The sequence below is a fragment of the Sarcophilus harrisii genome, chromosome 1, assembly GCF_902635505.1.
Source record: "Sarcophilus harrisii chromosome 1, mSarHar1.11, whole genome shotgun sequence".
Classification (NCBI taxonomy): domain Eukaryota; kingdom Metazoa; phylum Chordata; class Mammalia; order Dasyuromorphia; family Dasyuridae; genus Sarcophilus; species Sarcophilus harrisii.
Genome location: NC_045426.1, coordinates 80,717,372 through 81,005,729, shown reverse-complemented (window position 1 = coordinate 81,005,729; position 288,358 = coordinate 80,717,372). Strand labels below are relative to the sequence as shown.

At 38.6% G+C, this 288,358-nt stretch overlaps 2 protein-coding genes across 5 annotated transcripts in view; one reads left to right on the top strand and one right to left on the bottom strand.

Moving 5' to 3' along the window:
• Positions 1 to 55,938: 55,938 nt before the first annotated feature.
• POC1A (POC1 centriolar protein A) lies at positions 55,939 to 220,153 on the bottom strand. 4 transcript variants are annotated; one of them, XR_004232803.1, is made up of 12 exons: positions 219,831 to 220,152; positions 212,740 to 212,824; positions 211,783 to 211,954; positions 210,688 to 210,867; positions 207,839 to 207,946; positions 206,347 to 206,462; positions 183,407 to 183,540; positions 151,801 to 151,869; positions 149,597 to 149,692; positions 114,716 to 114,859; positions 96,486 to 96,606; positions 56,069 to 56,176 (listed from the first exon to the last, which is right to left on the bottom strand). XR_004232803.1 is itself a non-coding variant. In XM_031958223.1 (11 exons), exons 1-11 carry the CDS (start codon positions 219,876 to 219,878, stop codon positions 56,078 to 56,080), a joined length of 1,251 nt encoding a protein of 416 aa, XP_031814083.1. In that variant the 5' UTR covers positions 219,879 to 220,150; the 3' UTR covers positions 55,939 to 56,077. The 4 variants fall into 4 exon arrangements, 3 of the variants coding, with proteins under 3 accessions (XP_031814083.1, XP_031814093.1, XP_031814101.1); XM_031958223.1 differs by lacking the exon at positions 96,486 to 96,606 and having other exon boundaries at positions 55,939 to 56,176; positions 219,831 to 220,150; XM_031958233.1 differs by lacking the exons at positions 96,486 to 96,606; positions 219,831 to 220,152 and adding an exon at positions 219,654 to 219,742 and having other exon boundaries at positions 55,939 to 56,176.
• A 63,845-nt stretch (positions 220,154 to 283,998) lies between these two features.
• ALAS1 (5'-aminolevulinate synthase 1) overlaps positions 283,999 to 288,358 on the top strand; it is a 12,123-nt gene continuing 7,763 nt past the window's right edge. The window contains exons 1-3 of the mRNA XM_031958209.1: positions 283,999 to 284,222; positions 285,646 to 285,865; positions 288,258 to 288,358. The exon at positions 288,258 to 288,358 is cut by the window's right edge and continues 124 nt beyond it. Coding sequence (XP_031814069.1) covers positions 285,667 to 285,865; positions 288,258 to 288,358 — 300 coding nt within the window. The 5' untranslated portion in view covers positions 283,999 to 284,222; positions 285,646 to 285,666. The remainder of the gene's footprint in view (positions 284,223 to 285,645; positions 285,866 to 288,257) is intronic.

The window sequence follows — 288,358 nt, the reverse complement described above, 5'->3', positions numbered from 1 at the left end:
TAGTTTCTTGCCCTTGATGGACTTTATGGTTCCTTCCATTTTTGAAGTTCTGACACAACATGGCCATGGGTCAACAAATCTCAAGAAGCAGGAGGAGAAAATAAGCTGGCCTGGTTCCTTGTAGGGAAAAAGAATACCTTTGGTCACGAGCTGTGGGGCTAATGACAGGGGCTCTTACAGCACAGGAGATGGCAGGGAAGTCAGCAGCCCAGCCTGGCTTCTGGGATGGATACCTCTTAATCCCACCATAGAATCTGCCCCCGGGATGGATGGGTGGAAAGTGAGGCGGCCTCTAGGAGGGATCAACTGGTCCATCTACCTTGTACAAGACTGATCTGGGAGCTGGGAGGAATGTGAGGCTGGGGTGCAGGTGGGGGAGAGGAGGGGTCTGATTTGGACACAGAAGTAACTGGAGAGCCTCATCTTGGTGTGATGACCCTGGGCTCTCAAGACCAGGCCACAGATAGTAAGGTATAGGTTGGATCCAGATAGTAGGCTGATCTCTGGGCTGAGGTCCAGGAAGGATAATTCTGATCACTCAAAGTGATTCCATCTTCTACCTACCTCCTTTCAGTGAGAGCAGCTGTAGAGAGCCAGACCCTTGGGTGTAGAGCCTGCCCACTAAGGTTCAGGCTATGCTCCCTGTGGCTCCTGGTCATCCTCAGTAAGAGGGCTCTGGAGGCTGCCTTCCCTTCTGCCCTAGAAGCCCATCTCCAGGAATTGCACGTCCCAGCACGTTCCTCGCTTTTGGGCCGTGTGGAGGTGGTGGAAGAGGGACTGGCATGTCGGCATGCCAGACTGTACCCAGTGTGCCAGAGTGCCCAGGATGGGGGTGGCTGCCAGGAGCTTGATTCGTGGGGGGTAAGGCCTTGGCAGGGGATCAGTGATGGCCAACTGGAAGGATAATTTCCAGAAAGAGGCGGAAGGTCTCCCTTCCCTGAAGGCTTTGGTCCCATTTTGCTATTATGATCAAGACCCACAATATCTGGCACCCAGGATTTACCTGGATGCTCAGGAATAAGATTAGTTTCAGCACTAAAGTTTGGTAAACAGAGGCAAAGGAAGAGAAAATCGACTGAGACCATATGTTTAACTAAACTGTAACTTGCATGGCTCTTCTTGGGCCCCTGCATAACTAGCTAGCCCTAGGCTCAGACAAACTATGGGTGGTGGGGAAGATTAGGAGGGGCCTGGAATTCAGAAGAGCTACATACCCAGGTCCTGCCCTCTGGCAGCTTCAGATCCAAGGAAAATGAGGAAGAGCAGAGATAGAGCCTGGTAGAACTCTCAGACTAGGGGAGACAATCAACAATTGTTTATTAAGTATCTACTATGTGGTGAGTACTATAAGAGGGACTGGGAATATAAAGTTCCTGTCCTCAAGCAGTTTATATTCTACTGGAGAAGCCACATGCACACATATAGAAAAATGCAAAAGATTCAGAATAAACATAAGAACATTCAGGAGGAGTAGGTGACTCTCTCTTTCAGTCACTGGAGATATGGCAAGTCCAAAGTAAGCACTAATGACATGACCCAGCAGATAGCACGGATTCTACCCTCCAAAAGGCACCTGCTGCAGCCGCAAGGTAATTTGGGATAGGGATTTCTTCAGTAGCACCTGTGTAAGTAAGTACTGCTGTGGGTCAGGGGCTCAGGGAGGCACTTATTAATGCCCTGAAGGGTTTGGAAATAACATAGGGGAGAGGAGAGGGAAAGTGGGTTAGTTTTAGGGGATTAAGTTGAGTATAGCTGTATAAGGGACAAACAAGGTTGTGCTAGTAAAAATATCTAACAACCAGCTTTTTCCATTAAAAAAATTTAAAAATTACACGACATACTTTTAAAGTTTACTATGCAATATCAATATTTTCTCCATCACTTCTTAAATCTAGACAATCAACAAAACAAAACAAAATTCAAGCCCTCATTTGTAACTTTTGCTGATTAAGAAAATATAAATGCTTACATTGAAAATTTAAAAGTTGGCCCACATGAGCCAGTTTGAGCTGGCTCCAACACTCGTGTCTCTGGAGACAAATCCATGACTGGTTGCAGTGGAAAGGATATAGAGACTGCATTCACGAATTGGTTGATATCCCTTTGGGTCAAGCCACAGCCTTCTTAAAATTAGGTCTTGCCCGTTCACTTAGGAGAATACTGGATTTTACACCATTTCAGACAATTGTATGCCAGACAGTAAGTGTTGTAGCAGATCAAAGATGAGCCAGTGAGGGTCAGAGGATCAACTGCTACAGTTGGTGTTTAATCAGTGATTCTTGATTGACTGAATGATTGACTGTAAAGACCTCCTAAAGGAGGAAGGATGAGTGATACTTGGATAGTGGAGAGGAGGTGGAGAGAGAGCTGTAGCAAAGGCAGGGAGGTTGGATTCGTGTAGTATTTGTGGAAAGGGAGATTGTTGTATTTCCCAAGGGCTGTTCTGAGTTGAGACTCATTTTCTCTGTAACCTGGACAGTGACCACTGATATGCAGAATGAGGATCTTGAGCTACCCCCTCCCCACCCCCCACAAGAATTCTCCATAATAATCCCCTCATTTTTACATGATTTCCAAATTTCTCAGCCTCTCTGTGAGATAGATCCTTACATGTTCCGCGCCCTTTTAGCAGAGGAGGTGACTGGAAGCTCTGAGAAGTCTCTTCACATGACTATGATATGAGGTTTCTACAACAAGATTCAAATCCTTGTCTGTGGCCTATAAAGTCCAGTGTTCTATCCGCTGTGAGAAGCTGTTTCTCAGTCACTAAGAGACCAGTTCAGCTGGGAGAGGCTTTTAGAACAGAGCCACGTCCCCGCTGGAGGGGATGTCAGAACCCAGAATGTTGGTGGTCAGACGGAAACTAGAGACTCCCTGACCCAACTGTTCACTCTGGAGCAGCCTTAGCAAAGGCCTGGCAAGGGCAGAGTGTCCTAGGGGTCACACGGCGTGTGTCGGCAGCAGGTTTCCACTTTGATGTCTTCCCGGGTGCTATCTTTGAATCCTGCCCCATAACTGCTCTCTGTTTCCTCGTGCTTTGATCCCAAAGTCTCAGGCAGGTAGAACAAGGTTTTCCCCTTTAGACTGGAGTTCCCTGGATACAGGACCGGCTTCTCTCTGAAGTTGGGGCTCCTTAAGGACATAGCTGTGTCTCCCCCCAGATCAAGAGCTAGCATATGCTCCCCCTTAGACTGAAGGCTCCCCAAGGTCAGGGTCAGACTCGGGGCTCCCCAAGGGCAAGAATGTGACTTCTCCCTCTCCCCATTCACACCACCCAGGGCACGTGAGCCCCTTGGTGGCTGGTTGCTAGGTCACCAAGCCATCAGCACTCCCTTTCTGAGAGAAGCTAGCACTTCCAGAGTTAATCTGGGATTGGGTTCCTGGTGCCAGATGGATGGCATTCTAATCTGGGTTCTTTCTGACGTCCTGCTATGAATAGGCTGAGGCGAGGGCTGGGGTGCTGGAAAAGGGGGGTGTGGGGGGCCCTGCACGAGGCACCGGCGTCCCCAGGGTGGGGTTCCTCCCCATGACAGGTGCCCATCACCCTCCTGGCCGAGGTGCGAGCGGCCCCTGGCCCAGGAAAGGGCTCCGCATCTCGGCCCTCCTCTGCGATGTATCTCTGTGCAATGCCTTACTGTGTCGTTTTCTGGTTTTGCCTTATCTAAGAACAAGGTCCTGAGCTGCAGGAAGGCAAGAAGAGAGCTGTATGTAAACGTCCTACACATCCCCTCCCCGGCCTAGCTGCAGTGCCCTGACACTTAGCCTCCATCTATGGTTTCCTACTCATCATGACCCATCCATGTCCTCTCGTCCGTGTCCTAGGAGAAATCTTCGGGGGGGGGGGGCGACCTGACATTCCCACAATGCCCTTCCTGTGATCGGGAATGCTGATGCTTCAGACTTCTGTACGCCATGACTCACAATAATGACTTTTTAAAAGACAAATCAAGTGAAGGTTGCCCGAGGTTGCTCAGCTAGCCCCTGAAAGTGGGCCTTCTAGCCCCAGCTCCATTGCCTTTGCAGGTAGATCCAAGATTCCATCACTTCCCACCGCTCTTGTGTTTGTGGGCCAGAAAAAGCTATTTCCCTGTTCCGAGGGTCAGGTTTGGGGCTGACGTTCCGACCACACAACGGTTAGGAAAGTCTCCCTTCTTCCCCTGCCCACAGAACATGTCTGTGGCACTCCCTGCTCAGGGGAACTTCCCCCACCGTGGCAGGAAAGCCTAGCCCAAATACACCCCGAAGCATCTCGGCATGTCGGCGCCTGTGCGGGAAGTACCTGATTGGGCACTCTCCGGAGGGAAGGGCAGGTGAGATTGGCAGCCCCCCCCACCCCCCGCCCCGCCCCGCCTCGTTCCCTGTCTCCCACCTGCTCTCTAGCAACATGTATTGCCTGAGGTGGGGTTTGTTGACTGTTGCTGTGTCACCATGACAACCGTTTCCAGGAATGATGGGGGAATTTAGGCCTACGTGGTCCTTGTGACCCCTTGTCTCACAGCGAAGGAGACTGAGACATCAGGCGGTGGAAACAAGGGCCACCAAGGAAGGGGATTACTCCAGTAGTGATTAAACACACGTGCCATCCCTTACCCTGTGCTGAGTGTTAGGGGAAAAGATCTAGCGACCAGAAATACAAAGGTAATTGGGAAACATTACCACACTGCTTAACCGACTGCTGATGAGGAGGACTGGGAGAGTAAGGACTGGAGGAAACCAGAGAAAGGGGATAGCCATGGGGGCCGAGGTAGTCTGGGAAGCTCCCTGGAAGAGGTTTAAAGATCGTCAGATTTGGATCAGCACAAGGTAGGGTGCTCTATATATCTCTATGATGAGACAAGAATCCAGCTCAGTAAGAAAAAAGGAAACTTCCCTATTTTCTTTCCCTCCTTTTTTTCCCAGAAATCTCTGTGGTCAGTCAGTCTCATAATGAAGGAAGAAAGGCTCTTTGAATGGTCTTCTTGTAACTTATATGTTCTGGAGATTCCCTGAAGCAATTTCCTCGATCCATAGGTTTACCAGAAAAAGCTGTGGGTAAATAATAATAATAATAAATGATTATAAATAATCATTGGGCAGTTGGGAGGCTTAGTGGATAGAGGGCCAGGTCTAAAGTCGGGAAGGCTCCTCTTCCTGAGTTCAAATCTAGCCTCAGACACTAATTGTGTGACCCTGGGCACGTCACTTAACTCTGTTTGCCTCAGTTTCTTCATCTATAAAATGAACTAGAGAAAAAAATGGCAAACCATGTCAGTATCAACATCAACAATATTAGTTAATTAATTAATATTGAAATAAATATAACAACAGCATATAGAGTAGCCATGGCCACAGTGAGAGCCCTGGTAGGAAAAATGGCATTATCAGAGAATGTTGCTATGGCCAAGCGTCAAAAACTACCATGGTGGAAGAGACTTGAGACTGTGTCAAAGGCTCCTAGAAAATAGAAGATTATATTATATAAACATCTAGCCATCAGGCATGGTAGAAAACTTGAATGTCACGTCTCTCAGTTAAAGGCAACAAAAAAGAAACCTGTATATAGGGATCCAGAAAACAGCCGAAGGCAAAAGTCCAGAGGTGAAGGTGATACCAGGAGTCAGTGGTGCAGAACAGGAGACAAAATAAACAATTCTACATCAGCCCAAAACTTTATGGAAGAAGCCTGAGAGGGGCATGAGAGAGACAGAGACAGAGAGAGACAGAGACAGAGACCGACACACAGAGAGAAGGAGACAGAGAGAAAGGGAGGGAGGGAGAGAAGAGAACAATAATGATCATCTCCTGTATGGTCCCAAGAAGTCGGTCGCGATAAGAACACAAGTTGGATGGAGAGAGAAATGGAAAGCTTGTACTTCATCAATGACTGAAAGGCTACATCAAGGGAGGTGACTGAAACGCAGGCTTCTTTGTAGAAACTGGATAGCTGTTGAGGCTGGAAAAGAGCTGTCTTCCGAGGCTCAAGAGCTTCACAATGTGCATGAATTACAAAGTCCTTAACTGTCCTCCTCTCAGACTAAAGCCTGACTTCACTATTCTTAAAAGAGAGCTTCACCTAACTCCTATCCAAGATGAGAACACGAGGGACTTCTCCAGAAAGAGATCAAGTAAGTATATGGATTTTATGCAGAACATTTACATCTTGTATTACTACCAAAATTCTACCATAAAGCTGGGGTTCTGACCCTGGGATCCCTAGATTTCAGGGGTTCATGAACTTGCATGGAAAGATAGAAGAATCTTTATTTTCAACAGCCTTTGGTTTCCTTTCTACTCCTATGTATTTTATGTATTTAAAAACAGTCTAAGAAGGGTTCTTTCCATAGGTCAAAGGGGCTCATGATGAAAAAAATAGAGGTTAAGAACTGAAAACACAAGAAAACAATATGTTGACTGAAGAGCAAAAGGAATGCATGAGGTCCTGAAACTTAAAGAACCACTATTGATTTCAGCAGTTTTTGAGCAAGCTCAAAAATCCATTACATTTCAACCATCTTTATAGATTTGTGCAAAGCCTTTGACTCACTTCCACAAAAGTGGTGGAAAGTGTTTATTTATGTACTGCAGATATATAAAATAGATCTAGATGTTGCCTACCCTAATAGAACGGAAGCTCTTATAAGAAGGGCTCTTTGCATTCATCATTACTCATATCTCTAGCTCCAAAAATAACACTTGACACATAGTAGGTATTTAATAGTTTGTTAAAAATACTGCAGTATTTGACGTCCGTATGAGAAACTGTTCTCTGCTTGAAGCATGCCATCAGCACAATAATGTCAAGAAAAGTCGACATAAAATGCGGCATATTTCAGGGAGACAATTTAAGTCAATTATGGCTCTTTCTGTTTAACCTTCATCCCATCATCATCTTCCCTGAATGGGAGAGGACACTGTTTCTAAATTAAAGGAATAGCTATATCAGAAGATCATCTTAATCATTCAATGTACTTTGATGGCATCAAGCTATATAAAATGGTTTAATAAGAAAAGTGTTTACTGAATGCTAAAAAAGGCTTAAATTTAGAAGTCGATTTGAATCAAGATGGACAAAAATGATTCTTAAAAATATTTTAGCCTTTCAGAGAGGCCTGGAGAGACTTACATGAACTGATGCTAAGTGAAATGAGCAGAACCAGGAGATCATTGTACACGGCAACAACAAGATTATGCGATGATCAATTCTGATGGACCTGGCGCTCTTCAACAATGAGATGATTCAAACTAGTTCCAATGATCTTATGATGAAGAGAGACATCCACATCCAGAGAGAGAACTGTGGGAAATGAGTGTGGTTCACAACATAATTTTTTCATTCTTTTTGTTGTTGTTTACTTGAATTTTATTTTTCTCATTTTTTTCTTTTTGATTTTTCTTATGTAGCAAGATAATTTTATAAATATATATACATATATTGGATTTAATATATATTTCTACCAAGTTTAACCATATATATTGGATTACTTACCATCTAGAGTATGGGGTAAGGGAAGAGGGGGGGATTAGAACACAAGCTTTTGCAAAGGTTAATGTTGAAAAATTATCCATGCACATATTTTGAAAATAAAAAGCTTTAATTAGAAAAATATTTTAGCCTTGCTTCACTCTCAGTTTCTGCCCAATACTCAGCTTGGTAAACAGATCAGAAACCAAGCCTTTTAACATAACCCTTTCATTCCTTGAACTTCTAGCCTGGGACCTATTCTGCTGATTAGTAATTGCCTCATTTATCCATTGTATTTAAGTGTTTAAGAGTAACATCCTATTTACTTATTTTTACCCGAAAAGCCTTTTATTGCAGATAGAATGGGATAACTGGAAATAGTTTAGATTATTTCCATTTTGTTGGCAGCATCCAAAGCATCAATGTCTGGAGCAAATAAGAGCCAGGCCTTCTTCTCATCACTGGGTTAGATCAGTATGTTAACCTTGGTCACTTTGATGTCATATAGTTTCTTTACTGCCTCCTTGATCTAATGCGTGACTTCCACAATGAAAATGAAGGGTATTGTTGTTCTCAATCTTCTTCACAGCAGACTCAGGGATCAAGGAAAACTTAATGATGGAACACTGATCAAGCTTGATTTTCCTAGGGCTCCTTTCCTGAGGGTATTTATCCTGCCTTTGAAGTCTTAGTGTTTTGGGTCACTGGAAAATGGGGGATGTTTGGATATTCTTTTTATGACTGTGGACAACCTTCAACACCACCCTGTGGCCTTCAAAGCCTGGAACTTGGCTTCTGTCATGGGGGACACAACCACTTTCTTCTTTGCCTTTGGTGTCTTGAGGGAAGGAGCTATGCAGTCACACGTTATTTCACTATGAGGCTGTCTCTTCACAAGCTGCTATGTTTCTTCAATTTATACCTTCTATTTTTGCTGTACTCTTCTAATTTTGGAACCACAATCAAATAGATTCTGCGATTAAAATATCCCTTTTTGGTCAATACTTTAAGGTTAGAATTTAAGTTCCTTGAGGGTCAGGACTTTTTCTGCTTTGGTATTTGAATGTTTTGGGCCAGAACTCTGTACTTGAAACAAGGATTCTTACAAGGTGTTAAGTCAGTGGAATTGATGAGACAATGGTTATCTAGTTTAGCAGGGTGATTAATAGTTTTCTAGTTAAGTATGATTCATTTAATCTTACAACAAATAATGGTTCCCTAGTGACATAATGATTAGCTTATACTGGACATACTGCATATAAACTGGGACAAACTCGGCCAGAGACAGACTCAGAAGGGGACTGGAACAGACTGGGGGAGGACAGTGGCTGGAAGCTCGAGTGCAAGCTTCCAGACTGAGACAGACTTCAAGACAGAGACCGTGGTGGTCCTCCTGCCTCTCCCACAGAAATCAAGACACATTCTGAGGACCTCCAGAAAGCTGGCCCGGGGCCCCAGGCAAGGAGACAAGACTGTGAAGAAGACAATAAAGAATTTGGACTTTATCCCTGGCTATTCTCTTGCTGATTACTCTGCTGAAATGAAGGCTGGTCCAGAGACTGCCAGAAAACCAACCAAAACAGAACAATGTTGCAAAAAAGCAAGAAAAATTAAGAAAATGAATCTGCATTCAGAACTCATCAGTTCTCTCTCTAGCGGAGGAGAGCATTTTTCATCATGAGTACTTCACCTGGTCTCATCACATGCCATGGATTCAATTGTCATTTGATGCTAGACATATCTTAAACTCAGCTTGACCCAAACTGAAGGCTCCATCTTTCCCTCCAAGGCCTCCTTCCTTCCTTTCCTGGTAAAGGCGCCAGCTTCCTCCTAGTCACCAAGGATCCTGATCTAGAACTGGTCCTCTCACCCTCCCCCACCCCATCCAGCCCATTGCCTGGTTGTGCCAGTTTTATCTCCATGATATATTTTTTTGTATATGTTCATCCCATTCTCTCCTCTGAGGGCCCTTCCTCACCCCTCACCTCACACAGGGAGGGTCTGCCTGCCTCAATCCAACCAAAGTGATCTCTCTAAATCACCTGCCAAATTAAGTGCCTTTGAAGAAGGTGGAAGAAACTCTGCCTCTCCTCTTCTTCGAGGAAGCCCTGGCTGGCCCAAGAAGCTGCCCATCGATGGTTTTTGCAACATTAGTGTTTTGGTTGGTTTTCTGGAGGTCTCTGGACCAGCCTTTGTTCCAGTTCCAATCACCATGAGAATAGCCAGGGATAAAGTCCAAATTCTTTATTGTCTCCTTCATAGTCTTGTCTCCTTCTCTAGGGCCCGGGCCAGCTTTCTGGAGGTCCTCAGAATGTGTCTTGGTTTCTGTGGGGGAGGCAGGAGGACCACCTTGATAGCCTTTGTCTTGAAGTCTGTCTCAGTCCGAGAGCTTGCGCTCCAGCCACTATCTTCCCCCAGTCTGTTCCAGTCCCCTTCTGAGTCTGTCTCTGGCCGAGTTTGTCCCAGTTTATATGCAGTATACTGAGTATAAACCAATCATTATATCACTAGGGAACCATTATTTGTTGTAAGATTAAATCAATCATACTGAACTAGAGAACTATTAATCTCCTTGCTAAACTAGATAACCATTGTCTTATCAATTCCACTGAGTTAGGAGCTTGTAAGAATCCTTGTTTCAAGTACAGAGTTCTGGCCCATAACATTTGAATCCCTTTTTTTTTTTTTTACTAAAGCTTTTTATTTTTAATTTTGTTTATATGCATAATTTATTTTATATGTATGGATAATTTTTCAGTATTGATCCTTGCAAAACCTTGGATTCCAAATTTCCCTGTTCTTCCCCCATCTCCTCCCCTAGATGGCAAGTAATCCAATGTATGTTACATGTTAAAAACATATATTTATACAATTATCTTGCACAAGAAAAACCAGATCCAAAAAGAAGGGGGAAAATGAAAAAGAAAACAAAATGCAAACAACAAAAAGAGTAAAAAATGCTATGTTGTGATCCACATTCAGTTCCCACAGTCCTCTTTGGGTGTAGATGACTCTCTTCATCACAAGACCATTAGAACTGTCCTGAATCATATTATTGAAAACTGCCAAGTCCATCAGAATTGATCCTCATATAATCATGTTGTTGCTGTGTACAGTGATCTCCTGGTTCTGCTCAGTTCACTCAGCATCAGTTCCTGTAAGTCTCTCTAGTCCTCTCTGAAATTATCCTCCTGATTATTTCTTACAGAACAATAATATTCCATAACATTCACATACCATAACTTGTTCAGCCATTCTCCAACTGATGGGCATCCACTCAGTTTCCAGTTTCTTGCCACTACAAACAGGGCTGCCACAAACATTTTTGCACATGTGGGTCCCTTTCTCTCCTTTAAGATCTCTTTGGGATATAAGCTCAGGTATTTGAATCCCTAACATTTAGTTTAATACATGACACAGGGTAAGCTCTTAATATATGCTTTTTCATTTTTTTTATTTGTCTCTTCCAGGTAAAGCACAGCTAGCATAAAACTATCAATAAGTAGTTGTGCCCATGTATCAGAAGTCTTAATAGCATTCTGAAATAAAAATCTGATGTGAATAATATGTTTAAAACAATAACTATGCAATGGTTATCTTCATATACTCTTTCAAAGTTTTAACATATACCACACAGATTTGGGAATTATCCTAACAAAATCTTATATAGCATTAAGGAAACGAAGATCATGTCACCCTAATACAACTACAGAAAGAGGCATACTGCCTCATATAAAAAGAAGGGAGACTGATCGATATTCTCAGAGCAAGTGATAAATAAGTTAAAAATGTATAAAAATACTTTTAGAACAAGACATTATTTCACCAATTACTAGAAATAGCTGAAAATAGGTAAACCCCATGGATTAATCTAATATAAATGAAAATCATTTTCTTCTGAATATAGCTTATGAAATAGCTAGGATCCAAAGACTCCTCTTTGGGCAACATCTGCATGAATTCAATCAACTAAACACAAGCCAATGTGGACTTAGTTATTTAATTAAAACAACCTAATTTAATTATTCAATTAAATAAATTAAATACTTATTTATTTATAGAAATAAAGGAGTTTATTATGGCAATACTACAGAAATTATAGATAAGTTGTTCCTAAGGAACAATTTGGATTTATTGATCAATGCAGAACAAGCTTTACAAGGAAATGATAGAAATTAGGCAACATTTAACTGCAGGTTACAAAAATTTTGGACCTACATGACCCCTAATAAGACATGACCTAATGAAGGAAAAGGACTGGTATATGCAAAAATATTTATAACAACTCTTTATGTGGAAATGAAGGAGATTATCAATCAGGGAATGGCTAAACAGATTATGAACATTGTAAATGCACAGTCTTATATATGTGAACATAATAGAATACTAAAACCTGGAAGACTTTCATGAATTGCTGCATAGTGAAGTGAGCAAAACCAGGAGGACAATTTATACAACAAAAGGATATTATAAAGACAAATAATTCTGAAAAAATTAAGAACTACGATCAAGACAATGACTAATCATGATTCTGAAGGTCTGATGAAGAAACGTGTTAATCACCTCCTGACAGCTCCATCATAAGATGGTGAAGGATTTAGACGTAAAATGAGACATTTTGCAGAATGAGTCATACTTTTTGGACACAATGTGGGAATTTGTTTTGTTGAGTACACATATTTGTTATTTAACTAAGTTGCTTGACTATGTATATTTTTCTTCTTTTTTCAATAAGAGAGGAGATGGGAAGAAGAGAAGATAGATTTTTGTTAATGAAAATAAAATAAAACTTTTGTAAAAGGCATGACCTGGTCAACAGAAATACAGAATCACAGTTATCATCGCTCTAGGTAAGAGACCTTAGAGATGATGTAGTCCAACTCCAATATACACCAGAAGCTCATTATCTTTCATAAACTAAGAGACCAGATACTCCCATATTCCAAATATAGGCTTCAAATCATTTTTGAAAATTCAACCAATAAATTGTCTGACACTGGAGCATTCTCGCAGACAGAACTGTTGCCCACACTCCCAAAACTGATCTCCAAAAGGAGTAAGAACATTTTTTTTATTTAATAGCCTTTTATTTACAGGTTATAGGCATGGGTAACTTTACAGCATTAACAATTGCCAAACCTCTTGTTCCAATTTTTCACCTCTTACCCCCCACCCCCTCCCCTAGATGGCAGGATGACCAGTAGATGTTAAATACATTAAAATATAAATTAGATACACAATAAGTATACATGACCAAAACGTTATTTTGCTGTATAAAAAGAATCAGACTCTGAAATATTGTACAATTAGCTTGTGAAGGAAATCAAAAATGCAGGTAGGCATAAATATAGGGACTGAGAATTCAATGTAATGGTTTTTAGTCATCTCCCAGAGTTCTTTCTCTGGGCATAGCTGGTTCAGTTCATTACTGCTCCATTGGAAATGATTTGGTTGATCTCGTTGCTGAGGATGGCCAGGTCCATCAGAACTGGTCATCATATAGTATTGTTGTTGATGTATATAATGATCTCCTGGTCCTGCTCATTTCACTCAGCATCAGTTCGTGTAAGTCTCTCCAGGCCTTTCTGAAATCATCCTGTTGGTCATTTCTTACCGAACAGTAATATTCCATAATATTCATATACCACAATTTATTCAGCCATTCTCCAACTGATGGACATCCCTTCATTTTCCAGTTTCTAGCCACTACAAACAGGGCTGCCACAAACATTCGTGCACATACAGGTCCCTTTCCCTTCTTTATAATCTCTTTGGGATATAAGCCCAGTAGTAACACTGCTGGATCAAAGGGTATGCACAGTTTGATAACTTTTTGAGCATAGTTCCAAACTACTCTCCAAAATGGTTGGATTCGTTCACAACTCCACCAACAATGAATCAATGTCCCAGTTTTCCCACATCCCCTCCAACAATCATCATTATTTTTTCCTGTCATCTTAGCCAATCTGACAGGTGTGTAGTGGTATCTTAGAGTTGTCTTAATTTGCATTTCTCTGATTAATAATGACTTGGAGCATCTTTTCATATGACTAGAAAAAGTTTCAATTAGTAAGAACATTTTAAATGAAGCTCACTATACCAAACATTCACAATGAAACGTGATCCTGATAGGGGAGAGGATGGAGTAAGGAGAGGAGCTTTTGGATTTGTCAATTAATCACCTACTATGTGCCAGGCACTGTGCTAAGCAACGAGAATACAAAGGAGAACAAAAGACAGTGCCTGTCCTCGAGGAGTCTGCAACAAAGCAACTTCTCCCTTCTCTCTAGGCTTCCCAATCAAGTATCACGTGTAGGGCCACAAGACCGCCAGGCTTCTGCCAATTCACAGCATGAAGGCAAGACGGGCATTTTTGGGGACTAGTTGGTTTCCTCCAATTGTGTCCAGCCTATGATGAGGGGCTTAGTCCTTGTTCTGATCAGAGGTCTTGGGTCTTCCAAAGATGGTTTTCTTTATAATGCTGTTGTCACCATGTATTGTTTTCCTGGTTCTACTTGTGTCATTTTGCATCAGTGCCCAGTACTTGGGACTCTCTGACATTTATTATTGCTTAGAGCACCCCACCATCTCCTTCCTTTTGTACCCATGATTTGTTTTTGCATTCCCCAATAATCTAAAAGACCATCTAAGGTACCCCCTTAGATGTTGGTTCTTTTCTTTTTTCCCTTTATATAATATTTTATCTTTGCATTTCTACCTCAATCCTTCTTCTTGTCTTTGCTCTGAAATACCAGATTTTCACCCCTCTCTGACCGCTCTCTTTTCCATTCCCAATCTTGACCCTTTGGTGAACTAGTTCAATCCTATGCTACCATGTAGTCTTGACTCCTTTCCATGACTTGCAAAATCTAAACCATGGATTATTTCCACCATTAATGACCTTGACTCCTACTCATCATACTGCTGAACAGAACTGGAGGAAATCATGACACCATTTACCGATTTACACTGGCTAATCTGAGAGGGGCCTTCACTACGGCAAGAAAATTCTGTTTGTACCTAACTGAATCCCTATCACATTAACACTGTAGCTTTCCAAACTTTCCTTCTCTTCTCAAGTTTCCGCCCATCTTCTCTGCTGAGGACTTTGTCCCATGCTTCACCAAATTAATTGGAGCCATTTGCTAAGAGCTCCTTCTTCCCTCCTCTTCATCTTGTATTCTTCTGACATAATTCTATCTCTTCCTCTACTCATGTCTCAAAGGAAGAAGAAGCATCCCTTTTTTCTTGCCAGAGCCACCCCTTGTAGATGTGTACACTCTTAATTCCATCCCCCTCTGTATTCTCCAGGAGCTTGCTCCCCTCCTGTCCCACCAGCCTCACTCTACCTCTAATCTTTTCTACCCACTGGCTCCTTCTCTGCCACCCACAAATATGTCCAAATCTTCTGTACTCTTAAAAAAATCACTAGAAATTATCATACTCATTGCATTCATCCTATCTCTCTCTTCTCAACTACATGTGCTTCTCTTCTCACTCTTATAAATCTCTCTGAAACCTGGTTTCCAACTTTATCGTTTATCTGGATGAATTTGGCTGAATTCACCTGCTCTCTCTAAAGTTATTAGTAATTTCTTCTTCTTCTTCTTCTTCTTCTTCTTCTTCTTCTTCTTCTTCTTCTTCTTCTTCTTCTTCTTCTTCTTCTTTCTTCTTCTTTTCTTCTTCTTCTTCTTCCTGAGGCAATTGGGGTTAAATGACTTGCCCAGGGTCACACAGCTAAAAAGTCTTAAGTATCTGAGGTTGGATTTAAACTCGGGTCCTCTTGACTTCCAGGCCGGCACTGTATCCACTGCACCATCCAACTGCTCCTCAGTGATTTTTAATGGTCAAATCTCATGACCTTTCCTTGATTCTAATCTTTCCTGACCCCTCTCAGCATTTAACACTGATGACCAATTTAACTTTTTTTTTTTTTTTTTTTCTTTTCCTTCTCTCTCAGCTCTCCTCCTATCTATCAGGCAGCAGCTTCTCATTCTCTTTGGCTGATTCTTCATTCACATCAAGCCTATTTTCCATGGGCATCCTCCAAGGCTCCTTCTTTATCCTGGCACTCAGGGATCTCCCCAGCTTTCTTGGATTCAATTCTCAGTGCTATGGCTTTGATTCCCAGATCTGTCTACCCAATGCTCATCTCTTTCCACATCACCAACTGCTTGTGGAATATTTCGAACTGGTTGTTCTGTAGGCACCATCACACATCCAATCCAAAATCCTTTATCTTTTCTCCTGAACGCTCCCCTTTCTCAATTTCCCTATTATTGTAGAGGGCACCATCATCCTCCCAGTTCCCCAGGTCTGCACCTTCAGAGGCATCCTCTGTTCCCCTTTCTTGCTCCCCCCATATATATGAATCATTTGTCAAAGTTTCTCTACATCTGATTCTTTTTGTACAGCAAAATAACAGTTTGGTCATGTATACTTATTGTGTATCTAATTTATATTTTAATATATTTAACATCTACTGGTCATCCTGCCATTTAGGGGAGGGGGTGGAGGGTAAGAGGTGAAAAATTGGAACAAGAGGTTTGGCAATTGTTAATGCTGTAAAATTACCCATGCATATAACCTGTAAATAAAAGGCTATTAAATTAAAAAAAAAAGTTTCTCTACAACTTTCTCTACAAACGTCTTTCAAACATGTCCTCTCTTTTTGCTTGAAATTTGGGCCTTTGTTACTTCATACCTGGATGATTGCAATAGCTGTGCCTTAAATCTCTGCCCACTGCAGTCTGTCTTTCATTTAGCTTCCCCAAAGATGCTTTTGGTGAGTCTACAAAAGATTATTTCACACTTCAATGCTCTTATTCAGTCACAAACCCAGTAACTTTAAGCTCCCTCTGAGGCTGTATCTGTAAGTGTGATATAATTCCCAAGATCACACAGGTAACAGTAGAGTCAGGATTCAAACTCATTCCCTGATGCTCAATTTCCACTATATCATGCTTCCCATTACACCATTCACAGGGAATATCGAAGCTGGAAAGATCCTCAGAGATCACCGGATAATTACCGCCCCCCCCCCCATCTTATTTTATTGTAGAAGAAATGCAGGTCCCAAAGAATCTTGTCCTGAATCACCCAGCAAGCGACTGACAAGGGCAGGATGGAAACCCCTCCCAGTCCAGGATTCTCCCCACTGGCCCTGGAAGCCCATCCCCTAATATGCCCCCTGCCTTTCCTTGTCAGAGAAGGGAAGAATTTTCTCTGGGATTGTGTCTAAAGGGAACATTAGTCACTCTGAAGCTATGCTGCAGTCACCCATCACTCTGACTTGGGGGTGGGGAGAGACATGTGGACACAAGGGGAGGACAGAGGGGGATTAAAGTGTGGAGGACTAAGAGAATGTAGAAACTGCTGAAGAAGATGCGTGTGGGAAGGGAGAGCTGGGGCCGTGGTGTGGAGACCCCACTAAGAAGGGTGAGAAGTGGTCGTTTTGGGTTTTTTTTTAAATCAGGCTATCACGTACATACTGAGCTCCTCTGCTGTGTCCAGGGAGTAGCCCGTGAATGGCCAAAGCAAACTTTCCTGGGAATAGTTTCTGTCCTTTGGCCCTTTAGCCATCTCCCACGATCACTGGGGGACTTTCCCAGCAGGCTTGTGTAATCGTCCATTCGTTTATTCATTCAACAAACTTAGGGGCACTGGCTGGGTATTGGGGGTTGGCGGTGCATTATAGGGTCATAGATTCTTTTTTTTGCTAAAAGGGGCCTCAGAGGTTGGCCACGGTAACTCGAACAAACTAAAATGCAAAATGACCCTCGAACCTGGGCGTCTCCTTCCACAGTGACAGTGACAAAAAAGCAGAAAATGGAAAAAGGATGTCATCGATCACACCTTTTCTTAGACTAAATATTAACTTGACTGCTAGTACTCTAAATGTGATAGCCTCTGTTCTACTGACCAACAAACAGATATAATCCTGGAAGACCTAAGTTGCATCATTCTTAAGCTTCTCATTATAACTAAACCCAGAAGACAAAAGAAAATGGCCATTAAAGAGAAGAGTGACTCTTGGGCTTTTCTTGGAGAGGCCTGGGGAAAGGAAATGAACAAATATTAAGTACCAACTGTGTGCCAATACTATGCCAAGTGCACTACAAATATTATTTCATTTGCCAAATATAAAAGATTCTACAGAATTGGTTTTATCCTATGTCCAAAGTAAGTAAGATGCACTATTTCATAGACTAATTGGCCATCCTAAATTGTAGCATTTTTTAATGAGATCTTGCAAAAAGAAGAAAATTGCGGTTTATTCACCAGCATAAGATTTTCTATGACGTGTTTGAACTTCAAATTAAATAAACACATACTTTAATTCCTGGTGACTTTAGGGCAAAAGTGAGCAGAGGGGAGGATGGCAAAAATGAAGTTGGAAAACATGGTTCAACAATAAGAAACCAGAGAAACTAAAGGCTTGTAGAGACTATACAATAACCTCATGCCTATGCATCATGAGTATTTTATTCAAGAAGAAAGCATGAGACACAGGATGTGACCAACCCCAGAGAATATCACAAGACTATATCTTAATGGATAGGATGCATCTGGTTAGTGATGTGGGAACCATTTCTGAATCAGCTGTCTGTTCACAGTCAGATCACTGATGTGTTAGAGCAAAGATCCAAATCAGTGCCAAATTATAAGGATGAGAACAAGAAGATATGGCACACCATCGCAGTAACTCCATTCTGACCTAGTTATACAAGCTATTAACAAATGCACAAATGGGAAATGGATAAAAGAAGTTATTAACACAAATCAACTGTGACAATGAGACTGAAATAAACTGTCTCAAATGGTTGACTTCCTTGCCAACCAGAGAAATATGGCAGTGAAGGGCAACCAGAAGAAATGGCATTAAGGAAAACAAAGATGGTCTAGATCAGATATGAAGAGAGAAGATCCTTGTTAAAGTCAGTACAATTAGGAAAGACTAGAAAGAACATTGACCAGCTAAAGCACATCCAGAGGAATAAGATGTTTAGAATAATGAAGTGACTAGAGACCAAGGTATATAAGAATTCATTAAAGGAATTAGGCATATTTAGCATAGAGAAAAATAATTAAGGGTGGAGGGTATGATAACTATCTTGAAGTATTAAAGGAATGTTTATAAAAGAGAGATTTAATTTGTTGTGCTTTGCCCTAGAGGACAGAGTTAGGAATAAGGAGTAGAAATTACAAAAAGGTAGAGGTAGACTTTATAGAAGGAAAAAAAAAAACCCTAAACCACTAGATCCATCTGAAAGCAGAAAGGACCACCTGGGAAGGTCATCGTTCCCCATCACTGGAAGCGTTAAGGCAGAGGCTGGGCAACCTTTTGTGGGTGATGTGGTAGATGGTATTCATGCTCAGGTAAAGACTAAACTAGACCACCTTTGAGATCTTTTCCAGATTCTATACCCTTTGATTCATCTAATCCATCTCATACCCCCTGCAGGGCTCAATGAAACTTTCAAGAGGTCCTGAGATCACATCATGTAGGTAACCCTCGTGGTGTTCCCAGAACCAGTCAGTGTTAATAGTAAAGCACGATTTGCCATTTTACTGCCTCTCCTCAGCAATTTTCCATCTTTAGGGTGAAGTCATTTACCCCCAAATTTTTCTCAATCTGAGGCTCCCAGGCTCCTCAAGCCAGAGCCATAAAAATAAAACTGGACTTGGAATAAGGAGACTTGGGTTCAGATTTCAGTTCTAATATTTACTGGCTCTGTGACCAAAAGGCACAAATCTCTGAAGCTCAGTTTCATCCTTTATAGCTAGGGTAGTTGTGAGAAAAGTGCTTAGTGAAACTTAAAGCCCTAAATTGTTGTTGCTCTTACTATAATTATTGTTGTTGTTGTTATTGTCATTCCTGGGAGCTTGGGAAAGAGCCAACAGACCCCTCAGGAAACAGCTGGTCTAGCCAGGGTCCTAAGAGGAAGATAGAAAAAGGCCAGATCTGCTGGAGACTGGGCTGTTACTCACCCACCAGGCTGACTGAGTCAGTCCCCCAGGTGGGGATGGGCCAGAAACCCAGACAGACAACTGAGGTGAGGGTGAGGGAACAAGAGCTGAGGGAGGGGAAAAAGGAGAAGGGATTAGGGACCTTTGATCCAAGCTGCAGAGCCTGTTCTCTCCCACCTTTTGATCCAAGCTCCCCCAAATATACAGGAATATAAATATAGCCACCAACAGTTTCTGGTTGGGGAAGGGAGAGTCCCATGCCCTCCCTGACCTGAGTGGGAGTCTGGGAAAGAAAATGATGGACACTGGCTGAGACCATTCTTGTTCCGGTAAGAGATTCTGAAGGAGATTAGGGCACTCTCAGGGTCAGGGTAACCATGGTCCTGGAAGGAGCATCCTGGGCTCTCTCCTTTCTTGTCTTAGATTCACTGGTCTTGGCCAGGGGGAATCTCACCTCCCTCAGGGTCAACAAGGAAGGACCAGTGACAGTGGGTCCCTACTCAGTTCTAGAAGGCAAAGATCACTGCAGCACCAAGAACACTAGATTTGAAGTCAGAAAATCTGGATTAAAATTCCTACTACTTCCGAGCTTAGCCCAGTGTCTGGCAGAGAGTAGGTAGGTGCTTGGTAAATATTTCTTGTTGACTACATAGGTGATCTGAAGCAAATTTCCTCCCCACTCCTTTCCTCATCCACATAATGGAGAGAATATACTGACTGATAGCTAGTCTTTTCCAGCTCTAAATCAATGATCCTGCAAACCCCAGCAAGATTGTGAGTTGGATATTGATAAGTCAATAATCGTTGGTGTTTGTCTCCCAGGCAGCAAATTCCCCTCAGTGGGACATACTGAGAAATAGGTTTATACCATCCTTCCCCAATTCAGATGTTTTCAATAACCCCAGAATTGGGTGCTAGCAGTCATGGAGATGGGAGGGAAGCCAACATAGATAATCCACAAAGTAGATAATTGATAAGCAATTGTAAAGAAGGCTATTATGATTATTATCATTTTACCCATTTTTAAGATGAAGAAAATGAGTCCCAGTTTCTAGCAATTCATCATAAAAATGCTATTTCTTTAAAAGATCATAAAATATTGCTTCCAATTGATGATTCTTGTTTTTAACATGGTAAACACAAACTCTCAAAGTCCAAAGTGTATCTTCCAAAAAGTACTTAAGCAAGACAACACAAAAGGGTGATTGTGACCTTGCAAGCTTGCTCCTGAACACTTCTGTGATTTAAAGAACACAAAGGTCATATCATCTGCTTTAAGAAGGGTATGGCCAGGCTGGCCATTGGGTTTTGTTGCCATTTAAGGTTTTCTTCCTTTACTTAACTGTAATTAATGTTCTTTTGATTCTGCTTCTTTCTCTACATCATTTCATGCAAGTCTGCCCACATTTCTGGGAAATCTGGTTAGCCATTGTTCCTGTTGTACAGTAATATTCCATTACATTCATGTACTATAACTTGTCTCTCCATTTTCTAAATGGGCACATGGTTTGTTTCCAATTTTCCATTATTACAAACGGTGGGAGACATATTTTTGTACAGATGTCTTTTTTTTTTTCTTTTCCAGTAAATTGCTGGGGTTAGAAACCCAGGCTCATTGAGTCAAAAGGTGTGAACCATTTTAGAGCTTTTCTCCTATAATTCCATATTGTTTCCCCAACTGAAAAGACCGGTTCATAAAAACTTAATTTTTTGAGACAAAACTGAACATTATTATTTTATTGAAAATTTAATTTTTTAATTAAGCAGAAAGTTTTCAATAGATGTCTGTATTTTTCAGTGTATTCTTCACTTGTCTCAGAGTCAATATTTTCTGCCAATAAACTCATTTCTAATTCTAGGATGCAAACCAGGGAGGGAGCTGGGTTCAGTATGGAGACATTCACATTGTAGGCCACCCTTGGGGGTCCCGGACGGCAGCTCTGGAATATCTGGATTGTCTGGAGAGCAAAGAAGATGTGGAAATGGAAGGAATGTTAAGCTCCTCCACAGCAAGAGGCTGGAAGTTCCCTTTGGAATGAATTGCGGCAGCTCTGCCGGAAAAGGGCTGGGGCTTTTCCCCCTTTATCTTTCTCCCCTCTGGGCCCAGCCAAGGCCCAGACCACGGCTTGCTCAGTCTATGCTCATTTCCCATGTGTCTCTGACAGTGGGAATCTACCCGAACCCCGGTCCTGAAGAAAGCTTTTGTCTAGGTTCTGGGGAAGGGAGGAGGCAGTTGAGGGGAATTCCCAGTGTCAAGCTGACTGTCATCCTGAGACTTTGGCAGCCCTAGAGGCTCAGCGTGAGGAAATTACCAAACACAGACCGTCAGAGCTGGGGGGGGACCCTAGAACACAGTGTCAGAGTCGGGATCATCTATCATTTGAGCCCCCACCTCGGTTCCAATCTAGACTCTGCTGTTTAATAAGAACAAGAATAATAATAACAATTGTTGTTATTGTTATATTGTTATATACACATATATATATGTGTGTGTATATATATTGTTATAAATGTTATGTTACAAAAGTATTGTTATTATAACTAGCGTTGGTAGAAGTGCTTAGAGGTCTGCAAAATGTTATCTCATGTGATCCTGGGAAGTGGGTGCTATTCTTATTCCCATTTTACAGATTTACAAAACTGAGGCTGAGGAAAAAACCTGGTTCTTGGCTGACACTGGTCCTCAGAGGCCTCGATCAGAGCTCCCCAGCCCTTGTGTCTGAACAGCCTTTCCTCTCCTCTGACATCTGCAGACTGCCCACTGCTCCTGAGCTACGGGACTAGCTTTTCTTGGCCTCAGTTTCCCAGTTTCCCCATCTGTAAGAGAAGTAGCCTGGACTAGACGCTTCCTTGGAGGCCTTTCTGCTCTATGGCCTGTGATTCTGTGACTGTTCAGGAAGGATGCGGCCCTCACAGGCCCTCCTCCATGCTTCCCTTTTCCTGCATAATGATACTACTCCTGAGTATTTGGGGAGGAAAGTATCTGGGCCTGGGAGCCAGGATCACCCTGGGAAATTCTAGGCAACTCCTGGAGCGTAGAGGATGGGAGGATGGGGACCGCAGGGCGAGCTGTCAAGGCTCTCTTATCTCTCCACAGGGCTCCCTGCCTTGGCGGGCCCTGGGAGGCCCCAAGCCTTTGAAGATAAAGGCTGTGGGCCGGGTAAATATTATCCTTGTGAGCTAATCCAGAGAGCTGCGCCCGGCAAGGCAATGAGCACGACAGCCACAACTGCGCAGGCCACTTGTCTGGAGAAAGGCCTGCTGGGCGATCCTGGGGGCCCATTATCCCTAGAGGGTTCTGTGGGCCTGCACAAGCCACCTCCTTTGGCCCGAGGGGGCCGGGCTTGGGAGCCCAGGGGGCCCTGGGACTGTCCTGGCGGGCCCTGCCCCGGAGCCCAGGGGGCCCTGGGACTGTCCTGGCGGGCCTCCCAGGACCCAGGGGCCCTGGACTGTCCTGGCCGGCCCTGCCAGCCCAGGGGCCCTGGGACTGTCCTGCAGGCCCTACCCGGAGCCCTAGGACTGTCCTGGCTGGCCCTGCCCGGAGCCCAGGGCCCTGGGACTGTCCTGGCGGCCCTGCCAGAGCCCAGGGACCTGGGACTTTCCTGGCGGGCCTTGCCCCGAGCGAAGGGGCCTGGGACTGTCCTGGCTGGCCCCTGCCCGGGCCAGGGGCCCTGGGACTGTCTGGTGGGCCCTGACCCGAGCCCAGGGGCCTGGGACTTTCCTGCGGGCCCCTGCCCGGAGGCCGAAGGGGGCCCTGGGACTGTCCTGGCTGGCCCTGACCCGGAGCCCAGGGGCCCCTGGGACTGTCCTGGCGGGCCTGCCCGGAGCCGAAGGGGGCCCTGGGACTGTCCTGGCGGGCCCTGCCCCGGAGCCCAGGGGGCCCTGGGACTGTCCTGGCGGGCCCTGCCCCGGAGCCCAGGGGGCCCTGGGACTGTCCTGGCGGCCCTGCCCGGGCCCCTGGGACTGTCCTGGCTGGCCCTGCCCGGAGCCCAGGGGCCCTGGACTGTCCTGGCTGGCCCCTGCCCGGGCCCAGGGGCCCGGGACTTCCAGCGGGCCCGCCCGGAGCCCAGGGGCCCGGGACTGTCCTGGCGGGCCCTGCCCCGAGCCCCCTGGGACTGTCCTGGCTGGCCCCTGCCCGGGCCAGGGGCCCTGGGGACTGTCCTGGCGGCCCCTGCCCCGGAGCCCAGGGGCCCTGGGACTGGCTCCTGGCGGGCCCTGACCCGGGCCCAGGGGCCTGGGACTGTCCTGGGCGGGCCCTGACCGGGCCCAGGGGCCCTGGGACTTTCCTGGCGGGCCCTGCCCGGGGAGCAAGGGGGCCCTGGGACTGTCCTGGCTGGCCTGCCCCGGAGCCCAGGGGACCCTGGGACTTCCTGGCGGCCCTGCCCCGGAGCGAAGGGGGCCCTGGGACTGTCCTGGCTGGCCCTGCCCCGGAGCCCAGGGGGCCCTGGGACTGTCCTGGCGGGCCCTGCCCCGGAGCCCAGGGGGCCCTGGGACTGTCCTGGCGGGCCCTGCCCGGGGGCCCTGGGACTGTCCTGGCTGGCCCTGCCCCGGAGCCCAGGGGGCCCTGGGACTGTCCTGGCGGGCCCTGCCCCGGAGCCCAGGGGGCCCTGGGACTTTCCTGGCGGGCCCTGCCCGGAGCGAAGGGGGCCCTGGGACTGTCCTGGCTGGCCCTGCCCGGGCCAGGGGCCCTGGGACTGTCCTGGTGGGCCCTGCCCCGGAGCCCAGGGGGCCCTGGGACTTTCCTGGCGGGCCCTGCCCCGGAGCGAAGGGGGCCCTGGGACTGTCCTGGCTGGCCCTGCCCCGGAGCCCAGGGGGCCCTGGGACTGTCCTGGCGGGCCCTGCCCCGGAGCGAAGAGGGGGGCCCTGGGACTGTCCTGGCGGGCCCTGCCCTGAGCCCAGGGGCCCTGGGACTGTCCTGGCTGGCCCTGCCCGGAGCCCAGGGGCCCTGGGACTGTCCTGGCTGGCCCTGCCCGGGAGCCCTGGGACTGTCCTGGCTGGCCCTGCCCCGGAGCCCAGGGGGCCCTGGGACTGTCCTGGCTGGCCCTGCCCGGGAGCCCAGGGGGCCCTGGGACTGTCCTGGCGGGCCCTGCCCCGGAGCCCAGGGGGCCCTGGGACTGTCCTGGCGGGCCCTGCCCGGAGCCCCTGGGACTGTCCTGGCTGGCCCTGCCCCGGAGCCCAGGGGGCCCTGGGACTGTCCTGGCTGGCCCTGCCCGGGAGCCCAGGGGGCCCTGGGACTGTCCTGGCTGGCCCTGCCCGGGAGCCCAGGGGATCCTGGGGCTGTCCTGGCTGGCCTTGCCCGGCACCTGAGGTCTATGAAGGACTTCCCTGTACTAGCTCACAAGCACCTGGGGGGGGGCTGTTATTGTTGCTGTGTGACCAATGAGGAAACCTAGGAGAGAGACTGACTGATATTTGCCAGCCAGCGTGTGAGGCAGACCGAAATGGTCCGGACGGCAGCTGGGAGCGGCGGGGGCGACAGCCAGCCCCACTCCTCGGGGGTACCCTGGCGGGGAGGGGGAGGGGACCCAGGTGATGATCCCGATGAGGCAGTCCCAGACTGAGCGAGACTCCCGGGAGGGACCGAGGGCTCTGGGAAAGCTCATCCTTCAAGGCTGCTAATTGCTAATAATTGAATGTGGGAAACAGGGCTGCCTGAATCATGAGGCAAGGCCATCATGTGGTGGTGCTTAGAGTCACAAAGTATGACAGGGCCACTAATTAAATAGCGCGTGCACACACACACACACACACACACACACACACACACACACACCCTCAGGTAGGTAGAGTGCCTCAGTTATATCTCCCTCCTTCCTGTAGTACGGAAAGAAAAGGAAGGAGGAAAAGAAGGTAAATTCTGACCCTGGGAGTATCAGAAGACAGTACAAATGATTTTAAAATAATACTAATTAACATTTATATAGCACTCACCAGGTACCAGTAATGTGCTCATTTTATAGATAAGAAACTAAGGCTGAAGGTGAAGTGACTTGCCCAGGATCACACAGCTAGTTGGAGGCAAAATATGGACGGCTAAGAGGCACAGGGGATGGAGTGCTGGGCCTGGAATCAGGAAGACTCATCTTCACAAGTTCAAATGTGGGCTCAGACACTTCCTAGCTGTGTGATCCTGGACAAGGACTTAACCCTGCTTGCCTCAGTTCCCTCATCTGTAAAATGAACTAGAGAAGGAGATGGAAGCGCTCCTGTGTTTTTGCCAAGAACACCCCATGTGGGGTCCCAAAGGGTCAGGACTACAACAAGGGAACAACAACTCCAGGATTTGAATTTAGGATGGGGAAAGGGCTCCTTGTGGGTGAGTGGGTGGGTTCTTCGCTGACACTGGCCCTGCCTAGGAGGGCCCCAGTCCCCAGAGCCTCGCTCAGACCTCCCCTCTCCCCCACCCAGCCGTGGCTCCCCTCCACCTGCCCCAGCACTTGTGTCTGAACAGCCTTTCCCCTTCTCTGACAGCTGCTCACCAGAGGACTACATCCCTCTTTCTGTAACTCCCGCCCCTGGTTTCTGGTGCTGCCCCCTTGGACCTTGTTTCATAGGGGAGGACAGGGACCTGCAGGTCCTCGCACCCGTCCCAGGCCCGGGAGGCCCTCCTTCATGTTCACTGGTGGAGTTCTGTTTCCTCTCTGTGAGTTCCCCACACACGCACACACACACTCTGTCCCCCACCTCTGCTCCTCTCAGAAGCAGGATCTCAAGAACACCTTGGGAGGGGCGTCTGGGAGGGGGGAGGGTGGCACTCTATAGGCTTAGAAACCAGATCACAGACTTCTAGAAACACATGTCGGCAATAGACACTCCCAGCTACTCTATGAGACAGAGGTGGGGCGGGGGAGAGAGAAGAGGTGGAAGAGGGACTTGTGCCAGAGGGACAGGACCTTGGCTCCTGGGACAAGTTGGGACTGAGGTTAACTCTTGGATTAGTATCAGGGAAATAGAATGGGAAGTGGTGGGGGAGAAACAACCTCTTGTGATAACCCCTCCCAAACAAACCTGGCCTACTGGCTTGACTATCAAGTGAGAGCATTGACTCAGTGGCTCTGGGGCTTTGCTGACCACAGTACTCAGAGCCAGAGGCTTCAGTTCCCCTGCATCCCGGGCTGAGTGATGGGCTTCAGGAGCTCCCCGAGATGAGTTGCTGTGGTCTGGGCCCTTCAGAGGCTCATCTCCTCTCTGTTCTCTTCCCTTTCACTTCACTTGATCTGTCTCTCTTTGTTGTATTGTTCTTCCCTCTCCCTTTGTCTCTCTCTCCTCTTCCTATCCATCTCCTTTGTCCTGCCTCTCCCTTCCTTCCTTTTCTATTTCTACCTGTCTTTTGTTTCATTCTTTTTCTCCTTTCCTCTTCCCCCTTTTCTTTCTTCCTCTCTTCCCACATGTTCTCCCATCTCTTTCAGATCTGATGCTTTTCCCACCTGCTGAGCACTTGATGGAACTAAAACCCATAAAGCTTCTTACCGTTTCTCCGCTCCTCTCAGAGAGGTGAAAATGGAAGGGAATGCCATTAGATTGGAAGACCAGAGAAGCGCCATGCAATTAGTTGATAAAATCCTGGAAATGGAGTTAGGAAGAAGACTTGGGCTAAAATCCCATTCCCACTACCCATAGAGGCTGAGACTGGTGGATCACTTGCGCTCAGGAGTGCCAAGATGTGGTAAGCTAAAACCAACTGGCCAGCCCTTTTGGGTTCAGCACTCTCATCATGAGCCCCTGGTGATGGAGGGACAACAGGTTGCCCAAAGAGAGTCAAACTAGAACAGGAAAAATGGACAAAACAGAACATCTATGACCAATCAGCATTTTGATCGGTCCTGACTGGCTGCTTACATTTTAAACCTGAGTCAGCCAGGGAGACTTAGTCTCCAAATAAAAATAATAGTCCCACGTCTGATGTTTCCTCTATGACTATGGGAAAGTTACTTAAGTACTCTCTTAAAGTCTCAGTTTCACTGTCAAATTGAGATAATAATAACTGAAGTACCTCCCCCCATGTATAAATAATTCATGTTGTAAATACTTTGTCATATTTTATATGAATATGTATGTATATATGTATGTATGTATGTAAAGTGATTTGACCCCTCTAGATTTCATGCAAAATGAAGAGTTTGGTCTAAAGGACTTCCATGACTCCTTGTAACTCCTGATCTGTGCTCCTGTGAACTGGAAGAGAAATCTCTAGGGGGGCTCCAGAGACTCTTCCTTGGATGGAAGCACGGCAGAGCTGCTCAGTAAATCCGTGGGCGATGCTGAGCTGAAAAGGATGGAGACTATGTTGAACGATCTAGTTAGGATCCAGGGATATCTCAACATGTTAGAGTGATGGACCAAACTAATAAAGATTAAATTTATTTAATTTAAAGATTTAAATTATTAATCCATTAAACATGGAATCCTACACTTGAGCTGGGAGCTAGGTGGCACAGAGAATGGAGGGACCATTCTGGGAAGCACCTGCAGTAGGGACATCGTTTGGTTCATGAGTTTCCTTAACATCTGTGCTGTCCCTTTCTGGTTCCCAAAGCCCCCTCCCAAGCAGGTTCACATGGCCCTAAGGGAAAGCTGGTGGCCCTTGGGGAGGGGCTTGTCCCCGGGGACACACACAGTGAGAGCAGGGGTCCTGAAACTCTTGTGGGCCGTTTGTTAGGAAACCAGCAAAGGGTTTGAAGCCAGGGGGTCTGGGATGGGGCCAGAGTTCTGCCACTTGACCTCAATATTCAGTGAGGGGAGAAATCACCTAGTTCAACTTCATCACCTTATTGTGATCCTGGACAAGTTATTATTTTCTCTGGGCCTCAATTTACTCATCTGTAAAGTGGGATAATAATCCCTGTAGTCTCCCTTACCTGTGCTTCAAGAACCTAAATATCCGATAGAGATGGGTTGCTATTGTTATCTGCGCCAGCTCCTAGTGAGTTCTAGCACGGAACCCAAATCTGGCTCCCCGTAGCCTGCGCCCAGGCTCCTATCGGGCCCTTTGGGACCAGGCGGGTCCGAGCGCCATAGCCAGGCCTTTCTGTCCAGACCCTACTTAGCCCGGTGTCATGGGGATGGCTCAGCCAGAAACTTGGGGGGCAAATTCCAACTGAGCTGTGTTCACTGAGCCTCTCTAGGCAAACCCTCCTCCTCCTCCCTATGTGGTCTCTGTAAGCCTCAAAGCTGCTGTCAGATGCCTCCTTCTTGAAGGAGTCCCCTCCAGAGCCACAGGGCACCCGGAGACGGCCCGGGATGCACTGGGGGACCCCCGGGATGCACTGGGGGACCGGCCTTTTTAAGCTAAGGTCTTCGGCGGGTCTCAGTTAGACAGAGGCGAGCCCATTCAGAAATTAAGGCTGGGTAGCCATGGAGGCAGAGTCCCTTCTTTCACCTAGGGGCCCCCAATCTAAATCAATCACTCTGGGAGGGAAGACCCTCAGGGTTTCAAAGCTAAAGGCCTTGGGTTGGTGGGGGAGGAAACAGGCCAGGATTGGGGGGGGGGGGTGGAGACAGGCATCAGGACCACTCTTCCTGGGCACTCTGAGCTTCCCTCTTAATCAGCAGCCCTGCCGGTGCAGGTGGTGCTCCCCAGAGGCTCCAGCCTGGCTCCCTCCCTACCCACAATCCCCTTTCCCAGAAAAAGGGGCAGGGTGGGGAGGGGCCAGGCGGCCACTTTCACCCAGGTGTGGGCCGAGGGGTGCTGAGGTGGGGAGGGCTGGGTCCAGTCCCTGGGGCTGAGGCCCTTCGTGTCTGAGTGACTGGGGAGTTGTCACCTCTGACTTCTCTGTAAAATAAGAGGGTTAAACTGGGCCCTTTTGACCTCCATCTATCCGAGACTGGGCCTGTCAGAGGAACGGGGGAGCCGGGGGGGGGAAGCCCCCTTCCAAGGGCTGGAGCTGAGCTGGGCTCTCTTCCTGGCCCTCTCTCTAATGCTCTGAGGTGACTCCAGGCACACCAGCCCGTCTGGGCCCTGGTTCTCCAAGATGACTCCTTTGGAGAAGACACGATCCAATGTCAGGCAAGAGATGTGTTTCTCTCCAGATTCCGGAGTCTGGCCACCAGTCTGGATCACAGTCAGCTCTTTTCAGGTCCAGAGAACTGGGGACCAAACCTTTTCCTCCTTCGACTCTGGGGAGGAGCCCTAGGAAGCGTTTAGGGATTCCCAGGATGTTGGGATGGGTGCTCAGCATCTGTAGGTGGGGGAAGGCCTTTCTGGGTCTTCAACACCCAGGGATCTGCCCCATGAGTCAGACATGTCTCCCCCAGCATCTGCCGGGACTTAAGGGCCCGTCCGCCAGTCTGTTTGCCTGCCTGCTGCTGCCTCCCTGTCTAAGATCCCCGGGCCCTGTTTGTCAAGAACCCTCCTCCCCTGGATTGCCAAGGTTGTGACAAAGAAGGAATGATTCTGGAAAACAGGCAAGCCCCAGTTTGGGGAGGCCTGAGTCACCCACAGACGGCCTGGGGCATCCTCATCGTCAGGTGCCAACCCCGATGATCCTGGGTGCATGGAGGCCTGGGAATGAGAGCGCAGGGGTGTGGGGGTACAGGTGCCCCCTTCATCAACCCTGCGTCCCTCAGGGGCACCGAGCCTCACTGGGGAACACATGAGCATTCAAAGAGCTGCCCAGGCTCAGCACTCATTTTAGGGCTGGGTTGGGGTTCTGTTTCTGTGCATTTGGGGGCTCACTTTAATAGAGAGTACAATTAACCCTTCCCCACCTGGATCAGACCCACAATCACAGGACAAGCATCATTTGGGCTGAATTGGAGATCAGTGGAAGAGCCCCCAATAGGGGGTGTCTCTCATAAAGAGTCGGTGGAGGGGGAGAGGAGAGTTTGGTTTGTTTGGGAAACAGAGAACAAGTCTCAAGGTTTGCTTCTCAAGATGTTCACTCCCAGTCACTAAGGAAATGAAGAGGAGTCCAGACCATTTAAGTAGCTCAGGGCCTCTGACTCAGACTCTCATTAGTTCAGGCTCAGCCTTCCGCAAGGGCTCCTCTTCTCACACCTCCAAAGGCTCTGGCTCAGGGCAAGGTGGACTGTGGACTCAAAAATATTTATACTTGAAAGATCTCATGATGAATGAACTAATGAGTAAATCAATTAAAGAACAAATGAATGAACAATGAATAAGTGAATGAATCCACCAATGAAAGAATGAATGAACTAACAAGTGAATGATCTAATGAACAGGTTAATGAAAGGATGAACCAGTGAACCAATAAAATAGTAAATGAGTGAATGAATTGACCAGTGAAAGAATAAATGAACCAACAAATGAGTAATCTAATGAACAAATCGACGAAGGGGTGGACCAGTGAACTGATCAAATAGTAAATGAATGAATGAACTAATAAATGAATGAACAAACCAGTGGATAGGTGAATAAAGCAACGAACAAATGCATGAATATATTTTAGGAGGAGGTGGAGGTTATGGCAAGTTTTTATTTTAATCATCCAGACACAACATGGAATGAAATCCAAATGGTCTGAGGCTCAGGATTGTCCCAGTGCTGGGGAGGACACTGTCCAGCAGTGGGCAGGGGCTGGTGGGACTTTAGGCAGCAGTGAGGCTGCAGGGCAGGGCAAGCCCTCATTGTCACAGGGGGAAACAAGCCTGTCTGGGCAGCCCCTTTGTGTCTGAGGCCAGAGGCTGCTCCCCCAGCGTGAAAGCTCTGACTTGACCAATGAGGCTACTTAGCAAGGAAAGGCAGGGCCGGGCTCCCCATGCCTCACCCAGCACCCAGAGCAGATTCCTGGCCCAGGCCCAGCTGACGTCATGGGAGGTAACCAAGCCCAGAAGCCGGGGGCACAGGAGATTTGGCTCTGGTCAGTGTGGGTCAGGATGGTTAAGGTTACAGTGGAAACTGTCCCCCTCCCAGTCTGACCCGATTACCCTGAAGTTTCCCATCTCCGAGCTCGATTCGGGAGCTTGTGGCAGGCAGCCTCCTTTCTCCTCTGAGGAGAGAGCTTGGAACTGGAAAAGAACATTAAATTGGGGCAGGAGAAGGGAGGAAGAGAAGGGGGTGAGAAGGGAAGAGAGGCAGAAGAGATGGAGAAAAGGGAGAAGAAGAGGGGAAGGAAGGGCAGTTCTAACTCAGCCCCTCAAAAGGCCTCAAGAGGCCATTGGCCCAAACTTGCCATTTTACAGATAAGGAAACTGAGGCTGGGAAGCATTCAAATCCTCCTCATATACTTGCTAGCTGTGAAACCCTATGGAAATCACTTAACCTTTCTCAGCCTCAGTTTCCTCATCTGTAAAAAGATAACAATTCCAACATTCACCTCAAAAGATTATTATTACAAAGATCAAGATAGAGAGAATATAGGTAAATTCATAAATTTTGAAGCCCTGTGTAAACTTTGACTATTATTAGTATTATCATTAATTTTCAGAATTTGAACCCAGTTCCTCTGACTCCAAATTCAGAATCCTTTGTCATAGGGAAGAGGACAAAAGAACAAGCATTTATTAGGCACTTATTATATGCCCAGTGCCATGGTGAATGCTATACAAATATTGTCTTCTGTATTCCTCAGGATAGCCCTGGGAGGTAGGTGTTATTGCTCCCATTTTACAGTTGAGAAAACTTAGGCAGGCAGTGGATAAGAGACTTGCCCAGGGTCATCCAGACCAGTGTCTGAGGTCTCTCTGACCCCAGGCCCAGAACTCTCTTCTCTGGGTCACCCAGTTGCCATAGTCAACTGTATTCCCACCTTTACTCCCAGGCTCCACTAACCCACCTTTTTTGGACATTGCTTCCCTTTCCTCCACACCCAATCCCACTCCAGGAAGACTTCCAGACTGCCCGGCGTTCCCTTTCTCATATTATTGACTGTTTGGACTGCCGTGTGCTGCAAAATGTCTTTCTTGTGTCTGCGCCCAGGCTCCCCGAAGGCTGGGATCAGCCCCCACTCAGGACCAGCCCGGGGCCCTGTCACCGATGGGAAATACAAATTTGTTGCTACTCGATTCCCGCTCTCTGTATGGAACCAGTCGTTCTACAAGACCTCTGCAGGGAGCCCAGGGGGGCTAGAGAAGTGTCCAGTGGGTGGGGAGGGTATCCCACGGGAGGGGGGGGGGCCTGTCTGAGATCTGGGTGGGAGACAGGGAAGGCTTCTGGGGGCAGAGCAAACCGGCCGGGACTCGGTCCCGGATGGGTGGCTTGGCTGGGAACACCTCCCTTCCCTTCTTTTTCATTCGTCCCCTCCCTCAGGCTGCTCTTCATCCAATATTCACGGAAGGACAAAGTGACTGTCCCCCTTTCCCCTGGCTTCTATTCTGTCCTCCCTAGGAACTCGCTGGCTCAGCCTCTCCTCCGCCATCTCTCTCCCTTTGGCCTGTGTCATCACTGTCTCCATCTGCTTGGGCTCTCCATCTTACAACAACAACAGCACACCCACTCCTTGGCCTGGCATCTCTCCTTCAGCCATTATTTCAATTCTCTTTCCCAACTAAGCTTCTAGAAATACAGCTTCACTTCCTTCCTCCGCTTTCTCTCCACCCATGGATTTCTCAACCTCCCTGCAATCTAGCTTCTGACTCCAGCTCTCTCCTTCAGTTCCATCCTTTTTCCAGTCGAGTCCAGCTCTTCTTGACCCTGTCTGGGGTTTCCTTGGCAGAGATCCTGGAGTTTTTGCCGTTTCCTTTTCTAGCCCATTTTACAGATACTGAGGAGAACAGGTTAAGGGACTTGCCCAGGGTCACCCAGTTAGAACATCCCTGAGGCTGGATTTAAACGCAGGAAGGGAGAATACCCTGATTTGGCCCAGTGCTCTCTCCGCTGCACCACCTGGCTGTCCCACTCTACTCAAACTCTCCCCTCCATGGTCTCCAACAATCTCTAAGCTGCTTTCCTCACTCCTCCTTCCTGCAGCCTCCAGCACTCGGCCAGCCCTTCCCTGCCTTCCCCGCCCCCGTCTCTCCCTTTGTGGTCCTGCTCATCAGACTACTAAGAATCCTTCACTGGGTGGTCACCCGCCTCTCTCCTCACCACGGCTGTCTTCCAAGGCTCTATCTTGAGCCTGTTTTACTTGTCTTTCTTTACCCTCTCCCTTGGTGATCTCACCTGTCCTCAACATATCTAGGTGGCCAGAATCATTCTCACCTCTATAAATCCAGCCCTCATCCCTCCTCTAAGCTTCAGCTTACTGTCTGCTGGAATTCTTCATTTAGACGTCTTCCTAGCAGCCCCAAACAGAATGCCTCCCCTCCCCTCACCAAATCCACTCCTTCCCCAAACTTCCCCACTTTCGTTAATGGCGTCACCATCCTTCCAGTTTTACGGCAGTCCTTCTGGTCACTCAGAGTGGCCCTCGACCCTTTTCACCCCCTGCTCTAGGATATCTAATCAGTTGATTGATCCTGTTAATTCTACATGGACAGCATCTCTGTTACCGGTCCCCTTCCAACTGACACCAGCTGAGTTCAGGGCCTCATTATCTGTTGCCTTAGCTATTGTAATGATCTCCTAGCTGGTATTCCTTTGGTCTTTGCTCTCTCTAATCCAAGGATTCTTAACCTGGGGGTAAATTTCCAGGGGTCTGTGAACTTGAATAGGAAAAAAATACATCTTTCTTTTACTAGCTTCTAACGAAACTTTAGCATTTCCTTCAGTTATGAGTATAGGCAACACAAGGTGATTCTGAGAAGGGGTCTATAAGTTTCACCAGCCTGCCGAGGGAGTCCATGACACAAAAAATTAAGAAATCTATTCTCATCTGTAATGGAGATAAATGAGAAGACTTTCCAGGGTAAAAGTAAGGATGTACATTATCACCATTGTTAATCAGAATATATAGTGCTGGAAGTGTCAACTTAGCAATAAGACAAACAAAAAAGAAATTGAAGAATAAATATAGGCAAAGAGAAAACAAAACCATCACTGTTGCAGGTAATATAACGGTTTACCTAGAGAATCCTAGAGAATTCACTAAGAAGCTAATTGAAATAATGAACAATTTTAGCAAAGTCACAGAATATGTAATAAACTCACAAATCATCAGCATTTCTGTATATTACCAATACAACCCAGCAGAAATCGAAAAAGAAATCCCATTTAAAATAACCACAAACAGTATAAAATACTGGGAGGTCTACCTGCCAAGAGATAAGCACAGGAACTTTCTGAACATAATCACAAAACATTCTTCAGACAAATAAAGATATATCTAAATAACTGGGGAAATATTAATAGTTCATGAGTAGATCAGGCCAATATAATAAAAATGAGAATAAACCTAAATTAATTTGCTTATCCAGTACCATACCAATCATATTGCCAAAGAATTACTTTATGGAGCTAGAAAAAAAGCATAACGAAATTCATCTGGAAGAACAAAAGGTCAAGGATCTCAAGGGAAATAATGAAAAAAGTGGAAAGGAAAAGGGTTCAGCAGTACCAGATCTCAAGAAGTTAATCATCAAAACAATTAGATACTGGTTGAGAAATAGAGAGGCTCAGCACTAAGAAAAGAAAAAGAAATCAAAGGATAAGCATAGGCAGAAATGAGGAAACAAAAGTATCATTCTCTATAGATGATAAGATGATTTACTTAGAAAACCTTAGAAAATCAATTAAAAAACTAATCAAAAAATTAAAAACTTTAGCAAAGTTGCAGGATATAAAATAAATATACTTAAGTCATCAGCATTTCTCTATATACCACCAACAAAAACCAGCAGGAAGAGATAAAGTCTTGTTAAAATAACTACTAAAATAACTAGTATAACTAGTATGAAGTACTTGAGAACTTATTTGCCAAGACATTCACAGGATATGGACACATACAAAACACTATACAAATAAGAGGAGAAATAATTAGAGAAATCATGGGTAGACCAAGTTAATACAACAAGATGACAATACTATTTAAATTATTTGATGTATTCAGTGCCATACTAATTGGATTACCAAAGAATTACTTCATAGAACTAGGAAAAAAATATTAAGATTCTTCTGGAGGAACAAAAGGTCAAGAATATCAAGGGAATCAATGAAAAAATTAGGAAGGAAGAGGGCCTAATAGTACCAGATTCCAAATTATACTACAAAGCTGTAATCAGCAAAACAATTGGATACCGGGTAAGAAATAGAGAGATTGATCAGTGGAACAGATTAGGTACACAATATTCAGAAACAAAATGAGGACAATATCTTAGGGTTTGATAAACCCAAAGATCCAAGCTTTGGGAGCAAGAATTTTGGCAGCAACCTAGGTAAAGACCAGCATCTCATAGCATAGAAGTTCAAAATAGGTACATAATTTAGACATAAAGGGCAACATCATGAACAAATTAGTTGAAATGAAAGAAATTATCTTCCAGATCTACAAACTAGAAAACAGTTATGACCAAACAAGATATAGAGAAGTCCACAAGAATTAAAAAGGATAATTTTAATTACTTAAAATCTAAGTTTTTACACAAACAAAACTAATGTAGCTAAAATTAGAAGAAAAGCAGGGAACTGAGGGAAAACCTCTATAACAGGTTTCTCATTTAAGAAACATATAGGGAGGGGCAGCTCGGTGGAGCAGAGGATAATGAGGTCAGGAGGATCTGAGTTCAAATTTAAATTCAGACACTTAATACTTCCTAGCTGTGTGACCCTGGGACAAGTCACTTAAGCCCAACTGTCGGGGAGAAGAAACATATAGGGAAATGAATCAAATTTACAAGAAAAAGAGTTACTTCCTAATTTATAAGTAATCAAAACATAGGAATAGGCAATTTTTGGAGGAAGAAATCAAAGCTAACAATAGCCATTTGAGAAAAAAAAATGCTGTATATCACTATTCATTAGAGAAATGCAAGTTAAACCATACTGAAGTACCACCTCCTACTTAATATATTGGCTAAGATAACAATGACAAATGATAAGTTCTGGAGAGGATATGAGAAAACAGGTACATTATTGCACTATTAGTAAAGCTGTGAACTAGTCCAACCCATTCCAGAAAGAAAGTTCTTAAACTGTATATTACACTTTGACTAATACTAACTATATACCCTAAAGAAATCAAAGAGAAAAAATGGCATATATGTACAGAATTTTTATTTTGTGGTAGCAAGGAATTGGAAACTGATGTGGTACCTTTCAACTGGGGAATAGCTACACAAGTTATGGTATATGAATGTGATGGGATATGATTTTACTATAAGAAATTATGAAAGACATGGTTTTAGAAAAACATGGAAAGATTTGTATGAATGTTTCAAAGTGAAGTGAGCAGAACCAGGGGGACAATTTATATAGTAACAGCAATATTGTAAAGAAAAGAAAATCAACTCTGAATGACTTAGCAACTCTGATCAACACAATGACCTACCACAATTCCATGTTTATTGATATTGATGATATTATCCATTTCCAGATAAAGAACTGATAGAGTCTGAGTATAGTTTGTAGCATATTTTCTTCTTTTTCTTTCTTTCTTTCCCTCTTGGAACACAGCCAATGTGGAAATTTTTTTTGCATGTCTGAACAAGATTGTAATGGATTTTATTTTTCTTGCCTTTCAGTGGATGGGAGGTGTTTGAGGGAAGAGGGAAGTGAAATAAAATTCAATTTAAAAAAAGAAATAGGTTGATCAATGGAACAGGCTAGGGGTACATAGTATACAGAAGCAATGTAGCTTAGTGTTTATAAACCCAAAGATACTAGTCACTGGAGCAAACACTCTCTATTTGACAAATGTTGAGAAAACTGGAAAGTAGTCTAGTAAGAATTATGTATAGAACAACATTTCATACTGTATACAATCAGGAAGAAGAAAGAAATTACTTGTCATTAATTTTTGCACAAAGAAAACCAATGCAGCAAAAATTATAAGAGAAAAGGCAAGTGTGGGGAAAAAAAAAAAACTTTTCTGATAACGATCTAATTTCTCACTTCACTTTGCAATATATAAGTTTTCCCAAGTTTTTCTAAAATCATGTTCATCATTTCTTGCTGCAAAATAGTATTCCATCACATTCACCTACCATAGCTTATGTAGCTATTCCCAAATTGATGGGTACCCCGTCAGTTTCTAACTCTTTGCTACCACTAAAAGATCCACTATAAAAAAATTTGTACATATATGCCATTTTTCTCTTTGATTTCTTTAGAATACAGACCCAGTATCGAGGCAACTGACTTCAACTTATAAGAATCATTTCCTAATCAATAAATGATCAAAGGATACAAACTGGCATTTTTCAAGGGAAGAAATTCCAAACTGTCAATAACTATATAAAAATGCTCCAAATCACTAATAATTATAGATAAATACATATTAAGACAATTACAGGATTCCACCTCATACCCATCAATTGGCCAAACTGGCCCCCCAAAAAAGAAAATAAGAAATGTTGAAATGGCCATGGGAAGAAAAGATATTTAATGTACAATTGGTAGAACTGTGAACTACTCTAGTCATTCTGGAAATCTATTTGGAGCTATTCTCCTAAAGCTATCAAACTGCAAATACCCATTGTCCCAGTAATATTACTAGCAAGGGTATATTCTAAAGAGATCAAAGAAGGAGGAAAAGGAGCCATATGTAGAAAACTATTTATAGCAGTTTTTTCATAGTGGCAAAAAATTGTAAACTGAAGGATGCCCAACAGCTGGGGAACAGTGAAGTAAGTAATGGTATAAGGGTATTATGGAATACTACTGAGGAAAAACAATGATGAAGGGTTTGGTTTCATAAAAACCTGGGAAGACTTATATGAACTGATGCAAAGTGAAATAAATAGATTCAGGGAAACCATTTAAACAATTACAATATTGTAAAGACAATGCAGTTTGAAAGTCAACGTGATGACCGGACATGAAACAGAGGATTTCATGCTTCTAGCTCTCTCAGTTGGTATGTTAAATTGAATATGCAGAATTAATTTTAAAAAGGACCCTTGCTTTAAGCTTCCCTTCACACACCTGCCCAGATGTACTCTTACTGAACAAGTCTGACCACATCCCTCCTTTTACTCAAGGATCAGTAGGGATTCCCTCTCACCAGCATCTTACTTTCGCATTAAAGACCCTCCTGGATCCAGCTCCACCATGCATCCCGCGAATCCCCTTCACAAAACCCACTTTCTAGCCAACTTGGACCATTCCCCGACACGCCTTGCCCATGCCTGCTTCTGCCTCTTGGTTCAGCCTCCCCTCCAGCTCTAGCAGCTGCGGCCCTCTCCTGCCTGGGATGCCCTGCTCTCAGGCACCCCCTGAAGCCCTGACCTGCCCTTTCTCGGGGTATTTTTCCCCACCTCACATCGTGTGCACGGTATGAACTCGAGCGGCAGCATCCACCCTGGCCCAAGTGTCGCCCAAAGCAGATCAAACACAACCGGGAAATGCTGCACAAAATCAATGTGGATAATGTTTACCAGTGACTAACCTGTGGCGCACCCCCTTTTTGTTGAGTCTGCCCCCCTAGTTTGGTGCTGTTGGTCTCTCTTAAAATATCTCTGTGTGTGTATACATATAACAGAGGAAGACGCACATCACCATTGCATGTCTCCGTATTTGCCTGCGCAGCACCTGCCTCCCACAGAGAGGAGCTTCTCGAGGCAGGGCTTGGGAATGCCCAGTGCCCGGCGGGCAGTGCGCCACACTTAGTAGGCACCTTATAGGGAGCAGGGATTGCTTCATCCCTTGCACCTACAACCCCTGCAAGAGCCTGGTGCATATTCAGTGCTTAACACGTGCTTGTGGATTGCTGGCTTGGTTCCTATTTTTAAACCAACTGCATTCAGAAAGGATGTCCTGGATCTGGGCGGGTCGGGGCCACTCGTGGCCAGCCAAGCATAAAGGCAGAGAAGAAGGGGCCCAGGCCTAGGTTCCCTCTGGCCTGTGAAAAAGCCTGCTCCTCCCTGAAGGTCTTCCCTGAGCTGACTCCCAGTCCTCGGGGAGAGGGAGTCTGGTGACAACTTTGGGCAGCCATGCCCACCTACCCATGTGGGTCTGCAGAGGGTGCCTGGCCGCCAGCTTTCAGGGAGGGGCAAGAGCCAACCAGGAGGTCTCCCGGGGCTGCCCAGGAAGGGCCCCTGGTGGGCCCCCTGAAGGGAGCTGGGGGGCAGCCCCTGGTGGGCTCCTTCTTCACTCTCTCCTCCCAGCTTCTGCGACTCGGGGTGTGGGTGCATTAAGCCTGCGTCTCTCCTGTCCCTTGGGCCCCGTAAGCTGAGTCCAACCCTGTGCAGCTTCAGGTTGTGAATGTGTTACAAACCCCTCTGGTCCCCCTAATGAGTTCCACATGCAACGTGGAGGAGAGAGGAAATGAGAATGTGGGGGAGGGGGCAGTGGGCCTTGGAGGGAATTGGAAACATGTGAGGAGGTGGTAGAAGCCAGAGGAGGAGGAGGAGGAAGACAAGGAGGAAGATGAGGGGGTGGAAAGAGAAGAAGGAGGAGGAGGAGGAAGGATGGGGGGGGAGAGATTCACAGCTGGCTCTACTGTGGTAAGAGCCACCACCCTCTTGCAAAAGAAATGCTTCCCATTGAGGAGAGAAACAAGAGCTTGCCTTTTGCTGGCTAAGTTCCCATCCTTTAGACAGGAAAAGCCCCAAATTCCTCCACCCAAGCCAGGCTAGAGTTACTGAGCTGAGGGAAGCAAGGGCAACAAGATTTAGAAGTCACAGCTAGGAAAGGGACCCGCAGGGTGGCCCAAAGCCCGGGGAGCCTACTACTGACCACATGTACACAATAAAGGCAGGGATTTAGAAGAAAGGATGAAAGTGGAAGATATGGCTAGCAGGGTTTCTTTTGCGGAGGGGGATCCTCTCTCTTTCCCAATTTATTTGCACAGGAAATTCTGGGGGGAGGGAAAACCAAAATGCCTCAAACCCATATAGTATTTTTGGGGTTTCTTTGGTAGAATCCCTTGCTACCTTTCTCCCACGGTTCCCCTAGCCACAGGTTTGTTGCCCGTCACATATATGCAATAATTGGAACAAAGTGTTGAAGTTGAACATTATATCTAGCCAGGATTTCATCTGACTTGCCTCAGGGTCCATAAAAGGGGTTTAATGGTAGCTTTAAGGAATATTTAATTGTAAGTCAGCTGAAACCAGGAACAGAAATGTTGCCCCCAGTGAGCAAGTAAGGGAGGTTCAAAGACAGACTAAATGCTTGGGGGTTATACTTGGCTGTCTGGCTATTCCATGTTCCAAGAGCTCAGTCTCTCAAGACAAGGTTATCTGTCCCACTAGAAAGAAAAATTGTACACATTTAAGATTCCAGGAATCAAAATGTTCTTTTTCCTTATGAAGAGAAAACCATTAAGGGTTCTTTCCTACTTTTACCTTGGGTGTAGAAGGGCCTGTCTTCCTCAACAAAAGAGCTGAAGCTTAAGTCACTGGATTCTAAGCTAAAAGAGCATTGGTAAAAGTCTACTTTTCTCGTTATTTACTGAAAAAAATATTATACTAATAGCTTTTCATTTTTCCAAATATATGCAAAGATAGTTTTCAACATTCACCCCTGCAAAACCTTGTGTTTCAAATTTCTCTCCCTTCCTTCCCCACCTTCCTCCTTCCCTAGACAACAAGTAATTCAATATATGTTAAACACATGCAATTCTTTTAATTCTTTTAAACATATTTCCACATTTATCGTGCTGCACAAGGAAAAAAAAGACAGAAAAAATAAGCAAGCAAACAACATTGTGCTGTGATACACATTTAGTCCCCACAGTCTCTCTCTGGGTGCAATGGCCCTCTCCATCATGAGTCATTGGAATTGTCCTGAATCACCTCATTGTTGGAGAGGGCCCCGTCCATCAGAATTGATCATCACATACTCTTCTTGTTGCCGTGTACGATGATTTCCTGGTTCTGCTCACTTCCCTCAGCATCAGTTCATGTACTCTCCAGGAGAGACCATTCCTCTTAAGAGAAAAAGGCAGCATCTCCCCCAAGGAAGTGTGGAATCAACAGTTGGTAGTGAAGAGGAAGTCTGTGACCAGTAGTGCTCATGAGCAGCACTGACCATCACCTCCTAGTGACCAGGGGAGGATGGCCTGGCCCAGAAGGCCATCAGGAGGAAGGTCCCACCCCTGGGGACTGGCGGCCCATGTTGTTTAGTTGTTCTCCTGTCTCTCTTTGCGATCCCTTTAGGGGATTTTCTTGGCAAAGATGCTGGGACGGTTGCCGTCTCCTTCTCCTGCTCATTTCACAGGTGAGGGCCTGCACACTCTGGCACTCCTGTACAGAGTAGCCCTGTCCACTCTCACTGGCAGGGTGATATAAAATATCCCAGGGTTTATGGGGGAAACGTTCTCCTGCTCCCTTGCTTACTGTGCTATTTCACTCAATGCCTTACCTCTGTAAGCTGTGGGCTTTTCAGTGAATATGGGACCACACGGTTTTATATTTTATTCTAACAACAACCTGGAGTTTGCTCTTTCTAGGAGCTTCATGGATGAGAAAGATGTGCTGCACATACTGGGAAATGGACTCGCCCAAGACAAAAAGGTAATTAAATCAAATCATCATTTATTAGGCACCTAGTGTGTTCCAGGCACTATTCTAAGCCCTGAAAGTACAAAGAAAGGCAAAAGGCAATCTCCTGGAGCAGCTTATAGTCTAATAGAAGAGACAACATGTGAACAATTATGGTCAAATAAAGTATGGACAGGGTGAATTTGAGATTCACAGTATTGGGGAAAGGCACTAAGATTAAGGAAGCCTTGGAAAGGCTTCCTGTCAAAGGTAGCATGTTTCTGGGCCCTGAAGGAAGCCAGAAGACAGACCCGAGGGAGGAGAGTTTTCCCGGGGGGGAACAGACAGTGAATGCCTGGAGTCTGGAGATGGAATGTCTTGCACAAGAAACAGCACAGAGAAGGTCGTTTATGAAGGGTTCTGAAGGCCAGCTAGAGTATTTTGTACTTGATTCTGGAAGTACTAGAGAGCCACTACTAAATAAGAGTAACAGATCTGTGCTTTAGGAAAATCACTTTGGGAGCTGACTGGAGAATGGACTGGACTGAGGAGAGATTTGGGGCATCTTCCTGGACAATGTCCAATTGCTGGATTTACCAGGAAAAGGCCTTGATGCACAAACGAGCAAAGAGGAAAGGGCTCTAGGAAGTATATGGGGCCTTGTTGAGGTCCCTGATGGTCCCTTTCCTTGGGAGGGCAGGGGCCTGGGGATGCATTCATCGATAGGGTCCACTTGGGAGTATAAGCCAGGATAGCCCCTTGGGACCGAATCAGGGCAAGATACCTTAAAGAATCCTTCTGATAATTCCAAAGAAAATCCCAACTGGAAGCCTTCCCAAGCTCTCTGAATCCCAATGCTTTTCCTATTAATTGTGTTCTATAGTTGCTTTATGTAGATTTGATCGTGAGCTGTCTTTCCCATTAGACCATAAGCTCATTCTTTTGCCCCTTTTTGTATCCTCAGTGCTCAGCACAGCGCCTGGAACACAGTAGACACTTAACAAGTATTTGTTGATTGATTGATATTAATAGCTAGAATGGTTTGGAAAGAGCTTTATCAATGTTGTCTCATCTCACCTTTATAACAACTTTGGGAGGTAGGTACTGCTATTATTCCCATTTCACAGATGAGGAAACTGAGGCAAACAGAGTTAAGTTTCTTGCCCAAAGTCACATAGCTAGCGGTATCTTTGGCAGGATTTGGATACAGCTCTTTTTGACTCAAGGTCTGGTTCTCTAGCCCCCTGGCACTTTAGCAAAGAGGTCAAAGTTGGCAGCCGGCAGCACCGGGGCCCTCACAGTGTCTCATAGGAGGAAGCAGGGTCCCTGGGAAGGTGAAATCATTCAGTCAACAAACTTTCATCAAGCCCTGTGCTGGGTCCTAGAGCTGCGAGACAATTTCTCTCAGAGAGCTTAATATTTCCTTTATTCCTTACCATAATCCTGGGAGGGAGGTGCTGCCATTATCTCCATTTTACAGATGGAGAAACTGAGGCTAAGTTTGCCAGTCGGTGCCCAGGATTCTGAACAGAGGCCTTCCAGGTCTCAGGCCCCGTGCGATCTCCACCTTAGGCCGTGACTGGGCCTTGCTCGGCTGAGGTTTGGGATGAGGTGAAGCCGGAACTGGGGACAGCCTGGCCAGGTGCAGGGATGGAGCTCTGGGCCCTGGGCCAAGAATCCGACGGAGGTTGGGGCTCGAGGGGAGGGGGATCCAGCCCCGTCGGAGCTTAGATTCTGGAATCCAGTCCTCTCATCCAACGGGGCAGGAAACTACAGGGAGGGGCAAGTGGCTCTCAGCAAGAGGAAGAACCAGGAACTGAACCCAGGGCCTGTGCCAGCCGACCAGGGGCTCCGCCGGCCAGGGGCTTCTTCAGCCTATCAGAAATGAACCACCATTAGCCGGCTCTAAGACCCTTGCCAGCTCTGATTTTCTAGGAGTCTAAGTTCCTGCTGGGGTCGGGTGTGGGGAGGAAGTGAGAGAAACCATGTCAGCCATGTCTGGGCCTTGGGGAGTTTCCTCAGGGCTAACTGTGGGAGGCTGCCTTCCAGTCCTGGGATTCATTTATTTCCAGGGCTATTAAGCACAATTGCTTTTCTCTGCAATGGGCTAGATGCACAGAGACCCACTAGGATGTGTTGTAACAGCCATGAAGTGAGAAGGGAAATCCAGGGCAGGGGAGTGGAGCAAAGCCCCCTTAGGCCCCTCCAGACGCCATGGGCCCCTTCGTGGGTGGAGGGGGGGCGTGTCCCACCAACCACCCCATTGCGGGGACACTGTCTCGCCCGCTATCCCACCGCCCACCCCGTCGTGGGCCACTCACAGCCCATCACCTCTCAGGCCGCCATCTCAGGGGCCCAGGGGTCTCAGGAGAGGACTCATTCTCTAAATCATGATGGCCGATTCCTTCCTCTTCTTGAATGTCGCTTTCCCCCCTTTCTCACATGGCTTCCAAGGATCTTGGGGGCTTTAGTCCGGGAGGGAAGCTACTTTGAGGAAAGGGGCTGAGAAGTCATTGCTTGCTCAGGGGCCTGTCCTCCGAAGGCTCACATCTCTTGGGGAAACAGATACCCCCAGAGGTGATGACAAGGGGAGGGTGAGAGCAGATGAGGGAAGGGGCCTGGGGCTTTGGGAATGTTCTCTGTGGAATCGATCCGTCAGAGACGTCAGACCTCCTCCATCAGAGAAGTAGGCACGAACGAGGCCTTCTTCATTGAACCAGTCAATAGAAAAGCCCAACGAAACCCTCCTCATCCCTCTCCATCTTTGTACAGAGAAGAAGGTTCAGCTCCCAGCCTCTGAGAGCTTCCTTCTCTGCTGGAGAAACTGGACATTTCAGTCCACCTGGGGCCAGTTCTGGGCTGCTCAGAGACACCTCCCATCAGCGGCAGAGAGATGCAGACAGAGGACCATCCTCCTGCCACCGGAGCAGCCCTGGCCCCAGCCACCCTCTGGGACAAATTTTATTTCACCAAAGAGCTATTCTATCTAGGAGAGATGTATGTTTCTACTTAGGGAGCAGGGCAACTTTTGCTTCTTTGCTGCAAGGGGGCTAATTACACTGCTTCTCCCAATTAAAATTTCAAAGAGCTTTCAAGAATAAATCCAAGAACAACTGAAATTCAAGCCCTCTTGGCAAAGCAGCATTATTTCCCAAACTGAGGAGATATAAATAAGATTCAGAATGGTTTGCATGAACAGGAGGTAATTACTCTCAAGGAAGAAAATCTCATTCTGCCCCTCCCCCCCATTCTCTCTCTCTCCTCTCTCTTTCCTCCCTCTCTCTCTCTCTCTCTTTCTCTCTCTCTCTCTCTCTCTCTCTCTCTCTCTCTCTCTCTCTCTCTCCCCCTCCCTCTCCCCCCCTCTTCTTCTCTCTCTCTATTTGTCTCTCCCTCAGTGTCTCTCTGGGTGTCTCTGTCTCTCTCATTCTGTTTCTCTCTTTGTCTCCTCCTCCTTCCCTTCTCCCCCTTCCCCCTTCACTGCTTCTATTTTGCTCATTTCCTCCCCCACAGCCCACCCAGTCTTTCCATTCTCTCTTGAAGTCACCAGGCAGACTCTGGGCTCAGGACTCATGTTTGCTACTCAGAAACAGAGCATCTCCATTCATATGGATGGAGAAGGCAGGAATTACCCATGAAAGAGAGGGGTTGGAGAGAGGAAGGGAGGCCCACGTCCAAGCCTTGGGACTTCCAAAGATCTCAGACAATTTACCTGTAAGAGATTCAATTTAGTGTCTAAGGTCTGAATTATCTCCAAGCATGAGATCTCAGAGTCCCCTTGAGAATCAATAGGTTCCCTCATGACTGTGATGAAAGCCATCCCTGAAAACCCAACTAGCTCACCAAGGCTTTGGGGGCTTTTTGATACTGCACCTCCAAAGGGTGAGTTTCTCCTTCAGCCCCTGAGTCCATATTCTGCCTCCTTCCCCCATGGCCACACTTGACTGTAAAGTCCAGGCTAACTCCCTAGAGGGCCTCGGGTCAGCCAGAGTCAGGACAAATTAAAGTCCTTGGTCTATAGGGAGAGAAGTGAAGGAGGCAGGCAAGCTGCCACACGGCTTGCCAACGGTCTCTCCTGGATTCTGGAGTCCGGAGCCTCCAGCCTCTCCCCTCCTCGTCCTGCCGCCAAGTCACTCTCCTTTCTCTCTCTCCCCCTCCAATCCTTGTCTACGATTATCTCACTACCAAACATCAGCCAGCCCCAAAGGTGAGGAGAGCCATCATCCAAATATATGCTGATAGAGCCATTGCCTCACATCACATAGTGCTCTCTGTCTGATTCAGAGCTTCAGCCCTCTACATTTGACCATTCAAAGAATGCATGTTACTTTGAGGAAGGATAGAAAGCTAAGGCACAAGCTAGATATAAATCAACCCTGTTATCTGACTTAACTTAGCAGGGGTTAAATCATAGTTCTATAGTCGTTTCTAGGAAACAAAATTTAAAGCCAACTTCTACATGGAGCTTTTGGTTGTAAGCAGCTGTAAGGTGTCAAAGAAGGAAGTGACCCCTCTGGGGCCTGGTGGCCAGTAAGAGCTTCTGGAGGCAGGGAAGAATGGTAGGATCAGGATGGAGATGTGGGGTGGGAGAGCACAGAAAAAGATCTAGGAAAGTCCTGGAGATGAGAAGGAACTGAAGGAGCAGGGATTTGGGAAAAAGGAGACTGCGTTAGCTTGTTTGTGTCTGGGTACATTTATTATGTAAGGAGGAAGCATGATGAGTGTTAAGATTGCTGAGTCTGGAAGGAGGAGGCCTGGGTTTGAATTCTGGCCTTGACAACTATCATCTCTGGTTTGGGGCAAATTACTTCCCTTTCTAGGACTCAGTTTTTTCATCTGTAAAATGGGTCCCTTTCAGTTCTGAATCTAGAATCCTTAGGAATTTTTAAATGCTATGTCTATTGTGTGGACTTTGTTCTAAATTTTTTTCACCTGTCTGATATCTGGGGATGATGTGGACTAGCTCTCAAGCCTACTGGTGTAGATGACTAGGTATAGAGGCACCAGGGGCACTAATGTGCTTTCAAATGCCAGTTCCTGCCTGTGGGAAATGCATAATCTAAAATTAAGACAAATGCAGAGTATTTATTTCAGATGCTGAGCTAAAAAGCAGATTTAAAAACATTAAAAAAAAAAAGCAGATTTCTTCACCTGCTGGTTTTTAGTGGTTCTAAGACTGCCAGAGTGTGGTGGGTTGGAGATGCGTGGGAGTAGAGCAAGAAGGACAAAGAGAGGATGGGATGAAGGCTGAGGGAAGAGGGAAGCTTAAGTGAGGGGAGATACCTCCAATCTCACCTACAGGGAGAGCAATCCAGAGCTCCAAAGCCAGAAATAGTTCCCAGGGAGGATCTGTTTATGTGTAGGTTTTGCTGGAGGAGGTGATAGCAGACCATTTTTTAAATAATTTCGTTCTTGGTGTATGTTTCAGAAAAGCAGGATGGGAAGCCCCCAGGTCTCTTTGGAAAGCTCCTTGGAACCTCTGCAGACGGGTATGTTCCCATTCCATAGGAAACCTTCCCCCAGCGAGGGGCAGACTGTTTTTGTGGGCTTGACTTGGGGGAAGTCTGAATGGATCTGCTCCCAGACTGCTGGGAAGAGAGTCCTCCCAGAGACTTGGGGGTTGGGGTTTGGGCGTGGGGGCGGCTGCATTGGAGGGAAGTGAGGCCACAGTTGCCAACCGATTACATTAACCCTTTGGGAAACAGGAGCAGAGGGCCCCCACAGCTCCTTGAGGAGGGCCCGGAGGCAGCAGCGGGCACTGATGACATCCTGGCACAGGCCGACTTTCCCAATTCAGTGAGAACCCATCAAAGTGCCCCATAATGAGCAAACTGTGTGTGAAGAGGAGGCGTTAATCACTAAGGAGTCAAGTGGAAAGCCAACTGTATGATCAGAATAGCCAGAGGCTATTGAATTGGGGGGAACACACAGCAGGGGTAACTAGTCCTGGCTCAGCCCGGGACTCAGGCTCTCCTTTAGCCCCCTGGGCTGCTAGGATCATTGGCCTGGGCAATTATCACTCTGTAAGTGGGAGTTCCAACACTGGAAACAGGAGTCCCTGCAAGGGCCAATCTTTAGGGAGACCTGGGCTATCCCCCTAGTGAGCAGGGACCCGTGGGCCAGGCACTGCGGCTGCACACGAAATCGGGGCTCAGGAGCAGCTGTCCAGACCAGACAGGGAGTGAAGGTTCAGTTCTGGACTCAAGTTTTGTCCTCTGAACAACTTGGCCAAGCTGTCCCCAAACAATCCGGATAGGACAAAGGGGGGACTCCCCCAGAAGCCTGGGTGCGGGATCTGCCAATTAGAATGATGGCAAAGGTGTTCCTCCAGGCCGAGGGCACCCAACAGAGCTGAACAGGGAAGGGAGACACAGTCATGGGTGAGGAAAGAGACCTGGGGACAGAAATGGTTCTCCGGAAAATCTGTCTACCAGAGGTTCCCCTGGGAGGAGGCGGGAGCTTTCAATGACTTTGTTCTTCATTTCCCCCCCCAAAAGGACAGGTTATCAGGGGCCGACGATGGTCCGCCCGGCCCCCTTCGCTGCCACTGTCTGCAGTTGTCTCAGCTCTCCCAGTCCAGCATGCTTGGCTACTGGAGCCCAAACCCAACTTGCTCCCAGACTTTCCTTTGGTTTCTATTCTGACTTACGGGTTCATTACTGCAGCCCCAGGACTCTGGCAGAGTGTGGGTGGCTGATCTCAATTTAAACCAGCTCTGTCTGCTTTTCATTCTGTTGGGCTGGAAAAAATAGGGCAAAGGGGGCCTCCACAAGAGGCCTGGGTTGGGGCTGATGTGGGGAAGCCGGGCTTTCGTAGGCTGGTTATTTATTTATTTAAGTCATTAAGCAACTGCAATTTGATTGTCTTGGTGTCCTGTAAACCACAGCCTGAAGTGCTCTGATTTGTGATCCTTTTGTTTCCAAGAAGGCAGCGGCTTCCAGGCTCGGCTGTGTAGCCTGGCTCCTGGTGATAGCTCGAATGATGAGGGAAACATGTCCTCAGGTTGGCAAGGGGAAGGCAGATGAAGACGACGCTGCCCTTCCCCGGGAATGGCCGTCCACCAGAGGGGGACCAGCCCCGGTGCTGTGGCTGCCTCTCCAGGAAAACCGTCTGTGTTCTGGCACTCTCCCCGCCTCGGGCAGGCCTGCCGGGCCATCGCTCCACCTCCACTTTCCAGACAGGAAGGAGAGAATGAGTGGGCCGTGGGCCGGGCTCAAGATTCCAGTTTTTCATAGATCAGGATTACACTTTACATGCTTCATCCCTAGAGCGACCCAAGCTCTTCTGCAGCCACCCTGGGGTCACTCCAGCCTCCCCTGGGAGCCATCTCTGCACAAAGAGCCGTTGCTGAATGTTTAGTGAGGTCATATGTCTGGCAACTTGAATGGCAGCAAATTAAACTACTTTTTAAAGAACTTGGCTCAGGATGAGCTGGAGAGGCCCCAGACAAAATCCTTAACCCTCTGCAAGGCCCTGTGAGCCACAGGGAATGTACAGACAGGCTGGTCACATATATATCCAGTCATCTCTGGAAAAGATCTTGTCTTCCAGGGGTGGGCATGGGTTTGCTGCCTTGATTGGGAATTTCTGAAGGCAAACGGAATTCAAACAGTTGTCCTAATCTGCTGTTCAGTTGGGGGACTTGCTGATGGGTACAGGCCATGGAAGTCTTCTCTTTGAAAGAAAAAGTAGATTTGGAAGCCTCGAGGGACCATCAACCCTTGAGATTGTATTATAGGTCATACATAAAGTCTTCCTGAATTTGGCTTGTGGTGCTTCCCTGGACTCTCAGTTGCTGAGAATAGGTCCTTCTTAAGTCTTTATTTAACCAGAGCATCATAGGTTCACAGCTCTGGAGCTGAAAGGCCCTCAGAATCATCTATCTGGCTCCATTTTACAGATAAGTAAATTGTGGCCCAGGGAGGCTAGCTATTTGCCCATGGTCACATAACATTGGAGGGGTAATTTCAATCCAGTTTCTATGACTCCAGAAATGGCACTTTTTTCTTTCATTTGTACCATGAAAACTAGTCTAACCTCTTCATTTTATAGATGAGAAAAATGGGGTCTAGAAACAGATGGGGAGAACTTAACCGATATCCAATAATAAATGGGAGATCCAAGACTCAATCTCCTGTTCCTCCTTCTTCTTCCCCCCCCCCCCACTATATGACACTGATTCTATTATACCAGGACTATTTTAAAAATGGAGTGTCTGGTATACCTCCCCCCCTTTTTTTCTCTCTGAGTCCTAAGTCCAAAAAAGGACATGACCTCAGTCTCAGAACCTTCCACGGTGGGGGGAGGCAAGGGGGGAAAAAGAGAGAGGAAGAGAGAGACAGAAAAGGAAAGAGAGAATGGGGATAGAGAGAGGGGGGGAGGGAAAGAGGGAGGAAGAGAGAGACAGAAAAGGAAAGAGAGAGAATGGAGAGACAGAGAGAGGAGACATATCCAGAAAAAGACAGACCTTACTTATTTGAGAAAGTTGGACTCTACTGCCACATGTCTTATCAAAGAGACAGGATTAAACCCAGAATACAAGTGGATCCCTGAATAGAAACAGTGCCATTTTTGAGAATAGAATAAACTGTATCAACAGAGCTACCTAGTTCCATGAAAATTGTAGGATCAAATACTGACAACATCCAACCTACATTTAAGAAAACCTCAGAGCATAAAGAGAATTTTATGAAAACCTTCTTAGCTCAGTGAAGATTGCAAATGCAGAGTACAAGATTATTGCCTTTAAAAGTCTGAAGGGTTCTCCTGGGGAATAATCATAAAATCAGTTAGAATCAATTAATAAACAAGTATTTATTAGGTGCCTACTATATGCCAGGCATTGTGCTAGGTACCAGGGATAAAGTATCTGACACATGGTAAATATTTAATAAATTCTGGTTGGGATGCAAATAAAATAAAATTAATGAAGTAATACTTACTCAAAAGTAGGGATGGGGAGGTGGTGTGGGTGAGGGAAGTTACAGATATATGTATATGTATATGTATATGTATATGTATATGTATATGTATATGTATATGTATATGTGTGTGTAGATATATATATATGCATACAGAATAAATATACAATAAATAAAATAATTATCAAGTTTTTAAATGCAAGGCAGTTTGGGAGGGAGGGCTTTGGCGATCAAGGATGGCTTGCTGATTCTTTTTTGCTTTCTGCAAGGTAATTAGGATTAAGTGACTTGCTCAGGGTCACACAGCTAGGAAGTGTTATGTCTGAGGCTGGATTTGAACTTAGGACCTTCTGATTCCAAGCCTAGAGCTCTACCCATTGCACCATCTAGCTGCCCTGGCTTGCTGATTCTTGAAGGAAGAAGAAATTTGTAAGGAGAAGCTGAGGAGAATATGTGCGATATGCACCGCAGGCAATGAAGATGGTCAGTGAAAAGACATGAAGACGAGAGATTGAATGACATTAACAAACAAGTAATAAAGAGGTCAGTTCCTATTACAGAGTACAGGGAGTAGTAGTGTACAATGAAGGTTTTTTAAAGCCCTTTAAAAGTAAACAGGAATTTATATTCGATCTGAGGCAACAGGAAGCCACTGAGCTTCACTATGTAGGAGAGTTACATGATCAGATCAGCACTTTAAAAAAATCACTTTTGGCAAATTGTATGGAAGATGGACTAGAGTGGGGAAAGAACTGAGTTTTAGATTATCTCCAGGATATCCAGTTTGAAATATTCAAAAGGCAACTGGTGATAGAGGAACTAAAGCATGAAGAGAGTGAAGATACATAGACATATATACACATATATCTCAATAGAGAGTCAGGGCTCGAGAGAACCTCTGAGGAAACTCTACATTTAGGAGGTGAGATCTAGAAGAACCAGCAAGAGACTATGAATCTTATAACTGGAAGGGCCATTAGCGTTCAGTCCAACCTCCTTATTTTATAATGGAGGAAGCAGAGGCCCAAAGGGCACTTTCCAGGGGAAGAGGGCGTTGCAGTGAGGTAATGTCAGATAGAGCTGGCTTGAGCTGCTGGCTCCAGAGGAGGAAGAGTAGGGGAAGAAGCTACATGGAAGCAAGTTTGGGCTTAACAGTAGAATTTCCAGTAATCAGAACTAGTTAGCAAGGGAAGAGACAATCCAGGGAGATGAATTCCTCTTTCACTAGAAGGTTAAGTAGGTAGAGAACCACCTGCAAAACATGTAGAGGGGACTCCTGTGTTAGGTAGGCATAGGGCTAGGGGCACTATTGGCCACTCAATACTGTGACAGAGTCTAGCAGCCCAAACTTCAAGGGGGAAGGCATCTCAATTTTACCTTGTTTTTCTGGTTCAACTCCCTTGGCTAGAGGAGGCTAGCTTCTTCATTACAATCACTTTCTAGTCAATTGGATACAATTTTCCCAATGAACATCATCCCACCTAATCTCCCCAACTTACTCATTTTAATATCAACTTCATTCTGTCAGGTTGCTCCTTTGTACCACTGAGTGTCATCTCTAATGCCAGGAATGAATAAAATACATTATTTTTAAAAATCAGTTTTTCCATTCTTTCATGTCTTTTCATATACTGTTTAGATGTTCTCTTGATTGTCTATGCCTACCACATCTGTCTCAGAAGGTCCGCCCCTAGGGGAGTAGGGGCTATACACTAGACAAGAGTACTTGGGCTCTTCCCTGGCAAACTGGCCTTCCAGAAATGCTCTGGGACATAATTGATCATTGATTTAGAATTGGGAAAAGAATTTAGAACTTATTTAACTCAACCTTTTATTTTTATTTTGCCAAGTCAGGATTCCCAGCCGGGTCCTTTCTATTCCACCATAGTGCTTCACATACATCTTACTCGACACATACAAAGTCCAGGTAAGGTGATGTGACTGGTCACACTTGACATGTGAGGAGACAGAGGGAAAGGTGTCCTTGATTCTAAGTTCAAGGCTTTTGCCCCTAGATCATACTGCCATGACAGCATTCTCCTGCTAGTTATAAATCTTGGAGACATTTTTATTGATAGCTTTTGCTCTTACTTTGCCTACATTTCCAAATTTATCTACCTTTTCCCTCCCTGATAATAAAGAATTAAAAAAAAATTAATAGTTCGTCAAAAAGAATATGTCAACAAAAATTCAACATTGTGTGCAGTGTTTCACATACAAAGGGCTCGATCAGGATCTTCTCCAAGATCATGCTTCCTCAATCTATTTTCAAAGTACTGAAGTTTATCTGTTTTGTTGTTGTCCTGTTTATATTACTGTAGTCATGGTTTTCCTGGATCTGCTTACTTCATTCTGGCTCCCAGAAGTCTTCTTACGATTCTGTTTTCATACTGTTCCTTACAGTGCAGTAAAATATTCCATTGCGCTTATATTGATGGGTATCTACTTTATTCCCAAATCTTTGCTCCTACAACCAAGTGCTGCCATCAATATTTTGGTAAATATGGGGACTTTAAAAAAAAAATCACTTACCTGCTTAAGCAGCAGCTTTTCTGTGTGATTCATAAACTGTCGAAAAGAAGAAGTCTTGTGAGAGTTGGCCCAATTCTTGGCATGATTTAGGTAGATGATTCCAACTCAAAATAAAGACAGAGAAGAACCTTGTAAATCAATAGGGATCCCTACCAGTCCAAGTTGTTCTGTGTCTGTGCTTGGGCGTGCATGTGCTTAAAGCATTTTGCATTTCTACCCAGGCAATTTCACAGGCCATGAAACCAACAGGATCAAGAGCATACAACATCAATTGCAACTCGCTATGGGACAGTGGGAGAGGAGTTATTAAGTCTGAGTCAACAAACACTCAACATTTGGGATATTGGACAGGGAGGAGAGCTGGCTGAGTTAGGCCCTCAGCGGGCAGGCACAGTGCAAATCTGTGGGGAGGTCTTAAAGACAAAAAGCAAGGAACACTATCATAGAGTAATGAACAAAAGACAAAAGAGGATGGACCGACAGATTCTCAAAGAACAGGAGGCATGGGGGAACTTTTAGCTGCTGGCAAGACCTGAGAAAGGCATTTCATCCATATGGAAATAATAAGACTTCAATAAAACTTAACAAGGTTTCAAAAGAATGCAGACTTGGGCTGATTTTTACAGAAACAGGTGTAGAGGAAAGGGTCGCTTATGGAAACCCCTCTGAGCAAATGGAAATTTGTGCGCTCAAAACACTCAAGTCTATGTTTCTAGGAGAAGACTGAGTGCTCATGCGAGCCAGGCCTGGGCTGCTGGCCAGAGCCAAGAGCTGGATGCTCTTAAACAGTTCTGTTCTTTCTCCCAAATTACTTCAGAAATAACATGCTATGTATGGTTTGCTGGGAGGAAAGGGGCTTCTAAGGCCTCCACAGAAAATTTCCTTTGGAGAGGCCCCTCCAAAACATGTAATTTTCTCTTTCGTTTCCTTACTTTCATAGCTCTAGGTCTTGGTGAACTCATTAGATCTTGAGCAATGAAATGGAAACAGTGAATTCAGAAGGTGTCTCTTGGACCCTCACTGGGATGAGAAAGAGGAGGAAGAAGTCATGCTGAAACTAAAATGTGTCAGGCTTCTTTCGTTTTTGGTCCCATCCATAAATCAATATTTTGGTACTTTCATAAACAAGGCCTATTCCCCTGGTACTAAGTTTGACTCAGTCTAGTTTGGGCGTTTTTCTTTGGTTCTGAGTAAATCTGTTGGCTTTTCCAGTCTCTTCTAGTCAATTTTTAACTCAGAGATGGAAAATTCTAGGATTGTGGGTAAAAGATGAAAAAAAATCCTATGAGATTACACTTTAGGGCCAACCTTGATTCTTCACAGACTGGAAATCACAATTTTATGGCCTCCAGAAATTTACTCAAACTTTTTATTTTTTATTTATTTATTTATTTTAAGGTAAAGGAGATCACTGTGGCAAAGTGAAAGGTCACATACTGTACTGGGTACATTAAAATATAGTAACTGCTAATGCCATAGGGGTCTAACACCTATTTAAAAAAATTTTTTTTTAATGTATATTGTTGTTCATCCTTTTAGTTTTTTTTTAATTAAAACTTTTCATTCACAAAACATATGCATGGGTAATTTTTCCAACATTGATCCCTGCATAACTCCCTGCCGCAAATTTTCCCCTTCTTCCCCCCAATCCCCTCCCCCACCTGGCAGGCAGTCTAATACATGCCAATTATGTCGAAATACATGCCAGATCCAATATGTGTATACATATTCACACAGCCCATCTGGTTGTGCAAGAAAAATCTGATCAAGAAGGAAGAAAAAGAAAAACTGAGAAAAAAGAAACAAAATGCAAACAAATAATAACAGCAAATAAAGAGTGAAAATGCTATGTTGTATTCCACATTCTGTTCCCATGGTCCTCTCTGGGTGTAGACGGCTCTCTTCATCACTGAACAAGTGGAATTGGTCCAAATCATCTCACTGTTGGAGAGAGCCACATCCATCAGAGTTGATTGTTGTATAAGTCTTCTTGTTGCCGTGTACAATGATTTCCTGTTTCTGCTCATTTCACTCAGCATCAGTTCATCATCTCCAGGCCTCTCTGAAATCATCCTGCTGATCTTTTCTTACAGAACAATAGTATTCCATAGCATTCATACACCATAACTTATTCAGACATTCATTCTCCAATTGATGAGCATCCACTCAATTTCCAGTTTCTTGCCACTGTGAAAAGGGCTGCCACAAACATTTCTAACACCTATTTTTAAGTATAAAAATAGAAGTTTTGGTATCCATGTGCCAGACACCATGAGCCAGGTCCTGAAGACAGAAGGCAAAATGAAACCATGCTTACCTTCAACAGGCTTACATTCTATGAGAGGGAACCAAACATCAACATTAAGTGGACACAAAATAAATGCATGGTAATTCTGAAGAGTGAAAGCACCAGCAGCTGGGGAAAAGAGAAAAATAAGCTTTTTAAAAGCTGGCACCTAAGTGGAGTTTGGAAGAATGGGAAGGGGTAAATGCACCAGGGGAATGGAGGGCGGCAGGAGACAGACTGTCCTGTGTGAGACATAGGAAACAGAGAGTTTGACTGGATTATGTGAAGGAAGTAATATGTAATAAGTGAAGAAAGACAGGGTAGAGCCATATTGTGAATAGCTTTAAGTGAAAAACAGAAAAGACATCCATATATTTGATTTCAATAAAATATCAGTTTTATTTATATAATTCACACAATACAAATGAATTATACCCTCACCACTCACACACATACATGCACACATAACACCCCAAATCTATTATCACACTTGATTTTGCTTTCTTTTCCAAATCACTCAGCTTTATTCTGCATGATTAACTGCTGATTTTCCAAGCACTGCTTGAGTTTGTCTTCTGTCAGAGTCAGTCTCTGTTCTAGAATGGAAACAGTCTGTATGACAAAATGGGAGAGAAGGAAAAATTAGGGATTCTAGTCAGTGCATCAAGCTGTTATGGACAGCATAAACTTTCAACTCTTGCATTAATAATTAATTATACTGGCAGAAGTCTTAGAACTCTCTGCCACTGGAGGGTTCTGAGATGGCGTCTATTTTCCTATACAAGATGGCCCCAATTTCAAATATCCTGTACCTCAATTTTATATTGATATGAATAGTTATATCCTAGACTAAATAAAAAGGAAATAGCAAATCCAAGAAATTATTCATTATGATCAAGTTGGATTTATACCAGGGATATCATGATAGGTCAACATTAGGAAAACAACAGATAGAACTGATCATATTGAAAAGCAAAACATCTAAAATCACAAGATCAATAGATACAGAAAAAACTTTAGACAAAGTACAATACTCATTTATGCTAAAAACCCTTCAAAGTACAGGCATGGGGAAAAACTTTTTAAATGTCTTTTAAAAAAATATCTAAAGGCAAAAGCAAACATCACATGCAACTAGAACTACTAGAACATTTCCCAGCAAGTATAGGAATAAAGCAGGAGACTCAATTTCTTCACTATTATTTGATATAGTTCTGGAAATGTTAGCAAGAGCAACAAGATAAGAGAAAAGAATTAAAGGCATAATGATAGGTAAAAGAGGAAATAAAATTATTGCTAATGATATACGATAGTACACTTCATGGATGAGGAATGTTTGGCCTACGGGTCACACAAAGCCCATGAAATCATTTTGCTAGGACAACCGCAGACAATAATAGTGAGTTTACGAATAGATGCAATAACTTAGTACCATTTGAGTTCTATAATTGGATAATTTTGTTTGGTCCACAAATTATAAGTATCCCAATGGCTCTTGGCAGAAAAAAAGGTTCACTATTTGTGGTATACTTGGAAAATCCTGGGGAATCAGCAAAGACACTAATTAAGACAATGAATAGCTCAGCAAAGTTGCAAGTTGCAAAACAAACCCTCAAAAGTCTACTGTATTACTATATAATAATAATAAAATCCAAGGGAATCTGACTCCAAATAAATAAAAAATATATAAACTATCTGGGGATCAGTTTATCCAAATACAAATGAAACTTGTACAGATTCAATTACAAAATGCTTTCTTAAAGAAACAAACAAACAAAAAAACACAGAGTAAATAGTGCATTCAGTGCTCAGGGCTAGGACATACCAACATTAAAAAAAGTTATAGTGAATTTATACTATTAATGCTATATTAGCCGAATTATAAAAGAAATGCTTTACAATATTTGATAATATAATGACAATATTTATTTGGAAAAACAAAAGGTCTAGAATATCAAATTACATGATGAAATGAGTTGGGATGAAAGGGCAATAGCAGCTCCAGATAGTAAATTATAAAGTAGCAGTCATCAATGCCATCTGGTACTGGTTAAAAAATACAGAGGTAGATCAATGAAACAGACTAGACAAAGGAGAATTAAAAACATTGTAACTTAATAACCCAATGTTTAGTAGAAAACATAAATCATTACAAAAAATTACTCGATAAAAACTGCTGAGAACACTGGAAAGGAATATGACAGAAGTTAGGTTTAGACCAATAACATTACATCAATTTCCACTATACATTATAAACAGAGGAACTGATATTAGAGATCATACTATTAAAATAAATTATAAGAGAAGCAGATCAAATACTTCTCACAGCTATAAAATATGTATAAAAATCTTTACATCAGATTTCTCTGGTAAGTGTTTGATATTCAAGATATAACACAATTAACAAATAAACATATGTGTGTGGGCATATAACCAATAGCCATTCCCCAACTGATAAATGTTCAAAGGATATGAACAAATAGTTCTCAAAAGAATTGTAAAGTGTTTATAACCACAAAAAAGAAGACTCCAAATCACTAATAAGAGAAATGCAAACCAAAACAACCCTGAGAATTTTATCTCACACCATGCAAATTGGAAAAAAAATGACAAAAATGGCAATACTCAATGTTGAAGGAATTGTGGGATGACAGGCATTATGCAAATAAAAATTGCCAAAATGCCCATTCCCTTTCACCCAGAGATTACATTACTGGGTTTAATCCAAGGAAGAAAGTGTTCATATACACAAAAATATTTACAAGAGCACTTTTTGTAGTATTAAAGGATCTGAAATGATAGATGCTCATCAAATGGGAAAGGGATAAATAAACTGTGGTACATGAATATAATGAATAAATACAGAAAAGTATTGAAAGTTCAACATGAACTGATGCAGAGTTGATATAAACAAAGCCAAGAAAATAATATACACAGTGACTACAACAATGTTAATGAAAAGAAACACCACACAAAAATCAAAATGAATCCAGTATAATTATAAAGAACATGATTCAAATGAGGAGATATAAAGAACATTTCCAAGTATTAGACATTGTAAATGTTTTTGGACTTTTTCAGTCTATTCAATTGGTTGTGCTGATTTTCCCCCACTATCCCTTTTCTTTTCTTTGTTCTATGGGACACTTTCTGGAGAGGAATGGGAGGGAAATTATGATATTAAAAAAACAATAAAAACTTGCTTTCTAAAAATATAAAGCAGATTAAACTTTAAAAAGGATAAAAGAGAGTTAAGGAGAAGAAAATCCAGAAGGAATACAAGAAAGAACATGCTTCAAGAGCAAAAGATCAGAGCCCCTGCTACTGTTAAAAGAGTCATTGAGAGAGCATTTTCTCCCTTTGAGTCTATGACTTTTGTTTGCCCTTATGCCATTTGAGACTTGATCCAGCCTCAGGCCTCAGTGTATTACAGACAAATAGTATATAGAGAAGTGATTCTTGGGGTCTGAAGAGGTCATTTGACCTAAACCGTTTCACCCAACAAATCCAGAAGTTAAAAATGCTTTGAGATTAATTATAAAGACACAGTATTTTGAAATTTCTAAGTCATTTCTTTTGTTCTTAACCATCATATTTTTGACTGACTAGCCTTTGAACTTGACAAAAAACAAACAAAAAACCACCTAACCATATTACTTTTTTTTTTTGGGGGGGGGGGGTTATATACTTGGTTTTTGTTTTTTAACCTATTGATACAATTTTATTGGTGACTTTCATTATTAAACCACAGTTATTTCCTACTATTATTCTGAAACCCATAGTCTTCTCTTGTAACAAAGTGAAACGAAAGTCCTTGACACAATGCAAGCATCTATCCACTGCATTCCACATCAGGTATCCACAATCTACTCTAACAAAGAAGGAGTGTTTCATCATCTTTTCCCTTGGAATCAAGAGATCACTGCATTTCGAGTTCAACTTGTTGTCTACCTGAACCATTTTCCTGTGTTATTAGTGGAAGAAAAAAGGTACTTTAGGGACATTATAGTCATTGTCCTGTCTTCGTATACCCAATGAGTCTGAAAAAAGTTTTTAAAAAGCCTGTACAACACCTAGATTAAAAAGTACAGCTGGCTCTGTGGTCATTATCAAAAGACTAAATTTATTTCACTTGCCCTGCTCCCAAAGGGCAATTAAATTCCACTAAAACTGCCTGGAATACACAGGCTAAGGCTTCATGAAAAAGGAATTTTAGAACACTGAGGAGACAAAGGATTGGATGGTGCCAATCTAATACAAAGGACTTAAAAAAATAATATCACTAATTTACTTTCTTTGATTCTGTGCTCAAAGTAAAGATTTAAAAGGAGAATGTATTTAAATGACAAACATACTGAAAATCACTTATTTTTAGTTGTACCTAAATCCAGATTTATAGCTTATGTATGGATGTGGCCTACTGGCTTCCAAAAGCTCCATTGTGAAATGCCTAGAGATTTATCCTTGACTTTGGGTATATCCATAGAACATTAGAGACAAAAGGGACCTTAGAGATTATCCAATCAACTTGCTCCAACTCTACCAGTCAACTTTACATGTGGTAAAACTGAAACCTAGAGAATTTTTTAATTTTATAATTTAGCTTGTAACAATTTTTTCAGTGAGATGTTTCACTGGGAACACTGAAGGAAAGTGTGTCAAAGAGTGAAGACCCATAAAAACAGCAGGGCAGCTATGGGGCAACAGTGCCACCAGAAGTAACAGCAGGCTTGGGGCTCTGCATACTGATTCAGCCCAGTAGGTGCAGAGGACAGAATGGGACTGCCTGGCCCAGGTTCCTCAGTGCCCACCTTCCCTTCTCCTGGGGTGTCCCCATATATATTCAATGCAGGTACAGCCCCAGCTACTTATACAAAATAGCCCCAGCCTTCCAGGAAGATTTCCCAATGTTCTCCCCAACTCCAGAAAAATACAGCTTCATCTCAAAGTTCTGCTCTTACTAACTGCAGTTACATGGCATCCAGGCTAAAAGAAACCTTTTGCTTTTTGTTGAATCATCAAAATCACCCTTGACCTGAAGGGTATCAGCAGAGAAGCTGGGCTAGCAGCAAATTTCACCCTCCTGGACACTTGTATGGGGAACCCCCTGCAGAGCCTCAGGATTGTGGCTTTGATAGAGTGAGAACTTCTTGCTGCTTTTTTTTTCCTTTTAAAAACAACACATTTTTATATCACATTATATCACCTGTAACAAAGGATAAAAATGAAAGACTTAAAAAGAGCAATTCATCAAATACTAACCAGCCCACATGAGTCTGTAGTAAATAGCCTATGTTCTACTCATTTTTTCATCTCTCCAATTGGATCAATTTGGGTCACTATAATTATAATTTTCATTGCTTTTGTTGTCATTATGCTTTCTTTCATTTACAATGTTCTAAATGTGTATATTGTTTTACAGGTTCCACTTAATTCACTATTCAAGTTCATATAAATCTTTCCATGCTTCTCTGAATTTTTCATATTCTTAATTTTTAGGGTACAGTAATTAATTTTCTGTAGCACTCATATAACCTAATTTGTTTAGCCATTCCTCAAATGATGGGCATTCACTTTATTTCCAGTTCTTTACTAAATTGATGAGCGTCAATGAAATTTTGGATGCTGACTACTCATTTGCACAAAAGGAATCAAAATGGCTAATTAATACAAGGCAAAACTCTCTTTTCTTAGGCCTTTCAAGAGTGAACTAGAAATCTCTTCAGCTTTGGCTTAAATGAAAGTACAGTACCTGGGTGTAGAAAGGGTTCTATTTAAGACTTCATACTCTTCAACAAAGAAAAAGTTGCTATTTAATTTCAATTAATAGTAGAGTGGTTTTGCATTGGATCCCTACTACACAAGAAAGTTTCTCACATCTGTGCTGTGCCAAAGAAATTTCCTTTTCCCATATCTAATAAAACCTAGAAACATCCTGGGAACTGTTCCCCCAGGCCAGATGAGATTTCATGACCTTACAATGCCAGTTATAAACTCTTCTCACCAAACCCAAAGCTTATAGCGCCTGATCACAAAATCTGTTCATTCCAAATGCTTCATTAATTGTAGAAGGTTTGAATATTATAAGCAATTCAGTTTTTAAGGGGCTTGCACTGACTTGTGGAAAGAGTGTTCAAGCTGAATGCAACCACAAAACCTGGGTTTGAAAACCGGCTCTGCTACTATCTCTGGGAGAGCAAGTCCCTTAACCTCAGATTCCTCATGTAGAAGAGGGGCAGAGGACCTTTCTGGCTTTACAGCTATGAGTAAAGGATCCTGTGGTGGTCTTGGAATGGGATAGAGGAGCTTCTCTGAAAGGCCTGGAGGGGATCTTAGATCATTCTTTTAAGTTCTAGCCAAGCCCACATGGAGCCTCACACATTGCTTGAGCATTCTTTTGTTTTCCACATTGCTCATTTCTTCTATGTCAAGGCATTAAATATTTCAAAATAAAATTCTTTCAAAGAAAAACAAATCACCTATTTTACACTATGAAGATGCAACTCTTTTGAAAGAGGGGGAAAGTGTTAAGTGAAATTGGTCTAGTAGCAAATTGGATGGGAAAGGAAAGAATGAACTTAGGGTCCAAAATGGGGGAAGAGGAACTCTAAGAAATAATGAATTTTCACAGGGATTTCAGGATCAAGGGTTTCAGGAACATCACTGGTACTTTTAAGGAAATCCTAGAAGCTTACTCTTTCTGGACTACTAGTCATGATAGAGGGAGAGAAGTTGACTTCCTGGAAGCTCTTCATATCAGATCAGCACAGCTACCGACAGGGGCCAAGTTCCTTCCCAGTAGAGAAGACCAATAAAAAAATGGATACAGAGGGACCTGTTGACATTTCTGGGGCCAATGTTTACCATTTATTTGTGAGAAGTCATCTGACTTCATTATAATATTTAATGTCTAGAACTCAATGGGAAAGAGTCAAAATTTCTATAAGACTGTTAGAACTTTATACTCTTGAGTTTCCTAGGAGGGATCTGGCTCAGCCAACACTTTCCCCATAGTAATAGCAAAAACAATAGCACAGAGTTTCATAATTCTTTATCTGAATCAAAGTGGGGTATGGGTTGGAATAATAACTCAAGTTATTATTTTGTGAATGGGTCTTTTAGTTGGATAAGTAAAGTACTTGAAGATGGGAACTTTTAATTGGTCTTTAGTCCAATGACTGATACACCTTGATTCAAATGTTATAATTATTCTGAGAAACTGTGCATACCCTTTGATCCAGCAGTGTTACTACTGGGATTATATCCCAAAGAGATTATAAAGAAGGGAAAGGGACCTGTATGTGCACGAATGGTTTGTGGCAGCCCTTTTTGTAGTGGCTAGAAACTGGAAACTGAATGGATGTCCATCAGTTGGAGAATGGCTGAATAAATTGTGGTATATGAAAATTATGGAATATTACTGTTCTGTAAGAAATGACCAACAGGATGATTTCAGAAAGGCCTGGAGAGACTTACACGAACTGATGCTAAGTGAAATGAGCAGGACCAGGAGATCATTATATACTTCAACAACAATACTAGATGATGACCAGTCCTGATGGATCAGGCCATCCTCAGCAACGAGATCAACCAAATCATTTCTAATGGAGCAGTAATGAACTGAACTAGCTATACCCAGAAAAAGAACTCTGGGAGATGACTAAAAACCATTACATTGAATTCCCAGTCCCTATATTTATGCACACCTGCATCTTTGATTTCCTTCACAAGCTAATTGTACAATAATTCAGAGTCTGATTCTTTTTGTACAGCAAAATAATGTTGTGGTCATGTATACTTATTGTGTATCTAAGTTATATTTTAATATATTTAACATCTACTGGTCATCCTGCCATTTAGGGGAGGGGGTGGGGAGGGTGGGGTAAGAGGTGAAAAATTGGAACAAGAGGTTTGGCAATTGTTAATGCTGTAAAGTTACCCATGTATATATATCCTGTAAATTAAAGGCTATTAAATAAAAAAAAAAATATATAATTATTCTGAGAAATTGGTGACATACTTACACAATGACATACTTAAATAATGTCTGATTTTGACTGTCAACAGATCAGTCACAGTAATTGTTAGAGTGGGTCACAGATTTAGGGCAAAGGGCTAAGTTTAGGAGAAAAAAATAGAGCAAAGAATAGAGAGGCCATACAGCACACTAGTATCAGTGATTGTGTCCAAATACCCACAGTCAAAATGTAAAGCAAAGTAAAAGGTCAAATCTGAGCAGAAAAGTCAAAATAGAGGCATATGTAAATAATGAAGATCTAGGATGTCAGAGTAAAATCAAATAAATAAATACACTGAAGTCAAAGTAGGCAAATGCTTCAAAATCAAAGAAGAGGGTCTAGGCAGAAAATTTTAGGAACTCCAATAAATACACTCTGTATGAAGAGCAAGAAGGATCTTGACACTGTGATAACTTGCCATACACCTGGAAGCTTTTACATGTTTCCTCCTAGGGCAGGAGTCAACTCTCAAGCATAGTTATTCTAAGGGCCTACAGGTAGAGCTAAGTAAGAACAGCTGAATGAAACAGGTTTTAAGGGGGTTGAGAGAAAGGCAGCTCCAGACACTAATTTTGAGTCCTAAAAATTTCCATACAAAATCATCTTGCAATTAGAAGCAAAGGCAGCCAGGAGGTACAGTGGACAGATCTCGGGTAGTCAGGAAGTTGTTATTCAATCTTTTCAGGCATGTTTGACTCTTTGTGACCCCATTTGGGGATTACTTGGCAAAGAAACTGGAATGGTTTGCCATTTCCTTCTCCAGCTCATTTTATAGATGAGGAAACTGAGGCAAACAGGCTCACACAGCTAGTTTCTAAGGCTGGATTTAAATTCAGGAAGCTATTTTTTTCTAATTGCCCTGAGCTCAAAAGCACTGAGGAAGATCTGAGTTCAAAACTTGATTTAAATACTTGCCAGTTATATAACCCTGGTTAAGTCCATTAACCTCTATGAGTTTCAGTTTATCTGTAAAATGAGGGAGTTGCATTCGATAGATATTAAGTCTGCTTCTCTAGCTTTTAAATCCATGCCCTTAATATTTTTCTTGGTCCCACATGTAAATATCAACTTAATCCAGGCCTGGAACATAATTAGTAGGCACTTAGTAAATGTTTATTGATTTGATTAATTAATCCATATGTTGTTAAACACTTTCAGTTATTTCTTCTTTTTATACATGTCCATATCAAGTGATAGCATGTTTTAAAGTTTACAAATGTTGTCTCATTTGATTCTCACAATAACCTGTGTAGAGGGTGTTATTATTACGTCCATTTTGCCAACTGAAGAAAGTTATTCTCAGAGAAGGGGTTATGACTTGTCCAGGTTCACACAGCTAGTGTCAAGGGCATTTGAGCTCAAGTCCAGGTCACTCCAGGTTACTCCAGGTCCTGCACTCTGGCCACTGTCTCAGGCTGCCTCTTCTGAGGCAGCCACAAAACCTATCAATAGGCTCCATGTAGAGAGAGAGAGAGAGAGAGGTTTCATAAATCCTGGCTATTTCCCACCAAAAGAGAACTCTTAAGTGCTCTGTTTTCTCCTCCTCTAATGCTCATGATACTCAGCACTTGGATATCCTACAAGCACCTGCTCTTGCTGCACTAGGGACACTGGAGCCTGGAAACAATACCAATATTGCCTGAGATGCTGTAGAGTTATCTGTATCCTACTGCCTTTTTTTTTTTTTTTTTAAGGAACGAAAACTGAAAAGTTGAAAAAATGGATTCTCAATAAACAGAACTCAATTTACTTTGGCTTCTACTTCACACCGAGGGAAGAAACAGCAGCTCCTTCTTTCTATCAGAGCCCAGAGACCTCTGGGAGTCCTATACAACTGCACATGGTGAATACTATTAGCTAAGGGAGCTGTGGCTTCTCCATAATCATGGAGGTATAATCAGTGCCCAATAATGGAAAATATCTTTTGAATCTCCTGACTGACTGGCTTTCTGTCCTCTTTTTAAATAAAAATGAAAGGAGACTGGGACTCTTAACAGCTTGAAGGGATGCAGAACAATTTTTAAACCTTCACAGACATGAAGCAGAGTCACAGAATACCAGAGTTGGGAATCATTCTGGTCTAATTCTCTTATTTTACAGTAGAGGACACAAGCCCAGGGAACTTGTGATATTGATCTATTCTATTACAAAAAGGACAGCTGAGAAGATTCTACCATCTTTCTATTCCTCTTCTTTCAAAAAAATTTTCTTATATCAAAGCTATCAAATCAAATACTTGGCTCTGGAAATTTTCTCTGTTCTCCACTTATGGAATGTTTTCTCTTATAGTTTCCCTGGTTTCCTCTAAATCCCAACTAAAACCCCACCTTCTACATGAAATTTTTCTCAATCCTTCTTAATTCTATTACCCTGCTTCTGTTAATTATTTTTAGTTTACACTGCATATAACTGTTTTCTTGTTGTCTCCCCCAGAAGATTTTAAGTCTTCAAGGACAGGTCTTTTGCTTCTTTTTGTATTTACAGTACTTAGCACAGTGCCTGCTACATAGTAAGAGCTTATTATATGTTTACTGACTGAAACAAAAAATTTATCATTAAAGTCTATTTCTTCTCCTTCAATAGATGAAAAATGGAAAAGTCCTAGTCACAATTTGGTATGGTGCCCTTAATGACTGTTTTAAAATTAGTCTTTTCCTTTATCTTCTCTAAATCAAATCTTATAACAATTATGTGACTTAGTAGTGCTCAACTCCAACATGTTGAACCCTCACATGCCCCTAGGACTCTAATTAAGGTTTGATCATATTAAACAGGAGGGGAAAATTCTTTAATGGTTTATATACAATAGGCTCAAAAGACCATTTCTGTCACTTTTCCTTTATACATGTATGATATTAGAGTTCATTACAGACTATAAGTTGACCATGAACATATATATATATATATATATATATACTATACACATATAGACATGATTATACATATCATACACACATGCGCACACACACATACACACATACACAGACACATGCACATACTTTATTCTTTTCCCCATCTGATAATTGGTTAGTTTGATTTTTTATAGCTAATTATTCTGCCCTTGGCCTTCATGAATTTTATTTCACTCCTTCATGGCTAAAAGATATTGCCTGGGTCCACTGCCTTAATGATGTAGTTAAATTAAAGACAAATACTGTGACCACACTGACATATCAATGGAAGACAGAGGAAGAAAATGCATCCTGTTGATATAAAAAGGCCAAAGCTTTGGAGTAGGAGATGCTGACTCCCTCTATCTTGCATCCTAATCCAGGACTATCTCTAGGGTTTAAAAATCTGTTTTGGTGCCTAGTTTCCCACTTCCACCTCAGTTCTTTGCTTTTTGGTGATTTGAAGAAAGCTAATCTAGATTTCTAATCTAATTTGGCATCTGATTTATATTCTTTTGGATCATGATTCAAATTATTTCTTAAATTTTTTTTCATAAAGAGTTCTTTTTGGTTCTGTCCCAATAATTTCTTTTCTAGCTGAGAGTGGGATAGATAATGGTTAAACCATACCAAAAGATAATTTTGTATTTCTGCACTGAAAACAATCTTGCATCCTTAAATGGAAGTATCTTGTGGAAGTAGACACTACCATTCACATCCATGGTAGCATATTACCTGACTCCTTCTCTGATCTTGGATTTATACCTGGACTCTGTCACCTTCACTTCTGTAATTCATTTAAGTCATTGGAGGGTATGAGGGAGAAAAAGAAGTTAAATTTGATACATTGCATTTTTACACAACATACTTCCCAATAAAAGCCCAAAGAAGCTCCCCCTTTTCCCCATATCTTCAAAAAGTTTGTTTCTTGATTAACAGGAAAGAAGGATATGTCCTTTAACTTTAATGATATTACTATGGTATGTTCAATATTATATTATTTGTAGTATTTTGCTGCCATTTTATATCATCAAATTCACTCAATCCTAACCTCATTTTCCATGGTGCTTCCTGCCCTAACACACCTTGGGGTCTACCTGTCAAGTAAAAGAGTAAACTCCCTATCTCTACTATGTATTGAATTCAGCAGACGTTTATGATGAAGAAGAGCAGTACTAGGGACACACAACAAGTTTATATAGTTCTATAAATAGTATCTCTAAAGTAAGTATTCATTCAGAAATTTCCATTGCATAGAAATTATAAACCAAATTTGGGAGAGGGATCTGTCTCTTGTTAGGACTGTAGCTTATTATATAATGTATTAATTTTCAATTTTTATAAATAAAATTCCTTGAAATAATCACATTTAAGAAAAGAAATCCCCAAAACAAGAATATTTTAACGGAAACAAATGGAAAAGCTATGCCCATGTCTAGATTTGAGGGATTCCAAGTCACAAAGTCACGAAACAGCAGAAAGATAATTACCTCCTTCATTTCTGCTTTTGAGGACATTAATCTCATTTCCTTATTTTGGATAATTTAATAATGATACTATAAGAAACCAGGGAACATTTTAAAGTAGACATCCTTGAAAATTAATAACATGAAGCTTCAGCAAGATTATTTAAAAACACTGACAAATGATTACCATACTGCTGCAGATTGAAATGGTGGCATCTATGATCATCATCATCTCAGCCTGATGTTTGATTTTATTCATTATGGCTGACAAGAATCAGAATCACAAAGAAACATTACCAAACATCATACTGGCTAAAATTTCTCCAACTGGTGTCCTTGATCAAAGAATTAGCCAGCATGAAAACATGTGAATGTTTACATGTCCCTATGTATTAATTTTTAGCCATACTCTCTAACTACTTCATTCTCACTTAATTAACATTAACTGTAACTTTTCATTAGCTGATAGAAATCATGGCTTAGAAAAACAAAACAAAACAAAACAAAAAAACCCACCAAATAATCTAAACCGCTTTTATATTTGGCTCTAGAATACAGCAGATGGTGTTTTTGCAGAATATTTATTTTAATTTCATCTCACCTTGGCAGATATCAGAATGTGAATTCTCTCATCACACATTAAATAGATAACTAGGAAAAACAGCCCAAGAACATCACGGGTAAAAAAAAGAAAGAAAAAGAATAAAAAGGTCCACTGGGATTAAAAAACAAGGCCTGGGGAACCTGCATGTGACTGTACAGCAATATCAAGGCCCTGAAGCAAAGTGATTGGCTTTGGTCAGATAAAAGAAGAGATTCAGTTTAACTAGTAAATAAGAGTATTCATTTCTTTTTTCAGTAAACAAATCTGTTCATTTATTTTAACAAAGAAATGCTAAAGAATTTACAATCTAGAGGAAGAAAATAAGGCATGGCACTAATCACACCATGTGAGAATATGGAAAGAGCAGTGAAAGTTCAACCCATGGTTCCCACGCCACATCTTTCCCAAGATGTGGCGTGGGAACCATGTGTGCCTACTCCCATACAGGTTAGCAGCTCAAGCTGGGGGAGCAGGCCAGCTTGCCAAGGGAGAAGCTGTAAAGAGAACAGAGAAGAGAGGGCACAAGGACAGAGCCTTTGGGGACTCCTACACAAAGGAGGAGGAAACAGATAGGAAAGGAGGTCAATCCCAAGAGGTCAGAAGATAGGAGGTCAATCCTAAGAGTCCAGGGTCACTGAAGGTGAAGCAAGAGCAGCATCCAAGAGGAATGGGTAGTTGGGAAAGTTCCAATGCCACAAAGATGAGAATGGGATTAAGAAAAGGCCCCTGGATTGGGGCTTTGAGCATTTTTAGCTTGCCTTTGAGCATTTTATTGGTATGGTAGCAAAGGAAGCAAGATCATGAGAAGTGAAGCTAAGGAGGTGGAAAGCTTCAACATTCAACAAGCATTGTTTATATACTTGCTGTGTGCCAGGTTCTGTACTAGGAGATGGGGATATAAATACAAAAGAGAAAAGGTTCTTTAAGGAACTTCAAAGATCTTACTTTTTACTTAGGGGGAAACATACACATAAATAAGTGAAAACAAATAACTGAATTGTTTGTACCCTACTTTTTCAAAAAAGTATAATAATAAAAGAGAGGAGTGATATAAAATGATGCCTCAAGAAAGGAGATAACAATCAGAAGAAAAGGTTTTTCTTTTTCATTTTGGAGAAGAGACTGGAGAATGCTTCCAAACAGAAGGGAAAGAGCCAGCAGAGAAGAAAAGATTGAAAATGTAAGAAGCAAGTTATGCCTGATCAAAGAAATCCTGAAGGAAGTGGGAGAATATGGGATCAAGGACTCAGATGGAAGAATTAGCTTTGGAAAGGAGGAAGGTCATCTCCTCCTTAGAAACCAGAAAGTAGATAAGAAGGGTAAATGTAGAGAACTGCAAAAGGTAGTGGCAAAATATTTAAAGAATTAAGGATATATGGCCTTGGTTTCATTAGAAAGGGAAGTGAAAGGAATATAAGGTGAACAGTACAAATTCTGAATAGCCACTGTAAAGTATGCTGAACCATGAGGCCTATATTGTGTGGGAAAGAAAGTAAAGATAATGGGGCAGCAGAATTAACCAGAGAAGAGAGATGGAAGAAGCAAAGGAGGTAAAAGAGTGAGGTAAAAGCTAAGGAAGCTACGGTGAGAAGGGAATTTCAGACATCAGAATTTTGGGGGTTGAGGGGAAGAGTACTAGAGAAGTCTTAAGTTGTAAAGGGGTGAGCATACCAATGGGAAGCTAAAGTACTATCCAGGTAAAAACAGCTTTGAGGAACAATAAAAAATTGCCATATGACCTAGCTTTCTCCTTAGTAATGTCATCTATTAAATCTAACAACTAGGAAGAATTCCTTCTGGGATCAGGGGAACAAGATAGCCCTTTCAGATAGTATTAAAGTGACATTTGGAAGGAAAATACAAGCAAGATCATCTCAAAACAATATATATGTGCACACATATATAGCTACATTTACCCATACATATACATGTAAAGAGAAAGAGAGAGAGAGAGAGAGAGAGAGAGAGAGAGAGAGAGAGAGAGAGAGAGAGAGAAGGAGGGAGGGAGGGAGGGGTACTTAACTCTTTGACATCAATTTGACTTTTTTTTTTTTTAAACTGGGAACAAAGCTGCATTCAATGACAAACTTGGTTTGTGAGTGGGGAAGGGGACAGGGGTACCCTGTATATTTTTATCATGACTCATTCTCTAGAGGTCTCAAAAGCAAAACATTCTAGGAGCTGTGGAACAATAGTATTTTAGTCAAACCATAATTTCCCCTCTGGGGAAAAGAAGACATTGTGACCTACCTCTCATCAAGATAAAATTAACATGATAAACTCTTATTTTACTCGGTGCTCAAGAAGTGTAAGACATTTTACATAACGCACTGAAAGACCTTCTGAACTGAATATAAAAGGACATTTGGGGTAAAAAAAAAAAAAAAGCAACATTTTTATGATTTCTAAAAATTATAGTGATACCCAAAGAAATGGGTATTTCTTTGACATTTGAAAGACAAAGAAATGACATTTAAATCCATATAAGTGGAGTTATACCTGGCCCCAATTAATCTTCCACCCAATAACAACTTGGGTAAAACACACCACTAGGGCAGGACTACAACTAGGAAAACAAAGACTGAAAAGTTACTATTCAAAACTGTCGTTTTTTGAAAATGAAATAAAATGTTACCAATCTATGGCACTACCTCCCTCTTTCTATATTCATTCATCAAAAAATTACCGAAATGCACCACATCATATCAGATGCTGAATGGGAGACAAGAGAAACATATGGAATATATGTCCCAATTTCTGCCTTCCAGAAAATTATGACTTCTTTTACTTTTCAGAAAAAATAATTTTATTGATATTTCATTTTAATATGTATCTGTTCCCCTCACTTTCTCCAAGAGTCATTCCTAAGAAATAAAAAGAGAAAAAAAGCAGTTCAGCAAAACTATCCAACATATCAAAAATTTTTGTAATTATCTTTCTTTTAAAATGATTTATTGGGGCAGCTCTCTCTTTTAATAAGTATGGTCAAGGAAAAAAAATCAACATACTGGCCATGTCTGGAAAATGTATCTTCCATGCACAGTATATGTTCCCTAAAACTTGCTTCTGAGCTTCCTGATGGAGCCTACCTTTAGTCTGCATAAAATACAGTTGTAATACATATTAGGAAAAACAAAGGATTATTAAAGTTGAAAATGATCTCTGGGCCTCCCATCTACTGGGTCACAGATTTAGAGTTAAAGGGACCTTAGAAGCCATCTAGTTTAGCTTTCTCATTTTGTAGATACAAAAAATTGAGGCCCAAGAAAGTTATGTTCTTTATTCAAAATCTCACAAAGTTGGGATTGAAATTTAATTCCTTGGATCCTAAATCTAGTAAGCTGGGGCAGGTCCTCCCTGAGGTCTGGGTATCATAAGATTAGGAAAACTGTTATTTCTGTTTAAAAAAAAAATCTATACAATTATCTTCCTCTTCACAAAAGCCCTATGATGTAGGCAGTACAAATAACATTATTCCCATTTTACAAAGGAGAAAACCCAGGCCTAGAGGAAGTGACTTGTCTAATATCACACAGGAAACTGTAGAGAAACTGAGGATTAACTCCAGGTCTTCTCTCTCCCAAGTACAGTTTCTATTAGATCATGTTGTCTTCACTTAAACAGAACATCTCATATCAGATACATGGATAGAATGAAAAGTAGTGTGCTTTTCAGGGGCATCATGAGGAGGACAATTAAGTTACTATGAAGTTCTTTGGCTGAACAAACTGAAATCTACATTCAAAAAGCTGGGTACAGTTTGCCTATTATAAGGCAGTTCTAATAACAGTTTTCTTTAATCTTCATCAAGATAACTGAACATGATAAAAATATACTTCTTTTGCAGCTCTTTTTCCTTCCTATCCTTTTACATCTTTGCTTTTCCCTTGTTTCTCATTTTTCTTTTGACCCACTGCTTCTCAAATATTTCCCCATTTGTTATTACCCAGTTATTTGTCATCCTTCTAGATTCCAGGCCCTTCCTGAGTGTATCTCTTCTTCTTAGAGCCACATTGGCCTGCTTCCCTAAGGTTTGGCCTTATTTTAATTCTGCTTACCCTTGCATTTTTTTCCTGGCTCTTCCCCCCACCCCTATTTTTCATTAGTGTGTCTCTTTGTGGGGCTTCTTCTTGCCTTTTTATTTTCTATACATATACATATATGTGTGTATGTGTTTGAGGGACAATACATAAAAACACATACACACTGAGGCCAAAGGGTTTATCTAAACCCCAGATGAGGTCTTTGGTCCCTGACGATATAGTTCCACTTCCAGAGCAGTTCTAAGTATGCTTGGATTTAGGTCCTTGGACATCTGTGCTTCCTGAGATGCAGAAGTAAAAACTTAAATGTCTGCCCATCTGTATACTTTGTGGGAATCAAAGCCCCTAGATGGACTGGCTATTAATGTCAAAGGGATAGGCATAAGCGAGGAAAGAATGAAAAGTGGGCCCCCAACTTGCCTAATTTGATCACTGAATTTTAGAAGTAGGAACTGGAGTTATGAGAAATAACCTATAAGATGAAGGATAAGAAGCTCAGGTGCCAGATGGGCAGGGGCAGCGGGAGCACCAATGGGTAACCAACTACCAAACAGGTGATCAAATATTATAATTAATCCTAAATCATAAGGTCAAATCATAAATACCCAAAGTGTTCACAATTTCTTAAAATTATATGAGGTCCTGGTAAAAACATGAAGGAAGTGTGTGAGTTTGAGTGTGAGTGTGTGTCTGTGTGTGTGTAGAGAGAGCACTGACAAAAGTTAACCAACAAAAGTTACCAATAGAGCCTGATATCATTCCATTGTCTACTTTAAGAGTTAACTTTCAAAGCAGGAGGCACTACATGTATCCAAAGACCTCTAGGCCAGAGACTGACAAGTTGTTTCCACAGACAATGGAAACCATCTGTTTTCCCTCATAGGTAATGGTGAAATGCCAGTCTCCAAATGAAGCATTCAAACACACATGGAAGCATTTCTGACTTTTTGAACACATAACAAGAGTCCATTTGTAAACAAAAACTGTAAACCTTTTCTACTTTTAAGCAATTAATCAAAGGAGGGCCTACAATTTCATTTTTAAAAAATCCAAAGCAGTTTCTTCCTCTCAAAGAGAAAAAAGAGTCATTGTGGATATTTTAACTAAATGATGACTTGGGATACTTCTGTGAAAATGCAGCCTTCAAGATGAAACCAGAAATTGAGAATCCCAAGTTTTAGTTTGAAGAGCAATTGGCACCCAATTTTGTTAAGACACAATCTCAAAAAAAGAAAATCTTTTTTAAGTCATCAAGGAATACCAGAGTCAGTGTTGTGATAGCAACCTTTCCCAACCTTTTGACAGTACTATAAGTTGGTTTGGAGGTCATATCAAATGAGCTGACTTTTTTTTTTTTTTTTTTTTTTAAAGAAAGTAAAACAAAGAGTAAAGAGAACACACCACACCAATACTTTTCATACGGATTAGACACTTAAATAGTTCTTTTCACTGGCTTTTGTCCTAAAACAAAAATGAGTTCTGGGTTAGGACTCAGAAAATCTGGGTCCAAATCTTGTCTTTCCTATATAATTTTGGGCAAAAGATTTTCTTTTTATGGACCTTGGTTTTACCATCCATAAAATGAAGGGATAAAACTACATGGCCTCTAAAGTTCCTTCCAACTCTAGACCGATGTTCCTACAAATGAACCATCATTTGTCTGTTCATTCATTGGTAAACCTGAGAACCTTTGCCTAGGAGATCTTTGTGTATGCTTAGAGATAATAATACTCTTTCTTTTGTTCCTGATTTTCTTTTTTCCTAATAGATGTCAGAAAACCTGAATTCTATTCCCAGACTCTATCAAATTTTGTGAGATCTTGAGTAAGTCCCACCCCTACTCATAAGTTAGTTTCCTGTTTTCTAAAGTCCTAAGGCTCTTCCAACTATGAAGTTCTATGATACCAAATTTCTTTTCTTCTCTGTTTTCTGAGCTTGCTTTGAAGACTCCACACTATAAATAGGAATTTTTCCTCTCATGATTCTCTATTCATTGAGAGTCTTAGGACAGTGTCCCATAATCACATGGGGATCATTTCAGAGTAATTTTTTTATTTTGAGTGAAAAGAAATATTCTAATTTGAAATCCTTTCGGAGTTCCTTTGGTACGTGCCTCTGGATGAACTAAATACAAATAAGGCACTGAGGTCTTTCTAGCAATGCAATCCTAGGAGAGGGCATTGAATACCATGCTCTCAAAAGATAACCCATATGATTCAAAAGCACAAAGTGCTACTTTTGTCATCTGTTTTCTAAATTTAAGAATTTGAATAATGTAACAACTAATTCAAATGAGTATGACTGATTCCACATTTTCAGTCTTAATATACTACTCCATCCCAATGTCCTAAAGTAGATCCAAAGTCTGAATATTTGGATTATAATTCCAGAAAGGATGACTCTTGAAAATCTACCACCATCATGATACTGGTGATATATTAAAGTTAATGAGATGCAAATATGTAAATGACATCTTTGATATAGGTCAAATAAGAAAAATACACATCAGGTATTGGGTTAGTAAGGGTTGATGTATTTATTAGGAAGGATATGAAAAAATTGAAATGACTCTAGAGAATAGCTATTCAGATGATTAAAGATATAGTAAATGGGTCACATTTGGAAAGGTAAAAAGCCTGTTTGTAAAATGAGGAGGTTGAACTAGAGGGCCTGAAGTCCTAGAACTATGAATTTGAACTACTTACTGTAGAGGTGGTAAGACTAAGGACTAATGTAGTTATCTTCCAGATCCATGTAGGAGGGAAATACAGAATGATCTGTATGAAAGATGTATATGTGTTGCTTTCCAAAATGAAGAATCTACCTCAGAGAAAGGAAAAGAACTAAAACAGAAGAGATTTCATTTCATTATAAGATTATATTATTACATATATTATATGGAATTTCATTATAAGTATGACAGTAGAATAGGCAATTGATAATGTGTTTAGAATCTTCATACTAGCAGAACTTATTCTGTACACACTTTTGGCCACTACAAACTATAGTACTCTGACCTGATAATGTGTTTAGAATCTTCATATTAGCAGAACTTATTCTGTACACACCTTTGGCCACTACAACCTATAGTACTCTGACCTCCTTCAGCATGCTTTTTATTTAATATGCCTTTCCTGAATAACTTCTCTGTGCTCAATATCATGCTTGTTGCTATGGGAGGTAGACAAGAAACTCAAGACACCATCTCAACCTCTTGTTGGAATCTCAACCTTGTTGGAATCTTTATTAAAGTGTTAAGACATTTCTTTACAAAGTGTTAAAGACATTGGAGTTAATTTAATCTTAGAGTTATTTTGGGCCAGAACTTGAAACAAGATACTAAGTGGAACTGATTGAACAATGCTTGTGTTCATACCTTTAAAGAGCTCATAAGTATCTAAGTACTCAATGGAGTTCACTCCTTTGGGAGAGTTCAGGGCTAGTATGAGAGCTGAATTCACACCTCCCTCAGGACCAGAGAGTACTCTGGGAGATAACCCAGAATCCCTCTCCCTCCAGAAGGTGGAGTTAACCTTTGGGAAATCACATAAATATAGGGAGCTTTTGAAACTTGAGGTTACTTCTTCAGGTGGGACAGACTGGAGATTGAGAAGCCACAAGTCGGAGCTGGCTGGAGGCTGAAGAAAGCAGAGGCAGAAGCCAAGGACAAAGCTGCAAGGTCTCTTGGAGCCAGGCAGAGAGATAGGCCTCAACTAACCGGGCTAATTTTGGAAAGAGAAATAAACGTTTGCATTTTTAGCAGCTGGCTGCGATTATTGGAGCAATTTATTTATTTCAACTAAGACTAAGGCTGCCTCCAGGAAAAGCACCACAGAACCTGACCTAGGCTTTTTGTTTTTTTGTTTTGTTTTGTTTTTATTATTATTATAGCTTTTTATTTACAAAACATATGCATGGGTAATTTTTCAACAATGACCCTTGCAAAACCTTCTGTTTCAACTTTTCCCCTCCTTCCCCCTCACCCCCTCCCCTAGATGGCAGGTAGTCCAATACAAGTTAAATATGTTAAAGTATATGTTAAATCCAATATGTGTGTACATATTTATATAGTTATCTTGCTGCACAAGAAAAAGCGGATCTAGAAAGAAAGAAAAAAAACCCGAGAAGGAAAATAAAAATGCAAGCAAACCATAATAGAAAGAGTGAAAAGGCTATGTTGTGGTCCACACTCATTTCCCATAGTTCTCTCTCTGAGTGTAGCTGACTCTCTTCATTCATCAATTGATTTTCAAGAGATTGAGTTCCTTGACTTTGGGATCATAAATGATTCAAATTTGTCTCTACCATGCCTAACATAGCGTTTACACAGAGTAGCTATTAATAACTTGTTGAAATGAAGAAACAATGAAACTTGGTGGCAAACTGGATGTGAGGAACAAGGGGAAGGAAAGAGCAGAATTAATAATCACTCTGGGTCAGATAAGTTCTTAGAATCTTTTTTCTATGTCATGCATCCCTCTAGCAGTGCTTGGTTAAGCTTATGGACTTTGCAAATAATGTTTTAAATCTCATAAAGTAAAATATGTAGGGTTATAAAGGAAATCAATTATACTTAAAATGTTACCAAAAAAGTTTTAATAAAAAAAGAGTTGATAGGTACAGGGCAGAACCCCTGATCTGGGCAATTACACTGATTGATGAGGAGAGTAGTGATGTATTACCGATAAAGAGAAAGCAAAACAGCTGAGGATGTTAAACCCACCTATGATCAATTCCTGGGAATTTTTTTTTTCTTCTCCATTTCCCTCTCCCTCCCCCAGGTAGCACAGACTAAATATGAGCAATTCTTCTATATATTTTCCCAAAATTATCATGCTGCACAAGAAAAATCAGATCAAAAAGGAAAAAAATGAGAAAGAAAACAAAAAGCAAGCAAATAATAACAAAAAGTGAGAATGCTATGTTGTGATCCACATTCAGTTCCCACAGTCCTCTCTCTGGGTACAGATGGTTCTCTCCATCACAAGACCATTGGAACTGGACTTAATCACCTCACTGTTGAAAAGAGCTGCATCCATCAGAACTGATCATCATATAATCTTACTGTTGCCATGTACAATGATTTCCTGTTCTATTCACTTCACTTAGCATCAGTTCATGTAAGTCTCTCCAGGCCTCTCTGAAATCATCCTGCTGATCGTTTCTTATAGAACAGTAATATTCCATTACATACATATAATGTAACTTATTCAGCCATTTGCCAATTGAAATACACCTACTCAATTTCCAGGTCCTTGCCACTACAAAAAAAGCTGCTACAAACATTTCTGCACATATGGGTCCCTTTTCCCCTTTTATGATCTCTTTGGGATACAGGCCCAGTAGAAATACTGCTGGATCAAAGGGTAGGCACAGTTTAATAGCCCTTTGGGTCTGGGAATATATTATTTTTTTTAATAGCCTTTTATTTACAGGATATATACATGGGTAACTTTACAGCATTAACAATTGCCAAACCTCTTGTTCCAATTTTTCACCTCTTACCCCCCCCACCCCCTCCCCTAAATGGCAGGATGACCAGTAGATGTTAAATATATTAAAATATAACTTAGATACACAATAAGTATACATGACCAAAACATTATTTTGCTGTACAAAAAGAATCAGACTCTGAATTATTGTACAATTAGCTTGTGAAGGAAATCAAAAATGCAGGTGTGCATAAATATAGGGATTGGGAATTCAATGTAATGGTTTTTAGTCATCTCCCAGAGTTCTTTTTCTGGGTATAGCTAGTTCAGTTCATTACTGCTCCATTAGAAATGATTTGGTTGATCTCGTTGCTGAGGATGGCCTGATCCATCAGAACTGGTCATCATCTAGTACTGTTGTTGAAGTATATAATGATCTCCTGGTCCTGCTCATTTCACTCAGCATCAGTTCGTGTAAGTCTCTCCAGGCCTTTCTGAAATCATCCTGTTGGTCATTTCTTACAGAACAGTAATATTCCATAATTTTCATATACCACAATTTATTCAGCCATTCTCCAACTGATGGACATCCATTCAGTTTCCAGTTTTTAGCCACTACAAAAAGGGCTGCCACAAACATTCGTGCACATACAGGTCCCTTTCCCTTCTTTATAATCTCTTTGGGATATAATCCCAGTAGTAACACTGCTGGATCAAAGGGTATGCACAGTTTGATAACTTTTTGAGCATAGTTCCAAACTACTCTCCAAAATGGTTGGATTCGTTCACAACTCCACCAACAATGAATCAATGTCTCTGGGAATATATTATAAAGCTAAATATTTAACTATGGAATTATCTATCCCACCACTTACTTTCCCTGTGCAGTAACTACATAGCTCTCTCCCTGTCAGACAAATAAATAATGCTTAGCATATGGCATCTTAAACAATACATTATAGGCCACAAAAGGTTTGTTTCCAAGCATTTCTAATAACTCAGAAACATACTGATCAGATGTATGGCTCGTTAGCTGTTGTCCTTTGAGCTCAAAGAAGCCCAAAATAACATCACCATGTTGGAATCAAGGCACAGTGTATCCAACTGTGGTTAATCAGACAACTATCTACCACAGGCTCTGCCACAGGTAGAGCAAAAATAATCTGTGTGAACATGGATTTGCACATCTCACATTTCTTTTGAGCTTCTATAATTCTGCTTTGCTCACAGAGTACAATGTCTTCTTTGATGTGGGCACATCATAGTGAGTGGGTGTCTCCCATGTCTCACAATTGATCCCAAAGTTCTTTAGAGAGACTTCAAGTGCTGACTTCCATTTGAGCACTTGTCTTGTGTCAGTTTTCCATAAAAGTCTTTTAGGCAAGTTTGGCTTTTGAATAATGTAACCATGGCCAGTCCATTGAAGTTAATCTCTTGAAGTAGAAATAGAATTGTTGGCAATTCAGGATCTCAGTGTCCAGTACCTTATCGTACCAAGAGATCTTCAGAATCTCCCTAAGACAACTCAAATAGAAGCAATTCATTTTCCTGGTATAGTGCTGGTATGCTGTCCCAATTTAACAGGCATACAACAATGATATCGCCACAATGACTCTGTACACCTTCAGATTCATAAGCAGCCTTATACCTTTTCTCCCTCACACTTTCCTTTAGAGCCTCCCAAACACTAATTTGGGAGTTATAAACACTAGCTATGGCAATACAAGAATCAATTACGATGAAAAATCAGATCAAAAATGAAAAAAAAATATGAGAAAGAAAATAAAATGCAAGCAAACAATAAAAAGAGTGAAAATGCCATATTCACTTACTCCTTTTCTATCCCATTGTTGCCAACTCTGTGTTGGCTCAGCTTTCCCTCCAAGTTAGGAACAAACTATTGACTTGAAGAAAAACTCTAAACCATTAACATTAATGTAGTAGCCTTACCTTAGGGTCACTACTGTTATTGAATTTATTGTTTTGCTTGGAGAAGATATTCTATGATAGGTACAGCAATCTGTACCTCAAATTGCCTTTGTCACACCCACAGACTGCCTCTTCTCCTTACAATGACATAGTCTATTGAATCCCAATATTTTCATGAAGGTGTATATATGAAATTTTCTTGCATTTAGGTAAATGGAACACAGAGCTGGTGATTTAAGTGACTGATGCTATTGCTATTTCCCACTCCATTCCTCCCAAGGAATGTCTGATAAATTGTGCCTATTAGTTGATTAAAAACATCTGGGAAAACTAGAAAACAGTAGGGCAGAAAGTAAGTACAGCCCAACAGCTCATACCATATACCAAGATAATGTCAAAATGAGCACATTTACACATTGATTGATATCATAAGCAAATAAGGGAATCATAGAATAGTTTATCTGCCAGAACTATGAATAAGGGAAGAATTTTTAAAATTCTAAAGAAAATACAGATAGCATTGCCAAGTAGAAAATAGATGATTTTGATAATATAAAATTAAAAGGTTTTTGCACAAATAAAACCAATGCAATCAAAATTGAAAGAAAAGCAGAAACTGTGGGATATATTTTTACAGCAAATTTCTCCAATAAAGGCCTTATTTCTCAAATATAAAGAGAACTGAGTCAAATTTATTGTACAAATACAAGTCATGAGAAATAGCAAGCAAGATGTTTTAGAAAAAACTGTTAAGACTTACAAGAACTGATGCAAAGTGAAGTGAAGAGAACCAGGAGAACATTATACATAGTAACAGCTATACTGTATGAAGAAAAACTGTGAATGACTCAACCTATTCTCAGCAATACAATGATTCAAGACAATTCCAAATGAAGCACAATATCTACCTCCAGAGAAAAAACTGATATTGTTTGAATATAGGCTGAAACATGATTTTTCACCCTCTTTCATTCTTTTTCTTTTATTCAACTCTTCTTGTTCTTGTACAAAATAACTAACATGGAAATGTTTTACATGATTGCATATATATGACCTGTATCTGTTTGCTTACTGTCTTAGGAAGGGGAAAGGCAGGGAAGAAAGGGATAGAATTTGGAACATAAAACTTAAAAAAAAATGTTTAAAATTGTTTTAATATGTAATTGGGGGGAAAATAAAATAAATTTTAAAAAGAAATAACAAGCTTGTTCTCTTTCAGTACATTGATGATGAGAATCTCCAGTTCTTCATAAAAGTTTTCTTTGACTTTTTTTTAATGCATTATGGTAGAAGCATATGCAATGATACGGGTGACGTGGTATTTTCTTGCAAGTGGCAATATCATTATCACAAGTCTATTGTTCACTCCCCTTTTTGAAGGTATACTAAATTGTTGACTTGATTAGTTTTGATTGTGAAAACTACTCCAATTTCATGGTACTCCCCATCATTATAGCCACTCCAGGAAATTGCATATCTAGCTCTGACTTCAGTGAGCTGGCCTTAATTTGCCAGTCTTGTTTCACTCAGGGCTATTATTTGGATGCATTACTTGCCTAGTTCTCTCATAAGAAGAGCTATTTGTCTTTCAGGTCTACTAGATTTCTTGTTCTATGTACCAATGTTGCAAAAGTTTTTGTACATTTTTTTGTTTTGACCACAATTTGGGGTCCCTGCTGCAGTTAGCAGGCTATGATTGGGTAAAGCAGATAATTGTTAAGACACCTTTTCTAGCCCCTTTCTCATGCCAGAAGGTGAACAGCGCACCTTAAAAAAGGCTGTTCAGCAAAATAAAAAATAGATAAGTAAAATAGATATAAGATACGGAAGGTTTATCTTGCTAAAAGATACCAAGGGTAATGAAGTAATAATAAATCTAAACATATGTGCACCAAATGGTTTAGCATCCAAATTCTTAAAGGAGAAGATAAATGAGTTACCAGAGGAAATAGACAATAAAACTATACTAGTAGGGGACCTTAACTTTTCTCTTTCAGAACCAGATAAATTTAACCACAAAACAAACAAACAAAAGGAATATAAGTAAAGTGAAATTAATTAATTAATGTAATGTTTTTCCTGGTTATATTTAAAACAACTTTTTACATTTGTTGTGCTTTTTTGGCTGAGGCAATTGGGGTTAAGTGACTTGCCCAGAGTCACCCACCTAGGAAGTGTTAAGTGTCTGAGACTAAATTTGAACTCAGATCCTCCTGACTTCGGGGCTGGTGTTCTATCTACTGTGCTACCTAACTTCCCCCTTTATATTTGTTTTTAAAACTTTGAGCTATAGATTTTCTCTCTTATCCCTATCTCCAACCCCCATTTTAAAAACACATGTGAAGTTATGTAAAACAAGTGAATAGAATTTTAGATATGAAGGGGCTCTAGAGAAAACTGAAAAAGGATAGAAGAGAAGATACCTTTTTTCCCAGTGGTACATGGTACCTGCACAAAACTGACCATTTATTAGGGTAACAACCACACAATCAAAAGTATCAAGGCAGAAATATTAAATACATCATTTTCAGATCCTAATGCAATAAACATTAGATTCAATAATGAGCAATGGAAAGAGATTAAAAATCAATTGGAAACTAAATAATCAAATCCTAAAAAATGAATGGGCTAAAGAACAAATCATAGAACACAATTACAAAATACTTGCCACACAAATAAAATCAGATCGAAACAAATAAAAAAACCGAAAATAATAATTAAAAAAAAAATTCCAATCAATGACAAAAATAATGACACAATGAAAAAGAAAGCTGTACAAAGTAGGAAAAACAAAGAGGTAAAATTAATAATAAAAAATACATTTACAAAACATTTTTAAAATTTATCAAGAAAATATATGAAGTGAATTAGAACTGATTTATTTCTTTAAAATATTTTCTGACAGAAATCAGGAGCACATAGCTATAGTCTGTAGTGCCTGTGCCATGAGACCCAGCCAAATAGCTTCCCTTAGGAACTCCTAGTGCTAGAACTTCCTACTTTCTCACAGTGAATAGGCTAGGCATCTATAGTTGAAGTAGCATGCACTAAGAGTCAGGAATAAGAAAAACAAAATCAAAAATTTCAATTTCAGCAAACAAGGAAAGCAAAGGAAATATTACAATAACATGCAGAGATTATTTTAGGCTAGTGTTTTCTTCAAGAACCATCTAATAACCAAATGTGTACGAAACACAGGCCAGTCATCCTGCAACGGACAATAAGAGTTGAAGAAACACCTCTGACTTATCAGGGAGAATAAAATATTCCTTAAAAGAAAAAAACTTCAAAAGAAGGAAGAAGGGAAAATTATAACAACTGGCAACAAAAAGTGCTTTATATCCATGATCTCACTTGATCTTATAAAAACTTTATTAAAAAGTGCTACTCAAATTTAGATAACTCTAAAAACTAATTCCCTCAAAGGACATATTCACAAATCATTCATGCCCACTCATCCTCTGCGATCTTATGATCATTACATGTTCTCTCTAAAATGTAATATTCTCTATTGAGGTTTCCTTGAGGTTCCTGGAGGCAGCCTTTGTTTCGGTTTAGTAATCACCCCAAACGCAAACAGGTGTTAAAGTCCAAATCCTTTATTGTCTCTTTCCAAGTCTTGTTTCCTTTCCTGGGGCGAGGTTAGCTTTCTTAGAGGCCTATCTCTCTCCTTGGTTCCATAGGTCTGAGCTCCTGCCTGCCTTCTCTGGCTTCTGAATCTCCCCGACTTCCAAGGGTTTGTGCTTCAGCCTCCAGCCACCACAAAGGTGGACGATGAAATGAATCTGTCTCAGCATCCAAGAGCTTCTAGAGCGCTTGTCCTTTTCAGGCCCTGAGAGAGCTTCTTGCTTATATGCGCCACACTGAGTATACACCAATCATTATATCACTAGGAACCCATTATTTGTTGTAGGATTAAATCAATGCTAAACTAGATTTAACCACTGTCTCCTCAATTCCACTTAGTAGCTTGTTTCAAGTTCTGGCCCATAACATCTCCTTGTAGGATTAAATCAATCATACTGAACCATGCTAAATTAGATAACTATTGTTTCTAGCAATTCCACTGACTTAGTACCTTATAAGAATCCTTTGTTTCAAGTTCAGAGTTCTGGCCCATAACAATCTTAGATAGGTCCATAAGGTGGAGCCAACCCAAAGTGCAGATGTTTTTCACTTTCCTGTGGATCTTGGTTCAGGAAGAACTAAGTTCAAATATGACTTCAAATATTCACTAGTTCTATGACCTTGAGAAAGTCACTTACCTTATGTTTGCCTTAACTTCCTCTTCTGTAAAATGGGGATAACAGCATCTGCCTTCCAGAGTTGTTGTAAAGATCAAATGGGATAATTGGAAAAAAGCTTAGCAGAGTTTGCCTGGCACAGAGTAGATACTATATGTTAGCTATTCTTATTCTTATTACTAGCTACTAGCTTGACATCCTCAGGCACCATTGAGGAATTCAAACAGCCCTCACCACTGACACCTAATTAGATCATTTTATTTTCTTAATATACACAATTCTAATTGACACAATTTGCTCCTGCTTTTCTTCAAATTCTATCAAATGAAATCATTGTAAACTATTCAGCACAGTATACACAGTATGTACTATGAAATGTTACTATGATTCCAGGTTCTTATTGGTTCTAAGTTGCAGTCTCTTTACATCTATTGTGCACTTTTGTATTGCCTTCTGTGTGAAACTCATTATCCACATTTGACAAATGTGGCACTGAGGTTCAAGGAGAACAGTGACTCCACATAGCTGGTGTCTTCCTGATTTTACAGTTGGTACTCCTGCTATCCCCTGCATCCTCTCTACTGTTGTTGCATACTGTCTGATTAGAAGGAAGAATGTAATGAATTCTATAATAGATCGTAAAGTTGGTATAAGGGCAGAGCATAGTGGTGAGAAGTTCCATTATCTAGATACATATCAGAGGTTTCTCTCTGCTATGATCTCATCTCAGGATGAGAACATCCTCTCATGATGCTGAATGCAAACCTCCTAAATCTCTCATGACATCCTTGGGGTCAAAGTAGAAAGAGATTAGATCAGGAGTCTTATCTTTTTTTTAATGTCATGGACCCTTTGGCAGCTGGAAAAAGCCTATAGAGCCTATTTAAGGATAATGTTTTTAAATGTACCCCCCAAAATACAGAATTACAATAGAAGCTAATTTTATTGATGTGAAATTATCAATATATATATTTTTTAAAAAGGACACCAGGTTAAGAAAACTCAAGTTAGATGGATTTTGGAATTGGTTAGATGCTCAGAAACTGAGAAACAAAGAAAGGAAGAAGCTTGTCTGAGGTCACACATATGTTGGTAGCAGAAAATAGAACCCAGAGCACTGATTCCCAGAATTAGAGCTGGAAGAAATTGCAAATGCTATTTAGTCCATTTCATACTTGAACAAGAATATTCTTTACAACATACCCAACAAGTAGTCATCTTGCTTAGTAGTATTCAAGCTTTTGCTTATATCCTTAGGTGAAGGGCCACAAGTTCAATGACAACTTGTCAAGTAGATTATAAAGAGTTAGTTCCAAATAGTTCTTTTTAGTCCTTGAGCAAGTGGTAAGTGAGGAGAGAGAATAGGAAGCTTACCCTAATTATCAGGTAAGTAAGTACCTTGTCCTAAGGGTCAGGATGGGCAAGGGAAAGAGAAAAAAGGAAAAGAGTGATTCTATAAGTCTTCTCATAGGAACATAACTCAAAAGAGGTAGAAATTTGGTCAGGTTGGACTAGTTGGTTGAGGACCCTTGCTACTCTTGCAGAGGCCTCTAGCACTGCATCAGAAGACTGTTTCTATTCCTATTCTCAATACTTCTCTCAATTACTTGGTGAAAACAAAGATAGCATGCTTATCAAATTATCAGCTGACACACAGCTGAGAATATCAGATGAAAGAAATGACTCAGAAGATGATGAAAAAATAGCATTATATAGGGCTTTGTAAAGTGCATTATGTTTTTTATTTTTTCTGTTCTTTACAACCACTGTGGGAGTTAGGTGCTATTATCATCCTCATCTTACTGATGAGAAAAGTGAGACAAACAGAAGTGAAGTGACTTGCTTAGGGGCATACAGCTAGTACATATTGAAGACCAAATTTTAATATAGCAATTTAGCCATAATGGCACTCAGGATGAGCTGAATCCAAGAAAATTAAATGTAATAGTGATAAAAGGACAGTCTTGAGCAAGGATGTGATAGTTCACTTTATACTTCCCCTCATTTGAGCACATCTGAAATACTGTGTTTGTATTGCATTAATTCATTTAATTAAGTACTGAACAGATGGTGAATATTCTGTTAGATGCTGGAGAACTACAAGGTATAGATTAGATATAGGCTATGTCTTGACAATGCTTAGCATCGGATAAAAAGATGTCCCTGATAAGATGAGTAAGCTCAGAGGAAAATAACCACCAACCCTATCATACAAAGATTGCTTTAAGATATGAGTGATGTTGAATAGAGGGAAAAGAAGACTGGAGGCAGAATCAAGACAGTAAAGTAAAGGAAGCACGAAAGCCTAACTCCCAACATTCCCCTTCAAACAACTTTAAAATAACTCCATAAATAAAACTGTGAAGCAGCAAAGACAATACATTAGAGGGGGACTTTTTTCAGTCCAAAATAATCTAGAAGGTTGGAAAGAGAGACTGTGACACTGGACTGGGGAATGATTTGGAGCACATGCAGTGGCAACACATCTGCAGGCTGTGTAAGTGGCTGTGACAGCAGCAGCAAAAACTTAGGAAGCTCTCAGGATTATGTAAAGGGATTGGCCAACTGGCCAGAAAGAGAATAACAGAAGTCCCCTTGTGCCAGCTCTGAGTCCAGGATTGAGTCCAGTTTAGCAACTGCATTGCTCATACACAGTATTGGATTTAATTCCAAGATGAGGAGAATTGCTTATATTGCAAGGGATCAGGGTCCCTATCATAAAACCTTGGAAATAATGAAAAATTACAGGCCTCAAAGCAGAACAAAAAAGCTCCCTGTGCCCCAGCATGAAAAGAGCTCAACTTCAACATAAAGTTTAAAGTAAAAAATGGGGTGGGAAAATCCACTATGATTTCAGGGAAGAGCATGATAAAAACAGATGACAACATGAAAACAGTTATAGGCAAACCCTCAAAAAAAATAAAAATTAGACACAACTCCCCTCCCCCATCAAAAGAATTCCTAGAAGAACAAAAAAGTGGTGCTTAAAATCTAATAATGTAGAGGAAAAGTTGGGAGAAAAATGAGAGCAATGCAAAGAAATTATAAAAAAAAGAATAGTTTGGCAAAAGAGGGCATAAGGAAAATACTTTAGAAAATATCTTAAAACAAAATTGATCAAATGGTAAAAACCAGTACAAAACATTATTCATGAAAATAACTTCTCAAAAAAGCAGAATTGGCCAAATGGAAAAAGAGATACCAAAGCTCAATGAAAAAATAATTATCTTAAAAATTAGAACTGGGCAAAAGACCCCATGAGACAATAAAACCCAATAAAACAAAGTCAAAAGAATGAAAAAATAACAGAAAATGTAAAATATTTCATTGAAAAAACAAGTGACCTAGAATCATATATTATCAAGAAAAACTGTCCCACTATTTTAGGGACCAAAGGGAAAAAGAAAATTCACTAATTATCTCCTGAAATAGATTCCAAAATAAAAACTCCTAGTAATTAAGTCAAATTCTAGCACCTTCCAGAAGGAGCTAATGCTGAAAGTAGCCAGAAACTGTGGCAGTGGAACTAGAGAGGATTTAACATCTACCATGATAAAAGAATGGAAAGCTTAGAATATATAGTATTTGAGAAGACAAAGGAGCTAGAATTGAAATCAAGAATAAACCCAACAAAACTGAGTATAATCCTTCAGTGGAAAAAAAAAAGGATATTTAATAACATAGAGGAATTTCAAACATTCCTGCTGAAAGCTAAATAGAAAATCTGAAATTTTAAACATAATTGTAAATATGAAAGAAAAATCATGAGACTTAATTTGTTTAAACTGTCATATACTTCTATATGGAAATATAATTACAAAGAGCTTATTCATTATTTGGGTAGATAGAAGGAGTCTAGGAGGTGATACAATGGATAGAGAACTGGACTTGGAAGCAGGAATACTCACCCTCATGTGTTCAAATCCTTCTCCTTAGGCATTTATTAGCTGTGTGAACCTGGGCAAGTCACCTAAACCTTGTTTGCCTCAATTCTTGATCTTGAAATGAGCTGGGGAAGGAAATGGTAAACCATTCCACTATCCTAGCCAAGAAAACCCTAAATAAAGTCACAAAGAGTTGTACATGACTGAAATGATAGACATAGGGCATGTGTACAAGTCCACTGGGATAACAACATGGACAAAGGGCATGTGTACAAGTCCATTGGGAGAAGAGAGAAGAAGAAAGACAAAGAATGGGAGAAAATATGTCAAGTAAATGAAGTATACAAAGAAAAGCTTTCACAATAAAGGGGAAAATGGAATGGGGAGGAGACACTTGAACCTCACTGTCATCTGAACTGGTACACACACACACACACACACACACACACACACACACACACACAATTTGGATTTTAAAAATCTGTCTTAGGGAAGGAAGGGGAAGGGAATTTTTTTAAAAAAGGGATGAGTGGAAGTGGTGATAAGAGAGAGGGCAGATTAATAGAGGCAGTAGACAGAAGCAAAACAGGAGTAGGGCAAAAAAAGGAGAAGAATAAACAAACAAAAAATGAGACAGAGGAAAATAAACAGTAATGAATGTGAATGGAATGAATTCACTCATAAAATGGAAGAGACAGCAGAATGGATTAGAAACTAGAATCCAACAAAATATTGTTTATAAGAAACACACTTGAAACAAAGACAACCATAGTTAAATAAGAATCTAGAGTACGATCTATTATGTTATAATAAAAAAAGGCAGGGGTAGTAATTATGATCTCAATTAAATCAAAAACAAAAATAGAACTAATTAAAAGAGATAATCAGGGAAATAACAATTTGCTAAAAGGTACCATAGAAAATAAAATAATAGCAATATTAAACATATCATGCACCAAATGGCATGACATTCAAATTCTTAAAAGTTAAATGAGTTACAGGAAGTAAAAACTGTACCACTTTCCCCTTTCAGGACTAGAAATAAAATAAATAAGAAAAAAATTAAGGAGATGAATAGAATTTTGGAAAAATTAGATATGATGACCTCTGGAGAAAAATGAATAAGAATAAAAAGGAGTTTACCTTTTCCTCAAGGCACCTTCACAAAAACAAACCATATATTAGGGCAAACAAAAACAGAAATATGAAATGTACTCTTTTGAGGCATAAACACAATACAAATTATATTCAATAAAGGGCTTGGAAACAAAGAAAAAATTGATTGGAAATGAAATAATTCAAATGTATAGAATGAATAGGTCAAAGAACATCTCATGGAAATAATAAATAATTTCATAAAAGAGATTAACAACAAAAAAACAACACACTAAAGTTTGTGAGAAGCAGCCAAAGCACTAACTTAGGGAAAAATGTATATCTCTAAATGCTTAGATAACTTAAAAAAGAGAAAGAACAGGCTAATGAATTGGGTATGCAACTAAAACAAACAAACAAACTAGAAAAAGGACAAATTATAAATCTTCAAATAAACATCAAAATAGATACCCTGAAAATTAAAGAAGTTAAAATGAAAAAAGTAAAAGTACCACCAATTAAAATGAAATTAAAGCAATTATTAAGTGCTATTTTGTCAAATTATATGTTGATAAAGATGACAATTTAGGAGAAATGAATGAATATTTACAAAAATAAGATTCTCCTAGATTAACAGAAGAGGAAATTGGATACTTAAATAACTATATTTTAGAAAAAAGAAATTGAACAAGCCATCAATGAATGCCTTAGGAAAAATATCCCTAAGACCATACAGATTTACAAATAAATTCTACCAAGCCTCTGAAGAACAATTAATTCCAATCAAATTAACTATTTGAAAAAATTCTTTAAGAAAGAGTCCAACCAAATTCCATCTATGATACAAATAGGGTTTTGATATCTAAATGAGGGAGAGCAAAAAGAGAGAAAGAAAACCAGAGGCCAATTTCTCTGATGAATATTGATGTAAATATTTTAAATAAAATACTAGTATTTAATAATAATTTAAAAAATTTAAATAATACTAGTTAAATGTTATTTAAGTAAAATACTAGCAACATTTCATAGCAATAAATCACAACGATCATACACTATGACCAGATGGGATTTGTACCTGGAAAATAGAGCGGGTTCAACATTTGGTAAACTATAACCATAACTTCCCATATCAATAACAAAAACAAAAAAAATCACAATTATCTCAATAGTTGCAAGGAGAAAAAAGCTTTTGGACAAAATACAATGTATATTTTTGTTTAAAAAACATTACAAAGCATAAAAATAAATAAAGCCTTTCTTAAGATGACTAGTAGGATGATTCTGGAAAGATGGTAGAGTAGGCTGGTAAATTTCAAGCACTCCACATTGTCCCCACAAACTGAACAGAGCAAACATAGACTAGGAAAAAATCAAGAAGACTTGGGGCATAATAGGAGTCCTCCAGGTACAATTCAAGATCTGAAGAAAGTCCCTGGGCTGGAGCTGAACCATGTGAAGTACAAACACTTCTGGGCTAGCTCTGCACAAACAGCAAATGGGAAGCTATGGGGCTAGCAAGATATGGCTGGAGCCTCAGCAGGAACCACAGACTTTCACCTCCTGGAGAGCAGGTGGAATTGGGGTCTGAGTGGAAAAGATTAAGTGAAGCTCGGATGATTAGGAACGCAAGAGGCAACTGTGCTGCAGGGACACTGCCCTGTAACCAGCACACCCAGTTGAGTGCGTAGAAACAGTGGGATATGGGAAGCTGCTCTGCCTGTGAGCACTTGCTGGAGGATGGAGCTTTTGGTTTGGGTTCCTGGTCACAGGGGAGAGCTGAAGTAAAGCCATGAAGTAAAGCCAGAAGCATCCCCATCCCACAATTAGAGGTGTTTACACTAATACCTCTTATTAAAAAAAAAAAAAATGAACCAACAAAGAAGAAAGAATCCCACCACAGAAACTTACTATGGGAAGACAGGTTCATCTTTAAAGGAAGACACCGAAGAGAAAAAAAAAAAGCTTCTACCCCAAAGAGGAATGTTAAATAGCTCCCTGCCCAGAGACAATTTATAGAAGAATTCAAGAAAGAATTTAAAAATCAAATGAGAGATATTAAGGAAAAAATAAATAAAAATAAAAACCATCCAAGAAAAACAAGAAGATTATGAAAAAAAGTTAACCAACTAGGAAAGGACATAGAGAGTCTCAAAGATGAAAATAACTCTTTAGAAATTAGAACTGAGCAAGGGGAAGCCAGTGAAGCTATGAAAGACCAAGAAATAACAAAACAGATTATAAAGAATGAAAAAATAGAACAGAATATTAAATACTTTATAAGAAAAACAACAGATTTGGAGAACAGATCTAGAAGAGAAAATATAAAAATAATTGGACTGCCTGAAAGTTGTGACCAAAAAAAGAAGTTTGACATAATAATGCAAGAAATAATCCAAGAAAATTGACCTGGAGTGATAGAACATGAGGGTAAAGAAGAAATAGAAAAAAATCCACCAGTCATTACCTCAAAGAGATCTTTTGTGGAATACAAATAGGAACATTATTGCCAAATTTTGAAACCCCAAGATCAAAGAGAAAATTTTGTAAAAAAAAAAAAAAAAAAAAAAAGGAAAAAAAATTTCAACTATGTTGGAGCTACAATTCCTGCCAGCCAAGATAAAAGACCACAGGTCCTGGAATCATATATACCAACAATCAAAAGATTTGGTCTGTGGCCAAAAATATCATATCCAGCAAAATTATCTATAATATTAAATGAGAAAAAAAAATGGACATTCAGTGAACTTGTAGATTTTTATAATTTTCTATTAACCAAACCCAAATGTAATAGAAAATTTAACACATAAGAGTTAATATCAAATATCAATTTCTAATCAACATGGACAAATTATTTATTTTTTACATGGGAAATGTATATCATATGTTTTAAGATTGACATCAACAATATGGTAGCTCAAAAGAAAGACCAGGATGGAGTTAAGATAAAAATAATAATTATATTATACAAATGAGGTACAGAGGAAGAATAATAGATACAGAGACATTAGAATGGGGAGAAGGGCTTATAGTTCTGAAACCCTAATCACATTGGGAATGGATTAAATAGGCAGTACTATATATATACCATAAAAGGTTTAGCCTCCAAAATCTATAAAGAAATAAGGGGGAAGGGATGGGCGGATAGGAAAACAAAGGGTTAAGGAAGACAAGGGAAGGATCTATGGGTGGGGGGAGATTAAGTAATAGCAAGGAAGATGTCAGCAGGCATAGGATAGAAACATGTGTATATGTGTGTGTGTGGATAATGTGTGTGTATATGTACGTGTATGTATATATAAATATATACTATACATGTCTAGAAAAAGAACTGAAAATGTTGAGTGCAGACAAAGCTTTACTTTTTTCACTTTATTTTTTTTTCTTGCTCTTTGTTTTGTTTTGTTTTGCTTTTTTGGAGGGGTGCAACATGGCTAATAGGGAAATATGTTTTACACAACTTCCCAAGTATAACCGATATCACATTGCTTGCCTTCTCAGTGAGTAGTGGAAAGGCTGGAGAGATGGAGACAATTTGGAACTCGAAATTTTAAAAAATGAATTTAAAAATAAAGTATAATTATTTTAAAAGAAATCATGAGAGAGAATAGTAGAAGTAGAGATGAACATGCAAATGGTCTTCAATGATTTTACAACTGAAAAATCTATTTTTTTCTTTGACTCTGGAGAACAGAATTAAGCATAATGGATAGAAGCTGCAAAGAGGCAAAATTTCGCTCCATGTGAAGACAAACTACCTAATAATTAGGTCTGGATCAGAAGAAACAGATGTACCTTGGGAGTGCTGAATTCCTGATCAGTGGGTCCAGAGGTTTTCAAGCAGCATCTTAATGACTACTTGTTGTCTAGGATGTAGTAAAGAGCATTTATACTGCAGCTAAGATCTGGGTTAGTTAGATAATCCCTGAGCCCTATCCATCTCTGAGATTCTAAGATAGGTAAAACTGTCAATAGACTTGCAAGAGGAGACTTTTCAAAAGAAAAATAATTTCCTCCATTAGGGAAATCAAACAGTCACTCTCTATCCCTTCATTTTGCACATATTTTTATATAACATGCTTAGAAGATGCTAGGCACTGCACTAAGTGCTTTACAATTATTTCATTTGATCCTCACATCAACTCTGGGATGTAGAGATAGATAGATGTGAGCTCCTGGAGAAGGACTACTTTGATTTTATATTCCTGGTACCTCAGGCAGTGCCTGGCATGTAAGGAAAGCTGGCTGATTAATAGAGAACCAAGTTTCTTCAGGGTCAAGCCTGATTATGATTATCTAATATTCAGCTTTTGCTTTTTGTTCTTTTTATTTTATTTATAATGCTGTATACATTGGGTATATTATTTGACTCTATCTATTCATTTAAGACTTTTCAGGCTTCTCTTCCCAGAATTTTTTATCCTTATAATCCATCTTCTTTCCAAACAACTAAATTTCTCCTGATTGTTCCAGTTTCCAGAACCTTCCCAGCTTCCCCAAACTATGGTATATTCCTTTTCTAAGTTCTAAGTCTCTTCCTCAGAAATGTCAGATGCCTGAGAGCAGGGGTTTCAACAAAGTGCCTGACACAATATGTCAATGTAGAATGATTCCTTTTTCTTGTAGTGTAGTAATAATTCATGCCATTCTTGTGCTAGAATTTATTTAGCTATTTCCTAATCAATGGTGATCTATTTATTGTGTTTCCAATTCTCTGGTACTATGAAAAGTGAAAAGGCATTGATTTTTTAAACCATTTTTTCAAATTCTCCATACCAGAATCAAAGACTGAATTTTGAATCCCTCCTCTCTCCATTCTCTACATCCTGTCCCTTCCTCCAGCCTCTCTTTCCTGTATATGATTATGGACTCTGTGAAATGAACTTTTTATCTCCTATGAACTGGACCCTTCTGTTTCTGTTTCAGATTATCTCAGGAATACAGAATTTCTTCAACATATTTACTTTTTTCACCCAGGTCTCTCCCCTGCCCTCTTCCTGGCCTGTATCAAAGAGAAGTTTCAGTTTGTAAGTACACAAATCATCATTTTCTACTGGTGAATTCCATTGCTGTGTTTCCATTCAACTTTTCATCTTTTGTTTTCCAGCAAAAGAAACTGGCATTTTAAATGTTTTTTAACATTTAACGAGGATAAAGGATTCTGGGAAGAGAAGCCTGAAAAGTCCTAAATGAATGTTTTAAATGTTTTGAACTAGATATCCTGTAGACATCTCAAATTTAATGTGTGCCAAACACCTTTTGCCCTCTAAACTTCTTCCTCCCATCTTTCCAAATCTTCCTATTAATGTTAAAAATATTTATATCCTTCCAGTCACTTAAGCCTGGAGTACTACTGTCATCCTCAATTCCTTGCTCTTACTTTCTCTACATACTAACCTGCTACCAAAGTTTGCTGTTTCTACTTCCACAGTGTTTCTCCTCCATCTCTTTTTCTCCACTCAGTTACCCACCCTAGTTCAAGTTTTCATCACCCGTACTGCAACAGCCTTCTAACTAGCCTCACTGCCTCAAATCTCTCCCCACTCCACTTCATCCTCCATTCAGTTGCCAAGGTGATTTTTTTCTAAACCATAACCCTTATCACTCTTCTGGTTCAATAAGCTTCAATAGTTCCCTATTACCTCCAGAGTTAAATAAGAACTCGTGTTATTTAGTATTTAGAGTTCTATAATAAAGGTCCCTTCCTACCTCTCCATTTTTGTTATACTGCCCTTCTCTCCATCTACACAATCTCATCAATTCTGCTTCACACCTGTGTACTTTTGCATTGCTGACTGGCCCCCAAGCCCGGAATGGTTTGCCCCCTCACCTCTGCCTCTCAGTTTTCCTTGGATACCATTAACGAACTCTGTAGATATTTTGTATGCACTTCATTACTTAATGGTTCCTTCATCTGGAACACAGGTTGCTTGAAAGTCATGGAGTTAAGCCCCACTAGGAACTTCAGGAGATGATAAGGAGATCAAGACAAATGGCCAGACAAGGGACCTTTTGCTGCTGCTGACTGAAAACTCTATTTTGCTCAAAAGCTGTTTTGAGTCTCAGTTCCAAGGCAGAGATGAATATTTCCAATTTGTCACAAGGCAGCAAGGGGTCTGGTCCCAGTTCCAAGGAGGAAAGGAATACTAGCACTTGTGGCTGCAGGAGAGCAGAGGATTTGTTCATAATTCCAAGACTAAGAGGGGTACCAGTACTTGAAGTTGTAGAGAAGCAAAGATCCTTCCAGGATAAAGACCAGAGCTCATAATAGGAGATCAATAACTATACTTCTTCCAGAATAACACTACCTTAGAAAGATAGAAAACTTATAGACCCCAGAACTAGCTCTGAAAAAGTTTTAAGCTTGTCTCCCCAACCTCACATGAGCAAAGCCCAAGTTAAGAAATAGATTGGGAAAATGAGCAAACAGTAAAAACAACCAAAAAGCCTCTCCCCCAAAGCCCCACCAAAACCTTTGACTATAAAAAGTTACCAAGACATAATCGCAGAAGAAAACAATAAAAAATTAGTTATAAGCAAAGGCTCAAAGAAAAGTGCTAATTGGAAACAAACCTGATAAGAATTCCTGGAAGAGTTAAAGAAAGAACTAAGAGTGGTAGAGGAAAAATAAGGAAAAAGAAAAGTTGATTCAAGAAAATTGTGAAAAGAGAATTAACAGTTTGGTAGAAATACTGAAAAAACATAAGCCTCATGAGAAGCATAAAAAGTAAACAGGAGAGAGAAATTATGAAACTTAATATGATTTAACTGTTTATACTATTATACTACTGTTTACACTGCTTGTAATTCCTAAGAACTACATCATTATTAGGGCAGTTAGAAGGAGTCTACATAATGTGAGTTGATTATGTTGGCATAATCTCAAAAAACAAGTAAAGAAGGATGCACTGGGAAAGTGAAAGAAAGTAATCTTTCTTACATAAAAGAGACATGAAAGGATATTGGAACTTCCATTGTCACTTTCTTAGGTCATTGCATCAGTGTTGCTGAAATTATTTTGTTATACTCTCCCACACCCACTCCCAAAGAAGATATATACAACCAAAATCATGTTGGCTTCAAAACAAAAAAGCATAAACTTCAAAAGTCTTTGAGGGCTACTCAATTCCTACTACCTACAAAAAGCAACCCCAGATAAACTGCATTCATGTCTATTAAGATAGTTTTTCATGGCACTAAATTCACTGGCATGAGGGCAATTTATGAAATGTCAAGCAGTTATCAGCTTACACTTTTAGACTTATCATGAGAAGCTTAAGTCACAGCTTTTTCACCCCCCCCCTTTTTTTAACCTTACACTGTTGGAGGCATGGCTGATCACAAAAATGTTCAGTGACATGGATGCATCAATTGCCCTTCTAACCAAGAACAGCACAACACATTTTTCTGATTATTACTGATCTGGAGCATCCTCAAACCTAAGAGAAGCAGAGAACAAAGAGAAAATAGAAATAATCCATCAGTTACCCTCCCTGACAACTGGGTAATTAGTCTACTTGGTATCTCTTGGTTAAGTTCATTTGTTCATTCTATAATTCTAAGCTCAAACTCTGTCAATCAGGAAGCCTCTCAATTTCATGGTGGACTATAATGGCAGCTAGTGCCACAGAGAATAAAAGTACTAGACCTGAAGCCTGGAGACCTGAGTTCAAATATGATGTCAGACACTTACTAGTTGTGTGTCCCTTAGGCATGTCACTTACCTTGTCTGCCTTAGTTTCCTCAACTGTACAAATAAGGATAATAATAGCACCTACCTCCCAGGATAAAATGATAAATATAAATATGAGACAATTATTTATAAAATGCTTTACAATAGTGTCTGGTATTAAGTAGATGCAATATAAATACTTATTCCCTTTTCCCTACCTCTTCCTTACCTAGTTATTGACTAGGCAACTTCTTTTCCTCAAGATCAAACAAAAAAAGTTCATGTATATGAACATATCAGAACCCTACCTTGAGCTTTGATCTTCCTGTTTCCTTACTACTTTTTCTTTTTGTTTTTAAAACTCTTGAACCAGGTGTTTTAAGTTAGTCTCTTCAGTTTAGATCAACTCATCCTTAATTTCCTTTTTCCTTCTTGGAATCCAAATTTTAGTAATCATTAATTCTACCCTTCAGCAACATCAGTCCACCTGGTCGAAACCAGAGTTATACCTCCTTTTCCACCTCTTCCCCCACTCAGAAATTTATTAATTAACCTCTTCTCAATATAATCACAGTAAGTCAAACTTTCATTAGACAAAGCCACCTTCTTATCCTACAAAATCTCAGCACATATATTTAAAAGACCCCCATTATTAACTGTAACCACTCCTAATTCTCATCTGGAATTGATCCATAATTCCTATTTTTCTGGGAGGGGAATTTTTTTTTAACCATATTTACAGTATATGTGATGGAAAACATGAGTACTCCAAAAGAACCACATTAGAAGCTCTATCCTTACCATGACACAATAATGAACATGATCTCACCACAACCGTGAATGCTGACATTGCATACCATATGAGAAAACCCTTAGTTTCCATGAAATATAAAGAACTAAGAAAGAAGATGTACATCATGTGTACTTATGAGGCCAGCAGAATAAAAAGATGCAATGCCATCAGTAAAAACATGAACAAAAGCAAAATAACATAACATATTACCAGGAGTCATTCTAGACTAAAGCCAACAATTACTTTTGCTACAATAGTTAGGAATGGGATTTAAGTATTATATGTCCTCTCAACAGAACTGGCCACAATTAGTATAAATACTTAACTGGGCTGCAAAGGTATCTGAATGTGTTCCACTGTGCAGACCAAAAAATCTTTCTAGCACCATCATTTCAACTTAAGCTAGGCTCCAACAGGAAGAAGACTTTCATCTCAAAACCACAAGCATCAATTCAGTCCACTTCTATTCTGGCTGAGTTTAAGTTTTTCGAGGAAAAACCAGGGCAAGGTACATTTTCAGTCCAGAAAAAAATTCTTCTTTGAGACCAAAGTCTAGAACTCTTGTCAAGCCCCCAATACCCTCTTTTCAGCTTCCTATATATGTTCAATATATTTAAAGAGTCTCAAATCTAATTGTCAATTTGGTGATGCAAAGAAGAAAAGGTTATAGTGCTATGAACCACAACCACTTACCTCATCCTTATTTCCTTCCACAATTCAAGGTCATGGAAGAGGATTCAAGCTATGAGGACAAGATACACAAGTCTGAGGTCTTCCTTATGTGGAATCACTACTTCAGCTAGTATTACTGCAGGCTTACAACTACATTTCTATAATCACGAAATAAGAGAAATATAAGCCTATAAAACAGAGGGAAAGTGTGTGTTTTTAGATTAAAATCATGGGTTATTAATCCTTCAGGGATGTTAAAGATTTCCTAGTCTAAGACCCTCATTTTATAGAAGTGGAAAAGGAAGCCTAAATAGAAAGGGGACTCTACTTAAGACTATACAGAAAGTTAATTTAAAATTAACTTAAAGAAACACAATGACTTGTGATGAAAAATTTTATTCATTTCTAGAACAGAAATGAACTCAAGAGTGCATATTCTTCACTTTCTTTATTTTTCCTTTGCTAGTTTTCCCAACAGAGCTAGTTTGAAAATGTTTTGCATGACTTCATATGTATAACTGATATCATACTGACTGCTTTCTCAATGGGTTTGGAAGGGAGAGAATGTGAAACTCAATTTAAAAAAAAAAAAAAGAATATTCTGGGTCAGGTAGATGGTACAGTAAATACAGCATTGGCCCTAGAGTCAGGAGGACCTGAATTCAAACCTGAGCTCAAGACATTTAACACTTACTAGCTGTGTGAGCCTGGTCAAAGTCACTTAACCCCAACTGCTTCTCAAAAAAAAGAATGTTCAAATAAACATTTTAATTTTAATTTACATTTTAAAAAAAGAAGCAGGAATTATGACTTCCTTTCATAAAAAGAGATGTGGAAAATTGAAAATAATTCGGATATGTTGATTACAAACTAAGACCAAACCTATTGGAATTGCACAGGACTGTCATGTTCCACAAAAACATAATTATATTGCAAACTGCCTCAATGCTTTTAAATCAGAAATTTAAAAAGAAATTTTAAACAGAAATTTTGTTTCTATGAGCAGCCAGGGGAAAGAATTAACAAGCTTAACAGTACATATAAAAGAGGAAGCCAAATCAAGAAGTGAATATCCATAAGTATCCAGTGAGATCTTGAAGAGGCTAGACTGAATATAATTTCCAACTATCCTTCCAAAGTGATTGAACATAGTAAAAGAATACATCTTATCTGGTAACCAATTAAAAAATAGGAAAAACAAAGCAAAGGACATTGTTATACTTTGTATGCCTGGGAATCACCTAATGTAGTAATAGGGACATGTGTTCCTGAAACACCTGGTTAATACTCTAAATGTACTTGCACCCCAAAATAATTTGAGACTGGTTTTGGCTGAAAGAGTTTTATTAGCATTATATTCCAGACCAAAATCCATAACATAGTTTCTAAGGGAAAATATCATCTGAGTTCCATTCAAACTTCAAGAACAAAGTTGATTCATAAGTTGGGAACTAGGTACTGTAAGAAGCTACCAAAGAAGAAGAAAATAAGTCTCTTTATTCAAAGAACTTAGTGTCTCATGGTAATAACATATAATGATATACATATTAATGGCATTAAAAATATGTACAGAGAGATGTAAGGAAATAGCCAGTCCTAGGCCTTATGAGATATTCAGCAACATACATGGGAGGAATGAGTAGGAAGAAGAATGACTAGAGATCTAGTGAACGTGATGACAAAAGAATGACTTTAGTCGGAAGATGAGACCAAACTAGAATTTGAAAAGGGGAGGTTCACAGATGGAAAGAAGTAAAGGGAGGAAACAATGAATCATCTGCAAGAGGTCTAATTATGAGTGTTCATCTCACCATGCCTAATGAAACTTTTGCATCTATAAAATGACAACTCATTAGCAAAAATTAATCCTAAATTACTTGGAAGTGTTGAAAAGTCATTGCCCAGCAGAACTGCTCCAATATAACTGAAGGGAACTGGCATTTCCTTATACTACTGGGTAGGAGGCCAGACTTCTATATATACTATCCAGGGGTATCTTATTTCTGGAGAACAATGAATATGGCAGGTACTTCAACTGGCATATCTGGAAATTAGAAAAAGATTATCACCTTATATTTGTAAAGCATTTTCTCACCTTTTATTTCATTTTATCCTTATAACAATACTGTAGATAACTGAGATTAGAAATTAATATGCAAAGAAAAAAGAGTACAGGTTGACTCTAAGCTCTTGTTGGAAATGGATGAGAGGAGGGAATTAAAGGAAAACAGATGGTATGGTTTGGACATAGCTGGAAAATTATGTGGAGCCTTGGATGCAAAATGAAAGTTTACTTAGGAGAGCCCAGGATTCTAGGTTCTAGTCCAGGTTCAAGGAGGAGAAGCATGAGGAGAGTGGCCAGAGTGCAAACAGCATGTTTTAGAAATGGCCAAATTCAGCTGTCAGAACCTACAGCCCTACATCATTCAGTTGGGTTATTTTGCAGATGTCCTTTCTCTTCACATTATTGTAGTCATTATATTGTTTGCCTAGTTCTGCTACTTAACTTTGTATAAGTTCATCTAAATTTTCTCATGCTTCTCTGTATTCATTTGTTTTTTCTTGCAACACAGTAACATTGCATTATATTCATGTACTACAGCTTGTTTAGTCATTCATTTCCAAATGACAGACATATAAATTGTTTCCAGTTTTTTGTTAGTTAAAAAAAAAATGCTATCATAAATACTTTGATATTTATGAAGACTTTCTTATTGTCATTGACTTCCTTTACAATCTCTGGGTCAAAGAGTATGGTCATTTTAGTTATTCTCTTTTCTTAATTCCATGTAACTTTCTAGGTTGGCTGAATCAATTCACAAGTCTACCAATAGTGCATCAGTATGGCAATAGTCTAAGTTCCTCTGTTTTTCCATCTTTTCCAATTTCCTGAGTGTGAAAAAAATTTTGATGTTTCGTTTTATGTCTTTTATTAGTGATTTGGAGCATTTTCTCTTTTTGTTTTAATATTTTTCCTAAGGGATGGTTTATTGAGATGTGTATGAAAATGTTATAAATAAACATAAGGCATTGGTTTGAAAAGGTTGTCATATCAATCATGGCACCAAATGTGTACATCAAAATTTGCCTAGGGAGACACTGTCTTTAATTTTTGGCAAGAATCCTAAATCTAATTCTTTACTGACTCATACCCATTAGGAGGTACAATAATCATCATCATTCATAAGAACTTTAACAAAGGATATCAAGAGGAAATAAAGAAAATTACAGTCTAGCATCAAGCTTAGAAGCCAAAAAACATAAACTGCCTCTTAAAAAAATCAATTGTTCCCCAAATGACATAGCTTGATGCACTGTAAAGTTACAAGAAGCACTGTAATGTTACAGAAAAAGTAGTGGTGTGTAATCAGATGCTATGAATTCAAATCCAAGCTTGATTACATAGCAACCTATAGGATCTTAGACAAATGAATTAACCTTATGGGTTGGACTTCATAATTTTTCAAAATAAATTATAATCCTATGATCACCTTCATATTTTCTGAGATTCAGCTTTTGGTAAAAAAAAAAAAAAAAAGTACCAAATTTTAAAGACTTTGAATGAAAAGTGGTCCTTTTATCCTGAAACACATGAACTTTTCTCTATCAGGTCTTAAGTATTGCTTTCTTGTCTTTATATTTCCTCCTCTGGTTTCCAAGTCTTCATAGCTGGAAAAAGATATCTTAAGTTCGTTTTCATTTTCTAATCTTTTCTCAAACTACTTAAAAATTTTCAAGCCATAACAAGTGGCCAAAATCTGTAAGTGTTCAGAAAAAGTTGCCCTACCCTCTATGAATATCTAGCTACCAGCAAAACAAAATTCTTATCCATATTCTGAAGTAGGTATTATCTTTAACTTAAAAGAAACAAACAATATTAAACCAAAGTTAAATACCTACGTTTGACCAGTTAAACTTTCAATAGGAACCAAATTGCAAGATAATAAAAAACAACAATAATTACTTATATATGAGGAACAGTCAGTTAAAGAAAAGACTACAATATACTGTCACTTAAAAAAGTAAGAAAGACAATTGCAACTATAAATAAATAATCATATGAAATATTAATCCAAATCACTTGTAATTAGGGAAATACAAAGTGAAACAATGCTGTACCAATGTTGGAGGACTTGTAGAAACACAAGTACACTAATGCACTGCTGCTGGTAGAGCTGCCAAATGATCCAACCATTCTAGAAAGCAATCTGGAATTATTTTAAGAAATTAACTAAAATGTTTATACTCTTTGACCCAGAAATCACATTGCTATGAATATATTCCAAAGAAATCACAATTATTTGTGGCAGAACTTCCTGTAGTGGCAAGAAACTATAAAGTAAGTTTCTATCAACTGGAGAATGGTTAAACAAACTATGGTACATAAATGTAATGGCATATTACTGCAGTATGAAAAACAATAAATATGGAGAATTCAGAGAGCCACAAAAAACTTTAAAGAAACTGTTACAAAGGAAAGTAAACACATCTGGAATATATTACATACAATGACTATAACAATATAAATAGAAAGAACAAGAACAAAAAATGAAATGGAATATATGGAATTATAACAATCAAGCTTGGTCCTGAAGAGGGTCCTAAAAATTCCTCACTAATTTGCAGAAAAAGCATTGTGGGTATGGAACTATCCATATTCAGTCAGACTTAGCTAATATGATGGTTTACTTTTGAGGAATTGTCTTTTTTTTTTTTAAGTTCATTATTATAAGGAATAGCTAGCTAATTAATAAGGAATAGAAAAAAATTTTAAATCAGCAATGTGATAATGGACAGAGATATAATGCAGAAAAATGCCAAGTGGTAATTCTGCCAAAATGACATTTACCAGGTGCCTATTAGAGGAATGTATCTTAAGTTTAGTCAATAAAGTTTAAGAAAAATAAGGAGCAACTGGTAAAAATCCATAGAATAACAACAACAATCAAAAGACAGAAAATACTTCATATGAGGTGAAACTAAAGAATGTGGGGCTATTTAGAGAAGACAAAGGAAGGATTTATGAATGGGGGAAGGGAGTAGTGTGTGTGTGTGTGGGGGGGGGGGAAGAATCATTTTGAGATCTTGTTTCTTTGTAAGTTTTCAATATAAAGAAGAATCAGATTCCAGAGTTTGTAGGCAGCAGGAAAGAACCAGGATGTGTGTGTGTGTGTGTGTGTATAGGGAGTTCCAAATGTCTTAGTGTAGTTTTAAGTTATTTTAAAAGACTTTTGAGACACACCTTGTATATGTTTGTGAATATATTTGTGTAGGTGTTAGAAGGGAAATAGGTGGGTGGGAAAGAGAGAATATATAAGAGAAGGAAGATGACAAGAGACACAAACATGCATAGTATCCCTAAGACCAATTCCCAGATTATTCATAAGATTATAGATTGAACTGTAAGGAATCATGAAAGCTAGTTAGTCCAAATTTCTCATTTTCAAGTCTTTCGTCTCTTTAATCTTTTTATCCAAAGATAATGATACACAGTATATAGATATAGAGGTAGAAATACAGTAGTTACCTTATAGAATATAAGTTTCTCAAGAGGGAAGGTTGGGTTTTTTTGTTTGTTTTGGTCTTTGTATGTCCAGAGCCTTGCATATAGTAGACACTTAGTAAATCTTTGTTAAAATGAATTGGAAAGGGCAGTTAGATGATGCAGTGCATAGAGCACTGATTCTGGAGTCAAGAGGACCTGAGTGAAAAAATCCAACGTCAGATAATTAACACTTACTAGCTGTGTGACCCTGGACAAGTCATGTAATCCCAATTGCCTCACAAAAATAAATAAAAAGTAAATTGAATTGGAAGTTGAACCAAAATCAACTTCTTAATAAACAGGAATCCTAGCTGCACTCTGAACTATATACTACATGCCAAACAAAATATGAAAGGATAAAATGAGATTAAGAGTCATAGAAACACTTTGAAAAGTCTGAAGCTTTAACATAACTATAAAGTATGATAATTATTATAGGTCCCTACCCATTGTGAGCTTTCTGTTTACAAAACTATGACCCTTGTATACTTATTGTGTATCTAATTTATATTTTAATATATTTAACATCTACTGGTCATCCTGCCATCTAGGGGAGGGGGTGGGGGGGTAAGAGGTGAAAAATTGGAACAAGAAGTTTGGCAATTGTTAATGCTGTAAAGTTACCCATGCATATATCCTGTAAATAAAAGGCTATTAAATAAAAAAATAAATAAATAAAATTAAAAAAAAAAAAAAAAACTATGACCTTGGCATAGGTACCTCAACAGTTGAACAAACAATGAAAAAATGAAAAAAAAGAAAATGATTTAAATGAGTTGGATAGAACTAGACTACTGGGTACACAAAAAAGGTGGATCTAGTAGAAATTCAACTCTTTACTAAGTGTAAGATCCTGTGGCACAGGCCTAATTGAAGAAGTATACAATCCAAGGGAGTCAGAAGTGAAAGGGATGGGAAAGGCATAGGAGAAAGAAAACATGGATATTAAAAACTACAATACAAATAAAAGTAAGATAAATACAAAAAAAAAAAAAAAAAAGATACCTTTCATGGGAGAGGGCAGGGAAGTTAGGAAAAGCTTGATGGAGGTAGCATCTGAATTGGGCCTTAAAGAAACAGAACTATGAGGACAGGGAACAAATTCTAGTAAAATTTAAGCAATTTTCAGAGGCAGAGCTAGCTAGCAGAAGCTGACAAGGGCCTAGAAGGAAAGGGGTTGGTGAGGAAGACAGTGAGAATTAAGTCATATTTTGGAGAACACTCAACGATCCATATGCCCCTATTTGAGGCACTCGCAATTAAACTTCACCCAAGTGCTTTCCTATGAAGAGTACATTTCAAGGTGCTAGGAAAGATAGGAAGGTTAAATTAAGAATGCTGCCTAAGCCCTCTTTGTAGTGGCCAGAAATTGGAAACTGAGTGGATGCCCATCAATTGGAGAATGGCTGAATAAATTGTGGTATATGAATATTATGGAATATTATTGTTCTGTAAGAAATAACCAACAGGATGACTTCAGAAAGGCCTGGATACATTTACACGAACTGATGCTGAGGGAAATGAGCAGGGCCAGGAGATCATTATATACTTCAACAACAATATTATATGATGACCAATTCTGATGGACCTGGCCATCATCAGCAATGAGATCAACCAAATCAGTTCCAATGGAGCAGTAATGAGCTGAACCAGCTATGTCCAGTGAAAGAACTCTGGGAGATGACTAAAAACCATTACATTGAATCCCAATCCCTATATATTTATCCACCTGCATTTTTGATTTCCTTCACAGGCTAATTGTACAATATTTCAGAGTCCGATTCTTTTTGCACAGCAAAATAACGGTTGGGTCATGTATGCTTATTGTGTATCTAATTTATATTTTAATATATCTAACATCTACTGGTCATCCTGCCATCTGGGGGAGGGAGTGGGGGGAAGGAGTGGAAAAATTGGAACAAAAGGTTTGGCAATTGTCAATGTTATAAAGTTACCCATACATATAACCTGTAAATAAAAGGCTATTAAAAAAAAAAAAAAAAAAAAAAAAGAATGCTGCCTAGTTTCCGTGAAACTTAAGAATTTCTAAAAGAGGAAACAGGTAAGTACTGATTAATCAACTACCACTATTCACCCCTGCCCCCAAATCTGGGGGCATCAAGTACCTGTGCACTTGTAAAGCGATGGCTTTTATAAAAAGCAAGTGGGAATAACGAATCCAAGTATTTTTAGGACTTGGCACAGCCATACCTGGAATGTTAGACAACTTTTTGAACCTGTAAGGCTTAGTTTGTGCAAACTAAGGAAAAATTCTGCCTGTTCCAAGTCATGAGGAAAAATTTGAGAATGATACAAACCACACCAAATACCTTAAAAAATACAAAATACCTCCTCACAACGATGTTGATTTGAAAACAGGTCTAAAACCTTCTCATATGCTAACTGGATCATATAAGATTTTTTTTATAGCTTTTTATTTACAAGATATATGCATGGGTAATTTTTCAGCATTGGCAATTGCAAAACCTTTTGTTCCAACTTTTCCCCTCCTTCATCTCCCACCCCCTCCCCCAGATGGCAGGTTGACCAATACATGTTAAATATGTTAGAGTTTAAGTTAAATATAATACATATATACATTTCCATACAGTTATTTTGCTTTACAAAAAGAATCAGACTTTGAAATAGTGTACAATTAGCCTGTGAAGGAAATCAAAAATGCAGGCAGGCAAAAATAGAGGGATTGGGAATTCTATGTAAAGGTTCATAATCATCTCACAGAGTTCTTTCGCTGAGTGTAGCTGGTTCAATTCAATACTGCTCTATTGGAACTGATTTGGTTCATCTCGTTACTGAAGAGGGCCATGTCCATCAGAATTGATCATCATACAGTATTGTTGTTGAAGTATATAATGATCTCCTTGTCCTGCTCATTTCACTCAACATCAGTTCATATATGTCTCTCCAGGCCTTTCTGAAATCATCCCGCTGGTCATTTCTTATAGAACAATAGTATTCCATAATATTCATATACCACAATTTCATATAAGATCTTTTGATATAAAGTACTTACATTTTGAGGGATTAGATGCTTGTAATATGAAGGTTGCTGTGATAAGGTGCCATTTGTTTTTAACTAATCCTTACTGTTAGATCACTGATTTCCAAGTTAATGCCTATTAAAGTAGAAAAGGAGATTTTTTCCTTGGGAAAACAAATGAAGGCCTTCCAGGAAAGGTGATGCTAGTAGAAAAGTTGAACATAAAAAGGAAGTTGGGAGGAAAATACGTAGATGAAAACAATAAGGGAGACATTCCTTTCGATCACTTTAAAATGTGACTCAGAGTTAAGGAGAAGTTAAGGAAGCTCTTCCTCTTGACTAACAAGAGAGATTTAATGATGGAACACTTGGAAAGAATGTATTTAAAACAAGTAAGGGCATGTAAAAGGACCAAGTTAACTCATGATATTTGACATTAACAAGTAAATAGCCTTCATTCATCACTGAGAGACCTGCCCTGGCAGTTAGCACTGAAATTCGGGTGACTAGGCTAAGTAAGAAGCCTGTAATATCTGCAGGAAAGGGAAACTCAGGCTTGGGAACCCAGAGATAGACAACTGCATAACCTACAGCTATGTTTCATCACTGTAGAAGAGGGAGGGGAAGATTCTTCATTTTTAGTTCAAAATATGCTACCAGTCCTTGGTCTGTGATCTATAACCAAAATTTCTTTTATAAGAGCTCCACTGTAGTTAGAAAAGACCTTTAGAACTACAATCAACCAGCAAGTAAAGTGACAGCAAGAGAAAAAAAAAGGCCTAACATGATGGACAGTGGGGAAGACTTGAATTAAAGAAAAATGACTTGTAATCCTTGCCCACAATGCTTATGAGTTGTGTGACTCTGTAAGACACTTGTCTTAACTTCTTTCAGCCTCAATTTTCTCATCTGAATTACAAGGATAACCAATGCTCTACTTGGGGCAATTGTAAAGATCAAAGGAGATCATGTACTGAAAGCTAGTGGTAAAACCATAAAATCCAATATGGCATAGGAAATAATTCAGATTAAGAGTTAACTCACATTCATTAGGCATGTACTTGCAAATGTACTGCAAGTTTAAGACTGCAACCATGAATGTTTTTCTCAAGGTCTAACAAGAGAACTGTCTGGATGCTTCCAATGACCAATTTTTTTTTCACAGTTTTAGTTCTCTATGAACTTTAACTCAAAGAAATGATTATTGTTTAAAGAAATCTTTAAATTGTTCAGATGAAGAGATTGAAACTATTTCTAGTCATGTGAAAAGGTACTCTAAATCACTATTGATCAGAGAAATGTAAATTCATACAACTCTTGAGGTATCACTACATACCTCTCAGATTGGCTAAGATGCCAGGAAAAGATAATAACGAATGCTCGAGGAGATGTGGAAAAACTGGGACACTAATACATTGTTGGTGGAGCCGTGAACTGATTCAGCCATTCTGGAGAGTAATTTGGAACTTTACCCAAAGGGCTATCAAATTGTGTATCCATTTGATCCAGCAGTGTTTCTACTGGGTCTGTATCCCAAAGAGATCTTAAAGAAGGGAAAGGTACCTGTATGTGCAAAAATGTTTGTGGCAGTCCTTTTTGTAGTGGCCAGAAACTGGAAACTAAGTGGATGCCCATCAGTTGGAGAATGGCTGGATAAGTTATGGTATATGAATGTTATGGAATATTATTGTTCTATATAAAAAGATCAGCAGGATGATTTCAGAGAGGCCTGGAGAGGCTTACATGAACTGATGCCAAGTGAAGTGAGCAGAACCAGGAGATCATTGTACACAGCAACAACAAGATTATATGAGCAGTAATTCTGATGGATGATCAACAATGAGACAATGCAGGCTAGTTCCAGTGATTTTATGCTGAAGAGAGCCATTTATACCCAGAGAGAGAACTGGGAGAATTGAGTATAAACTACAACAAAGTATTTTCACTTTTTTGTTGTTATTTGCTTGTTTTCTTTCTATGTTTTTCCCCTTTTTGATCTGATATTCCTTGTACAGTGCGATAATTGTGGAAGTATGTATGTAGGAATTGCACATGATTAACATATATTGAATTGCTTTTGTCATCTAGGGGAGGGGGCTGGGGGAAGGAAAGGAAAAAATTTGGAACACAGGGTTGTGCAGAGATGAATATTGAGGATTATCATGCATGTGTTTTGAAAATAAAAAGCTTAAAAAAAAAAAGAAAAGAAAAAGCTTTAATAAAAGAAAGAAGGAAAGAAATCTTTAAATTGTTTTCCAAAAGATAAGTCCCGAATCTTTAAGGTAGAGAATTTTACATCAAATCCAAGGATTGGGTATCAAAATGTATTTTCTAAAATTAATAAAACAAAGTATAAGCCTCATACAAAAAGGGAATATGATGCAGTAAGTAGGCCAAGTGTATGAGATCTGCTTAATATCATTCTGATGCTATTTCCCATCCTTTTCAAAAAATCATAGCAGTGTTTCAATATTCTAAGAAAAATTTCTTCATAAAAATCTCTTAGAATCTTTTGCTTCCCTGAAAACTCTGCTTGTGACACTTCTCTATGCATTCTCTCCTGACGCTCTACACTGTTAGAGCCATGTGAGCCTTCAATCATTTAGCTTAATTCAGTGGCACATACCTAGCTGTGTATGTACTGCTGCCCTGTTAAACCTTGAAGGCAAGGACTGTGTTCATTTTTGTCTTTATATACTCAGGGCTTAATACAATACCTGAAACACAGTAGACAATAATCAGTAGTACTTGAAAAATTACTATTAGCTCCAAATACAACAGGACTTTCCATGTACCCCCTAAAATAATGAAAAATAATATTTTTGTTTTTAACCCTGGCTTGATATTGTTTGAAAAATATCTTCTACAACTCAACTATTTTTACCATCTTTTCAGACTTATTTCCAATTTTATCTTATAACACTCTAATTTATTCCGCCCCCACTGATCTTTCATTTTACTGGGTCAAGAATAACATTAAGTTTTGAAGCTGGAAGAATGCTGCAGGCTTCTGTGGCCTTAAATTTCTTCACACCGTTTATATGCCTACTTTCGGCTAGGAAAAATATCTGTGAATTAGAAGTCTTTCAGTTCTGGAATCAGTTCAGAAGTAAACATAAATTATTTGCAATTTCAAATTACATAGCACTTTATATATCAAAGATCAACTAACTAAAATATGATCCTGATGTACAGTGTTTGATCTATTCTCTTTCACACTGAGATCCAAAGCTGCCTCAAAGAACCAAAGTTAGGCCTCAAAGTCTAACCCAGATTCTGTACCCTGACTTTATGATGCTGCCTATGGAGGCTGTTTCATACTTTTTCTTCTCTGTTCCAGCCACTTAAAAAGAGGCCCTGAGTCATGACTTTCCCCTCATCTATCCAATTCCACACTTCAAATCCTCATGTTTTCATATATGGCCTCTCCTCCCAAGCATGTCTGAGAGCCTAAGGTCTTTTTCCTTGCCAGTACCACATTTGTATCTTTGATCCTCTTCCATCTTTTTCAGTTTGCTTCTTGGATCATCCACTCTCCTTCATTTCCTTAAATCCATTTTATCTTTCCTCCCTTTCATGGTCATATTTCTAGAAAAAGCTGTCTAAACTTGTTGCCTTCCTATCTTTACATTCCAAGGTTATTCAACACCTTGTAATCCAGTTTTTGGTTTTATTTTTCAATTGAAGGTCTCCAAGATTTCCACAGATCTCTTAATAATCAAATAAAGAGCTTTTCCAGAGTCCCAATCCCTCTTAACTACAGTATTTGACATCAACTTGCCTCAGTTGAGCGGATGGTTTGAATGGTTTGATGGCAGATTGATATGTCCCCAAAGGATCAATAGTGGATCTTTAAATAATAAGCAGTGAGTACCCTGTGATTCAGATATCTTCTGAACTGTTTTCTCATCTAGGGATATATTCATTCCAACAAAGAGAAACTCAGTCTCCCTACTAATATTGCTAACATTCATTTCTGGGTCTCTTCTTCCAGTAAGAGATAATTGAAGCCATAGGCAACCAATTAAAAAACAATTATTAGCCACCTACTGTGTACACAGTCCTATTCTAGATAGACTCTGGGAGAAGACAGAAAAATCAGAAAATATATAGTCTGAACTTAAAGAATTACAGTCTAGGAGGGAGTCCTGGCTTTTTCATTCATCAAAACTAGAATACATAAACTTAAAGCACTTTTCTTTTCCTATCAGTTCTGTTTAGTATTGTAGAGAAGAGAGTGAGTCCTTGTTCACTGAATGCTTTTGCCATTATATCAAATTATGGCATTTACATAATTAAAACATAATCCTAAAAGTTTATTTCAGAGCAGAGTTGGGTTACAGGGCAAACCTGATTCCATATGGAAAAAAATGGAACTAAATTCATCTCTCTCCTGAGCTCTAGTCTTAGTCACCTACTAGATGTTCCAGAGACATCTTAAATTCAACATGTTTCAAATAGAATCCTATCCTCCTTTCCTTAAAAATTTCCTATGTCTGTTAGGGTCACCCTCATCCTCCTAGTCCCGCAGCTTCAGAGCTTTGGAATCATCCTTCATTCTCCAAGTCTTGTCCATTAAAACTCCACAACTTTTCTGGCCTTCGTGCCCTATTTCCCATTCACATGGCTGTCAACTAAATGGTTTTCCTGCTTGTAGACTTTCACTTCTCCAATTCATTCTCTCTCTGTTGATCAATGTAATCTTCCTAAAACATGTCTGACCAGCAGAATGGAGGCTCTTCAAATAGAGGGGCTGGTTTTTTTTTTTTTTATTTGTCTTGCCAGCATATAATCCAGCCCTGGGGATATTTGGTTTTTAAACCAGATCTGTGATTCCATTGGATTGGGGATCTCCTGGTGAAAATTTTTTTTCTACCAAGGCTGATGGGGCATTCTCAATGATTTATTTCTCAAATGCCCAAGAAGGACTAGAACTTAAGCTTTCCTTAAGCTTAAGTGATTCCATCCACTGTCATAGAACTTAGTAAAATAAATGCTTATGGATTAATGTATTGATGTCCTTTCCTGTTCAAGAATCTTCAGGGGCTTCCTAGTGTACTTTATCCCACAGGGTGACTTGGTTTTTTAAGCCCCCTTCCTTCACCCCATGGGTTACAGCACACTTCCAAACTGACTTCCCATTATCCCAACTCCATGTACTCTACATTCCAGAAACACTTGATTGGACACAATGCACTATAATGGGCCTACCCTGTGCCTGTGTACACAGATGTCTCCCTTGGTCTGTACTAGATTCCTTCCTTCTCCATGACCCTCTGAATCCTTGAGGTTTCTTAAACTCAGCTCAGACGAAGCCTCTCCTGGAGTCTCCCAGCTTGGAAGACTATCTTACACTTCAATTTCCTTTCTATTATATATTGTATTACATCTGCACTATGATGGCCTGTTCCATTTTTGTTTCTACACCCCTCGTACCTAGCACAGTGTCTTGATCTCAGCAGGTTTCTAATGAGTAATTGTGGAACTTAAAATGAAATGATGCATCCCCAATAAATGGAAGTTTCTCAAGGACTGGTTATCATTTTTATTTTGTGTATACCCTCACTATCTAAAACAATACCTTGCACATGCCAAGTTTTTTAATTTATTAAATTTTTTAATGATTAATTCAAAATGCCTTTTAAATTGAAATTCAATATATTTTGTTTAAAAAACATACACCCTCAGTCTAGCCCTAGCAGTCATTTTAGATGACTTAGTTAATATTTAAGAAGAACTATATAATATACATGCATATACTATATTGTATACACACACACACACACACACACACACACACACACACCATTCCAAAGAACTTAAAAACAATTAAATGACAGCTAGAGCCAGATTGAATAAACTGGTAGACATAAAATTAAGATACTTTTAGGGTAGGGGAAAGCAATATAGTGGAAAGCATACTGGCCTTGAAGTTTGAAGAGACCTGGGTTTTAAAAGCCCACTCAGTTACTAGCTGTATATCTTTGAGAAAGTCATTTAACCTCTCTGAATCTCAGTCTGCCCATCTGCAAAAAAGAGGAAATGATATCTACCTCACAGGTTTGTTGTGGAAATCAAAAGAGATGTTGGCTATAAAGTGCCAAATGTCAGACATTATATGGGAAATGTCTATTTGCTTTTGTAAACCATTATAACATCTACAAATAAGAATGACTTTGTCTCTTTGCCAATGTTTATGTCTTTTATTATGGTTAGCACTTCTATAACTAAGTCAAGTAACAGTAGAATAAAGGGTAGCTTGTTTTACTCATATTTAAGAAAACTTCTAGTGTTTCCGCAATGCAAATAATATTGGCTTTTGGTTTTAGGTATATAATGTTTATCATACTAAAAATGGCCTTTTTATGACCATGATTTTTAGGTTTATAGCATCAATCTATGTTGTCCTATGTTGTCAGATTTAAAAAAAAATCTATTAATATAATTGTGTGATTTTACTTGTTTTTATTTTAAAATGACTATTTGTTAATTGCATTTATAATATTGAACCATCCTTACATGTTTGAGATAAGTTCAATTTGCCTGTTGGTAAAGTCTCTTTTCCTAGAATTTTATTTAAAAGTTTTGCATTGATATACTTAAGTGATAGTATTCTATAATTAATGCAGCTTTAAACTTCTGTTTAGGTATTAGGACTATATTTATCTCATAATAAAAAGAGCCTGATAAGATGATAAGCTAGAGAATGTATAGAAGCTAACTAGGATAGTGAAGGGTCTTGAGTTCATGACATTTAAGAAATTGGGAATATTTAGTTTGAAAAAAAGAAGATGCAAAGGGGATAAATTTGCTGTTTTCTAGTAATTACAAGGCTATTACGGAGAAGAGTTTAGACTTGTTCTATTTGGCCTCAGAGGGCAGAACCAGAAGCAGAGGACAAAAGATACAAAGAAGCCAAATTTGGCTTGATGTCAAGAAAAACTTCCTAACAATTAAAGCTGTCCAAGACTGTAGTGGCTTGTCTCTAGAGGTGGTGAAATGTCTTTCCTTGAAGGTCTTTAAGCAGAGACTAGATGACCCCTATGAAACATGTTATATCAGAGATTCCTTTGCACATACGTCAGAATAGATGGTCACAGAGGTCCCTACCAATTCTCAAAATCAGTGCTTGTTTTATTTTTCAGTTTTTGAGAGTAATCTGCATGACACAGATATCGATTTCTCTTTAAAACTTTTATAGAATTCACTCACATATTCATCATGACCAGGGTATATTTGCTTAAATGGTAAGCACTGATTTGGAAACCACAGCTTGTAACATTTGGGAAAGATGACAGAAATTACTAAGGTAGACCTTAGAGATCTAATCCAGCTCTCATTTTGCACAGCAAGAAAATGAAACCCAGACAAAGCAGTGTATTTTTAACAACTGGCAGTGACCTTCAGGCTATTAAGTGACCCAACAATGCCACTGATGATAACAAGCTCTAGTGACCTTCATGTTTACTGTCTTCATTGTCTGGTAAATGATTCCTGGACTTCCCTTTTGGCAACCTTGCATCCCAGTTCCCTATGACTGATCTCTTTTGAGGAAATCTCAGTCTGAGTCATACAACACTGCACTAGTTCTATCTACCAGCCACTGTTATGAAGTTAGGGACTGACCTCAGCTCATCACAAAGACCCAAGGTTTATGACTCCTGGTGGAGTACTTTATATTGCACCTCATCTCACTTAGAGGGTTCAGATTTTTCAATAAAAAATATACAGAGTTTGAGAAAGGGGGAGCAAGTGAGGGAAGGGGTTTGTTTGTTGCTAAACTTTTCACTAAAGTAGGTGAGTTTGAAACCATTCTTGTAATAGATTCTAAGAGTTTTCTCCCATCATAAAAAATTGTTTCTTACCTGAGTTAGGACATCCAACTGACTCACAATATGCTCCAGAGTGTTGGTAACAGCTGGGGGAAGGGTGACTACATCTGTCTGTGGGTTCCTGATAGAATCCTGAGCTTTAATTCTGAAGGAAGTCTCTGAAAAATCCATTTCTGGCTGTTAAGAAAAAGAAAAAGTCATTCTTTATTCAATACCACTATAAATTAGATGAAATAAATTTATCTTTCAAATAATTCAAGAGAAACCAATCAAAAAATACAAATATAAATACGTTAGAAAATGGAAATCCAACATTTCCCTCATTATGTCAAAGTTTCTACATTCCATAAATCTTCATTTCTAAAACAAGGGAAGTATGATCTTCCCATGTAAAAAAAATCAAGCTTAAAGATAGGAGGAAACTCAAAAGGTCATACAAATGCTATCAACAGATCCATATTTACCTCTATGTTTGTTAGATGACAACCTATTCCTCAAAAGTGAAATTGTGACTGGTTGGAGTGCTTCACAGTTTCTAATATCAGGAAGGTCTTCCCCAAGTCCTTTTGACTATCTAGCATCAATATTTGGTCACCAGCCTCTGCTTATTAAGTTGCTCTGAAGCTTTTTCTTCTCCATGCTATATAATCTTCATTTCCTTCACTCTTTTCACAGATCTGATCCTCTTACCTTGTTACCACTTTAGAGGGTCACCTCCTACAATCCTTTACACTTTGTGGGATCCAGAAATAAACTATCCTAGGAGCAGTTTAAGCTTTCCTAGAGTTGTGATTTCCCCTCCATGGAAAACAATGGTGTGTCTGTATGGTCATATCAAGCCAAACAGAGTAGAGATGAGTCAGAATTTATGGAAATCTCAATTCAATTATTTCAATTGTGTCTCTTGAGATCTTCTCATGGAAACATGTGAGAATGTATACTAACATGACTGCTACATTATTTCATAATGGGTACTCATTCATATGGATCATAAATATGGCCTCTAGGAAGTATATAGGAAGTTAAAGGCACTTCTAGTTTACAGAGTCCAATGGTATTAACAGCCGGAACAGCATCTGTGTTGCAGTGTGGACTCCTAAGCCAGAAGATAATCATGATATCTATTATTAGGATTAGAACCCTTCAAAGTAATGATAATTGATATTTACATAAAGCTTTAGAGTTTTCAAACACTTATTTTCATCTGAGTTTCACAACAATCCTGTGAATTAGAAATTGCAAACTAAAGTTGCATTTTACAAATGAGGAGAGTGAGGTTCAGAGCTGCCCATCACCATAAAACTAAGAAATAGCAGAGACAGAATATGAGCACAGGTTTTCCTGACTCCAAGTCTACTGCACTATCCATTACATAAACCATCACATTCCTATGTTCCCTTCTGGCTAAACAGTCAGAATCCATGGCAGGAGAAGAAAGGAAGACTTCCTTCTTCCCAGGGAGTTAGCAGTGGCCAAGGCTATGAAAGAGATGTATTTCAGTATCCTAAATTTTTCCTTCCTGTACAAACAATATTTCAATAGTAGGAGGTTCCTGAGCTAGCTCTTCAGAAGTTTTATTTAGCTGACAAAGTTACTGGAATATCATTTGTATTTAGAATACTAATTTGTATGGGAAAATGTTATTGTACTTCAGACATTCAAATCCCAAACAAACTTTTGGAACACAACTAGTTCATCGACAAACTATTCCTAAGTCTTATTTCATATAGGTTACAAAAGTTGGTAGGTTGGTGTTTGCCAGTTACCTGAAGGCAGCTGATTCTGTAGCAGCCTGATTAAATTTGCTCTTAGAAGTGAAACTAAAATGAAAGAGTAGCAGAAGGAAGCATGGTGAACTCCCCTATCCTCTTGTCTGGCCTTCCCACCCCCAAATATTTCCAAACAAATCTAGAAAATGTACCAGGCCAAATTTAAGGGAGAAAAATCACAAATCATATTTCCAATCAAGGCATCGGGAGACAGGTCTGCTTCAGGACAAAAAGAGGTCCTAGATCCAGCATAAAGATCCCAAAACATGTATAATGAGTAGGAACAGATTCTACCTAGCAACTCTGTCCCACACTAATTCTGAGTCACAGATACATGTTGAACTGAAGAAAGGACCTATGCCCAAAGGCAACATTCAAGAGTGAGGAACACTCTTACAAGGTGTTCCTAAGCTGTATATTAAATAAGGAGCAAGTTTAATAGTAATCAGCAGCTGTGTGGCTCTGAGCCCAACAGCAGAGCAAAATATCAATCAACAAACATTTATTAAGTACCTACTTTGTGTCAGCTACTGTGCTAAGTGCTAGAGAAACAAAAAGAGGTAAAAAACAGTCCCTATCCTTAAAGAACTCACAATCTAATGGAAGAGACAACACACAAATATATACAAAGCAAACTATATATAGAATAAATAGAAAATAATTAACACAGGGAAAATACTGGAAAGAAGGAGGAGTAGGAAAAACTTCCTATATAGAAGGTGGGATTTTAGTTGGGACTTAAAGGAAACAAGGAAGGTCGATAATCATAGTAGAAGATTCCAAGGAAATCAAAAAGGATCCATATGTGCAAAAATGTTTGTAGCAGCTCTTTGTGTGGTAGTAAAGAATTGGAAAATGAGTAGAAGCCCATCAACTGGGGAATAGCTGAACAAGTTGTGGTATATGAAGATAATCAACAAACTGATTTTAGAAAGGCCTGGAAAGATTTACATGAACTGATGCTGAGTGAAACAAGCAGAACCAGGAACACAATGTACACAATAATAAGAAGAATGTGTGATAATCAAGATGTGGTTCTTCTCAGTGGTTGAGTGATTCAAAGCAATCTCAATAGACTCTGGACAGAAAATGCCGTCTGCATCCAGAAAAAGAACTATGGAGATTGAATGTAAATCAACACATGCTATGTTCACTTATTTTTTCCCTGTTTTTATTATTTTTTTTTATCTCTCCCATGGCTTTTCCTTTTTGTTCTAATTTTTCTTCCCCAAAATGATTCATAAATCAATGTGTATTTTAAAGAAATAAATTTTTAAAAAAGAAATTTTTAAAAAAAAAGGAAAAAAATTATAATCAGAGTAGAGGAAAGAAAGCATTACTGGCATGGGGGACAGCCAGAGAGAAGGCCCAGAACTAAAAGGTGGAGAGTCTTGTGCATAGAACAATCAAAAGGCTAATGCACTGGATCAAAGAATACATGTGAGGGAGTAAGAATTAAGAAGACTGGAAAATTAGGAGGGAGCTAGGTTATGAAGGGCTTTAAATGCCAAACAGCATTTTGTATTTCCTTCTGAAGGCAACAGGAAGATGCTTGAGTTTGTTGTGGTGTTTGTTTTTTTTTTGGGGGGGGGGAAGGGGAGAAATAAAGAGGATATGGTCAGACCTGTACTTTACACCTCTATTTTAATGACTGAATGGAAAATGGATTGAAGTAGAGAAAGATCTGAGATAGGCAGACCCAACAGAAGGGTATTTCAATAATCAAGACATGAGGTGATTAGAACTTGCAACTGAAAAGTCTCAGAGTCAGAAGAGAAAAACGAAAGCATATTCAAGAGATGTTGTAAAGGTAAAATTGACAGACTTTGACAACACACTGAATATGAGGGCTAAGAGATAGGGAGGAATACAGGATAGCGTAATCTCAGTTCCACTTTCCAGCCTAATCTGCAGTGGAATGAATAACCAAGGTCAGAATCCTTAGAGCAAGAGAAAACCTCCAATTGTTAATGTTTTTATGGCACAATACTCCATCACATTCACATAACATAATTTATTAAGTGATTTGATGGGTAACCCTCAGTTTCCAATTCTTTGCCACTACAATGAGAGTTGATATATTTTTTGTCCATCCTTAGAACTGGTTTCCTTAAGCTTAACCCCTCTATTTATCCTTCTTCTGAATATCTCTTTTCCTTTTCCTCTTTCCCTTCCATTGAGCAAAATGTATTTCTGTATCCAACTTTTATTGCTTTTGACCAGTTCCTAATTGTATAGCCTTCTTTTTGAGAATCTCAATTATGAGATAATTTCCCTTTACCTTTATCTCCTTTACTCCCCAATCTAGTCATGTTTTTTCCTTCCATTTTTCCTTTAAGATCATCAAAATATAATAATCACTTCTGGATCTTTTGTCTATAGATTCACACTATGACCTCTGATGATAAAATTAAAATTAACACATGTTCCACATGTATTATCTACACGTATTAGAATGTAAACAATTTGTCCTCATTTAATCCATTATGTTTACCTTTTTGTATTTCTACTGACTTCTATGTTTGCATGTCAAAGATTCTATGCAGCTTTGGTCTTTTCAACAGAAATGCTTGGAAGTCCACTATTTTATTAAAGATCCATTTTTTCTCCTTGTAGAATTATGTTTTAATTTTGCTGGGTAAGTATTCATGATTGTAAACCTGTATTTTTTGCCTTCTGAAATATGTATTTCAAGCTCTCCATACTCCTTTAAAGTGGCAGCTGCTAAATTATATATGATTATATGTGAGGTTCCAGCTCCTCAATATTTAAATTCTTCTTTTCTGATTGCTTACAACATTTTTTTCATTGACCTGGAAGCTGTAGAATTTGGCTACAATGTTGCTGGGTTGATTTGGGGTTTTCTTTCAGGTGATGACTTGAAAGGTCAGATTCTTTATATTTCCATTTTGCTCTCTCTGAGATCTTTGGGCAGTTTTACTTTATGATTTCTTGAAATATAATATATAGGTTCTTTTTTTTTTTACCACAATTTCCAGGCTGTTCAATTATTCTTAAATGTTCCTGAGCGTCCATCTTTTCTTTGCTTTCTTCTAGATTGTTCTTTTGTTCTCTGCCATACACATATTTTTACTTTACTTTTTTTCCCCTCTTTCAACCCCTTCCCCAAGCAGGCTATAGTTAATCACAGATATATTTATATATATATAAATAGATATATACATACACAATCACACACCCCCAAGCCCTCACACACACACACACACACACACACATATATTATACATCTATATTCCCACTCATCCACTTACAGACCCACATATTTATACTTATATTTATATACATAAATACACAGAGCAACACATAAACATATCTACATATACATAGACACACACATTTACCCATTTATACACATGTATCTAAAACAATATTAGTAAGGCTCACACATAATGTAGATTTCTCTCTTGAATAAGTTTTAAGTTTGACTTCTGTCCAAGATCAATAATTACTAGTTGTACTTTTATTTTTCTAAAAATTTCTACTCTTGATCCTTGTTGTAGTATTTGTATATATCTCCTTTCCTGTTCCTGCTAACTCTTCTATTTTAATTCTGCTCCTTAACTTGCCTTGCTATTGCTTAACTTTCCCCCATGCATGGATTCCTTCCTTGTCTTATTCCCCCACCCTTGTTTTTTCCTTTCTTCCCCCTCATCTTCCCTTAATTCTTTATAGATTTTGGAGAGTGCTATACCTTTATGGTATATTATTATGGTAACCCTTCATGCCTATTTAACCCATTCCCAATGTGATTAGGTTTTCAGAACTATGAGCCCTCCTTCCCCCTCTAATATCCTGACACCTCATTTGTATAATGCAATTAGTATTTTTAATTTTTCCTAGGCAGTTTTGCTTTTTTGAGTCAAATCATACTTAATTCTGCCTCAGTCTTTCTTTTGAGCTATCCAATTGCTGATGTCCATCTTAAACATGTGTTATACATTTCCACATAAAAAACAATTTGTCCATGTTAAGTTCCTTGAAATTGTTCTTTGATATTAACTCTTATATGTTAAATTTTCTACTGAGTTCATGTTTTGTTGAAAGAAAGCTTTGAAAATCTGCCAAATTTGTTGAATGTTCATTTCTTTCATTCAATATTATTGGATAATTTTGCTAGATATGATATTTTTGGCCACAGGCCTTGTTCTTTTGATAGCCAGTATATGATTCCAGGATCTGCGATCTTTTATTGTGGCTGCTGCTGAGTCCTGTACAATTCTAATTGTAGCTCCAGCATATTTGAATGTTTTTTTTGTTTGTTTGTTTCTTATGGAATTTTCTCTTTAACCTGGGGGTTTCAAAATTTGGCAATAATATTCCTTTGTGTTTTCCACAGGTGGTGTTTGGGGGGGGGGGGTTTCTATTTATACTTTTCCCTCATATAATATCACTACAGGAAAATTTTCTTGGAATACTTCTTGCATGATTATGTCAAGGTTCTTTTTTGGGTCACAGTTTTCACATAGTTCAATTATTATTACATATTCTCCTCTTGATCTGTTCTCCAGATCTGTTATTTTTCTTATAAGATATTTCACATTCTATTGTAATTTTTTTTTCATTCTTTATATTGTTTTGTTATTTCTTGGTCCCTTATACCTTTACTGGCTTCCTCTTGCCCAATTCTAATTTTCAAAAAATTATTTTATTATCTCCTTTTCTAGTTGATTAACTTTCTCTTCATAATCTTCCTGTTTATCTTGGATGGTTTTTGCTTTTACTTTTTAATTTTTTCCTCAATGTCTCTCAATTGATTTTAAAATTCTTTCTTGAGTTCTTCTATAAACTTTCTCTGGGCAAGGAGCCATTTAACATTACTCTTTGGGGTAGAAGATTTTTTAACTTTAAGGTCCTCCTCTGATGATAAACCCCATCTTACCCATTCCCATAATAAATTTCTATGTTTGTTCTTTCTTCTTTGACAATTCATTTTTTTAAAATGAGAAATATTAGTATAAGTACTAAGTACCTCTAATCGTGGGATGGGGGTATGGTGCCTCTAGCTTCACTTTAAAGCTTTCTTCTCTGACCTGGAACCCCAAACCAAAAGTTTGCAAGTGCTGATCCTACTGCTTCTCCACTCACTGGATGTTCTGGTTCCTTCCCACCCAGGACTGTGTCTCTGTAACACAGTTGGGGCTGGTGTTCCTAATTAGCTAAGGTTCCTGAGTCTTCCTAAACTCGACCCCCAACTCACAGAATCCTGGAGGTGAAAATTTCTGTGGTTCCTGCCAAGGCTTCAGCCAAGCCACAGCTAGCCTTAGGTGTTTTTGTAGAACTAGCCTGGAGGTTTTTGTCCTTCACACAGGTTAATCCTGAGCCTGGGTTTTTATTATGGTCTTCTTAAATTGTGCCAGGAGGACCCCTATTCTAGCCCAAGTCTATATTTGCCCTGAGGCACAAATTTGTTAAATTTGTGGAGGAAATCTGGAGAGCTTGAAATTTATTCACCTATTCCAACAGTTTCCCAGAATTTTCCCCTATAAGTGCAACTGATGTGGCTAAAAGCACCAAATGTTGGGTTTCTATCATGTGAAGAATTCACAATGGCCATTCGCTTTGGCAAAAAAGTAGGTTTATTCAGAAGAGGAGGTTACTGACAAAATGGAGATACAATAGATACCAGAAATGGTAAATATGAAAGAGAGGGAGAAAATATATAGTTAGCAATAAAGGAATTTTAACAATTAATGATGGAAAAGACAAGTTCCCTACTGGAACTTGCAATTAGCCAGGAAAAAGGAAATACCTCAAGAGGTTAGGGCATGCCCTTAGCGGACAGGCTAAATCCTACCTAAAAAAGTTTTAGTTAGCTATAGGGAGAGCTATGTAAATTAGCTAGAAACTATAATTCTTACCATAAGGCACCCAGGGATTAAAAGAGAGAATAGTGTGGGGATGAGAAGGGATAGACCATGAAACATGATGTGGGGATCAAAAGAGAGACACTAAATGCCATGGAGAGGTAAGGTGAAAGATATCCCAGGTAGAGTGCCATGGCAGACTGACCCAAAGGAGTGCAGCAAAGATAGCATGGGCCATAAGCAGATTTATAGAAGAAATTTAACCTTAGGGATGTGAATGGGATTTCTGACAGAACATGGCAAGGTGAAGCTGCCCCCCCTTCCACAGAAGGTCAGCCTCAGGGGCTTGACATAATTTGGATTTCTTAGCTGGACACAACCAAGTGGGGCCTCCCATGGGGTGGGGTGGGGAGAGCCACAGAAGGTGGGGCCACGAAGCTAAACAGAGCTCCATCAGAGCTTTTTCTATGTCTGCCTTAGGGAATAATTCCATCAATGTTCCAATTCCTCTCTGCCAATTGCACCTGGCTATCCAGGACCATATCACTATAATACTAAGTGAAGGGTGTCTAATTCACTCAATTCAATTCAAATTTTAACTGCATTGCCTACTCTGTACAAAGCACTTTCACTGGAAACACAGCAACAAAAATGTTACCAGTCCATGCCTTTAAGGTGCTTCACTCTTCACACTGGATGGACACAGGTACACAAAGTTCTAACAGGTTCTAAATGTCACTTCAAAAAATAGAGGGCACTAACTGCAAAAAAAAAAAAAAAAAAATCATCTTTATGGTTCAAGTTTACTAACAAATAGAAACTCCCCATGAGAAGAATGGTAATAAAAAAAGAAAAGTAAACAAAAACTAGCACCACCTTACAGTTATATAACAATTTCTGGTTATAAGATCCTCTCACATCTACTTTCCATAACTTAATCTGTTATACAAATTACAGAATTAGAGATCAAGCCAGAATTCTGACTGTCTACTAAGCCCAAATCCAGTATTTTCCTTACAGAACCCAGTCACAAAGTATTCCAATAAAAAATATTTCCATCAGCAATTGGTTAATAAATCTATTTGCTTAAATGTATCAATCCTATATAAAGTTTCAGGCTACAATTGCTCAGGAAACTTGAATGAGCACCAAATGTCATGAACAAAGGCTTCATAACAGGAATTTAAATGTGCCAGTAATTTGCTATAGCTTGAAAAATGTAAAGACATTGTTAGTAGTACAATGTACAAATGACTCACTGGAGGTGATGTGACAGAAACAATCACTCTGTGCAGAATAAATTATTAACATCTTATTTAGCCTCTAAAAAAGCATAGGGAGTGCCTACCAACACATTTCAACAATTTATAACCAGGAAAAAGTAATTAAAAGTTAAGGTCTCACACTTAAATTATTCAAGAACTATTTGCATATGATATGGAAACAATGTATTCAGGTTCTCCTGATAGGGCTAGCCTAAAAATAGAAATTCAAGGAAATTTTTCTCTTTGTATCATTCATAAGGATTCTCCAGACAGACCCCGAGCACCAAACTATAAAGATAAGTTACAATACTTGGGTCATAGGAAAGGAAAGGTTCAAAATATCTTTTTTTTAAAAAAATACCCTTCAAATAAATCATAGTAACTTATGAGTTAAACATACAATTTTGTTTCCAAACTTGAACTAAAAATTATAACGGAAAGATGATATATACATATATATACACATATGTATACATACAGATACATACTTACACTATATATGCATACATAACTCATTGTCTATCTCTGTCAAGATTTGACTACAACTTAATTCTTGATCAAACTTTCATTTAGGGGCTTTTCAAATGGGAAGGAAGGCATGGTGTGTACATATTTGTTTACTTCTTAATTCTCACCTCAAAAGAATTACCATTATCAAAAACTAATAGATAAACAGCAACTTATTTCCATATCTGCATAGAGGATGATTTGGGACAGTGGTAAAGAATGTCTATGTTTCTCTCCCTTCCAACTCTCACGCCTGAAAATTAGACACAATCTCCAATGGAAAAATGCCCACGTGCCTTTTCTGAGTAAAAGCTAGCTCCATAGAAACCCAAAATGAAGCCACAGACATGTTTGCTTAATAGAATCACCAATAGGGTTTTTTTGGAGACCCATACTAACCCTATGATTTAGGATTCTGGTTTGGAGTAAAAGAAGCAGAGGAAACTTCTGATTCTAAACATAGTTTCTGAACGAAACTATGAAGCAGTGTGATTTTTAAAAATCATCTGATTTTTCAACACTGAAAGCTTTCTCCAAAGGCAGCAGATACATTCACAAGTTTCTGTGTAAGAGCACTGCAAAAAACTTGATTTTTATCTAGAGTTTATGAATGAAGAAAGTGTCTTTGAGCATTTTATTCTTCCCCACCAGGTTCCAAAGAAAAAATGGTCAATGTAGTGGGTGAGTCAATAATGGCATTCAAATTAAAATACCCAGTCAGCCTCAGACTCAAGTCTCCGACTCCACAATGCAGTTATTACACACTAAACTTGGAAAAGGAAACCATGTTATTTCATTAGCCTTTTTCTGGAACCACTTTCCTGAAGGGTATGTTTGGTTGTAGAACTATTAATGCAACTAATATCTGATCTGAAGGAACAAGAAAGGTTATGGTCTAGCAACAGCAATATATCCATTTTAAAAGGAATTATTTTTTCTATTAATCATACACATAAATTTAGAGCCATCTAGTTTAACTCCCTCATTTTCTAATTAATTATTTGTAAGTTTAAAATCAAGATATTTAGTCAGAAGGATATTTATCAACAACTGGGCTATCCTAAGAGTCAATCTTAAAGACCAATAAACAAAGGCCTAGGATCATAGTAGGTAATCCTCAGTTCCCAGAGTGAGATTTTGGAACAGGATAGCCAGATCACTTCATTTTTCAATCACAGTGTACCTTCCCTAGAAGGAATGAGTTTTAAATTTAGTAGGGCATCATTTTGGCAAATTTTAAAAGAAAGATTATACCCAAAAGACCTCAGCCCAAAATGATCACAAGCAGGAAGAAAAGGAAATTAAAATGCTATAAAAGTATATTGCAAGTATAAAATGAAACAAGTAGTTAGGACCACAAAGAATACAATTCAATTTCTTTTACTGAAAAGAAAAAAAAAACACCTTTGGTAAAGATCTTACTCCATTTTTAGATGGTCCCTATACAATGCAAGTTTCAATCCCTTCAGTTAAAAGGTGGGAGAGGATTGAACAAAAATCACGCAAATAAAATCAGATTCCATTCAATTCTAAGACATTATAAAGAATAATATTAAAATTGTTCATTGCCCTATAAACTAACCAACAATCAAGCATTTTTGTTAAGTGTCTACTACATGCCAGGTACAGCAAAAAATAAAGATGAGATATGTATGTACATAAGGATACACAGTATAAATACAAGATAGAGAATATGGGGTGGCAGAGCAAAAACAAGGATGGAGATAAGAGATATCTAGAGATAGAAGAAACTCCTCAGGGTAATCTAATCATACTGTTTCCTTTACAGGTGAGAGCTGGCAAAGGTGAAGAAATCTGCCTAGGGTCACACAGAAGGGCTTTTACAATAGCTCTGCCTGAATCCTATGTAACCTTCTAATAAACTACAGCAGGGTGTCAACAATTGCTTCCTGTACCTTTAGCCTAGAGAAGCACTAGTCACTAGGTGAGCCTGTGCATTTACTAGTACCCAACACATCCTACAAACAACAAAGCAGAATGCTGTTCATACTAACAAAATGGAAAGTATACAGAAACAAATCAAAGAAAAGAGCATTAGTGCTCAAGATTCTCTTTTGAACATGGAACACAGCCTAAATACGGTCTGTCTGGGGGATCCTAGGAGCTACTGAATGCATTTTTGAAATGTTCTTAGGTTTCTATTAGTCTGTTGATGCACATTCCTGATAAAATAAGCATTCAAAAGGAAAAGTTGAGAATAAGTGCTTTGGGATCATCTTGGGATTAGATATAAAAATAGCATTGTTGGATCTTTAGGAATCGATACAAACTGAGAGGATTTTACAGAAATTATAAACCAGAAACTAGCCTATCTGATTAATATTTAAAAAGACTTATCTTTAGTCATTATCATAAAAAAAAAAAAAAAAAAAAGGCCTTGGTGTGTCTACTACGCACATAACAACATTACCCTAAATTCTTTGGGCAAAGTAAACTAAGCCCAGGGGCTAGCCTCAAGAAGATCACAACAAGGTAGACAACACAAAGAACACATTAAAACAAAAATAACCATACTCTTTACAATCTAGAAATAAAAAAGGAATGTGTTGGGGGTAGGAGAGTGAGAGGAATGTTTAGGAGATCTAGCATTAGTTATGTTTTTAGATGAATAATTTATTTATCCAGTCTCATTATACTAAGTGTTGGCCAGTAAATTGCCTACTTCAACATCTGCTTAACAGAATTTAGAAATATTGTGAGAGGCAGTGGATTACTAAGACAGCAGGCAGAATCGACACCTTTTAAAATATGATAGAGCTCCTAGTGACAAAGAAGAACACAAGTGATTTATTTATAGTATCCCCTCGAAGGTTGAACAATTAGGCTTGAATTGAAATGAAATCTCAAGAACAGGAGATGGCCATTTTGAGGCGAGGAGGAGGGAGAAAGAGTGAGAGAGGGAAAAGGAAAGCGAGAGGGAGAAAGGAAAAAATAGAGGGAGAAGGAAAAGGAGAACACATTAGTATCCACTGATAATTGTGGCTTCTCTTCAAGTTTGTTAAATTCATAATTTCTTACAATGTAGGACATAAACAATTTCCTTATATAAAAACAACTAGAAACAACTAGTCACTTTATAAGGATTCCAATGAAATATCGCCCTCCCCCACCCCCCATTTCGGTCCATTGGAACTACCATGCTTGCTAAAATTATTGGAGGCCAAAAGCATCAACACTACTCCACATCATTCACTAAATCCCTAAGAGTAACCTCTCAATTTTGTCACAAAAACGTCTTTTTCTAGATAATGAAATCATCCCAGCTATGGTAAACAATAGTTACAGCATCCCACCAACAGCACACAAAGCAATGTAACCATTATAGAGCCCAACATTCCCTGTATAGGTAAATGCTAGTTCAGCTGTCTACAAAGGGAACAGTGACATCCAGTGGAATGGAGTGGAATCCAGTGGAATCCTTATCTTCAAGGTAAGTATCAGTCTCATGCAAGGTGCAGCATTGGCCTGATTCCCCAGATGCCTTTTGCACTTATTGCTTAGTGCTTCACAGTTTCTTCCAAATTTGTCTACAAATTACCAAGAAAGGGAAATGTGTGAGTATTCAATTTCCAAAAGGTATGCGTGTCAGTTAGAACTGGTTTTCTGGATCTAGGATAAGTTTTCTATTTTTGAGGTAATCAATGCACATTTTTGCTGTTCCAAAGTACCTGCTACAACTGAAACCCAAGAAAATGGAGCTGAATCTCTATGTGCTTTTTCTTCCAAAAACATCTTCATGATATTCAGAGTAGGAAGCTAATATCCTTCATTTTCTTAATCCACAGAAAATTCAGACTACCTTTTTTTTTTGGCCACACAAGAAGCTTCCTGAGAACCATGGTAAGAATTCTTTAGTAATGCTGGAGTAACAGTCAAAGAAAAGCAAAATTGAAAAAAGTAAAGACCTTCAAAGAAATTACTATCAAGATAAGCCCCATGGGAACATGAACCATTCTGATAGCTTTGCCATGGTAACCAATTAGAACACTGACTCAAATCAGAATCCATCATCCTTAAAGGACAAGGTATAATAAACCTACCCCTCCAATCTTTATAAATCCAAAAAACAAAGGGTTTTTTTTTCCCTTTCAGTGAAATGAAAAGAACAAAATTACACACAGTCTCATTCACATAGTAGCAATAACACAAGTTCAATGATAACTCTGAGACTGAACTCACAAATTTAGATCTTACCACAACCCATTTTCCCCTCATTCACTGTCTTGGGCCTAGTCATCGATACTGTGTTTGCTACTGTTCATGAGCTGGAAATCTATCTGCACTCAAAATAGAATAGCTTGCCAGAAACAAAGAAGTTTTTCTCGAGCAATTATAATTTTATGACGATGTAATGCTAATATTCTAAAAGAGGGGAAAATTGTCTCTTTAGACCTTTATGTTTTCAAAAGGCACTGAGGGAGTTAAATAAGAAAAACAGAGCATCTGGGGGGGGGGTGGATTGTTTCTGTTCTGAGGGTTTTAAGAGAGGATAGAGAAGGGAAGATGGTAAAAGGAATATACACTAATGTAGAAAGGAAGAAAAAAGGTGAGGAATACATACTATTTCTCATAATAACATGAGAAGAATGGACAAAAACATGGAGAATAGACAAAATAGACATTTGATGAACCTTAATCACATACAAATAGGACAAATGAGGTTTGAACACATATAGTTTGATATAGAAATAAACTCAATAGGAAAACAGGTGGGAATAAGGAAAGGGAGAGTTAAATAGGAGAATACTGCAGAGGGAACGGTCCCTTAAGAAAAACAAACTTTCTGTTCCCAAAGGGATCATTAAAAAGATTAAGGGAGGAAGCAAAGACAGAAATATAGGGGATAGCTAAGTAACTGTCATATATGAATGTAATACAATATTACTATGAAATGATGCAAGAAAGGATTTTAGAAAATCCCAGGAAACAAAAACTGATACAGAATAAACAGAACCAAAAGAACAATTAATATGAGAACAATGTTGCATAGAGAAAAACAATTTTGAAAGATTTAGTTAAATCCCATCTTCTTGTCCATTTTAATTGAAAGGAGTAAGGGGGAGGAAAAAGAAAAAGGGAGAGTTCAGAATGTAGTATACAACAAGCAGAATTGTTTACTTTTTTTTCAAAGCAAGAAATATAGAATAGAGATTCATGATTCCATATGTGTGTGTATATATACAGTCTTCTCTTTGTGCTCTACTTTGCATACAGAAATGTTCATTTGTGTGTATGTGTGTCAAGTTTAAAATTGAATAGTAGTTTGACTAAATTAATCAAGGGAACATAGGAAGAGTTATTAGGTTGAAATGAATCACTGGTGTTACATAGTTAAAGGATATTATATCTCATTTCTGGACTCATACTCAGTCAGACCAAAGCTACTAAAAAATAGTTCGCTATATCCCAATACAATTTAACCAAGATAATCAAGATGACACTTTGTCAACTGATTCCATTTCTATGGGAAATATTTCACTTACTAGCTATGTGAGCAGAGGCAAATTATTTAATCTCTCTGAGTTTCAGTACTTCATCTATAAAAATGGATGTGATATTCCTTGTACTTCTAGTCTTATACAATTATTGAAAAAAAGCACTCTGTAAACCATATGGTTTTATAGAAATTAAGAATTATCATTTCATTCTTCCAACATATTTATGTATGCACTCCCTCCATTTTTATGACTCACAAACCATCATTCTTGCCTGTATCAATCAATCACTAAATCCAAAGTATAGTGGAAAAAACAATGGACTAGGAGTTTGATTCTCTGCCTCTGCTACATTGTGATAAAATGTAGCTTTCGATGTGATAATAATGTGATAATCTGAGTCTCAATTTCTCTCTTTGTAAAATATGTATATTAATTTCTTGCTTATCCAACTCACAGGGTTATGAGAAGAATCAAATCTGAGAATGGGTGGGAACTTTGAAAATTATAAAACAGTGTATACATGTAAAGAATAATCACTATTGAGGTAATCTGCCTCTACCACTCTGCTGGAGATAAAAAGAGGTACTTTGAGTTAGAAAGATCCTGAAACAAAACCTAGAATACTGAGATTCCACATAAAGAGAGAAATGAAAGAGTAAATGAGAGTTGGAAAGCCTGGGTTGGTGCTGGTCAACAGGAAAATAATCTGAGGAAGCCAGAAGGCTGGTGGCAGAGAAATACACTGCAGAAGAATTACTGGACAACAGTGAGTCAAATTCAAATAGAAACTTTCCCCTGCAGAACACATATTAACTTGAAAAACCATGAATTAATATTATCTATAGTGTCTTGTATTTTTTTTTTTCGGTTAAATATTTCCCAATTATTTTCATTCAGTTTGGGAAGCAACCAAGCATAAGCTGAATATCTTTACTGTACAACTCCAATGGTTCCAGGTTCAAAAGGCAGGGGAATGATGACAGGCCTGTCCATCAGTATCAAATGGTGCAGGGAGGGTGCAATCATTCCTATATACACACCTATTTAATTGCTAGAGCTTCTTGGACACTTCTGATCTATAACAGCAAAGCTTCAGCTTTCAAATCACCCTACCATTAAAACCACTGGTGCTTTCACTGTTCTCCTCTATTCTAAAAGTCAACTAATTCACATCATCAGGCAGCAGTAAGGGGGTGAATTACCTCATTAGCTTCAAGTGATATTCCCAATATAAAGGCAAGGTCATTTTTTCTTCCCTGCATTCTAGTATTGCTTGGTTGTGACTTGCTCTACTATATTTTCCAATAGACCAAATATATTAATGAACAGGACTATTTTTTATGACTAGAAGAAAAAAAAAAATTAGCTATTCACATTTGTATTTCTGACAAGCTCAAGGACAATATGTGTAAAGTCAAACTCTTTCTTTGGAAATGTTAATTAAAGAAAATGTGTCTGGAAACAGGCAAATCCACATTCTGATAGTCAGTGTCATTCAGCAAGCAAAGCAGAATGACCCAAAGATGGGATCTGCAGGATCTATCTCAGAGTTGGTAAAGCCTTTAGGGAACCAGTTTGACGCATTAAATTCACAGGGAGAAGAAAGACTCAGAGAAAGGAAGGAACTTGTCCAAGGTCATTTCAATTCAAGTCTAGCCTTAGAAAATCAAATCTCTTATGAAGCCGGATACTTCTATTTCACATAGCACAGGGGTTGTCAAGGTTTTGGAAGCAAGTCCCTCATTTCAAATATTTCCACTTACTTTTTAGTAAGCTTTGAACTTTACCTGCAAAATAGCAGCAAGATCCTACCTCAAAGGATATTCTTTTAGTGTTTTTAATGCTGCTAAAGTCAGGCAATATTAGCACACCAATTTTCTGGGATGTTCATTCCTGATTTTCATGTCACATACTCAAATAGTAGAATAACAAAAAAATGGAGGTTCCCTGCCACGTTTGCGAGGTTTCTACTGAGGAATCTCAAAAAAAGCTCTTTCTAAAGCAAAGGTCCATGTTACTATCCTACAAAAACTTCCAGTGGTTCACACTGTCTCTTACATAAAATGCAAATCTCTCATCTTGACCTTTAAGGACCTTCACTAAATTGCTAAGAACTCCAACCTCACTTCATACTCCCCACAGAAATCACAAAATCAGAGAGCTCAAGGGACTCAGATCCTGTATAGTGTACCCTATAACTGAAAGGAATCCTCACTACCACAAGGAAGGAAATCTGCCATTCACAAACTATGCTACAGCCAAACAATTAACTATTCCTCAAACTCAACAACCCATTTTCCACCTCCATGCATTCAGAAAGGCCATTTCTCATATTCTTCTTTATCAGAATCTTCATCTTTCTTCAAGATTTAGCTAAGTGGCACATTATATGGGAAGGCTTTCTTAATGCTGCCCAGTTATTACTGTTTTCACTAGCTCTCCTCCATCCTCACAGAATAATATAATTCCTTAAGAACTGCTTTCTTTTTTCTTTCTAATTCCAAACACAGTACATTGCATACAACAGAGGCTTAATAAATGCTTGGCAAATTTGATTATGTTGAACTATATCCAGAGAGAGAACAAACAGGGCCTGAAAACAGGGGGTACATCAAGTATGAGAAAGTGAGAGGAGTAAAAAGCATCTGTTTGCTTTAGGAAGACCATTTTGGCTGTTTACCCGAAGGTAGTTTCAAAAAGAAAAGGATTTTGCAAAGTTCCATTCAGCACCAAATCACTGTTATGTGTCACTATACTCTTTTTTTGACTCTGGATTGGGAAGTTTAGCTACAGCTGTTTTGACAACCTCTGTAAATAATAAAAGGGAGATAATGAATGGCACATGTCTTCTGTCTACTCAAAGAATATCTTAAATCTTTGAAGCCAAAGGAGACAGAATATGTAGCACAAATACAGAAGCACACAATATCTGTATTGTATAAAGCCACCTCACCTGACAATGAATGACCCAAGATCAAAGAGTTGCCCCTTTGGGATATGCTTTTGCTCTGCCTTTTATTTTCTCTCCTAAACACAGAATCTGGATGACTAGAATGTGGCACATACACATCAGTTCCCTGAGGCTGAAGTACATTAGCACAGAGACTGGTAGGCCATGATTCCACTTTAACTGACTATTATAAAAGGATCAGTCAACTTCAAACTAGCCCATCTCCTACACAATGTGCAGTACATTTTAACTGACTGGAAAGCACTGACGCAAAAGGAAAAAGCTATATAATAAATGAATGGCACATGGTCTTATGTGTGTTTCCCATTGCTTTGAGATATTCTGCTTAAATGCTATCGTTGAAATTCTGAAAAGAAAAAAGGGAAGGACAAGCTGAGGCAAAGAAGAAAGGTTTGCTAAAAAAGGACACTCTATTTTAATATTTATTCTTTCTCTAAAATCTTCAAAAATGAGGCTTGAAAATACACCAATAACCAAACCCCCACTCAACAATCACATTTGTCCCAACTCTACTCAGCTACTCTAGCACAGAAAATATAGGTTCAATACAAGAAATTGTCTTTAATTCTCACAAGAGAAAAATAATGTGAAGGTGAGTAAAGAATTCACATTGTTATCTTCCAGGAACAATGAAGATGTTGCCACTGATCAATAAGTCACGTAGCTCTTTATAATAATGAAAAAAGGTGAGTAGTTAAACTGCATCTAATGTATATTGCACACACTACATGGACCAGTTTTCTGCATTTCCACCAAGAAACACATGATATAATACTGGGAGGAACTATTATACACAAAAAAGTCATAATTGAAAGTAGAACCTTCTCCCCCAACTCCCCATAACCCTCTCATGTGTTTTTAAAAGGAAATCTGATATATCAGATAAAGGGGCTTGAATTCAGGAAACCAAAATCTGACTTTTAGCTATTCTTTATGACAAGGACTAGCTATATTATCTGTGCTTCAGTTTCCTTATATGTAAAATGGGGATAATAACAGTTGCACTCTATTTCAAAGGACTGCTATGAAAAAATTACTCTGCAAATCTTAATATATTATATGTGAAATGTTATTCTATACTACTTTGTATTATGTTATCTATATTTGATTCTTCTTTCGACTCTTACATGAAAAGCTCCATGAATGCAGTGTCTTATTTATCTCTATCTACCCAGAGTAGATTTATCTCTATTTGCCCAGAGTAGATACTCAGGAACATTTAGTGATGCTATCCTTTTTCCTCTACAGCTAGAACACATCACTTTTAATTCACCAAGTGTGCAGATTGGGTTCAACTCAAATGGTTTCTCAATTTCTTTTGTTTAGAGTGGAAGATTGTAGAAACCATCTTGCCTTGAACTTTAAGGGATGAAAACATTTTTTTTGGCATCTTCAGGGAAATAATCATTCTTTGGAGTTTTGATTACAGTTTTATAATTTAACTTGCTTCTGAGGAGAGCAGAGCAGGAAGGGAAGTCTTTGATACCCCACTGAAGTGTGGGGTCAAGTATCAGAAGCTAAATTTAGCAGAGGGATAAACATATCTGTTGAAAGGAAGCAATCAATGTTGGAAATAGCACTTGTTATAACCTTTGCTTTCATTGTTAATTTTTATCAAGTATGAGGAATTCCAAAAGATACTCTGACAACAGTCTGAAAGTTACTCTAATTTTCAATGGGATTAGTGGAAAAAGAAAAAGAAGATAAACATAAAGCACAAAAACCAAGAGTACTATTTATACATGGAAGGCTCTAAATCTCAGACACTTTTAATGATCTGTTGAAATGTAAAAAAATTTTTTAAGACCTAGAAACAATCTAACACCAATTTCATTGTTCTTTGCTTTGTTTTTGCTGTGCCAAATATAACAATATAGACAGTTATTGGGATATACTACTTTTCCAAATAAATCCTGACCATGTTTTCATACTAAAAAAATTACCTTGAAAAATCCTGGACTCTCTTACTGAAGCTATTAATGCCCAGCATGGATTTTGGTTCAATTACATTACATACCAGCCCTAAATCAATACCATCTTTGAAGCATATGATTATTTCATCTTCACATCAAAACATTTTGGATGCTCTCAATACATAATTCACAGACTATCCTTAAAAGATAAATCAGGACTTGAGACAAGTAGATGGTACAGTGGGTAGAGCACTGGCCTTGGAAATAGGAAGACCTGAGTTCAAATCCAATCTGTGTGACCCTGGGCAAGTCACCTAACCCCAATTGTCCTGTAAAAATTGTTAAAAATTAAATGAAAAAAAAGATAAGTGAGGACCTCTCCTATGAAAAGGCTCTTCTCATCTTCAGCACAGGATTGACCGTTTCTAATCAAAAGGAAAGACATTAAATTCTATAAACAATGATTCTTTCAGGTCTTTTGCTGATTACAGATAGGTTAATACTGCCAAAAGTCAATTGTATTGGTTAATATCTTTCATTCCATTATTCTAAAATAAGAGAAAATTACAGAGACACATGATGAAAAGTGTATCTTATCCATGATTGAATAAAGACCAGAGGGAAAACAGAGCCCATTATTCTCATCATAAATGATTAGGAAATGGTTTTGCTTTTCAACATGAAATGTGCCTAAAAATAAGTTGTAAATTTCTACTCATATTTGAAAATAGCTCCATCCAAAGAACTGAGTACTGTTCAGAGAATGCTCAAAGACATGTCTTTCATCCAAAGAATGTGAGATGGAACTTCTCATTCAAAGTCCATAGCAATATGGTGAAAAGTGTTAAGTTGATTGGAATTTTTCAGGGATAGAAGGGATCATTATCTCCCACTCATGGGGATTTCTTTTTTTATATAATGTGAAAGACCTGATCTAATCTTGGGGCCCTCTAATATATTTGTTTAAATGAGCCTGTTGGAGCCAAATTGGCTAGACCCTAAACAAAGAAGTTGGATTGTATAGAGTAACACCAAAAAGTCTGTGCTTTTATCATTCAATCCCACAATAAAAAAAAGGCAAGGGGATCTTAGAGCGTCATACCAGATTTCTTCAATAGGTTCTTTTGAAGGTCAAGAATTTCAAGGGAATTAATGAAAAAAAAAATCAAATGATGGTGGCTTAGCTGTACCAGATCTAAAATTATATTATAGAGCAGCAGTTACCAAAACTATTTGGTATTGGCTAAGGAATAGATTAGTTGATCAGTGGAATAGATTAGGTTCAAGGGATAAAACAGTCAACAAATATAGCAACCTAGTCTTTGACAAACCCAAAGATCCCAGCTTTTGGGATAAGAACTTACTGTTTGATAAAAATTGCTGGGAAAATTGGAAACTAATATGGCAGAAACTAGGCATTGATCCATACTTAACGCCGTACACCAAGATAAGGTCAAAATGGGTTCATGACCTAGGCATAAAGAATGAAATTATTAATAAATTAGAGGAACATAGGATAGTTTACCTCTCAGACCTGTGGAAGGGGAAGGTCTTTATGACCAAAGCAGAACTAGAGATCATTACTGATCACAAAATAGAAAATTTCGATTATACCAAACTGAAAAGTTTTTGTACAAACAAAACTAATGCAGACAAGATTAGAAGGGAAGCAATAAACTGGGAAAATATTTTTACAGTCAAAGGTTCTGATAAAGGCCTCATTTCCAAAATATATAGAGAATTAACTCTAATTTATAAAAAATCAAGCCATTCTCCAATTGAAAAATGGTCAAAGGATATGAACAGACAATTCTCAGATGAAGAAATTGAAACTATTTCTAGTCATATGAAAAGATGCTCCAAGTCATTATTAATCAGAGAAATGCAAATTAAGACAACTCTAAGATACCACTACACACCTGTCAGATTGGCTAAGATGACAGGAAAAAATAATGATGATTGTTGGAGGGGATGTGGGAAAACTGGGACATTGATGCATTGTTGGTGGAGTTGTGAACGAATCCAACCATTTTGGAGAGTAGTTTGGAACTATGCTCAAAAAGTTATCAAACTGTGCATACCCTTTGATCCAGCAGTGTTACTACTGGGATTATATCCCAAAGAGATTATAAAGAAGGGAAAGGGACCTGTATGTGCACGAATGTTTGTGGCAGCCCTTTTTGTAGTGGCTAGAAACTGGAAACTGAATGGATGTCCATCAGTTGGAGAATGGCTGAATAAATTGTGGTATATGAAAATTATGGAATATTACTGTTCTGTAAGAAATGACCAACAGGATGATTTCAGAAAGGCCTGGAGAGACTTACACGAACTGATGCTGAGTGAAATGAGCAGGACCAGGAGATCATTATATACTTCAACAACAATACTATATGATGACCAGTTCTGATGGACCTGGCCATCCTCAGCAACGAGATCAACCAAATCATTTCTAATGGAGCAGTAATGAACTGAACTAGCTATACCCAGAAAAAGAACTCTGGGAGATGACTAAAAACCATTACATTGAATTCCCAATCCCTATATTTATGCACACCTGCATTTTTGATTTCCCACAAGCTAATTGTACTATTTCAGAGTCTGATTCTTTTTGTACAGCAAAATAATGGTTTGGTCATGTATACTTATTGTGTATCTAATTTATATTTTAATATATTTAACATCTACTGGTCATACTGCCATCTGGGGGAGGGGGTGGGGGATAAGAGGTGAAAAATTGGAACAAGATCTTTGGCAATTGTTAATGCTGTAAAGTTACCCATGCATATAACCTGTAAATAAAAGGCTATTAAATTAAAAAAAAATAGAAAAGATACCTTAAAAATTGTCAGGTTACCCAACTCTGGCCTGATTATCACAGTAAGTAGGGATTCCATTCTGTCGTCAAAACACACAAAAAGTGCAAAAACTTCTGCCAAGATGACTTCACTCACTCTCAGTACATGAAATGTGCACACACTTACAGAAAACACAAAATCCAATAGACTGGAAAGAGAAACAGGTTTATTGTGAAAGAACTCAGCAGGCATCATAACCAAACAGCAGCCCTGAGTGAGACAAGATAAATGAAGACCAGATTACTGAAGATGGAGAGGATACACATTTTTCTGGAGTGGATGCAGAGAAGAGGAACACCATGAAGCTAGTGTAGGTTTTGCCATCAAAATTAATCTAGTCAACAAGCTTATATGAGTACCAAAGGAGTGAATGAAGGATTCATGACAATGTGATTGCCATTGCAAGAAAATGCCACACCACCAGCATCAATACCTGTGCTCCCATCATGATAAACCCTGATAAGATCAAAGAAAATTTTTAAGAAAATCTAGAGATCCTTATCATCAATGTGCAAAATGGGGCAAGGTTTTAATGCTGGGAGACTTAAAAACTTGAGTAGGTTGGAACTACCAGAAATGGCAAGGAATCCTTGAGAGGAACGGAGTCAGAAACAGCAACAGTCACTTATTACTGAAGACTCATGCATTTCATGATCTCATCACCAACACTGACTTTCATTTACCCAAATGCAATAAAACTTCATGGACGCATCTTTGCAGCAAACATTGGCATTTAATAGACTATGTGACTTTAAGGAGAAGAGACAGAAGATAATGTGTGGTATGGAGAGCTGGACTGATCATAAAGACTTATCCTTATCAAGAGAAATATTCGAATTCAACAAAAGTAGTGACCCCAAGGTAAAAAGATTACCAGAAAAATCAATATCAAGAGATTACAGCACTTCTCTGTGCAGGATCAGTTTGGACAACTTGGAGGGAATGGTGAGTCCCCACACAGTTGGCTACAGTGGAACAGAAAAGGAATAGGCAGTGTTCAGAGATCTGGTGTACAGCACTGCATTTGCCCATCTGGGTCAGGAAAATCACAAACATCAAGACTGGTTTGACAGAAATGATAAAGAAATTCAAAAACTGCTAAATGAAAAATGAGAACTTCAAAGGATTTATCCATCTCTAAAAAGGCAGCATTTAATGCCATCAAAAATAAAGCACCAGTGAACATCAGAGATATGCATGATTCTGGACTCAGTAAGCAGAGAGATGAAATTTAGTTTTATGCTCATAGTAACAATCTGAAATGCTTTTATGATGCCCTGAAGGCTATTTATGAATCAAAAACCTATGGTGCATATTAGCTACTCAGTGCTGATGGAGCCACATTGATTAATTATAAAGAGATAATCTTAAAGGGTTGGGATGAACATTCCCATAGTGTTCTCAACAGACTGTCATCAATTAATGCTGAAGTCAATGACCATATGAATGGTCAACAAGAAGCCTATGGTTGAAGTCAATCCCTCTTAACTGATGTTCCAATGAAGAAGAGATTTTGAATACCAATCTTCTTTTCTTGTGTGGCAAAGCACCTGGTGCCAATTCTATTGCAAGTGAAATTTACAAAGAGAGGTGGCTTGTGGAAACTGAGAGTGGACCGCAAGATAGCATTTTCATGCTTTTTATTGATGTTTGCTTGCATTTTGCTTTCCTTCTAAGGTTTATTTTCTTTCTAGACCCAATTTTTCTTGTGCAGCAAGGTAACTGTATAAATATGTATACACATTAGAGTTAAAATATATTTTATTATTTTTTGGGGTGAATTCCCATGAATTCAATTTGGTTTTATTTAGTACACAATTAGCAAGAGAAGATGAATATGAGTTATCCTCATAATTTCACATCACAAGGCTCAGATGAACTATATCTCAGAGTATACTTAAGGATTTTTAGACGTTATTGCTGAACTATTATTGATGATCTTTAAAAAGTAGAAAACAATATTGACGAATTCTCTTTTTCCCTATAAAAATGAAAGAAAATAAATTCCTCAAATATATTCATTGGTTCCATTTGTTAGCCAACAAAAAAAAAAAAAAAAGAAAAAGAAAAAACAAAAACACCCTCCTGCCCCTCCAAAATAAAGCAACAACCAAGAAAAAAACCCTAATCTTAATTATTGTGAGAATTTACAAAAAGAAAGTGTTATTTGCCTTTTGAGAAGAAAGAGCGATGTTACCCGAATCTCCCTTTCTTTGTTGTTGTTGTTGTTATTATAGCTTTTTATTTACAAGACATATGCATGGGTAATTTTTCAGCACTGACCCTTGCAAAACCTTCTGTTCCAACCTTTTCCCCTCCTTTCCCCACTCCCTCCCCTAGATGGCAAGTAGTCTAATACATGTTAAATATGTTAAAGTATTGAACATGCCTCCTGAAATTCTTCTTTAGGATATATCTAAATGTTAGGAATTCTCTTGATATCAAACCTAAAAATGCTGCTCTGCAACTTCCATTGACATTTCAGATACAAGGTGGTTAAAAAAAGATCTCATAAATATTATTGAAACTTGATGGGATGAAACTTAAAATTAAAATATAGCAATGATAGAATACGATCTATAGCAGACAGAATGTGTTTTTTTAAAAATCAGATTCAATAGCTTAGTATGCTTTTCTGGTAGAAATCACAAACACAAAAGTAGAAGTGCAGCACTGAATATATAGTGAGGATAACAGGAATCAGAGAACTTCAGAGAGAAAAGTGGTACTGATCTGGAAGGAACAGGAAAACAAAAGGGAACCTCATAGGAGTATATCAGTAGAAGCAAGTAGAGATATATAAAATATATAACTTCAATACAGCCTTAAAACTTGGATCTAGAGTGAAACATTCCATTGTGAGTAAATTCACCAAAACAAACATCCGCTTGAGGTTTTTCACTGCTAGAAGCAGAGCTCCTGATATGTCATTACTTTTTCTGGTTAAGTCACTGAATTTCTCAAAAGGTAGACAAAGCAATAAGGAAAGCTGCTGCTCTGGATTTCCTGCCAGCAATAAAGAAGCACAACCTAAAGCAACTTTAGGATGCACTGGCCATGTCATCATTACAATTTCTAACAAATGAGAATATTAGGAATTGGATAAAAAACCTAGATTTGGGGGGAAAATTTTTTTTTAATCTCAAAGATTATAGTTATAATCTTGTGACCTAAGACATTCAATGAGAAAATAGATAAGGAAGCATTAGAGGGTCTAAAGAACAAAATTTTAACAATATAACTAAAATTTATACTAATGAAAGAAAAAAGACATGAAAGTGGAGTGTGACTACACATCATTTTACTTCAGAAAAAGCTGGGTAGAGTGTGGGCCCCCAAATCAGAAGGATCTGAGCTCAAATCCAGCTTCAGACACCAATTGAAATGTGATTTGGGACAAGTCGCTTCACTGCTATTGGCCTCAGTTTTCTCATCTGTAAATGGGGAATAACAGCACTTACATCCCAGGGTTGTTATAAAGATAATATTTGTAAAGTGGTTTGCAAATCTTAAAGTAATATATAAATGCTGACTATTATTCCTAATAAAGAAGAATTCTATGAGGGAAAAGAAAAGGGAGGAGAATCACTGGAAAGTGACCAGAATAATTTTAATAAGTTACCAATAAAACATTTTAAAAGAAATAACCATGGAAAGGTACATAGAAGTTCTTTAAAAGCCTTTTATTATTCTTCAAGGAAAAATAATTCTTTTTACAAATATTTATAAAGCATCTATTGTGCTATGTTTTCAGGGAAAAAAGATGAAAACACGATCACTGTTCAATTGGAGCTTATGAAGAAGGGGGTTTAAACACAACATAACCTGAAACAGTAACACAGATCTTTAAGATCAGTTTTGGGGAGACTAAGAAACCCAAAATACGGTTTATAGAACATTTTGAGGATAATAAAAAAGGTTTTTAAATGCTATATTCAGAAAAGAAGATGAACAAGGAAGGAATAATTCTATTGTTCAGGATAATAGATAGTGTCATGGTAACAGTTGAAAGAAAAAAGCTCAACTCTGAGCTTTATATTTTGTTCCCATCAAACTATTCAGGAAATTGATCTTTAAAATGAAAAAATGAGCATGAACATGAGTAAAGGAACTGAAGCACAAAATAGTTACAAATCATATGAACGCTTAGCCACTTTAAATGGGATCAAGTCTCTAGACCCACAGAGATTTACATTCCATGATAATGAAAGAATCTGTTGATATGGTTTAAGAACTACTGTTAGTCATCTTTGAAAAATAATAGCAAATAGGAGAGATGACAGAAGACTAAGTACTAATTTTCAAAATAGGGAATTTTAGATGCTTTATAAGCATTTATCTGAGAATAACAAATATAACAAATGGGCTCAAAATTTAAGAAATCTCAATAGGCTGAAGTGAGAAGCCCAAATAATACCATCACCAAGCTTATATTTATATAGTACTTTTTTACTTAACAATGCATTTTGACATCCACTAGCACAAGAACGCTGTGAGAAATGGAAAAAGACCTCCATTTTATAGAAGAGAAAATAGAGGCCCAAGAAAGCTTGGTTATTTACCCGTGATCACAAAACTAGTTAAACTGATGATAAAACATAGATTAGAATAGAAATTTTTTGACTTAACCCAAAGTTTTCCTCATTTTTATCTTAATGAAATTAGCTAAAATAACTATCAAATCCCATTCAAGACCATAGAATAGAGTATAACTGAACCAGGTAACAGGTCAAGATTGGGAAGGGTGGATGGTCTGAGAATCTGAGAGAGTGATAACAAGTGGAGACAGTAAAGAGGAGGTAGTAGACCAACAAATATCAATTGGAGGGCTACCAGAAGATGCCACAGGAATAATAAGAAAAGGTGGTATCAAAAATTAGGGTTCCTGTTTTCCTAGAAACTTCCATTAAGGGCTAAAGTTGAAGTTAGCAAAGAGAAAATCACCCATGACACTTAAGTTTAAGTCAGAATTGATTTTTTTTTAATTTAGGGATATTCACATTTATTAAATATACACGTAAAATAACCACATTTGAAACACATGAACACAAGTTTAAGAGTAACTTCATTTACTTTAATCAAACTTTTAATATTTTCCCCTGCCAAACCTATCTCTCCTACAAACTTTCCTATTTCTAAAACTCAATACTACTCTTCTAGTCAACCAGTTTCCCAACCATGAAGTCTTCCTCAATTCTTCAATACCCCTACTCTTCCCCTTCCTTCATTATATATGATCAGTTGCCAAGTCTTGCCAGTTATACCTCCATATGTCTTAAAATTTATTTTCTTCACTCCTACTGCCACTATCCTCATGCTATTGCCTCAATTACTAGAAGAATCTCCTAATTGACTGATTGTGTTTTCAGTCTCCCCTTTGCATATAACTCAAGTATTTTTAGCAGCTCCCTATTACATTAAGGTTAAGATATAAACTCATCGGTATGGCAATTAAAGTACTCATGATATGCCTCCAGTCTATCTTCAAAAATTATTGCAAATTACTCCCCTTCTTGAACCTTATATTTTAGTTAAACTTTCCTGCCTGTTGTTCCCAAACTTAGTACCGCATCTCCCAGTTCTGTTTCTTTGCACAGTCCCATCTACTTGCAGTGCTCTCTACTCATTCTGCCCTTCTCACCTCTGCTTCTTAGAATCCCTAGTTGCCCTCAAAGCTTAGCACAGGGTCCAGCTCCATTAGGAGCCTTTCTGAACACCATCAGTTTTTAGTCCTTTTTCTCTCTCCTCTTCTAATTACAATGTGTATCTGTATGTGTGTCTTTTCACACACACATATACACACAAATATATGTACTATATTGTGAGATTTTACACACACAAATATATACACATATATGTAGAAATGTATATGTATATATTTGTATGTGTAATATTTTACATAATACACATAGTCCCTATGTTTACAGATAAATAAATGTACTAGAAGGCCTTAAACATTTTTATGTTTCCTTAAACATGGCAGCCTCCAAGTTCCTCAGTGTCTTCAAATCACTTGACACCTTTTTATTCCACAAAAGAACATTGACACTCTTGATCTCACCATTATTCAGAAGTGTGCTATCAAATACATGATTCCAAAATTGATTCCGAATTTCCCTTAGATGATCCTAACTTCCTCTTTTAGTAATTCATCTTCCTAAACCTATCCTTAATGTGACCTCCAGTCTCCTCCATTCCACAGTAATCTCCAACACTTAATATAACTTCATTTTTCTGTCCTTCTCAATCTTAACCCTATAGTTAACCAATTCAACACTGCACTATCCTCAACTCATTACCTACCCCCTCCTTATCCTACCATCACTTATGTCTTTCCAAACCCCAATTGTGGATTTTTCCCACTATCCACCTCTTCCAATCCCATTCATATGCTACTGAAGTGCTGGAGAATTACATATCCACAGTGACTGGGTATACAAATTCCAAAGCACCATCTGATCTCCCAGTTATTAATATCTTCCCCCAAATTACCTTTTATTTATTTTGTACATTTACATCCTGTCTTTCCTATTAGAATGCAAAATCCTAGAATAGATATAAGGGACATCCTAGATAGAAAGGACTATTGCCCTTCTATCTGTGTTCCTAGTACTCAGCATAGTGCCTGGAACATGCCAGACTCAATAAATGCTTATCCAATTAGATGATTAAACTAAGAGTGTCTAACTTAATTCCAAACTCTTAAAAACTCAGTCACTTTTTGTTCAAGGCCTTTTCCTGATTCCTCTATAGCAGTCAATGCTTCCCAGAGGTCCCAGTATGACTATGATTATCACTGGCATGAGTTGTACTCTTCCCCATAATCCTTGAAGTTAGGGACTCTTCTTTTTGGAGCTTCTAACACAAAGCTTGTGCTAGAAAGACATGGGATTCTGAACTGAAAGGGAAAATCTAGTACTTCACTTTCCTCAGAGAAATTAAGCCCACAATCACATAGGGTTAGTGTCTGGGATACAACTGGAACCCAGGTCTTTCAGACTCCAAGTTCAGCACTGTACACAGTAAACCATACTTCCTGCAAACTGATAAATGAAGGTTTGTTGGAGGAATAAATAAGTCTATTCTAGAATTAGATCTCCAATTTATAACTGGAAAAGAAATTGGGTTTTGATTGACCTCAAACTCAGTAGTTAGTAGCATGATATAGTTGCAGAAAAATAATAATAATAGTGCAAATTCAGGCTATAGTATCAGGATATAATATCTTGATCAAGAGAATTAGGAGTCTCACAGGGCACTTGTCAATTTATAACTGGACTATTGCTCACCATTGCACACTACATTTGAAGAAGGTTTAACAACAAACTGGAACACAACCAGAGAATGAAATATAACCAGCAAAAGGACTGGAAACCATTCAGTTCAATGACAAACTGTTAAAGGGATATTCAGTCTGGAGAAAGGAAAGAAAACAGAAAGGGGCTAAAGCTGAGGGTCAGCAGGTCTAATTTCTAATCCTGGCTCCCATAGCTAGTGAATACATGACCAGACAATGGAACACATTAGAACTCCCTGCCCTTTTTTTTTTTTTAAATAATTATAACCTTTTTTTGACAGAACCCTTGCCTGGGTAATTTTTTACAACATTATCCCTTGCATTCACTTCTGTTCCGACTTTTTCCTTCCCTCCCTCCACCTCCCTACCCCAGATGGCAAGCAGTCCTATACATATTGAATAGGTCACGGATATCCTAGATACAATATATGTGTACAGAACCGAACAGTTCTCTTGTTGCACAGGAAGAATTGGATTTAGAAGGTAAAAATAATCCAGGAAGAAAAACAAAAATGCAAACAGTTTACATTCATTTCCCAGTGTTTTTTCACTGGGTGTAGCTGCTTCTATCCATCATTGATCAATTGAAACTGAGTTAGATCTTCTCTTTGTCAAAGAAATCCACTTCCATCAGAATACATCCTCATATAGTATCGTTGTTGAATTATATAATGATCTCTTGGTTCTGCTCATTTCACTTAGCAACAGTTCATGTAAGTTTCTCCAAGCCTCTCTGTATTCATCCTACTGGTCATTTCTTACAGAACAATATTATTCCATAACATTCATATACCACAATTTACCCAACCATTCTCCAATTGATGGGCATCCATTCATTTTCCAGTTTCTAGTCACTACAAACAGGGCTGCCACAAACATTTTGGCACATACAGGTCCCTTTCCCTTCTTTAGTATCTCTTTGGGGTATAAGCCCAGTAGTAGTACTGCTGGATCCAAGGGTATTCACGGTTTGATAATTCTTTGGGCATAATTTCAGATTGCTCTCCAAAATGGTTGGATTTGTTCACAACTCCACCAACAACGCATCAGTGTCCCAGTTTTCCTGCATCTCCTCCAATATTCATCATTATTTTTTCCTGTCATCTTAGCCAATCTGACAGGTGTGTAGTGGCATCTCAGAGTTGTCTTAATTTGCATTTCTCTGATCAATAGTGATTTGGAACACTCTTTCATATGAGTGGAAATAGTTTCAATTTCATCATCTGAAAATTGTCTGTTCATATCCTTTGACCATTTATCAATTGGAGAATGGCTTGACTTCTTATAAATTAGTCAATTCTCTATATATTTTGGAAATGAGACCTTTATCAGAACCTTTAACTGTGAAAATGTTTTCCTAGTTTGTGGCTTCCCTTCTAATCTTGTTTGCACAAAGGCTTTTTAATTTGATGTTATCAAAAATTTCTATTTTGTGATCAATAATAGTCTCTAGTTCCATCTTTGGTTACAAATTTCTTCCTCCTTCACAAGTCTGAGAGATAAACTATCCTATGTTCCTCTAATTTATTTATAATCTCATTCTTTATGCCTAAATCATGGACCCATTTTGATCTTATCTTGGTATAAGGTGTTAAGTGTGGGTCCATGCCTAATTTCTGCCATACTAATTTCCAGTTATCCCAGCAGGTTTTGTCAAATAATGAATTCTTATCCCAAGAGTTAGGATCTTTGGGTTTATCAAACAATCGATTGCTATAGTTGACTATTTTGTCTTGCGAACCTAACCTATTCCACTGATCAATTAATCTATTTCTAAGCCAATACCAAATGGTTTTGGTGACTGCTGCTTTATAATATAGTTTTAGATCAGGTACAGCTAGGCCACCTTCATTTGATTTTTTTTTTCATTAATTCCCTTGAGATTCTCGACCTTTTGTTCTTCCATATGAATTCTGTTGTTAGAACTCCCTGTCCTTAATCTCCTCATCTGTAAAGTGAGGGGGCTACTTGTTTTACAATTTGTGAGGGAAAACATTTTGTAAAACAAAGCATAAAATATGAAAAATGATCATTATTATTGATCATATCGGAATAATAGGCACCTGTAAGCATTCTTCAAATGGCCAAGAATATTAACCTCTCTCTCAGGGTTGTTGTGAAGATCAAATGAGATAATATGGAAAATTTTACTATTATTATTTTAATATTTAAATGGATGTAAACTGGACAAGGAATCAAATTTATTTTCTATAGCCCAAGGAGACAGAATTAGAACCAAATGAACAGAAAATATAAGGAAGAAAGTTTAAGCTCAATTGAGAATTTCCTAACATTTAAAGCTGAGATCAGCTAGATGATATAGTGAATACAATGCTAGGCCTGGAGTTGGGAAGACTGAATTCAATCTGATCTCAGATACTTCCTTGCTGTGTGACCCTGGCCAAGTCATTTATCCTTGTTTGTCTCAATTTCCTCAACTATAAAATGAATTGGTGAAGAAAATGGCAAACCAATCCTGTATCTTTCCTAAGAAAACCACTAAAACACACCTGTCAGATTGGCTAAGATGACAGGAAAAAATAATGATGATTGTTGGAGGGGATGTGGGAAAACTGGGACATTGATTCATTGTTGGTGGAGTTGTGAACGAATCCAACCATTTTGGAGAGTAGTTTGGATCTATGCTCAAAAAGTTATCAAACTGTGCATACCCTTTGATCCAGCAGTGTTACTACTGGGATTATATCCCAAAGAGATTATAAAGAAGGGAAAGGGACCTGTATGTGCACGAATGTTTGTGGCAGCCCTTTTTGTAGTGGCTAGAAACTGGAAACTGAATGGATGTCCATCAGTTGGAGAATGGCTGAATAAATTGTGGTATATGAAAATTATGGAATATTACTGTTCTGTAAGAAATGACCAACAGGATGATTTCAGAAAGGCCTGGAGAGACTTACACGAACTGATGCTGAGTGAAATGAGCAGGACCAGGAGATCATTATATACTTCTACAACAATACTAGATGATGACCAGTTCTGATGGATCAGGCCATCCTCAGCAACGAGATCAACCAAATCATTTCTAATGGAGCAGTAATGAACTGAAACTAGCTATACCCAGAAAAAGAACTCTGGGAGATGACTAAAAACCATTACATTGAATTCCCAATCCCTATATTTATGCACACCTGCATTTTTGATTTCCTTCACAAGCTAATTGTACAATATTTCAGAGTCTGATTCTTTTTGTACAGCAAAATAACGTTTTGGTCATGTATACTTATTGTGTATCTAATTTATATTTTAATATATTTAACATCTACTGGTCATCCTGCCATTTAGGGGAGGGGGTGGGGGGGTAAGAGGTGAAAAATTGGAACAAGAGGTTTGGCAATTGTTAATGCTGTAAAGTTACCTATGTATATATCCTGTAAATAAAAGGCTATTAAATAAAAAAAAATTTAAAAAAAAAAAAAAAAAAAAAGAAAACCACTAAAAGGGGTCACAGAGGGTCAAAAACGACTGAAAACAATTGAACAACAACAAAATACATGAAACAGGAGCAGCTATGTGGTACAGTGAAGTGAATGCCAAGCCTGGAATCAGAAAGAGAGTTCAACAGCATCAGACACTGTCTTTATAGGTGACCCTGGGCAAATCACTTAACCTCTATTTGTTTCAGGTCCTCATCAATAAAATGGCCACACATTAGAGAAGGAAATGGCAAATGATTCCAGTATCTTTGCCAAAAAAAAATCTATGGCCAAGTTCATGGGCACACAAAGAATCAGACACAATGACTTAATAAGAACAATTTATGGAATGAGTTTCCTTATTAAACTGTGTTCAAGCATAGTCTGTCAGGGATATTACAGAGAAGACACCTACAAAAGATGAGAAATCATATTAGATGGCACAACAATAAGGTTCTACAAGTGAAAACTGGAAGCCAAAAAGCCACGGTGAAGACTGGCAGAAATATGTGTTCAGTTGTGAATAACCTCTTCAGGCCAGGGTTGGAAAATATTTTACTAAGCACAAGATGATTTGTCATAAACAGTCACACATAGTTACAGTTGCCTCCACATGAAGGGAGAAGGAATGATGAGTAGAGAGGAAGAAGAAAGAGTATAGTTCATGTGGATGGATGGCCAGACAGGCCTACCTCAGAAACAACTTCTCAATTTTATGGGTGAGAAGTCATAAACTGAGTGAAACAGGATAGGAGGGAGATGGCCAAGAATTATCAGTCAATCAAAAAACAAACAGGGAAATCAGAAAACTTCCATGATTTTTTCCTTGACTTCTGCCAAGATTTATTATATGACCTTGGAAACATCACTTCCTGGTAAGCCAATTTCCTCATCTGATGAATGCACAGTTGGTCAAGGCTCACAAACATAAAAAGGCTGTAGGCAAATATGAATATAAAATACCCAGAAAACACTCTGGGTAACAAATTCCATATATCAATACTTAGCTTCAGACATAAAGACTAGGACTTTAATGAATGAATCACATATTAATTGTACAATTTTAATTTGAACACTGTGCATTTCTTAAAGACATCTAGTTAAACTTACTGGCAATGGTTTGGTAAGAGATGAACTTTCTTCTGGTGGGTTTAAAAAGACATTCTGAAATCAAGGCAACCTTCTAAGTTCTACAACAGCTGGTGCAAATGGATCCAGCCTGGTTCTATACCTGAAAAATCACAACTTCCTGAAAGCCTCCCCAAAGAGAAAATGTGCCAAGGAAAATTTCCTCTAGCATACATAGGTTAAATAGGCTACAAAAGAAAGCCAGATCTCTGCTCACAGAAATCAAGCAGATATTTTGATTAATCATTTTCTAGGTTCATCTGTCTTACATAACAGAGAATTCCATTAATAAAGTAAAGTATCCAAGTAGAAAGTATCCAAATGTAAAGTATTCAAGTGTTCTTTGTGCATCAGATTTGGTAATAAAAATCTCCATACAAAGGAAACCTAACATTCTCCTATCCCCAACTTTTCTGAAGTATGCCCCTCTAATCCCAATCCATTGATAAAATCTAAGATCTCAAAACCTCTTCTTCAAATTCACCTACCAGACTCTTGACTTCATCCTTTGAACTGCCAGATCTGTGGGTCTTCAGGGGATCTCCATAATTGGTTGTATCAAAGTTAGACTTCCATACCATCACCTGAAGAAAAAAAGGAACACATGTATGTATATGCACACACATACATACATGTGTGCATATGTGTATGCATGTACTTATATAAAACCCTATGTGGATCTTATTCAATGGTAAAAATAATACTCTGCATATGTAAGAAATAGTAGGAAAATCGGGTAGCAAAAGAGAAAAACTGTTTGCATTCCCTTGCTATTTGGTTTTCCTAGAAAGCTGTGTATTTTTAGCCATTAGATCTTTGGATTTCCTCATCCTGGTGAATGGGAAGTAGTGGTGGAACAGAACAGTAGTTTGAATTATCAGGAGGATGGTAATGGAAGTTCAGGAAGAATCAATGGATTCTATAGAATAAGGGCAACTTTTACAGGCTTACTTACTTTTAAAACTATGGGTGTTTTCCAGGCTGATCTATACATTCATTTAGCTACTCCTCTGAAAAATGAGAGCCCCCTAAGATTTCAAAAGAATAACATAATAAGAACGCACTCTTTTCTTAGGATGTCAGTGCTGAAAATCATGAGTACTGGCCGACCTTAAAAATATATTCTTAACCTGGGTAAAATCACTTTAATCCAAATAAAAAAATTTTTTACCTATCAAAAGATACCAGAAATTGGACTATATTGCAATGGGATGAAGATTCAAAAAATACATTATATCTTTTGCAATCTAATGTAGGTAAGATGAAGTAGAACTAAAAGGCTAAGAATACTCAAAAGGGGAGAAAAAACACACACAAATAAATGTATTTTTACATACATTACATTTATACATATGTAAGTGTAATGTTATATTTTTAATACAAATACACACGGAGGGAGAAGCAATAGTTTTAAGATATTGTAACTTCTGCATAATAAAAGGAAGTCAGCCAGCCAGTCTGAGAGCATCTTGCAAACTTCAATCAAAAACCAAATCTTATGACATTAGGTAAATTGAAAAGCAATCAATCACCAGCATAAGTCTAATGAGGAAGAGATTGTTAGCTTTGAAAAAGTCAAGAATTACAGAATGAAACTTTTCCAGGGATACCTGGATATATGAGATGGCTTCGGGCTATTCATGTTTAGGAAAGGAAAAAACAAAACAAAAACAAAGCAGAAAAGAAATCTCTGCCCAGGTTTTAGGTGGATCAGTTCTAAAATCCTATCCCATGATTGTAAGACCTTTGAAGGTAGGGACTGTCTTTGGTCTCTTTTTGTATCCCTAGCCCAATGGCTAGCACAACAAATATACTTATAAATGTTTATTGATGAAAAAAAAAAAATGAAAAGCACCATACTTATCCTCTTCATTCTTTAAGCCATAGCCAGTGGATTCAGGAACAAATTCACAACTAGCTCTGTGACTTTTACTACAAATACAACATGTCTATGTCTCCATTTTCCTTTCTAAAAAAATGGCAATAGGAACTTAGATTTATCCCTAGAACATGACATCATAACCATCATAACCAAGTAGAACCCTATCTATAAGACAAGGGTGGGGAACCTTTTTTCTTCCAAGGGCCATTTGGACATTTATAACATCATTCAAAGGCCATTCAAAATTATCAATGTATAGAACTCAGGCAGTAGGAAGATGTACCTAGCTTTCAGCTCATCATCGTTTGCAATTGCCTTAGCAAATGATTTCTTGGGTCTTGTGCAGCCTTTAGGCAAGATGTTCCCTATTCCTGCTGCAAGACAAAGGGAACTTTTACAAGTTTAATAAATTATTAAGCTATGGATACTTGTAAGATTGGAGCTTATATTAATGACTTTAAGATATATGTCAAAGGCTACAGCATGTAAAAGAAAAATTAAACGTACATTTAAAAATTTCCATCTTTATACTGGCCATGTTCCATCAAATCCTACTTATATTCAAGTACTTAATTTTCCTCCATACCACAAAAAAGAAGAAACCACCAAAAATAAAGACAATAGAGGAGATTAAAGTACATCACATTTTGTTGTACAAAAAAAAACCAGCTAGTCCTGAAAGCTGCCATTTTTTTTTAAGAGAATGCACCTCATTTTATAGTCCACAGGTCTCCAAAAATGAAGGAGATAGAATGGTATGGCCCCACCATCTATAACACAATTTCATGCCTGACAGATGTTTATACTTACTTGCTCATCAACACCTCCAGAAGCAAATAATTCCCCAGATCTTGAAAAAGCAACACAGGTAGCTGGTCCCTATTATTAAGTAGGAATGAAGAGGAAGGAGGAAAAAAAGAAAGAATCATACTAAATTATAACATGTAAAAAAAATGACAACAGTTTATCTTAAACTAGTATTAATACAAAGCCTTTAAAATATAAGTAATTCTCCACTCAGGACTGAATCTTGAGCAGGAAGATGGCATCCTACCATACATCTCTTACCTAATCTTTGGATGATTCATAGTTTCAGGAAAATTCTGGTAATCTACCTGTTTCCTCTGCCCTGTCCCCCACTTCAGTCCCCTTCCTCTCTCTCCCAAAATCAAGAGCTGTCCACAAAACATTAGCTATCCTCATACCAAAAGACCCTTTCCCATCTCTAACAGCTTTCTGTCTAAAGAATGTCTAGTTCTTGGCTCTTCTCAACAATGAGATGATTCAGACTAGGTCTAATGATTTTATGATGAAGAGAGCCATTTGCACCCAGAGAGAGCATTATGAGAACTGAATGTGGACTACAACATAGTATTTTCACTTTTTTTGCTATTTGCCTGCATTTTAATTTCTTTCTCATTGTTTTCCTTTTTGATCTAGTATTTCTTGTGCAACACGATATTTGTGTAAATATATATAGAAGAATTGCACATGTTTAACATATATTGAAATTACTTGTCATCTAAGGGAGAGGAAAGAGAGGGAAAAAATTTGGAACACAAGATTTTGCAAGGGTGAATGTTGAAAATTATCCATGTATATATATGTTATGAAAATAAAAAGCTCTAATTTTGTACACACACACACACACACATACATGTATATACATATATATATATATATGTTTATATAAAAATAAAATGCCTCCCCCCCAAAAAAAAAAGAATGTCCACTTCTATTAACTCTTTGGTAAAGCCTAAGACCTTTGCAAATGAGATCTATGCAGCTCTGCTCCATCTCACATCTCAACTGCATACTGGCTATTTCAAACTCAGTTCTCTGTAGACATCCCTAATTCAACATGTCCAAAACCAAATTGAATTCATACTCCATCTTAACAACAACAACAACAAAAAAACTTTACCCTCTTCAAAACTTCCCATTTGAGCCAGGGACAACATTCTGTCACCTAAGACTTAATATTAACACTGACTCCTCCTTCTTCCTCATTCAACATATTTAATCAACTGATAAATTCTGTCATTTCTCCTTTTGCAATATTTCTTATATCTGTCCTCTTTTCTACTAGCATAGGCCCTACTCTAGTTCAAACTTTCATATTTTGCTTGACATGTTGATGAGCTTTTCTAAACTGCTTTCCCCTATCCCCTCACATGTTCAATACTGCGAATGATATTCTAGATAGGAAATGGTTAAACATGAAAAGGAATATTTTAAATCATTTTTCCATGTTGCATAGGGAATTGAAATAAAGTTCACTTAAGTGCACAACTGACCCATCTCTAGCTCACCCAGCTAGAAGAAATAGAAACAGGAGACCTAAGCTTCAGTCTCTGATAGAGGAAATGAAGAAAGACATGGTTTCTCTCCTTGATACCAACCTCTAAGGTTAGGGACATTCCCCAAAATAGCCTTATTTTCCCCAAATACACTGTTATTATTTATTCCCACAATGTTGAGCTTAACACTTCTGATTCTAGGAATATTTTCACCTCTTAAGCATCACTGAGATTATTCTGAGTAATAGTTGGCACTGGAGAATAACAAGACATTTGAAAGTTGGACTCTTTAGTCAAAAAGAAATGGAATGTCACAAAGTAGTATTCTGGAAAGACCCACAAGTATTCACAATTTTAGATTGTTCAAATATAGCTACCCCACTTCTCACTAAGTTATTTCAAAACTGTCTGTGGAGCCACAGTGCCAACAATATCCTACTCTCTCTAACCACAAGCCCAACACATGAGCAAAAAGAGTGGGTACCAAAGCTGGATGAAAGCAGAGATGCCTCCCATACATCTGTTGCTAAGCAGGCTGTCCTCAAGGGGCAAGAAGAGTTATAGGAGAACTTCACTGTTCACACCCAGGGCTAGGACAGAATCTAGAACACTTCTTCCACCGGAAAATCCCAGATCAGATTTATGTGGACAGTCATGTTTTTGCTAGAAACAAGTACCACTGTAATAACAGCTATATAGGCTTTTGATAATTCTTTCACCAAATTCTCCTCACAGCTATGGAAATCAGACAAGGAGACAAGTCAATTTCAAATGTGCCTTCCAATCTGGCAGACTTTTCTTTCATCATGTTATCCATACAAATGGAAAACTGGGCACACAGTGAAATATGTAATTAGGAAGGGAAGCAGGGTGGAGAAGTTGAAAAGAAGAGAGAAAGAAAAAAGTATAAGAAGCCTAAATAAAAAATTGCCTTAGCACAAGTTTCTAACTAGTGATTAGTTTCTAAGAGGTTTCAGTAACAATAAATGACTAAACAAATATTTGTGAGTTCAATTCCTTGCCTGACCGCATTCAACTATGACCACAAAATGTCAAGCTAGGTACATTATGTCTAGAAACAAAGTTTCAAGAGTAGAATCACAATGAGAAGGAGATAAGAAAACAAATGGAATTCTAATTCTTTGATAAGTTTCAGGATCATATCCTATTTGGGGAGGCCAAGTGTGAGTCAGATGTTCTAGGAGAATCACATAAGTTCCCAAAGTAGCCCAGCTAGAAACTGAGACTCTGCCTGGACCAAGCCACAACTATAGGTACTTGTTTTTTTTTTTAAACTTTTAAAAAGAAGTCACCCAAATTCCATGACTCCAATTAAGAACTGATTGTGCATTTTTAAAAAAGGGTGAGCCTCATTCAACAAACATTTGATGGTAGAGCTCTACATTCTGGGCCGTGTTGAGTGGGTTCAGCAAGAGAGAGTCAAGTGCTCTAATGTTTGAGGGAAACTAAAACCATGAGTTACTAAATTCATTCCTGACTACTAAAATGTTTACCAAATTGGTCATATACTATGCAATCTAGTTCTTTGAAAAAATATAAGTATTAGAAAAAAAGCAGTGCACTTGTCTGGAGAAGTAGAATAAGAATCAAGTACACATCCCCACTTCTATAGGCAACAGAAATTAGTTTTCAAATATAGAGGCAATAAAAGCTCCAATGTTGGGTTGACAGTCTGTATTTTTATATAATCTTTCAGAATGAGGGATTTAATATATTCCCAGAATCAATTAGGACAAGCACTCAAGAGACTAAAATATTGTCACTAAAAAGAGTCAGTACTTGACCAATCTAGTAGGTCAACAAACATTAAGCATCCAGTATGTGCCAGCCATTGTGCTAAGTTCTGGGGATACAAAAAGAGGCAAAAGATAGTCCCTGAAGCAAACAAATATGTACCATTAAGTTACATATAGAAGAAATATGAATTAAGGAAGGGACAGCAATAGAATTAATAGGGGCTGAAAAAGATCTAGTCTACCACTGTAGGGTAATCCTATTTTGCCATTGTTCAAACAAGACCAGGTATGTTGTTCCCAATCCCTGTTGTAACACGCCAAGAAACAATGTTTGTTAATGGAGGAGTATAACAATTAGAGAGGAACAGACAGCAATACCAAAAACCCTTCACTGCTACTGTTTGGCAAAAATGCAGTACTATAAGTACTTCAGATCCATTCTTTCTAAGTCAGTCACTGGATAGGCAAATATTGTATTTAGATGATCATAAAAGCTCATATCCACTTTATACTTCTAAGTATTTTAGTACTTTGCTAGAAATTTAACAAATAGGATAATATAGGCAAGTGTTCATAAACCTTAAAGTTATTACATAAATATTAGATATCATCATCATCATCACCACAGCCCCACACAAATAGGGGTTTTTTCAAAGGGGATATCATCGCCTCTCTCATAACAAAGGAATCCATTCCAAAAAGAGCTAAGCAATGAAAGAATATATATGATTGGCCCTATTTACAAACAGTCTGTTGTTCCCTTAATCAACTACATGCTGGATTTCAATAAACAGGGTATAAAAATGGGACACTACCTAGAAAAGATATTTCTAAAACCAGGGGAAGTTTTTATTGCAAAATCTCTTCATTCTATCTAAAACCTTGGGCGATAATGACCTAGAAGTTACCAGGAGCTACCTAGTCTGTGGAAGAATGCCCAGTTTGCCATAAAAAAAAAAAAAAAAAAAAAAAAAAAAAAAGGCCAATAACCAAATTAGTACTTCTGAGTCAGGAACAGAAAAATCTCAGCTATAACGTGTTTCTCACTTGAATAATTTAACAAAGATAACATACTCCCATATAAGCATAGAGAGAACCTTTTAAAGATCATTTTAAAAAATCTAGCTAAAACCAAAAGCAAGCATTAAATAATGGGAATATGCTAGACTCTTTTCCAAAAATAAGGAGGTAAAGCTATGATGCCAACTCCATTATTATTTGATATAGTTCTGGAAATGCTTAGCAATAGCAATAAGACAAAAAGAAAAAACAAAGGAATAGAGATAAGTAAAGAGGAGAAAAAAACTATCCTTGTTACCTAGTGATACAATGAAAACCCCAGGGAACCAGCAAAAAATGAGTGAATAGCTTTAGCAAATTAGCAGGCTATAAAACCTCAAAAATCAATAGCTTTTTATATAACAACAACATAATACAAAAAGCAATGATAGAAAAGTAAATCCCATTTATTTAACCCTGTTTGTTTGTTTCCTCATTTGTGAAATGAGCTGGAGAAGAAAATAGGAAATCTCTCCAGCATTTTTGCCAAGAACCACCCCACATGGGGTCACAAAGTCAGACAAAGTAACTGAACAACAATAACAAAAATATTTGGTGATCAAGACACAGTTGTGCAGTTTCAATTACAAAGCGCTCTCAAAGAAATAACAAATTAAATAACTAGGGAATATTCAATGCTTGTGATTAAGTTGAGCTAATATAATAAAAATGGCATTACCAAAATTATTTTTAATACTATACCAATCAAATTACCAAATGGATTACTTTGTAGAATTTAATAATAATAAAATTAATTTGTAAAAACAAAAGATCTAGAAAATCAAGAAAATGATGAAGAGAAATATGAAGGAGGAAAGTGCTTCTAAATTTCAAATTATACTAAAGAGCAGCAGTCATCAAAAATATTTGGTACTGTTAAAAAATTCAGAGGTAAATCAATGAAAAAGAAAAGACAAGGAAGTCTCTGAAACAATAAAACTCAAACTGAATTCAGTGTTGGATAAAGAGGAAAAGATAAATTATTCCACGATATGTTTGGTCTAAGCCTAATTTCTACCAAACTGCTCGATTTCCCGAGCAATTTTTATCAAAGAATTTTTGTGTTAAAGTTCAGAATCAGCTGCATATTGGAGATTAACATTAAGAACAAAAACAACCAAAAAAAAAAAAAAAACCCAAAGAAAGGACTGAATGGTTGCTTGAAGGATATAGCTAGTGAGAAAACGAAACTACATAACTCATACTCTGCTTCTAAGGGAGGACAAAAAAAAAAGCAAAAACAAAAAACTAGTTGAGAATTGAAACACCAGACAAGCAAAAAGAGTACCTAGCTCTCCTTGAGGACATCAAATGACCAGACTCAAATAAACTACATTCAAGAGGACCAAAAATATTAAGAGAATATTATCTCTGGGTCATTGTTAGTGATCACTAAAAGATCATGGTGAACTGGGATAGGTGTCATGGGCATAGAAAATAGTAAATGTTCTCAATTTTCAAAGAAGGAAAGAAAGAAGATCAAGTCTACAAGTTATATACCAGTATATTTGATTTCTATTCCTAGTAAAATTCTAAAAGCTCCATGAGACCTTAAAAAAATAATCTAGGATCAATAAAATCTCATATGATTTCATTAAGAATAGGCCATGGTCTATTGACCTCCCCACAGAGGTAGGTGGTCAAAGAAATAAAAATTAATCAAACATCCAAAAATATTTGCAAAATTAAGTAAAAATTGCACAGCAGAGAACAAAAGAAAACCTGCAAGGAAGCAAAAAAAAAAAAAAAAAAAGCTGGGTAGCTTTAAAAACAAAATGTAGTATTTATCACATAGGTTTTCTTTAAATGGAAGTTTATTTTATATTGAATTTTCTCTTGTGTTCTGCTATATTCATGAGAGTGGGTTTTTGTTTGTTTTATATTTAAGTTTAAAATGAATACTTTTTTTTTTTTAGTTTTAATAGCTTTTTATTTCTCGAAATACAAGCAAAGATAGTTTTCAATATTCATCTTTGCAAAACCCTGTGTTCCAAATTTTTCTCCCTATCTCCTCTCCACCCCTCCTATGGGAGGGTCTATGGACAGCAAACAATCCAGTATAAGTTAAACATGTGCAATTCTTCTAAACATATTTTCACATTCATCATGCTGCACCAGATCAAAGTCTGACCAAAAGGTGAAAGAAAAGAAAAAAACACAAGAAAAAAAAATAAAACAAAACAAGCAAACAACAACAAAAGGTGAAAGTACTATGCTTTGATCCACATTTGGTCTCCAGAGTTCTCTTTCTGGATGTGGATGGCACTTTCTATCATAAGTCTACTGGAATTACTCTGAATCACCTCACTGTTGAAAAAAGCCAAATCCATCACTTAGTCTTATTGCTGCTATGTACAATGGTCTCTTGGTTCTACTCACTTCACTTAGCATCAGAGTTCTTGTAAATCTTTTCATGCTTTTCTGAAATCAGCTTGCTTGTCATTTCTTATAGAACAATAATATTCTATTTATAATGAATATAAAACTTTTAAAATATTTAGAACACTACTTTTTTGTGGTAGCAAAGAACTGCAAATAAAGTTGATGCCTATCAACTGGGAAATGCCTGAATAAATGGCATTATGAATGTAATGTAATATTAACTGTACCATAAAAAATGATGAAAGGCAATTAAGGGAAACTTGGAAGACCCTCAGAGAACCAAGAAAACAAGTTATATAATGACAATAGTAACATAAAGGAAAATGACTTTGAAAGACTTAAGAATTAATGAATACAATGACCAGTTCTACTTCAGAAGACGAATGATGAATTATGGTTCCTTTATCTTGGCAGAGAGATATTAAAACTAAATATGCAAGAAAAGAGACCTGTTTTTAGACACAACCAATATATGAATTTATTTGGCTTGCCTAAACTCATTTGTTACAAAAGAGGGCTTTTTTCGGGGTGGGTGGGGAATGCTGGGAATGGAGGGATTTGTAGAAGGGAATTAATAATGAAAAAAAAAGGTAGAAAGAGCTTTCATGAAACATTATAAAAGGATAAATACCCGAGCAGAGAAATTCAGATGACAAAGATAAGCTGGATAATGTTAGTCCTATTATGTTAAATTTAATAAATACTTTTTAAAATAGAAAGATAGTATGTTACGGATATTCAATTTTGTATACAATCTTCTTTTTCCATCATTTGTTTAGTTCAATAAAAAAAATAATTTTCTAAAGAAAAAAAGTCAGACTTAATGAATACTATTTCTTTTTTTTGACTCATTGTCAAGATTTATTTTTTTTTTCTGCATTACTCGACAATCTTTCTTCCTTTGACATTCACTCAGGAAAATTTTCTACCCAATACAAATTATAATGGTTGTACCAACTTCCAGATCATTCTACCTCTATTCTTAAACTTACCATCTTCCTCTCTTCCCTAACTCCTTCAACTAAGGGGCTTGAATATCCACAAATATTCTTTCAAACTCTCTAATCTCTTAATTCCTCAACCTCCTGAAATCCTAAAATCTCTTCTTTGACTCCACTTCAGCCACCTATAGTGATGATCACACATTCAATCTCACCAATACCCATAGGTGTTCTACTAACCAATTAGAAAGAAGCTCTTGATATTCCCTTTAAATTATCATAATTTTCTTTTAATTCCATTCTTTCTCAGACCATTACCTCCACTTTGACTTAATTTTCTTTCCCTCTCCAAAATCAATCCAATAGTTGGCCGTTTGCACTCTACATCATCCTCTGCTTTTGAACCCCTTGTTCCCTTGTTCCATCACCACCAAATGGCCCTAGATTATTTCCATCATTCTCATCCTCTTCTCCTACTCAAAAGTGCTGCATGCAACTAGAAGTTTCACAACTGTGCTCCCTAGGTACACTACAACTTTAACTGGGTCCTTACTATAGAAAGACAGTAATTTTAATTTCTCCTTAACTCACTACCTATCTCCCTCCTCAAAGAAGCTTTTCCAGAACTTTTCCTTCCCTTCTCAAGACTTCTCTCACACCTCTCTCTTCCCATTTCTCTCAGCTATGGACTTTTCCTCTTTGAAAAAATTAAGGGTATTCAAACCTCTCAAAGCTCTCTTTTCCCAGTCTCTTCATCTCAAAAATGCCCCTTACATCATCACTCACTCTCTCCTGCTTTCCCCAGTCCCCACTTTTTAAAGAAGTGGTCCTTCAGTTTTGCCAGTTGCCAGAACATTTCAAACCAGCCATGTCTGAGTAGCAGACATATGTATCTGACTTTAAAGCAATGACTTCTCAATCAGGAATGATCTAGTGTATGTAGATGCTTTCTCTGATCCCTGTCCATAGCACACTACTCTCTCTGGAGCATTTGTGTTGCAGAGAAAGAAAGGAGAGCTGAGCTGCTCTAAAATGGATCAATACTTTGACCTCTAGCCAGGTAGTTATTATTACCTTTCAATTCTTCTGACCTTTCTCAAACACCCCAACCAACCTGCCCAAAGAAATTTACCCAAACTACTGACCAATTCTTCAAAGTAAAAACTACAGGACAGAAGACTCAGGAATTGGAAAAAGGGGGAAAGAAGGGGGGAACCCAAGCTTCTTCAAGTGTTACTTTTTACCAAAAGCATTGCTTTCATCTCCATACTTTGTGATACAATTTCTAGAAAGTCTTACTGCAACAATGTTGCATTACAACAAAATGGGTCATTCTGGGACATTCATTCATTCAACAAATATTTCCCAAGTTCCTTCTGTATAAATTACTGCACCAAGGTTGTGGGGAGTACACAGATTATTTTGGCATGTTCCCCCACTCCCACCTCCACCCCCTGCAGAGTTTATAGTCCAAAAGAGAAGAGACACATGCAATAGTATACATATGTTGATGAGAGCAGGTAAAAGTTCAAAGCAGGGGAAGGTGGGAGCTAGGTTTGGGATAGAGAAAGGGTTCCTAGGGTAGGCTAGGACATTCTAGAGTTCACACCAGTACAATGTAACCTTTATGCTAGAACAACTAAACATGTGAACTATGTGAAAATCACTTTTACAACACAATGCATCCAGTTCTATGTCCATATAGAGTCTAAGTGAACAAGCAACCGAAGACACAACTGGAACACCAAATTTAACTTCCTCCCACCCACCTCCCACCCACCACTCTCTTACAAATAGCTCCAAGGGACTGAAACAAATGGCTATGATTCTATATTTCATGCCCCACAATAAATAAATCTATGTTTCTACTCTATTACTCCCAGTTCCAATGGATAAAAAAGGGTAACAGAATCTTTGCTCAGGTGAGATTTGCAAGATGTTATTAACCAATAATGCTGAGTAATTTCTCTAGGCCTGTTTTTACAGCAGACACGTTAAGGGGTTGGTTTTGTAAATCACTTCTAAATTTCTTTCCAGTTCTGATATTCTTCTATCTTTTCTATCAAGTCTTACCAAGCAAATGCTACCTTCTCTGCTCCTACTGCTGAACTGCCTACAGCTCATTCTTACCTTTCTTTCTACAAAGATCGCTCTACACTCTACACTCCCTGGCCTTTATTTTCTTAACTTCTCCCTCTTTCATTCCTTGGGATCTGCTCCTAACAGCCAACTCCTAAAGAGTTCTCAGCTTGAATTTCCAAAGACTATCCTACCAGAATTCCTGCCAATATATCCAACTCCACAGGTCCAAGACCAAATTCATCATCTCCACCTGACCTGACAAAACCAGCTCCTTCTTCTGCCTTCGCTACTTCTGTTTATGGCATCCCTACCTTCAGCAGTCACCCAAGTTTGAAACCTTTCAAATGACAAGTTCTGTTGATAATCTTTTCCCAACAGTTTTCACATTGATTCCTTTACATCTTCCTTTCCAAACAACTGCAATCACCTCTTAATTGATCTTAATTGCTTCCATTTTTTCCTCCTTCCAGTTTTCCTCACACTACTGCCAGGCTGGTCTTTCTAAAGTATGGCTCTCAACATGCTATAACCAGTCCCTCAAAATGGCTGAGCCAAGATCTTCAGTCTAGCATTCAAAACCTTCCAAAAATCTGGCCCTGATCTATCTTTCGAACTTTAATACCTTACTCCTAAAACACCACTGTGAGGGAGAAGACCCTTACCCAAAATGACTATTCAGAGATCATTCAGTAGAAGGCAGAAAAGTTGTTTATTAAAAATCTCCGGAGGATGAGCTGTTCTATCATGAGAGAAGGGAAAGAGAAAGCTCGTGGTAGGAGGGCTAAAGAAATAGTAAAGATACATAGCTTTTATATAAGAGATTACATCACAAGTAAGAGAGCATTGAGAAGGGTAGGGGGAGGCATCTAATTGGTTGTTGCTATTTGGAGAGATTGGAATGGAAGGTTTCTGTTTCCCCGAAATCTTCTGATTTCTAGGAAACAGAAAATCAGGCCTTCAGGCTTAATCAAGCAGATAGTGGTCCAGCTAATAGACTAAACATCTATAAATGTCAAATACTGATAAATGTCATCAGCTCAGGTTAAGTAAATATGTTTATAGCTGGCCAAGGCTCAAGTAAATATGAGCCTGCACATATTATACAGGTCATAGGGGAAACACAGAAATAATGAAAATAAAATACCGAAAAAGAATTCATACATTCCTGTAAATTCTTCACCTTATTTCTCTCTATTCCACACAGCACTTCTCTACTACTAATTATACTCTTCACTACTACAATATAAATACACTTCATTAAACTTCCATAATCTACATAATCTACATACATAATTACATAATCTACTACAATATAAATACACTTCATTAATCTTCCTCTCCCCACATCTATACCTGTCAAAAATATCAAAAATCTCCTCCAAGACCCAATTAAAACATCTCCTCCAAACCTTCTTTTATTTCCCAAGTAAGTGAATTCTCACTTTTCTGTCCTTTCTCTCTTGTGCCTGTTACACTATTCTGTATTATATTTGACATTTTATGTCTGTACCACCACAGTACTCTGTCAATAACATATCTACAAATATGTACTGAATTAAAGTGAATTCTATTCTATTCCACAAGTAGAGATGCATTACAAAAGAATCCAGAAAACTGCAACTGCTCCCATTTTTTAAATCTAAGAATGATTTTTGTGTTTTTAAATACAGTAAGATTTTATTTTAAAATATAAAGATCATTCTTAGTTTACTAGGCTATACAAATCTGGCTGACTCCTACTCTGAGATATAAAAAATATAAATGTCATCAGCAATTACAAAGTAAACTCTATTTGCAAATTCAGGCGTGCTAATCAACATAAAAAAACACATAGCAGGCATAGTCACTGTCTTTTCAAGGATTATACTCTAAGAACACCCCATACTAATATGCAGAGAAAGGGTAGGCATAAGAACACGACTTGAACCAAAACCCAGAAAAAACAAATTGCTGGGTATAGCCAACAAAGTAACAACAGATCAGAAATACAGATGCGAGATAAAGTCACCAATGCTCTGCCACTCCATTGCCACTTCCTGGAAGTGGTGACATTTTAGGGTCTGTTTAAGCAGTGACCAGAAGAGAATTTAGACAAAAAGCTGGCTATTCCCCAAAAGACACAAAAACAAAAAACTAAGCCAAATAAGCTAGAAAAATTCCAATGGAAAAATTCCAGGCTATTTTTAAGGCCTTTCTTCTCCCCCAAAATGTGAGAAGGGAAAAATAAAAATACACTTATTTGTCATTTTAAAACGACATTTGTCCTTTTTCCATTTCCATATCCTTGTATAAGTCATTTGCAGAAATTATCCTCTATGCCTCTGCTAAAATCCTTCTCCAGCTAAAATGTTACCTCCTCCAGGAAGCTTTCTCTGATCTTTTCACTGTTTATTAATTTTCCATTTGATGGACACCTGCTCAAATTCCAATTCTTTGTACTTCAAAAATATTTTGTATATCTTTTGCATTCAAAAAAATAATTTAAAAAAATTCTTCCTTTAAATATTAGTGTTCTATAAGAAATGATGAGCAGGATGATTTTAAGAAAGACCCAGGAAGACTTACATGAACTGATGCTAAGTGAAATGAGCAGAATCAGGAGATCATTGTACAAGGCAACAACAAGATTATATGATGATCAATTCTGATGGACGGGGCTCTCAATGAGATGATTCAGATCACTTCCAATAATCTTGTGATGAAGAGAGCCATTTATACCCAGAGAGAGGACTATGGAAACTGAGTGTGGACCACAACATAGCATTTTCATTCTTTTTGTTGTTTGCTTGCATTTTGTTTTCTCAGTTTTTTTTTTTCTTCTTGATCCGATTTTTCTTGTGCAGCAACATATATTTTAATATAAAAAAAAAAATGAAAGTCTTCCTTTCTCTCTTCCAGATATTCTATTTGAATTTATGCCCAAGTTATATTCCCTTTGAAGCTTTGCTTGTAGACGTTTTTAAAAGATTTTGTGACTCAAAGAAAGCCTTTGTTGTAAAGAATTATTCTGATTATAGAATGTTTTTTAATGGATTAAACAAAGCACTCTTTTCTGGGCCAAAGTTCAGACCACAAAAATTGAGATAGCCTATTTTAATTAACTATGCTCTGTAAAAGAATTACAGTAAAGATATTTGACTTGTACCTACAGTTATTTGTCTCATCAAATCAAAGTCCCACTTCTAGAAGCAGACACTGAATTCTCTTCATACTTCATAGAGCCAAAATGTACTTTTAATACTATCTCCACTTTAGAAGGTGTTTTTTATACTTAAAATACATTACCCTCATTTAACTCTAGGATTTTTCCCTATGGTGAGATATCAAAAACTATCTGTTGACAGATCTCTCAAGTGTCCAGCAATACCTTTAATTATTCCATTCCAAAGCCAAAAGTGAACAGCTACCAAGTGGTTCATTCAACTGGTATTTAAATTATGTTCCAAATGACATATTATCACTTTGCCTTTTTGTTTGTCCAACTCTCCAGCTCATTTTACAGATGAAGAAACCAAGGCAAACAAGGTTAAGAGATATGCCCAAAATCATCTAGCTAATAAGTTCGGAGGTCAGATTTGAACTCAGGAAGATGAGTCTGCCTGACTCCAAATGCAACCATCTGCCTACTTTTTGCCCCTAATTGCCACATCACATATGCTTATGTGCTGTTTAACAGGAAAAAAAAAAAAAAAAAGACTAAATACAGTAATATCTTTAAGCAAAAACGGATCTGAACTTGAAGCTACCAGCAAAGATACTTTTTCAAAATCGAGCTTAAAGGGACCTTTTATGGAAAGATTTGCTGATCCTTTCTTATGGTTCATGCATAATGGCCTACTTGCAGTTCTTCCTTTCTAACACCTCTCCTGCAATCTCCATGCCTTTCCATTGGTCACCTTTTTTCACTCCATTTTCTTCCCCTACTCCTCCCTCTTCATTTCCACTTTTAGGAATCTCGTTTCCGTCAAGGTTCAAGTACCCTATGTGGCTGTCTTCAACAAGAAGATGATTCAAACCAATTCCAATTGTTCAGTGATGAAGAGAGCCATCTACCCCCAAAGAGAGGACTATGGGTGTTGAGTGTGGACCACAACATAACATTTTCACTCTCTGTTGTTGTTTGCTTGCATTTTGTTTTCTTTCTCAGTTTTTTTTTTTCTTCTTGATCAGGTTTTTCTTGTGCACCAAGATAATTGAATAAATATGTATACATATATTGGATTTAACAAATTTAACAGGTATTGGACCACCTGCCATCTAGGGGAGGGTGGGGGGAAAATTACCCATGCATATTTTTTGTAAATAAAAAGTTAAAAAAAAAAAAAAGATTCAAGTACCCTATTCTACATGATCCTTTCCTGATCCCAGCTGTTAGTGCCCTTGCTTGAAAAAATTTATCTTGTATTTATGGTGTATTGTAATGGGCTGAAGCTGAGTAAATGCACTGAGGTCTGGTCTGAGCACTTATGGCTAATTAGCAATTGGACAATACTCTATTAATATATACTTGGAGAAAGAATGGCCCTGCCTACTCCCTGTGAAAGTTTGATGTGTTGTATAGGAGATTGGATAGAGGATTAGAGGGGTGGAGTGTGAGAGCCAGAGGCACTGCTGGCTGGATTCATGTTGGGATTGCTCTCACTTCCTATTGCCATTTCCCTTCACTTCCACAAAGAATAAAGATCAAGGATTTTAATACTCTGGATGCTAAACAGGGTCATCACATTAGCATATATTAATAGAGTATTATCCAATTGCTAATTAGCCATAGGTGCTCGGACAGGCATCTGCTCAGCTTCAGCCCATTACAGTGTATATATTCTGTTATGTGCTAACATCTGTACATGTAGTCTTCCCTTTAAAAATGTAGGCTCCTTGAGGTCAAGGATTATTTTATTTTGTCTTTATATCCCCAGTGCTTAGCACATAGTACTAACTTTAGACATGCATTTGATTAATTACAACAATACAAGTACTATACAACCCTCCCCCCCCAAAAAAAAAATCTTCCAGCTGCCAAGTTTCTGTTCACATCATTTCTTCACCTAAAATATCCCTCTCCTCCCCATGTTTTCCTTCTCTGCTACTGAAATTTTACCCCTCCAGATGTGGAAAAACTACTGTGAATTGATCCAGCCATTGTGGAGAGCAATTTAAAACTATGCCCAAAGGGCCTTTAAAATTGTGCATGCCCTTCGATCCATTAAGCAACCATGTGTCTGTATCCCCCCACAAAAAAATAAAAATAAAAAAGGGAAAAAACCCACATGTAAAAAAATGTTTGTAGCAACCCTTTTAGTAGTGGCAAGGAACTGGAAACTGAGTAAATGTATATCAGCTGGGGAATGGCTGCATAAATTATGGTATATGAATATAATGGAATACTACTGGTCTATAAAAAATGATGAGCAGGCAGATTTCAGAAAAGCTTGTAAAGACTTGCATGAACTGATGCTGAATGAAGTGAGCAGAACCAAGAAACATTATACAGAGTATCAACAAGATTATGTGATGATCAACTGTGATAGACTTGGGTCTTTTCAACAATGTGGTAACTCAAGTCAATTCCAATAAACTTAAGAAGGAAAATGCCATCTGAATGCAGAGAGAACTATGGAGATTGAATGTGGATGGAAGTATAGTTATTTTCACTTTTGTTGTTGTTGTTATTTATTTGCTTGCTTTTTCTTTGTCATGATTTTTTTCCCTTCTGGTCTGATTTTTTTCTTGCACAACACGACAACTATGTAAATATGTTTAAAAGAATTGCATATATCTTATATAACTTATATCAGATTGCTTTTTGTCTTGGGAAGGGGGAAAGTAAGGCAGGGAGGAAGAAAAATTTGCAACACAAAGTTTTACAATATTGAATGTTTAAAAAAATATATATATGTATTTGGAAAAATAAAATACAGTGAACAGGCTGATTTCAGAAAAGCCTGTAAAGGCTTACATGAACTGATGCTGAGTAAAGTGAGCAGACCCAGAAAATATTTTACACAGAAACATCAAGATTATATGTTGATTAATTATGATAGATATCTCTTCTCAGCAATGCAGTGATCCAAGCCAATTCTAATAGACTTGGGATGGAAAATTCCATCTGAATCTAGAAAGGGAGCTATGGAGACTGAATGTGGATCAAAGCATACTATTTTCACCTTTTTTTTTTGGTTTGTTTGCTTTTCATGTATAACCTATGTCAAACTTCTTGCTATCTTGGGGAGAAGGAAAATAAGGGAGAGAGGAAGAAAAAAAATCTGGAACTCAAAAATAAATGTTGAAAACTTTACTTACATATAATTTTTTTAAAATACTATTGAGAATATTTAAGGAAAAAAAAATTTTACCCCTTCTCCAAAGTCCAATTTAAATACCACCTTTTAGAATCACACTATTTAGAGCTTAAAGAAAACACACAAGTCACCCCATCCAGGTCTCTTTCTCTGCTCTGATCGATCCTCCATACAGGCTGCAAAAGTGATTTCTTTAAATCTCCCATTTCCCTTGTGCTTCTGGGATCAAATATAAAGATCTCTTGTTTGGCACCTAAAGTTCACCATAATCTGGCACTCTCTTCTCTTCCCAGTCTTTTTTACAATTTACTCCTTCCTTGGCTTCTGTATTCTAAACACAATGGCTTATTTACTGTTTGTATATATATGATACTCCCCTGACCACATCTATGACTGTCTCCTCTCTTCCCTTCCCCCCTAGAATGCACTCTTTTTATCTCCCTCCTCTAAGGATCTCATTTCCTTCAAAATTCTGTTCACTTTCTTTATTCTTCATGAAGCCTTTCCAATTCGCCAGAGCTGTTCTCCCTTCTCAAAACTACCTTTATTCATTTTGTGCATATCCTACATACAGGAACTGTTATCTTAATATGTTTTCTTTTAATCTCAAAAAATTAGCAGAGTGCCTTGCACATAGTAAACCCTTAATGTTTATTGTCTGAAGACAGATGTGGACATTGAGGATGCTAAAGTTAAATGGGTAATCCAAGATACACAGCAAATGGCAAAGTAGTAAATTGCAAAGCTAGGTGTCCTGACTTTGAAACCAGTATTTTTTCCATAGAAAGCTTCCTCTGATCCTATCCCTTCCAACCCTAGTCAGAAAGTTTTCCCTTGCTCCAAATTTACATAGCATGTCTCATGCACTTATCACATTATTTCACAGGTGCATGTTTATGATCACACAAACCTGCCCTACAGACAGTAAACTCTTTAAGGGCAGGGATGACCATCACCAGAAGCTAATGGGATGTATTTCATGTCTGCTGCATTAACTTAAGCCTAAGAAATAAAATTATAAACTCAGGGAAGCAATTTCCCAGTCATGGGGTCAGTTAGCAAGGCTCTTCCACATCATTTGCTTTGACAGGGGATCCTAGAACTAGTTCCAAAAGCTGAATCACTTATACCAGGCCCAAACTTGATACCACTCAGGAGGCATAAGCAATTCTTGAGATTTATCTTGTACCAGGATGGAAGGTAGTGGATATATCACTGGCATGCAACTATAATATGTTTATGCAGACTTTCTGCTTTGTCTAATCTATCTCTTTTCTCTTTTTTAATCCTCTCCACTATCCAAAATTCTTTGTCTATCAGAGAAAAAGTACAAGAGTATGAGAGTCAGTAAAAGAAGGCAAGAGTGCCAATACACAGAAAAGACAGATAACACTATCAGATGAGCAATCAGGAAGGATTTTTTTTTAAACCATAAAGACAAAAAGACATGTCTCTTCCCACACACACATGCTTTCTCATGGGAGAGGCCAAAGTTCATGTAGTTTTCCCATATAGAACAAAAGAGAAGAGTCATAATGAAATTATATGGATTTAACTTCTTGGATTCACAGAACCACTTTCTCCAAAGAGTTCTTTCCAAATAGTGGCTTCTATTCTATTCTTCTGACTCAGAAGGCCTTAAATAATTAGAAGGGTAAAGAACTGCACAGGATCCAGGCAGACTCACCTCTATCTTCTTCCTATGGGTTTTTAAGCCCCTAGGACTAGGTTTTGCTTATTTCACAACTGGAGGAATATAAGCAAAATAAAAATTGTATCCCCATTGGCCAAGAGAAATCCTCTAAAGCGTTACTTTTATTTCATCATAATCATAGAATCTTAAACCTAGAGGGAACCTGAAAAGCCATCTGACTAAACTCTAACTAAGTTTTCTCTATAACATCAGAGTACTTACTTGACCTCAATTCAAGATCTCATGAAGCAAAGCATTCCACTTTGGGTCAGCTCATTGTTAGGAAGCTTTTCTCAAACTGAGAAAAAATCTACCTCTCTATCTGGCACCCACTGCTCCTTGTTTATCATCCGGGAAAAGCTTAACAAGTCTGTCCTTTAGATATTTGAAGAGAGTGATCAGGTGTCCCTGTAAGTCTTCTCTTTTCTTGGCTGACTACCCGAAGAGGTACTTGCCATTCTTTCTATGGCATGTTCTCCTTCTTCTAAACCAGGTCAGAGTTTGTCACAGGATACTGCCCTTGCCCAACCAAAAAGATGTGTCTGATAGGAGACTGTTTATTTCTCTTCTGACATCAATACCTTCCTGGAACAAAAAATGAAAGCACTGCCATCTAGATAAACAGCTCAAGTACCATTTTGAGTCTCATGCATAAGGATGAAGATATAAAAGGATTTCACAACTGGAAAGATTCTTCAGAGTAAAAATAAGCAGCTAGAGTATGTGATAAAGCAGCTGCAAACCATCAAATTAGCGCTAAGAGCTTCTGTCCCTAATTCTCTCTCAGGGTGATGGGCCAGATGACTTACAATTAAAACTTGGCCATTCTCCTTAAGTACAATGAAACCCATCAGCTGGTAACACACATCCCTGACATGCCAACTAGTCAATATTTGAAGGAACACTAAGTCTTTCCTTCTTTTATAAACTATACTTAGAAGTAATTTTCCCAGAACAGAAGTTAGCTGTCAGAGTAAGAATGAAATCTAGACCCAAAATATTCTCCTACACAAACTCTCACAAGAATGTATTCAGAACAAGCCGTTCATTTGGGTGACTAATGTTGCCATAGACCTCACATACATTTTTTTCCTACTTTTGTGAATTCTGTAGCACTTTGTTCAGAACCACTGTGGTAACTGACACTCAATGATCACAAATCCTCACAAGCCCCCTGGGTAATGCAACTAACTAGAGATTCAGATCATTCAAGTAAATTGCATAATCCAATCGGCCCCTTAATTTTTGTTTCTGTCACTAGAAAAACAGCAACAAACTTCAGCTCTGGAGTTGCCAAATAAAGACCATGGAAGCTTAAGTGACTTGTTTTGGCTAAATAAAGCTCTCTGCTGATATAAAAAGTCTGTCAAACATACAAGGGACAATCATAGTGTTATAAAGATGCTATAAAGATCAATCTCCTATATCAGCATTTTCCAAACACTGTTCTGTGAGTACATTCTAGTAATAGTAATATTTTTCTCCTATAAAATTATGTATCAAAAATGATTATTATACATGACAATTTTGGGTATGAAAATGCTTATAAGATGATAGACTTACAGAGTTACAAAGAGAAATTCCATTTAAAGTAACTACTGATAATATAAAATATTTAGGAATCTATCTGCCAAGGGAAAATCAGAAACTTTATGAGCAAAATTACAGACCACTTTTAACACAAATTAAGTCTGATCTAACCAATTGGAAAAATATTAAATGCTCTTGGATAGGGCGAGCAAATATAATAAAGATGACAATATTACCTAAACTAATCTATTTATTTAGCGCTATACCAATCAGACTCCCAAAAAACTATTTTAATGACCTAGAAAAAATAACAACAAAGTTCATATGGAAAAACAAAAGGTCAAGAATTTCAAGGGAATTAATGAAAAAAAAATCAAATGATGGTGGCTTAGCTGTACCAGATCTAAAATTATATTATAGAGCAGCAGTTACCAAAACTATTTGGTATTGGCTAAGGAATAGATTAGTTGATCAGTGGAATAGATTAGGTTCAAGGGATAAAACAGTCAACAAATATAGCAACCTAGTCTTTGACAAACCCAAAGATCCCAGCTTTTGGGATAAGAACTTACTGTTTGATAAAAATTGCTGGGAAAATTGGAAACTAATATGGCAGAAACTAGGCATTGATCCATACTTAACGCCGTACACCAAGATAAGGTCAAAATGGGTTCATGACCTAGGCATAAAGAATGAAATTATTAATAAATTAGAGGAACATAGGATAGTTTACCTCTCAGACCTGTGGAAGGGGAAGGTCTTTATGACCAAAGCAGAACTAGAGATCATTACTGATCACAAAATAGAAAATTTCGATTATACCAAACTGAAAAGTTTTTGTACAAACAAAACTAATGCAGACAAGATTAGAAGGGAAGCAATAAACTGGGAAAATATTTTTACAGTCAAAGGTTCTGATAAAGGCCTCATTTCCAAAATATATAGAGAATTAACTCTAATTTATAAAAAATCAAGCCATTCTCCAATTGAAAAATGGTCAAAGGATATGAACAGACAATTCTCAGATGAAGAAATTGAAACTATTTCTAGTCATATGAAAAGATGCTCCAAGTCATTATTAATCAGAGAAATGCAAATTAAGACAACTCTAAGATACCACTACACACCTGTCAGATTGGCTAAGATGACAGGAAAAAATAATGATGATTGTTGGAGGGGATGTGGGAAAACTGGGACATTGATTCATTGTTGGTGGAGTTGTGAACGAATCCAACCATTTTGGAGAGTAGTTTGGAACTATGCTCAAAAAGTTATCAAACTGTGCATACCCTTTGATCCAGCAGTGTTACTACTGGGATTATATCCCAAAGAGATTATAAAGAAGGGAAAGGGACCTGTATGTGCACGAATGTTTGTGGCAGCCCTTTTTGTAGTGGCTAGAAACTGGAAACTGAATGGATGTCCATCAGTTGGAGAATGGCTGAATAAATTGTGGTATATGAAAATTATGGAATATTACTGTTCTGTAAGAAATGACCAACAGGATGATTTCAGAAAGGCCTGGAGAGACTTACACGAACTGATGCTAAGTGAAATGAGCAGGACCAGGAGATCATTATATACTTCAACAACAATACTAGATGATGACCAGTCCTGATGGATCAGGCCATCCTCAGCAACGAGATCAACCAAATCATTTCTAATGGAGCAGTAATGAACTGAACTAGCTATACCCAGAAAAAGAACTCTGGGAGATGACTAAAAACCACTACATTGAATTCCCAGTCCCTATATTTATGCACACCTGCATCTTTGATTTCCTTCACAAGCTAATTGTACAATAATTCAGAGTCTGATTCTTTCTGTACAGCAAAATAATGTTGTGGTCATGTATACTTATTGTGTATCTAAGTTATATTTTAATATATTTAACATCTACTGGTCATCCTGCCATTTAGGGGAGGGGGTGGGGGGGGTGGGGTAAGAGGTGAAAAATTGGAACAAGAGGTTTGGCAATTGTTAATGCTGTAAAGTTACCCATGTATATATATCCTGTAAATTAAAGGCTATTAAATAAAAAAAAAAAAAAAAAAAAAAAGATGATAGACTTAGATTTGAAAGAGACATTAAATCCAACCTCTTCATATTATAAATGATAAAATAGATTGGGAGTAGTCACTTGCCACAGTCATACCGCAAGCAAATATCTGAAATATAATTAGAACTCGTCTTCTTGATTCCAAAATCCAATTCTCTATTATCCACTGTGCCATCTAGCTGACTTAAATTCCTCTATTTTGACTCATTTTACCTAAATTTCCTAATCCACTCCCATTATGAGAATATTTTCTTGTCTTCTAGGCTCTCATACCAGAATCTGCAGGCTCCATCATTATAAGTACAAAAGAATTCTATACTTGGAGGAGATGGTGCTCTTTCTCTCTCCATTATCATAATTCCTGTCTCTCCACACAACAATTCTTCCTCATCCATGATCCTTTTCAATACAGCTACCCAAACAATGAGTCATAGCTGACTATTTCAAGAACCCCTCCAGGGACTGAAAAACTTTCAACTACTGCCAGCAGTAAATACCAATACCAAGCCTATTCAAAACTAGCTCAAGTGCCATGACCAATCTTAGTGGCAATCTGTCTTTTATTTTATTTTTTTTTAAGAGCAAGAAGATGTTGTTTTGAGAAGATAGAAGTAAAAAATAAAAACAAAAAGTCATTTGCAATTCTGAGCTGACTTCTTAATTTTTAGGGCTAGCCTCAGAGCCTAGGAATTGGCAAACTCAGCCACTCTTCCTTTAGAATTCATGTTACAGACTTCATTGTGCAGCCTGGGCTCACCTTTAGCCATAGGACACTTCATGAAATATGCCAAGTCGAATTCAACCATGACCTGAGGAAAAGGAAAAACTACAAAAACCCAGAAACAGTCTCCAACTCACTCCCAATACTTCTCATTTGGGTTACACAGAAGCAGAACAGTATATATTTGGGGGTAGGAGGAGGAAGGGTTGGAGAGAGAAGACACTAGATATGGAATCTAATATGGGTTCCAATTTAGTTCCCACACTTACTGGTGCTGTGTGACTTTGGGCAAGCGACATCTCATTATACTTTATTATGTTCCTCCCTCACAACATTGTTGTGAAGAAAACAACCTGAAAATCTGCTGGGAACCCTGCAGCAGTTATGGCTCTTCCATTTCTCTAGTGATGATCACAAACAGGCAGAAAGAGACAAAGATGCTAATGTTTAAGTCATATCCAATTACTAAGTTAAAGGGTCACAAAGGTTCTACACTGCTCTGGAACCAAAAGACCTTAGTCCAAATCCTGCTTCTGGTATATGTTCATATCCTGGGTGACCTTAGTGAAGTCCCTAAGCCTCTATGCATCTCCACTCCATCATTGGTTTCAAAGGAGAAGGCTGAACTGAAGGGTAGGTGATGGAACTTTCCATTAGGTTCCTTTTAATGACTTCCTCAAACTCTTAAAGTGCCCAGATCCTAGGCCTCTGGGTCCCTTAATTCCCAAGGAAGTCCCAGGGAAGTTTCCTTTTTTCTTCAGGGAATAAGATAGCTGGGCCACTCTCAGGAATACCTAAAAGATCTTGGAGCCCAGGAGATATATTACAGGACCAAAAGGGACAAATGTCCCAATTTAAAAAAAAAAAAAAAAGGGGGGGGGGCAATAATAAAAGTCTACAGATTATAGAACAGTGAGCCCAAATTCTGATTTCTGGAAAGTGTCTACAATGGTAAGAGAAATTTAGTGAATCTTTACCCCAAAAAAAAAGTATTCCCAAGAGAGGAAGAACTGGTCATGTCTCACAGATCTCATTTCCTTTATTGAGTTACTAAACTGGTGGAAACTACTATAGTTTTCCTAAATTTTATCAAAACATTTGACAAAGTACCTTGTTATTCTGTAGGAAAAAAAAAATTTAGAAATTACACAGAATAGACAATTAGATGGGTTCAAAATTGCTAGTTGAATGACAAGATTCAAGACAGTCATTAATATTTTGACGTCAACTTGATGAGAGATGTCCAATGCAGTATTCAAGAGCCATTCTTAGTCCTTTTATTGGTAACTTGGCAATCTACAAACAAAACAACAAAACCCCCACCCAGGATGGCTTCTAGTCCTAGCCCTCTTCATCACTATTTTTGCAATTGCAGTAGCAAAGCGGTACAAGAGGGGGAAAAAAGGATGCTAAGAATCACCATTTGTCAATTGTCTAGAAACTTTGATTTGGCTACTGGTGGTCTAAATAGAAAGATCCATGTCCAATGACTATATATGAGACATATCTTGATCTTCTTGCTATAAATAAAACCAGAAGAAAGAATTGGACCACAAATTGAAGGATATCACCTAGACATTCCTTGGAGATGCAAAGAAAGGAGTTGATGGGGTTGCTTTTATTATGTACCTACCCAAAGGCAACAAGAAACATTTGGGGGATTTTTGGTCATCTCAAATTGCAAAAATTGCAGGTATTGCAAAAAATACATCCATGAAAATAACTGCCAACATCAGGAATAAATGAAGAGGTAGAGAAATTCCACAAAGAACATAAGAAAAACCCTCCAAATTATATAAATATAATATTCATTCACTTTATACAAAAGTAAAAAAAGGTAATGACAGTAAGAAATTTATTGGAAAACATAGCTCTGGAAAAAAGGAAGGTGAGATCAGAAATTTGTAGGATATGATGAATATTATGAACACTCTCTTTAAGAAAATAATTTGTAGATATTTGATATGGAAAGTAACAAATAACATCACAAAAAAATGAAATCAGCAATATTTTAACAGAAAAGAAAAAAATGTATTGATATGGGAATTATCTCTGAATCACTTGTCTAAGAAGATACCACCAACTTGTCACAGTAATGATGTACTTCTCATTATTAAAATAAAAAAAAAGTTAAAATTAAAAAAAGTTAAAAAAAAACTAGAAGAAAAAAAGATATGGAACACAATAGAAACAACACAATTCTAAACTATTCAAACAAGTGATTAAAGATAGGAAAGAGACAACAGAAATAACATAGCAAGAATGATTATTCTTTACAGACAATGAAACTATGTAAATCAATGGGCACAAGAAGACAGTGCCAGGAAAGGGTTTCAGCCAGCAAAAATTACATTTTAATCTGATACCAAAACTGTTTCCAATGGTGATCTGACACTTCTGGTAGAGAATGCCAAATGAGTAAATCCACTCTATCAATGCAGATCATTACCATCTCTGCAAGTGTCTAAGGTAGAATGTGAACTGAGATTTTCCAGTCTTTGAGGCTGGCTTTCTATTTTTCATGCCACAGTCTCTCTGTGACTGAAAAAGTAAGGAAGAGCACTAGACTTAATCTAAGATGAAATTTAACAGGAGTAAATGTGAACTCTTATACTTGGGTTTAAAAATTCACCTTTCTAAGTACAGAATGAGGAAGATATGGTTAGACAGCAGTTTGTCTGAAAAAACTGTGGTGGGGGGAGTAGTAAGGGGAGTAATGGACCACAACAGAGTATGGTCAGCAAAAGAATGCACCTTTCAGCTGCATAAAGAAAAAAATAGTTTCTATGAAGTTCCTGAGGTATTCTGTAACTGGCAGACCATATCTGATACGCTGTTTTGAGTTCTCAGCAATACAGTTTAGGAAGTCAAGAGATAAAATAGAACATTCAGGAGCACAATGAGGATGAAGGGCTTATAACTTGCTATTTATGAGGACCACTTGAAGGAGCTGTGGATGTTGAACCTGAAGAGAAGTCTCAGGGGAAATCAATCAATCAACAATCATTTATTTGTGCCTACATTCTATATAGGCACTTGCACCAAGTGCTATGGTAAGCACTAGGAATATATCAGTACAAAGAATAAAACTCTCTACTAGCAATAAGATTACATTTTCATAGGGAGATAACAAATACATGTAAAAATACAGACAGCATAAATATAAAATCAATAAATACACAGAGAGCAATTAAATACATGTTAATTTGGGAGAGATAGCACTTGCATTTGAAGGACCAGGAAAGGCTTCACCCAGAAGGCATCATCTGAGCTGTGCCTTTTTCCAGTGCAGAGGCACAAACACCCTAAAGGTCAGTTCGGGAGCCAGTTTATCTAGGTCACAGAATGTGAGTGATGTCCTAGGAAGCTTGAAAGATAAGCTGAGATCAGGTTGGATAGGACTGTAGGTGCTAAAAAGAGGTGCTCGATAGCCCAGAAGAACATTACTAATCTATGTAAAATGGGCAAGAGACAAATTTAGGAGGCTATTATCATAATCTAGGCAAGAAATGACTAGAGTTTGAATTAAGGTGCCAGCTGTGAGAGTAGAGAGAAGGAGTCAATGCAGATGTAAAGGCAGAAGCAGCCAGACATAGAAACTAACTGGATAAAGGGAGTGAACGTGCTAAGTACAGGATAATCCTAAAATTGTGAAGCTTAGGTACTAAAAGGATGGTGATGCCTTTGACAGAAGTTTGGAAGACAGAGTTTAGAGGAGAAAATAATAAATTCAATTTTAGATATGTTAAGCTGTAGATAGTAATAATAACAGCTAACATCTATCTACCACTTTAAGAACTTCATTCATTCATTTTATTATCTACATTTTACAGATGAAAAACTGAGGTAGACAGAAGCTAAGTGACTTGCCCAAGCTCACAGAGTAGCAAGTGACTGGGGTCAGATTTGAATTCCGTTTTCCTGATCCCATATCCAGTGCTCTGTGCATATGGCATCATTTACCTGCTTCTGGGATTTCAAGTTTGAGATGTCCAGCAGAGAGCTGATAATGTGGTGTTGAAGTTCAGGAGAGACTAAGGAGAAGTGTACAGATCTGGAGAATCATCTGAATAGTCATTGCTCAAACCACAGGATTACCAAGACAAAGGGAAGAGAGGGGAAAGAGAAGATAGCCCAAGATGAAATCTTGGATAGCAGCTACAGGTAACAGTTGAGATTTGAATGAAAAGCCAGAAAAAGAGCAGTTATCCCAGAGGTGAACCAAAAGAAGAATGCCATAAAAACCCAATGGGCAACTCTCTGAAACAGTGGGTGAAACGGGCTTAGAATCAGGAAGACTCTTTCTGTGTTCAAATCCACCGCTACTTCGCCCCAATTGCCTCAGTTTTCTTCACCTGTAAAAGGAGATGAAAAAGGAAATGGAGAACCCTTCTGGTTTCTTTGCCAAGAAAATCTCCAGTAGGGTCATGGAGAATTGTCTATGACTGAAAACAATCACCAAAGAGCAGGACATATTCAGGTGCAGAAGGCCAAAAGCAGCCGAAGTCAAGGGAGATGACAACAAAGGAAAGTCCATCAGATGTGTCAATTAAGAAATCACTCCCTAATTTTGGAGACAGCAGTTCAGGAATAAAACCAAGAGCCAGAGAGTGAGTGAGAAGTGAGACCAACCAGTGAAAACAACTTTTTCAAGAATGGCTAAGAAAGGGAACAGCAACAAGACAAAAACTGGAAGGGATATCAGGGTCTGTTGAAAGTTTTTAAAGAGAGGAGACTTCAATACTTTGAAGGCAATTGGGAAGATTGACAATACCTATCAGAACTGAGTTCACTAATTTAACAGGAGCTTTTATGTAGAGGAGGAGGCAGAAATGAGAGCACCAAGTAGAAACACAAAGAAGCAAATTTAGCTGTGAGATTAAGAGCAACTCATGAGACCCTAGAGCTGGAGGGATGGCCTGCCCCTCCTGAAGGGAAATGACAATCCATCTGTGAAGGACTTTGAGTCAAGTCTTTCTGATCCCTTACTGGTAGGGCTGGAGAGGCTACACTAAACATCTACTCTCAAATTCTTTGACCTAAGCTAGTGATCGCTCAAAGAGAAGTGATTTTTAAAAACTTCCTTAAAATTTTCACTCATTTCAAAGTGGTACTTTCTAGGCTTTGCCAACCACATGTAACAGATCTCCTTCCAGATTTTTCTTCTACTTTTCATAAAAAGTCCCCCTGTATCTAAGACTTACAGAACAACAGAAGGCCAGGGAGAATTGGGGATTTCTAAAAGCATTCTGGCAGAATCTTACTTAAAGCAAAACTAGAAGGAATAGGAAATCTTTTGTAACTCAAATAGCTGCCCTCTAATTGATCTGGTTTATAAGTAATTTTCTTTGGGTTTGGGATTTTTTTTTTCCAATTGGAACAAGGCCACACCTGTTCCCAAATTCACATATTGGTGTGTCACATTATTTTTAGCATAATGAGCTACCACAACAGGGGTAAGATCATAATAATAGTTTGCCTTTAAATGGAATCACAGACTTAAAGCTGCAAGGGATCTTAGAGGCCATCTAGCCCAACCCCTTTATTTGGCACAGCAGGGAGTCAGGAAGATGTGGGTTCAAATTTGACTTCAGATAATTACTAGGTGTGTGACCCTGGACAGTCACATAAACTCTATTTGCCTCAGTTTCCTCAATTATAAAGTGAGGATATTAAAAAATATCTCTCAGGGTAGCTGTGAAAATCCAAAGACTTAAAATGCTTAGTACAGTGTCTGGCATACAGTATGTGCTATATAAATGCCCATTTCTGAGACTCAGAGAGATTAAGTGGTTTGCCCAGGGCCATTGAGCTGGTAGAAAAAAGAATGAAGATTTCAGCCCAGACCCTCTGACTGCATAGTCAGGGGCTACTAGGGTTCTTGACACTCTCTGCCACCTGTTCAAGGGCTCCTTTGCTGCCTCTTCATCCAGGCCATTGCCACTGGCACGGGGTCCCCCAAGGTATTGCCCCAGCCCCTCTGCACTATATTACCTGGTGAGTTCACTATTCTCATAGACTTAACAGTTGATCCTCAGCTCTGAGCTGAGCTCAGCAGCAAGAAGCTACCTGCTATCCTCATGGTCTGACAGCAGGGGGCCTGAGATAGCTCTAGGCAAGACCCAAGCACTGGAAAAGAAGTAATGAAATGCTGAGCCTTGGAGCCCACAGCCAATTGGCTGTGATACAAAGTGAGAGGAAAGGGAAGAGATCATGCAAGGAGAGCTGTGGCTGAGGAATGATGAGGGCAGTTTTATCCATTTTCAGGTGCACAATATGCCAGCTGCCCGGTTGGATGTCTCAAACTGGGTAATCCACAGACACTTTAAACTCAACATTTCCAGAACTGAACTCCCTATCTTCTCCTCTAAAATCTTTCCCTTCTGGACTTCCTTGTTACTATCAAGTAACACAAACTTACCAGGCCCTAAATCAAGTTAATCAACTCTTCACACTCACTTCCTCATAACTGACTTTCCTGCCCCTTTCCTTCTCCAACACTGTCATCTCCTGGGCCTAGATTCTCATCTTTTCACATTGAGTCTTGCAACAGACCACCATTTGGTCTCCCAGACTCAAATCTCTCCCCTACTTCACTCAATCTTTCTAAAGCACAGATCTGACCATTCAATAAACTCCAATGGTCTTGGAGTACGGTCAGAATCAAACAAAAAACTCTTCAAACCTGACCTGCTCCTGCCTTTCCAATGTTCTGACATCTTACTTCTCTCTGCAGTGAAGTGACATGATCCTCCTTGTTGTTCCTCTCCTAGGACACTCCCTCTCCAGATCCTGACCATTTCACTGGCTAGCTATCCCTGTGTCTGGAATGTTTCCCCTTCCTCCCCATTTCTATCTCTTGACTTCCTTCAAGTTCAGCTAAAATCCTCTTCTATAAAAAGTCTTTTCTGATTCCTCCTCAATGTTAGTATCTTTCCTCTGCTGATTATCTCAATTTATTCTGTTTAAAACTTATTTAAACATAGTTGTTTGCATGTTGTCTCTCTCTTTAGACTGTGAGTTCCTTAATAACAGAGTCTGTTTATTTTTGACTTTTTGTATCACCAATGTTGAATATCTGGCACATGGTAGGTACTTGATAAGGCAGTCTTTGTAGACTGCCTTTCTATTATACCAGTTAACACGGCCCTCTCTGTGAAACTAGCAACCCAAGAATGGTGATATTCCTTTTCCAAATAAGCAAACTGAGTCTGAGACAAACTAGGTATATCAACAAGAATCACCTAGCTAGAACTAGATTTGAATCTGAGAGTATAGTGCTCTTGTCACTCTACCATATTGCCACCAATAAAAAGAAATGCTTAAGACTGAAAGAACTATCCCTTTAAAAAGGCTGAAGCTACCATAAGTTACACAGATGTTGATCCCAACCCCCTTTTTAATGTCTATTTCTTTCCAACATATAAGCTACTGTCTCCCAGGTTACCTAGATGTTCTATTGTTTCAAGTGTCACCGGGACACAGCCTAGCCAAAGCCAAAGTTCAGCAGACAGTAGGAGACAAGCTCTCCTGATTCCCAAAGAACACTGAACGGAAGCAGCAAGAGGCTACCTGCTATCCTCATGGTCTGACAGCAGGGGGCCTGAGATAGCTCTAGGCAAGACCCAGGCATGGAAAGCCTGCTTCATCCAAGGTTCTTTCACTGGAAAAGAAGTAATGAAATGCTGAGCCTTGGAGCCCACAGCCAATTGGCTATGACACAAAGTGAGAGGAAAGGGAAGAGATCATGCAAGGAGAGCTGTAGCTGAGGAATGATAAGGGCAGTTTTATCCATACAGCGCTTTACAGTCACTGACTGTTTTATAGCCACTGAATTTCATACCAACATCCCCACAAAGCAGACAAATCTAATCCATCTAACCCTTCTCATACATCACTGTCATCATTAGATTTTCTCATTCATCTGCTTCAGTGACTGACACTGTCTATAGGATCCAGAATGAATTTCTTCTCCCTCCGCCCTTGTTTGGCATTTAAGCCTCTCCTCAGCCTGTCCTGAACTAATCTTTCCAGTCATATGGCCTACTCCTTCTCTAGGTATATATTCTCCTCTGATCCTAAGAGTAAAGAGTCTGACTTGAATTTGTTTTCCCCTTAAGTTAATTATGAAGCAAAATGCATATATTTGACTATGTAGAATGCTGAATATTTTAACCATCTCAAACTTGCTGCAATAATTGAAAATAGGAGGGTAGTTAAAGGGAATCTTGACTAAAATCTCCCTTTCTTATTGATAACTGCCAAATCCTTTGAAATATCTATTGTATTTGTCCCTTATTTTATTTTCCCTTAGTTTAGATCTTCATTCACTTATACCTGAATGTTTGTGATTATCTTATAACTCATTTTCCATCTCCATTTTATCAACAAAGGAAACTAAGGCTCAGAGAGGCTCCCTGTGCAGTAGAGGCTCAGGAAGCATATTTCATATCCAAAATATACAACTAACAAGTGACAGCCCCAGAACTTGAACCAAAACCAGGGTTTTTTCCTACTAGACCAGGCTGCCAAGTATCCCTATATAGTAATTACAATATTAACACATAAAAAAGACATGGAGGTAGACATCCTATTCACTCAGGAACCTTTTCTTTGGAAGCAAATTCACCAGGCAACAAATCATCCTGGCACCTATAGAAAGTTCATAATCAGAAGGTGTTTTGGACAGAGTACTTGGGGGCCCTCAAAGAGCAGGAAGTAACTTGTGCAGTTCAACTTGAGAGAGAATTTGGTGAAGAACAAAAAAAAGCAAAGTTAAAAAAAAGATTTCTGAATGATTTGCCTCACAAGGCCCAGAATAAATGTCCTAAAAAGCATGGATTTCTATTCTCTCAGAAAATAAGGACAGAAAACAGAATGTATAAAGGATTATAGCTGGTTAGGGCAAGATAATAATAAAGCTCAGAGGCAGCAGCAAAGGCGCAGCATTCTCCAAGGATATTCAAACTGGAACACCACCACCATCATCGCCACCTACCACCACCACCACCGCTGCTACTGCCACCACCTTCCAAGTTTACCAAGCACTTCACACACTTTCCTTCATGTTAACCTCTCTGCAGCCCTATGAGCCAAGGTCTACATCTATCTAGAATAATCTTCGTTGCGCAGACAAAGATTGACAACTATAATTATATTGCCAAACCAAAGTTTTCCGGACTCTACTTCCTACATTCTATCTATTGTGGCTTTTCAATATAACTAAGGTTTCTCACTAGGATAGAGGGGTATTTCCTGTATTGTTTCTGTATAAAGTCAGAAGACATCCCTTAGTCTTTGCTGTTTCTCAGACCCTGCCTCCCCCAAGCCCTTCATCAGAAAATCTTTCTGCCCCTGATCCACTGGCTGATCCACAGGCTCTCTCAGGGCTTCCAGTCCACATCCTCAAATTTCCTCTAATTCTTTTCTCTCCAAGATGCCACTCCATGCCATTCAACAGAAGGAAAAAGAATCATGCCAGAGAAAATGTTTTTCCATGTTGTGTCCTGATGCTTGTGGTTATTTTAAATCTGGACTCATTTTTAATAGGCCCTGAATCTAGAGACATTGAACTGTTTGTTTATTGAACTCACCAGATGACCATGAAGAGTATATAGCAACCTGCCTTCCATCAAGTCTAGAATCTTCAATGTTGAATCACTGGAAGCTGTGATCAGGTAGTTTCCAGATGGGTGAAAGGAAAGGGCATTTACCACAGCACTGTGCACTAGGAAGAAGAAAATTCAAGTCAGACTCTTTACTCTTAGGATCAAAGGAGAATACATACCTAGAGAAGGAGTAGGCCATATGACCGGAAAGATGAGTTCAGGACAGGCTGAGGAGAGCCTTAAATGCCAAACAAGGGCAGAAGGAGAAGAAATTCATTCTGGATCCTATAGACAGTGTCAGTCACTGAAGCAGACGAATGAGAAAATCTAATGATGACAGTGATGTATGAGAAGGGTTAGATGGATTAGAGAGCGAGTATAAATGCAGGGAAATGAGTTATAAGATAATCACAAACATTCAGGTATAAGTGAATGAAGATCTAAACTAAGGGAAAATAAAATAAGGGACAAATACAATAGATATTTCAAAGGATTTGGCAGTTATCAATAAGAAAGAAAGGGAGATTTTAGTCAAGATTCCCTTTAACTACCCTCCTATTTTCAATTATTGCAGCAAGTTTGAGATGGTTAAAATATTCGGCATTCTACATAGTCAAATATATGCATTTTGCTTCATAATCAAACTTCAAGGGAAAACAAATATAAAATAGGGCAACATACTATATGTATAGACATGACACTTTAGACCACTAAAAAGAAAAATGAATTTTAAATTGAATGACCAGAAGTGGGAGAAGGTGTATTGAAATAGCAACCTTCGCCCCTGCCTCCCATGTGACCAAGAACAGGTGGCTGCTGGCCAGGATTAGAACTATCTAGGACAGGATAAAAAGGAATTGAGTATATAGTCTATCATGGTGTCATTGGGATTCTGTTTTAGCCAATTGAAAAATGCAAAATTAACTATTAAGTGTCTGAAGAGGCTTTAGCTATCATCTAAAAATGTATACTTAGGACTCTAGACAACTGTGAAGACATATTTCTATGACCCAATCCAGTCCCAGGAAAAAAAAGATTAAATTTCTATTAAAATGTCAACTAGAAATTAAAACTGTAACTCTATTTTTCATCTAATGAGGCACACAATTATTGTTGTGATGATGGACTTCAAGGGACCAACTTGGAAGGAAACTCTGGTAGTAACTGAATACTTTTTGGAGCCTATCTCCAAAACCATGTTAGTATACATCACTACAATCCAGTATAACTGATAACACCCCATAGGAAAACCTTTTCCTACATTCATTAAAATATTCAGATATGAAACTACTCTTTCTAAAACCAAAGTTACACTAAACCAGCTATTCGAACACTAAGCCAATTTGCTGAAATTTAAGTGTTTAGGGAATATAAAAAACATGTAACTGAGCATGCTCAATGGTGAGAACATTTAGTACTTTACATAATGAGTTATTTATATCTTTAAAATCCACACCAAGCACTATGAACACTAGGAATCGTGTCTGGAGGTAAGCCGAACATTTGCCACAGTCGGCTCAAGAAATAATACAGTGCCCAAGTCATGGGTAACAAAATGATGAGCCTTTGAAAAATTGCCTGATCTCCTAAGTACTAGAGATGAGAAGAAAGAGAAGCATCTAGCTATTTTTAAAATCAACTTTTTACCAAAATAAGGTAAAAAGATGAAAAAGAAGTAAATGAAAAGTAAAGCTAGTAAATGGAGTTCATCAAGGGAAATATGGTTAAAGTGGAAGGAACATGAAAATTAGGATTCACTAGTTTCTAGTTCTGGCCCTATCAGGAACTCACCATATCCACTGGAGGAAATCACTTCCCTTCCCAACCTCCAACTTCCTTATCTGCACCATGAGATGATAGCTATAGGTCACATTCTCTAATTAATTTGACCATACTTTAGGACATACAGAATCTATACATTCTCATTTGGAAAACTGGAAACCTATCAAAAATAGAGAAAGACTTAGAAAATTTGGGTGTAAAATGAAGGGAATGGAGGATACAATGTAATGGGAGATGATTATATATTGATGCTCACATTGAAGGAGGAACTGTATTACCACATGCAAAGTATGAAATTAGATGATATGAGGATACAGATCAAACACAGGCTAGAGTAGGAAATACCAATGTTTCATTCACACCATAAGGGAATAGTCTATGGCACAAAGCTTTGAAAGAGGATTTGGTGTGGGATGGAACAAATATCAAACACTGGTTAATGTTAAGAGAAATCTCATCAGGACCCATGATGAAGCAAGGTAGTCCTCTTACTCATCCCTATTTGAGTCTCCATCCCACTTACCACAAAGGTTGTTCTCCACCTTCCCTTCTTTCCTAAGCTTCACAGCACCCACAATTTAGTCTCTTAAGTGAGGACCTTACCTCACCCTTTACTGAAAAAAGCAAACTCCCTCTTCATCTCACAGCTCTTTGACATATCCCCATCTTTACTCCAAGTTCTTATGAAGTAATCATTCTTGTCAGTCAGTCAACAGGTATTTATTAAGCACCTACTATGTCCCATATATGTTAAGCATTGAAGATACAAAGCAAGGTGAGCTCACAATCAAACAGGGAAGAGAACATGTATTCTATATATCAACAAGTTTTAAGCAGAACATAAATTGGAGACAAATAAAAAGAGGAAAGACACTAAGATTAAGGGGGAACCAGAAAGACTTCCTGTAGAAGGTGGAGTTTTAGCTGGGACTTGAAAGAAGCCAAGAAAGCCAAAAGATGCTCATGAGGATGAAGTTTATTTCAGACACAAGGACAGCCAGGAAATGCCCAAATCTGGAGCTAGAGTATCTTGTAAGTCAAATAGCAAGGAAGATGCTGTCCCTGGAGTGAAGAGTAGCCTGGCCCGAATAAGATGTGAGAAGCCTGCAAAGCTAACACAAGAGTGAGGAGACTTGGCCCAAGTAGGTGGCAGCATCAAGTGAGGAGAGGACATCTAAAAGAGATGTTTGAATGTAAAATCAACAAAACTCTCATTGCGATCATCCAGTCAGTTGCCAAATCATGCCTAATCCAGTCCCCCATTTCTCCCCATTGAAGGTTACCAAGCTACCTGGGCAGTTCAGGCCTGTCTCACTTCTTACCTGGACTCCTTCCAGAGTCTCCCAGATGACCACTCTGCTTGGGTCTCTCTCCCCTCCAATCTATCTCACGCACACGGAGTTGCTAAAAGGATTTTCCAGACTCACAAGTTTAACCACTTCAAATTCTAATGACTCCTATTTACTTCTAGAATCAAATGTAGCATTTCAAAAAGATCCAAGGATATTTAAAACTTATTAAAGATCCAGGTCACAATAAGGTTTTTAGAAAACTCTAGAAATAGCCTGGCCCCTTTCTGCCTCTCCAGTCTCTATAAATGTTCCTTCTCCACACACATCTGATGGTCAAGCTACCAATTCAGCCACAAAGCCTGCTAGCCACTTTTCCCACATAACTCTCCCGTCTCCAGCTTTTGCCCTGGCTGTTGCCCAAGCCTACACTGTATTGCATCTTCCCCTCTGCCTCTTGAAATTCCCTAATGTCCTTTAAAATCTTTTCAGATGCCACCTTCTGTATGAAGCTTTGTTTATCTCCTTAGCTTCCAGGTCCCTCCCCAACTACCACATATTGTGTGTGTGTGTGTGTGTGTGTGTGTGTGTGTGTGTGTGTCTTCTGTATAAACTGATTTATGTGCATGATATCTTCCTTACCAGAATACAAACTCCTCAAGGACAGGAACAATTACATCTTTGTCTTTTTATCTTCTGTGCTTAATATAAAATCCAACACAGCAGATACTTAATATGGACAAGACTAGATGAAAACCTGAATTCAAGAAGATGACAGACATCTCTTTCCACTTGTTATCAACAACTACCTCCCCATCCTTTCTTTAGAAAATCCAATTTATAAAAGTCACTTTAGTAGAGCCAGTGGAACTCTTGTTCACAAGAAACAGAAAGTATCTACATTATGAATAATACCTGGTGCATCCCACCATCACAGCATACAACAGGAGAAAGAAGCTCTCAGGGCCAAAGAAAATTGGCACCAGGTTGGAGTAGAGCATTTTTAACATTAGGTTCCATGAGGTAGAAAGGGGTAAAGAACCCTTAGGAAAATATGCAGCTTTACTGCTCAATCAGCAAAAAAGCCCCAAAAGAAGCACTAGTGATGAATTCAAAGTAGACTATAGACTTTATGACCAAAGCAGAACTAGAGATCATTACTGATCACAAAATAGAAAATTTCGATTATACCAAACTGAAAAGTTTTTGTACAAACAAAACTAATGCAGACAAGATTAGAAGGGAAGCAATAAACTGGGAAAATATTTTTACAGTCAAAGGTTCTGATAAAGGCCTCATTTCCAAAATATATAGAGAATTAACTCTAATTTATAAAAAATCAAGCCATTCTCCAATTGAAAAATGGTCAAAGGATATGAACAGACAATTCTCAGATGAAGAAATTGAAACTATTTCTAGTCATATGAAAAGATGCTCCAAGTCATTTTTAATCAGAGAAATGCAAATTAAGACAACTCTAAGATATCACTACACACCTGTCAGATTGGCTAAGATGACAGGAAAAATAATGATGAATGTTGGAGGGGATGCTGGAAAACTGGGACGTTGATGCATTGTTGGTGGAGTTGTGAACGAATCCAACCATTCTGGAGAGTAGTTTGGAACTATGCTCAAAAAGTTATCAAACTGTGCATACCCTTTGATCCAGCAGTGTTACTACTGGGCTTATATCCCAAAGAGATCATAAAGAAGGGAAAGGGACCTGTATGTGCATGAATGTTTGTGGCAGGTCTCTTTGTAGTGGCTAGAAACTGAAAACTGAGTGGATGCCCCTCAGTTGGAGAATGGCTGAATAAATTGTGGTATATGAATATTATGGAATATTACTGTTCTGTAAGAAATGACCAACAGGATGATTTCAGAAAGACCTGGAGAGACTTACACGAACTGATGCTGAGTGAAATGAACAGGACCAGGAGATCATTATATACTTCAACAACAATACTATATGATGACCAGTTCTGATGGACCTGGCCATCCTCAGCAACAAGATCAACCAAATCATTTCTAATGGAGCAGTAATGAACTGAACTAGCTATACCCAGAAAAAGAACTCTGGGAGATGACTAAAAACCATTACATTGAATTCCCAATCCCTATATTTATGCACACCTGCATTTTTGATTTCCTTCACGCTAATTGTACAATATTTCAGAGTCTGATTCTTTTTGTACAGCAAAATAACGTTTTGGTCATGTATACTTATTGTGTATCTAATTTATATTTTAATGTATTTAACATCTACTGGTCATCCTGCCATCTAGGGGAGGGGGTGGGGGGTAAGAGGTGAAAATTGGAACAAGAGGTATGGCAATTGTTAATGCTGTAAAGTTACCAATGCATATAACCTGTAAATAAAAGGCTATTAAATAATTAAAAAAAAAAAGTAGCCTATAAAAGATCTGACAAAGAGTAACTGGATCCAGTGAATACAAAGAAGTAGACAAGTAACTAACTCCTATCCCAAACATGCCTCTGTAATGGGGAACCTAGGAAATGTCATGGGAACCCAATTCACTCAAAGCAGAGATGCATGAATATTCTGAACAACACAGCAAGAAGAATGGAATTTGAATATTACTAAGTAAAATAAACTGCCTCATACAAGTTCCTTTGATTTCACCTCTGATGATACAGAATAATAACTAGGTTAGATTCTATTAAAAAACTAAATGTGTTCAAAATCCATGACTGGTATGGATAGTAAATTGCAAAAGTTTGTATTCTCTAAGTGATAGTTCAGTGTACAAATGAACACAATCAATTTGACTTTTGAGAAGTTAAAAAACAGCACCAATTTTCCTCAGGGTAGCTTATATTGGCCTCTGATAGTGTAAAGAACCCTGGGCTTGAAGTCATGAGACTGCCTAACACATACTATCTATGTGGCCAAAGCCTGTGCAGAGCTACTGTCCCACTGTAGTTGTCTCCTCTCTAAAGCCTTGCATGAATGAGTGTGCTTTGAATGTTTACTGATCAGTCAGTCAGCCTAAAAGAGACTCTGTATCTGTCCCTACATTCTCTCACCTCAGTGCTTTGTTCTCAGGAGGGCCACTTGACATGTGTTGCTATGAGCAGAGACAGACTTGTGGATGGCTGCAATGGGGGCAGTATAGGGAGATGCCTGCCTGGCCAATGCAGATTTTGTGGGCAGAATAGAAATCTCTGTGGGTTGAGTGATTTGGGAAAACAATCTGCAAAGCTGCCGTAGGTGTTGGAGAAATGTTCTCAGAGTACTACCACCATGGTAATAGTTAGCCCTGCCCTGCCTGGAAAGAAGGCAGAGATGACAAAGTACCATGGCACCAGCTTACTCAGGCATCACTAGTGCTTTTCTGACTGACCAAACTCCTTCTCATGATCATTTGATTGAAATAAGTAAAAATTGACTACATTTACATTGGGCTTTTGATTCCCAAAATGAAATGCAATTCCAAGGGTAAAAGCTAGCTTAAGGAGCTCCTCTCTTCAAACAGCACATAAATATTCTTTTTAAAGGGAAAAAAAAAATAGATGCATGAGTAGGCTAACTCAGAACTGTCTTCTAGGAGTTGGACTTCCAGCTTCAAAAATTAATTCTTTCCCACTCAATGCTAAGTCATTAAAAAAAAAAATTAAAAATTTTTAAAAAACTAAGCAAAAGGACACAAACCTGCCCTTTGGGTTTTTTTCTTCAAGGGAAGGAAATCTAAAAACAGGAATATGAGCCTTATCTGAGGAAGTGGTAAGATTCAGAGAATAAACAGGAAACTTGGGAGCTTCCGGTTCTAGTTCCAGAGCTACAGAACCTTAGACAAATCATTTATCCTCGCTGTGTATTCACAGCTTACTCCAAAAAGGGGAATACCAAGATTGCTTACTTCATGCTCTTGGGATACAGGACAACAAATTAAACAACAAATACCCTTAGAGACGTATAAACCAAAAGCATCCCAGAGATCTAAAAGATCATCTATTCACTTTATATAGGGGGAAATGAGTCATCCCAGAAAAGGGAACTGATTTGCCCAAGGTCTCATAGCTAGTTTCAAATTGCTAACGAAATCCTGAAATAGAATCTTAACATGACTTTAAGCTCTTAGAACGCTTAGACTTCTAGCACCTACTGCAGTTCAATGGCTACCAACAAAAACAAGGCTATGGCTCCCACCTGGTGCTCTGAAGTCTTTCTGCAAGTCCTCTGCAGATTCTGACTAATGTTCCTTGCATTTCTGGAAAGACATTATTATGGTCGTTTCTGAAATGAATAGAGAGAGGGCAAGTGGGTGGTAGGGAGGGAGGAGAACTTATGCTCAAATCCAGCCTCCAACTCTAACTAGATGTGGGACTCTGTGTAAGTCACTTAACCTCAACTGCCTCCAAAAAAAAAAAAACCCACAAATAAACAGGGAGTCCAAGAAGAGTTCAGGCTCCTCTTTCTGAATTCTTATGTCAGAATGAAAATTCTAAGGGAGAAAACTACTTTTAAAACCTAAACCTAAAAAAAGGAGACAAATTACTTCATTTTTCAGAGACTCAGTGCCTCTTTCCTTTTTCAAAATAGGGGTATTGGATACATGTGTGCCTACCTCACAGAGTGCTTTGCAAACTTTAAAGCACAATGTGTCAGTTATTTTTATTATTATTATTCAAAGGGAGAGAGTACTATCTTCATGGATATGTTCATTTTCCTACCACCCTACTAGACACCAAAGACATGTTAAGCCAGAATATCCAGACAATGCTCTACACTGACATTCCCGGCCTCAAGCAGAGGCAAGGGTCCCCTGGGACTCGGTTAATTACAAAACACAAAATGCAGAGAAGTCAAGAATCTTTGGAGCATCTGTGCTTCCTAGGGCTATTGGGGCCGATTCTAAAAATGACATTCTTGCTTTTAGAGTGGCAACATGCTGCCCCCTTTTGGAAGCATTTTCATGCATGACAACAGGCTGGTTCTAGTGCAGAGATCCCTCACCATGGTCGTGTAGTACCCTAATCAAATTCTGAGTTATCCTCAAGAGATGTCATGAAATTCACAAAACAAAACCATGTTTACTTAACTTTTTAAAAATGAGATATAGCATTTGGGGGGCTCAAAGTTGCAAAAACCACGTATCTCAAAACCAGGAATGTCTGATGTATAATTATGGCATAATAGTCACTGCCACATTTCTAACAGTGGCTTTGAGTTCTCTTCCTCCTCTATTGAAACTGCTCTGAAATCCCCGGTAACCAACTCTCTAAACTTTGAAGCTAACTCTGCTGCATTTCTCAACACTTGAACTACTGAGCATGTCTTCCTCAATACTTCCTCACCTCTGCATTCACATGGATAGTCTAACTCCCTTACTGTTGCTTCTGTCTCTTTCACCAGCTCTTCCCTTTCAACTTCCCAAAGGTCTGTCAGTTAGCCCTATTCTCTTTGCTCTCCTTTCCTTGACAATCTTCCCACTCACTCACAGCTTTGATTCCTCAATCTGTATCTCCGTACCCTTTAGCTTTAGTGCTACACTTCCAACAGTCTGATAGATATCCTCAATTGGATATCTCAGTACCTTAAACTCAAAATGTCCAAACCAAAAATAATCTTTCCCAAACCTGTCCTTACCCTCACTTCTCTGATTTTGTTGACAGCTCTATTAATCATTCAAGAGATTAAACTGCTGAATCACCTTTGAGTTAGGAGGAAGGTTCATATTCCACATCTGATATGTACAAGCTCTGTGACGGCAGACAAGTTCTTTAACCCCAGAAAGCCTCAGTTACCTCATCTGTAAAGTAGGGAAAATACCACTTGTAGTACTCACTTCACAGGTTTGCTCCTTAAGATCAAATGAAATAATGTAAAACCCTTTGCAAACTTTAATATTAATGAATATTCATAATTACTGCAATTATTCTTATTTAACTATAACCAGCAATCAAATAACTGAAAAGCATTTGTTAGGCACCTGCTGTAAACCAGACCTTGTACTAGGCATTGCAACATATATAAGTATACACAAATAAATATTTCCTAAAAATACAAAGTAGTTAAATAAAAGGGCCATCAACAACTGGGAAAATCAGGAAAGCCTTCAAGTTTGAACTATATCTTTAAGAACAAGCAAGATTTCCCAAAATAAAGTGAAGGTGAGAAGATAATACATTCCAATCAAGTAGAAAAGCCGGTGCAAACACAGTGAGACAGTGTCACGTGTGAGGGACAAAAAGCAGACCCGTCTGGCTAGAAAGCAGAGCGTGGGAGGGAAACAACATACAGTAAGGTTGGAAAATAGGTTGGAACCAAAATATAAAAGACTGAAAACTAAGCCAGAGTTCACCTTCTGCCCAAAGGCAACATGAAGCCACTGGAGCTTATTATAAGGAAAGGGAATGACACAATCAGATGTGAAGTTAGTGATAGTCAATTTGGCAGCAGGATGGAGAAAGCTCTGGATCAGAGAAAGACTTGAGGCAAGGAGGTCAATTAGGAGGCTGTTGCAGTAATCTAGCTGAGAGGTACTAAAGAGCCTAAACTAAAGTAGTGGCTGTGTAAGTAAAAGTAAAATTCAAAAGATATTGTAGATGTAGAAAAGACAAGATTTGGCAACTGACTAGATATGTATGGAATGAGGAATGAGAAATCTAGGTTAGCATCAAGATTATGAATCTGAGATATGAGGAAAATGGTATCATTTCTTCTTTTTTTTTTTTACCTGCCCTTTATTTTTATTTTTTTTATTATAATAACTTTGACAGAACCCATGCCAGGGTAATTTTTTTTACAACATTATCCCTTGCACTCACTTCTGTTCTGATTTTTTCCTCCCACCCTCCACCCCCTCCCCTAGATGGCAAGCAGTCCTATATGTGTTGAATATGTCGTAGTATATCCTAGATACAATGTATGTGTGTAGATCCAAACAGTTTTCTTGTTGCACAGGGAGAATTGGATTCAGAAGGTAAAAATAACCCGGGAAGAAAATCATAAATGCAAACAATTTACATTCATTTCCCAGTGTTTTTTCACTGGGTGTAGCTGCTTCTGTCCATCATTGATCAATTGAATCTGAATTAGGTCTCTTTGTCAAAGAAATTCACTTCCATCAGATTACATCTTCATATAGTATCGTTGACGTATATAATGAACTCTTGGTTCTGCTCATTTCACTCAGCATCAGTTCATGTAATTCTCTCCAAGCCTCTCTGTATTCATCCTGCTGGTCATTTCTTACAGAACAATAATATTCCATAACATTCATATACCACAATTTGCCCAACCATTCTCCAATTGATGGGCATCCATTCATTTTCCAGTTTCTAGTCACTACAAACAGGGCTGCCACAAACATTTTGGTACATACAGGTCCCTTTCCCTTCTTTAGTATCTCCTTGGGGTATAAGCCCAGTAGAAACACTGCTGGATCAAAGGGTATGCACAGTTTGATAACTTTTTGGGCATAATTCCAGATTGCTCTCCAGAATGGTTGGATTCGTTCACAATTCCACCAACAATGTATCAGTATCCCAGTTTTCCAGCATCCCCTCCAACAATCATCATTATTTTTTCCTGTCATCTTAGCCAATTTGACAGGTGTGTAGTAGTATCTCAGAGTTGTCTTAATTTGCATTTCTCTGTTTAATAATGATTTGGAACACTCTTTCATATGAGTGGTAATAATTTCAATTTCATCATCTGAAAATTGTCTGTTCATATCCTTTGACCATTTGTCAATTGGAGAATGGCTTGGTTTCTTATAAATTAAGAGTCAGTTCTCTATTATTTTGGAAATGAGGCCTTTATTAGAACCTTTAACTGTGAAGATGTTTTCCCAGTTTGTTGCTTCCCTTCTAATCTTGTTTCCATTAGTTTTGTTTGTACAGAAGCTTTTTAATTTGATGTAATCAAAATTTTCTATTTTGTGATCAATAATGGTCTCTAGTTCGTCTTTAGTCACAAATTTCTTCCTCCTCCACAAGTCTGAGAGATAAACTATCCTATGTTCCTCCAATTTATTTATAATCTGTTTTTATGTCTAAATCATGGACCCATTTTGATCTTATCTTGTATCGTGTTAAGTGTGAGTCCATGCCTAATTTCTGCATACTAATTTCCAGTTATCCGCAGTTTTGTCAAATAATGAATTCTTATCCCAAAAAGTTAGGATCTTTTGGGTTTGTCAAACACTAGATTGCGATAGTTGACTATTCTGTCTTGTGAACCTAACCTATTCCACTGATCAACTAATCTATTTCTTAGCCAATACCAAATGGTTTTGGTGACTGATGCTTTATAATATAGTTTTAGATCAGGTACAGCTAGGCCACCTTCATTTGATTTTTTTTTCATTAATTCTTTTGAGATTCTCGACCTTTTATTATTCCATATGAATTTTGTTGTTATTTTTTCTAGATCATTAAAATATTTTCTTGGAAGTCTGATTGGTATAGCACTAAATAAATAGATTAGTTTAGGGACTATTGTCATCTTTATTATATTCGCTCGACCTATCCAGAAGCACTTAATATTTTTCCAATTATTTAAGTCTGATTTTATTTGTGTGGAAAGTTTTTTGTAATTTTGCTCATATAATTCCTGACTTTCCTTTGGTAGATAGATTCCCAAATATTTTATGCTGTCAACAGTTATTCTGAATGGAATTTCTCTTTGTATCTCTTGCTGTTGGATTTTGTTGGTGATGTATAAAAATGCTGAGGATTTACGACGATTTATTTTATAACCTGCAACTTTGCTAAAGTTATGGATTATTTCTAATAGCTTTTTAGTAGAATCTCTGGGGTTCTCTAAGTATAGAAAATGGTATCATTTCAAAATAAATAGAGATGTTAGGAAGATGGTGGCATTGTGGGGAAGGGACATGGGGAGTCAGAGAAGAGCCCTGTTTTGGATATGTTAAATTTGATGTATCTCCAGACAGCCAGTTTGAAATGTGCAATAGGCAAGTAGTGAAGAGGGATGGGAGCTTGGGGAGATGTAGCAACTGGATACAAAGATCTGTGCAGACATGATAATTAAACTAAAGTCACTGAGAGAGAAGGAAGGAGAGAAAAGAGGAGAAGGGGAGGAGAGAGCACAGGAAAGAGACACAGAAAACAACCACTGTTTGGGGATGGGAAAATTCATCCTATCCCATTCTCACCACCATCACTGGAGTCCTGATCACCTCCTTCCTGGAGTATTGGACTCTGTAAAGATCTCTTAAGTGGTCTCCCTGATTCCAAGGTCTCTCCACTTCTAATCCTTTCTTCACACCAAACACTGGTATGATATTTGGAATAATGCCTTCTGAACAAAGAACTACCTTACTCAAAAACTCAGAAACTCCTCAATGCCTACAAATAAAGTAGGCGCCTTAGCTTGGCATTCAAACCTCTATAAACTGAACTCACCTGAACCTCATTTCTAACTATTCAATTATTCATCATCACCCACTCTTCTCCTTGTATATAATCTCTGCCTTTGTTCAACCCATCTGGCAAAGTCTAAAATGGACCCTCCAAACTAAACCTCCATAGCTACTGTTGAAATCTTTCACCCTTTCAGAATCTACTCCTCCACAATGCTTTCCCTGATCTCCCTAAGTAAAAGTAATAGTTCCCTCCACAGATTTCTCAGAGCACAGTGTATGGGCATCTCTAACAATCAATAGAAGGCCTGACATATGAGGGATAATAAATGCTTATTGACGGATTTGATAGATTTTACTTTTATCTTCTCATTTATATTAGAACTATGCTTTCCAAGATTTCAAATTGCCCAGAACTTGCAAAAGACCACCTTTTTAATATTAACATTCTACTAGTAGTCCTATATGGATGCAAATTGTGAATACAATCATCTCAGAAGAATCAGAAAATTTAAACTCAAAATTCTTTGACCAGTATTGAAAGCCCTCAATAATCTAATACCATGAGTCTGTTTCCTCTTCCTCTTCCATTAAATTAATTTCTAGTCAAATCTGACCACCCTTTTTGCCTGAGATTTCCTTCCACAGCAGCTCCAAGACTGAAAATCAACTTCCTTCTTCAAACTCACATAACACTTTATCTGACAGCTCTCATATATTTGTCAAAAAATACTATATATCAATAATCTGCTGGTTTTCTGCACATCCACTCTAGACTATCAACTCCATGAACTGTGTCATGTTTTCATCTTTGTATACCTAGAATCCAAAATAGCATGCTCACTATAAGCATTTAATTTGCATTCAGTGAGCACTTAATAGTCCATCAGTAGCCATGTAAAAACATTTCAATTGCACTGTCTACTTTAGAAAATACAAATACCCCTCTGTCCTTCCTATTGTCCCAGGATTGGCTCCTTCCCTATATGAAATTTCAGCCTCCTTATTTAGGGTGACTACCAAGCAGGGTAGCACTTTTTATTTGGAATCCAGGAAGGACTTGAAAATGTAACATATTGTCAGCTTCCCTTCCTTTTTTTTCCTACCTGAAGGGAAATGCTCAAAAAAGACTAACGGAATCTTAACAAGACAGCTATAAGCTCACATCCAGTTTGGTATCCGAAAACCAAAGTTGGGGACTTAAAAGAACAACACAGGGCAGTCAAGAAACTTTAGTGTGTTCTCCTCAGGCCAAATTCCTGACTTTTACCCAGAGCCCTAGGCTTCTGACTAGAGGGGGACCTTTGGTACCATTTCTTGAGCAAATGCTAAATGTAAGGCTTTGTGTTAAAACTACAAAGGCTGTTGTTGACTAAGTTGACTAAGTAAAGTTGACTAAGACAAAATTTCTGACTTCAACGAGTCTATATTCTATTATAAAAAATGAATGTTACATGAACAGAAAAAAGAACAAGGCAGATTACAATATAGTACAAACAAAACATGGAGATTCAAAAGAACAACATATAACAAACAAGTTATGAAATAAGAGGATGATCACGCAATAAGATGGCACTTGCATTGAGCTCTGAAGAATGAAGAGAAATTTTAAAAGCAATTTAATAGGTTACATAAGCAACAAGATGGCAGACTAGACACTTTCTCCAGTCTTTACAACCTATCAAATCTTCCCCAAACAGAAATTATGCACAAAAGATAAAATAATTTCAATTGTTTCTAAAATCTAGGAATAACAAGGGTTCAAAACAAATTTTTAAAAATTCAGAAACTGATGCTCACTGACACTGAGCTAGCTCACTTAGCATCTTTTTCTCCTGCCTATATTACCAGTAATGAAGCTACATGAGAAGACCCAAGGACATGATACAGGCTTACATCAAAATTTATTTCTCTGCCTTGGTTTCCTCTCCCTCCTTCCAGTACCATAAAGACTCTGAGCCAGCGTGTGGAAGTTTTATTGAGTCTTGACAGCTAGCTTGGCTATGGCCCTTGAGAAGCAAAAGTCTGCCAGGAGCTGCAACCCGGAAGCACTAATGCCACAAAGTGCTAGGGAAAGCAGGCTCTGAACTGCCAATGTGGGCCAAAGAACTAAGGAACAGAGGGAATGAGAAAGATCACCAGACCAGAATGTTATATATGTGAGATATGCAATACTCCATCTAGCTGCTATGAGTTCTGACCACCCAAAAGTCAGCTGGGCAGAGACTTAAGCTGGTGAACCTTAAACTTCCCAGTGTGGGAGAAGGCTAAGACACTTTGAGATCTAGTCCCTAAGGAAACCACAATCAGAGATGAGGGAGCCATAAGTGAACAACAAAGAAAATAGGGAGTAAAAAAGACTGGAAGAATCAAAGATCCCAAGAAGAAGAAATATCAAAGATCTTTGTAAACAGATAAATCAATAAGAAAAACATTAACAACAGAAGAAAATATGGCCTCCAAATCTAGTAAACAAATCTAGGCACCTATAAATATTGCAAAATGAAAAAATGATCCACACTTGATATAACAGATGACTCCATAAAAGAGAAATGAGAATAATGAGAACACAATTATGTCTTGCACATCAAAAGCAAAGAGTAGAATAGAAAAACTTGAATCTGCAAAGGCAAGTATTACTAAATAAACAAAAGAGAAAACAATAGATTGAGAATGCAAATAAACAGAAGTAAAAAACAATCTCAAAGAAGAGAAGAAAAAAAAAACAAGACCATTAAAAGAACATATGCTCTTTTTACAAGCAAAAATACAGATCTCAAAATAGGATGAACAGATACAATCTAAGGATCACAGAGTTCCTGACAGAACATTATAGGACAAAAATGGTTAAAAGACTTGTTAATCAAACAAGACAACAGAAGCAATTTTAAAAGATAAAATAGGTAACTTTGATTATTTAAAACTGAAAAGCTTTTGCACAGATAATATTAATGCATCTAAGGGAAGAAGGAAAGCCAATAAATAAATAAATAGTCTTCATTTCAAATTTCTCAGATAAGAATGTGGCATCCAAGATATATAAACAATATATATGCGTGTGTGTGTGTGACTAATAGCTATTCCCCAATAAATAAATGGCCAAAAGATATGAACCAATATTTCCCAAAAGAACTACATAATGTTCATAATCACTTTTTAAAAACAGTTCTAAAATAAAAAGTTCCAAACCACTAATAAGAGAAATGTAAATCAAAACAACTCTGAAATTTTACTTCTCAATTAGCAAACTAGCAAAATGACCAAAAAAATCAAAGGATATGAACAGATAATTTTCAAATAAAGAAATTGAAACTATTTGTAGTCATATGAAAAGGTGTTCTAAATCATTATTGATCAGAGAAATGCAAATTAAGACAACTCTGAGATACCACTACACATCTCTCAGATTGGCTAAAATGACAGGAAAAGATAATGGCAAATTTTGAAGGGAATGTGGGAAAACTGGGACACTGACACATTGTTGGTAGAACTGTGAATGGATCCAAACATTCTGGAGAGCAAAAAATCTGGAACTATGCCCAATAAGTTATCAAACTGTGTATACTCTTTGACCCAGCAGTGTTTCTACTGGGCCTATATCCCAAAAATATCTTAGAGAAGGGAAAGGGATCTACATGTGCAAAAATGTTTGTGGCAGCCCTTTTTGTAGTGGCAAGAAACTGGAAATTGAATGGATGCCCATCAATTGGAGAATGGTTGAATAAGTTATGGTATATGAATATTATGGAATATTAGTGTTCTATAAGAAATGATGAGCAGGCTGATTTCAGAAAGACCTGGAGAGACCTACATGAACTGATGCTAAGTGAAGTGAGCAGAACCAGGAGATCATTGTACATGGTAAAAACCAGACTATGCAATGATAGATTCTGATGGACGTGGCTATCTTCAACAATGAGATGATTCAAACCAATTCCAATTGTTCAGTGATGAAGAGAGCTATCTACACTCAGAGAGAGGACTGTGGGAACTGAATGTGGACCACAGCATAGCATTCTCACTCTTTCTGTTGTTGTTTACTTGCATTTTGTTTTCTTTCCCAGGTTTTTTTTTCCCCTTCTTGATCTGATTTTCCTTATGCAGCAAGATAACTGTATAAATATGTATACATATATTGATTTAACATACATTTTAATATAATTAACATGTTTTGGACTACCTGCCATCTAGGGGAGAGGGTGAGGGGAAGGAGGGGATAATTTGTAACAGAAGGCTTTACAAAGTTCAATGTTGAAAAATTACTCATGCATATATTTTGTAAATAAAAAGCTTTAATTAAAAAAAAAAGACAAAAAATGGTAACAGTAACTGTGGGAGGAATTGTGAGAAGACAGGCATACTACTATATTGTTGGTAGCACTGTAAAACGATATGACCATTTTGTAAAGCAATTTCTAAAATGTTCATGCCATTTAAACCATAGAATCTCTTACTGTTGCAAGGAAGGCATCAATAAAAGAAAAAGTTCCCATATATTCCAAAATATTTATAGTAGTACTTTGTGTAATAGCAAAGAACTGATACTTATGAAAAGTAGATGCCCATTAATTAGGAAATGGTAACAAACTTGTACATGAATGTAAATGGCACACTACTGTATTGTAAGACATTATGCCTATGATGTATACAGAGAAGTATGAAAGATGTACATGAGTATGTGCAAAGTAAAGTAAGCAGAGCCAAGAAAACAATATGCACAGTAGCTACAATGTAAATGAAAAGAATGGCATAGTAAAAAAAAAAAAAAAAAACCCAAAAAACAAAAAAGCAAAAAGAACCAAAAAAAAAAAAAAAAAGTTAATAAAATTATAAAGCTCAAGCTATTTGAATGAAGAAAGATAAAAAGATACCTCCAATTCATCCCTCCATTAAAGTGGAAGTTCTATGGGTGTTACACATAACACATGTTCTGGGATTTTCTCAATTTATCAATCAGTTATGTTATTTCCTTTTTCCTCTCTAGAAAACAAAACCCATCATATATCCCATGGGAGAGTTCTCAAAGTGGGGGAAGGAGAAGAATACATGGGAAACTCTGTCAATGCAAGAAACAAAAAGCATCAATTTTTTAAAAAATTGTTTCTATAGCAATTCATCCTGTGTTACTCCAAAGCTCAACAAATTTCCCCAAATTTCTTCAAGTCTGCCTCTAAAACCATCCAGTCTATTACCTTTACTACCTAAATTCTTTTATATTCCAACAGCAAATTAGTTTGATTCCAAAACTTTGCATCTTTCCCTATTATGCCAGTGTTGTTCTAAGTAGCAAAGGGAACAGATGCTGTGCAAAATGTTTCTCACATATTTCATGTGCCAGAGTCTACCAAATTTTTTCTCCACTCTTTCAAACATTACCAAAAGGGCTTTTGCCAGGTTGTCAAGGAGCATTGTTCTCCTCTCTTCATTCTCAGAGTTTGGAGGAAAACAGCTATAGCGCTGGTGTCTGTTTCATTTCTAATGCACAGCCTATTCTCACCATTGAGAGCCAAGGGCCAAAAGCCACCTCGCCCTAAAATGGAGTCAAAAATTAGAGACAAATGAAAGCAGCAGTCAAAATGTAGCCTGACCCATGGTGCAGATTCAGACAATTTAATAATCATGAATATAAAACAGGAAGCAATCTTCTCTCAAGTCAGACAAGAAGCCAGCTGGAAGCATGTTGATTGTTGCTTGCTATCAATATGCTACAATATCACACAGGACTCTGAGCCAGGAAGAAGAGAAATTTTCTATCAGTATTGCCTAAAAAAATGTATTATTGAGGTTAGAGATTATATTCTCACAACTTCCTCCTTCTACAGAATATAAACACAAGTGAAGCATAATTCCCAACTGAATCTAAATCATTTTAGAGGAGATTGAAGTTACTAAAAAACAATCAAGGCTCACTCAGCTCTATCTGCCATATTCAAAAAAAAAAAATTATATTTACATAGTGTTTTAAAATTTGCAAAATACTTCACATATGTTATCTCACATGATGCCTTACAGTTGCCCTCTGAGACAGGTAATACCAGTAGTATTATTCTTTTTTGAGAGATAAGAACATTGAGACTAAATGAGATAAATGATTTAGTCATGGTCACACAGCTATTAAGTGTCAGAGGTAGGGATTTGAATCTCTACACCTTCCTAATAATACTCTTCTAAGTCCAATTCAATAATGCTATGCTGCTGCTTCTATTTTTTTTTTTAACTTTAATCAATCTTTTATTGTACTTTAGAGCTTAGGAAGAGTGTTCACTCTCCTTTTTAAAAACATATATATATATATATATATATACACCTTTTTATTTCCAAGACATATGCATGGGTAATTTTTCAGCATTGACCCTTGCAAAACCTTCTGTTCCAACTTTTCTCCTCCTTCTACCCACCCCCTCCCCTAGATGGCAGGTAGATCAATACATGTTAAATATGTTAAAGTGTATGTTAAATACAATATATGTATACATATTTATAGTTATTTTGCTGCACAAGAAAAATCAGCTTTAGAAATAAGGTAAAAATTACCTGAGAAGGAAAACAAAAATGCAAGCATACAAAAACAGAAGTGGAAATGCTATGTTGTGGTCCACACTCATTTCCCATAGTTCTTTTACTGGATATATATGCTGCTTCTTTTAACTAACAAATAGAAGCCTGTTCAATGGAGGTAGACACTACAATCTTCTTGGAAAGACCCTACCATGTGTGTGTGTGTGTGTGTGTGTGTGTGTGTGTGTGTGTCTATATATATGTATATATGTAAGAACTTCCTGAAGGTCCTGGGGATATTTAGCTTGAAAGCTTTAAGATTTAAGAGATCCATGAACACCATCTCCAAGTATATAAAGGCTGTCAGGTGGACAAAGGATTGATCCCAGGGAGTAAAAATAGGTAGTAAAAGTTTCAGAAAGGCAGAATGCAGTTCAATGAAAAAAAAAAAAAAAAAAAAAAAAAAAACCCTTATCAGAGGTTAAAAAGAGCAATAAACAACCTCAAATTTCCCTTCTTTATATGGACCCTACATGACACTCACAGGAGATATTATAAAACAGATATGGGTTAAAGCCATCTATAGTTATATAAAAAGATGCTCTAAATCACTACTGATTAGAGAAATGAAAGTTAAAATAACTTTTAAGGTGCCATCTCATACCTCTCAGATTGGCTAAGATGACAGGAAAAGATGATAAATGTTGAAGAGGATGTGGGAAACTAATACATTGTTGGTGAAATTATGAAATAATCCAACCATTCTGGAGAACAATTTGAATTTATGCCCAAAGGGCTATAAAACTATGCATAACCCTTTGACTTAGCAGTGCCATTACTGGTTCTGTATCCGAGGGAAATCATAAAGGAGAGAAAAGGACCCATATGTTCAAAAATGTTTGTTAACAGCTCTTTTTGTGGTAGCAAAGAATTGGAAAATGACTAGATGCCCATCAATTGGGGAATGGCTGAACGAGTTGTGGTATATGAAAGTAATGGAATATTGTTGTTCTATAAAAAATGATGAACAAGCTAATTTTAGAAAGACCTGGAAAGATTTATGGAACTGATGCTAGGAAATAAGCAGAACTAGGAATATATTGTACACAATAACAGCAAGAATATGCAATAATCAAATATGAAAGACTTGGTTCTCAGGGATTCAGTGATCCAAGGCAATCTCAATAAACTTTGGATAGAAAACACCATCTGAGAATTGATGATACCCAAAGAGAGAACTATGGAGAATGACTGTAAATCAATATATGCTATGTTCACTTTTTTACCCCCTTTTCTTTGTTTTTTTTCTCTCATTGTTTTTCCCTTTTTTTCTGATTTTTGTCTCCCAACATGATTCATAAAGAAATGTATATTTTTAAAAATTAAGTATACATGTATAACCAGAAAAATAAAGAAAACAATAAAAAAATTTTTTTAAAGAATATGGGTCAGAGAAGAGCTGGAATGGATGGACCCAACATGACATCCATCTTCTCCAAGCATGTATGGAGTTAAGTGAATCAATAAATTGCTAAAAAATAATGTTATATACAAGAAAATTTAGAGAAAAAAGGAGAGAGTAGAAGAGGAGAAAAGGAACCAAACTTTACAATAATATTATGATGTCATAACTTTTCGTCACTGAAAAGTTACATTCTGGGGAAACAAAGCTAGCTACACAGTTCTAAAGACATGCTCTCTCTGAGATAACAGAAGCGGCTTGGTTATCTGTCAGAAAAGTCCCAATGCTTCTGGACTGAACAAGGGCAAAACAAATCATCCCTCAGAGAAGACATTTATCAATTATGGACTTTTATCATTGTTTCAGTCATATCCAACTCTTCATGACTCCATTTGTGGTTTTCTTGACAAAGATGCTAAAATGATTTGTAAAAACTTTCCTTCTCTAGCTCATTTTACAAATGAGGAAACAGAGGCAATTATTGTTAAGTGATTTGCCCAGAGTGACACAACTAGTGTCTAGGTTGGATTGGATCTTAGGTCTTCTTGATTCAAGGCCTGGGGCTGCAGGCCCACTGTGCCACTCACTGCATATACTTTGGGCCTTATAAACCACTAAACTAAGTTCTGTTGAAGGGTGGAAGACATATGTTCTACTGAACACCTCTAAGAGATTAAATTTGTCTTTCTAAAGGCCTTAGTGGAAATGGAGTTTATTCCAAAAAGGACAAAAGACTTGCACCACTATTGTAAGTTTAGTCCTGAAGATACAATGCAAATTAAGATCTAAAGTACATAAGCTTATTAAAATAGATATAGATAGATAACATTTTCGCCACCTTGTGGTCACTAAAATAGACACTTCACTGACTCAATCCCTAAAAAAGCATTGTCTCCCAATTTCCAAATCTTATAATCCATTCTTGACTTCTTTCACAGCTCAGTTCAAGCACCACCTTCTAGGTTAAACCCTTCCTCATTCCCCTCACCTACCTCTTTTCCAAATTACCTTGAACATATACACACATACATGTGTACATGACACACATGCTTGTACACGTTATCTCCTCTAATATAATGTAAACTTCTTCAATGGCAGGTCCATATTTGTATTTATACCACCAAGGGCTAGTATAGTGCCTGGCACATATAAAAAACTTTGTTTGTTAATTGGCTGATGTGCTTTCTAAGCCACTGTCAGTAATATCTGAATAATCACAGGGAATAAAATAGGTACTGAAAAAACAGGACTGAAGAAAGGAAAATGTCCCATTTTTCAAAACAAGAACAGAACAGAATCTGCAAACTATAAGCCTAAGTGCCTAATTCCTGAGGAAAATCTCGAATGGATCATTAAAGAGATAGTCAATGTCTAGAGATAGAAGATGTTATTAGGATGAGATATCACAGCTTCACCAAGAACAAATCAAGGAGAGTCATCTTATTTCTTTTTACGTCTAGGTTATTAAGCTAGAAGATTGGGGAGTACAAGAGATATAGGTTACCTAGATTTAGACGAGCATCTAATAAAGAATCTCATGGTATTCTTGAGAAGACAGCAAGCTGTAGACAATTCACTGGATTTGGAACTGACTGAAAGACTCAGATTCAAAGGCTGGATGACCACTGTTATGTGGGGTTTCTTGCTCAGATGTAGGTTAAGACAAAATGGCCTTGGGTCCCTTCTAATTCTGAAATTTTTTAGTAGCCTTTAAATCACAGGGTAGCTTTAAGGAAGACTTTAATGGAGAACAAGATGAAGATTTTTTAAAGAGGATAAGAGAAATGAACCTAGCAGTAAGAAACCCAGATACAGGCAGAGAAGTTAAGGGAAAGACAACAAAGACGATTGTATCACAGTGTTTGTCCTGTAGAGAAAAGGCCAACCATAACAGGAAAAGAAGTGCTATGGCAACAGGAATCCTGGAGTTGGGTGGAGAGCTAAAGACCTATAAATATGTAAAATGTTATGTGATAATGAAGCAAAAAACAGGAGCAGCAGCAACAATAGTAGTCACAGACACAGCTCTTTCTGGGGAGGCCTGCCTCCCTCCAATGGAGCACACTTCCACTACAACTAGCATATGCTGAAACCAAACTCCTCTAGACCCATACTAATTACCCTAGCAAATGCACTAGTAAAGACCTCCTGTCCATACACCATTACAACTCCATGGTCTGCAGGATGATCTGCTGGCCTCTTGACTTCAATGAGTTCATCAGACATTAACGCTGAATGGGCTGTCATAGCAACAGTCACCAAACAAAACAGAAAGTTCACTGTTTCTCTGCAGACAATTCTGCTCTTCATCATCACGGTTCTAATCAAAACCAAAGGCTTTTTTTCTGAACTGGTAAAGGGACTCCTCATAGTTGCTGGGCAAACAGGCCTATGTTGAATAAATACAATGGAACTAACAGAATCCTTTGTAATCATCATCCTTTTCTCCATCAATTAAATTATAAGCTATCTTCCTTTAAGGCCTTTAAGCCTAGCTGTCACCTATGCAGACCAGTCTCAAGGAAAGTCTCACCAACTTACACTGATAATGCTGAAGGAGCCTATTGGTCCTGACGTCCCACAACTTGACAGTGTTATCTGTACCAGCAGCAGCAATGCACGTACCACTAGGATGGAAGTCCACATAATTGACAAACCTAAAGTAGAAAAGACCTTCTTACATTATGTCTCTGAATTAGGGTCAAGAGATAGCATTACTGTAAAGTTACCCATGCATATATCCTGTAAATAAAAGGCTATTAAATAAAAAAAAATAAAATAAATTTTAAAAAATTAAAAAAAAAAGAGATAGCATTAATCATCAATAAAAAGGGATTATACAAAAGTAAATTTCAAGTCCTTGCCCTATTAGTCCCACACTTAGCAAATAGTAAATGTTTGAAAAAATATAACTGATAGGTACAATTATTCTACAATATAAAAACAAAACAGATCTATATTTCTATTAATTAACTAGTCATAATTTTAAGACAAAGAGAAAACAGGCTGGGACTAAGACTAAATTGAGAAAGATTAACTAAATATACTGTTTCAATGTTTTTAAATCACACTATAGGCCTCAATATTAATCTACCACAAAGCTTCCAGTGTTTTTCTGGTCAATACACAACAACCACATGACATTTTATTTGTCTAGAGAAATACTAAGGCCCAAAGATGTGACCAAGATGTTCTCTCAAACATTATCTTTTCACCTACTGGTCAGAGGAGAGATTTTAGAATTTTACTAAGGAAATTGCATACAATATCATTAGTTCACGTATTCATATTATAAAAGGTGCCACCCAAAATGCACCTGATGGAAGATGAGATTACATCAACAGTTCTGGACAAGTCACCATTTAAATAAAATAATTTATATATATATTTTTTACTAAAGCACTATGTGTGTAGTAAGCTATAATTATCATTCACATAAATTATTATAATATTGAAAATATTAATTTTAAGATAAGTTGTGACTCTTTGATCATGAAAAATAAATCAAAAGTGATTGCCCCAGAGCCAAAAACTTCCAAATCCATGGAAATACCGCCCACCCCAAAAAAAGCAGCTTAAAATATACTTTCCCTTCCAATAAGATTTAATTATGTTTACATGGATTTCTAATATCACAGTTCTCTGTATTATAAAAAGGAGCTATCTTAACATTTAAATTTCTAAGTCAAAACCTCCCTATTTTCTGTTGGTACTTTGAAATGATTAAGTCTTATATTCAGTCACTAACATTAAAGCTATAAACCATTCCTTATTTCCTGCTTTTCTTCCCAGTTTGATCAACATCATTTGTAGAAATCATCAGACATTATTCGTTACACTAATTATTTTCCAAATATATAACAGCTCTCTGACATTACCTTGTGCAAAAATGGCTTTTTAAAAATAGGAAGTGAATGAATAGTTATCAGATTTTACCACTTGTGTTTCATAGACAACTAATTAGTCAAAACAGACTGGAAGGCAGCTTTGTGAGTGTGAAGATAGGAGAGAGACAGCTCAGTGGAAGGCTTACCCGCCATGTTCACAAAAAGAATGTACACATTCTCTGCTAGTCTTATCCCACAATTTGACGGTTTTATCATCACTGGCAGACACAATTAGCCTCCCATCAGGAGAAAATCTGAAAATGAAATAAAGCATCATTTTTATACCGCCTACTAGGTTAGTCTAGGTAGACTGTTTTTTGAAACAGGTGCAAGGATGCAGTTGTTAGTTATGCCAGAGGATGTTCTCATTGGAAAAAGGATGTTGCTTTTATTTAAGACTCAAATCATTTGCTTTCTTCTCCTGCAGGCTCCAGTTACTGTCTCCTAGAATCAGACACCAGTATAGCATTTCCCAACATATCACACCTGGGACAGCTTCATTATTTCAGGCAGGCCTAAATTTCTGAGACATTACTCATAACAGAAACTGCTTCAGAAAATAATATTAAGTATGAGATCACAAGTAAAAACTGCTTCAAAAGGGGCCAATTACCATGCCAGAGAATGTGGAGTAGGGATTAGTGATTCATGAGGATGGTAGAATCCCAAGATAAATGGCAAGCAATCTCATTCTTCACCAAGATCACAATGGGGTTCTGACAGTAGTAAAACCCCCACAGTGTGATCAATTTTCTTCTAACATACTATACTTACTTACACTTCAGCCCACTTAAGAAGCAGGCAGAAGTTACCAATATATCTATCAAGCAGATTTTATCTTTTTTTCCTTTCAGTTAGTCAACAAACATTTCTCTAATGAAAACAGAAATTTCTAATGATGCACCTATTATGTGCAAGACAGTCCCCCTGCCTTCAAGGAGCTCATAATCTATTGTGTCCTTAATCTGTGTCCTTAAATTTCTTCTCTTCAATTCTTTTTCTTTCGTTTTCTGTAAGTTTCCCTGAATCAATGAGAAAGCATTTTTAAAATTTCCTAATAAAATATACAGGATAAATCCAAACTGCTATATTCATTCAATAAAGCCTTATTAAATGTCTACTATGTGCAAAGCACTGGAGATATGACACCATTCCTGCCTTGAAGAACCTGACAACTCTGTAATGATTGCTAGGAAGGAAGATAATGTCCAAGAAACTGTGTAACAACCACAAAAGACAATACCCCAGATGTAAGAAGAGCCCACCACCTTGTGCAGGATCTAAGAATTGTATTTAAATAGGAAAGAAAAAGATTGTTACTGATGGGGTTCTAGTGGCAGTCAAGTTGTGGAAATCCCCTTTTGAACGGAGGCACAGGTCCTTCGTAAAAGAATTCACAAACCTGTAGAGTTTTAGGTGGTAAAAATAGAAGTTTATGGTTGGATGAGAAGTCAGCTTTGCTAGGAAAACTGACTTCTGCAGTGGCAAAGTTCTATTAGGGAAATGGAGGCTGGCAATGAGAAGAGAATGTCTTCTCAGCAGACAGGAGTGCTGACAAGCAGCTATGTCCTACTCCAGACTTCTGCAAAGAAATGAGAGAGCAGAAACCTATTTTATGAGTAGAACTTGGGGGGTGGGGAGGGGGAATTGCCGTTTGAACTGATCAGACAAGGGTCTCCCAACTGAAATTACTTTGAAGGCTTTTTCAGCCTGAGTTTGAATGGAGATCCAGCTATCAATGGAGGTGATTTGCCTTAGAAATGGCCCAGCCTGAGAAGCTCTCTCACAGACTCCACGAAGCCTAGGAGGGTCAGGAATCAAAAGGGACAGAATTTCAGAGTGTTAATTTCTAAAAGGAACACAATTTCACATCCCCATCAATTACTGCTTTGGAAAATACAACAGGATAAATAGAATACATCTAGATAAGGAAATCTCCTAAGTATACAAAAGGGAAACAGAAGGAAATAAGTGATAAGAAAAAAGATATTAAGTACAAAACATGTGTTGAAAGGAATACTTAATGGGAAATCATGTATCTTCAGAATCAAAAACGGAAAGCTAGGAAGAAGATTAATAGCCAAGGGGCTGGCTGGTAATTCTTGAGCCCATAAGCTCTAGGATTGCAAGAATGTTTCATTTGTTCTTTAATTCTCCAGACTCCTCCCAGAAATAAGTTATCATATGCTTCAGGTCACAAGTTTCACCTGGCCTGAATCACTTTAAGCCAAGGCAGAAAGAGGGGAAAACTCTCAAATCAGTATTAGCAACTTAACAGAACTGGATTCTTTCACCTATCCTACAACCTCCTAAATGTTATGTAATTATTTAGCTAACTAGATATCCCATCTCACCTTCTTCCTCTCTAAATGGATATGCCATCACTACAATTAAAAGTCTACCCCATCACTACCAAGAACGTAGCACCTCTCCAAAAGTAAACAAAAGCAAACCATCTAGCACACACTTCTTCAAAGTGTTCAAAGACAGCAATCATTCCTCCCTGTCTCCCCAGCAATCATTATCCCTAAGCTATCAGGTTCTCATGATGTTTTTTTCAAATTTCTTTCACAAACTGGTTCTCTTCTTCAGTACATACCCTAATCTGTCAATATTCCTTTAAAAAATGTGGTGTCTAGATCTAGACACATTATAATGATAACTACCTCTAATTAAGAATTAAATTACAGTAAAAAGCCAGAGCCAAGAAAAAGTATCTATAACATCATACCATAAAGATGGCCAAGCCATAAATTCTCAAAGTCAAAAAGCAAAGGATGTGGAAAGGATAAGGTTGAAATAGAAGAGATTATATATTTTCAGCTTACTAGGAAATAATATCACATACAAAAGGCCAGATTAGACCTAACATCCCATCTCCTCCCCACTCCCGACTCCTCCGCCACAAGTTATCTATAAATAGCTATTTAATATATAATGTTTAAAGAAAATTATACACTTCTTGACCTTTCTTCTCAAGAAGGATATGACTTACTTGGCACAACGGACCCAATTGATGTGCTGGCTGAATGAGAACAAAAATTTCTGACGGTGCACTGTCCACACCTTTACTGTTTTGTCATCTGAGGCTGTCACCAACGACTGACCATCATTGGAAAAATGTACACTTCTTACAGTTCCTGTGTGAGCTCGGAAAACAGTAGATTCTCCTTTGCTAAATGCAAAAACACCAGGTCAATAATTTAAACTCACTTAGAAATTATTACACAGTACAATGAAAAAGCCTTCCTGGTCCCAAGTACACCTCTACTATAAATTCAGAACAAAGATTGCTGCCTCTCCTAAAACAATGATGGAATAAAGACCTGAATGGGCTTGGTTTGGGGAATGGAATACTAAGATCCTCCCAATAATCTTCTGATGTGATGCTACAGGTAGCATAGTCTCTTTTTTTTTTACAAGTGACTCAACTGAAGTGACTTCTCAGTCCTCACATATGTATGAGCAGCAGAAGCAATGTGTAAACACCTTTTTGACTCCAGCCACTATTAGTCTGCAGACCCCATGGCAGCCCTATCCACATGGGCCATTTCAGAGGAAGAAAAAGAAAACTGATCAGAATTCTCATGTCCCTGAAGGCTGAGGATTATCTCCCTAAAGGACAATTAGCATACTACAAATTCACTTAGAGACAAGAAGAGCTTCTATGTCAAGGGAGCTGAGACCCCACAACCTGGCTAATTTGTTTCTCACAAAGACTATTGAGAAGCAATTTCTAATACTAGAAAGAGCTGTGATCTGTGGGGCAAGAGATCTGGTCTAAATTCCCAATTCTGTTCTTTATAAGCTGTGTGACCCTGGGTAAATATAGCTTTCCCTTTCTGAATTTCATATTCCTTATTTGTCAACAAAGTGGGGGTAGGACTTAATACTAGATTATATCTAAGATTCCTTCAAGAACTAATGACCTATGACCATCTCTGAGTATAATCTAAGAATAAAAATGAAAAGAGAAAAAAGATCACAGAAATAACTGTGAAGAGAATAGTCACAGCCCTTGGATTTATGCTTTCTAACAAACCAGCCAATGATATAGAAGTTTTACAGAAAAAAAGATGAGTATACTTACAGATTTGGCACCCATATTCGGACAGTTTTATCTCTAGATCCTGATGCCACAAGATGACCAGAAGGGGAAAACTGAACACACATCACTGCATCTTTATGCCCCACAAAGCGATAGGCTCTCATATGAGGTTTCATGTGCCAGATCATCAGACATGAATCCATGCTGCCACTTACTAAATCAATAATTAAAGTTCTAGTTAATATATCCACATATTATTCTGAATAATCATGCATGACAGAAGAGACAGAATTTTCCCCTTCATATATGAACAGTGACACTGCTTCTACTTTTTGTAAAGTATATGCTTTAAATTTTTTTGGTAATGATAGATTTCACTGAGCCATCAGTGTCCTCAGTACTAGAGTACATACAGTCTGTAACCACAGAAGCATACAAAACTATCTGCCCTAATAGGAAATAAAATATGCAAATGACCTTGTTTACTACCCAACTTAGCTGGCTAGTCATACACAGTAAATAACACAAGCCATCAAATAGCATTTCCATTAAAAAAGCAACAACCCCACTATATTCCAATGGCAGTGAAGAATTCTCAGTAAAATGAGAAATGACTTTGAATACATATCATTATTATTCATTTGACAAACATTCCTGAGATTGTATATAAGACAACCTGTGAGAGAAATAAAAAAGAATATATGGTCCCTGATCTCAAGAATTATGGATACCATTAGAAGACATATAACATAAATTAAATGGGTTTTTATGCAAACACATGAAACCTTTTGCATTTCATCTTGCTTAATTAAGCCATTGCTCAGATGAGGCTAGAGAAATCATGCTTTTTAATTTTCCATTTGGTTCTCTCTCTCTCTCTCTCTCTCTCTCTCTCTCTCTCTATATATATATATATATATATATCCATACATATTCCATATTAAAGCATGCAACTTCTAAGATAGATGAATGCCTTTAAGAACATCAAAATGACTTTACCTAACTGCTTCACGTTGAGATTAAAATCCACACTGGTAACAGCATCTTTGTGGCCTCTAAAATTTCTTTCCAATGATGGATCATCCTGTAGAACAGGAAAATATTTAAAATGCAAACCAACAATACAAAAGAGAACAAGAAAACTTTGCACAGAAGCATGCTTCCTTCCACAACAGTCAGAAAATGAGTCCTATAAGAATTTAATTGTAGTTTTCTTAATCTACCAAACACTAGAAGAAAAAGGTACCTTTGAGGCTTCCAAACTTTGCAGCTCCCCCCATCTTCAAGCACACACATTGAGTTCTAAATTCCATATTCCAAAAACATTATGAAGTTAGAAATTATGTGATCAATCTACAACTAGTTCAAAATTATTCCTTTACAGATCACTGGAAATAGATAATGAAAGGATATAACTCTGGAAGATAACTCAAATAACAGCTAGTCCCACAACCTCCTTTTATGGAAGAAACTGCGTTTGGAGGCACTATGTGATTGGGAAATACCTAAGATCCCTCTGTCTGACTCTCAAAGCCATTGCTTCCCACTGACCAGGCCATACAGTCTGTCATCTTCAGTATAGATTAGCATCATTCTTCCACAACATCTGTTGGATGTGGGTTGGCTAATAGTGAGCAGTAGGGAAAGCAGTAATGGAGTGGATCAGGTACAAAGAAATGCTGGGGGAGGGTAAACATTCTGCTTGGAATTGACCATATACAATGAGCATATCCCAACCCAGAAACAAATCTACCACCTAGAAAAACAGCCAAGAAAATGGGAAAAGGGGGAAGATGCTAGCATTTCCTATCGTCAAAAGGTTCCATTTCTCTCAGAGAAGTCAGAGGGAGAATACAGTTCTTATTACTGGATTTTCATAATATTGAAAGATTCCCAAAATTAGGAATTGAATCCTTGAGCACTCCCTAGAGAGATGAAAAGCAGTGTCCCAGGTGAAAGAAGCAGGCTTTGGCAGCCCAGGCCAATCTGCAGCAGCTGATGACAGAGGTGAGACTGAAACTCACAGACCTTGCAGCTACTGAGATATCACATCCAATTTAACCAATTCATTTTGATAGACAGTACTAATATGTGTGAGAAATAAAGGAAATAAAACACTCTGCTCTCAAGAAATTCACATTCTTCTAGAAGGTGTCTAGAAACATGAATTTGGAGGGGAGTGAACAAGGCCCCCTCTCCAACCCCAACACCCCCCTTCCAAAACTGTCCAGAATCAAATTGATTCCCCAACCAAAACATACCTTAAAAGGCACAATGCCACAATACTAATTCAGCCCCTTTTACTCTGTCCCTTCCCCCCTCCCCCCCACTTCCCACTTACAAAGCTCTATACTGAGCATTTGGGGCAAAGTTCAGATATAAAGCTACTAAAGTATTTCCAGAGATTCCACTACCTAATTGAGTTCTCCTTTCTCTGAACTCCTATCACCCTTTCCAGGGTTAGAATACATGGCTCAACACTATGTATGATGTTATTTTTTTTTTAAAGGCTGGGAAGTGAATGGTTTAAGGATTCAAAAGAAGCATACCTGCTCCCTCAGTTTAGGAGGTACAAAACTCTCCTTTGCAAATTATGTTCATAAACACTTTATTCATAACCTTATGGAATTCTTTTTTGTGTGCATTTATTCTTGCTGAATCTCTGGGCACTTATAGATGGAGTGATTGGGTCATGCTTGATCTTTGCAGGGTTCTGGGTATTCTGTTATTTCAGGATTTTGAAGAGTGTTCATGCTAGGGACCTGCAAAATGGTCTGATCCAGAGTGAATTCTATATACTATCCTCTTATGCTAAACTCTGCAAGCTGTTAACTTGAACTTGGTTCTAGGCAACACTACTAAGACACTTGTCTCAATTGGGGATAGGTAAACTGCTGAGCTTGGCCACTTTTAATCAGTTGGAAATCTCTGGGGTTCAGAGTGACAGAACTGCAAGTTTTACTTTGGTACAGGGTACCTGCCCTGGTTTTTCTTCTGCAGACCAGATTAGGTTGGTTTTAAGATCCTACTCTGCTGATAGGGTCAGAACCTCAGAGCTGCTGCTTAGTTCAGTACTTATCCTCACTCAGTAGACAACTTAGGACCGTGAACTATTCTTATCATTCCTAAGTTCAGGTCCCCTCTTTGGTTCTTATTGGATCTATGATCCAACAGAGTGCAGTGAATGATAGGTCTGCCAGTTGACGCTTCTTGTTCTCTATCCAAGATGAGGATGTTCTGTTAGATCTAAGACCTGTTCTTACCCTGGTATACAGCCACTGGAAGGCCCTCAATCAATCCAGAGGGACAGGCTTCTATCAATCCACCCATCAGCAAGCATATACTAAGCACTTACTATGTGCCAACTCTGTAGATACAAAGATCAAAATGAAATGGTTCCTACCCTCTAGGAGCTGACAGTCTACCAGGTGTCCTCAAACTTTTTAAATAGGGGACCAGTTCACTGTCCCTCAGACTGTTGAAGGGCCGGACTATAATAAAAACAAAAACTTTGTTTTGTGGGCCTTTAAATAAAGAAACTTTATAGCCCTGGGTGAGAGGGATAAACATCCTCAGATGCCGCATCTGGTCCACGGGCCATAGTTTGAGGACCCCTGGCCTCTACACCAACCTCAGTAAGGGAAAAAAAAAAAAATTATTGTTTTTTCCCCTGCATTTTCTGACCAGATAAGATTTTCTAGACTTTCTGGAGAAACTACAGTGCAAAGCTAGACTATACTTCTCCTATCTTGGCTAGTATTCCCAAGGGCCTCATTGATTTTCCTCAAGTCTAATTCCAGTCCATTCTCTACAAAGTCGCCAAATTTTCACAAAATTTAAGCCTTTCCATGTCATTCCCGTACTTTTAGATCAAAGATTTAAATAAAAACTCCTGTGTTTGGCATTTAAAGATCTTCACAATCTGACCCCTTTTTACTTTTCTTATTGAATTTACCATTGCTCCCTCCATGTACATTATACTCTAAACAAACTAGCTTTCCGGTAACTTTGCACAGGCTACCCCATATCTGGAATATCCTGGAATTTTATCTTTTAGAATAACTTCCTAGAAGGATTAGGTAAAGCATTAACCTGTTTATGAAATCTTTCTTGATTATATCCCACTTCCTAGCTGCTTGTTACTTTTCCCTAAAAAAAAAATCACCTTATATTTATGAAGTTTTTTCCATATACAAATATGTGTATGTTTATGTATTGTGTATCCCACATTACATCTATGCATATATATATATATAAATATATATATATATATATATATATATATCCACATATTTACATATATAGTTTTCCCCAACCAGACTGTCAATTCATTAATCTTTGCCTCTGCAGTACCTAATTTTTATTAGGTATTTAATAAATGTTTGCTGATTGATAGATAGTTTGAAGAACAGGCAAAGAGATAAATGTGGTCCTTGTCACTGTCAAGTATAGAATAACTACAAAACATGAGTTTGAGGGGGCAGTGTGATATAATGGGAAGAAAACTAGGCTTAGGGAGTAGAGTATCACAGGACCAGAGTTTAGAATTAGAAAGGACCTTCAAAATCATATAGCCCAAACTCTCATTTTATAGATGAGGAGACAGAGGTCTAGAGAAATAACTAAGGAGGAAAGGAGTAATAGAGAAGGAATTCTAGACTCAAAATCAATACAGACCTAAGTTGAAATCCTTTAATACTTACTGTATAATCACATACAAGTCACTTACCTCTTATAAACATCATATTCCTCATCTGTAGTCAGGAGATAGTACTACTTGTTCTACTTACATCATAAGGTTTTCTGAATATCAAATGAAGTTTATGTAAAGTACTGTGTAAATCTGAAAATGCTAAACACCTACTTTCATTATTAATGCCACCTTAAAGTCCTACATCTAGTAAGATACTGGGCCAGTATGCAAAACCAATTTTTTGACCCATCTTGAGAGTTCTCTCTGTAAATAATTTCCCTCTCTCCCAACGTCCCCAAAAATATACCATTATTTCTGCAAAAAAAACTGTGCAAATAGGTATATAGTGAAATAAGTTTTCATTTTATGTTGTTTTAATGGAGGAAAAAAAAATAAAGTAAAAAGCAACAATAGAAAAGCCAAATTTTGAACAAAGTACAGTGGTATGCAAATTACTTGGAACACAACAGTAATTTTGATAGTTTCCTTTTTAATAGCAATAATAATGCATATAGGTATGCTTCTACTGACAATTGACTGACTCAGAACATGACTTTGACCAGATGAAATGAGATTAAGCTGGTTTCCCTGTTAAGTGCTCTGAGTACTAATTTTGTATCATACTAAGGTGTTTCATTGTTCTCTTTTGTTGTATTTTAATTCTGTGGCTTTTAAGAAAGGATATAACTCCCAAGAAAAAATTGTAGTTCTTAAAAAACACATTTCAATAACATTTATCGTAAGGGTTTGGTGATGTAGGAAGTTAAGCATTTCAAGGATTATTTAAACCTGAAATGATGGTCAGTTATGCCAACACAAAAGAAAAGGTAAAAAAAAAAATTCACAATCTACTACTCAATACAGCCTAAATCACCTTAAGAAAACCAAGATTTTAAGAAATTAAGGTTTTCAGAAAGACTTGGAATCTAGAGAGAATATTACTAATCCTGCAAAGATTTTCAGAAAGACTTGGAATCTAGAAAGAATATTACTAATCTCTTAACAATGCACCATAGTCTTCTTAAATAATAGAGAAGACAAAGTTTTTAAAGGAGATACTAACCACTCCATATTAAAAAAAATATTTGTCATGGGCAAAAAAAATACAAAGGCTAGTGTATTGAAGAGTAAGAAAAGTTTTTTTTTTTTTTTTTAAATAATAAAATGCAGTTTCATTCAAGGACTTAACAAAATAGTCACAAATCCAGGTGAAACAATAAGATCTTGGCATCTTCCACAGACTGTAAAAATATCCAAACAAAAAAATTGTTTTGGGTATTTTTTTTTAATTTCTATTGGACCTAAAAAGCTGGCCTCAATTGAGGGAATGACAAATTATGACATATAATGATATGCTGAGAATCAGAATTACAAAAATTCATAAATGGAGACAGAATGCTGCAATACAATTTTGCACCAAGAAACAAGTCACCAAATAAACAAAAAAGATGGAATTAAACACAATGACCAGGTAACTTGCCTGTGTTAAAATTCACCAAAAACTTACAGGCCTATAATCCTGACTAGACTTGGAAAAAATGGACTATTTTTCAAAGGTATATTTAATAAATAAGATAGGGGCAGCTAGATGGTGCAGTGGAAAGAGAATAGACCCTGGAATCAGGAGGACCTGAGTGAATTCAAGTCCAGTCTCACTGAGACACTTATATGGGCAAGTCACTTAACCCAATTACCTCACTAAAGGATTAAAAAAAAAAAAAAAAGATAATAAATAATATTGATCAACAAGATAAATTTGTAGTTGAATGATGAATGAAATAACAGATCAAAATCTTGTGAACAATCAATTTCATAAAAGAAGACTTTTTAATCTTTATTTTTGTGTTCTGGACCCAAAAAAGCAGACTATAAACTTCTCCACTAAGCTCTTTGTATGTACTCCCAGTGCACCATATGTGGCCCACAGATTTGGCACATCATGATTAAGTACAGTAAGTGTTTGCGTAATGCTAACTGACCAACTGGGTGGACCCTTTGGCAGTCTAGCAAAATCTACGAATCCCCTCTCAGAATGGTTTGTTGGCTCCTTTCATAACTAAGGAAAATGTTAAGTTTCCTTGAAAATAAAAAAGTAATTGCTTTCCCTTATCAAAAAGTTCGTGGTTCCCTTGAAATCTACTACTGGCAGAAGCCTTCCCCAGTCACCTTACTTCCAGTGCCTTCCCTTCCTCCGTTATTACGACTTTCCCTTTATCCTATACATAGCTCACTTTGTGCATAACAAATTCCTGACGCGCTCCAATTAGATGGTGAACTCCTTGAGGGTGGGAACTGTCTCTAGTCTCTTTTTGTATTCCCCCATACGCACAATGTGAGGCACCTCGTAGGCGCTTAATAAATGCTTACTAAACTTATTGTGTTAAAGCAAGCAAAAAAGGTGTATTTTACACATTGCTGAGATGGTTGCAAGGTTTATTGTGCTGCTCAAAACACTTCATTCTTGACAATAACCCAGGTCATTCCAACGTTACCCAAAGATTTTATTTACCTAAACTTCCACCCTAAACTCACTGAGTTGAGGTCTACCATCTACATGCTGACCACCCCACCCCCCAAGTAAACTTGTTACAAGTCATTAGAAAGCATCAGATCTAGAACACTAGGAAATGAATGTAAACTGTTTGCATTTTTGTTCTTCTTCCCGGGTTACTTCTACCTTCTGAATCCAATTCTCCCTGAGCCACAAGAGAACCGTTGGGTTCTGCACACATACATTGTATCTAGGACACACTGTGACATATTTAACGTGTATAGGACTGCTTGCCATCTGGGGGAGGGGGCGGAGGGAGGGAGGGAAAAGTCGGAACAGAAGTGAGCGCAAGGGATAATGTTGCAAAAAATTACCCAGGCGTGGGCTCTGTCAGTAAAAAGTTATTTAAAAAAAAAAAAAAGCATCAGATCGGGGATCCGGGTTTCCTGATCCCCACCCCGGGTCTTTTCCCACCACACCAAGCTCCAGGAGCAAGCGCGGAGCCTGCTCCTCTTCTCACGACCCCACGCAATCATTAAGCCCCTACTGTATTCAGAGCGCTGCGTCCGCACCCCGCCAGCCCTCGGACTGCGGCCAGTCCCCCCCCCCCCCCCCCCCCCCCCCCCCCCCCCCCCCCCCCCCCCCCCCCCCCCGCGGATCTCCCCGCCTTCCGGCCCAGCCAGAGCGGCTCCCTCCCCCCGCCACCCCCACCCGGGCCCGGGCCCTCACCACGCAGGGGGCCGCCATGGCGCCGGCCGGCCCGAAGTTCCGGCAGTTCAGTTTCCGCGCCCCCAACGGCCGCCAATAGCAACGACGTCCGCGCCTTAAAGGGGAGGCACTGCCCCGCAGGGCATGATGGGGTTTTTTCCCCGCCGACCGGAAACTAGGAGGTGTAAAGAATCCTACCTCTGCCCCGCCCTCTCTCCGCCTCTTTTTCTCGTCTTCAATTCCCATGCCAGTTCTCCTTTTCCTTCTACCTGCTCCCCCTCAGTCTCCAGGATCACCCTCCTTCCTCCACAAGCTGGGAAGCGGGACTACGGGAGAGGGGAACGCGCAGCCTCAGTTAAGTGTAGATGATCCAGGCCGCAGTTCCTTCGGCCAGCAGCAGAGGGAGCTGTGGGCGTTTTGTTACCTTTCGGCTTGGCTAGCAAAGGATTCAGACAAAGCCCGAAGAACGGGGGACGCCCTTTCCACGGCTCCGCCCTTTCCACGGCTCCGCCCTCTCCAGCCGGGCTTCTCGGTTTCCTAGCAACTACCAAGCCCGCACTGAAGAAGCGGAGGAGGGATGCAGGGTTGGGTACCATTAGAGCGAAGCAGAGAGGCAGATGAGGGAGGACATCCAAGCCGCGTCATTTCCGGAAGACAGGGAGCAGCTGACTTGACCCGGGGAGTCTGGAGCCACCTAGTTTGACGCTGGGTTTTTCTGTGTCCTGTCCCGGTGTCTCAGAGACCTCAGTTTCCACATCTGTAAAGTAGATACTGTTGCTCCGTCCAGCGCGACTCGTTGTGACGCCAAGGATCAGAGCGCACCCGACGCCTTTGCCTCCCAAAGCCCCGCCAAGCTCGGGGTCCTTGTTCCCAAGGCGGGGCGTCTCCATCTCGTCCTCCCCCTTTTGTCTCCCACCTTTCCCCTCTTCGGGGTCCTTTCCAGTGAGTCCCAGCTTCTCATCGTGTAACCAAAGCATTTAAAGGTCCCGCTTCATATACTGAGTCGCCAGAAGTGATTGACCTCCTTGCTGTCCTGAGACTTTCCCAAGTCTTCTACAATTAGAAAGATCCTCTGGCTGTTCTTTACACTTCGAATGTCGCAGTGACGAGGTTTAGATTTAGGGAACCAAAATGAAGTTAGGGTTCTGGTGGTGGGAGTTAAGTGAGGTCTAAGGGCAGGAGAGCTTTGGCAACCCCTTGGGATTCGGTGCGAGGGTAGGAAGTTTTGGGGACTCCCTTCTGCAGCGCAGAGATTCTCTGTAAAGGAGTTTACAGACCTGAAAACTTAGATTGATAAAAGAGGTTTATTATAGGAATTGGAAGTAAGGTTAAAGTCTGGTTGGGGAAAGAGAGGATGGCACTGGAAAAGAATATTATTCCAGCGGGCAGATCTATGGAAAATGGAGTTTTGTACTGAGAATGCAGTTCTCGGTGGACAGAAGAGCCTGGCAGTAAAGGGAACAGCCAAGGTCCATCTGCAAAGACCTTAGTTGATGGATGATGTTGGTTGTCTTGGTGGGGTTTGGGAAACCCGAGCAGATCATCAAAATGGGGGCTGGGACAACCAGAGCAGATCAGAACCAGTGGGGGCTGGGAGAGCCCAAGTTGGCTCAGATCATTTGGGCTGGGACAAGCCCGGATCTCCTATTGGAATTCAAAGGGGTGCTTTTGACCAGGATTTGTAAATCAAAGGCCCTGACTTCCTGGACTGATATGCCTCAGCCAGGAGGGGCTGGGAATCTGAAAGGAAGAACAGATCAACCTGAAAGGAATCACAGATCAATAGGAAATACGGTTTATTTTTTTATTATTATTTATTTTTTATAACTTTTTATTGACAGAACCCATGCCAAGATAATTTTTTTACAACATTATCCCTTGCACTCACTTCTGTTCTGATTTTCCCCTCCCTCCCTCCGTCCCCTCCCCCAGATGGCAAGTAGTCCTATATATGTTGAATATGTCTTAGTGTATCCTAGATACAATGTATGTGTGCAGAACCAAACAGTTTTCTTGTTGCACAGGGAGAATTGGATTCAGAAGGTAAAAATAACCCAGGAAGAAAAACAAGAATGCAAACAGTTTACATTCATTTCCCAGTGTTTTTTCTTTGGGTGTAGCTGCTTCTGTCCATCATTGATCAATTGAAACTGAATTAGGTCTCTTTGTCAAAGAAATCCACTTCCATCAGATTACATCTTCATACAGTATCGTTGACGTATATAATGATCTCTTGGTTCTGCTCATTTCACTTAGCATCAGTTCATGTAATTCTCTCCAAGCCTCTCTGTATTCATCCTGTTGGTCATTTCTTACAAAACAATAATATTCCATAATATTCATATACCACAATTTATTCAATCATTCTCCAACTGATGGGCATCCATTCATTTTCCAGTTTCTAGCCACTACAAAAAGGGCTGCCACAAACATTTTGGTACATACAGGTCCCTTTCCCTTCTTTAGTATCTCCTTGGGATATAAGCCCAGGGAAATACGGTTTATTAAACGAACCACAACCCGCTTCAACAGTCGTGCATTGCTACCGGGAAAGATATAGTTTTGACTATATGGATCTTTGTAAGCAAGGTGATATTTCTGCTTTTTAGCATCCTGCCCAGATTTGCCATAGAGTTCCTTCCAAGGAGCAAATGCTTAATTTTGTGGCTGCAGTCTCTGTAAGGATCTTTGAGCCCAAGGATGTAAAATCTAACCCTACTTCCATTTCTTCTCCCTCTATTTGTCAAGAGAGTGATGGTACAAGTTACTAAGAGCTTAATGTTAGTTGTTAATTTGTTTTAATGTTAAGCTTCAAGCCAATGTTTACCCTCTTCATTTTCAGCCTGATCAAGATGTTGAGGTTGGAATGGGGGACTCAAACTTCTGGGTTCATAGACTCATAAATAGGAAAGAGTGGTCTCCGAAATTTGGTTCAGATTATCATTGATCAGATTATCAGTCAGAATGAATTGAGTAGTAGTCTATTTATCTCAGGAGTTTGATCTGTGGAACTATCCTGAGGCCATAAGGAGCGATCAGAATCAGACAGTGAGTATGGGAGTTTCCTGGAGGCAGACTCCAAAGCCAGAAGATCTAGAATCATAGACTTATAGCCAGAACAGAAGTACCTCCTCTAAAAATCAGGCAACCACAGAATCATATTACATCAAAGAGGCTTCTTAATTCCTCTTTACTTTCTGCCATCAAGAATAGTATCATCATCTGTCAACATCTCTTGAAATTGTTGATATTTCTTCTAGCAGTCTTAAGTCCAGCTTTTGATTCATCCAACCTGGCATTTTCTCATGAAGTACTCTATGTTTAAGTTAAATAAGATGAGAACATACAACCTTGTTGTATCCCTTTTCCAAACAAACAAATCAGCTGTTCCATGTTTGATTCTAACTTTTACTTCTTGGCCAGCACACAGAAGACATGTCAAGAGAAAAGTACTGGTACTCCCATCTCTTTGAAGACTAGTCACATGTAGATGTGTTTGTTTTTTTCTGGAATTCCCTTAATGTACACTATGAACTTTGGGGGAAGGATAGTCCTGGGTTAGATATCTCAAACTTGGGGCAGCTAGGTGGCAAAGTGTTAGAGCACCAGCCCTGAAGTCAGGAGGAAATCTCAAATCCCTCTAGGAGGGGCCTCACCCTCCTGTTCATAGGAGGAGTTCCCACATAGTAATCTTATTCAATTCAATTGGAGATCTTGGCCTGGCGCATAATTACTACCCTCTATTGAGTTGAAAATTAGTCCTTCAAATTCATCTGGAGATTGTTCCTCAGCTCCAGGCCAAAAAAACCCAATATAATCAAAAGTAATGTCCAAACCTTAGCGGAAAAAAAGCCCTAACAGGATTTTGCCTGCTGAGAAAGTTGTTTTCTCAGTGTAATAAACCCATTTTGCCACATAACCTCACCTGTATGCATTCGGGATTGTGAATTCTTTTGGGAAGTTTGAGACACTGCCCAGGGGATCCCATTGCCACTATGAAATTAGTCTTCTAGCAAAGCTGACTTCTCATCCAACAATAAACTTCCATTTTTACCACCTAAAACTCTTTGGATTCCTAAATTCTTTCACAAAGAATTTGGTTGCCTCTGACCAAAAGGGGATTTCCACAACTTTCTGCCTGTCACTAGAACCCCATCAGTATCACCATCATTCCTGAGAAAGAAATACCTTCCCACTCCCCAACACTATTGAATCTGTTCTTGTGACAAAGAAAAAGATTAAGCAAAAACAATGAACAAATCTGGCCATATAATAGAACATGTTATACTAGGAGAAAGCCCCCCAGGTCCCTGCCAGGAGAAGAGATATGTTACATGGTCTGTTCTCCTTAGTCTTCATGAGTTTTTCAGTTCCTGACAATTCAATTTCCCAAAGTCCTGCCTTCTACTGAAAACCTTTCCCAGTGCTCCTTGATCTCAGGGCCTCACCTTTCAGATTCTCTCCAAAACATCCTGTATTTATCTCCTTTGCATATGGTTGTTGCATGTTACCTCCTCCATTAGCTTATGAGCTTCTATCTCTGGCACTTAGCACAGTATCTGGAACATAGTAGACATTTAAGGAGTACCTGATGAATGATTAAACTTCCATTGGAGAAAGTCACTCATCACAGAGCATCTCATTTCTCACTGGGCTACACTATTTCAGGTACTCTCTGAATTCCTCCATGCCTCAGGAAACTCATTATTGGGGAAAACCTTATCATTCTTGGGCCCCTACCCCATCCCTACCTTCTGTCGCTTTGGGGTTGGAGACATGAACTAAGGAGGGAGCTCAGTGAGAATACCAAATGTCTTACCCCCTCTCTGCAGCTTCCACCTTCCTTGTGTATGTTGTCTTCCCCATTAGATTGTAAGTTCTTTCAGGACAAGTGCGCTCTCTCTTTTGTATTGTCAAGTTAAGCACAGTGCCTGACACAAAGTAGTCCCTTAAAAAATATTTATTGATTGATTGACTTTGTAATAATTTTGTTTATTGTTCTTTTGATTCCACTTATTTCATTCCACATCAGTTTATATAAATCTCCTCATATATCTTGGACTTCCTCATATTTCTTCTTATATCACAATAATATTTCATTATATTTAAATGCCATGATTTGGTTTTGTTATTGTTGTTTCAAATCTTTCCTCCTACCCTTTTCCTTTTTCTATGGTTTCTAAGGTTAACCGAGTGCATTTTACATACTAAGATCTCCCCAAAGAGAGAAGACATTCTCAATGTACAATATAAATCAGGCAGGAAATATGTATTTATCATCTACATTTTTTTAAAATGGTGAAAAGACAAAAAACTCACAACAAGCACTGACAAGTCTTAACAAAATCTGATTTATTGTTATTATTACAATCTGCTGGGTTTGACTAATAAACATTAGAATACCAGATAAACATTTCAAATTGCACTCTGGTCTTCATAAAGTCCAAAAAATTTCCAGTCCACGCCTTCTGTCATTTGAGGCCAAAATTTAAGTTAATCTTCTGGTTAATACCCTCTTTGGTCTGGCTACTCCCTTGATTTGCCTACAAATAATTTGGGATCCCCAGAAAGTGACTTGTTCTCTCAAGGTCCTGGGAGTAACCCTAAGGTGCTGAATTTCTAACAGTGTGGTTTTTAAACCCCAACAATTCATCCAGTTGACTCAATTAGCTTTTTAAAAATTAAAAATGTAAAAATATTTAATTATTTTATACATATTATATAAATATAATATATTTAAGTGGTATAATAAGAATAGATGATATAAAACATTCCTCCAAAACTTGGAATGTTCCCTCTCACAAATGCGGCATCCATGGAAAGAACTCAAAAATAGCATTTTAAAATACAGTGACATACATGTAGAGAGCATGTTTGAGTCCTTTTTGGGAGACAAAAGAAGGAGGGCCAAGTCACTTTCTTTTTCATATATTCACTGAGTTATAACAGCAGCCAAAGAACTTCGTTTTCCCCTACTGCCAGCTCCCAAGTCATGCTTGACTGGAATAAAACCCTCAAAGTTCCATGTGATGGCCTGGAGCCAAGAAGGAAATTTCTGCACATGCTCTGTATAAGTCACCAGGAATGGAAAATCTGAGCAAACTCCATGCCCATTATAGTCCTGCTTGTGGCATTTTATCTGATTTAGAAAAATATCCCTTTGTTTCTAATCATTCTGTCATAACCCTGGCCCTCTCAAATTCACAAAGTCAGATGCATTAAAGGCCCAGCACTTAGGAGAGACCCTGAAGCAATAAGAGCAATAACAGAAAAAACTGAGGTTTCTACCCTAGCTATTATTAAACACTAGGATGGAGGGAGGAATCACGTATTACTGGTAATCAGAATCTTATCCCTTTATTGTTAATGGGAATCATGTGCACATGTTTATACATGTAAAAAAAATTAATATTGAGGGGGGTTGAAACTGTGTCCCCTTTAAGCTGTGTCCCCTTTGATCTGTAAAGAAGGAACGTTTGGAGTCTCAGGCCCTCCTGGGAAAGCATATCTCCCCAGACAAGTGACGTCATTCAACTGGGCTTTTCTAAGGCAAGTCACACACACACACACACACCCCATTGGTAGCCAGATCCCCATTCAGAAAGCCACCAAAGAGATTTTCATTCATTTGGGAAATCTGGGTCTGAAACTGAGAGGCTTGAAACTCCAAGTATCTAGGCTTGGGGGCAGTGACAACATTGAAGAAATTTCATTTGGTTGAAACTTCAGTCTCAGATTTCCTATTAAAGTCAATTTTAAACTCATTTCTTTGCAGAGGCCTGAAACAGGACTATGCCTTGTCAAGGAACCTCTCCTTGGCATAGCTGCCTGCCAGGCTTCTTGCCCGCTGTGATGACATTCTCTTCTCAGTGAGAACCCTTTTATTTCTCTGCCAGGACCTTGCCACTGAGGAAGTCAGTCTTTCTAGCTAAGCAGGCTTCTGCAGTGCCAACAATAAACTCCCTTTTGCCGGTCAAAGTTTTCGGGTTCGTGAATTCTTTCACGTTGAACCTGCACCGACCAGAAGAGGATTCTCACACCTCAGTTCTCTGCACTGTCACTAATTGCATCAATATCAGATAAGAACTACATCTTAATGTGCTTCTGGAGGCACTCTGGAGTGTCACAAGCCTTGTATTTGACCCCTTCAATGTGGGGAAAGGAAAGGGAAAGTGGGACCCACCAAACAAGAGAGTGCTTGATGCCCTCTGGACAATATTAAAGACAATAATGTTTGATGAACTAAGTTCAACCAATCTTCAAACCTATCCTGCCCTTCTTTTCTTGCTCTTCAGATAAAATAAAACTTGTCCTGCAGTGTGTGTCCTCCTAGCCTTAGTGCCTGTAGTAGAGTTGAGGACCTTTTAGAGAATGCAAAATGATCCAGTTATCAAAAAGTTTCTGTGAGCTCCTTCCTAATCCTCTCTGAGGATACTTGGAATTCATATCATTTCTCACCTGGATGATTTCCTGGATTCATGACCTCCAAAAACTCATCATCCTACAAGGTAAAATCAACTCTAAAATTCACACTTTCTAAAAATCATTTCCCACCCTGGCTCCAGGACTTTTTCATAATTAAGCCGGTAATCCCCCTGCCTCTGGCTCTCTAGCCTCTGTTTATATCTTGTCCTCCCCATTTAAATTCTGAGCTCTTGAGTGTGGGGACTATCTTTATGCCTTTGTTTGAATCCTCACAATTTAGCACCATGCCTGGAACATAATAGATGCTGAATAAATGTTTATTAATTATTGAGTGGGGACATAACCCAGAGATTTTTTTTGAGACATAATCCAGTTTCTCCTGTTCTCATGCTTTCTCAGTGTAAAGAAATGAGCCAGAAAGATTTCATAAAACTTCTTGAAGTTGTACCAAGGTTCATTGTGTAAAAGGACTAGGATCCAACTGATACAGTTTTCATTTATGTGTGTACATATCATAACATGTTCATAGACTATGTTTCTTGAGGGCAGGGACTATATCATAATTTTTTTTTCTTTGTATCCAGGATTTTGCACAGGATCCCATATAATCAGAATTTAATAATTGATTGTTTAGAGATGAGGAAATTGAGACTCAGAGAGGAAGAGATTCCAAGGTTAGAGGTAGAATCAGTGGTACATAGGTAAACTCAATTCTTTTGAAACTCAGCCCAGCTGAACATAATCAGTATATGTGTAATTCTCTCCATACAAGAAGGATTCAAATGAATTCTTCAAAAGATTTGTGATCTCACCCATGTGGGTTCTTCCTCCATTGGTCTAATTCAGAATCTATCAGTGCTCTGTCATTCATGGTCCTCTGTGGAAGATCTATCTAGTACGGTAAGGCCTTCTTTTGGGATGAATCTTCTTAACCTTTTTTCGTGTGTATATATGTCATGGAGCCATGGGGTAGTCTGTAGTGAAATCCCTCTTATAATGGACCTCATTTCTGAAAAATGTTTTGAAATTCATAAAGTAAAACATATAGTGCTACAAAGTAAACCAATTTTATAAGTAAAGTCATCAATCTAAAAATAATCATCAAAATATCTTAAAAAACAAAGTCATGTACTCCAGATTAAGAACCCTTGCTCTATGTTGTCATAAATTTTATGGATAACAATGCAAAGAGAATGACAGAAAAAAAAGTCCATTGGGTTTGGTGACAATTGGGGTTATTAGTGACCATGAAGAGAACCTTCTTTCTAAATCAATGAAGACCAACCAGATCAAGGAGGAAATGAATAGTGAAAAAACAGATAAAATAGTGAAGTATTGGAGTTCATCAGTAAAAAGAGGAGAGATATAGGAGGAGTACTTGAGAATGCAAAGTTCATTGGTTTCCTTGGGGTTTGTTTTTGTTTGTTTTGTTTTTATGCCTAGAAGAACCCTAAGCATGAGGGAAGGACCCAGTAGAAATGGTGAGATTGATGATACATAGGAGAGCATGGTCAAGGGAGAAAGGCAGAGAAAAGACAGTTAAGATACTTAGGAGCATCATCAAAGACTTGAGATGGGGGGAGAAAGCCCAGCTGTGGTGTGGCTCCATTCCAGTTCATGCCTATGTGACTTCTCGGGGCCTTGGTTTTCTCATTTATAAAAATGAGAGAGATTGGGCTTGGGATTTCCAATCACTTTTGCAACTCAAAAATCATAGACATTTCATGACCTTCAAAGTCTCCCCCAGCTTTGATGTTTTAAGATTCTGCATTTCTAAAGTTCAGAATACATAGAGTTTGGGTTCAAAACAGAGACAAGTAATTCTTCAATGTAGCCAACAGAGGGCAGCCCTTGTTCATTATAATCCAATATATAAAACATGAACAAAATTGTTCGCCACTCCCACCATGTTCAGTGTAGTGGAGAGAAATGAGGCACACAAAAATACATGTAATTAATGAGATACACAAGTAATAGGGGAATCCCAGTGACAGAGAAGCAGTTAACTTTCTGAGATAATAGGGAAAGCTTCCTGAAGAAGATGGTCATCAATTTAGGCCCTGAAAGAAGATAAGGAATGGACACCTAAACATGGAAAGGACAAGGAGGGAGCAAAATCAGGGATAGGAGTTTCCTATGGGGGGGGGGGGGGGGGAGGAAAGAGTTCAAAGAGCAAGGAAGAGATCATAAGAGGTCAATAACTTATAATCATGTAAACAAACAACTCTGAAAAGCAATTAAATTCAGTAATTGCAATGATAAATCTTAATGCTAAAAGGGAAAAAAAAAAAAAGATGAAGTGTTCTTCCTTACTCAGAATTGAAGAAGGGGTTTATGGATACAACATGATGCATTTTTCATCATATTCAGTTGCTTTGCCAATTTTGGTTGATTAACTTTTCCTTGCTGTAAGAGAAATTTATTGTGGGAATAAGGGTGAGGATTATCTGAAAATGACCATAATTTTTTTGTTGTTTTGATACAGGATTGGAAATAGAAGAGATGCCAATCAATTGGAGAATGTCAGAACAAAGTGTGGTATATGAATGTAATGGAACACTATTGTTCTATAAGATTTCAGGAAAACCTGGAAAGTCTTATATGAACTGATGCTGAAAAAGCAGAATCAGAAGAACATTGTACACAATAACAACAACATTGTACAGATGATCAACTTTAATGGACTTTGTTCTCAGCAATTCAACAATCTAAAAACATTCTAAAACTCATGATAGAAAATGCTAGCCACACCCAGAGAAAGAACTATGGAATCTAAACACAGATTAAAGTATACTACTTTCACTTTTGTTGTTGTTGTTTTCTCGTGGTTTTCCCCTTTTGTTCTTATTCTTCTTTCTCAATCTGACTAATGTGAAAATGTGTTTCATATGAATGTACATGTCTAATCTATAGCAGGTTGATTGCCAAGTTGGGGAAGGGTAGGGAGATGAAAGGAGAAAAAAAGGGAAATTAAAATCTTATGAAAGTAAATGTCAAAAATTAATAAATCATTTTTAAAAACCTCATACCCTGTTGGAAGAGCTACAAAGTGGGCCAATTGTTTTAGAAAGCAATTTGAAATAATTATCTTTAAAAAGGGACTAAAATGTCCCAACCCCTTGATTCAGAGATCTCTCTGCCAAGTACATATCTTCAAGGAGTTCAAAAATTAAGGAAAGAAAGAGTGGGGGTAGAGAAAGGTATCCTATTTTGCCAATCCATCATCCTGGTTTCTTTTGTTTCCATGCTTCCCTTCAAGATATGGTACTTGAATATCTCACTAGTTACAGCCCCAGAATTCCCATAACTTTCAACTTTTTCTAATCCCCTAATCCTTTTGCGTAATCTTCACCATCAACTTTCTCATCTATTCAGATCTATTGATGATCTCTGGATAAAGAGAGGAAATTGAATTCTTTTTATCTACCACAAATTTATAAGACAGCATCAACCAGATCTCATTTCTGCTTGACGATTATCAGCAACCTAGCTCATCCCCCAAACCTTTTCTTGCCCCCTCTTACTCCAAATTTCCATACCTACAGTAGATGAGCTATTAGTTTAATCATCAAATATCAATTCCCTTAATTCTTCTCTTCTATGGCTCCAAACTTCTCAACATCACCACTCATTCTTTCATTCTTCCCTCCAAAAGAAGGAATGTCATCAGTAAAAATGTTTAGACACTCCAAAATGCATATTCATTCATAAATTATAAACTATTACTCTATAAATAGTTGTGTTCATTATAAAAAATCAAAAATTTAAAAGAATGAGATAAAAGCACTACACACAAGTAGCTATTATAAGTACTGTGGTGATGATATTTGAGCCTAGAGGCAAAAGAAAGCCACCAGACTTTATTGAGCAGGTGAGTGACCAAGGTCAGACTTGTGCTTGAGGGAAATCACTTTGGTAACTATGTAGAAGGTGTATTGGAGTGGAGGGATACTTGAGGAAGTTAAATCAATAAGGAGGCTATTGGGAACATTCAAACTTGGGGAGGGCCCAAACTAGGGGGGTTACTGTGTGGGTGTAAGAGGGACAGAAGCAAGAGATGGCACACAGGGAAAAAAATAAACAACCTGGCAGTAGATTGGTTTTTAAGGAACAAGTCAGAGTGTGGAGCTGAGGAGAACACCAAGGCCATGAACTTGTGGGAATAGAAGAGTGGGGACCTTGACAGATTTGCAAGCAATGATGCAATGAGAGATCCACCAAGCCTCTTGCCACCCATTCACACCTACTTATCCAGTCCAACCCACTCTATCCCAGCACAGTGAAAATGGGGGCGGTGTTCTCACTCTCTGAGGGACCTGCCCCAACCACAGCCATGAAACAGTGTGGGGGAGAGGGGATTTTCTCCAGAGCACCTACAGTCCTACAGGCTACAGTCCTGGGTGTCAGGGTCATAGCTAGATTCACGTTGGCATGAAAGGCTGATGCCCACTGCAGAAGTGGGAGAGGCTGAGACTTTATATTGGCAGGAAGCAGCAGAACTGGGGAATTGGGGGTGGAGATGATGAGTAAAGAGTAGGTACGGTTGTGTCAGAGACCAGTCCCACACCTGACTGTGGTGAGGAAAATGTGATGAAACCATCTTCCCAGCTTCCAGTTGATTGGTCAAACACACCTTGGATTTATGTCCCAACCTGGAAAGGATGGATGGCCTCTCCTACTCTAGAGACCACTAAAAGCTCCTCTTTCTCTTCCTAGGATTCCTCCCCAAGGGTTGGTCCTCTGCCTCCTTCGAGGTCTCTCTCAGTGTGGCTCCCCTCATCACTCTCCTCTCATTCTCTAGCTTCAACAACCATCTGGATGTAGATGACTCCTAGATCTACCTGCTCAGTCCTGGGCGCTCTTCTGAACCTCTGATCTATACCCCCAACTGCTTTCACAATCTGGTACTTTTGTCATGATGTCCCACTAACTCAAGCTCGTTATATTAGTGCCCTACTTCAGACTTCATTACTTCCTTCTCTGATATCACATTCTTCTTGTTTTTCATATCAGATATCTCTGACTTGTCCTTCTCCCACTGTTAAATCCAATTAGTTACCAAGTTCTGTCTCACATCTGTCCCCTTCTCTAGAAATACTTATTATTACATGTCTGGACCTTCCTAATCCTCTCCCCCATTTGCATTTTCTCTTATTCCCTTTGAATCAATCCTTCATCATCTTGTCAGAATATTGTTCCTGTGAGGTATACTCCTTTGCTCAGGACTCTTCCATGGCTCCCTATTGCTTGCCAAGTAAAACTGAAATTCCTTTCAAGGCCATCCCCAGTCTAACTCTCCACCCCCTTACCCTTCAAGCCTCATTTCATATCATTGAAATCCACATATTCCAGTCAAACTAGAGTTTCCCTGTTTCCTTGATATTCCCTATGTTCTTCTAACTTGTGCTTTTCCCCCAATACTGTTCCTTAGAGCTGGAATACATTCTTTCCTTATCTTTATCTGATGGATTCCTACCCATCCTTTAAAGCTCAATGCAAATGTCATTTCCTCCAGGAAGCCTTCTCTGATTCCACTCAGCAGCCCCCAAAGAGTGATGGTTTCCCCCATAGATTTCACTTAGTGTTTTACAGCTCTCAAAGCACATATAACTAGATATTTTAGTGTCTTATTCCTCCCACGACTATTATGTGAACTCCATGACAGTGTCAATATTTTTTTATTCCATTTTCTTCACTTTGCAATTGATATGCTAATTTTTCACTCAACACATTTATTAGCATATTGTGTCAATCACATCTTTCTCTTAGACATTATGCTCCTCATAAATAAGATTTTATCTTCTACCTCTGTGCCTTTGCCTGTGCTGTCCCTCATTTCACCCCTGCCTCACTTCTGCAACTTTTACTCACTTTTACAACCCAGATCTTTCTTCAAGTCCTAGCTCATGTCATTTCTAACAAGAAACCTTTCCTGCCTCTCCTCCAATTGTGAATGTCCCTCTCTGAACAAAATTACGTTATTTTTGTATTGACATATGTGTGTTGTGTTTTCCTTCCTATAAAATGTAAACACACCGAGGGCAGGGACTGTTTTTTGTCTTTGTTTTTGCTTTGTATCCTTAGGATACGGGACATTGGCCTGCTTATAGTAGGGACTTAATATAACAACACTAACATGATTAGGGAAAAACATTTTTTAAAAAGGCAAAGAGGACATGAAAGCAAGGAGAATGTTTTGTTACTTTTTTAATTCAAGTTAATATACACAGTTTTACATAAACTAACATCAGCAGTCAAGTGTTTAAAGACTTGTAATGGAAAATGCCATCCAGAAAAAGAACAATAGAGTCTAAATGTAAGTTGAAGCATACTATTTTCATTTTTTTAATGTTTTTTTTCTTTCTTGTGGCTTTTCCCTTTTGTTCTGATTCTTCTTTCACAACATGACTAATGTGGAAATTTGTTTAACATGATTGTACATACATAACCTATTTTAGAATGCTGTCTTAGAGAGGGGGAAAAGAAGAGAGGGAGAACAATTTGGAACTCAAAATCTTAAAAATGAATGTTGGAAACTATCTTTACATGTAATTGGGAAAAATACTATTAAGTGCAAAAAAAAGTCATTAAAATAAGTACTCAAAATGAGCCTCAGAGAAATGGAAAATACACCATGAGGGCACCAACACACACATATGTGCACACCTACACAACTACAAAAAACAGATTTCCAAACTGGGATACCCACAATAATTCTTCAGGAATTCAGAGAGAAGAGATTTCTAGGGAGTTGGACGCTCGGTGTAGAGGAGGCTTCATTGAGAAGGTGGTTTTCAGATACTTTTTAACAGATAGCTAAGAGTAAGCTTTGGGAGAAGAAAGAGTGGACACATAGGCCTTGAGCAGAATTGATGGGACTAGGGGACAATCCTAAGAATCTAGAGTGATGTGGGATGATCAGGAAGAAGACCAAAACACAAGGCTTTTCATCCTGTGACTATTCCAAACTAAGTGGGGATCTGGGTGCCAAGATGTATATTGGGCAATGAATGTAGTTTAAAATGTCCTCAAAATCTCAGGGAACCTGGAGTCCTGCCCTGATTTGGAATAAGCCACTGACCTCAAAACTTCTGTCCCAGACATGTGGCAGTTCTATTCTAACACAATTACAAAATATTTTTCACACAAATAAAGTCAGATCTAAAAAAATGGAGAAATATTAATTGTTCATAGGTAGGCTGAACCAATATAATAAAAATGACAATTCTACTAAAAATCAATTTACTTATAAAGTGCCATACTAATCAAACCACCAAAAAAATTTACTAAAGTTCATCTGGAAGAAGAACAGGTCAAAGATATCAAGAGAACTGATGGAAAAAAAAATTGTGAAGAAAGGTGGCCTAGCAGTACTGGATCTCAAACTATATTACAAAACAGTAATCATCAACACTAAGAAACAGATTGGTGGATTAGTGAAATGGAATGGGTACCTAATACACAGTAGTAAATAACTATAGTATTTTAGTGTTGAATAAACCCAAAGATTCAGGCTTCTGGGTCAGGAACTCATTATCTGACAAAAATTGCCGGAAAAACTAGAAAGCCATTTGATAGAAACTAGGTTTAGACTAACATTTCACACTATATACCAAAATAAGGTCAGAATGGGTATATGATTTAGACATAAAGGATGATATAAGCAAATTAGAGAAGTATGTAATATTTTATCTGTCAGATCTATAACAAGAGAAGAATTTGTGAACAAACAAGAGATAGGAGTGTGAAACAGATACATTAAATTAAAAAGGGCTTGCACAAACAAAACCAGTACAGCCAAGATTAGAAGGAAAGCAGGAAACTGGGAGGGGCGAGGGGATGTTTACAAGAAGTTCTTCAGACAAACTCATTTCTCAAATATATAGAAAAATGAATCAAATTTATAAGAATATGAGTCATTCCCCAATTGATAAATGTTCAAAGTACACGAACAGGCAAATTCCAAAAGAAGAAATCGAAGCTATTTATAGTCATATGAGAGGAAACTGCTCTAAATCACTATTGATTACAAAAATGCAAATAAAAATTATCTTTGGGTACCACCTCATACCTATCACATTGGCTACTATGACAGAAAAGGAAAATGACAAATGTTTGAGGGAATATGAAAAAGTGGGACATTAATACACCCTAATGCTCAAGTTGTGAACTGATCTAAACAGTCTGGTAAACAATTTGGAACTATACCCAAAAGGACTATAAAACTCTGTATACCCTTTGACCCAGCAATACCACCACCAGGTCCATATTCCAAAGTGATTAAAGGAAAAGGAAAAATTTGTACAAAAATATTTATAGCTGTTCTTTTGGTGGTAGCAATGAACTGGAAATTGAGGGATTGCTCATTGATTGGGAAATGGCTGAACAAGTTGTGGTATGTGATTGTGATGCAATACTATTGTGCTATAAGAAATGACAAGCAGGATAATTTCAGAAAAACTTGGGAAGAGATATGAATGATACAAAGTGAAGTGAGCAGAACTAGAAGAACATTGTATACAATAACAGCAATATTGTACAATAATCAACTGTGAATGACTTGGTTGTTCTGATCAATACAATAATCCAAGATAATTCTTAAGGATTTAAGATAAAAAATGTTATCCATCATTAGAGAAAGAACTGAATACTCTGAATACAGATTTAAGCATTTTCCCTTTTTTTTTTCATTTTGCTCTATTTTCCTTCAAAACATGACTAATATGACTATATTTTTCATGATTTCACATGTATATATCAAGTTGTCCTCTCAAGAAAAGGAAATGGGAGAGTGGGAAGGAGAGAATTCAGAATTCAAAATTTTTATATATAATTGAGAAATAGTAATGAAATAAAAATATCTTGAGGGAAAAATACAAAGAAAAAATATTTGTAAAAAACTTTATTTGTCTTCCTACTGTTAATAGGACCCTTTACCTGTAGTTTAAGACCTTTCATAGTTTATCTTTAAAGAAACCAAACTCCCCATCCAAAAAAGACTCCAGTGAGTGATCCTGATTATAACCATATTCTATGTTTTATGACATCAACCTTTTCCAAAGAGGGACAACCTCTATAATCTATGAAGTCCTTTCTCCCAGGTTTATGGGGTAGGTAAGACCATACAAGGTTTAGTCCATCTCTTTTTCTACCTCAGAAAAGAACTCAGCCCAGCCAGGCTGGTTGTCATCGTCATATTTTTTCAACCTCTCCAGAAGTAGAATTGCTGGGGACAGTTACTGGTGACAGACGAGTACAGAGGGTAAGAAACATAATCAAAAGAAAGCTTTGTCTTGTTACAGGGGCAAAGGACTTCGTATCACAAGGTTATAAGAGAACGGATTTTGGCCAAGCTGAGCAAACAGGTATTTTCCTCCCTTCTCAAAAGCCTCTTATGAGATTTTGAATTGAATAAAGAATTATCAAATATTAAATTCATTTTTTTAAAAAAGAATGTCAATCAGAAGGGTACTTTAGAGATCATTGAGTCTAACATTTTTATCCCTTGTCTTTTAATTTTATTGATGTCTCTTGTTTTAAATCACAAACATCCCCAAATATACTCCTCCCTACCCCATTCCTAAGACAGGATAAAAAAGATTTCTTAAAAGAGAGAAAAAATTTTCATAATTGCATATGTGTATATATGTATATATAATCTATATCCAATTGCTTGCCATCTTAGGAAAAGAAGAGGGGAGGGAGAAAATTTGAAACTCAAAATTTTATTTAAATAAATTTTCTTTACTATTCAAAGAAAAGGGGAAAGGATCCATTTGTACAAAGATATTTATAGCAACTCTTTTTGTGGTGGCAGAGAACTAGAAATTGAAAGGATGCCCATCAACTAGGGGATATCATTATAATGAAATATTATTATGCTATAAGAAATAGCAAGCAGAATGATTTCAGAAAAAACCTGGAAAAATTTAGATGAATTGATGCATAGTGAAGTGAACACAACCAACAGAACTTTGTACAAGGTAACAGCAATATTGTTCGATGAAGAATTGTGAATGATTTAGCTATACTCAGGAATACAATGACCCAAGACAATCCCAAAGAACTAAGGGTAACCTAGAAAAAATAACAACAAAGTTCATATGGAAAAACAAAAGGTCAAGAATTTCAAGGGAATTAATGAAAAAAAAAATCAAATGAAGGTGGCTTAGCTGTACCAGATCTAAAATTATATTATAGAGCAGCAGTTACCAAAACTATTTGGTATTGGCTAAGGAATAGATTAGTTGATCAGTGGAATAGATTAGGTTCAAGGGATAAAACAGTCAACAAATATAGCAACCTAGTCTTTGACAAACCCAAAGATCCCAGCTTTTGGGATAAGAACTTACTGTTTGATAAAAATTGCTGGGAAAATTGGAAACTAATATGGCAGAAACTAGGCATTGATCCATACTTAACGCCGTACACCAAGATAAGGTCAAAATGGGTTCATGACCTAGGCATAAAGAATGAAATTATTAATAAATTAGAGGAACACAGGATAGATTACCTCTCAGACCTGTGGAAGGGGAAGGTCTTTATGACCAAAGCAGAACTAGAGATCATTACTGATCACAAAATAGAAAATTTCGATTATACCAAACTGAAAAGTTTTTGTACAAACAAAACTAATGCAGACAAGATTAGAAGGGAAGCAATAAACTGGGAAAATATTTTTACAGTCAAAGGTTCTGATAAAGGCCTCATTTCCAAAATATATAGAGAATTAACTCTAATTTATAAAAAATCAAGCCATTCTCCAGTTGAAAAATGGTCAAGAGAATGAAAGACAATTCTCAGATGAAGAAATTGAAACTATTTCTGTCATATGAAAAGATGCTCCAAGTCATTATTAATCAGAGAAATGCAAATTAAGACAACTCTAAGATACCACTACACACCTGTCAGATTGGCTAAGATGACAGGAAAAATAATGATGATTGTTGGAGGGATGGAAAACTGGACATTGATGCATTGTTGGTGGAGTTGTGAGCAATCCAATCATTTTTGGAGAAGTAGTTTGGAACTATGCTCAAAAAGTTATCAAACTGTGCATACCCTGATCCAACAGTGTTACTACTGGATATATCCCAAAGATTATAAGAAGGAAAGGGACCTGTATGTGAACGAATGTTTGCGGCAGCCCTTTTGTAGTGGCTAAAACTGAAACTGAATGATGTCCATCAGTTGAGAATGGCTGAATAAATTGTGGTATATGAAAATTATGGAATATTACTGTTCTAAGAAATGACCAACAGGATAATTTCAGAAAGGCCTGGAAGAAGACTACATGAACTGATGCTGAGTGAAATGAGCAGGACCAGGAATCATTATATACTTCAACAACAATACTATATGATGACCAGTTCTGATGGATCAGGCCCTCCTCAGCAAGAATCAACAAATCATTTCTAATGGGCAGTTGAACTGAACTAGCTATGCCAAAAAAGAACTCTGGGATGACTAAACCATTACATTGAATTCCAATCCTATTTTATGCACCTGCATTTTTATTTCTTAAGTAATTTACAATATTTCAGAGTCTGATTCTTTTTGTACAGCAAAATAACGTTTTGGTCATGTATACTTATTGTGTCTAATTTATATTTTAATATATTTAACATCTACTGGTCATCCTGCCATCTAGGGGAGGGGGTGGGGGGGGGTAAGAGGTGAAAAATTGGAACAAGAGGTTTGGCAATTGTTAATGCTGTAAAGTTACCCATGTATATATCCTGTAAATAAAAGGCTATTAAAAAAAAAAAAAAAAAAAAAAAAAAGAACTAAGGATAAAGCATACTATTTACCTCCAGAAAAAGAACTAATATCGATTGAATACAGGATGAAGCATGCTAGTTTTTACTTTCTTTCATTTTTTTTTCTTTTGTTCAAGTCTTATACAAAGTAACTAATATGGAAATGTTTTATATAATTGCACATGTATCACCTGTATCTACTTACTGTCTAAAGGAGAAGGAAGAGAGGGAGGGAGAGATAGCATTTGAAACTTAAAACTTTCAAAAAATAAAAATTGAAAAAGTTATCTTTACATATAATTGAAAAAAATAAAATATTAAAAAATTTTAAAGAGAAAAAAATATATCACTTCAGCAATACTAGCCAACACATTGACCAGAGTTGATAAAACACAATATTCCCCATCTCTGGAATGAACTAACTCCCTTATACTATAGATTGAACAGATGAATCCCAGAGAAGGGAAGAGATTTTTCTACCCAAGGTCTCAGAGCTAACTGCCATGTAGAATTTCCCTCTGGTTCTGACCACTTTGCTTCATCCTGGGGGTTTCTGCAGACCAACCCTCAGTAAATTGGAGCAGAAAACTTGAGACTTCAGAGCCCATTGTCTCTGGACATCCATCCTAGAGTGGGGATTCTTAACTCTTAAGGCTCTTAAGAGGAGCTACTGTCCATTCTATCCCCAAGAGCACAATGATCCTATCCAATGAAAATAATGAAAAATCCAAACCAAAACATCTTAAGAATCATGGGGGAAAGGGTTGTAAGAAATCCCTACTTGTTTTAGAGCCTTATTCAATGCTCTCAACCTGCAGCTTCATTACTGAAGAAAGAATTGAATAAAGCTCAGGATACTGAGATACTCAGAACTGGCTCAGTATTTTTTGAATACTATCTTCCAAATGTTCCCTCTTAAGTTCAGTGAAGTTCATCATGGGTTGTTAGGGTTTATCGGGTGTACTTTGGTGACCTCAGAGGCAGGGAGACAGAAGAACAATTTGTTCAAAGTCTACGCTTTGGTGACTTCCCCTGAAACATTTAGAAGATAGGGTCCAGAAAAAGTAGCTGTATTCCTGGGCCGCATTCCAACTCTCCACCTCCTCTACGTGGTGTCTCTTTTTAGGCCCACGATAATACCTGTTCTCTTAGGTTCTCTGAACTTTGGGCATTTCAGTTAAGGATTCTGATTTTGCCTTTGCCCTCAATCCTGCTTCTATTAAGGACAAATTACCCAGGCTCTTAAGTTCAGGACCATCTTTAACATTTGTCCCTTGGAAATTGAAGGGATGCTCATCAACGGGGGAATGGCTAAACAAGTTTGATATGTAATTGTGATACAATACTATTGTGCTATAAGAAATGACAAGCAGGATGGTTTCAGAAACACTTGAGAATATATATGAAATGATGCAAAGTAAAGAGAGCAGAAGCAGGAGAACGTCGTATACAGTAACAGCAATCTGCAATATAGGTTTCATTGCTTTGTGAGAGTGTGGCTTTGATTGGTAGGAAGTTTTTCTTTAATTAAATCCGCCTTTCTATATCTTCCATGCATTACTGCTCATTTCAGAAAATGGGCCTAAGCAGAACCTTGAAAGCCAATCTCTTTATCAGTTGAGTTTACTTCCATTTTAGCCGTAAAGGTTGCTTGAGAGTCATAATGCACAGAATAAAAATATTGGAGTTTTTGTTGTTGTTTTGCATTATTTCTTCATGTAATTCTGTAAAAACCTCTTTAGATCCCCATAAAACTTATCTAGATTTAATAAAGCATTTTTTTTTATTTAATAGCCTTTTATTTACAGGTTATATGTATGGGTAACTTTACAGCATTAACAATTGCCAAACCTCTTGTTCCAATTTTTCACCTCTTACCCCTCACCCCCTCCCCTAGATGGTAGGATGACCAGTAGATGTTAAATACATTAAAATATAAATTAGATACACAATAAGTATACATGACCAAAACGTTATTTTGCTGTACAAAAAGAATCAGACTCTGAAATATTGTACTTGTGAAGGAAATCAAAAATGCAGGTGGGCATAAAAATAGGGATTGGGAATTCAATGTAATGGTTTTTAGTCATCTCCCAGAGTTCTTTCTCTGGGCATAGCTGGTTCAGTTCATTACTGCTCTATTGGAAATGATTTGGTTGATCTCGTTGCTGAGGATGGCCAGGTCCATCAGAACTGGTCATCATATAGTATTGTTGTTGAAGTATATAATGATCTCCTGGTCCTGCTCATTTCACTCAGCATCAGTTCGTGTAAGTCTCTCCAGGCCTTTCTGAAATCATCCTGTAGGTCATTTCTTACAGAACAGTAATATTCCATAATATTCATATACCACAATTTATTCAGCCATTCTCCAACTGATGGGCATCCATTCAGTTTCCAGTTTCTAGCCACTACAAAAAGGGCTGCCACAAACATTCGTGCACTTAATAAAGCATTTTACAAAGGATTCCCATACATTTCTTGTCAGTAAGAGGTAAAACTGTGGACTGAAAGACAGTATATAAAGGACAGATGTATTCAAAATGATGGAATTGCTAAATCCAGTTACCATTAATGATTTTATGTCAGCTTGGAAGCAGGTTTCAAGTGAAGTGACCTACGGAGCTGGCAGTTCATAGTCTTTGACCCTAGTTATATAATGGCTTTGTCAATAACTTGTGACAAGGGATTAGATGATTTATCAAATATGACCCAGATATGGGAGAAGTTTGTTGAGTCAGGAAGAGAGTCAGGGTCCAGAAAGATATGACAGTCTAGAAGTCTGGACTTGATCTAATGAGATAAAATTTAATAAAGATGATTATGAAGTCTCACACCTGGGTTTTAAAAAAATCACCTCTATAAATGGAAGATGACAGAGCCATGGTTAAATAGCAGTTCGTCTGAAAAAAAAAAAAAAAAAAAGATCTGGAACCTCAAATTCAATCTGAGTCAACAGTGTGAAATGGCAACCAAAAAGGGTCATGTGATCTGAAGCTATATTAAAAGAAGCAGCATAGACACCACAACCCAAAAAGGTTTCTAGGTCTACTGTAGCGGCCCTGGTTAGACCACACCTGAAATGCTGTATTCACTTCTGAGAAACACATTTTAGAAAAGTCGTTCATGTGTGAGTTTCCAAAGAAGAATAGAAAATGATGAAAGATTATGACATGAGGAGCGACTAAGGAAACTGGAGATCATCAGGCAGGATAAGCTAAGTGGTAGTGGAATCATGATAGTTATTTTTAAGGGCTGGATGGTATGAGAAAGAGGGATCAAACTGTTTCTGCTTAGGGCCATTTGCTGTAATGAGGAGTAATGCATGGAAGACAGAGAAAAGTAGATTTAATTAGAGAGAAAAAAAACACTTCTATCAATCAGAATTACACTATCAGAGAGCAGAGACTGTGCCTCAGATAGCAAAGTGTAGGAGGCAATAGTAAAAATATCCCAATTCCTGCCCCCATAATAGTTAGACTAGGTTTTCCTTTAAGGTATTGAAATTATCTTCAAAACTTGGTTGGCTCAAGGGACTAAAGGCTCATCACATAAGTACAATAAATGGCACAAGGGACTACAAGAATTTTCTCCAAAACTCTGCTTTGTTTTGGGAAAGGATGGAAAATTCAGGCAGTTCTCCAATTGAAAAATGGTCAAAGGATATGAACAGACAATTCTCAGATGAAGAAATTGAAACTATTTCTAGTCATATGAAAAGATGCTCCAAGTCATTATTAATCAGAGAAATGCAAATTAAGACAACTCTAAGATACCACTACACACCTGTCATGTTTGGCTAAGATGACAGGAAAAATAATGATGATTGTTGGAGGGGATGTGGGAAAACTGGGACATTGATTCATTGTTGGTGGAGTTGTGAACGAATCCAACCATTTTGGAGAGTAGTTTGGAACTATGCTCAAAAAGTTATCAAACTGTGCATACCCTTTGATCCAGCAGTGTTACTACTGGGATTATATCCCAAAGAGATTATAAAGAAGGGAAAGGGACCTGTATGTGCACGAATGTTTGTGGCAGCCCTTTTTGTAGTGGCTAGAAACTGGAAACTGAATGGATGTCCATCAGTTGGAGAATGGCTGAATAAATTGTGGTATATGAAAATTATGGAATATTACTGTTCTGTAAGAAATGACCAACAGGATGATTTCAGAAAGGCCTGAGAGACTTACACGAACTGATGCTGAGTGAAATGAGCAGGACCAGGAGATCATTATATACTTCTAAACAATAGATGATGACCAGTTCTGATGGATCAGGCCATCCCTCAGCAACGAGATCAACCAAATCATTTCTAATGGAGCAGTAATGAACTGAACTAGCTATACCCAGAAAAAAGAACTCTGGGAGATGACTAAAAACCATTACATTGAATTCCCTAATCCCTATAGTTATGACACACCTGCATTTTTGATTTCCTTCACAAGCTAATTGTACAATAATTCAGAGTCTGATTCTTTTTGTACAAAAAATAATGTTTTAGTCATGTATACTTATTGTGTATCTAAGTTATATTTTAATATATTTTAACATCTACTAGGTCATCCTGACATTTAGGGAGGGGTGGGGTAAAGGTGAAAAATTGGAACAAGAGGTTTGGCAATTGTTAATGCTGTAAAGTTACCTATATATATATCCTGTAAATAAAAGGCTATTAAATAAAAAAAAAAAAAAAAAAAAAGGATATGAACAGACAATTCTCAGATGAAGAAATTGAAACTATTTCTAGTCATATGAAAAGATGCTCCAAGTCATTATTAATCAGAGAAATGCAAATTAAGACAACTCTAAGATACCACTACACACCTGTCAGATTGGCTAAGATGACAGGAAAAATAATGATGATTGTTGGAGGGATGTGGGAAAACTGGGACATTGATTCATTGTTGGTGGAGTTGTGAACGAATCCAACCATTTTGAGAGTAGTTTGGAACTATGCTCAAAAGTTATCAAACTGTGCATACCCTTTGATCCAAGCAGTGTTACTACTGGATTATATCCCAAAGAGATTATAAAAGAAGGAAAGGGACCTGTATGTGCACGAATGTTTGTGGCAGCCCTTTTGTAGTGTCTAGAAACTGGAAACTGAATGGATGTCCATCAGTTGAAGAATGGCTGAATAAATTGTGGTATATGAAAATTATGGAATATTACTGTTCTGTAAGAAATGACCAACAGGATGATTTCAGAAAGGCCTGGAGAGACTTACACGAACTGATGCTGAGTGAAAATGAGCAGGACCAGGAGATCATTATATACTTCAACAACAATACTATATGATGACCAGCTCTGATGGATCAGGCCATCCTCAGCAACGAGATCAACCAAATCATTTCTAATGGAGCAGTAATGAACTGAACTAGCTATACCCAGAAAAAGAACTCTGGGAGATGACTAAAAACCATTACATTGAATTCCCAATCCCTATATTTTTGCCCACCTGCATTTTTGATTTCCTTCACAAGCTAATTGTACAATAATTCAGAGTCTGATTCTTTTTGTACAGCAAAATAATGTTTTGGTCATGTATACTTATTGTGTATCTAAGTTATATTTTAATATATTTAACATCTACTGGTCATCCTGCCATTTAGGGAGGGGGGGGAGAGGTGAAAAATTGGAACAAGAGGTTTGGCAAATGTTAATGCTGTAAAGTTGCCCATGTATATATCCTGTAAATAAAAGGCTATTAAATAAAAAAAAAAAAAAAAAAAAGGAAAATTCAGGCAGGGGAGATTTGCTCAGTTGAATCCACTTGAAGTGTCTTGGTGCCTTTCCTTGGTAACTAGCCTTGTGCTATGGATAGTTAAATCTTCCTTTGCATTGCTGAAAGGTCCTCCTGCTTCTCATTTTATTCCAGTATCCAACTTGAACTGGCCCTGCCCAGGACACAGGAGTACTAGGTTTCCCCAGATACTCTTTACATGCTATCTCTTGCCCTCTCACAGCCTGGCAGCCCAACCTCCGAGTCCTGTAGGTATCATCTGCATCCCCCCCAGCATCTTCCTTTGGGGCAAGTAGACTGTACTCTCCATCCTTTCCTCATGAGCTATCTAATCCCAGGTCCCTCACAGAGGACCCCTGAAATCAGGAAACTAGTATGAGATCAACTTGCAAGAGGAGCAGTAATGGTGGTTTGCCTCTATCTCAGCAGCCACTGCCTCACTTAGTAAACTTGGTCCTAGATGTCCCCAGTCACCAACCTCTTCTGCTATCAGATGCTCTGAGATATTTCCATGATGATGCAATAGAAAGATCACTCAATTTCCATTTAGCATTTCAGCAGAAATCCCATTAGAGTTAAAGAGAATCTGAGTTCAATCTAATATCTGCTATCTATGTGACCTCAGGCAAGTAACTTCATTTCTGTTGGCCTGTTTCCTCATCTGTAAAATGAAGAAGCTGCATGAAATAACCTCTGATTTCCCCTGCGTGTCTAAATCTATAATCATTAGATCTCTTTCTCTCACATCCTTTAAGACGGAAGCATAGCTTTCTCCAGGTGACATCTCTCAGCACCTTCTCCAAAGCTGGCTGCTCCTTCTCTCACACCACTTGACAAAGAGGTTCGGAAATGTTTAAAAGGACTGCACATATTTAACCTATATCAGATTTCTTGCTGTCTTGGGGAGGGGAAATGTAAGGGAGGAAGGGAGAAAAAAGTCATAAAATATGAATGTTGAAAATTATCTTTACATGTATTTGGGAAAATAAAATGCTATTTTAAAATACAAAATAAAATAAAAAGAGGGTCAGGACAAAGGATTAACATATCCTTGTTCCCTGAGGCCGTGTTCAGATTCTCCTTTTACCACCACCACCATTAAACAAGTACCTCTCCTTTATAATTCATTTCACCATGTCTACAACCTTGATACAGATCTTATGGGTTCCTCCTCCTTGCTAACAATCTCAGGACTTACACACTTCTCCATACACAAACCCTGCCCTACTCTGAACCCTCTGGCTTTGAGATTCTCCCAGCTCCCATGCTTTCTGTTTCCAATCTATCTCAAACACACACGCACACACACACACACACACACACACACACACAGGGATAGTCACCTTAGCTAATTCTGCTTCCCCTCAACTCCAAGATCCAACTCAATGACTTGGGCTAGAGCAGGAGTTCTGAATCTTTTGTGCTCTCATCGTTAGGCAGTTTGGTGATGACCATGGACCCCCTTCTTGGAAGAAGGGTTTTAACTGCACAAAACACAGTCCAATTGTATGGATATACAGTTGTCAAAGGATTGAACAAGTTTATAGACCCCAAGTGAAGAACCATGAGTAGAGTTTTCCAAAAGTGGAGTGAATGGTCAGCCTCAGGTCACCCTACTAGCCATCTGTAAGCAAGAGCTGGAAGAACATTTGTTCAAGAGTTGCAAAAGAGATCTTTATTCAGGTATAATTTAGACTAGAGGACCTTGGGGACCTCCTCCAATCAGGGGTGTGCTGGAGCCATTGGAACCCACTCTCGAGAAATGATTATTCAATTTTCAGTGTGAGCATTTACATTTTAAGAATCACCAATTGCTGTAGAGGAGGGCTTGATGTATTGTCTGGTTGATTGTCTGAAGGGTTAAAGGCCTTGAGGTTTGAGGCCTAGGTCCTAGCTAGCCCCAGCTCACTCATTGACGTCTATATGACCTTAAACAAGTCCTTGATCCCCTCTGAATCTCAGCTTCTCCATTTGTCAAATAGGAATAATAAACCCATGCCTACATCGTGGGGATGGGAGTGAAGGTTACGAGGAACAGAATGTGAAAAAACTATCAAATTAAGAATTGTTAACCATGGATTCTGGACAGATTTTTGTTGTTGTTGTTGTTTATATATAGTTAAATATATATAAATTTAACTAACCACTAATTGAAAGTTAACATTTCCTTTACTTATTAATTTTTTTAAAAAAATCACTCTGAGAAGGGGTCCAACAGGTTTCCACAGACTATTAAAAGGATCTGTAACCCCCAAAATCTTAAGAATCCCTGAATTCTATAGATGCAGAGCCCAAGTACCATTCCAGGTCTCATCTCAGTGAAGTCTTTTTCTTACTGAGATTTGTTTGAGAGGACCTAGAATCTTAAACCTAGGATTTCAATTTCAGTTTCCAGGTCTCTGCTGTGGTCACACATCATGGAATTCTCCTCAGCTCTGGTGTTTCCCAGAAATCTGTACTTACTCCTTATCACTCCCTGACTCACCTGTTCCTAGAATTGTATGATCCTGGGAGGGTGAGAGGCAAAAGGGGCTTTTTTGAGCCAGGGCCAATCCCAGCCCCCAATTCATCATCAGCCTAGGCTTTGTCCAAGGAATTGACCTTGTAAAGGCAGCATTGACGTTGACTCTCACCTTTTCCCTGGGATGACAGGGGGTTTGTATGGGAAGGAGCTGCCTGACAACCCCAAGCAGTGACGCACAGGGGCTCCTGCATGTGGATACCCATGTAATCTAACTGTACAGATAGAGGCAAACCCAAAGACATGTGCATTTAAAGCATAGGAAAGAGGGAGACAGATCTTTTTGCCTTTCTTTGTATCAAAGGAAGGGAGGAAAAGGAAAGGAAAGAAGAGGAGAGGAGAGGAGAAGAGAAGAGAGGAGAAGAGAGGAGAAGAGAAGAGAGGAGAAGAGAGGAGAAGAGAAGAGAGGAGAGGAGAGGAGAGGAGAGGAGAGGAAAGGAGAGGAAAGGAGAGGAGAGGAGAGGAGAGGAGAGGAAAAGGGAAAAGGGAAAGTGAAAGAAAAAGGAAAGGAGGAGGGAGGGAGGAAAGGGGCCACCTGACCTAGTTCAGGTCCTTATCCACAGTGGCCTAGACTGTTTCCATAACTTTTCTAATGGTCTATCTGCCTCAGGTCCTCCTCCTTCCAAGCCACTCTTCACTGATACATAAAAGTGATTTTCCTAAAGTGCAGATATGATCATGTCACTCCTCAATAACAAACTCCAGTGATTCTCTTCTTTTTCCAAGGTTAGCTAACACACTCTTCTGGCATTCAAAACCATTTACGGAACCTTTCCCAAACATATTTTTCAACTTTAATGTGCATAATTCCCAGAACTCCAAGGTCTAGCCAAACTGACTTCCTTGTTGTTCCTTGCATACAGCTCTCCATCTCCCATCTCAATGGCTCCACATCAGCTCTCTCCCCAAGCATGAAATTGTCCCTCGTGTATGACTTTTAAAATACCTAGTTTTCCTCAAATCTCAGCTCAGGGCTGCCTTGTTCATGGGACCCATGTTCTTCCTAAATAGCCGTGTGTCCCAGAATACCAGTCTTTGGGAAATCAAGATTGTGAATCACTTAAAGGAGGTGTGAAGTCCATGGTGGGTGTGAACAGACTCTTCTATTATTACCGAGGAAGAATTGCAAGGGAGATGTGAAGTAAAGATGTCATCAGACAAACGGGTAATTGGGAAAGGATGTGAGCTGATTAAGCAGCCAGAGGCAGAGATCATCAAGCAAAGGACAGCTTCAGACATATTTACTCCTTGTCAAGAGACCTCAACAAAGGCCCCAAACACCTTGGAGGCACCCCCAGGGAGCATTTATGGGGAGGAGGACATAGATAAGTCACACAGGATGACAAAGTGCAAACTATTCTTAATTCTGAACCTTCCCTCAGATTACTTAATAGAACTTAACAAATGTTTATTAACTGACTAGGATTTGAGGGTACCCACACTGATGATGACAATATCCATCACATTATCATCTTTATCATATCAAGCATTTATATAGTACCTACTATGTGCTAGATATTTTTGCATGGTGCCTACTATGTGCTAAGTGCTTTACAAATATCTCATTTGATCCTCACAACAATCCTGACAGGTAATGGTTATTATTATTCTCATTTTTACATTTGGGGAAATTGAGACAGGTTAGGTGATGTGCCCAAAGTCACACAACAAAGTAGACATCTGAGGCAGGATCTGAATCTCTCTCTTCCTGTTGCCTACCTGCCTCCATGTTGAAACATGTGTACAGAGCTAAAAACTACTCTCCCCTCTAGTCTCTCCTCTCCTCCTTGAAATCTTTCTTATAAGGGAAATACAAGAAGGTTGTTCATACCCATTTTCCAGAAAAAGAAACCAAAACCCAGTTGGGTAATGTGGCTTACCCAAAGTCACAGCACCAGTGGCGAGCCAAGGCTGGGACACACCTGCTGACCATATCCTCCACAGATGTGTGCAGAGGTTCTGCTCCCCTCCTATACAAAGGCAGACACCCCCTGCACAGGTGTGCATACAGGTGGGCACACAGGTGCATCTGAACAGACGTGCATTAATTAAGCGCCTCCCCAAATCTGGAGTGCTTAGAGACTTCTGCATGGGAGGGGAGACCCTCCTCGGAGTCTGGGCTGCAAGGCCACGGCCGTGTGCGTCACGGATTGCCCAACACACCTGGAACCAAGCCACTAACACTCCGCAGAAACAAACTGAACTCTTGCCGGGGTCATGGGCGAAGGCTTCCCACCCAGAGTGTCTATTTGGCTGTGAGGGGCCCGTGGAGCAGGGCCCAGGGGGCAGGCAGCAGGTTCTGAGCAAGCTAGCTTCCTCTCAGAGAGAGCTTGTAGAGTTCTCAGGGCCTGGCTGGTCTTTCCCATCCACACCAGAGGAATGGGGCTTCCTTCTCCTTAAACTCTGCCCTTTCCCCTTCTCCTCCTCCTTCAAAGCCACCTCCTCAGTTCTGTCACTTGGCTACATGACTATGAGTAAGTCTTTATTTGGCCCAGCTGTCAAACGGCTTGAATCTTCTCTCTTTCACTGGGGAACTTGTGAGAATTACAAGCACAAGCATCCCCCCCTGAATGGGGATGTGCTTTGTGAGTCGGAAGTAACAAACATATCAGATTATTATTGTTAGCCCTATTATTAATCAGTCCAGCTATTTACTGAGCACCTGCTGTGGAAGAAGTCTGGGATCCTAAGGCTGAGGTCAGAGGCCTGGATTTGAGATCCAACTCTGCCAGTTTCCTGTCAGAAGCTGGGTTTTGTTTTTGTTTGTATTTCAATTCTTTTCTCCTAGCCTCTAGATTAACTGAATTCAGTCCTGAGTTCATAAAAAGTTACCTCCAGAGCCACTCAGGTGCCAGGTTAGCCCAATGCTCTTTGGCAACTCTTTCTCTGACATGCAGCCCCTTCCCTTCCATTAAAAAAAAACCCGGTGATTTCCTTGAAGGCAGAGCCCAGAGCTGTTTCCTAATACAGAGCCCAAGAACACAGGAATGGATAAACAAGCAGGGCTGGGTGCATGTGTAAGAAAAGACTGCTTGGCTGATTAACTCATCAAGGTCCTCAAGGACAAGAGCTTGCCCCAACTTAGCTTTGACTGGCATCCATCTGCCTATATCCCCCAGCAACCCTCCGCCCAGCAGCCCGAGCCCTCATAGTGACCCTGGGTCTGTCCTCAGAGGCTCCCTGATCTGTCACCAAAAATAGTTCCTGCAGCATGTGAAGGGGCAGCTGGGCCCTGGCTGGAGGAGGATGGGAGACAAAGCCTGCTCCTTGAAATAAAGCACCAGGGGGGTAGGCTTTACCCCTCCTTCTCCCCCTCCCTGGCCAGGAGCAGCTCTCAGGTCAAAGTCACTGTGCTGTGACTAGTATCCCTTTCCAAGAAGGGCCCTTTCTGCGCCCTGACTCTCAGGGTAGCTGCTAGCTTCCTGGATGCTTTCCCAACACCGATTGTTTTCAGGCTGGCTGCTCCTAGACCTGTCTGCTCATCTCTTTTTCCTGTTTGTGGTTCTGGACGCTGAAAACTATTGGAACTCACCCCAGCAGATGCACAACTTCTCTGTAGTTCCAGGTCCAAGTTCTTTAAATCCAGATTTACCCTTGGATGCAATCAGTGGCCATTAGTATAGATATGGCCTTAAAAGCCCCTGGAAGGGGCCCTTGACTCTTCCTACCAATTCTGTTCCCATCTATTGGATGATTCCATTCAATTTCCACATCTGTAAAATGACTCCGTTGAATCAAATAGCTTCTAAGGTCTCTTCTCATTCCAGAACTATGGTTCTAAAGCACAGTGAATTATATTGTATCCTGGTGGCAAATGGTCAAACACTCCCTTTTGTTCTGTTGGACCATGGGCCACTTCATATACTAGGACTCAGCCCTGAGTAATTTGGCAATTAGATATAACACAGCAAACGTTGGTGGTCCCCTGGTCCCCCTCCCTCCAAACAGCCTGGAGGGAGAAGGGGAATATTGCATTCCCATTAAAATAGAGGTTCTTTGTCTAGGGCCCACAAACTTATTGCATGTATACATGTATATGTATGTAAACATACCTGTGCATATATGTGCAGGTGTGTCTCCATGATCATGTGTTTATAGACACAAGTATATACCTATATCTATTTCAATATAATTTTTTTTAATTTATTTAAATTTTTTAAATTTTATCTTTTGTAATCTTATGTACTTCATTTTATCCATTTTAAGATGTTATTCTGAGAAGAGGTACATGTCTTTAAAAAAAAAAAAAAAAGCTTAATATCTAGTTTAGAAGGATCACTCCCTTCTCTTTCTTCTTACCTGTCTCCCTAGATTTCCCATCAGGAGTGAAGAACAAGCAGGCATCTTTATCCCTCCCCATGTAGAAATGTTGGATTACTAACACATGACCTAACTACTTCTGCTTTCTGTTTCTTTTCTGAGACTACGTGTCCAATGCTGAGAGGGACAACAAAGATTGTACCTTTTTTTAAAATAACTTTTTATTTTCAAAATACATACAAAGATAGTTTTTAACATTCACCTTTAGAAAATCTTGTGTAACAAAATTTTCTCCATCCCTTCTCCCCTTGCCCCTTCCCTAGACAATAATCCAATTACAGGTTAAATATACATAATTCTTCTAAACTTGTTTCTGCATTTATCATGCTGCATAAGAAAAATCAGATCAAAAGGGGGAAAAAACGAGAAAGAAAAAAGCAATCAAATAACACAAAGGTGAAAATATGATGTTGTGAAACACATTCAGTCTCTCCCACATTCATTCTGGGTACAGATGGCATTGAAAATGTTTTGAATCACCTCATTGCTGATCTGCAAAGATTGTATCTTATCCTCACAGAATCTCATCATCTCAGATCTAAAAGAAATGGTCAGATATCATATCTAGCTCCAACCTGTACCCACACAGAATTCCCCTTTCAATATCCTCAATTAGTAATCATGCAGCCTCTGCTTGAAAACCTCCTGGGAGGCTCATTCCATTCCTGACACCTCTAATTGTTAGAAAAGTTTTTTGGCTTTGTTGGGGGGGGTTTTGTTTTTTGTTTTTTGTTTTTACTTGAAATCAAAATCTGCCCCTTTACAATGTCCAGCTATTTAACTTTATTACTGATGCCATGGAATGAAGTAGAGTATAGCAGGGGGAATATGTTTCTCTAAAAGATTTGTGAACATCTTGCTACTGAAGTCCATGGAATTGCACACCTTTGAGAATTTTAAGAGCTGATCACTATGCTGTGATTATTCATCGTGCCCCTTGGACAGCAGTGTTAGGGGGTGGTATGGTGATTAGCAACATTCAAACAATTCTATTTGCCCCTCATTTAACTCATTGACCAAATAGGTTTCCTGATATATATATATATATATATCCCCACTCTGTCAGGCAATATCAAATGATATGTAATTTTTTTTTTTTTTTTTTTGTTATTCTGAGACCCCAGCCAGAGACAGTACTTCTGACAAAACATCTCAGTATTAAAATAACTTCTGTCTCTTCTCTGGAGATGTTTCATCCTCACTTGCCTCTTGCCAGTGATATTTCCAATAAATACACACTGACTACCAAGTGTGGTATTTAATACTGTTTATAAAGACAAACATTAAAACAAAGAAAGATTCCCAATGCCCAGAGGAAAAGATTTCAAACTCTCATAAAGGAGTTCAGGGAGAGGGAGGAGATATAAAATTAATATGTTAGGGAACATAATTGTTTGGGTTTGTTTGGTTGGTTGATTGGTTGATTGGAGTTGGGGGTAGGGTTTGCATTACACTTCATACCTCTTCAGCCCACACAGTCTCATGGCCAGAGGTATATCTCCTTGTATTTGGTGGCTCTTGCCATGTTGCAGCTTTCCCTATTTTACATGGTTTCTTACAGTTTCCCTTTTTCTAGCTCCAAGAATCTCTTATTCATTTGTCAGGAACTAGATTGCTCTTTGAGTCTGCATCCAGTGAGATGACTTTTAAAGGTCACCACTAATCCATAGTTCTTAATTTTCTATTATTGTTTCCTTTCTAATTCATCAAGAAACTCATTTGTATATCATAAAGAGATCACCTGGCATGGCCAAATTTTTATAGTTAAATAAACACTTCATTATTGGACGCTTTTCTGCTTATGAAAAACAAACTTCCTTATACTTGTTTAATATCAGTTGAAGGAAGAATCCCCAAAGGAAAAAAACAAAACTAAAGAGTAGGTAATGCTCATTTTATTTATTTTATTATCTTTTTATGGTGAGAAGGGATAAATCTCAAGTGAACAAGTCCCTTCCGATATTTATACTATATAACTGGGAATGTAATTAAAAGTATCCTCGATTATGAAAATTTGTTTGATAAGACATAAAAGGTAGATGCCTCAAGTTGCCAAAATAAATACTGGAGATTAATCTTGGAACTACACTTTTAAAAATGTCATTTTGATTGCAGTTTTTTAAAAAGTACAGTTTTACTTAAGAATGTTTCCTATAAAGCAACCAAAATTGTTAATTTCATTAACTCTCAATACTTATCTTTTTAGTATTTAAATTACATTTGATAACTTTAATATAATGAATGTATATCTTTTAAATATTCCATGTGACAATATTAAAATACAATGATTTTCTTGAGGAAAAGCATTTCAGCTGCTTGAGATACCATTTTTATTACAAAGGACAAGTGACAAATAAACAATGGTTACTTGAGATTGGGAGTTTTTCACACATTTTCACTCTAAAAGGAATGAAATGAATCTGTTACTTAAAGAAAAATAACTATTTGTTGTCATCTTTCAAGCAAAAATGATAATTTTGGAAAATTTGTATCCACAGTAAGCTTGTCAACTTCTTAATATCCTCATGAGATCAGTGTTGATATTTATGAATATTTTTTTAAAATATATCTGTTGTGTAATAAAAATGTATCAGCCTTTGGAAGTTCTGCATAACTTAGTGAACCAGTTACAAATAAAACAAAACATGGCACAAAATCACACATGGGTAGAAAGATTCATTCAAAGTACAAGATAGAGCAATGAATTTTAGAGTAACAGAAGATCAAAAGGTCACTGATATACCACTTGATTTTTTATGTAGTAGTAAAGAAAAATATCCCTAATTATTTGAATATTCAAATATTCTTCCCTTTTCCAACTACAATAATGACAATAATAATAATAATATTTAATATTTACATAGTATCTGCTATGTGACAACTATTATGCTAAACACTTCATAATATTATATGTGCTAGGCACTGTGCTAGGATGTTTTTATAAATATTATCTCATTTGATTTGCATCACAATGCTAAGAGACAGGTGCTATTCTTAGCCCCATTTTACAGATGAGAAAACTGAGGCAAACAGATCAAGTTACTTATCCAAGGTCACAAACTAATAAGGCTGGATTTGAACCCAAGTCTTTCTAATTCCAAGTCCAGAGTTCTTTCTACTGCTCTACTTCACTGAAGAAGCAGATGAATATAGCTGTTATAGCTGTCTTCAATTAAGCCAGACATTAAAGACATTGGCAAAAATTTGTAAAACAATATTACTCTTCTGACTAAATTTTTTTGCTTTTGAAAATATCGTTATATTTGTTACAATATATATATTCACATGTTAATATATTTATTATTGTTATCTAGAAGTAGATATTTAAATATTATATATTTTCATTTCTAATATATTAAATATCAATAACCCACATAAAAAAGGCTTTTTGAGAGCCTCATTAATTTTTAAGAATATAAATAGGTCCTGATAGCAAAGAGTTTGAGAACCATTGCACTGTATAAAAGTCAGTTACTAATTCAATGCCTAATTAGTCTTAATTCAGATAGGGTCACATTGACCTAGAGCTGGATTAGACTTCAGAGACAACCTAGTCCAACCTCTTGATTTCCAATATAAAGATTGTGTTCCTTTCAGATTTTGGCAAATTTTCTGGATAGGAGAGGCAAATAATAGAAATGTAAAGATACATCCCATTTAGATAGAGTTTACATTTTGCAAAGGACAAATGCCTTTCAGATGGCTCATTTTCAGGGAATCATTTTTAATCTAGTAAAGGTTTGAGTGGAGCTAGGTTGCTCAGTGGATAGAGCATTGGTCCTAGAATCCAAAATTCAGATTACTAGATGTGACCCTGAGCAAGACACTTCACCTGTGTTTGTCTTAATCCACTGGAGCTGGAAATGGCAAACCACTCAAGTATTTTTGCCAAAAAAAACCCCATGGACACCACTGGCAAGTTATGGTCCACTGGTCGAGAAGTTAACCTAACACAAAGCTTCACCTTGTTACTATGTGAGAGTTTACGTTGCTCAAAAAAAGGGAGTAATAACGATTCACCCATCAGCTAAGCCAAAATTGGAACTGAATTTTTTCAGTTGTATCGATTTTAAATTTAATTCTTCTAAAAGGAAATTTAAAGTACACAAATTTAAAATAATTTCTACATAGCATTTTCTCCTACTAAATTCTTCGGTTGTCTTTAATCTATTCTAGGTCATACAGGACACTTTGAGTATTCCTCTTCTCTATCAGGGTTCCAGCAAATCCAAGCACAGCCTCCAGCTTCTGGCAACTAAACTAGTTCTGTACTTTTCCCATACCCACTCATTTGCATGGACCAACAAAAGAAATTTAAGATCTGTTGGGTTAGTGGGAGGTTGTCTGTTATTTGTTTGTGTGTTTTTTAATTCAAGTTTTCCTGATTAAAAAACACACAAACAAATAATAGACAACCTCCCACCAACCCAACAGATCTTAAATCTTGTTTGTGTGTTTTTTAATCAGGAAAACTTGAATCCAGAGCTCATTGATGAAAACTGGTCAATTCTTCTGGTCATTTTTAATTCTCTCCTCTCCCTGTCTCCATCCACTGAAAAGGGGGGAGGAGGGGCGGCCACATATTTAAAGCAGTCTGTAAACAGCATTTTCCCTACCAAATTCAGTTCTAAATTTGGGGTAGCCATTGGGTAAATAGCTATTACTCCCTCTTCGGTTACCTTTAATGTTTTCTAAGTCATTTGGGTCATTTAGATAATGCTCTTCCCTATCAGGGCTCCAGCAAATCCAAACCTGGCCTCCAGCTTCTGGCTCCAGTTCTCTTGAACTTCACAAAGTCCTAACCATCTCCAATACTCTCTCCTACTAAAGCAAGAAAGAATAAATACAAAGAGGCAAGAGCAGAGGCCATATGTATGGACCACAAGCTCAAAGGCTCAAAACATTATCCCTCTTCCCCCAACAGCCATCAGGCAGACACAGGGAAGAAAGAGATTCCTTTGGTGGCTGGTGCCTTTTGAAGGCACCCCAGCACAGTAGCCAATCCATGGTCCATCTCTTGACCACATAGTTAGCAGAATGGAGCCAGTTTTGGGAACTTCTCCAGCTCCATGTTGGGGAATAGGGTCCTTCTATCACACATCCTCAAGCCTTTCCTGAAAGAGCAGCCTCTTCCACATGGTTTGGCAGCAGGCAAAGTGTGCTATTCATGTTCTTGGGATGGAGCCCTACTGGCCAAGCTCCTCCTCCTTACACAGAAAACTTCCTAAAGTGGAAATCAAAGCCAATTCACTTTTGCTTGAGGTCTTTGCATTTTTAAATGGTGATTACCTACATATGATTCCTACTGAAGAGCCATTCTGTTCATTGACGGTTGTGACTTTTTTGTGTGTATGGAGTCTTATATTGTGTATCTTTCCATTTTAAAAACATCCAACAAAGAAGAAATTCACTTGCTTGGTTACATTGACCAAATTAACTGAATAATTAATTACTAACAAAGTTATTATTTATATCTGCTCTATTCCAAATGATATATGTGGAGATTTTTAAAAATGAAGTATATCCTATCATATTATACCACATAATTATGTTAATTATGTTGTATTATATTGTTATGTTATATTTATCATATCATATTTTTAGTGAGAACAAGAAGGTTTAGCTTCTAATAAATTAAAATTTTTTAAATACTGTTTTACTTTTATCTCATCCTGATTCATTCCTATCATATTTATTTATTTATATTTTCATTACATTTATAATACATTGCTAAATAAATATACATATGGGGCTCCATGCCCAAAATATTTTACTAGTGGGAGTGCCTGACTAAGGCATTCGTGATATTATTTGGATATTTCTTTAATAGGATCATCTGCCATCTGAGTTGTAGGAAGGAGTATGAACATCAATGAGATCATTGCATTAAGAGATGTTTCTGGTAAATATATTCAGGAGATAATGAAACTATGATTTGAACTAAAAGTCTTTAAACTGCAAGCATGGGGTTCTTATCCAATGTGCTACACTGTCTCTTGGAGAAGAGAACCAGATATGAATGTACAAATATAACACAGAACAAGATTAGTCTAGTCAGTGTTCGTGGGAGCTCCGGCAAATCTGATGTGACATCCTGTGGAAGGAGCTCTCCCTTCCTGCTTGGGGTGAGGGAGGAATCAGGGAAGGGTACTTATACAGTCGTTTTTAAGCTTTATATTGTACTGCTCTCTCTTGTTATCAAAATAATTTATCAAGTTCCTCTAAATGTATAATCTATACAAATAATTTTCTCAGTTCATATTTATTTAAATAAAATCAGAAAGGTAATTATAAGTGTAATAAAATTATAAATTTACATCACAAGACAAATCTTAAATACACAGCAGAAATAACATGACATCATGGCTATTTAGTCATAGATAAAATAGCTTATAGGAAATTATGAAGAAAAATATTAATATTAATAATGTACTCTGTACTCTGCTTAGGCTCATCTTCCAGAAGTAAATTTTATTTAAATTAAATAAAATTTTATTTAATTTAACAGTAAGATATATCTAATCTAATTCTGTTAAAGACCTCATTTCTAAAATATACAGAGAACTGATGCAAATTTATAAGAATTCAAGCCATTTTCCAATTGATAAATGGTCAAGGACATGAAGAATTTTCAGATAAAGAAATTGAAACCATTTCCAGTCATATGAAAAGATACTCTAGATCACTATTGATCAGAGAAATGCAAATTATAACAACTCTGAAGTACCGCTACACACTTGTCAGATTGGCTAAGATGACAGGAAAAGATAATGAAGAATGTTGGAGGGGATGTGGGAAAACTGAGCACTGATACATTGTTGGTGGAACTGTAAACAGATCCAGCCATTCTGTAGAGCAGTTTGGAACTATGCTCAAAGGGGTATAAAACTGCATGCCCTTTGATCCAGCAGTGTTTCTACTGGGTTTATATCCCAAAGAGATCTTAAAGAAGGGAAAGGGACCTGTACGTGCACGAATGTTTGTGGCAGCCCTCTTTGTAGTGGCCAGAAACTGGAAACTGAGTGGATGCCCATCAGTTGGAGAATGGCTGAATAAACCGTGATATATGAATGTTATGGAATATAATTGTTCTGTAAGAAATGACCAACAGGATGATTTCAGAAAGGCCTGGAGAGACTTACATGAACTGATGCTGAGTGAAATTAGCAGAACCAGGACATCATTATATACTTCAACAACAATACTAGATGATAATCAATTCTGATGGACAATCAACAATGAGATGATTCAGACCAGTTTCAATGATCTTGTGATGGAGAGAGCCATCTGCACCCAGAGAGAGGGCTGTGGGAACCGAATGTAAATCACAATATAGCATTTTCACTCTTTTTATTGTTGCTTGTTTACATTTTGTTTTCTTTCTCATTTTTCCCCTTTTTAATCTGATTTTTCTTTTGCAGCATGATAATTGTGGAAATATGTATAGAACAATTGCACATGTTTAACATATATTGGATTACTTGCCATGTAAGGGAGGGAATGGGGGGAAAGAGAAAGGAAAAAAAATTGGAACACAAGGTTTTGCAAGGGTGAATGTTGAAAATTATCTATGCATATGTTTTGAAAATAAAAAAGCTTTCATTAAAAAAAAAGAAACTGATTTCCTTTGTGGATTGATGTCTTTTGCCCAATCCATAACTGAGTTCTCTCACTCTGGACTCCTGAGTTCAGAAAGGTCTGTCTTTAGATAAGAGAAATGAATTTGAGATCCAGGAAATGTCTACAAAATTGGCTGTCTATCCTCAGAATGGAGAGAGGATGATGGAGGGTAAGCTACCATTGAACAGGGAGAACAAGAAAAACAGAGTTCTGTATTTGTATAGACCTGCTACCTAGTGTCAGGGAAAGGGTGGCAGTTAGCCCATGGGATCCATGATTGATGGTTATCCTATGGGATACTTTGGGGATAAGCCAGGGACAATCTGGACATGGAAGGTACTTTCCCACCTCACTCTTCCTATATCCCCTCAAGAACTTTACACTGCAGTTGGGCTAATTTTCCACATATTAAGCACATAACTCAAGGGTGAATCTCCATCCCTCCTAATCCCCATACTAAAATTTAGAATGCATGAAAGATAATGTATAGAATAATGAGAAAGGGAAGTTGAAACAGATTGTGAGAGGGTCTTAAATATGTGGTCTATAGGATTTCTGAAGAAGGGAATGATATAATCAGACCGATGCAATAGAAAAATCGTTTGGGAAGATCATGAAGGTAGTATTTAGGGAGAAGAGACTGGATGCAAGGAGATAACATATGTGTGTGCACATGTATAGGATGCACAAGTGTATTATCTCTATTCATGTGTTTTGCAAAGTGATTTATATGGGTATGTTCCCTGGCTACATGAGTTCTCTCTGTGCAAGCCCCTCCACTTTTTTATGCTATATATTGTTATGGGAGAGGAAGCACCAAACTACAGGAGAATTTCTGTTGTCACTTTTTTGTTCTTGCTGCTGCTGTTTAACTGTTCATGACCCCATTTGGAGTTTTCTTGGCCAAGATACTGAAGTGGTTCCTTCTTCCAATTAATTTATAAAGGAGGAAACTGAGACCAACAGGTTAAGTGACTTGCCCAGGATCAGACAGCAAAGAAGCTTTGAACTCAAGAAGATTGGTCTTCAGGCCAGGCACTCTAGCCACTGCTCCATCTAGCTGAGGTTGACTACTAGGTGGCAAACAGGTAAGTTAAGAAGATGGGGGAGTTCGGGGGAAAGGATAAAGGGTTATGCTTTGGGTGTCTCTGGGACATCCAGTTGGAAATGACTACTAGACAATTATGATGAGACACTGAAGCTCAAGAAAGAGACCAAGGCTGGAAATATGGAGCTGGGAGTCTGTGTATGAATGATGATTGAATCCATGTGAATTAATGAACTCTCCAAGAAATAGATCCTGCTAGAGAGAAGAAAGACCAGGACAGAGCCTTGAGGGACATTCCTGGTGAGGAGGCAGGACATGATGGATGGTCTAACAAAGAACATTGAGAAGGAGCAAGCAGAAAGGTGGAACTAAGAGGGAACTAAGAGGGAAGGATAGAAATGTATAGGTAGAAGGGAGAGAAGTCAAGAAAAGTGAGACCTGAGAAAAGATTCTGGATTTCACAATTAACAGATCAACCTTGGAAAGAACGATTTCATTTGTGTGTTAAGGTCAGGGACCAGACTATAAGAGAAGTGAATAAAAGGCTGACTGGTAAAAGTAAACATGCAGATGGGGGCATATCAGTTTTTCAAAAGGATGCAGACCCACAGAGAACTTGAACATGGGTCATTCTGTCTAATTCACATTCAAACCAAGAGGTCATCTTTTTGTACTACATTCACATTGTGGATACATCTGTGTATACAGAGATATATATATATATATATATATATATATATATATATATATATATATAATTATGTAATATGTATGTCTAAGAAAGGATCTTGTCCAAAGGCATAAGGAAATTTCAGCTCAATAAATAACAAAAATTCTAGTGCTTTAAGGTTTTAAAAATTCCTTATGTGCATTATGTCACATTTGTGACATAATTCACTTATTCTCGTGAAAACCAAGTAAAGTACATATTCAAATGTGTTTGCTTGTTTTTTGAGACAGGTAAGGCAGGCTGTTACTTCAGAGTACTTTAAAAAATTAGTCACTCCAAGGATCTGGAAATTGAATGGATGTCCATCAGTTGGGGAATAGCTGAAAAAGTTATTGTATATGAATGTAATGGAATATTATTGTTCTATAAGAAATGATGAGCAGCCTGATTTCAGAAAAGCCTGGAAAGACTTACATGAACTGATGCTGAGTGAAATGAGCAGAACCAAGAGAACACTGTACATAATAAGATTATTGTGTGAAGATCAACTGTGATAGACTTGGTTCTTTTCAACAATGAAGTGATTCAAGGTAATTCTGATAGACTTATGATGGAAAGTGCCATCTACATCCAGAGAAAGAACTATGAAGGCTGAATGTGGATTTTTTTGGGTTGTTGTTGTTGTTGTTTGCTTGTTTGTTGCTTTTCTTCCTTTTTATCTGATTTTTCTTGTGCAGCATGACAAATATAAAAATATGTTTAGAAGAATAGCACATTTAACCTATATTAGATTGCTTGCTGTCTTTGGGAAGGGAAATGGGAGAGAGAGGGAGAAAATATTGGAATACATGGTTTTGCAAAAGTGAATGTTAAAAAAAAAACTATCTTAGCATGTATTTGGGAAAAAATACTGTTGAAAAAATTAGCCACTCACATTGTAAAGTTTCTTGTGGTTGGTTAAGTGACCTGCCCATGGGCACACCTATAACATGTATAGGACTTGCACCCAGGTTTTCCTGACCCCAAGACATGCCTTCACTTCAGTGTGACAAACTTACTACTTCTCCAGGTAGTTAATAATCCACATTCGTAAAATGGGGAAACAGAGGCTGGAAGAGTTAATCTTTGATTCTGATCACACAGCTATTGAATGTCAGAGACAGAATTCAAATTCAGAGTTCCTGACTCCAAGGCTATATCACCAAACTACATCAAACATTTATTAAGTGTCTGCTGCATGCACAGTTCACATGCATATAAAGACATTCAGTATTTTGGTTCATAATCTAAGATCTTTCACAAGGCTCCTACTCACAGTCTCATTTTCTGATGTCCAGCCTCTCTGTGTTCACTCTGAGTCTCCTCTCTTTGTTTGCCTTTGTTCTCCAACTAAATCCAACTTTTTCATTTCTAGTTCTTTCTCTTTTGCAAACTTCAAATGCTAAGCAGAATGTTACTACTGTTGCTGTTGCTGCTTAACCTCTTAGTGTGGCAATCATCTCCTCCCTCTATATATTCTTTCCCAGAGAACACAGATATTCCTTCACCTGGTTTTTCTTTTTTCCTTTTCTTATTGTTTATTTTTTTCTGGCTTTACATGTAATTTTTTTAAAATACACATTTCTTTATGAATCATGTTGGGAGAGAAAAATTAGAACAAAGGGGAAAAACCACAAGAGAAAAGAAAACAGAAGAAAAGGGGGAGGGGAGTGAATATGCTATGGCATGTGCTGATTTACATTCAGTCTCCATAGTTCTCTCTCTGGTTGCAGATGGCATTTTCTATCCAAAGTTTATTGAGATTACCTTAGATCACTGAACTGCTTGTTACTACTGGGATTATATCCCAAAGAGATCATAAAGAAGGGACAGGGACCTGTATGTGCACGAATGTTTGTGGCAGCCCTTTTTGTAGTGGCTAGAAACTGGAAACTGAATGGATGTCCATCAGTTGGAGAATGGCTGAATAAATTGTGGTATATGAAAATTATGGAATATTACTGTTCTGTAAGAAATGACCAACAGGATGATTTCAGAAAGGCCTGGAGAGACTTACACGAACTGATGATGAGTGAAATGAGCAGGACCAGGAGATCATTATATACTTCAACAACAATACTATATGATGACCAGTTCTGATGGACCAGGCCATCCTCAGCAACGAGATCAACCAAATCATTTCTAATGGAGCAGTAATGAACTGAACTAGCTATACCCAGAAAAAGAACTCTGGGAGATGACTAAAAACCATTACATTGAATTCCCAATCCCTATATTTATGCACACCTGCATTTTTGATTTCCTTCACAAGCTAATTGTACAATATTTCAGAGTCTGATTCTTTTTGTACAGCAAAATAACGTTTTGGTCATGTATACTTATTGTGTATCTAATTTATATTTTAATATATTTAACATCTACTGGTCATCCTGCCATCTAGGGGAGGGGGTGGGGGGGGTAAGAGGTGAAAAATTGGAACAAGAGGTTTGGCAATTGTTAATGCTGTAAAGTTACCCATGTATATATCCTGTAAATAAAAGGCTATTAAAAAAAAAAAATCACTGAACTGCTGAGAAGAACTTAGTCTGTCATAGTGGATCACAGTACCATCTTCCTGTGACTGTGTACAACGTATTCCTGGTTTTACTTGTTTTGACTCACCCCATTTTTCAACAAGCTTGTATTTTCATTTAGGAGATAAAAAGTTTTATTAGCATCATTTGAAGGGCAGTTGCAGTTGGTTGACAACTCCCTGACATGCTTTTATTCAATCTTTAATGTAGCTAATCATTGTGGAAGTGATGAAAGGCAAAAATAGTCTCTAAACTCACATTGTAATGGGGGAGACCACATGTAAAAGGGACATCTAAGAATGGAAGACAAATTACAGTGAGGAAAGATCTGAGGCAGGGAGACTAATTAGAAGGCTATTTCAATAATTTAGTCCAAGTAAGAGGTGATGAGAGTCTGACCTAGAGTAATGGCTTTGAAGCAGGAAGACCAATTAGAAGACTATTTCTTTTTCTGTTGTTGTTAAAGCTTTTTGTTTTCAAAACATATACATGGATAATTTTTCAACATTGACTCTTGCCTAGCTTTATGTTTCAGATAAGTTCAGATAAGTTCATATGTTCAGATAAGAGGTGATGAACCAGGATAATAGCTTTGTGTCTAGACAGAAGAGTATGAAAGATGTGAAGAGAAACAAGATTGACAATAGATTGGATATTGGGGTTAAATAAGCAAAGAGTTGAGTATGACTGAGGTTAGAAACTTAGGACACTAGAAGAATGGTAGAGTAATAGTATTAGAAAAGTTTGGAAGAAGTAGAGCATGGGGGAAAGATGAGTTTTATCTTGGGCTTGTTGAGTTTGAGATGACTACAGGACATCCAGTTTGAGGTACTCAAAAGACAGAATATGTAGATCTGAGAATCCTCTGTACAGAGATAATCGATCTCATGGAAGCTGGTGAATTTATAGAGAGTGAAAAGAGAAGACCTCAGTTAAAGGGAATGAAATGGAAACAGCAAAAGAGATTGAGAAGGAATAAAGTGATAAATAGGGAGAGAAGCCAGGTAAGAAACATATCACAAAAGCCCAGGGAGGGAAGAATATCCAGATGATCAACTATGTGAACAAAGAGGTCAAGAAGATCGAGTCTTGAGAAAAGTCCGTTTGATTTAGCAATTAAGTGGGCCCCCACAACTCTTCTTCCCTTATTTTTTCACTAGTATCATTAATATACTTCAGTTTTCTAATAAACAAGACTAGGATTCCTTTACACTCTCTTGACACTGCTTAGGAAAATAAACTAGAGAGAAAGTGGCTCTGGTAAGCAAGGGAAGGGGAGTTGGGTACCCACTAGCCCTTAGGGAAATATTGTGGTAACTAACTCCTTTCACAACTCAGCAGCAGCAACTTCCTTCCCTCTGCCCACCCCTGCATCTGGCTTCCAGCCTCCTCTCCGGTCAGGCTAGGCCCTGCAGGAGCTTGCTCCAGCTTCACCCTGAGAAAAGATGCAATACAGGTTTCCAGGATGGGAGCCCTGTGGGAAAAAAGCCTCTGACTGCTGGGGGAGGCTTTAACTGGCGGCGGTTTGAGGTGTGGTTTTTTGGTCTGTTTTGGATCTGAGCTGAATTCTGAAGGAGGCTGAACAAATATTTTCCGCTTTGTGGGTCTCAGTTTCCTCCTCTATTAAAATGAGAGGGTTGTCTCAATAGTGTTTAAAGTCCCTTCCAGCTCTGACATTCCAAGGATATTTTGTCATTTAGACCAAGTGAGCTGGGAAGTTCTTTGGAATTTCCCACAAGCACTCAGAGATATCCATGCTCATAGACATACCATTCTAGCTATATTTGTATATCTCTTCCACCCCCCTCCTCACTCCTACCTTTTTTTTATTACATTCCTTTTCTGGGCCTTGGGAAAAAGAGGGAAGGCATTTATCTCCAGACAGCCTTGTAATGAATTAATCCCTTATTCCTTCCAGATGTTGGCACACCATTTTGATCACGTCAAAGTCTGAATTAAGAAAATTTTGAGCAGCTTTGAGATGGATGCTTTACATTAAAAAGCTATCTAGTGTATAATCTATATTGAAATGCTTGCTCAAGGAAGGAGGGAGAGGAGGGAAGGAAGGGAGAGAATTTGGAGCTCAATTTTTTTTAATGTTAAAATTATATGCAATTTCTAAATAATGAAATAAAACTGTTTTGGAGGGAGAAAAAGAAAAAAAATAAACTTGCATAGGTATTTTCACCCATTTCTATGGGAAATAATGGGGTAGTGGAAAGAACTTTTCACTGGGAGTTGGGATCCCCAAATACCACTAACTTATCTCATGTAACCTCAGGAAAGTTCCTTTCCCTCTACGATTTCTGGTTCTCTAAAATGAAAATAACTCTTGCCCTGCCAATTTCACAGGATGGTTATAAAGAAGGGGCTTAATAAAATTTTAAGCAATAGAAAAATGTGAATTGAAATGTGAAAATTATGATAATTGTAGAATGTAAGTGGTGTTGGCCTGGGGATAAGAATGGGTTCGAGTCCTGCTTCTGACACAAACTAGTCATGTGACTCCGGGAAATAACTTCTCAGGCAATTTTCTAAGACCATAAATGCAGAAATGCAGAGAAGGTACTAATCTTCTTTAGTAGAGGAAATTCTTCCCACCAGCCCCCTGTATAGATAAAAACTTATAGATTCAGTTAAATATATATATATATATAAAAACTATATACAAACATATATATGTGTGTCTACATGTAATAATATATATATATACATATATATATATATATATGCATATATCTTGTATTGATTGGGACAGCTAGGTGGTACAATGGATAGAGTGTCAGACCTGGAGTCAGAGACTCATCTTCCTGAGTTCAAATCTGGCCTCAGATACTTTATTAGCTGTGTGACCCTGGGCTAGTCACTTCACCCAGTTTGCCTCAGTTTTCCTATCTGTAAAATGAGCTGAAGAAAGAAATGGCAAATCACTCCAGTATCTTTATCAAAATCCTATATGGGCAAATTCATAAACCTATTAAATAGTATGTATGTAAAATGCCTAATTATCATTCAATTCCATTTCATTTCAACAAATACTTATTGAGTTTCTATTATGTACAAAACCATATATTAGCTAGTGCAAATACAAAGACAAAAGGGGAAAAATAATCCCTCTTTTCAAGGAACGTACATTTTATTGATTGGGGTAGAGGTAATAAAATATATGCAGATAAATAAATACAGAATAAAAACTAGGGGCATCATGAAAGTTCTCTTGCAGGATGATGTCCTTGGGCAGAATCTTTGAAGGATTCAGGGATTTTAAGAGGTAGAAGCGAGAAAGGAGAACATTCTGATGGTGCAAAGACTTGAAGATGGATAAAGGAATATTATATATAGGGAGCAGCAAATGAGCCAGTTTGCCTGGAATATAGAGTACATGAAAGTAATGATGTGAAATCAGTCCAGAAAAATAGTTTGGAATCAGATTATAAATGGATAAAGTGTCAAAGAAATCTCTACTTTTTCCTAGAGGCAATATAGGAATACATTGATATTTCGCAAGTGAGGGAATGTGATTAGGACTGTGTTTTAAAAGTGTTAATAGCAGCTACATGGAGGTTAAATGATAAAGGAGATAGGCTAGAAATAGGAAGTCCAATTAGGAAGTTGTGGCAATAACTATTAGAAAAGGAATGAGGGCAGGAATCACAGTCATGTAAAGTGAAAGAAGGGATTAAATATGAGAGGTTCCGCAGAGAGAGAATCAACAAGACTTAGCAACTGATTGGGTGTGGAGGGTTAAGAGAAAGTAAAACATGGAAGATGACTCTACGTGGTAAATATGGATAACTGGAGGAATGATAATGTCCTGGACAAAAACAATGAAGCTAGAACATGCTTGGAATAGAGACTCCTAATGATGGGCCAGCTGATGCTCAAAGGATGAACTCTTGTTAGGGGGGCTATCCTTCTCCATGGGCTCGAAAGGCAAATGGACAGACCAGTTCACTCCTTCACCTTTTCTCTTGAGCTTTCTTCGGAAGTCCTATGACAAAATTGGAAGAGAGACATGAGCTGTTCCTTTCCCCAGAAGTGATTGATAACTTGTATCAGAAGTACATAGGAAAGGTAGAGATTTGTCTTTTTGTGATCTGAGATGAGACAACTTTAAAAAAAAAAATGCATTTTTAACTCTTTAAAAATTTTGAGTCCCAAATTCTCTCTCCCTCCAACCCCTCCTCCATTCATTGAGAAGGCAAGCAATATGATATCAATTACATATGTGCAGTCAAGCACCATCATATTTCCATATTAGTTATGTTGCAAAAAGAATTTTTAAAAATAAAGTGAAAAAAGTATGCTTCAATCTACACTCAGTTTATCAGTTGGGGAGAGATCTAAAGAGTAGACTTTTCTACTCTCTTTTCTTTTGTTCTCCACTCTTTTTTGCAGGGTGCTGCAGAAGAAGCACATAGAAGAAAGAGATGTGTTCATGCCAGTGGGCCTGAAATGGTTGTCCAGTCTTGTGAGTGGCTCCCAAGCTCAGGAATTCAAGTATAAGCTTTCAAAGGAGAGATTTCCTCAGCAGAATGTTCCCTAGAGAAGAAAGGAAATCATCAAAATGACTTCTTTAATTGAATACCTAAAGCCATTTCATAGCCTGGAAGGATATAGATTAAGGGAACTGGACATTGCCATCCTGCTAGTACCATCAATTACATATATAGTACAGGTCCACTTGGAAAGGGATTGCTAGTTCACCAGTCCCTAATATTTACCTTCTAGTTAAAGTTTAATGTATAATAAATTGTTTTTATTTATTTTTTTTGCAGGGGGAAGAGAGAAACCTATATAATCAGGGTTAATTGACTTGCCCAGGGTCACACAGCTAGAGTACTATAAGTCTTAAGGGACTCTGGGAAATATAGAGTCACTAGAATTGCAAAGATTTGGTCCAAAAACAACTCTATGTTCCATTCACTACCAAGAAGAGTAAATGGACTATATAAATTATATATATGTGTGTGTGTGTGTGTGTTTTTACAAATTCTTTGTGTCTTTTACTTTTTCTGTGGGGCAAATTAAAGACTGTTTCATCCCCAATTTACATTTGTTACTTGGAATGATCACAAGCACTTATCCATTTATGGGTGATAGCACATAGGTTTGAGGTTAACTCTCCCAACCCACACTGGGACTAGCAGGTTGGGTCCCTAGAGTATGGCTATATACTTTTCCCCCCAAGCTTTAGGCATGACCATGAGGAACTGAAAATATCTTTTGACTAATGCTTTTTAGGTCATGAGTCCAGCAGGACCAACAGACAGAAGGCAACAGGCCACTGCCACCTGAATGTTTACAGAGAGGACAGACAGATAGAATGAGGTGACAGACAGACAGAGAGACTGACAGAGGATATTTATCTGATCAGACCTTTTCTATGACCTTCATTGGCCGATCCTCTGTTCCCCTTACATAGGAAATCCCAGTCCAAGCCATTCTATGAATATATTAAGGGATTTTCTAAAATAACTACTAGGGGCATGAGTCAACAATGATGTTTCCTTTTGGAATCAGACTCCAGGATCAGACCCATTCTCTATTTTCCCAGAGTCCTGAGGGATCCTGTAGATTACACCACATCAGATTGGATGGGAGACAAAGTAGTGGAGCAAATAAATGACAAGCTTAGGAGTCAAAAGGACCTGGAAAAAGTCTGGCCTCACATGTGTTACATAGTGAGGTTTACCTTATGAGGGTTATCTAACCTTTTGATGACAGAGGCAACTCTCCAGGCCTCTGGGTTCCAGGCAGGTTATTGATGGATGTCTATGACTTACAATAATGAATGAGATGAGGTGAGATCTTTCAAGACAGTTGTGAAAATAGAGTAAGGCTTCCATCTATTTCAAAGTTGGAGTAGGCCTGAAGGACTTTAAGCATCAAGTCAAGGGCATACTTAAGTTCCCTCCCTGCTATCCCCTAAGGGCATACTTAAGTCCCCTTGTTATCCTCCTATGACATCAGTGTCTTTCTGTTAGGTCAAATATGGGCAACTATGTACTTATTGGTCAAGTTCAATTTCTTGGGTAGTTCCCGCGTTTAGAATGTAAGATCCTCAGCCAATAAGGATGAGGGTCAGTGGTGGGAGGGGGTATTTGCGTTAGGGATAAAAAGTGTTGACCCTGCCCCCTACGGTGCTTCCTCCCTTTGATTGTCTGCTCTATGGTTCAGATGCCCGATTCTCGAGAACGTATAATAAACTTCGCTTTGCTTCTAGATATTTCTCCAGCTTTTTTATTAAATGCTGTACCACACAATAGGAATTCCCTACACATATGAAATAAAAAGATACATATGTCTGTATATGTATCTATATCTATCTGCATGTATATATATATATATATACACATGTATATATATATGATATAAGTATGATACAGTAGGAATTCCCTACATATATGAAATCAAACAGGCCCAGCACTCTATTAAAAAAAAAATAATAAATGAATGAACAAATAAAATCATGATAGGAAAGAAGGAAGCAAGGAAAGAGGAAGGGAAAGAATGGAAAGAAGGAAGGAAGGAAGGAAAAGAAAGAAAGAAAGGGAAGGAGGGAGGGAGGGAGAAAAGGAAGAAGGGAGGAAGAAAGGAAGGAAGAGAGAGAAAGAAAAGAAAGAAAGGAAGGAAGGAAGGGAAAGAAAGAAAGAAAGGAAGGGAAAGAAAGAAAGAAAGGAAGGAAGGGAAGGAGGGAGGGAGAAAAGGAGGGAGGGAGAAAGGAAGGAAGAGAGAAAGAAAGGAAGGAAGGGAAAGAAAGGGAAGGAGAGAGGAAGGGAGGAAGAAAGGAAGGAAGAGAGAGAGAAAGAAAAAAGGAAGGAAGGAAGGAAGGAGGAAGGAAAAACGGAGGAAGAGAGAGATGAAGGGAGGAAGGGAGAAAAGAAAAGAAAAGAGAAATGAAATGAAATGACATGAAATCACCTTGAGCAAGTTCCTTACCTCTCTAATTATTTCCTCCTTTGCAAAATAAGACTCTGGGGGCAGTTGATCTCCAAGCTCCCTCCCACACCTTTCTTTCTTTCTTTCTTCTGGGACTAGCTGTCCCTCTGAGAGATAAATTGTCTCTTGATTTATAGGTTGACACTAGTTAGAGGTAAGCCCTTTAGCAAAAGGAAGCAGTTACTATTTCACAAGTCTGGTATTTCATACCAGGAAGTCTGGCTCATCAAAATTTCCCTCCAGTAAAAGAGGGAAACTTTGCAGGCTAATTCTTAATAACTGATTGAAAAATTGAATTTAATTTGAGAGATATTCATTAAGCACCTACTATGTTCAAGGTACTATGCTAGGAAATGAAAGAATTCATTTCTGCCTTCAAGGCAGCTTATGTTTCACTGCCTCTAAACATATAAAGATACTTAAAGCAAAATAATTTGAGGAAGAAGAGATCCCTAAAAGTATTTTGCAAACTTTCAAAGGTTCTATAAATGCCGTTATCATCATTATTAACTCAGGGATCTTCGAGCTGAACTTTGAAGGAAGGACTCTGAGGGAAATGCTGGAATTCATTTCCAGGTGTCATGAGCAAATGCACATAGGAAGGAGATTGTATGTGGAGTAGTCTAGTTTGGCTGGGATGGAAGAAGAGTGGAATGAAATTAGGGAGGAGGATTTGAAGAGGAAAGATTTGAGAAAGCAAAGTGAGAAGGGTGCATTCAACTCTGGAGGCGGAAAAAGATTACAGTGCCACCACAAGGGTTCAAATAAAATTATGTAATTAGATTATATAAATTATGTATGAGTTTATGTAAATTTGTGGTTCTAAGTAATTTAGTCTGGTGATTTCCTTTAGCTTCCTTCTCAGTTTATCTAGGTGAGCTGAGCCTGGGGCCTCGGGCTTCTGTTTTTTTTTTTTTTTTTTTTTTTTTTTTTTTTTTTTTTTTTTTTTTTTTTTTTTTTTTTTTTGCTTTATGTTTCTTTCTTTTTTTTTTATGTTTCTTTCTTAAGAATGAATGGTCAACTTGAGTTTAACAGTTTCAGCCTTGAAGCAGCCTTTGGGAGCTCAAGAGGTTGAAAGCCCTAATTCATGGATGATGGACAACAGGAAGAGTTTGCTCAGTGGTGAATATAACCACTATCAGGACACCTAGCTTGCCTTGCCAGAAGTCATAAACCTAGATGTTGAGGTCAGGGACTGAATGTTGAGGTGTAGACCACATGTTGAGGTCTACATTTGGGGTACCTAAATAAAATTAGGGTTTAGTTAAGGTCTAGTGGCAGGTTTGGGGTACAGGGAGTCAAACAGAGTTCCCCTGCAACCCCCTTAGATTCGGCGCAAGGATACGGTGGCAAATGAGGTCTAGTAGCGGCGCGAGTCCCCAATAAAAGCATTTATTAGCCCGAGAGCTAGATTGATAAAAGAGGTTTATTATTGAGTTTAGAAGTAGGAGATAGGTGAAGGCAGAGATAAAGAGGGCACTGGACAGAGGGTCCAGTGGACAGAGGGTCCTCACATGGCGACCATGTTTGGAATCTCTGCAAAGAGGGGTTCCCAGTGTGATCCTTTTAAGTCGGAGACTTAGCTCGAGGGGCTTTGGGGTGTAGCCCCAGAGTTGGCTCAGATCCGGGTGGGGCTGGGATAGGTCCGGACCTTCTATTGAAATTCAAAGGGACCAGGATTTGTGAGTCAAAGGGTAATTTACATTAGCTAGGGGGGTTGGGAATCAAAGATTGGAATCTTTCCCGCATCATAGAGAGGGACTTATTTAGACCGTGCAGAGATGAAGTGAAATATGATATGCTGATTTAAAATCTCTGCGAACATTCATATTCTGTAAGTCTCAACCTCCTGAAGAATGTAATAGTGCTTATAAATGACCATTGTTTGTTTAAATTTTCCTGCAATGTGTCTTTATGTGTCTTCTGTATGGTCAGCATGTCATTTGTGTAAAGGAAATAAATAGATATTCATACAAAGAGGAAAAAAAAAAAGAATAAAATAAGTCTGGAAAAATTAGGCTAGAGCCAGATTGTAGAGAGCTTAAATACTAAACTATCTTGGAAAAAGTATCTTAAATTGTGTTCAGTTCTTATTCAGTCATTTTTCTATCACATCAGACTCTTTTTGACCCTGTTTGGAGTTTTCTTGGCAAAGACAATGGAAGGGTTTGACATTTCCTTCTCCAGCTCATTTTACAGATGAGGAAACTGAGGCAATCAGAGTTAGGTGACTTTTCCACAATCACACAGCAAGGAAGTATCTAAGGCCAGATTTGAATTCAGGAAGATGAATCTTCCTAACAATAGATCCAGCACTCTATTCAAAGCTCCACCAGTAGCCCATCTTAAATTGTAAAGACCCTTAAATAACAAATATTAATGTTATCTCAGAAAGACGAAGGAACCAGTGAAGAATTTTGAACTGAGAAGTAACATGGTAAGAAACCTGTGCCTTTAAAAAAAAAAAAAAACTGTTCTGGCAGATGTGTGAAGGATGAGTTGAAAAAGTAATAAAATGGAAGTAGAAAAATTTAAAGGTCATTAAAATAGTCAAGGTGAGAGGTGATAAGAGTCTACATGAATCTACACTTTGCATCCATGTCCAAGATAATGAAGAGACGAGGGCCTGTATGAGAATTGCTACAGAATTAGAATCAGTAAAACCTGATAACTATTGATGTAGAGGACAAAGTATTAGTAAGAATTCATTTCTAGCTCTAAATCTATTATCCTCTGACTGTGGTCATAACTCTGAGTGTCTGGGACAATGGTAGTGCTGCTAATAAAATCTGGAAGATTTGAAGTTGGGATGGGTTGAAACAAAGAGATGTAATGGAAAAGGAGGAGGGGGAAAGACCAGCCAATAAGACCTTGGGATTATATAGGCTGTACCATCCCTGAAACAATCCTCACATGGATATCTGGTGAGATTGCTTCTGGATATGTTTAACAGAGCCCTCCACTTTTTACTTTGTAGCATACACAAGTAGTCTATGACTGTTTCCCTTCTGTTTGCTTAAGGCAATGTTTGCCTTTTGATCGACTGCAGAGTTAACACTAGGTATGCATACATAGGTCCTAATGGCTCAAATTGCATCTCTTTTCTGATGGATAGAAACACAAAGCACAGATCCATAGAATTACAGAAAAAAAAAAAGGAGTTTATCTTTTTTTTAAAGGAGGCATTAAGTAAAATTTGAACTCAGGTCCTAGTGATCCCTGGAACTGCTGACTATCAATTTTAAAAGTTAACATTGTGTGGTATAGCATTTAATAAAAAAAGCTGGAGAGATATCTAGAAGCAAAGTGAAGTTTATTATATATTTTCGAGAATCGGGCGTCCCACCCATCGAGCAGACAATTGAAGGGAGGAAGCGCCTTAGGGGGCAGGGTCAACACTTTTTATCCCTAACGCAAATACCCCCTCCCACCACTGACCAGTAGATCTCTCCTGAATGTTCCGTTCCCCTGCTGCTAAGCCTCTGCCTTTCTACTGCCATCACCTGGGTACCTGCCTTGTGCTCCCTGGAGCTGAGAGAGGGAGAAGAGAAGCAGACCAGAGGCTTTATACTGCAATGGGACTATTTTTCTTATTATTATCAACTACAGATGTACCAGACTTTCCCAACTTTCCTTCTAGTTCCCTATGTATTTCCCTGCCTCAGCCAAGTAAAGCTGGATATTCTCATCTTACTTTCCAAGGGCAACTATTCACCCTTGAAATGTGCATCATATTAAGAAACTGAAACTACTTCTAGTCATATGAAAAGGTGTTCTAAATCAGACAAATGCAAATTAAGACAACTCTGAGGTACCACTACACACCTCTCAGAATGGCTAAGATGACAGGAAAAGATAATGACAAATGTTGGAGGGGATGCGGGCAAAACAGGTTCAATAATACATTGTTAGTAGAGTTGTGAAATGATCCAGCCTTTCTGGAGAGCAATTCGGAACATGCTCAAAGGGCTATAAAACTTGACCCAGCAGTGTTTCTATTAGGATTATATCCTGAAGAGATCTTAAAGAAGGGAAAGGGACCCGTATGTGCAAAAATGTTTGTGGCAACCCTGTTTGTAGTGGCCAGAAACTGGAAACTGAATGAATGCCCATCAGCTGGAAAATGGCTGAATAAACTGTGGTATATGAATGTTATGGAATATTATTGTTCTGTAAGAAAGGACCAGCAGGATGATTTCAGAAAGGCCTGGAGAGACTTACACGAACTGATGCTGAGTGAAATGAGCAGAACCAGATCATTGTACACAGCAACAACAAGACTATAAGAGTATCAATTCTGATGGACGTGGCTCTCTTCAACAATGAGATGATTGAAACCAGTTCCACTTGTGCAATGATGAAGAGAGCCATCTATATACCCAGAGAGGTGATTGTGGGAACTGAGTGTGGACCACAAGATAGCATTTTCTCACTTTCTGTTGTTGTTTGCTTGCAGTTTGTTTTCCTTCTCAGGTTTTTTTTTTCTTGTGCCGCAAGATAACTGTATAAATATGTATACATATATTGGATTTAACATATATTTTAACATATTTAACATGTATTGGACTACCTGCCATCTGGGGGAAAGGGTGGGGGGAAGGAGGGGAAAATTTGGAACAGAAAATTTTGCAAGAGTCAGTGTTGAAGTTACCCATGCACATGTTTTGTAAATAAAAAAACTTTAAAAAAAAGAAATCTGCATCACATTTTTCTTGTGCAGCAAGATAATTGTATAAATAGGTATGCATATATTGGATTTAACATTAAAAAAAATTTTTTTAAGTTTGCATCATGGAAGGTAGCTGAACCTGTTTCCCAGGCCTTGACCTACCCCCTAAACCCCAAGAAAGCTGACCCACAGGTATGGAAATGGCCTGAGCATGAAGCTGAATTTGGGAGATGTGCAGGAAGTCAATTCTCCAGATCAGCTCGGAGGTGAATGGCAAGCCCAATGTGTGAAACATAAACCATACTGATCTCTCTGGGGCCTGGAAGCCAGGTGAGAATGAGCTATCCCCCCCAGTGCTTGTGCTGGTCCTCTAGGATTAAGCCTTCTTACTCTGTTCTTGCTTTTCTTTGCAACCCTAACACTAAAGATTTCTTGAGCCCTTCTCTGCTCCCCTATCAGCAGAGCCACCCCAGGAACACAAACATCTGGGTGTCAGGTATAGAAGGTAGAAGTGACAGGGAATGGGAGGAGGAGGGGTCTTAACATCCAGAGGGGCTCCGGGCAGAGGCTCCTTCTCCCTTGAACCACTCAGGATACATTGCCTGCCCCCACCCTCCCTCTCCAAGGGCCTGACCCTGAGATGTGCTGACGCAGCCCAACGCAAGCACCAAGGTCGTGGAGGACAAAGTAAATGAACATTATCTCCAGAAATGGATATCTGGCCTTGCTGGCCGCTCTCTACCCTGACAGATTAGATTCCCTTCCTCTCATCCTTCACACAGCCCCCTGCCCTTCTCTCTACTGCCTCCCACCAGGACTAATTGAAAAAGAAAAATTGCTGGCAGCAAGGTTGATCAGCTAGAATTAATGCTTTCTCTCTTTCTCCTCTCCTCTTCTCTCCCCTCCTGTTCTCTCTCTGATTCTGTCACTCTCTCTGTATCTCTCTGTCTCTGTCTCTCTTCTCTTTCTGTTTCTGTCTCTTCTCTCTCTCTGACTCTGTCTGTCTCTTTCTTCTCCTCTTCTCCTCTCTGTCTCTGTCTCTCTCTGTCACTATTTCTCTATCTCTTCTCTCTCCGTGTCTCTCTGTCTCTGTCTGTCTGTCTGTCTCTATCTCTCTCTTCTCTCTCCGTATCTCTCTGTCTCTGTCTCTGTCTCTCTCACCACAGAAAATATCAAATCTGCCTAGGGGTGAGCACAAGAAGTTAGACTGAGGTATTGACTCTGAAGCAAAACAGAACTGTGTCCCAATGTGCCTGGTACAGGATGCCTAGGTTTGAACCAAGCATCACTTAGCTAAATCATTTTCCCTCTGAAAACGGGCATAGTAGGTGGCACAAGGGATACTGCACCAGGTCTGGAGTCCGAGGCTCATCTTTATGGATTCAAATCTGTTCTGACACTTTCTAGCTGTGTGATCCTAGACAAGTCACTTCACCCGGCTTGCCTCAGTTTCCTCCTCTGTAAAAGAAGCTGCAGAAGGAAATGGCAAACCATTCCAGTATCTTTGACAAGAAAACCCTAAATGGGGTCACGAAGAGTTGAACATGCCTGAGATGACTGAACAAGAACAAAATGCACCAAATAACTGACATTCATTTAGTGCTCCTCAAGAGGTAGGGAGTTCAGTGTCATCAGTCTGATAAAAGGGAGTTTGAAAAATGCTGACCATAGAAATCCACTGATGAAGTAGGTGATTGGAAGAATTTTCATGGCCCTGAGATACCAGCATAAATCGTAGCCTGCAGCATGGAAGTGATATGGCCTGGGAGCTCCAGAAGCCTATCTACAAAGAGATAGGAGATATTCTATTCTGGGGTCCTAGAATGGAGAAGAGATGTGGACGCAGAATTGACAAAACCTCAATTGATTAGATATGGGACATCTTTCCTTGGAGTAGCTCTCTGGCTATTGCTTTGTTTTTTGTTGGATTTTTAAATTTTATTTCTTTTTTTTAAATTTTGAGTCCCAAATTCTCTGTTACTTTGAACCCTAACTTAAATCTTATATTGCCATTTAATCTTTCCAGGATTTGCTTCCCTTTGGATTTAAGCATCATAATAATCCCTTTCATACAATCCAAATTCACCAAACACAATGTTCCATCTTCCATCTCTACACTTTCCAATGGTCCATGATTAGAATGCATCCTCTCCTCTTGTCTTCTGAATTCTTAGCTTTCTTCAAGTCTCAGCTTGGGGGCCACTTACTAGAGTAAGCTTTTCCTGAGACAGCATAATGTATGATAGCTCCCTCTGTCAGAGGACTGATGGGATTCTGATCAGTAATTTCTTCAATAAGTTCAAATTGTACTTTCAGGAAACAATCCCCAGCATCAGAAGAATCCCAAAATCTTCTCAGGAAGTCATGATAACAACTGATATAGAAAATGATCAAATTTTGGTGTATGAATATAATGGAATATTGTTGTACTCCAAGAAATGAGAAATATGAAGACTTCAAAGATATGTAAGATGACATTAGAGGGCAATACAGGAACATTGAGTTTTCTTCCACAAAATGACTAATATGGAAATATATTTTACATGATTGCAAATATATAAATTATATCAGATTACTTACCATCTCAGGAAGAGGGAGAAGAGGGAGGGACAGATTTTAGAAAACAAAACTTTAAAAGAAGAATGCTAAAAATTATTTTTACTTGTAATTGGGAAAAATAAAACATTATTATGAATTTTTTTTTAAGAATGTAAGCTCCTTGAGTGAGCTTCTTTGCCTAGGGTCTAAGAGAAAGTAAGAACTTAATAAATACTTGTTGGCTTGACTTGACAAATCCTCACCCTTCTCTGTGAAAGGCTAAGTCCAGGAATGCGGGCCTGCTCCCTGCTGTTCCCACGTGTCAGTTCATGTGGTTCCCTTCTTTTGGGACCATGTGTTTCCTACTCTGGGAACTCTCTGGCCTCTTCAGGCCTGCCACTACTGGTCACAAGACTATTCTTTCCCCACAACATAGGCTTAGAGCAGGAAAAGGTCTTAGAGGTAAGCTAGTCCAGCCCCATCACATTTGTAAACTACTTCTCCATGGTCACTAAGGTTATAAGTGGCAGAACCAGGGTTCTGAACGCAGCAGTCTTTCCATTTCACTAAAGCTGTATCTGTTCTCTGATCTTTGCCCAAGCTCCTCTCATTCTGATCCTGATCTCTGGCATATCTAAGCTAGCTCTCCAATATGGGCCCGAGTCCAAGGGTGATGTTCAGCTCAGACCTGATGAATCATCTCACTCATCCAAAAGGAGGTACAAAGGGTAGGGGGATGTTTCAGGCCAAGTGTCCTCCTCATCCCTCGCTGGGGAGCTGTGTTCATGGAGATGGGCACCCTTTCTGCCAACTAACATCTTCAAAGATGGAATTCATTTTACTGATATTAACCAGGATCCTCAACAACATCAGGAAACTCACTGACAAGAAATTCCAAAGAGAACATTGCTACAAAAAGAACATTTTGTCTTACTGGTTGCGTGACTATGGACAAGTCTCAGCCTGTTTAAGTTTCATTTTTCCCATATTTAAAGTGAGAATAATAATGTTTTCAGCATTTATGGGATTATTATAAGGAAAGAGGTTTGCAAGCTTTTAAAGTATCGCTGAAATAAGAATTATTTTTGTCACAAATTAGTTCAAGTATGTCAGGAAACTATAAATAACTAAAGGTTACAACTTTATGCAAGATTATTTATCATTCTTATTTATGTATTTGAATACAAGTTTGGATGGGTATGTTTTTTTTTCCATAATTACTAAGTTTAGAATGTCTAAAAAAAGGACTTGGGAACCAATTCTACTGTAAGGCTGCATGTCTCACATGACATCATTCTGCTTTTGGTTTTGTCCAAAAAAAAAAAAAAAAAAAAAAAAAAAAAAAAAAAAAGGAACTAGATAATGAAGAGTCACAGTGATAAAAGTGTCTTAACATGGAGTCTGGAAGACCTTACACCTACCTTTGCCCCTCCCTCCAACAGGCTCTGTGCTCTAGAAACACGTTTCTTGCTCCCTTAAATACTGCTCTTCCCACTTCAGGTTTTTTTTCTGGCTGCCTCCAATGCCTGGAATGCTCTTACTCCTTATCTCTACCTCATGACTCCCTTTAAGTTCTAACTAAAACTCCACCTTCTCCCTCAATTCTATTACCTTATTTCTGTTGATTATCCATTTTATCCTGTATATATCTCGTTTGTGTATAGTTGTATTCATGTTTTCTCTCCCATCAGACTACTTTTTTTTTTTTGCCTTTCTTTGTATCCTCAGTGTTTTTAGTGCTTAATAAAAGGCTGTTGACTTGCCTTCATTTGAAAGCTAACTTCTAACTTCTCCGAGTCTCAATTTCCCAAAAGATAATAATAATTGTAATAACTACCCTGATAATGATGTTATCAATAAAGCTGAACTGAGAATTAATCTATAAAACACTTTGCATACTTTAAAACTATATACATATATAGATATAGACATCTATATATAGTATATCACTTCTAGTTATCATTATTATTCAGCATTAACTGGGGAACAGTGTGTTCCAATTCTAGACCACCAGTATTAATTCTTTAGGCAGAGAGATCCCTAGTGTGAAATAGGGTTCATCATCATAAGTAATAGCTATCATTTACATAGTATATATCACATAATTATTAGATATTATATTATGTGTTCTATAGAATATGTTATTAGATATTACATGCTCTCTAGAATGTTAGATATCATTATGTATTCTCTTCTATAAGATATGTGATTAAATATACTATGCTCTGTTCATTATTAAATATATCATTTATACTCCAGTATATAGTATATCATATATTTTTTTTATTTATTTACATTTACATTATTTATTTATTTACATATATCAGTTAATTAGCATTTATTAAGCACCCACTATATACCACCAAGTGCTGTTATCTCATTTGATCCTCACAACAAACCTAGTTAAATAGCTGCTATTATTTTCTCCATCTTATAGATGAAAACTAAAGCTGAGAGGAATGGATGATGAGCTATCTTGAATAGATTCTGAATTTGGGAGCCATTCCCAGACTACCACCACCAGCAGCTTTCTGGGTCATATCAAAGGTATACTTGAGCTGGACCCAAAAAGCTGTATTCTGGAATCATCAACTGTCAGAGCTAGAAGAAACAAGATACAAGTAAGCTATTTACTGAGTCAGGAGGACACAATGTTAATAGACAGACAAACTGCTCAACACCCTCATTTTACAGAAATTACCCCCTCCAGAAAGAGGGAGAGACATACTTGACACCTCAAGGAGCAGAACTAAGGGGCAGAACTAAGGCATATCATGGAATTCGACTCAAAACTGCTGGTGGGCAAGCTTTGCTTTCACCCAGTTTGACTGTTGGGTCTCCTCCCATCCACTTTCTGAAAATACCATCACCTTGGCTGGCAGACTTCCCTGTAGCTGTGAGCACATGTTCTGGGGTCAGGCTTATGTTCTGTCTCCAACCTTGAGGGACAGGTGGGCAGTCACTTCCAGAAAGCTGTGCCCAAGTGGGGACCTCCTGAGTTCAGAAGGTACAAAAGTCTGCAAGTATGCATCTCCTGGACTGCTTGGTTGTGCCAGCGACAGATGCAACTGAGCATGAAATCCAGAGGAGGTAGGGGATTGTCCCAGAATGCAGGACAGTCAAAGTAAACTATAAAATGCCTGATTAGCAATCTTGCAAAAAACTCTGTGCATTAATGAAGTTTAAGTATCATCCTCACAACAGACAGTCACAGTGGGTGACTTAGTCCTTACCAAATCTTACTTGGGACAGTAAATAAAACATTGGAGTCGGAATCAGCAAGACCCATTTTCCTGCGTTCAAGTACAGCCTCAGATACTTACTAGTTGTATAACCCTGGGCAAGTTCATCTATCCCTGTTTGTCTCAGTTTCCTCATCTATAAAATGAGCTGGAGAAGAAAATGATAAATCACTCCTGAATCTTTGCCCCCAAACCCCCAAAAATAGATCATGGAGAGTTGGGCACAACTGAACAACAAACTCTTACTCTGTTAATGTGTTTTTTTTATTTTTAATTTTAAAAATTTTGTACATGTAGAAATAAATTATCTACCTCATTCCCATTTTATACTAAGTCTCACCTGGCCCCAGTGTGGGTTGGCAGCAAGCAGAGAACATGGTGTGTGCTTGAAGAACTGGGTCTCTTATTGGCCAGTTATACATTAAAAATATACATGTATATGTGTGTGTGTATAATATATATGTATATGCATATATACCTATACAGGCACATTTTGATGTTTTTTATCTTTATAAAATGTTAAACTCTCAAATACATTTGTTATTTGTTAACAAATAAAAACAGCTAATAAATAAATAAATCTAATATAGACAACACTATCTTAGCACTATTGTTATCCATGCCTACCACTTTCTACAGTAAAGAGGAATATGTTTCATTATCTCTTCTCTAAGAACACACTGGTTTTTTTCCATTACTCAGAGTTCAATTTCCTTTTGGTGATTTTTTCATTTACATTATTGTGGTCATCTTATATACTATTTTCTTGGTTTGTTTATTTCATCCCACATTAATTGATACAGATCTTCCTTATTTCTCTACACTCCACATGTATCATTTTTAATTGCAGGATAAAAATGTTCCATTACATTCATAGACCACATTTTTTAGTCATTCCCTAATAAATGGATAAACACTTTGTTTCCAGTTCTTTGCTACCATAAAAAGCACTGCTATAAATATTTTGGTATATATTGGACCTTTGTCCTTTTGTCTTTGGCTTGAGGAGGGAAAGAGGGGGAATTTTAATTCCATGGTTGGACGCAGTTCCACCAACAGTTCATCCCCAATCCTGTCTTCCCACAGGACTTCTGACACTGATTGTTTGGACTTTTTGATGATATTTGCCAATTTTCATGATGTAAGGTGAAACCTTGAAGTTATCTTAATTTGCATTTTTTCTATCAGTAATCTGAAGTATACTTTCATTAGGTCATGTATAATTTGAAAACTTCCTTTGACCACTTATTGATTGGAGGGTGGCTCTTGGTCTCATCACCTGTGTCCATTCCCTGTACCCAGGTCACTTCTGTAAGGTCTGAAATACCAGGATGACACCTGACCTAGCAAGGTGACTTGATCTTACTTAAAGTAATTAGCCACTCCCTAATAATTTCTTTTTTCCCCTCTTGGACTTTTTTCCAGTAATGATGAGGTTTTTTCCCCTGGTTTAAAATTCTACGATTAAGAAATAGAAGCAGAAATCATTCGTTGTTACATACACTTCTGCTTTCTTTCTAGCTGTTATTATTGCCCCATCTCTTCCAAAACAGCCTCTGTATTCCCTGCTTCTTCCTCTTCTTGCCTGCAGGGTCCTTGGCAAATTAGTAAATTTGGCTAGCATTTTAGACTTGCTTTGTGACATCACTGTTACCGGACCAGCTCTGTCTTCTGAATTCCTCCTCACTTTTGTATACCTCCTTTCCATCTTTTTTCCTATCCTTTAAGATCCTGCGCTCAATGATGCATTGCGTTGTCTCTTTAGACATTAGAGTCATCAGGATTTCATTTAAACGTCCAGGTTGCCTTAGCATCGCGTAGCTACACAGAATGACCATATGATCCAGAACATACAATGTGAGAACTGAGAGGAAGCTTAGGACACAGAATGTCAGAACTGGACAGGCGCTTCGAGATCACCCCTTCTCTTAGAGATGATCCAATGGGACGAAGCGGTAGAGAAAGCCTTGGCCTCTGGGTTCCAAGCTCAGGAAGTTTTCTCTGTTGCCACGAGGGTATACCCTCCCGCACTACGAATTGCAACATCTCCAACGATCAGCTTCCTCCACAAAGGAGAATTGGAGACACTGGTCTGCAATCCCAACCTTTTGGGGTTTTCTTTTAACCCTCAACAGATCCACCGGATGTTCCAGGGGCTTTTCTCAAGGTCTCTTCACCACCTTTCTAGTAATAACGCCCATTTTTCTAATGTTCTACGAAGCCCTGGAAGATAGATCATGCGAGTACTGTCATTCTCATCTTACGTCAGAGCACCGACTTCCAGGGCCATGAGCAGTGAGTTAACTGTCCTTGTTTAGTCTCAGAGTCACGTTTGCTGCAGTGCGTAGTGTCCAGCCTGAAGTCAGAAAGAGCCGCTTCCTCATTGTGCGGCCCTGGCCGAGTCGCTTAATCTTGCTTGCCTCAGTTTCCCCCCCTGCAACAAGCGCTGGAGAAGGAAACGGCAAAGCCCCGCAGCATCTCTGCCCAGCAACCTCCCGGTGGGGTCAGGAAGATCCGACACAACCGAGAGCCACCGAACCACAAACAAGGCCCCCCCCCCCCCCCCCCCCCACTCGCTCCGTTTTGGACGCTGCTGGTGCTTAATAAGTGCGCGCTGAGTGTCAACGGCCGCGCCGGTTTACCTTCTCTTTCTCCTCGCCACTTAACCTCTTAATTCGAACCCCTCCTCGGCTAATTCTGTCCTGCTTGTTCTGCCTATAACTCGGAGTGTTTCCGCGCCTTGCTTATTACTGCCTCTCGGCTCCTTGAGGACGGGCACGAGTCCGCTTCTTTTTGTATCTCCGGCCTTTAGCACCGCGCCAGGCACACAATAAATGCTTATTAAGCGACAGACTCGGCCGGCGCCTCCTGCTCCTCCTGGCCTTGTATCTCCTTTCTCCCAACTTTGGTTTCCTGATCTGTAAAACTCATCAATCGTTCCATCCAGCAAGCATCCTCCCATGATCCTCCACGGCGAGCCAGCCTCTGGCCCCCCCCCCCGCCCCCCCCGGGAGAGCGGGGAGCAAGAACAAGCCCGGGAGGCCTAGGACTCGGGCCAGGGCGAGAGAAGTGAGAGGCTCCAAGGGGCCCCCAGGCCCCTAGGGGGCTCTGCTCTGGGGCCGCGGTCCGGAAGCTAAAGAGTTAAATCCTCTAGCCTCGTTCCCCCTCCCCCCCCCCCCCCAGCCTTGCCCAGAGTTAGGAGAGCGATTTCCGGAGAGGGGGGAGGGGGGCGCCGAAGGGGGCAGGTTCTGACGCAGGAGCGGAGGACGCTTGACTGCGCCTGCGCCGGAAGGAGTGCGTAGAGGAAGGTGCGGAGTAGTGGCCCGGGAGGGAAAAAAAAAGGCAAAAAAAGAAAAGCAGAGTCGCGCCTGCGCCGTGGGCCCTCTCGTTCTATAAATTGAGAGGCTCGGCCGGCCTTGGCTGCCTTCTCTAGCCAGAAGTCAGAGCAGTGACCTTAGTCCCTCCGGCCAGCACGTCCCAGCCCCGCCGCCGCCGCCCCGTCCTCGAGACTGTTCAGGTGAGGGCCGGAGCGGCGCCCCCTCGGACCCTGCCCCTCGCAGAGCTGCTCCCGAGCCTCCGTCCCGGGCCCCTGTTAGGCGTGTTCCACGGCCGGCCCTGGGCAGACCCCCGTTATCCGGGCTCCCCCGCCGTCCTCACGCCCGGCCCGCGCCCCGGTTATCCGGGCTCCCCCCGCCGTCCTCACGCCCGGCCCGCGCCCCGGTTATCCGGGCTCCCCCCGCCGTCCTCACGCCCGGCCCGCGCCCCGGTTATCCGGGCTCCCCCCGCCGTCCTCACGCCCGGCCCGCGCCCGGCACCTCGGGTCATCCGGGGCTGCCCTTTCCCCCACAGCCCTAATCACCCGAGCTCCCCTGCCCCAGGGCGCCCGCCCTTTGCCCTCCGCGACCCTCCTCGTGAACCCCTAGCCTCCCCAGCGCCGCTTTTCGCTCCCCCCGAGCTTAGCCCATTCAGCCCCACAATTTCCCCTTCACCCTCGCCCCAGAACCTCAACGCCTCCGACGCACTCTGATTTCTGCCCCCTCCAGGGCCCCCCTTTATTCTGCTTCCTTCTGTCAGACTTTGCCCTTCTTCCCCAGAACCCTCTTACTCACTCTTCCCCCTCTCCGAGTTCCTTTATTCTCCTTCTCAGGACCTTTTCCTGTTTCATTTTCTCCAGACCAACTCTCTTTTTTTTATCGTCTTCCCCAACTCCGGGGTCTCTCTAGGACTCCTGTTGATCCCAACCCCCAGCCCGTCCCTACTTGCTCCCCCCTCCAGACCCCCTCATAGGTGCCCCATTTCCTTTCCTTCCCATTCCCCAAACCCCCGTTTACTGTTTCTGGGGGGTTTCCCAGCCTCATGCTTCCCTTTCTCCGCGGGCATCCTCCCCTGACATTTTTTAGGAGGGCACATGCCCCCGAAAGGCAATGCCATCCCCTTTAATAGGGCTACAAGCCACGCCATTGGCCTGGTTTTCCCAACCAGGAGCAGGCTGGAGGCCTCAGGAAAGCCCCTTCTCCCAAGGACTCTTAACGGACTTCTTTCCCCAGGGGTTGATGGGGAGACCTTGGGAACGCCTTCTCTGTCAAAAGTGGAGTCAAAAATACAGAAGTCTTTGTTCAAATTAATAATAGCCTTTGGTCTCCCCCCTCCCCCCCGCCATTCTCTGAGAATATATGACTGCAAACAGTGTCTTAATTTATATTCGTTTTTCCCTGCTAATTACCATGCCTTGCCAGGCCATTGCCAAAGTAGGGCTTCAGCTACTTAAAGTATAAAATATATTCCCAGACTTGTTACATTTGAAAACTTTTGAACTAGATAGTTTCTCTTTGTATGTTAGTGTTCCTCAGCTCTTGTGGCCTTGAAAGAGGGTGAGGGTCTAATGGTATTCCAAATTTACTGATATGTGGTGATGGTATTCACAGTCGATCATTTTACAGGATCCTGTCTTTTTTCTCAAAATGGAGACCATTGTCCGACGTTGCCCATTCTTGTCAAGAGTACCCCAAACCTTTCTCCAGAAAGCTGGCAAGTCTCTGCTCTTCTATGCCCAGAATTGCCCCAAAATGATGGAAATTGGATCCAAACCTGCTTCTCGGACTGTGACCACTTCACCATCTCACTTCCAGCAAGTAAAAGAAACACCTCCAACCAATGAGAGTAAGTACTGGTTTATTTATTATCTATGAATTATTACCGTGTCTGTGACTAAACCCAAAGCCGTTATAATGTTTTGTTTGTTACAGGTTGTGCTTTGTGTTTAAAATCTTTAGGCATTTGTGTTTTAGAAGAACATAATCATGGGACACTTCATGTTTAAAATTTACATAAATGCTAAGTTTTAATCTTGTTACAACTTGTTTAAACATTTGCCAAGTTTGTCGTCATTTAGCTTTTAAAATTGCAGTTCTGAGTATGAAGTTTCTGTCATAATTTTTATTTGTCCTTAGATCATCCACCTTTGTATCACTTTATTTCTTTAAAAAAAAAAAAAAGAAAAGAAAAGAAAGAAAGAAAATAGAATTTTTATATTGGCCTGACTGTGATTAGAAGAGATTCAGAATAAAAACCTTTTCAAAAAAAAAAGAAAAGAAAGAAAGAAAATAGAATTTTTATATTGGCCTGACTGTGATTAGAAGAGATTCAGAATAAAAACCTTTTCAAAAAAAAAAGAAAAGAAAGAAAGAAAATAGAATTTTTATATTGGCCTGACTGTGATTAGAAGAGATTCAGAATAAAAACCTTTTCAAAAAAAAAAGAAAAGAAAGAAAGAAAATAGAATTTTTATATTGGCCTGACTGTGATTAGAAGAGATTCAGAATAAAAACCTTTTCAAAAAGAAAAGAAAGAAAGAAAGAAAATGGAATTTTTATATTGGCCTGACTGTGATTAGAAGAGATTCAGAATAAAAACCTTTTCAGATCTACTTTTAGTCCCATAAAGTCTCTACATTTTAGGGTTTTCCTAGCTGTATATCCACAGTGAAGATTTTTATGTGGAATCATTTAGGGAGAAAATGTGATAATGTGTGTAGACTGTTGCCTTTTTTTTTTCACCTGTCAACAGTCACTCTAGATATCTGTGCTGACATAAACTTGAAAATTCCTTCCTAGTATGAAATTGGAAAAGAAAAGCTATAGTGAAACACTTTCTACAAACTGTAGAAAAGGCGAGGCTGTGACTCATTGGGTGTTTCAGCATCAATGAGGAAGAGCATTTCTGGAAGGAAAGGTGATCTATTAGCTCAAGGGGAAAGGAAGGTCATTCATTTTAGAAAACATAATTACCAGCCAACTGTTTTAAGGGAGCTTTGGAGTACTGAAATAAGGAGATAGCTAGTGAATCTCTATTATAAAACTTTTTTATAATACAGTTTCCTGAATTAACCTTTTGAACTTCATTTAGTAAAAACAGTCTTACAGTCTTTTTTTTTCTATGTTAGCTCTGTTAAATAGTTTATCCTTTCAAAGAAACAACAGGTTTATTTGTTGAGATTTGGTTGTATGAGGTGATGATTTCTTAGATCAACAGAAAGGAAACTTAAAGTTTTAGTTACTTAAGTGGGTGTATCCCTTAGTGAAATCTGTTGAACATTTTTGGGTAAGATTGATATTGGAAATAATCCAGATCACAAACTCTTGATTGCCTAAGACTAATTACTTTGGACTCACAGTCAGGAATGAAATGAATGCAAAAACCAAATAGAATATATCCCTTATCAGTTAATGGAGTAATTCAGGTCACAAATTCTTGATTGCTTAAGATTAATTATTTTGGATTTATAGCCAAGAATTCAATGAATGCAAAAAGCAATCAGAATGTATCACTTAATGGGGAGATTAATAGAAATTTGTGTAACAGAACTATAAACTAAAAAAGCACAAGTATGTTATTCTCTTAAGTAAACACATTTTGACTGCATTTTTACATCTTCATTTCCAAATATATCCCTCTTCTCTTACTTTCCTCCAGGATTATCCCCTGTTTAAAGGGGGGGAGGGAGGAAGGGTGGTAAGGGAAGACAGTCCAGCAAAACTAACCAACATATTGGACAGGTTTGATATATTTGTTGAGTGTTTGTACCCATAATGCCCAACATTCACAAAGGAGAAATGGAGAAATGCATTTTCTCATACCTTACGTGAAGCCAAGATTCAGATCTTTTTCTCATGGAGTCAAGATTAGTCATCCAGGTCTTTTTCTTTCTATTTACAGTGTCATAATAATCACTTGTGTATTGTTTTCCCAGTTCTTTTTATTCCACTTTGCATCAGTTCATGTAAGTCTTCCCATATTTCTTCATAGCTACTATTTTCTTCATATATTCATTATTTTTTAGGATACATTAATATCCTATTATATTTTTTACATACTACAATTTGTTTAGCCATTTTCTAATTGGTTGCCAGATATTTTTAGTTAGGCACTGATAGTACAAAAATTTAACTATATGCGTGTCATAATACAAATATTATGAAGCAGTGAGACAAAAAAACTGAGCCATTTTCTTGTGTAGTTAATTTGGTACTTTAATTTCTCTATCTTTCTCCAGAGGACAAAACTTCCAAAACTGTGGTCCAGCATGCTGATGGTTCTCAGCAGACCACTGGCGGATCCCAGCTTCCCTCTGGGCACCCATCCTCTGCTGCGAGT

Excerpts from the sequence above, each read along its gene's own strand:
- POC1A (XM_031958223.1), bottom strand. The coding sequence starts at position 219,878 with ATGGGAATTGAAGACGAGAAAAAGAGGCGGAGAGAGGGCGGGGCAGAG. Across the intron at positions 207,947-210,687 it reads AATTGGGTCCGTTGTGCCAA|ATTTTCTCCTGATGGGAGGC; the intron begins GTAAGTCATATC and ends TTTCATTTTCAG. Across the intron at positions 56,177-114,715 it reads AGTTGGATGTCCTAACTCAG|ACTGTTTCCATTCTAGAACA; the intron begins GTAAGAAACAAT and ends TTTGTCATACAG.